Genomic DNA, 260,596 nt, shown 5'->3' on the forward strand with positions numbered 1-260,596 from the left:
ACACACACACACACACACACACACGCACACACACACACACACACACACACACACACACACACACACACACTTAAATACTGCAGTGACAGGTGTCAGTCAATAGTGCTGACTTCAGCAGGCATTGAGTCCACAGTGAGTCTACTTTTGCACTCCTTTGGCGCCCTATCTCAGCTATCAGCTCACTGCTCTGGCGCCAGAACTGAACAACAAACCTACGATCATTCACCTCCTTAGACCTTGTCAGCAATTTAGTTACTGTATATGTATTTTCTGTGCTACTCAACACAATTTTGGATCCTCTGGGATCCATTGTGAACTGCACAAAAACAAGGTTCTGGATCCGGATGCAAAGCTCCTATTTAGAGCAAAAATATCCAGTGGTCCTGAGGGAAAGTAGAGAGGAGAGCGAGGTGGATACCTAACCATGCTCACATGGGCTCCCCCTGGGACAAAGAGTCCACCAGAGGGTGAAGAAAGAGAGAAAAATGAGGGTGCAGAGAGGCCGCACCATTGTCTTGTCATGAGGTCAGTGAAGTGAACTTGAAGCTTGTGCAGGTATACTTAATGTTTTTTTTTTACTTTTCCTCTTGGCAGCTTTAGGGAGCTTGATTTACTGCCAAAGTGTCTTCCACTCGTCATTTTCCCCCTCATTACCTTATCTCTTTCTCAAGGACTGCTCTGGAGAATATACAGGCTCAATTAAGCTGTTCTGACCGGAAATCCCATTGCTCATAAATCACCTCCAAGGGCTACTGATCAGCACTGCTACACCACAGCGTATAAGGAACTCACCTCGGTGTGGGCTGCTGAGCAGGGCGATTATAAATCAAAGGAAGAGAAGAGAGTATATTGCAGAGGAAGAAATACTGTAGGACACCATATCATAAATCTGTAAAATAATCCCTGATTGTCTGTGAGCTGTGATATCAGACAATGAATACAACAGGACAGGTAAACAGTAATGATGCTATGGGACAAGGACTCACTCACCTTCTTATGTCTGTCAGGAGGCCGAAAGGAATGCAAGAACCTTTTTACTTTGAATGTTATCATATAGTTTGTTATACAGGAGAGAAAGATTAAGAAGATTTCACTTTTCTGTTGAGCCAGATTTTGTACAGTCAAATTGCGCTGTGCTCAGCTAATGTGTCGGCCTTTTAAATAATCAGTGGGGGAACATTGTCTTAATTCCTCCCAACATTTTCCCAGCACTGTGCAATTATAATTGCATGCCCTAACCATACCTTGAGGTGTCGTTGCTTTATAAAACATCCTCAAATAGCTTCACAGCACTTTTCCTTGTATGTGTAACCCTTTTTAGCATATAAGCATGATAAAGACTGTTCGATGTTCATTTGTTTCATGCCTTTTAACGAGGGCCTCGGGAGAATCTCAGCATTACATTTGAGCTTTCAATTTGACTCCAAGGCGATAGAGGGGCTTCTGGTTTAATAAAACAAATCTGATCTTAAAGTAACTAAAAAATCCTTGTTAGAGATTTGGTCTGCTGAATTTTCTGTAATTTAAATCGGCTTCATATTGGAGCGAATCGGTCATGTTGGCTGAGAGGTGACAATCATGTGGCACGCAGTGAGGAAAATTCTCTCTCTCTGTCACAATTCTTTGAATGTAATCCAATCTATTTCCAGTGGTAATCTGTTGATAAAGGATGGGGGGGGGGGGTACAGCAATACACAACAGAAGAAACTACGTATTAATACCAAGTGCATTTATTTCCCAGCTACACTCATAAACAACTTTCTTGTCTCTGGAGGAGTAACTATCTCATTGTTAACTTCCAGTGCAGGACTGCAGGCTGTTTTTTTGAGGGGTATCATCAAGTAGTTTTACAAAGCTGAGTGCATTATGCATGTAAGAAACCCTTCATGTTACCCATGGAGTACTAGATTAATCCTCCCAGAGATTAAATGTAGCACACAGATGGTGGGCATGTTGCATCCACATCGGCTGACCTGCTACCATTGCTCTGTGATTATCAACAGTGCACTAAACATATCTGCACAGATTACTTAAAAGCATATCAAGCATGAAAACATAACATTCAGGGAATAAATGCTGCACTGAATATTTTCTGTGGTTAGTTGAAATAAAGCATTAATGTTCTCAGGTCATGGCCATATAAAGATATGATGCTTAAACTTAAAACTGAGCCTGTGGAAATAAAGAATTATTATTTCCATTGACTCTGAATAATTGTGTATTAGAAGTCATGCCACTTACACTTGCTGTGTATTTTACAGACTTATTTCAGTGTTTTTAGATTTCAACTTGAAGCCAACAAAGAACTTATGGATTCTGTATTCCCCAAATTTTATTCCTGGCACTTTGGAGAGGAAAAACAATTTAGACTCTCATGAAGGTAAATGAAATGTACAGTAATGTAATACAATAATTGACTGAAACAAGACTAAGAGACAGCCATGCGGCTCTGTGTGGCTGTACTGAGGCACAGTCATGCTATAAGCAGTAACATTGATACTGATATTGATAGTAGCACTAGATAAAACATTTTGGGTATCAACAAAGTTTATTTATTTATAATGTTTGTACCAAATTTAAAGACAATCCATCCAATAGCTGTAGAGACATTTCACTCATAACCATAAATATCAACCTGCTGGAGGTGGTAGAGGAAAAGTAGGATTGCCAAAGGACGCATCGTCTGAGACATGCGACTGTCTCTACAATATGTTCCAGATGTTTCACAGGATAAGTGATGAGTTACACAATGGCTTTGTTGTGTTATTATTACGTGTGGTTATGTATGTGACGCTTTTTATCTCATGTGTCCTGCTCTGTGTTGATGTTTTTAATGCTACTGCGGCAAAACCAATTGGCCCTCGGGTCTTGAACTCGAACTTGAAAACTTTGACTCCTCTGGAGACGATAAATGATAGATAGATGGTAAGACTGTGATGAGGATTCATGACCTACAAGTATTTCTAATATCCTGACTTTGGTTACAGTATCATCTGTTCTATTTCATCAACACTCGTGCTTCGTTGATGCTAATATAGTGCAACAATATAGGGTGAGTAAATGGCTGGTTGTGAGCGTAAAAGTGTAAACAACACAGAGCCGAGCAGATGCTGTTTCTCTTGTAGCAGTGAAAGTGTTAAGACCCCTGCGCTCTCATTAATCTCTATTGGCCTATGTCACTGCTCAGAAAGAAAAGCGAGATTACTCCCATCCCCGGCCCCAGACTTTCATTTAGTCGCATACTTCGAGCCATTATTCAGCCATCATAGGAAAGCCACAAAACAAATGGTATTTACCTCAAAGGCCATATTTCCTCAGGGGGAGGGAGGGATAGGGAGCTAGGGAGGCAAGAGACATGAAAAGGAAGTGGGGTGTAAACAAGAGTTAGAAACTCATCATGGAGCTGCAGCACACTCTCTTCCTCTGCCAGTGTCGGGCTGACTGTCGTCTGAGAACATGACAAATGGCTGAAATGAGCTGGAGAAGGATTTGACACAGATGTCTGACATCACCATCTAATCCTTCACTGCACGCTGGAAACGCCACGATGGGATGGATTTGATTGCCATGGCAACAAACTCAAAAATAATCCTGCAGTCCCTGAAAGCGTGGGTGATTGGGTTTGATTTTGATTGTGGTATTAAATCACAGCCTGCTTCTTCACCAAAGAATGAATGATTTCCAAATTAGGGCACTGTTAATTAGTCACCCTCATGAAGACACAGTCTATCACGGTCTATCACACAATCAAAGAGCTTACTCGTGTGGTTTTAACCTACAAGCTTCTTACTCGGCTGAACCAAAGCCTCAAAAGTAACACTGATTAAATCTACAGCTCTGTCCATCATTTGTTTTAATGCCTTAAGTCTCATTTCACTGGAGAAATATCAACATCTGGACAGTTTTTGAAGTTACAAAAGGGCATTTTATAGTAAGTGAAGTCAAGGTGAGAGAGGAGGAAAGTCGAAACTGTTAAGGGCGGGGTGCAGGCGCTGGGTGATACTGAGCTGCCCTGCGTGGGCGTATGTGTGTGTGTGTGTGTGTGTGTGTGTGTGTGTGTGTGTGTGTGTGTGTGTGTGTGTGTGTGTGTGTGTGTGTGTGTGTGTGATAAATCCACAGTTTGGGTGCCAGCCATGAGTCAGGGATAGGTCTGCGGAGTGATTAACTTTAGATAAAGGAGACTACAGGACCTTGATAGGCTGGATCAGAGATCCTCGAGGAAATAGAGACAAGACTTACATGCAGGATGAAGAACATCACTCTTCACAAGATCTTCTTAGGAAAAATAACACAAATAGTTTAAGAATCCATGTTTCAGCAAGACTCTTCTGCAGAACTGTCGCTAAAACAGTCAATCCATGTCAGAAAATGAGTATGACAAAACAAGTATTCAGTTACTGCTCTGTGTGTGTGTGTGTGTGTGTGAGAGAGAGAGAGAGAGAGAGAGAGAGAGAGAGAGAGAGAGAGAGAGAGAGAGAGAGAGAGAGAAAGAGAGAGAGAGCGCCTTGAGCATGTTCGTGAATCCCTCCAAGGGACTGGTGACATTTCTCGGTTTTGTGCGCCATACAGATTACATCCACGTTTTAAAAGGAGGCGTGATCTGGCCTCTAGATGGCATTCACCTTAATCACTTCTGAAGCTCATTACTGCCATGACTGTCTATCGAAAAAATGTCACAGGATAGTGACGCCTGACTGACAAGAGCTTTACCAGTATTGAAATATTTCCGACTTAAATTCCCACACCTTTTCTTGCACCTTCAACCTAAAGGGTTGGCCCAACAGGTCATTTCCTGAACTATAATCAAGCTAGAGCGCTGTATCGCACATGTTTGTTTTAATGGACTTGCATGAATAATGATGAGACAGAGAGAGAAAGGAAAATGTTGCATAACCTATTTTGAATGCTCCAAGTCTTTCTCCAAAATTGATACCAAGCAAACAGTGTGACACTTGTATCTGCCTACTGAATAGGAATTAGTTTCACACAAAAGCACATCAAAGGGTGATTGAGGGGGTTTGTTCCACAGGAGATGTGAATTACTTTCATCATCCGCACACATACGGCAGGCCATAATAATCATGTTACTGGGTTTACTTTGTGAAAGAGAATTTTCCTGTTTGTGGAATCTTCAGGGAGGAAAAATAGAGGCCACTTTGTTATTCATAAGCCATGCAGCATACATGCGTACAGGCCTGCTTGAGTTTTGTCCTTCATGGAAAACAGCCAATCTTTGTCTGCAATGCTGCTTCACCTTTGAATTGATGCTCTGCAGAATTACAACTACAAAAGCCTTTTGGTGTGTTGCTCTACTTAAAAGACAAAACCAACTAAATACTACATTAGTCCATCTCTTAGTACTTTAAGACTTCTCTATCTGTGGTGCTCAGCCCATATATCCCTCCTGGCATAAATCTTTAAAAATGGGTCACACATGTATTGTTAATTATTTGTTTAAAGGTTTAGTCATTTCTGAAACAGCTGGGTGTTGTAGGTTGCAGCCCCCAGCTTACGTTATTGTGTTACTTTGTTACTTTGTTACTTTAAAGGGTAAGTTTGTATTCACAAAACACAATAACACAAACTGACTAAACCGATCGAGGGAGCAGGAGAGCTGCAACTTCCTTGTTCTGCGACGATATTACACTTTTTGTCAATGGAGTCTGGTTGCTTTGAATAGAGCACAGATTTAATAGTAAGATAATTAGAAAGGGCTGTCTGACGGCAAGATGATGTGGTGAAAATAGTCTAACTAGCGTACACTTAAAGAGATATTGTTTTTTAGTTTGCCTTTCTTTTAGGTGGTTAAAATGTTTTGCTTCTGCCCCCATCCACAGCAGTACATGGCTTTGCTCCAGTGCCGGTACTACTTTCAGTTTCTCCAAACTGGGATCATGCCGACTGCCATCTACTGTAGTTAATACACTGACTATAGATACGTACCTCATACAACCCCACTTAAAAAATCCAAACTATCCCTTTAATACACATTTGGTGCCAGAACGGTCTATGAAACTAAATTATTTCTTAACATTACAATTTACAACCTATGCCAACATTCAGTACCGACGCAGGAAGTAGTGCGGTGAGGGGATATGAAGGTTGTGGACGTCATGAAGGAGTTTGCCTCATGTCACAGACCTGCAGTTAATGCTTGTGGTCCATTATTGACGTTCTCATCACCAATTCAATATGGCAAAGGTGAGGAGTTTTTGGACAACAGAGGAAAAGGCTCAGTCTTTAGCCAAACAGATATTAGTGAAATGAATTCATTATTGGTTTACGTCTTTTCATGGGATTTACTGAAAAAAGGAGAGTAGAGTATTGCCAGAATTTTTCTTTTACACTGTTGTGCCAAAACATTATATATGGACAATGGCAAAATGACCATTTTCAGATGTCAGATGAAAAGTTTGTCTATTGAGATGCAAATAGATTTTTTAAGATATAGCTCCAACTGCACCAAGACATGCTTGATGTCCCGCCAACCTTGGAATACAAAAATGTTTTGCATTTTTCTAGGATCCTTTTCAAAAAAGATTTTTTTATATTAATATCCTTTCTACCACCAAATCTTCTTTTGTTGGGATGATTATACACTTCTGTGTGCTTCTCAAATAATTGGATCCAAGACTCATGGGACATTGACTTCACATTTTCAGTGCTGTGCGTCAGTGTTCTAGTTTCCCATCGGCTTGGATAATGGACCATAGTGAAGGGAAGCGGTGTCCCGTTTCAGGTCTTTCATGCCAGCACAGGACTGGCCAGATACACAAGGCCTGATTCAAGGACTAAGAAAAGTAGGAAAGTAGAGAGAGGGGCAACAACAGCTATCCAAGAGAGGGAGGAGAGCAAGAGACCTGAAAGAGGAGAGAGGGGAAACGCAAAGGAGGTCCCAAAGGCAGTGAAGAGGCAGCTGGCTCAGAGGTGTGCATCCTATTTTTAGTTTCCCTCATGCACATCTCAAACTCAAACAGCTGCTGGAGCATTTGCACACCAAAAGACACCTTTGTTCCTGCAGACAAAAAGACCCAAGTTTACACTTACTCTCTGGCTCAGGTGTTTCAGCTCTAAACTGAGGGCCTGCCCCTCTGCACCGCTTCCCTCAGGCTGTGATTATAGTGAGGTTAAGTTACTTTTACACACGAACACAAAGGTGAGTTCTAGCGTAAAGCCACATGACCTAGAGTGCTGCTCATGAGCATCGCCTGCAGTCTGACATGTAAGACAGCTGTAAATAGCATAGGTCCCATGTGAGTATGTATGGAGGGCCCCAGCAGGCTGAGAGAGCAGTCAAAGGAGGTCATTAATGACAGGAGGGGCTGAGATGTCAGTCTGGCGTCTTCTAAAATGTATAAATACATGTAGTTTCTTTTGTATGCTGCAGAGAAAATACAGAGTCGTATTTTTCTTATAAGAAACACTAAGACACTTTGACACTCTTATGGCTACAAAATATTTAATTCATGAAATGCTTTAGGAAATCTTAAAATATACCTCGATAATGGCTCCAAACTGAACGGGAATACCTACTATTAAAAGAAAAACATTTCTTACCAGCAGAACGGATGCATCTGATGCATATTTGAAAAATAATTGAAAATGTCCCTAAGCCAAACCTAATTTTTTAGGCAATGACTGAAACAATGTCAGAACTGCGATAATAAGCTGCTGCATACGTAAGTAGGGGAGCAACTTAGTGTGCTACACAGAAAAAAGAAAAGAGGTTGTTTCATTTATTTATCAAATATGAAATATTTATAGGTTTCAATCTGCTGGCAGAGGAGGACCAGGCAAAACAAACTGTGGGTGGAAAGAATCGCAAAGTTGTTTTATGGATGGAGGTTAATGACAGCATCTGGTGGAGGCTGCCTGCTGCTCTACATACATGTTCTCTTAAATCACATTACCAGGCTTTCATCACTGAGTCAGATGACCTGGACTGACAACACACTGCACAACACTCTTACGTCACAGAGCTGGACTTTGTCCGTCAGACAATGGGAGTGGACACATAACCTGCACAGAAGGTGCATGCGGGGAAACAACTAACTGCTGATGTTCCTGTTGAGCCAGTTTGACTGGATTACAGTTTTTTCTCGAAACACAGACTGCAGCCCAACTTTCTTACTCCGTGAGAGAAAGCCGGCTTCTATTGAAGCTAATCAATACATCCATCAGAAAAGAAAGAGAAACAACAATAGGGAGTCACCTAATCAGCACCTGGGAACTGCTGTGACTATAAAGTTTTGGGTGGAGGATTAGTTCCCTCTGAAAGAGAGAAGTTAATTACGTGGCTTTGATGCCACCTAATGTGCTGTTCGATTTGTGGTTAATCCTCATCAAACTGCTACACAAGGATTAGTATTTTTGACTGACACCTTATTCAAATTAAATTGCTGAAACACCTCCTCATACACTTAGAAGCACATCTGCATGTATGCCACAGTCAAATGATCAAGCACAGCCGCAGACAGAGGGGGAGAAAAGAGGGGAAGGCAATGCTGAGACAGATCACATTCAATGAGTTAGCAGCACTCTCTGAGTAAGACAGCATTTTAAATAAAAAATGAAAGCTGGAGAAGAAGGCACTCCTCCTTATGCAGCAACTTGTGACAAGTCATGATATTCTGAGAGACAGCACACCAAGCTCAGAGCCATCCCTGGGGAGACCCTTCCCTCTCCATCAGATAGACTATGTATAAGAACCATCAAACATGGGCTTGCATCTCACAACATCCTCAGTGGAGGCCACACTGACCGTCGGGCTGTAAGAATCTGATAAGCACTTATGTATTAACTTTCTCTGAGCACTCCCTCTTCTGTGTCTTTGGCTGGATAACAGAATATCTATCACTCACAGATGGGAGCAAGAAGAGTCATCAAGAAGTTAACTTTCAATCCAGAAAAAAAACATTACCCAGATATGAGCTAAAATCAAGACCTGTTAAGGCTCGCTTTTTCTCTGCCAGAGCCATTAAAGTGTGAGAGGCTTGAGAGGAGAAGGGCCTGTATCAACATTGATATGAACATGTAAATAAGTCATGGCTAATCTCTCTCTTTCTGTTGCTCTCACTCTCTCTCAGTAAAAGCTGTATGCACATTTTTAGAATTCCCCGAGTTCTGCTGACGTGAAAAAAGAGATGAAAGATTCATGCTTGTTTAAAAAATTCAAACAGATGTCCTGAACTTTTAGTACATAGCCAATATGGATACATTATTTAGTCTTGGGATGCCAGAAAGGTAATGTGTGGTTTGGACTGTGCAAATGAAATCCAAACAATAAAGCGAATGGATAATAAGAGGACTTGTGTGCACCATCATTATCATCTCCAGCAATAACTGTGACTACTTTGCATGTCAATGCGATGGCCGCCTAGTTGAGTTTAGGTTTATCTGATTTTCTTTTTGCTCAGATGTTTTCATTAGAACTGCACTTGCAGGTGAAGCTGCAGAGCTGGTCAATGAATGCACCAGCAGAGGGAGACCATGTTACATGACAGTGCTGTGAACACTGCTCTGCTTTTATTTCCCCCTTTTCTTCCCATTTTATCAATAAAAGTGGTACTCACGGAACAATTATAGAAATAAAGAGATATAAATATCCCTATACCATAATAAGATAAATTATTTAGCATATTTACATAGTCCTTTCAAAACTTATACAATTAATCCTTATTTTTTAAAATCGTTTAGCAATTCCTAAACTTTTGTCTAGACATAAACAACATTTTAATTATTATTTTACCTACGGCTATTTTTTTCTTTTAATACACTGCCAGGTTTCTTTGTCATTATAATTAATGATGTTGTAAGAGCTGATCAGCTGTTAAGGGTTAAACTGAGTCGGACATGACACTTTGATACAGTTCCTTAAGAAAGAGCCGGTTGTGGTTGAGACTGCGCTCTGAGTTTGTTTTAAATCTTAATTTCACAGGTGCTTTTCGTGTCGTCATATATTTTGGCATGAGTTGGTCGGTGATCTAAAGCTCACGCGCCTCTCTGTCCTGCGTCGCACTGTCCCGTCCTCAGCGCACTGCGTCATGGCGACAGTGGTTGAAAAGTTACGCATTTCCTAACCGGAGTGTGAGGAATATCCCTGTGGCAGTCAGCAGATTCACGTGTAAGTACTTCATGTTTATGTACTCCGTGTTTATGAGGCTAATATGGGGATACTTCTTCTTCTACGGATAGATCATGTTGTTGTCTTACCTGTACATCCAGGTAAGCTAACACCTGTGAGCAGGCAGCGTGTGTTTACTGTTGACTACAAAGCGTCTTATCTTAGTAATTCCACCTTATCAAACAGTTTGAAGTTATTATAGTATCTTCGAGTAATATTGACATTATATTGTTTTACAGTAGAGGAGGGCTTTGGTTAGTCAAAACGCATTCATTGTAACATTTCTGACTAACTTCTGCCATTGAATCAGCTTCATCTCTTTCTTTTCTCTCTCTCTCAGAATGGTGGATTACAATGTTTCAGATGCAGCAGGAGTCTCAAAGAGAGGGGGCCCCTTTAAAATGGAGGAACTGGCTCTACGTGATTTGCTGGAATGTCCTTTGTGTTTTGAGCCACTGGATCTGTCAGCCAAGGTTCTGCCCTGCCAGCACACTTTCTGTATGTCCTGCCTACAGAGGCAGGAGGCAGCCCACTCTCAGCTGCGCTGCCCAGAATGTCATGCTCCTGTGTCGACCAGGACGTTGGAGGAGCTTCCTGCAAACCTCCTGCTAGTGCAACTCCTGGAGGGGCTTCAGGCCTCACAGGGGCCCACCAGGGACAGGCACACAGCCCACTACACAGTGCCCACAGGCACGGCAGTCAGGGAGGGTCAACACAGAGAGCAGCAAGGGCATAATGAGGTCAGTGCACGACCCAGGCCTAATCCTTTGCATATCTAGGAGAAATATAACGTACAACTACTTTGTCTCTAAACAAGAAGGCAATCCAGGCATTCCAAAATAACAAGGAGCAAGGAAGGAAATGTTTTTAAAAAGCCTTTATTGTAGTGGCTAAATCGTTAAAATTATTGACGAAAGTTATGTTTCAACCACTATAGTCAGAGCTTTTAAAGTTAAAAGACCTACAGTGGATTGCCATCCTGTTTATCCTGTTTTCACCCCGTTTTTCCAAAATCACAACACATTTTTTATCTAAAGTTAAGTATACAGAGCTACCAGTCATCTCTTTTTTATAACTTTGTCTCTACATTGGGTGACAATTTTAGAGTCTTACAAATGATCTGTTTTTTGTTTTTAGTACAGTAAATAGTTTGATGGCCATAACCTACTGTAATTGTAATAAGAAAATACATTGTGTAACCCAAAAAAGAATAATTTGCTGGCTTAGTAGTTACTTCAACTAGTATTTGTGAATGGGTTGAGCCTATTTACAAGGATTAAAACATTTGATTGAATGAATTCTGACATTTTTAGATATATATATGTATAATTTTGAATGCTCCTTACTTTGGATTTTAAACATGACACAATGAATATGTGTATAGTCATTGTCTACCACAATATATATCAATATTGTGATAGTGAACATTTTCAGGAATATCCATTGACAAACCTTTAATGGATGAAATCACCAGACATGGATGTCTGTTTTTGGGTTATCTAGTAGATGAAATACCAGACAAATCAAAGTATTTCATTACATTGATGCCAAAATCATTAAAGAAACTTATCTAATAGTGCCATAAAGCAATATTGCTCATTGATTTGCAACATTGCCCACACATGTTAAAGGCAGAGCTACTTCAGTATAGACATTGTGAGGAAATCTCTGAAGGTTGAGAATTATATATTTCATCATGGTATTTATTATCTTCTCACCCAATCCTGTGATGTCTCATTAATTTATTCCTTTACACTTTGTAGAAAAGTACCTTGTGTCTCATCTCTGACCTGTGGAATGACTTGCTCACCACTGTGTGTTCACCAGTACTAAATGGGACTTGTCACTGTATGAGATTACAGTGCTTAAGAGCTGGAGTGGGAGCTGACCTACCGAAAGCTTTCTTCTGGCGAAGTGTGAGCCGGTGTTTCTTCGTGATGAGATCCACTAAAACCTGTATGAATGTGGTCTATCGTTACAGGTGCATTTAAGACGGAGGATGATTTCGTTCTCGCATCATAAAAAACAAAAAACTCCTGCGTCTTTTCCATGGCTTTAAGACACGACCCTAGTGAGAAGAGCCGTATTATAACTTTAAACACTTGCTCTGCAGGGCATTAAATGCGCATACAAAAATAAAATATAAATATTAAAGATCAAAAGTTTTCCAAAGGACAAGACTAAAACAAATGACCAACAGAAACCAAATTGTAACATCTATAACATTGTAGCTCATTGCTCACAGGCTCACAGATTTTAACTTGTCGTTGGAGTAATTATTTGATACCTTATATCAGGGGTGTCAAACTCATTTTAGTTCAGGGGCCACATACAGCTCAATTTGATCTCAAGTGGGCCGGACCAGTAAAATCAACGCATAATAACCTGTAAATAACGACAACTCCAAATGTTTCCTTTTGTTTTAGTGCAGAAAAGCACAAGTACATTCTGAAAATGTTCACATTTAATGGGCTATCTTTTTACAAAATATTATGAACAACCTGACATTTCTTAAGAAACAAAGCTGCAATTTCAACAATATTATGCCTATTATGTAAATGTTTATCATTTACACATGTGCATTACAACTTACAGATCACAGTGTTTAGTCATAGGAGTCTAGAACTGAACAATATAGTATTTTACTTTATGATCAAAACAACAACATTTTACACTTTGCAAAGTCATCCTGCGGGCCGGATCGGACCCTCTGGTGGGCCGGTTTTGGCCCGCGGGTCGTATGTTTGACACCCCTGCCTTATACTGAATCACACCATGACCTAACACTTATTATTGTTCAATATTACTGTTTTACAGGTGTATATTATTGTCGGAAAACTTAAATAAGTCTGCATGGATAATGATAAAAAAAAGAAGTTTTTTCTGATTTATCTGTATATATATATTTTTGTGTCTGTTCAACACATCTTACACCGTCACCTAATTTAAACCCAACAGAGATCGGAGGAACATAAAGGTACTTCGCAGTCAGTAAATCGTTATGCAGTTTGCATTTGATGATGTTGTTTGAGTCTCTGAGGTGATGAGAAACACAGAAAACCTTCCTTCTCTTTAGTCCTGTGCATAAACTGCTCGGAGTGTTTAAGAGTTTACTTGTAATCCGTAGCTTGAGTTCAGCACAAGTTCAAAAAGCGCAGCCAAGTTCATAGAGAGTGAGTTTGTGATCATTCAGCTGTTTAAACGCTAACTTCAGAAAACCTCCTGTACAAAACCATCATCCTTTCACTAAGGCCAGGTATCACAACATTAATGTCAGTGTGCTTATCTCAAAATAAACAACAATATGCAGTCTGTGGACACATTTATGAGGAGGAACCTGATGAAAAGTAAACTCAGCCTGACACTAAGAGGGAAAAGTGGATCGACGTAGTTCGGTTTATTAGAATCTGTGCTATTATTTTCATTCCTGAAACCACTTTTCAAATGAAATATATAAAGCAGTATGCAAAGACAAAGACTGTGAACATCTAGGGTGTAATGGAATTACAATTAAGTTAGTTAAATGTTGTTCTAGTTATGAAATATCCTTTTAATTATTACATTTGTGGAAAATGAGCTAGTAGCTCTAGGCATTCTTTCACTGTTTTCCCTCAACTTCACTGAAAAAGCATAACTGAAAAAAGACATTAACAGTAAAGCTCGAGTCAATACTTGATATCATATTAAAAGGGAAACATCTGTGTGTTATGACACAATGACTGAGAGCCTGTAACGTGTCTGGGCCGCAGCATTTTGCAGATATTCAGTCTCTGGTCACTGTTTGTCCCAGTCAAAAGCAAAGGACAAAATAAATAGCGACGGTTTCACCTCCTGAAAATGCATTAAATAATTAATGCAAGAAAAATAATTTGTCCTCTTTAAAAGACAGTGCATCCTAGAGGGCCTGTACACCCCTACAATCTTTAAAGACATTGCTTTCACCATCTTCAGAAATGTATATCATCATTTAAAATAAGTCCACCACTTCATTTGAACACACAGTAGCTGATTTGTGATTTTATTTTTTATTTTTTCGTTTGTTATTCAGCTTGCTCTCAGATCTTTGATGCGTTACCAACGAGGTGATTCGTCAGGAGAGTTGGTCCTCACACCTGGTAACGGCATCGCCCCGAAACACAAAGTGAATGAGAGCTGGCACCACGGAAACGCCGCTGACAGTAGCGGTGTGTCTGTCACTGCCAGCACGCCGCAGGCCGTCAGCCAGATGCCTCAGCCCCTCCTGCAGTCCCAACCTCCGTCTCTCTGCAGGGCGCTGCATGACTTTAACCCTGAAGAGAGGACTCTGGAAGACAGTAAATATTGTCTCAGCTTCCTCAAGGTCAGACTCTCTTAACTTAACATCGCAGGAAAACATTATTTCTTTCATAGCTTCAGTCTTGTTTGTGTACACTTAAACTCTTAAAATACTCACAGGGGTTTCCTACTTCTTACTTAATGCACAAATAAGAATAATAACACTGAACTTTAACCTTCAGGGAATAATGAAGATGTAACCTGCAGGGGGAAGAGCTGCAACCAGTAAAGTTTTTTACTGTTTAGTCAAAACTTGTTCCATAATAAACTTTCTGTTGATCAACTAAACATTTGCAGCTCTAAAATATTTACTTTTTACACTTTCAAATTGAGCTTGCTTTCCCCAGTTAATATCATGCTTTTTGTTCTTTTCGCTGCTTTGAGAGACTTGTGGAGCTGGAGGCTCAGACCTCTGCTGCAGAGGTTGTTACTAACCCTGAAGGATTTCTGAGTCAGTTATATAAAGGCCTCAGTACTTGTGTGCTCTCCATTAAAGCACACTTGCTCTCAGCTTTTCTTTTCTCTTTTTTTTTAGTTTTAATGCAGATAGTCAAATGTTTTTTAGAGTGAGGCTAGCCACAGAAAGGACCGGGCCTACAGACACAAAGGCAGTTCATGTCACATGCTGCAGGAGAAATGTAGGGCTCGGAGAGTTCCTGAGTGCTCAGTCTCCAGGGAGAGCACACTCCGTTATAAGCACCTGGCATCCTGTTTGTTTGTTTTCCAGCGGTTTTCTCTGCCTCTCACCTTTTTTCGCCACTTTCTCTAAGTTCAGTTGTGCGTTACTTATTTCTGGTTTGCAGGGAGACATCCTCACTGTCATCAGACGATTGGATGAACACTGGATTGAAGCCAAGCTTGGGGAGAAAGTTGGAATTTGCCCCCTGCAGTTTATAGAGGTGAGTTCTTCCTGGTTCACTTTTTTTTTCTACCTTCCTTCATTGTTAATTGGGTTGTGGCCTCTTCAGCGTGATCAAAGTTGACACCTGCCAGTTTGGCACGTCGGTCTGATGGTGTAGCTCTTGTAATGAATTGAACCATAGATGTCGTCGCTGGATGTCATTAATTCCAGGTCATTGCCGGGGCGCTACCTTGATTTTCATTCATATCTTTGATTCACCCGTAAATGTCACTCCTGCGCTGAAAAGTGCTGAGGCAGAGAATCAATGTGTGAAGCCGTGCTGTGTCTGCATCTGCTCATTAGTGTGTGACTGTGTGGCTTACTCAGGTTGGCAGCGCTTGCTTAGCTAGCTGACTGTCATTTGCTTTTCCTCTGTACTTTCTGCCTCCAGGAATTAACTTCATCCGTGCTGGGGAAAATGATATACAACAATACAATACAGTGGGGTTAATGTGGTGCTTCATTCAGTTCTTCCCTCACTTGTCATCTGTTTTGCTATAGTTTTTTACTAATATTTTTATTTTCTTCTCCTTATTAGTTTGTCTTTCGCCTCCTTTCATCTCTTCTCCCAAGGCCCCGCCTCAGTGATGCTCTTCATCCTTTTCTACCTCTGTACTGTATTCTTTCATCCTCCTCTTTGCTCCTCTCCCCTCTCCTTTCTGAGCCTGCCTCTCCTCGTGTCGTGCAGCCAGGCGTAAAGACACAGTAATGCTTTCTCTGCTTGGGTGGCATAACAGCACATCACTGTGGGGAGTGAAAGCATTAACCCTGCCATGACTGTCTGTCTGCCTGCCTGTCTGTGCAGCTCCTCTCTCAGCACCAGTCAACTCTTCCTGGCGTATGGCTAGTACTTATGCTCCTGCTTGGCTAACAAGTTGTAGGGGTGAGTGGAGTAGTGATAGGTGGGAGTATTTAGACAATCGTTTCTTCAGCAGGTGCAGAGGTTAACAGCACTAGAAGCAGGTAGGAGCGCATGGGAGACCATTCTTTTGACTGAGGATTGACTATTCTCTGTTTTAGGATTCATCCTGGTTTTCACCGTGGCTTCTCTTTATTTGTTCATCTCTTTCAGCCAAACTCAGTGGCTGCTAAACTGCTAGAGGGAAAGAATCGGAAGGGGAGTGACTCAGCAGAATTTAACCATCGGACTGGGAGTGGGGGCAAAGACAAGGCCACTGACGTATCCAATAGGACCACCCATTACGGAGTCCCGCAAGTCCCAGCAAAGACACCCATCATCAATGCTTTGCCCCTCTCCAGCCAGCGGAAACAGCCCGCAGCCAGCAGCATCAACTTTTATCCGACTGCTAAAGGAGAGACGACCAACATCAGCACTTTCAAAGGCTTCAGCCGTCAGGGCCAGCCACACCACCTCTCTCTGTCTCTTGCTGCCCGGGGCCACTCTCATCCCTCGAGAGTGACCTCTCAGCGAATTAGACGCCACTCTGACACTACACACAGACACCTGTTACAGGTGAGTCCTTTGCCAACATATCTGCCTTTATGCATGCTATAGTGATGTGGTAAAATGTCTTAGTTTTATCAGATTCCTCTTTCTCATAAACTTTGAGCTAAACTCAGTTTGGTTTTGTTTAGTTTGCAGTGAATTGTGTTAACAGAAAGCATGTGGTTGGAAAAAGGCATGACGGTTTTCTGTGAGATTATTTGAGTCACTAAGGAATCAAGTTGTCCTCAGGGATGCAGGGAGGGAATCATGACACTAAGCTTCAGGAATGAATGAGAGAGAGGCGTCGCCCTTATGTTGGCCACTACATGATTAAGTGGCTTTCATTAAGACAACACAGATGTGGAAAAGGCCTAGATATGAAAGGAGGGAGGACTGGAGGTGAGTGGACCAAAACTTTGAAAGGTCTTTAATCAAGAGTCCTGGGACAAAAGCCAGGGTTCCCCCTCATAGATGAATAGCAGTGTAACAGGGTGTGTGTCCTTTGTCTTTCTTCAGCTCAGTGAGGTAATACTTGAGGGAAGTTGTGGAATTGTCTTCATTGTGTCCTAAAGGAACAGTTCACCCCAAAATCAAAAAATCATATATTTCCTCTTACCTGTAGTGCTATTTAGCAAACTAGATTGTTTTGGTGTGAGTTGCCAAGAGTTAGGGATATCGACCGTAGAGATGTTTGCCTTCTCTCCAAGGAACTAGATGGCACTTTGCCTTGTGGTGATCAAAGCACCAAAACAATACATTTGAAAAACAGCAGCAAACAACGATGTCTCTTTCCAGAAATCACGATACTCAAGATGATCCACAGACCTTGTTGTTAGCAGTTTCATATAGGAACTCTTACTTACTAATTACTATTACATATCACCGCGCAGAAGGAAACAGGCATCTACTCATGGATGAGAGGCTCATGCTCATGACAGCGCGAGATGTAAACACTAATGGTGGCTAAACTGTAACGTTAGCTAGCTCAGAAGAGCCTCTCGTCCATAAGTAGATGCACGCTTTCTTCTGCGCCATGATACAGTTGGTGGATGTAGTTCAGTAGAAATAACATAGTTTCTAGTCTACAGCCGAGATCTCCAACACTCAGCAACTCACACAAAACAATCTAGATTCAAAGATAGCACTATAGGTGAGAGGAAAAAGATGTATTTTTGATTTGGGGGTGAACTGTCCCTTTTTAAGGTTCTTGTGAATTTCAACGTTTTATATAATGATGATTGTTTAAGTGTAAAACACATAGAGGACACATTTTAGTACTTCTATTAACTTCTAGGAAACAGGATGCAACTGAAAAACTGAGCTCGTCTTCACTGCTATCATGTCATCTAAATTACTCACAAGAAGAGTGTGTGTGACAAAGTCTCTAATGCTCTTGACAATTTTTAGAATTTGTTTAATGTTTCTTGAGGCTCTATCAGCGACGGCTTTGGCATCTATGGATTAAACCTCTAATTATAATTTTGGAACACTTGGTTCTCCAGCTATCAGGATGAATTGCTAACCCGCCCTTGTCATGTGACCAACATGATACCTGCTGCATATTTTATACAGCCTGTATCGCATGCAAGGGACAATTTTGTTGCCATTTTCTTTTGTTATGTTTAGATGACCAGAAGAAGCAACGTCATAGAAACACTGTAAAATAGCATGTTGTGAACATTTATTTTTACCTTATTTAGTTCTGATCACCTTACCTTAAACGTTTTTGATGGATAAGTTTCATATCAACGATCCTATGAATGCAGCCGGACACATTCTTTTACATTAGAAGCAATGTAATAAGATACTGTGAATGCTGCATAAAGTTATAGCCAGCTAGTGTCTGAGTGCATTGCCGACACAGAAGCTTAATATTGTAACCTGCTGCCAAGTGCCCGACCCCCTGAGATAAAGATTTCCTTTGATTCAGTTTGAATTTCACAGCTCTACCCTGCAATTATACATAGCAGGGCATACAAAATGCTAAACCTCATGCAGGTTGGAGGAAAAAACAGGAGAGGAAGGGAGGTGGAGGAGGAGACTTGAGAACAAGATAAAAAGCAGGAGATGGGAGAGACAAGACAGGAAAAGGAAAGATGAATGGAAATACTGGAGAGAGAAAACAATATAGTGCCGAGCTGGGAAGAGAAACAAAAAAAAAAAGTTTGAGCTGCAAAGAGGCAAAACACAAGAAGTAGGCAGAAGGAGGAGGACAAATGAGAAATAGATGTAGAGAGTGGGAAGCTTGGAGAGTCCCTAAGTGTGTCTGCTTATCTCTCTCATGCTGATGATGATGAGTCACTGGTGAAGTTGGTTACATAACAGACCCCTCTCTCCCCTGCCTTCAAACTCCTTCCTCTTCACTAAGCAGGTAACACTCACTTTCACATCAGTGGGCCAGTAATAGCAGACAAGCCACGCACCCTTTTTAAAGGAGCAGAGGGCTCTGTCCCTAAAGCAGAGGCTGCGCTCCCCACGGACCAAGCCAGCATGTGTGCTATTCTTAGTGCTGCTGCATCCCATCATCAGCTCCCACCTCTGGCTCCACTGTTTCACAGAAAGATGCTTCTTCCCACCGACCGTGCATGAAAAGATGCGTATTAGTGTGAATATTGGCATGGTTATGTAAGAGCAACATTAAGGATGGAAATGAGCCAAAAGCAAAAACATCTTTAAATGCCACATAGAAAAGTTTCATTCACTGTTACACAAAAAACAGCTGATATGATTGTTACAAAAAGCCTATTTAGTTCTTCTAGAAGCCTGTGAATTGACTAGAATCGACCTGAAAGGATGAGTTGATTAAACTATTTGTTGATTGACAGGAAATAAATTAAACCAATTATCTTGGTATTTGATTAGTAAGTAGATGGTTTATTTATACAGCACCTCTCAAGTGCAGAGCGCCACAAAGTGCTTCATATTACAAAAAGGCAACATGTTCCACATGCACAGTCTCCTTCAGTTTTAAGCCTCGAGCGAGGAACAACCAAGAAACCCTGATCAGAAGACCTTAGATACCTACAGGCTAATAAAGTTAGGTGCCTGACCATGCAGAACGCTAATAATCAGTACAGACAAATAGAGATTGGTGTTACCTGAGACATTTTGGAGGACCTGGTCGAAAGCTCAGCAGCAGCATTTTTGCTCCAAGGATGTTTTGCTGAGCTGGTGAGGTGAAATGGAATTAAATAAAAGCACGATAATGATCATTAATTTTGTTTCTGCTTATGAAATTTGGGGATTTGGAGCTTTTCTCATATAGTAAACTGACTATCTTTGAGTCCAAGAGCAAAATATACAAATTAAGATGTCACTTTGGGGCATTTTTTAATTAAGAAAGAAATTGGCGACTGAATCAATAGGGAAAATAATCCTTAGTTGCAAAAATAACAAATAGCGCCCCTTATTTTAAATCCGACAATTTCCATTAGTCTGCTCTGAATATATTCCAGAGTATACATTATGGAAATGTGTATCATTGTTTCCTATATTAGATCCAAATAAAAATGTTATTCAATTTTATTCAAAAACATTATTTTATAGAAAATGCAGCATATCTGTGATATTGACTTAACTTATTTTGCATTTCATGTAAAGAATCTTTCCACATCAAACTCAATCACTACCCAGTTTCTGCTTCTCCTAGCTAGTCAATCTAAACAATAGTACAACATGTGACTAAAATGTGTATAAAATCCTATATGTAAAAGACACAACATAATGTTGCTGCTCAGTCACATGACACAAGTTTTCATCCACTGTTTTCCACAAGAAAATATTGATGTCTATTTATTTGTTATAAGATGAGTTACAAAAATAATAACATGGTTTTCTGATATACAGTAAATGTGTAATGTTTACAGGCAGGGGGGATATTGTTCTTAAAATGATTAGTAAGGAACCTGGTTATCAGCTGATGCACTGAAAGAGATCATTAGACTAAATATGAAATAAATACAAATAATATATATAACATAACTATGAAATCCTCTCATTACCCTGTCTTACTTTGATTATGTGGGGAGGAAGGTGGCTGGTTGACCGTTCTTGCTGGCAGGAGGACACCAAAAGGTTGACATTAATATTTTAGTAATTGGTTTATTTATGGCAGCAGAGATTCTGGCTTCAGGAACATATCAACCATTTACACCAAATAAGAATTTATCACTGCATGACAAACAGCAGAATTTCTCTCTCAGCTAAATATAGCTTCTTCCACTGCTGGTCAGTGCACCTGGCCATTGCGTGACTGCAGCATTACCGAAGCAGTATCTCATAAAACACAAACCAAGAATAGAAGAAGGACACAGACTAACGAAAAGAAGTAAATAATTAAATGCACAATAAAATGAAAAGTAGTTGGGCTTTTTTATGGTTGCATTACAAAACAGTTGGCAGTCTTTGTTAGACGATAGTGATTAATTGCACATAGAAGTAAGAAATCAAAGCAAGGACAGGAAGTTCTCTTTTAATGAAAATGTCACGTGAACGTCACAAAAGACGCATAGACAAAAAAAACAATGTTGCTCTTCTATATGATGCAAGGCTGGACATGTCTTCAGGACATTATATCATAGCTTTATCTCGCTTCACTTCTGCCTCACAGCACTGTCTTTGACAAGTCAGGCTGTGCCTATAGAAATGACTGCCTCTTAATTAGGACTTCTTTTGTGCTTCTTTGAGGTACAGTGTGAATGCATTGCAGCTTAATGGTCCAGACACGTGCTGTATAGAGGAAACCCCAGGCCCACAGGCCAGCATTAATGTTTTAAGCAGTAGTTGAGTGGTAGTGCTGCAAATAGCAGCAACCCTCTATAGACGTCACTGCAGAGATGATAGGCCCTGGGAAAGTTATCTCCGCCTCTCTGCAATGATAATAATAAAATGGGTGGGGTGTGTTTGGGTGGACAAAAATATTGAGTTTAAAAAAGAGCTCAACTAAAGGCTCTTTTCAGCTTGGGAATGAAGTAATTAGGTTTCATACTGTGTCATTAACGGTTGTGAGACACACCTCAGTGTCACTCCCTGCTAGGCTCTGGTTGTGTCAGGCCTGACTCACAGCCTGATGACTTCAAGCCTGTCCAAGTTTCTCACATTCAAAAAACGCAGCTTGGATCTGTGAAGAAAAAATGCAAAAGACGTCTACCAGGGCCATTATATGTATATTTACTGTCACTATATTTTACATAACTTAAAATGCATAGATCATCATTTCTGTATTCATGAAGTTGGAACAAAGAAATTAGCATTTAAAAAGAACATCCAACAATTCATATCTAATATACAAATGTGTGAAAACCCTGAGAACAAGAGGGGTTGTTGAGTAGTTGACGAGTAAGAAATTGACTGAAATCATATGCTATGACCTTGGCAGTCACTGTATATCCACCCAATTGAACACCTATGGGAGATGTTGGTGTGTTAGACAGTGTCTCCACCACCATCATTAAAACACTAGTATTCTGGTTTAGTTCCGCTTATTTGACATGATGAGAAAGAAGATAAAGGGAAGTTCACCATCTTTGTCCGTCTTAAAACAAGACACACATTCCCCATGAAAGTGTTTTTGCTTCTTGTTATCATCCAGGCCATTCAAACTTCTTTTTGTAACTTACTGAACATAATGGAAGTGATGGGGAACAAAATCCTCAGTCCTGATTCCGTGCTAAAATATATACCAATGTTTACTTGAAATTTAGTAAGAGGTTTCATCAGTCTGAGTTAGATAAATGAAGTGGATAATATCTTCTAAAGTTACTGTAGTACACAATTATCTAGTCAGTCCACCACTTTGCTTTATACTGAAATATCTAAACTATGAGATGCTAAATGCTAATGGCTTTGCTGATCCCAACAGTTTGTGTGCAATTTTAGTGAAACATCTGGACAACTATTGGATGGACTGCCATACACATAAATGTAAAGTAAAAGTAACATTTAGACAGTGATCATGGTAAACGTTATATCTGCTAAACATGTTCGCAATGTCATTGTGAGCATGTTAGCATTCAAAGTACGGCTGTGTCAAATTATTCAATTAAATTCAAAATACTTGATTTGTCCTTTTAAAGGGGCAATGTGAGGCAAGTAAGTTCGCAAACAGAAATACAAGAAATTGTTAAATAATGTACCATGCATCTCCATGTGTATTCCACATAATGACACATTTGAATCCATCACAGAGTGAGGAGAAGAAGATGACCAGTGAGACTCCACCCACCATATCTATGGCTCTGGTGAACCCCCAAATGTCCTCTGCCTCTGCAGACAGCAAACACTCCTCCACGCAGCAGCTCTCCATCAGTGTGTGAGTCACTGTTTTAAACATTATATTAATGATATGATAATGTCAGATTGCATGTGGAACATATGAATAGAAAAAAGAAGCAAGAAACTCTCAAATACCCATGAAAACTGGCATAATCTTGATATATATTGTAGAAAGAGTTGTAGTAACAAACCCCCTGTGTGACTCCTCAGGTGTGCCGTCCTTTATTCCTACAAACCACGACGGCCTGAGGAGCTGGAGCTGAGGAAAGGAGAGATGGTGGGAGTGTACGGAAATTTCAAGGAAGGCTGGCTGCGTGGGTTATCGCTCAGAACGGGCAAAGTGGGCATTCTGCCCAGCAACTACATCACGCCTGTGCTCAGGTGAGAGGCTGTGATCCCTGACTGCAGAAAGTGGGAGCTGAATGACATTTAGATTCAGACAGTAATTTAGTGTAGGCAGGACGACATGTCACCATGAGCACATTTCAGTGAATCATGAAACAGTAATAAAACAGTGAGGCTGGTGCTTGGTTGAAAGAAACTTTTAACTAAAGTATAACAAGTGATATTCTGTACTTATGTACTAAAGTGTCTCATTGCCTCACTGCAGAACCTCGGCCAGACTCCTGGAGACCAAAGCAGCTAATGCGTCCTCGCAGTACAACACAGTAACTGGGAAGAAACCCACAGCTGCCAAGAATCCTGCTGTGGTCCTCGCTCTTGATAGGGTAAACTCTGATGGAGCCATTTACTCAACAGGACAGGTCCCATCTGTGCCAAATGGGGCACATCATGGAATGTCATCCGCTGGCGCTGGAAAACTGTCCCTTTATGGGGCTTCACAAGGTTGGGACACTGTGAGGCGCATCTTCAACCCTCCTAGAGGTGAGCGATAAACAACCACAGCTACCTTCTGACTACTTCATTAAATCTCGAGATGTTGCCAGGTTGTCAACAAATGTATTTTAAATGTCTTTTCAGGCTCAAACCATTTCTCCCATACGTCCAACTTGAATGTCCCGTCCAACTCACAGCACTTTGCACAAGTTCAGGCGTCCGGCTACTCACCTGCCCTGCATAGGAAGAAAAACAACAGCGTGCTGTCTACCTCTGGTAGAGGCCGGGGCTGGTTGACTGAGCCAGCAGCGCCCTCTGCTGCTGCAGTCTTTAAGGACAGAGACTTCACTGCTTCACATGAGCATGACAGGCAGTCTGCCAATGGGCCTCATTCAATTCTAGTCAGACCTGACTCACACAAGAATAGTACAGACAAGGTAATGTCATACTGATGATTTCTTGTGAGAGGGATGAGCATGTCCTGGCCAAAACAGCAGTAGTATAAAAAGTTTCACATAAATGAGCAAAAACTTTAACACAAACAGCATTACAAAATGTGCATAAAAGAAACAAGCAACAGACTTAAAATGAACAGCAAATTATATCAAACAATACATGTGTGCAATCAGTGGTCAAATAGTCATTAACACTGTTTTTGAAATCATGGTTATAAAATAATCTAGTTTAAGGGGACTGTTCCAGGATGAGGGTGCCAAAAGACCAAAGACAGTGCAGGTTTGAGGAATGACGTACATAATATTTCTGCGTGACCGTTGAGGGTTCAGTAGAGTCAGTAGAAAACATAAATAAGGAGGCAGTTTGTGTAATATGGCCTCATAATTTTATTTGTATCATTGTTCTATTCTACGGATGTATAAGGAAGTTAAACTTTCGTATACAAAGTGCAATTCTTGGTGCGGAAACCCGAATTGGAGACAAATCGTAGATCAGCATGCATGGTACACTGAAGGTAACATTTTCAAAGAAGATACACTTCCATGCATATATAAAATATCACCTAAAATGTAGCTTGAATTTAATTAAATTACTTTCTTCTTCCTTGCACCAAAAGAAAAACAGCATTTGTTTATATAATAGAAGTCTGAAGTTAAGTACTCTGTGTGTATTGTTCTTAAACTATTCCTTTGATCACTGTTCTGCACGTGCCTTACAGTAAATATTTTCTCCCCTAGCCGGCAAAGTCAGTGCGGTTCTTCACAGATGAAGACTCCCCTCCTCCAAGACTTCGGACCTCCTCCTGGTCGGCAGGAAATCACATTCCCTCCAACTGCCGCCCTGGCCCCTCTCCGTTAGAAGTGTGGGCCCCATCGCTCACGCTTGGAAGAGACGGACCGGGGATTATTCTCAAAGAAGGAAAAGCTCCTATTCTCAGGAAAGGCCTTGAAACTGCCATCTCAGATCTAAACTCTAACCTGCAGAAACCAATATTGTCCCAGCCGTCGCTATCAGCCGTGTCAGCTCAGTTCAGCCCCATCAGGTACGTTGGATTTGTCCTTGAAAATAAAAAGCATATTGATTATCAAACAGACAAGGAAGGCACGTTTTTCATTGATTTGACCAACTGGAAAAAAAACCTCTTCCATCTATTGCTTTTTTCGTTCCAGACACAGAGTGACCACATCGCATTTAGCCCAGACGGACTCAGAACTCAGTCTGCTTCAAGGAGAGCTCGTCCTTGTCCACAGACCTCGACCTGATGGACGGGTTCTGGTTACTCAGGAGAGCAGTGGGCAGACAGGCTTATTCCACAGTGTTATTTTTCAAGCCCTTGACCGGCTCAGCTAGTACTACTGTAGTGTATATTTCTATATATCATGTGTTCAAACTGCCAAATGACTTGACTGACCTGCTGAACAACAAGACGCGTGTTGGGGTCCGAAGGTTAATACTGCCATTGACAATCCTTTGAAGGAGGTGTGTGTTTGTGTCCTGAGTGCATATGAGAGTGTGGTAATATTCTCCAGAGATATATTGTGTGTTCTTCAACGTATGTGCATGTTTGTTTCACATGTACTATTATAAGATTTTGCACAAAATCCCACCTAATGACTGTTCCTTGTTTAATACCCATGTTACACACATTGGTGAGTGCCTTTGTCAAAACCCACAAAGAAACAAACTATATTTAAATTGGCTATATTTAGAGAAATTATGAAGTAAAATATATGTACTGCTTATGTGGTAATAAACTATACTTCCAGATTGTTTGTATTTTGGTGTTTTACTTCACATGTAAACTATAATCCTTTAAATAACAACAATACCGTAATGATGAAATGCTTGCTTAAATGTCCTGCATTCCTAACTTCAACTGCAAATGAAGATGTACTGTATAAGCAAAGCCAAAGAAGAAGAATACATTATTAATCCCTCGAGGGGAAATTCAATAAAATAAAAAAAAGTAGGCCTCCCTGTTCTTGCAGCATGTTAAAATACTAATGCAATAACTATTTGTGTATTGCAGCTGAGTTAACCACGTTCCACATGTTTGTGGTGATTATTATTTTATTATTATTTTTAAATATGTTTTTATTGAAGGAATAAAACAATACATGTTACATCCTTTTAACAAGATTGCTCCCACCCACCCATTTTGTGCACATTTGTGGTGGTGGTCTAGTGGTTAGGCTTCCAAATAGAACACTGGAAGGCTGTGAGTTCAATGCCAGGGCTGCCACTGTGCCTCTGAGCAAGGCACTTAACCCCAAGTTGGTCCAGGGGGACTGTCCCTGTAGTTAGTTCACTGTAAGTTTCTCTGGATAACAGCATCTGCTAATCGACCTGTAATTTGTGGTTATTTAAATATTGATTGGGATTTTTAACCATTGCAGCACAATATCAGTTAACATATTAAGGGGCTAATAAGAGGATGATAACAATATCAATATTTGATTAGTTAAAGAAATGTCACAACATTGTATTTATATTTAATTCTTTCACATAAATACGTAAAAACATATCATTTTTTGGTAAGTATTCCTTGCATGTGGTTATTAAAGAATGTATACTGAGTGGGACCTATTACAGCTGGAAAATGTACTTGTAATTTTTTGTCTTCATTTATGTTATGAAGACACTGTTCCCAAATAGCTTCAAGACTTTATTTACCAGTACACCAATATACCTGCAATATGTTAATATGGACTTATTTATAAGCCTAGTGCTAGCCAAAAGGTTTCAAGACTTTCAAAAATTCAACATTTTGCACATAGAGTAGGCCAAATGAATGTATGTATAATTAAATTAACATACATCAAACTTTGGGCCAATCAGTAGGCCTATTATAACACAGGAATGTTACACACAATGCACAGAGAGTGGGAGGAATGGGGAGTTAATGGGGCCTTGCAAGTAGTTTTTGGAGTTTTAGACTATTGGACTTCTGCATTTTTATTGCTCACCTACAGTACATTTATATTGGTTCTTCCCACCTTTGCCTATATATGTCCCCGATATATTTAATTTCTTCGTACACTGCAGCAGTTTCTCTAACTAGACTGAACCCCCCCCCCCGCCCGACCTTCCCCTGTAACGCATGCGCACTCTGACACAGACCTGACAACAAGCTATCGGATGTGAGCCTTTGATATGGGCACTGCGCTGGCATTTAAATTCTTCGGTTAACCTAGAGTCAAATAAACAAAGCCTTACAAACATTTAATTGTCATTATACATATACTATAATTGCCTTTCTGCGGTCTCACAATGCCGGTAAGTCGACAAGCCTGTTTGCAATTGTATTGTTTTGTTTCCAATGGGGTTCCTCCCTTCCTCACTGATGTGATGCTAACCGGTTAGCATCGTTAGCTTACGTTCGTGTAGATACAAGGAAATGGTACACAGTTCCCAACGCTGGGTTTTGCCCAATCCATTAACACGAAGTGTTAACAGTGTGGAATTTTGACACAAAATAATTTCCCAAATATGTAATTATCCATTTATTATTCTAGTCAGCCAGTTAGCTAACGTTATCTCCAACGTCAGTAGCGTTAGCGTTTGCCTGCCTAGCAACCCAGCAAACGGCAGATAACGTTCAAGCGACTAACGTTAGCTAGCTTGGTTTTGACCGAGTCACCTCAGCCAGAGGTTCACAATTGTTTTTTAGCTAAGGAACCGTTACAAGATAGGGAATATACCGAGGACCCACCTCATGTATGTCCCTTGGAATAATTTGACCTAACCCATTTTTTACACTTCTATAGTTTTAGTTGTGTGAAAGAACAACACAAGATAAATTAATTAGAAATATATTAGACATATTAAAAATATATTTGCCATCTCAACACAAAATACAATGCAATTGACATCAATTAAATGAGCTGAAAGTAACACTGTACCCAATTGTCAAAGGCACATTTAGATAAAACGGCTAATTTCAAGTGCATTTCACAACACACACACACACACACACACACACACACACACACACACACACACACACACACACACACACACACACACACACACACACACACACACACTCGTTTAAATATATCAAGACAATTGTGAATTGAAGTGTCTCTTGCTGAGTGAATACATAAGCCAGGTGTGTCAAACTCATTTTATTTCAGGGGTCACATACAGCACAATTTGATCTCAAGTGGGCCGGACCAGTAAAACCACAGCATAATAACCTATAAATAATGACAACTCCAAATGTTTCTCTTCGTTTTAGTGTAAGAAAGTACAATTTTGATAATGTTCAAACTTAATCTTTTTACAAAACCTTATGAACAACCTGATATTTCTTAAGAAAAAAAGGTGCAATTTCAACAATAGTATTAGTTTATCATTTACACATGTGTGTTTCAATTTACTGATCATAGTGTATCTACAAAGGCTTTTACTTTATGATCAAAAACAACACATTTTTACACTTTGCAAAGTCATCCCGCGGTAAAAAAAGTAAAACACTGAATATACAATTTGGTAGATTATAATGTGATCCATTAACAATTTTCGATTTAAATATTTGAAAACTTTTGAACCTATGAAACCTTTTGTAAACATTCTTTTTTTTAAAAGATTTTATATCATGATCATTTAAATGAATGAATCTGAAAACTTTTCACAGACACCACTTTGAGAATCACTGACCTAAGCTAGCTGCACACTTACTGCTCAATGTTATTTACTTTAGACAGCTACGCCCTTATATCAGGGCAACTGAAATTGTCGTTTTCCTAGTTAATTGTCACTACATACTTGATTACTGTTACATCCTATGGTATAACTATCTCTTATTACGATCTTTTTTTCTTTTTCAGAGCAATAAGCTTGAAGTCAATGATAATGTCAAGGTGGTGGTGCGATGTCGTCCCTTCAACCAGAAAGAGAAGATGATGAACCACAAACAGGCCGTCAATGTGGACGAGATCCGCGGGACCATAATGGTTAACAAACTGGAGACTCCCCATGAGCCTCCTAAAACCTTCACATTTGACACTGTGTTTGGACCAGACAGCAAACAGCTGGATGTCTACAATCTCACCGCCCGCCCCATCATTGACTCAGTATTGGAGGGATACAATGGTAAGATTAATATGACATAACGTATATCTTTTATTAATAAACCATTGCTGTAAATTGTGCATCATTAGTGTAAAGATCAAATGCTAGAGGCATTTTAAAATACACTCAAACATCTAATCCTCAAATTTGTGTTTACATTATTAACTGTAATATGTATATGTAATATGAAAACATTGTATCTTTAATTAGCATATTCTATACTGGCACTGTGATTGTATGCTATGCTGTCCATTTCAGGCACCATTTTTGCATATGGGCAAACTGGCACAGGAAAGACATTCACCATGGAGGGTGTGAGAGCAGTGCCAGAACTCAGAGGGATAATCCCAAACTCCTTTGCTCATGTTTTTGGTCACATTGCCAAGGCAGAGGGTGACACAAGGTAAAATCTGCAAAAACTATTTTGGCTACACACATAATTAGTCCAGCTGACAAATGGCAGCGTGTACATCAGTGCCAAATTGAGTGAAAGCTTGCTGTCTTGTTTAGTTTTCTAGCACACTCAAACACAAGCAGTGTTTTGAAATAAAGTGTTCTGTGGACAGAGCTAGATACTATTATTGATAAATGCCTTGGTTATGTACTGAAGCAAGAGTTTCATCTGAATTAACTGTACTGAATTAAAAGCAAGCCCTTCGTATCACCCTGTGAGTAAAAGATGATTTCTTTGAGAAAGTGTAAATAACAAATAATAGTGGAGAGGGTTGTGCATTTCTAATTGTGCGGGATCTCATGCATATTCAGGAAATACAAAGTTTTTGGACAAAGCATTTAAAGAACAACTTTTCATCTGTTAAACTAAACTGATTATGAAAGTTTAGCCCACCTCTTTTAAAATTAATTACATTTTTTGTAGATATTTATTCAGATTAGACTTCTTATGGGAGTCGTTTAGATCTTATTAGCAGAATAAAAGGCTCCATGTAAACAGAGTTCTTGTCAAAGGGCACACATTTTAAAAGTATTTAAAAAGGCCTATTTCGCTATTTGCATTTTTTCATTTCAGCATTGATCTGACTTTGAATACATATTTAACGTCCACAGGTTTTTGGTTCGTGTTTCGTACCTTGAGATTTATAATGAGGAAGTGCGAGACTTGTTGGGCAAGGACCAGATGCAGAGGCTCGAGGTAAAGCAATATTTCAAACCAACACTAAACCGAGTTGTATAGAGTGATTCAAATAAAAACTCTTAGAAGATCTGTCTTTAAGGGCAGTACAGTCATTGTTACAAACAGGAAACTGAATAGATGTGCTCGTACTACCTGTTTAGTGCTAACTACAGTTTGTTTTAGATAAAAGTAAAAAATTTCATCACAGGTGAAAGAAAGACCAGATGTTGGCGTGTACATTAAAGACCTCTCTGGTTACGTTGTGAACAATGCCGACGACATGGACAGGATTATGACGATGGGCCACAAAAACCGTAAGACGAATAACTGACTGCATGAAATAGTAAATAGATACCCACAAAACCAGATACCGATATTTAGACCTGAGATATTTATCTCTGCGACATGCAGTCAAACCACAAGTCAGAAGCACTTTGCTTGCATAAATGGAAACAGACGAACATTAAAGAGGCTTAAGCAATCTTTCAGTTCTTCATTATATACAACATTGTGTGGATTTAGTTAATTAATGTACACATTACATACAATACAATCTGTAATTATCTCTTTATTTTAAATGTAAACTATTAAGCAATAGGCTTATGTGCAAAGACTACTTGTGTACTTTACATGCTGTTTGTAATGAGAAAATGCTTGAAGTGCAGAGATAATCATTAAAATACTTAAGTAGGTTAATCATGCATACTCATATGTGTCATGTTGTCTGACAAAATAACATTTACTTGTGTTTTAGGGTCTGTTGGTGCCACAAACATGAATGAACACAGCTCCCGCTCTCATGCTATCTTCACCATAACCATCGAGTGCAGTGAAAAGGGTGTGGATGGAAACCAGCATGTGCGCATGGGGAAGCTTCATCTGGTTGATCTTGCAGTATGTATCTGTATCTTTACATGTCAGAAAGTTCTGTGTAAAAATAAACCGCTTCTTAGAAAATGAGATAATACGAATGCAACTCGGATATGCCTTATTTCCCGTAAGCTATCTGACCCCCACCAATTCTATCCGCCACCCTACCCCTACAGGGCTCGGAGAGACAGGGCAAGACTGGAGCCACAGGTCAGCGTTTAAAGGAAGCGACAAAGATCAATCTCTCTCTCTCCACACTGGGTAACGTGATCTCTGCCCTGGTGGACGGCAAGAGCACACACGTGCCCTACAGGAACTCTAAACTAACCCGTCTGCTGCAGGACTCACTAGGAGGAAACTCCAAGACCATGATGGTAGAGTGAAAGTTTGAAAACTGTACTGAAAGCACGTGTGGTAGAGTTGCACCACAAACTCTCTTTTGAAATGGAAGTGTTCTAAGCAACAAATGTTTCATTTCCGACAGCAATAAATGTGCAAATTGAGCTTTTCAGAGTATTAGTCAATTGTAAGCATTTTGCCATGCATTGCTGTTTTAATTATACCTCTCCCCACCAGTGTGCGAATATAGGCCCTGCAGACTATAACTATGATGAGACCATCAGTACCCTTCGCTACGCTAATAGAGCTAAAAACATCAAGAACAAAGCCAGGATCAATGAGGATCCCAAGGATGCCCTATTGCGCCAGTTTCAGAAGGAAATTGAGGAGCTAAAGAAGAAACTGGTGGAAGGTAATGAGCCAGAGAGTCAAAGAAACATGCTGTTTGGATAACAAGTATTATTTTCTAAGACTGATTTGTGACTTTTTAAAATGTTGTTTTGTGCGATTCTAGGTGAAGAGATCTCGGGCTCAGAGGGCAGTGGGTCAGAAGAGATGGATGAAGGTGATGATGAAGGAAGGGTAACAGGAGAAGGCCGCAGGAGAAGAAGAGGTAAGAAGTTGTAATTAATGCTCACAGATGCAAGTGTGCATTAGAGCAAAGGACTGAAAGTCTGTTTATGCAATCTTCATAAGCATATAGGAAGTGTTTTTTCATTCAGTGGTTTTTGCAAATGGTTTGATATACATCCGTTTAATTTGTGTATATCTAGTTTAATCTCTTGTCATTTTGTTAATTGTAATGAGTCAGCATTCACTTCCTCAGATAACTATCAAGGCGAAGTTGCTTTTAGATCACTAGTTATGCGCTACATTTTGTTTACAGGTTTCCATAAACCTAACACTTCTCATTTAGGAGTTTCCCTTGTATTCTCACCTTCTATTCCTCTCTGCTTTTAAGTGGAAATTGGTCACTCAGACAACAAACATAAAGTCATCACAATATATTGCAATGCTGACACGGTTCCTGTGACACAATGTTCACAATGTTCACAATGTTTTTATATTTTCCAGTTTTTCATTATTATTCTTTCCAATACTTTAGTATTAAGTTCCTCTGAATTAATAGTAACCAAATCATTCAGCTTCTGTGAGTATGGCGCTGTGCTGTATCCTACAACTACATTCAGCTTTAGGCTCTGAAAGCGCGAGGCTCTCTACCTTAACCTATTTTATTTCTCACTGTGGGCTTTGGTGGGAGGGGTGCTTCCTCTTTTTCTTTTCCAGACAGTGGCAGAAGCAGCAGCAGCAGCAATAGGTCAGAATTTGCTTGCTCTTTCTCAGTCCACTGAGGATAAACCTCAGAATAGTGAGTCCTTTTCACACATGGAACCTGTAAAATGGCTGGTTCTTAAATAGTTTTTGGTGTTTACACTGAGCTCCTCTATCCCAAAGCATTTCATGCTGAGTCAGTCACTCGTGACCAATCCAGATTTTCTTCACACCATGATAGATGGTGGAATCACTGCCGGAGGATATCAAGCTGTCAAGTGCTTTGGGAGGCTTCTCCCCACTTCAGCCTCCCCAGTAGCTGTCCAAACACCCTGTAGCTCCCCTCAGGAAATGTACCTTATCTTTTATTTCAACGTTCATTTATTTCTCTTTATAATTCCTGATTTGCTTGGATGCTGTTTGTAGCTGTTCACAGTTGTTCTGTTTATATTTTGTAAACAGTTAGAATGAATGAACGTTGAAAATTGTGAAAACTTTTTTTTTCATGTTATGTTAAGTGTGTAGGTGATTTTCTAAGGGGGTTTTTTGTATTATTTCCAAGTGATTGGCCTGGTTTATAATTTACCCTTTTGCTTATTAGATAGTGTATGATATTGTGTAGCTTTCTGAAGGTGGGTGCACATTAATCATATTATAATACAACAGGCTGTGATTAGACTTAACATTAGAAAGCACAGTTTTTGAACCTTTTGTGTTGTTCAGATTATCTATTCATTCTATTACATGTCAAACATTTACTAAAAAGATTTTAGTGGTATTTGGGGAAAAGTTATTTTAGACATATTCAGGCATATAGACGATCCAGGTGTTGAATGCAGAATTGCTACGTTTTTTCAATTAAATTAACAACTTTAGACAGCAGACTAGATAGAATGTGCTCTCTTTCTAGTTTACGTTGCATTATTGATTCAGGGACAGAAGAGTTATTTTTATTTTATTGAACCAAAGTAAATAAACTATAGGGTAACATTCTCTTTCATTAAATTGACAGTTGAGCTGTTTAACGTCCTGAGAAGGCACATTGCCAGAGTGAATTTTCCCAAAGCATTTATGGATTACACTACATGTGTGAAAGGGGCTTTATACTTTCCCTGTGTCTGTGCCACTCCTGTAGGCTCACAGCCCAGACACCCCCCCCCCCCCCCCCACTGCTACTCACCATGTCCCAAATTTCTTTACATGAAAATTATTGCAAATGTTTCCTGGTGTGCAAGTGTTGATTAGGATTTCTCGGGACAGATCCGTGTAGTTCAATGTGAACGTATGACCCAAGGAAAGAATCGGCACAATCTGAAGTCAAATTTCTCCTACTTCTTTTCACGCATGACCGACATCAAATCATTTGACGTGACTGTCCATCAAAGACACAATTCACCCACATCATATTTCATCATGTAAAGTGATGTTTTTTGTTTTGTTTCTTTTGCCTCATGTCTATCCGCTGTCACTTCTCCTATGGCATTTTGTTATTATTACTGAAACCTCTCTTTTGTCTTGTTTGACTTGTTGTTCTCCCACTCCTTTACCCATATGTGGTGTTCCACTCTGTAGAGTCATAAGACTTTCGAGATCACACTCTAATGTGTTGCTCTCTCTCTCTCTTCTTTTTCTCTCTCTCTCTCTCTCTCTCTCTCTCTCTCTCTCTCTCTCTCCCTCTCTCTCTCGCTCTCTCCTCGTCCTGGTGCAAATGCCTCCTGTCTGACTTGCTATACACCTCTTAATTCAAGAAGAAAGAGGTTGGTGTAAGAATCTACAGTCCTACTGTCCTGTAGCAATGGTTAGCAAATTATCCAGATGGCTGCCGTGTGTTTCAGTAGCTATTTTACTAACTCTGACTAATCTCATAACAGAGATTAACGGTTTAATAACTTAACATTTTTTTGTCTGTTCATATGTAACTTCCACCCATGTGTCTCATACTCTTCACCTTCATAGCCACCATGTCACTAAGAGAATCTTGCACTTAATATATAGTTTCCTTTATTTTCAAATATTGCTTACACTAACAATTATTTAATATTGTACATTGGCAAGTTAGAGCTTTGTTCAGCTTGATCTCACTGGCACTCACTCGAAGACTGAGGTTCCTTAAAACAAACATGAATTTGACATCTGTAGTGCAAAATGTATGATCTTAAATGCCACATATTAAATAATACTAATGCTGACTTAAAACCACAGTATAGATTGAATTAATCTGCATTGAAATCATTGTAACCTATACACTGAAGTTTCTACATCCAAAACAACCTGCCAATTAAAGACACTACGGTTCCCCCTGTGTGTCTCAAGGGAGGAAGAAGGTTTCTCCAGACAAGATGGTGGAGATGCAGGCAAAGATTGAAGAGGAAAGAAAAGCCTTGGAGGCCAAGCTGGACATGGAGGAGGAGGAGAGAAACAAGGCCAGAGCAGAGCTGGAGAAGAGGGAGAAGGACCTTCTTAAAGCTCAGTGAGTCCATGGGGAAAAAACAAAAAACAAACTAACTTTGGTAATATGGTATTCATGATGATACAAATCATGTGTAATGTCCTTTTAATTGTAAGTGGATGTGTGTGTGTGTGTGTGTGTGTGTGTGTATGTGTATGTGTTAGCCGCTCATGTGATCCCTGATCCACCTCTAACCCTTTTAGGCAGGAGCATCACCTTCTGCTGGATAAATTGTCGGCCTTGGAGAAGAAGGTGATTGTGGGCGGGGTGGACCTCTTGGCCAAGGCTGAGGAGCAGGAGAAGCTTTTGCAAGAGTCCAATAATGAACTGGAAGAACGTCGCAGGAGAGCGGAGCAGCTGCGGAGGGAGCTGGAGGAGAAAGAGGTAAGGGTAGATAACCCAAAAAATTGCCAAAGGCTTACACCAGCAGCCAAGCCAAGTCTTACCCACACTACACCTATCTTTGATCTCTGCCTTCAATTTAATCTCAACTTCACATCTGTGCATCTTTCACGGTTGTGCTGTTATTACACACACACACACACACACACACACACACACACACACACACACACACACACACACACACACACACACACACACACACACCCACTAACAGGGTGAAAAAAACGTACCATCCGACATCAGCTGTCTACAACTCTGCTACAGTGGTTGGCCAAATAAGACATCAGATACCACAGTCTACATGAGGTATCAATCTCAACGCGAGCTTTGGAATGGTTGCATCACTGTGGTTGGGAAATATGCTCAGAAGCTCCTACTCAGTCTCTCACTTTCTTTGTGTATGTGTAAAAAGCACCGTTCAGAGAAATGCCAAATAGGACTCATCTCCTTTCAGTTTGAAGTGATGCAAACATCAGGATTTTTAAAGACATTATATTGACTTCTGACCTTTTATCTATGTAGGCTCTTCAGTCATGACCACCGAATACAGCTTGTTTGCTTCTGTATGATCACTGATCCCTCTCCCTCATAAAACAGCAAGAACGTCTGGACATAGAAGAGAAGTACACAAGTCTGCAGGAGGAGGCCCAAGGAAAGACCAAGAAGCTGAAGAAAGTATGGACCATGCTGATGGCTGCCAAATCAGAAGTAAGCATAACATAAAGGAGTAACACTGAGAGAGATGAACATGCGTGTGTCGGAACAATAGGATAATTTCACCCATAACTGTTTTATTTTTTATTTTAAAAAATCCAATCCGAGCTAAACTGATAAATGATGAAACTCCACACACGGTTTAAGTTGGTCTTGATTGATCAGGGGGACAAAACAAATTGATCCACTGCGGTTGATGTGTTTGGTCTGTTAGATGGCAGATCTGCAGCAAGAGCATCACAGAGAGATCGAGGGCCTCCTGGAGAACATCCGCCAGCTGAGTCGAGAGCTGCGGCTCCAGATGCTCATCATAGACAACTTTATTCCCCAAGAATACCAGGTGTGTCTGTTTGTGTACTTACATCTGTAGCACTACGACTCTGTCTCATTTTCAGTATTTTGCCTTTTCTCAATACCTACGACTCGTATTATTCCTTCAGCTCAGAACACACAAAGAAGAGCCATAAAATAAAAACTGCCATTGTCACTGACATCCTTTCACTTTATTTAGCTTGTGTTGGAACAGTTAATTTTTTATCCATATAGCTGTTTTTACTTTTCTATGTGTAATAACTGGACACAATAATAATAATACAGTTGATCCATTGAAAATCAGTATAAATGTATCAACTATAAGATTTATGCAGAAATGTATGCTTATGGTTTTTTCTCTCTTTCTTTTATGTAAAGAACCTCATAGAACTCGTCACACATGTCCACAGCAAAGCACAGCACTAACAGTAACATTTACACTCTGCATTTAACGCATCCTAGTATTAGGAGCAGTGGGCACCCAGGGGAGCAGTGTTGGGGTCGGGTGCCTTGCTCAAGGGCACCTCTACAGTGCAAAGGAGGTGAACTAGCACCTCTCAAAGTAACAGTCCACACTCCATACTTGGTCCGTTTGGGGACTTGAACCGGCGACCCTCCGCTTGTTCATCACTCACCTCATTAACCCACCAAATCATGATCTTCTAGCAGGGTGCACTCTTTGTACAACACAATATATTTTTGCAGGTTTGCACCTCCGAACACGCACAAATAAACCACAGATATAAAAAGAACAACTGGATTAGTAATAGTTATTTCTTGCATGTGACACCGGTGTAAGAATTGCAGAATTACTTGCATTACCTGCAGTAACCTTCTGACAGTGCAGCTCTGTGGTTGGCTCATATTAACTGGTTACGGAGCTTTTGCATCAGTCACATTGTCTCTCCTCGCTTCTAGTTTTAATATTTTCTCATGTTTTCCTGTGTAGGAGATGATAGAGAATTACGTGCACTGGAATGAAGACATTGGAGAATGGCAGCTGGTGAACTCACTTTGCATAACTCATACACACACTGTGGTTTGCTATTTAAAGGTCAACCTCTGAGTTAAGGAGCCTTGTCAGTGATGTGTGTCTCTTATGTCTTTCAGAAATGTGTGGCATACACTGGCAACAATATGAGAAAACAGACCCCTGCTCCAGACAAAAAAGAAAAAGATGTGAGTTTTTGTTCCTACCTGAGATTGTTTTTGCGTAATGATTGATGATCCTGATATTTGTATTTTTTGTCCCTCCTTGACAATGTATCGTTGACCTCTCTCTCTGCCTACTCTAGCCATTTGAGGTGGATCTGTCCCATGTTTATCTGGCCTACACAGAGGAGAGCATGCGGCAGTCACTGATGAAACTAGAGAGACCCAGAACCTCTAAAAGTGGCAAGAGTGGCCGGCCCAAGACTGGAAGAAGGTAATCTACTTACACAGACCACAGACAGACTGAAGCTACTAATATTCCAGTCCACTGTGTAGTTTCTCATAGCTTGTTTCTTTCATCAGTATTTTGCCTTTACGTTTGTCATTTTTGTAAGATTCTCTTATGCGGATGTGATTTAGTACACTTGGATTGAAGTTGGCTCTACAGATAGGGGCTTATGAAACTGAAGCTGCTTTGTAGCTTTCAAAAAATACAAGACCACCAACTTGTACAGTTTAGCAGTTAAGTTGCAAGAATAACAGTTTAGCAGGCTAGTTAATAACTATCAGTCGAACTAACACAAACACATGAATGTCTTGCATGGATTTACTATAAGCGAGTCTTTACAGGCTCTCATAGACGCCGCTCCCTGACTCTTACAGATCTTTCAGATCAGTGATCAGAAGTTCAACGCGTTCTTTTTAATTGCGCAAGATAAAAAATTCTGAGGGGTTTTTGCTTTTACTTATCATGTGAGAGGTTATGATTATATATGCGTCTTGGAGACACTAATCTTTCTTGGTTTGCATTTGAACTATGCTTTTTTTCACATCAGATCTCTATCTGATATCGCTGATTCTGTTGTAATGTGTTCACACTCTATTTGTTAGCCGGTGTCTGCAACTTTACTTGCTAGGAAAATTTCAGTTCCTCTGCATTGTGGTTTAACACAGTTTTTCATCTGTACTTGAGTTACACTACATCAACATTTACTCTTATGAGTAGACAGAAGAGTTATTGGTTGCAGATGTTTGGCCACTCTGTATGGTTAGTCCATTTATAGAGTATTGATAGAAAGCGATTTGCCGTTATCATGATATACTTTTATTCTGACAAATGAGAAAGCTGAAAGCTCTTTGAAGTTGTTGATGAATCTTATCTCCACACAGGAAAAGATCTGCAAAGCCAGACGCTGTCATCGAATCCCTTCTGCAGTGAAGACAGCGTAGAGGGGAGCTTGGTTTCAATGCAACTTTCATGTTACCATAGGAAAATAAGTCATTAGTCGAGTCTGAAAAATGTACTGTTGAACATTATTTAAAAGATTATCTGAATACACTGTATAGCTGGTATGGTTTTAAATGTGACGGAGCTGCACCTATGATAGGATTACGACCTCTTGGCCAAGAGGACCTGTTAACTGTATTATAGTGTAAGACTTCTTTATGGATGTTCAACATTTTAATGTCACTTTGGACGCATTTCAGCGACAGCGGCTTCTATTAAAAGTAAGTTGTTTAACCTAGGCACCTCCAGCATTAAGGAGGAATTTACCATATACATATTTCACTTGCAACATCATTGGTTTTGAAAACACTCTGAAAATGTTGAAAGGAGAGTTGTGGACATAAACTGCATTCATATCCTCTGAAATGTGTTGAGTGTAATTAACACACCAAATAAGTTCTAACTTCTGTGTTACTGATTTCCCGCTTTGTGAGAAACTAATTCATATTAAACGGCCAATGCTGATATGAATACATAATAATTTAATTCTAATTAAGGGTGTATTTTCAATTAAATTAAAGCAAATGATTCTGCTCTGAGCACAAGCTGTAGCCTTAGTGTTTCTTCCCATTGAATACAAGAAATCATGAACATGTCATTGAGAGAAACAAAGAAACACTAACGAGAAGAGGAGGGTATGTAGCATCAAGTATGCAACTAAAAAGTGCATTTAATACTTTTTCTTTTAGGTCAGGGGCATAGGGGCATGCATGCCAGCCAGCTCTTTTGTTAGTGCCATTTGCTAATCTAAGAAAGTCATCTTTTTATTTATTTGCAAATGTCAGAACCCTTTGTGTTATATTGAAATACACTATACATACTGTATGCCTTAGTTTTAATGCACTAGTAAGAGGTTTTTGTGGATTAGATTTTAAGATGTTCTGTAGTAGGGGCTAACTAAGTTTTATTTTGTATCATAATGTATGTCAAATGTTTACATCCACCAAACCCCAGGTTATTGTATTTATTAAATTATTTTACACGTTTTATCTCACATTCTTGTTGCGCATTCTCGGTTTTATTATTAAATTGTCGATATTCATAATCGTTTATTGGTGTTTTTAAAAAAAAATAATAATGTAAACGTTATAGTGACATGTAAATCTATTCTTTTGAATTGCAGTTCTTACTGTTGGAGAATCTGTAAATCCAGTAAGTAATTGATGTCTTTAAAAAGTAGCCTCATGTTCAAAAGTCTTATTCTTTAGTGTGAAACAGCAGTTTCTGGTTGACTGGACAGTTTTACTTGAATGATGAGGATGAATCACTGATACCTAAAACATTATAAGCAGGCATGCTGGGAAAAATACTCACTTTGACAAAAAAGCACTTTTCCATTATAATTTATTGATGTATAAATACAAAAATAACTTGTATGAAAAGATACATTATATTTGACAATAAATAGAAATAACTTAAAATGTACATTTGTTACTTAAATGGTACAAATCACTCCTGGTCGTTTTTATTTTCACCTTTGCATTCCCTGAACAGTACTGGATGTCCGCCAGAAATTTTTGCATCTCATATTCTCCGCCTTTGTTCTCGGAACAAGTGTTATTCATTTGCTGAAAGAAAATGATTTTGACATTTTTAAGCGCACAACAAAGAGGAACACAGAACTAAAGTGCAAGAGAACTTATTGGACATTAAAGAGCATATTCATTGTTAGAACAAGCGGATGCCTTTAGAGTCAAATTTTATTCATGAATTTTGTTTTAGTTAAGAACTAAAGAGTTTTCAATCCCACTGAATTCCTCTTTACCTTATTGTATTGATCCAGCTCGTTGATGAGTTTTTCTGCATTCTCTTTGTCTAACGAATCTTTGACCTTTTCCAGAGCCTTCTCAGCCAAGCAGAAGAATTGTCCCTGCAAAGAAAAAGGCCCAATCAGTAATGATATTTAACAGGCTGGTGTCAGGACTGAACATGATAAAGAAAGCAGTTACACTTCATCTTCAGGAGTTCCATGCAACAGTGTGGAAATTGCATTTATGTCAGACAAGTGTTGTGTACAATAATCACATTGATTAGAAAAGATTTCCTACATACCTCACATGTCTTTCGTTCTGGTATTTTGTCCACACATATTTCTGAGTCCTTCAATGACAAGATAATAAAAAGTCAGCATATTATAACACAAACAAACCAATTACATGTGGTTTTGTAGTTTGTTTTCTTACCTTATTCAGGGACCTTTTTAGGACCTCAGCCGCTTCAAAAATCTGATGCAGCAGAGGGTCTTTCAAATGTAGTGATGCTGCGTAGACCATCACGACCATCATCATCAGTGTAAGACTCAGAGTGTTGAAGTTCTTCATGTCGAAAGAGACTGTGAGCCAGCACTGTTAGCTTGAACAGAAGAATGTAATACCCTACACACTCTGTGTTGCTACTTATATATTGTCATCATGCTGACACCTAAACCACAGTAGCCTATACACGTCAGAGGAAAACACCAAATAAGGATTAAAGAAAGATTTTTATCTGTTTTACAATCACATTTTCCACTATTGGTACGTGACATCATCTATTATCAGAAATTACCTGCTTATCCCCCATCAGCAAAGCTCCCACCAAGTGTTGCTGGTCATCACCTTGTCTTAATACCTTGTGAAGGTTGTCTTAATGTGTAAGTATATGGAATATGACATAAACATCTAATGACCAATAAATAATTGTAACTGTCACATAATTAATGAATTGATATTATTAGAAACACTTGTATTATAACATGCCAAAATCACTGTGGTGAGTTAACACATGGGAAGTTTTTCTGACAGATGTAACTCCTGTCAGCTTTAGTTTCCTTTTTACTCTTATTCTTAACAGAAGAATTACGTTGTTATTATTGAAATAAAACAAATGACACCTATATATAAATATATCATTTTAGCCTACTTAAAATTAAAATAAAGTAAGTAAAATATTACTGGTGTTGGCTGCCACAATCATATCAATAATGTCAAAGACAGACCACATGAGCAGGTCTTAACTGAAATTGCAACATGTTTGGTTAATTGTCTGATAAAACGGGCCATTACACAAGTCAGAAGTTCAGTTTTAATATGAATTATTTACAAGATTGCAGAGGAGCAGAGTGACGGGAAGTTTTAGCTGAACTTGAGTTCTTTGCATTCACATTCTCTACATTTTACTCCACTGACAACCTTGTGGAGCAGCCCCATTCTGTAGGAGGTTTTTGTGGATTAGATTTTAAGATGTTCTGTAGTAGGGGCTAACTAAGTTTTATTTTGTATCATAATGTATGTCAAATGTTTACATCCACCAAACCCCAGGTTATTGTATTTATTAAATTATTTTACACGTTTTATCTCACATTCTTGTTGCGCTTAATCGGTTTTATTATTAAATTGTCGATATTCATAATCGTTTATTGGTGTTTAAAAAATAATAATGTAAACGTTATAGTGACATGTAAATCTATTCTTTTGAATTGCAGTTCTTACTGTTGGAGAATCTGTAAACCCAGTAAGTAATTGATGTCTTTAAAAAGTAGCCTCATGTTCAAAAGTCTTATTCTTTAGTGTGAAACAGCAGTTACTGGTTGACTGGACAGTTTTACTTGAATGATGAGGATGAATCACTGATACCTAAAACATTATAAGCAGGCATGCTGGGAAAAATACTGACTTTGACAACAAAGCACTTTTCCATTATAATTTATTGATGTATAAATACAAAAATAACATATGTATGAAAATATACATTATATTTGACAATAAATAGAAATAACTTAAAATATACATTCATTACTTAAATTATACAAATCACACACTTGAAATGTTCAGCTTTGCATTCCCTGAACAGTACTGGATGTCCTTCAGAAATCTTTGCATGCGATATTCTCCGCCTTTGTTCTCGGAACAAGTGTTATTCATTTGCTGAAAGAAAATGATTTTGACATTTTTAAGCGCACAACAAAGAGGAACACAGAACTAAAGTGCAAGAGAACTTATTGGACATTAAAGAGCATATTCATTGTTAGAACAAGCGGATGCCTTTAGAGTCAAATTTTATTCATGAATTTTGTTTTAGTTAAGAACTAAAGAGTTTTCAATCCCACTGAATTCCTCTTTACCTTATTGTATTGATCCAGCTCGTTGATGAGTTTTTCTGCATTCTCTTTGTCTAACGAATCTTTGACCTTTTCCAGAGCCTTCTCAGCCAAGCAGAAGAATTGTCCCTGCAAAGAAAAAGGCCCAATCAGTAATGATATTTAACAGGCTGGTGTCAGGACTGAACATGATAAAGAAAGCAGTTACACTTCATCTTCAGGAGTTCCATGCAACAGTGTGGAAATTGCATTTATGTCAGACAAGTGTTGTGTACAATAATCACATTGATTAGAAAAGATTTCCTACATACCTCACATGTCTTTCGTTCTGGTATTTTGTCCACATATATTTCTGAGTCCTTCAATGACAAGATAATAAAAAGTCAGCATATTATAACACAAACAAACCAATTACATGTGGTTTTGTAGTTTGTTTTCTTACCTTATTCAGGGACCTTTTTAGGACCCCGGCCGATTCAAAAATCTGATGCAGCAGAGGGTCTTTCAAATGTAGTGATGCTGCGTAGACCATCACGACCATCATCATCAGTGTAAGACTCAGAGTGTTGAAGTTCTTCATGTCGAAAGAGACTGTGAGCCAGCACTGTTAGCTTGAACAGAAGAATGTAATACCCTACACACTCTGTGTTGCTACTTATATATTGTCATCATGCTGACACCTAAACCACAGTAGCCTATACACGTCAGAGGAAAACACCAAATAAGGATTAAAGAAAGATTTTTATCTGTTTTACAATCACATTTTCCACTATTGGTACGTGACATCATCTATTATCAGAAATTACCTGCTTATCCCCCATCAGCAAAGCTCCCACCAAGTGTTGCTGGTCATCACCTTGTCTTAATACCTTGTGAAGGTTGTCTTAATGTGTAAGTATATGGAATATGACATTAAACATCTAATGACCAATAAATAATTGTAACTGTCACATAATTAATGAATTGATATTATTAGAAACACTTGTATTATAACATGCCAAAATCACTGTGGTGAGTTAACACATGGGAAGTTTTTCTGACAGATGTAACTCCTGTCAGCTTTAGTTTCCTTTTTACTCTTATTCTTAACAGAAGAATTACGTTGTTATTATTGAAATAAAACAAATGACACCTATATATAAATATATCATTTTAGCCTACTTAAAATTAAAATAAAGTAAGTAAAATATTACTGGTGTTGGCTGCCACAATCATATCAATAATGTCAAAGACAGACCACATGAGCAGGTCTTAACTGAAATTGCAACATGTTTGGTTAATTGTCTGATAAAACGGGCCATTACACAAGTCAGAAGTTCAGTTTTAATATGAATTATTTACAAGATTGCAGAGGAGCAGAGTGACGGGAAGTTTTAGCTGAACTTGAGTTCTTTGCATTCACATTCTCTACATTTTACTCCACTGACAACCTTGGCGAAGAGCCCCATCTTCAGGGGATATTTTGTAATTTACAGGATTCACAATATTCACACCAATGCAGTTTATATAAAGAGATATCCAAGCAGATATAATAGTCCAAATAACCATGTTCTTTTACTTTTGTGCAATTAGAAAGTTGTAATGTTATACTTCAGAATACACATTTTCATAAAATTGTATAAGCTTATTAACTACAATCCAAGAAAACCGGTGGGTCCCAACCTTTTTCGGCCTTTGAATACCTTACCAATTAGTAGTGGGCCCTTGACATGTTTCAGATAACTATGAATGCAGTTCCACTAAAAAAAACATTTCCCTTCAAAACTTTTCAGATGGTTTTAATAATATAACTGTTTGAGGCACAAAGAGGTAAAATGAGCCAACATTTCACATAGAAAGCAAAGATTTAAAACAATTTCTACTGCAGAATTTAGGTGTTTTTCCTCCTGCTTACTTACATTCTTTCTTACTAAAGTAAAATTAGCAATACCGCAATGTAGAAATACTCTGTTACAAGTCCTGCATTCAAGATGTTACTTAAGTAAATGTAGCTACAAAAGTACTAGCATCAAAATATACTTAACTTAAAAAATAAATAAAAGTAAAAATACTCACAATAATGTATAATCATTGATTCACTAATATGCACATTACTTTAATGTTGAAGCTGCTAAATGTTATTTTTCATTTTTTTTTTACTATATCAACTGCCGGGTCTTATCATTTATATTAATAAATCATAATGTATTTGTTAATAAAAAATAATTTAATTATTTATCTGTATCTGCAATGTAATTAAAGGTATGAAATAAATGTATTATTAGACAATTATAAGAACAATATTTGCCTCACATACAATACAATACATACAATAATAGTAGTATAAAGTAGCAGAAATTGGAAATACTCAAGTAAAGTACAAGTAGGCTACCTCAAAATTACAGCACTTGAGTAAATGTACTTAGTTACTTTCCACCACTGCTGCTTATACACTGTTTTGTGTTGGCAATACTTCTGTACTCTTACTCAAGTGGACTTTTTTAATCCAGGACCAGGATATTTTTTTCATTGCCGTGTTGGTACTTTACTTCCGTAAAGTATTGAATACTTCCACTGTTTAAGTTTGTATTTCTTTAATCTATATATTAAGATGGCTACATCATGTTGAGAAACTTTAAAGAAACATAGAGGTGTGTGTTTTCCAAATGTTTTAGAGCTTGGATAGGATACACAAAACAGTGCGCCTTTTACTGTATCAGCAAATGAATGAATTGGAAATACATCTAGCAGCACTTTACTTCCCAGAGAAAATCATTCCGTCGTCAGGCTGAACGAATCAATAAGCTCTCCTGAGCCTGGACCACTCAGAGCGGGAGAGCGGTCCGCCAATGGGAAGGCGCACAGGATTTAGGCTAGATGCGCCATTTTACCGCGTCCACAGCCATCCGGCAAGATGGTCCCCTTGCTTTGTCTACCCTGACCGGAGTTGTTTCTGTATTCTCAGGCTATTCTCGCTTCCGCACCATCGAAAATCTACAGCTTGGATTGAACCGGGCCACCTATACCAAAAAGCTAAACGTGTAACTGTCAGTTAAGAAATGACGACGGTGAAAAGCAGGTAGGAACACGGCTTAGCTTGTTTGTTTAGACAAGTCAATTGTGCATTGATTAACGTTACTGTAACTGCAAGCCGGGCCATGAGTGCTAGTTAGCATGCTAGGCTAGCCGAGTTGTAGCCGGCAATGTTTAAGCGTACACACGCAGATTCAGATGGGCCTATGTGTATTACATAATGTTTGTCTAATAATACAAAAAATAACACTCTTGTATGTATACATGCAATTACTTGGTTTGTTTTGTAGCTAGCTAAATGTTAACTACATTGCTACTTTGTATATCAGGGTAGGGAAGGCCCGCTCGTTGCATTTTTCGGTGCATTTCCATGCATTGGACCTTTTAATGCACCGCCGAGATTGCAATGTTGCTAGGGCAGCGTAGGGCAGTGGGACTAAGTAGTTCTGCATTAACGGCCACAGCTAAACCTGCAAATGTTAGCGAGCTTAAACTTGGCATCCCTGACAAGCAGGAGTTCCTGTGTTGTCAAAACATAGAAAGACTGCGTTTGGGATAAAGAGGCAGCACAAAGCTATCCATGCAAGAGCGCGCGCTGCTTGCAAGCCGAGTGGTCTCCTTTTCTTCGACTAACACAGGATTTTGGATAAATGTTAGGCCTGGTTGCTGCTGGCAGCACTGAGTGATAGCTCAACGTCGCTCTTAGTGATCTAATCAGCACATTATGATGACTCAAAACGGCACAATAAACAGCCGTGCCTCTGTCTCCCAAAATACACGCACGTGAAATTATGGAGGTAACGCGCAGATTTACATTGTATGAATATATAATCACAAAACAGCTGCAATCGTTAATATTAACAGCTTAATAACTGTCGTCAGTGCAGTTTAGTTGTGTTTCCACCATGGATTGACAACAACAACAACAACCCAAACAGTGTCCGCAATCTTTGACTTTGCGTAACTGTCTGGAGAAGACATGTCCACTATATTATAGATTATAATTATGTGTAAATACTAATCTTTCTTTAACATATTACATGAATATGACTAATGTTCACAGATTTTTTTGTCAATGCAATTGTTTTGTATAATGAAAATATAAAAATAGGTAGGTGAATTTGAAACATCTAATGTCATGTACATTGGCTGTTTATTGCCTCTTTCATTTTCATGATGTGTTACATTTGAATCTGTTCTTTGCTGTCCTTATACAATCTGTGCTTAATTCATGCTTGTCCTTCAGTGGAATAATTTAGCTTTGACTCTTGTGCCAGGAAACCTGAGAGGAAATGAAAGAAAACTATCTCAAATGTAATTTAGGAGTTCAGCTGCTTTTGAAATTAATCAAATACACAAACGGTGGAAATGTAAACACAAACTCTTGAAATACAGAAACGGTGGAATTGTAATATCAAGGACCGTTAAATACCTGGAACATAAAAACACAGCATGTTTCTTTGTCTTTACATTGACCATCACTGTAAAAAAGGCACATCTATGTATTTACAAACTAAATTCTCTGTAATTTGGATATGGTACAACATTAGTTTGTTCTTGGTAAACATATCTTCAATTTTCTCTCCAGGTAAAATGAGTCTGGCTTCTTCTGAATCACACCAAGACCAAATGTCAGAAAAAGCAGAGGAGGTAAGAATCTTACAAACAATGTGATTTGACTGTTTACTATACTGAAAAAATAAAATAAAGGCATAATCAATAAAGACACATATTTACTGTTTTTGTTCTTAATTGTCAAGCTATTAACATAAATCTTGTATTCTCGTCAGCCTGGTAGCTCAACGGAAAATATGAAGTCTTCCTCTTCTCGCAACAAGAGGTGAGGAGCAACCTTTCTTAAACGTGGCTGTTGGGGTTTTGTTTTCAAAAGAGTTCACACTGACACAGCTTGAAACATTAAATTATATGTACCAACTCATTTTAGGAAGCCGGCTTCTGTGGCCAAGCACAGTGGAGCGAAAGGACCCGACTCGTCGGCGGAGAGTGAAAATGAAGGTGCCACTTCTGACAATCCTTCAGACAATAACACAAGCAGCGTATCTAAAGGTATGAACGATAGAGGTTCGTTTTGATCAAGATAATGTTAATGCAGAATAGATTGCTGATTTGAGACTCTTTTGCTTCCGAGTAGGCACTTTAGTGATGAGGCCATCTGGGAATGAAAATAAAGGCGCCATGAAGCTCAGAGTGGATTTCAAACCGAAACATACAGGTGACTTAATTTAATTATTTGGAAACTTCCCATTGATATGAGAAAACATACATAGGATTTTAATGTGAATAGATTGAAAAGCCTAAAAGTAATAATTCGATAATGAAAATAATTGTTTGTAGCAGCCTTGGAAGAAAGTGGCTAATATTAATTTATTTTCTCTTTATCACAGATGATACCCTGCAGAAGAAAGTAAACTGCACTGCCTGTGGAAAACAAGTAAACCAGTTTCAGCGCAACTCTGTGTACGAGCATCCTGCACTCAAAGTACTTATTTGCAAGGTAGGAAAGTTCAAGTATTAATTTCACATAATTCATTACTATTATAGGGAAGTTTCACACGGACATTTTTCTGTCTTTCCATTCTTGATGTGTGATCAAATTGTTTCCTCTTCCTCTAGTCATGTTACAATTATTACACAAGTGATGACATTAACAGAGACTCTGATGGGATGGATGAGCAGTGCAGGTAAGGATAAAGCATTTTACAGACCAACAAAACGTTAGTTTATTTGTTCAACTATAGTGACAAGATGCACAATAGAACTAATAAGATATGAAGTCTAACATCGTAGGCATGGCTCGGTATCTCAAAAGAAAATGTCATTAAACTGATATGACCATGATTATTATTGCTTCACATGAAAGCTTAATTTTTGTGTCATTTTAGACAATACTTTTAGGAAACATTCAATGTAAGAAAATAATTTATTTGCTTTATACCCTGAAACTGAAGTTGAACTTTTCCTCCCCAGGTGGTGCGCTGAAGGTGGCAAGCTCATCTGCTGTGACTACTGCAACAACGCTTTCTGCAAGAAGTGCATCCTGCGCAACCTGGGCAGGAAGGAGCTGTCTGTCATTACTGATGAGAACTCAAAGTGGCACTGCTATGTCTGCAGGTCAGAGCCCCTTCAGGATCTGGTCTCCAAATGCCACGGCGTCATAGAAAAACAAGAACTTCAATGCAAGCAACGAAAACCGGACAAAAGTGAGGAACGGGAGAGCAGGAGACACAAGAATAAAGACGTCAAAGAGCACAAGGCAGTTGTTAATGGGAAAGAACACACCGAAGGCTCAGGGACCATGTCATTCTCCTACAAAAAACTGCAGGTACCCAAAGAACTTATTAAGAAAACAAAAAAGCTTGTTGAAACTACAACGGGTCTGAACCATACTTTCATCCAGTTCATCCAGCAGTCAGCTAAGGAGCAGGAAGATAAGTCTACCAGGTATCGGCATTTGAAAGCCTTCAAGGCCGTGCTTGCTGATTTGAAAAAAGCACACAGTGCTTTGGAGGATGCCTTGGGCCCTGAATTAAAAAACATGGAGTTGCAGAATGGTAACGAAGGGCAACATATTTTGAGAAAGAAGAGCACTGAAGTTGTGACCCCTGTAGAAAACGACCATGTGGATAAAGTGGCAGAAGAGGACGTAGCGGCTGAGGAGGATGCAGACGTAGCGGCTGAGGAGGATGCAGACGTAGCGGCTGAGGAGGATGCAGACGTAGCGGCTGAGGAGGATGCAGACGTAGCGGCTGAGGAGGATGCAGACGTAGCGGCTGAGGAGGATGCAGACGTAGCGGCTGAGGTGGATGCTGGCGTAGCGGCTGAGGTGGATGCTGACGTAGCGGCTGAGGTGGATGCTGACGTATCGGCTGAGGAGGATGCTGACGTAGCGGCTGAGGTGGATGCTGACGTAGCGGCTGAGGTGGATGCTGACGTAGCGGCTGAGGAGGATGATGACGTAGCGGCTGAGGAGGATGATGACGTAGCGGCTGAGGAGGATGATGACGCGGCTGAGGAGGAGGCTGACGTGGCTGAGGATGCTAAGATCAAGGCAGAGCAGGCTGACGTAGCGGCAGAGGAGGCTGACGTAGCGGCAGAGGAAGCTGATGTAACGGCAGAGGAAGCTGACGTAACAGCAGAGGAGGCTGACATGGAGCAGAATAATGACAATGATCAAGTGTCAGATGAGACTGAAATGAAAGACAGCCAAACTGAAACTGATGTAACCAAAAAGAAAATTAAAACTGAAGAATGTGAGGAAACGCTAATGTCAACTGGTGAAATGTCCCTGGATCACGACATTATGTCTGTGCCTCCTTCAGTTCCCGAAGAGCTTTTTCAGATGGTGGAGAGTCTTGCAGATTCCACCATGCTCTCACAGACTGACACTGATATGGTCACAGACGCTGATACAAAGTCAAATGGAAACTCGACAGTCTCTAAATCCCCCCAGCCCAAGGTGAAGAACCTCATAGTCAAACTGACTCCTGTGCCTGTCGTGACGACACGTGGTGCAAGGCCCTCTTGGTCCAAAAACAGAGAAAAGGATGGGAAGACGCAAAAAAAGGGTAAAAAAGAAAGTGAAAAGGAGAAAGATGCAGTAGATGGAACAGTCAGTCCACCACCCAGCCGTCGCTCTAGTAGACTGAAGACCACTCCCTTGAGGAAGCAGGCTGAGAATAAAGGCAAGGAAGAGTCCTCCGAGTCAGAGTCAGAGGAAGATCGTAAGGGCACAGCCAAATCCTCCAAGAAATCCAAAAACACCAAAAAAGAGGATAGGGAGGAGACCAAGGAATCAGACTCGGACGAAGTTCCTAACATACTGCTGGAGAAAGCTGCAGCGGGCCGCAGCACCGATGATGAACAGGGAAACGCAAGTGCTAAAAAGTGTTTATTCAAACTAAACAACACTTCCACAAAGGATACGGATAAAGCGTCCAAACGCAAAAGGAAGTCTGAAAGCTCTGATTCAGACTTGGGGAACAAAAGTAAAAAGACGTCCAAGAAGAAGAAGAAGAAACAGAATGCCTCAGAAGCCACCAACTCCGACTCAGACCAGGAGAAGGACAAAAAGAGTAAAGTGGCCACAGGGAAGAGGAGATCTAGCCGTGTGAAGAAACAAGATGAAGCAAAAGAGGAAGGCAAAAGCTCACCTGAGAAGAAGGCATCCAAGCTGAGAAGGTCATATGAAAAGAAGCGCAAGGGAGGAAGCCCCAAAGCAGCCAAGCTGCAGTCGTCCTCCAGTGAAGATGAAGAGGAGGAGGAGCAGGCTGAAGGTGACTCTGGAGAGGACAGTGATGAGCAAAAGATCAAACCCATTGTGGAGGATAACGTGGTGGGAGGAAGTGGCGCTTTCCGTCAATCCTCAGGTAATTTGGTCTAGAAGAGAGGAGTGTTTTGTGGTGCTCAGTGTCCAATAGTTATAGGAAAAGTTTGAGAACTGCACTTGTTTGCTTTCTTGCCGAAAGTTAGATGAGAAGATTGATACCACTCGTGTCTGTGCGGTAAATATGTAGCTGGAACCAGCAGACGGGCAGCTTAGCTTAACATAAAGCTAGCATTGCTTTTTTAAAGGCTAACGATCAGCCTACCAGCACCTCTAAAGCTCACTGATGAACATGTTCTGTCATGTGTTGAAGCGGCACAAAAACTGAAGAGTATAAAGTAACTCCCTAGAGTCTCGCTTGGCAACTTTTGGCAAATAAACATATTTAGCAAAATGTCAAATTATTCCATCAATGACTTGGGTGTTCTTCCAATAACAGCGTTTGTGCTATTTTGTTGTGTAGGCGACGAAGGGGACGATAAAGAGACAGTCTCTCGGGTGTGTGAAGATGATGACGATGATGATCCTGAAAACAGGTACTTCCAAAACAACAAATTGTAAAGTTAAAGACAATTGATCAAGAGTAGGGATGCTACTTTAGAAAGAAATGTCTGACCGATAGCCGACCTTTGTTAACTGATCATTAACTGTTAACTTATAACATAAGTGCCGTGCACACAGGCCTAACAAGCCGCCCAGCTGTAGAAGCCCATCTTTATTATGTGATTAATGTGAAGCACCTTCCCATGTTGTCTGTCCGTGTGTCTTCTCTCTCAAGGATTGCAAAGAAAATGCTTCTTGCCCAAATAAAATCCAACTACTCTTCTGGAGCAGAGAGCTCCTCCTCCTCTGATGATGATGATGAAGGAGCAGACAAGGACGAAAAGTCCTCCAAGAAAGTTAAAAAAGAGGATGATGATGATGATGATGAAGACGAGCAGGAAGGTAGCATAAACTAGCTAGATATACTTAGTGATATAAATTAGCCTCTTAAATTCTGTATAGTCTCAAACTATTTGTTTCTCTCTTTGAAGACGAGGATTCAGAAGAATCTAGTTCTGATGTTGAAGTGAAGAAGCGTAGTGGACGCCACAAATTGCTTCGTCATAAACTCTCGCTGAGTGAGGGTGAATCAGGAGAGGACAAAGCTAGCGGTAAAGAGAAGAAGGGTGGCAAGAAGAAATCCGGGAAAAAAGGTTGATTTTTTTTTTATATTTCATTTACCCTATGTGTCATGTCTATAAGTGTGCAGATATTCTGAACTCTGATACCAGATAGTGACTTTTTTTCTTTGTCTGACTGTCAGTGAGCAGCGACGACACTTCAGACACCGAATTTGAGAATTCAGTGTCCAGTGAAGAGTCTGGGCTAAGCGAGGAGCTTAGTGAATCAGAGAATGAAGGGAAGCGCCGAAAGACGAGGTGAGAAGAGAGAACTTCAACCACTCGATAGTTATTTCTTACTGGATTGATCTCCTGCTGCTCTTGCTAAAATGTATTCTGTTTTGTGTCTGTAGAGCTTCGAAGAAGAAGGATGATGAGAAACAGAGAAGTTACAAGCAGCAGAAGAAGAAGCGACGCAGGATCAAAGTTCAGGATTCTTCTTCCAGCAATGAGAAGGTGTTTAACATGCAGAGCACTTGGTAGTTAACTTGAACTGTCCAAAACTTTCATTTTTCTATGTCAGGATTTGTCAGGTGGAGGAGATGGACCCACATAACATTTACTAGTCAAGTCATGCACGACACATAAAATGTTATTTGAACTTACCCCTGGAGTGTGTTGCGAGGATTATTGAGGGCACGAATTACTCATAGGGTTGCTCCGCTACTGATCATAGGAAGTGGATTTTTTCCCTGAGGGCTGAAGATCAGAGGGCTGAACTTTAATGTTAATTTTCACAGACTGGAGATGAAGATGAAGACGATGAAGACCGGAAAGGACGCAAAAAGATACGCAAAATCCTGAAGGACGACAAGCTGCGGACGGAGACGAGAGATGCTCTGAAAGAAGAAGAGGATAGGAGGAAACGTATAGCTGAGAGAGAAGAAATCAGGGTGAAACTTCGAGAGGTAAAATGTTCTGCTGTTGGTCTGAAGCGCAGGCTTTGTGTTCAAGTCTCCAGATAATAATTGTGCATGTAAGATGTTCAAGACCTCAATCCCTACTGTGATACAATTTGTGGATTTTCCCCAGTTGTTAGAGGAGGTAATAACTAGCTGAGCAGCGCTGTATCATGCAGATACTAAAGTAAATAATGGATGAACAGTGGACGAGTTATAACCACTGTCAGTTGGGCAGACTGATAACAGTCCAGCCTGCTGCTGATCGCTCACCGTCTGTAAGATCAGACCGTTCTACTTGTTTCCCACTTTTTGCTTAAAGTTCCCATGAAATGGAAGTAACAGCGTCATTAGCTGTACTGTCATGTATTTCCCAGTGAAACTGAATATTTGAGCAGTGTACAGTTACAAGAGGATTAATCAAATCCTTCACATTTGATTGCACCGCTAAAAAGCAGACGAGCTCAGAAACATTTTATGGAAAATGTATTTTTCATTTTACTAGCGCTTTAAAGTAATTAAACTCCAAAATGTGATCAAAGTGTGAGAAACGAGAAATTACATAAGTCTGATCAGAGGCCATTGTCTTACACTTCTGATCAATATGCGCATGAGAACCTTTTTGGATTGTTTTTTGTAAAATAAAAAGCCAGTCATTAGTCTCATTGGGGTTTCTTCACCTTAAATCCAGAAATTTAGTAGATTTAGTGTATCTGTCCAGACAGGTAAAACGTCAGATATTTGGTTGCCTGCTAGCCATAATAAGTAATCCATTAACCATGTGGACTTTGCTGTGGTAAGTTGTCAGAAACCCTGCATTTGAAGTTAAATTAAAAAAGTTTATTTTTGTGTATAATAGTGTTACTAGTAATGCTATTATTGTACTAGCTTGCCTTCACTAATTACATTTATAAAAATTAAAATAATAATTTATGTAAATTCATTTAGAAATTAATCAATATAATACCAAGTTTTAAGATTTAAAACCATACGGTATATTATACACTTGTATAGACGGGATGTGATGAAGGATTGGTGGATGTTTATCAGAAGTTTGTTTTAGAAAGATGAAAGTGGACCATTATGACACACTTGCAGAATTACTGTTATATGTTAACGTTGTGTATTCCATGATATACTTATTGAAAAGTTGTAAAATATATTTTTCTTTCAGGTAATATTTGATTGACTTCTCTGACATACAGTGTGACTCCTATCTTCCATCCTTCTTCAGGTGATTGTGGTGAAGGAGTCTTCACAGATGATCTGTCCCATCACCACCAAGCTGGTGCTGGATGAGGATGAGGAGACCAAGGAGCCGATGGTGCAGGTGCACAGGAACCTTGTCACAAAACTCAAACCTCACCAGGTTGACGGTAAGAACAAAGTGAATTTGGTTACCAAAAAAAGCAACATGGTTGAACTGCAATGTTAGCCAACATAAGCCTGCATGAGAAACACTGAGGTTCTTTGGACTAATGTTGGCCCCTCTGTTTGTTTGCTTTTTGTTTCAGGCGTGCAGTTCATGTGGGACTGTTGCTGCGAATCTGTGAAGAAGATTGACAAGTCCTCTGGCTCTGGCTGCATCCTCGCCCACTGTATGGGTCTGGGGAAAACTCTGCAGGTATGGAGGAGAGAGCAGCATGCCTGTCTGGGATGAAGCTTAAAGTAACGCTGTGCATTATGTGGGAAAAAAGCAAAACCTGAATCTTAAGCTGTTGCTGTGGGAAAAATAATGTCTTCTATCTATCCCACACAATTTAGTAAACATCTTTGTATAATTGCTTTATAATTTCAAATGAATGAAACTGATTAAAGTACTAAATACAAAAGGCTTTAAAGCATTTGCTGCTAATGTAAAGTGTAGCTGCTAACATATTTTAGGTGTCACAATAGTGCATGTAAATGTGAGAATTCTATATGTAAGCCGCCACCATGAGCCTATTGAACTCTGATGATCAGTGTCTGCTGACTTGTGTGGCGTTTCACGGTTAGCACATTTATCTGTGGTTCTGGTTTTGCCCTGTAGGTGGTGACATTACTTCACACTTTGCTGCTCTGCGAGAAGCTCGAGTTCTCCACAGCACTGGTGGTTTGTCCCCTGAACACTGTCCTTAATTGGCTTACTGAGTTTGAGAAGTGGCAAGTAGGCATGAAGGATGAAGAGAGTTTAGAGGTAAGAAGTTGCTTTTGGAACCTTTTTGAAATAGTTCCTATTTGTTTTAGTTTGACACACCCCTGATTTATGACTTATTTTATTGATCGATGTCTGTCTTTTGTTTTCCAGGTGGTTGAGCTGGCCACAGTAAAGAGGCCACAGGAGCGAGCATACGCCCTCCAGCGATGGCAAGATATGGGTGGCGTAATAATTATCGGCTACGAGATGTATCGAAACCTGACGCAGGGCAGGAACATCAAGAGCAAGAAGCTCAAAGAGACCTTTCAGAAGACTCTGGTAGATCCAGGTACAGTGCCGCGTTATGCCTCTGTGTTTAAACTGTCAGTTATAGTTAACATACATTTAAAACATCCTCCTTTTGTATGAGCTATTTGTAATGAGGGTGTGAATAGAAAACAAATGTAATCAAAAAGAAATTCAGTTCAGGTGGGGCCACTTTCCCTCATTGTTGTCTCAAAAATGACAACTGACACACACGCACAAAGATACTATATCAGACTGTTATGTTAGAACTGGCCTTAGATCTTGACATTAAAGCTGAATTGATCATTTAATAATAGTAATAAACTCTATTTATACGGCACCTTTCATACAGGGGGAGCAGTTCAAAGTGTTTTACTACAAAGAGAACAAATAAAAACACAGATTAAAACATGTGCACATACTGCCAGTAAAACCAAGCAATAAAACAAAGGAAGGTATAACAACAATAAAACATGTAAAAGATGATAAAACAAAGGAAAGGAGACAGCTAGTAAAAGGTAATGCTGAATAAATAAGTTTTCAATTATCAAAAAACCGTCACAGAGTTCGTATAGCCTTCGTTTCTGCTACTGCCAGTACAGTCAACAGGCAACACGCTGAATCTCTAGATGAGCTGTCCGCAGCCGTGCTGCTCACGGTCCATGTGTCTATGTACAGTAGCGGTCCAACTACGCTGCATATTTTAAAACTTTCTTCTTAAGATGTAAAATGTTATGTCAGCTTTCGGTTTCTTCAAAGATGTAAATTATTTTAAGTTTAATGTAATTCCCAGTTAGCCTGTGGCATGTCAGATCACTGATGATGTGGAACCTTTTAAAATAGCATTGAAATAATTAAACAGGAAAAATATTCTTTATTGCTCACATCATGTTGCTAAGCAATACAGTTAACTCAACTCAAAACAACAGCATGGCTGTTACTAGTAACTCTGAGAATGAATCTCATAACATTTACTTATTAACCTATATTATTGGGCAGGCTACTCCTCCCAAAACACATGTAGGCCTAAACCTCCTTTTCATTCCTTTTGGAGCCAATTAACACATCTGTTCAAAAAAAGAAATCTTACCCCTTAGGAGTCGGCCGTCAGTGATCAGATCACATGACCTGTTCAAGCCGGCGCAGCACAAAATCAACAGTCCAGCCAACGTTGCCGGCTGCTTCTGTCGAAAGTACTGGTTTCATGCAATCGACCCAGTGAAAACGGAGATATAAAATTGATGCAAAAATATTTTTCCCGCACGCTAAAAGTATGAGAAATGGAATAACAGGCCACTTCATATTTTAAACCTTCACCGTATTTTGTCATTTTACGAAGCGGAAAATAATGCTGGAAACTGTAGATCCTGCTCAACAGGTAGCATTTACCAGGGATGGGGTGGGGTAATAAGTAAACGAAGCGAGACGGTGATTGAAGGAAAGTGACAGACAAACAATTGAGAATTGAGAGATAGTGATAGATTTAGTGTTGGTCCGAATAAAAGATAAAACTTCACATGTTAGAGTCCTTTTATTGTGACCAGCCTACAGATAAGGATATGATGCAATAATCAGGCTGTCTAATCAGCATCTTGATGTGCCACACCTGTGAGGTGGAGGGATTATCACAGCAAAGGAGAAGTGCTCACCAACACAGATTTAAACACATTTATGAACAATATTTGAGAGAAATAGACCTTTTGTGTACATAGGCAAAGTATTAGATCTTTTATTTCAACTCAAACAAAAGAACTTGAGGGAATAACGCCTCTGGATACACGGGCTATTTGTTCATAGACTTGCATGTTTGTGTCACCCATAGTAAAAATAATATCATTTTCAAAGTCAATTTTTATGTTTTTTGTGCGGTTTTGGGTCCAAAATGAAAACATTACTCCGGTTATATAGGTGAGGTTGTGCTGAAGAAAAAAGATATCAAACATGCTAAACATTTCATGCAGAATCAAAAGTACGCGAAAACGGCCAAATTAGCCCCGGACTCCAGAGGGTTGAGATAAGTTCCCTTACATTGCCAATAGAGTGAAAAGACGTAGAATCATGTTTTGAGTTGAGTATCTTTATTTTATTTAGTAATACAGTCACCGCAGCAACAACAAAAAGAGCTATACCGTGATATACGTTTTAGGTTGTAAAACCCACCCCTTGTGAGATAATTAAGAAACCAGCAGCAGAAGATCTAAGAGGTTGTGAATATTATAAAAGGACAAATAATTAAGTAATGTACGCTGGTCCCAAACCATTAAGAGCCTTGTAAACAAGTCAAATAACTTTAAAGCTTTAAAGAATGTAAGAGTCCAAAAGACATCACACTGTTGTTACACCCGTTCATAATGAGCAATTATCTTCTTTCAAATATGTCTCCAGGTATACTTCCACTAATGATGAGCTTTTCTTTTTTCTCCTTCACTTTACCAGGTCCAGACTTGGTGATCTGCGATGAAGGTCACATCCTGAAGAACGAAGCGTCCGCTGTGTCCAAAGCGATGAACTCCATCAGGACGAGGAGGAGGGTTGTGCTGACTGGAACGCCTCTGCAAAACAACCTTGTTGAATGTGAGACTGCCTGGTTATGTAGAGGACGTCAGACAGAAGGTTTTGTGTGGTTGTGGATGTATCTAAAAACTTGTGATCTTCGTCTCCTTACCAGACCACTGCATGGTGAACTTTATCAAGGAGAACCTGCTTGGGTCAGTTAAGGAGTTCAGGAACCGCTTCATTAACCCCATTCAGAACGGTCAGTGTGCCGACTCCACACTACAAGATGTCCGGATCATGAAGAAGAGGGCTCACATCCTCTATGAGATGCTGGCCGGCTGTGTCCAGGTAAAAAAAAAAGAGAAAAAGACAAGACTGTTCCCTTTAACCTCCTTCTCTTTGCCTCCATAAAAATAATTATTCATTTCTGCTTTCCACAGAGGAAAGATTACACGGCACTCACCAAGTTCCTGCCTCCTAAACACGAGTATGTGTTGTCGATCAGAGTGACTCCGATCCAGTGTAAACTCTACAGATACTACCTGGAGAACTTCACAGGTGAGAAGTACATTTGCTTAAGTACTGTACTTGGGTACAATTTTAAAAGGTACTTGTTCTTTACCTGAGTATTTCCATGTTATGCTACTTTCTACTACTCTACTCCAGAGGCAAATATTTTTATAACACTACATTTATCTGACAGCTTTAGTTACTTTATAGTTTCTATCATTAATCTGAATCAAACTTCAATCAACAAACAATCTATCATGTGTTATTATAAGATAAAACTTTATTGATCCCTTAGTGAACTTCACAAAGTAACCAAATAAGCTTCTCTATCAGCTGCAACATTAAAGCAATGAACACATGAATGCATCAATATTTATAATTCAATAATATAACATGTATATTGTGCAGAATGAGTACTTTTTTTTTATGCTTATACTTTCAATTAGTAAGATTTTTAATGCTGGACTTTACTTGTAAAAGAGTATTTCTACACTGGTATTACTACTTTTACTGAAGTAAAATATGAGTACTTTGCCCACCACTGAGAACCATGCTCTAATGAACATTACTGTGTACATTACCTAACCCTGTATTAATGTACAGGGTGTGAGAATAGCAGTACCACTTGCTTGCCTTGTTCAAACTACTCTGATCTAGTCGGTGTTGGGAGCAGTTGGGCCTCTAGGGGCTGCCAGCAGGGCTTTTACAGTGTCAGGTCTGATTGTCCAGACAGGGATTTAGCCTAGTTGTTGCAAAAAATTCAATTAGAAAACATGCGTAGTCTAGGACTAGGCTAAATCCTTTCACAGGAGTCTTGTTTCTCTTAAAAGTGCTCTCTTGACTGGATATCTTTCACTCAGATGAGGGTTTTAGATAAATGAAAGGTCTTTCTGGTCTCTCACTTTTTCGCATTGTTAAGTCGTTTAGTGGACTTTCCTCTCTCTGTGTGTGTGTGTGTGTGTGTGTGTGTGTGTGTGTGTGTGTGTGTGTGTGTGTGTGTGTGTGTGTGTGTGTGTGTGTGTGTGTGTGTGTGTGTGTGTGTGTGTGTGTGTGTGTGTGTGTGTGTGTGTGTGTGTGTAAGAAAGAGTGGCAGCTGGCAGAGTGCCGCAGGCAGGGTTTAAGCCCAGTTTCCCACGTCTCCCTAATGAAGAGCTCTGGGAGAGAGGGAACAGGGGGTGGGGGGTAAAAGGGGGGAATGTGGGGGCATAAGGAAAAGGGAAATAAATTTAGACGGGGGAGGGGCCAGAGGTTTTACACCAAAAGTGAAAACAAAGAACAGGAGAGCCGGTATGTGTGTTATGTGCTGTGGCTCATTAGGCCAGGTTGTCCATAGGGCTCAGTGCCGAAGTTGTGACTGTGTCTCTGGACCTCCACAGTGGTGTTTTTGGACACAACACCACCATTCGGTCTGCAGGTGGGAGGTGGAGGCCTCAAATGTTTCCTCCTTTAGCTGCTGCTTATGTCAAACCTACCGTAACTTCTGACCTCCAATGGAGGCCGACACGCATACCCGTTAACATTAACATAGATTCATAAATGGGAGTTGTAGTTCTGGATATTGCTGTCAAAAGAATGCCTGACACTCTTTTTGTTTGACTTGTTTTGTGTAAATAACGATGACTTGGAAAATGCTTAATTTTACCAGTTATATTTTCAAGGTTGGAATATGGTTGAATTGGAATGTACTCCTTAAAATAGTTTATCATCATCATCTGGTGCTTCCGCTGCACATTCAATCTTTTAATATTTGACATGAAACAATCTTGTCATATTTGTTCGTTGAGCTAGCTAAGCATAAATGAATCATGATCAAAGTTAATGGGAACAGCTGGTAACATAAACAAAGTTACAATATACATTGATTTCTGTGGTTATAAATAAATAACCACAGCAATCGCATTCATACTAACAAGTTAGATTTGTTGATGAAGGTTTTGAGATTCTGGAATTTTTAGTTTTTGGTTCCTTGAAAGTACTTATAATTTACTCTTTAAAAGCTGTACGAACCCTGGACTTAACTCCAGTTTGTTCACGGTCAGGTGGTTAGAAGCAGACATCAATGTTGCACTACATTTCCACACAAGTCTGTATGTATGAAGAGATTGAGGGCATGCTGTCAAGATCATAATGCAAACACACATCCATCTGCCTCCTCACACTCTTTCCCTTGTGTGCAGGTGTGGGGAATGCTGTGGAGGGGGGCCGGGGCCGCGCAGGGACCAAGCTCTTCCAGGATTTCCAGATGCTCAGCAGAATCTGGACCCATCCCTGGTGCCTTCAGCTGGACTACATCAGCAAAGAAAACAGGGTAGGGCTTGGGAAGGCGAGACTAACCCACGCTAAACACAAACTCAAAAAGACACACAGCGAGAAAACAATAGAAACGTAGTGCTGACAGGTCATGCACCAGGAGAGAACAGCACACATATTGCCACTGTGGCAAATCTTTTCCTTTTTGCATCATTTCTGCTACCTACGATCCAACTTTGTGTTTGGTTGACTTATACCGTCGCACAGACTCACGCAAGTGCACTGTCTTTCAGGGTTTCTTTGATGAGGACAGTATGGACGAGTTCATCGCTTCAGAAACGGAAGACGAATCTTCCATGAGTATGACCTCTGAGGACGAGAAGGCAAAAAAGTAAAACAAGATTTCACTTCCCTTTTCCCGTTGTTGTACAGTCATGCAGAGATGACCTCATTTAACTGTCCTTCCCCGTTGCATCTGTTACTCTCGCTGACCCGGTCTCCTCCACCATTCCTCCTTCCTATTAGGAAAAAAAAGCAAGGGAAGGGAAAAAAGAAAGGATCTGATGACTCGGACAGTGATGACGTGGAGGTCATCAAGGAGTGGAACACCAGCTCTCGGGGCAAAAATGGAGAGAGTCGAAGCAGACCAGAGCCTGTAGAAGAGCGTAAGTTTGTTATACATATGAGAGCATTGTGGGTAGTCGGCTGGGTAATAAAGGTATGCAAGTATCTGGGCTGTTTTGATTACTCTTAAATATTTTGACCATAGGTCTCATCCATATTTTTAAAAACTAATGTTTTTGTGGTTTTGGCTGGTTTAAAGGTGAACCAGTCAACTGTAAAATAGTTTTGGTCTTTGCTTGGGTTAGGGGCATCATTAATGGACAAACACCTTTTGAGTGGCAGAAAAATCCAAAACTAAGGTAGAAAACAAACAATTGGAGATGGCTTTGCAATGCTTAAGAGGTCACTACATTATACAAATCCTTGTATTACATCTATAATATATAGACATGCACCAATTGCAACTTCCCTTTTGCTAAGAACTTTGATTGACAGCATACACAACAACTTTTACAACTTTTAAAAACTTTTCTTTAATGGAACATTCAATTTTATGTATTCATACATATCGGAGAAGAATCGGATAACAAGCTTTGTAGAAAGTTAATGACGTCTAACAACAAACATCTGCACTAGCTGTGGCGTAGCAGAGGAAAATGTAATCGTGAAGCTCTGTTTTGTCTGCTTGATGTCTTTTGTTACTGCTTGTTGTTATGAGACTACATCAAGACTAATCTGTGACTTTGTTGCACAACCAGCTCGCACCACCAGCTCAACACCAGGGAATCCCACTCCTGACTGGCACAAGGAGTTTGTCGTTGAGGCCGACGCTGAGATCCTGGCGCACTCTGGAAAGATGACGCTCCTCTTTGAGATCCTGCGCATGGCGGAGGAAGTAGACGAAAAAGTGTAAGTGTGTCCGGGTACTTCACGGGCAAATAAAATCTTTTTGGCCTTTTCTGTTATGCAGTTTGTGTTGGGGCTAGCTGTGGTTTAAGTGACACTGGTGTAACTGCTATCCTCATCCGTCCTCAGGTTGGTGTTCAGTCAATCTCTCATCTCTCTGGACCTGATCGAGGATTTCCTGGAGCTTTCTTGCAGAGCTAAAGATGAAGACAAGGTCTCTCCATACAAAGGTACATTTATTTAGTGTAGTCTAAATTCTAAAAAAAGTCTAATTCAAGAAGTTGTACTCGGGTCGACATGCCTACTGAATGCTTCTACTGTTGCCTATGATCAGCTTCCTTCCTAATGTTATGATTTCAAAGGCTGCTTTTAGTTTCACTGATGTACAATAATCACAGCGCAATGTTAATATTATAAGCCAGCTACTGACATAAAGAGCTTGACAAGCCCAACTGTCCGTCACAAAGTTAATTTTTGTGGTTTTACACTGTAGACTTTGAACCGACTAAACTGTGAGAGATGTAACATTTGCTTTGGAGATGCAGGTTTCACACTGCTAAGACAGCCTGCATGCAACATGTAATTTTGTAAACGATGGTGTGCTTATTACCCTTAAACACACACAGACGCACGCACACACACCGACGCTGGTGTAAGGTCATGTTCCTAATTAAACTTCAGCAGCTGTTTTTACTTTCATTTTGAAAATGATTAGACCTTGACTTTTTATTCCACAAAAAAATGTTTGCTCAAGGGTTTGTAATTTGTAATGAAAAGATCACAGTGCCGTAATTGGAAACATACTGAAATGTTGGTTATGAAGGCTGGTAGGGGGTTGGCCATCTTGAAGGCTAAACACGGCTGGCCTCTCACCAACACAACCATCTATCGGCTGTCTGCTAATACCCAAACTAAGTCCTTTTTGACAAGGAAAAGGCCAAGTTGTTTGTTTTTGAAGGTTTTGTGGAGGACAGATGTAGATGTTAAATGGTCATAGCCGATTTCTTAACTGTTACTTATCTGTCTGCGAAGGTGATGGCAAGTGGTTCAGGAACATCGACTACTATCGCCTGGATGGCTCCACCAATGCCATCACCAGGAAGAAGTGGGCTGAAGAGTTTAATGACACCAGTAACATAAGGTAAACATTTGACATTCCACTGATGCTTCATGTAAATGGTTCCGCCGTGCATTTAAAAGCACTAATTCTCCTCTCTCTCGCTTTCTTTCCCAGAGGTCGTTTGTTCCTCATTTCAACGCGAGCTGGCTCTCTTGGTATCAACCTGGTGGCAGCCAACAGGGTCATCATCTTCGACGCCTCCTGGAACCCTTCCTACGACGTCCAGAGTATCTTCAGGGTCTACCGCTTTGGTCAAATTAGGACCGTCTATGTGTACCGGTTCCTGGCTCAGGTGAGCTCATCAAACTGTTTTAGTGCTTTCTGTAAGTAAAGCAGTAATTATTCTTTCTTGACTGTCTGCTCATTTAATTCTGTTCTTTCAGGGTACAATGGAGGAGAAGATTTACGACCGGCAGGTAACCAAACAGTCACTTGCATTCCGTGTGGTGGACCAGCAGCAGATTGAGAGGCACTTTACAACGCACGAGCTGACAGAGCTCTACACCTTTGACCCGGACATGCTGGATGGTCCCTCAGAGAAGAAGAGCAAGAAAGCCACACCCTTGCTTCCAAAGGTAAACATGCACATACGTATGCCAAGTGTGCACGTAGATTGTTCATGTATGCTTCTATGAAGGACCATGCATGTTTTTGTAATTTGAATAAATCACACATCTTTTTAAGCTTTGACGAAACATTGACTGAAATTTCACGGTTTTCTTGAGGAAATGCAGAAAGTCTGAAACCTATTAACAGTAGTAAAATCTTTTTTCCTTCAACAAACATGGCACAGAATGCCAGTTTAAATGCCAAGCTTGTTTTTCCTAACCTGTACCAAGTAGTATATTCTTTCTTTTGAAGTTTAGCACTTCAGTGATAAACTGTTATTTACACAGGATGCCAGCTTGTATCCTGCATGGCCTTTCCGGGATCTTTCTATTTCTTCTAGTTTAATTTCATAATCATGCGCTCGCCCTTTCTCCCCTTAATGCAGGTGCTGTGTCACTATTTGGGACCCCTGGGGTTTAATAAGAACACACAGCCCTTACATGGGCTATCCAACCCCGCACAGCTGCACAGATTTCTGTGTTTACTGCTATTTACTAAATAGTCTTCTCATTGCAACACTGCTTCTGCCCTGCTATAAACCCTCACTCCTCTTTTTTCATTAATTCCTTGCTGTCTTTTACTTCTCTGTTGATCTTTGAATTACTTCCATCCTTTCCCTTTGAGCAGTCTCTGGGTTTTTTCAGATCACCTTAAGTGGGTTTACGTCTTTGTTGTGGTTCGACTTGGGTATCTGTAAACAGAATGGATAAAAGACACACTGTATATCCAACTCGCTGCTTGCTCTTTCACATGACAGTCAAAAGGCCTTTCAGTGCACCTTGATGGCAAATACGTTTTCCATTTACACTGTCAAAAGATCTTTATCGCTATTCCCTTCATGGTTATTAACAGGTAGAGCACTGCATGAATCCACTCAGCCGGCAGCTGATATCATTGCTCTCACCTTCCATATTCCTCTAAAGCAGGAGTAGCCTACTCACAGTGCAGCGCAGCACAGTTGGAGATTTCAAGAGGAAAGATGTGTTCATTGAGCCGTGGCCTGTTAGATGTGTATGATCTTTAATGAGCCCAGTGACATTTATGTGACACAGTATTAAAGAAGGAGAGGCTGACAAGCTCTTTAACAAGCTGACATGTTTTGGCCAGGGGGTTAACTATGATGTGGCAGCAGGACTGCAGTATTACGGAAGGAATTTGCCGTCTGGAATGATGTGAAGATGAGTCAGACACCCTCCATCACTTTCAGCCAAAAACACTCCGCACAGAAGGAGAAAATAAATCGAGCCACGGCATAGGGAGTTTTGTTCTTCTTCTTATAAACTCCTCACACTGGGAAGTGCTGTTTTTTCTCAACCGGAGAGGTCATGTTGCTTTAAAACTTCACAGAATCAATGTTGGATATGTGTGCTTAAGAAGCTGACGTGGACTAACTTTTGGGCTCCTCTGTAAAGCTTTGTATTTTGGGAAAAACTCAAAGAAGAGTTGACTTTTCTCTACCATCACCCCCACCTACCTTCTTTCCGGTTCAGTCCCCCTTTACGTCTACCAATATCCTGCCATGCTTATTTCTGTACCTCCCTAACCTCGTTCTCTCCACTTTCCTCCCCCTTTGTCCTTACTCATGTCCTCACTCTCTTCCCCGTCCATCATTACCCCACCCCTGCCATCTTCGTGACCATCTGCCTCAATGTTCAAAGCAAGCTCAGTAAAGTTGTTTTTTCTTTTTCTCCCTCTGGCCTACCTTGCATGATGAAGGGTCATTATTTAAACCCCTCTCTTAAAGATGTCTCTGCGCTCTTCAGAGAAACTAATTGGAGACAAAGGAAGCAGGAGCGCTTCCTCCTAATGACAAAGAAGGTCCCTGCAATCCAGACATGAGAGTTTGACTCCCCACCCATCCTGAGACACCCTCATCCACTTCCTGTTCATCACACTCGTCTCTTCCATCTAACATGCGACCACTTGATACATTTTTATTCAACTCCATTACATTATCTGCAGATGTTGCTGCATTGCGCACTGTCTGTCAAGCTGGCAGGCTGTGGGCGTACCTCACTGTATATCTGCTCTCAGCAGGTTATGGCTGCAGTGGTCATTAGGCCCCGTCAGGTACACTGAAAGGCTATGGGGAGGCTGCACTTGAACCACAGTGTAGACGGGAGCAGACTGGAGCAATAAGCCACACCATGCTTGTCTCATTAGGGGTAGGAAGTCACTTTGACCTTAAAGGAAAATCCCCCCTTGAATACTTTAAGCATTGTATATCACCAGTCAGTGATGTTCAGTGAATTATAGGGGTTATTTTGTGCTGAAAGTTTTGTAAATTAGTTTTCTGGTATACCCACCCTCAGTTTGCCCATTCTGTGTCTACGTGGGTAAGTGGTTTCTCATACTTCCCTGAATGCTTTTTGCCAGCTATCAGAAAACATGCCTGAGCTTGTTGCATTGTAGGTGGAGAGAACACCGATGATGGTAAGAGCAAGAGACCATGTTGTTGCAGGTGAAGAAAAAGCGAGAGCCATGGCCCTTGTTTGCTGGGTGTTGGCGGTCTAGTGGTCTAGCGGTCCGGCTTCCAAACCGAACACCAAAAGGTACTTAACCCTGAGTTGCTCCCTGTAGTTAGTTCACTGTAAGTCGCTCTGGATAAGAGCGTCTGCTAAATGACCTGTAATAATGCTGCTTTCTGGTCTGTTGAGACTTCTCTCTGTGGAGATAGTGGTGCCTCTGCCTCTTTATATGATGACTTGCTGTATGATTGTTGAACTTTGTCGTGCAAAGAGATGGATGTTTTTACGGTTTGATACAGATTTTATTTGGATAGGCTGTGGTGTTTCATTGTCAGTGAGCAGGAAAAGGTATACTCCTTCAGAATTGTCATCTTCTGAAACCCCTCCCTCCTAGGGCTCCACAATGATTATTTTCAGTCAATTTAATCTGTCGATTTTTTTATTTTCTGAATTAATCAGTTAGTTGTTGGGTGTATAAAATGGTAAACAATGAAGATCAGTGTTTCCAAAAGCCCAAGATGATCATCCTCAAATGTGTTTTGTCCAAAACTCAAAGATCTTAATTGCTTCATAGAGGAGTAAAGCAACCAGAAAATTAATTTTAATAGTTAATATCTAATTGATTAATCTTTCAGCTTTACTCCCCCCACACCTTTCCAACATTGGAATTGGGGGTCTGTGTCCAACACATTTCTGTAACTTCTCTGAAACGACAATATTACATTCACACCCACTTTACACCATAATTGGCCCGCTGTGCAGAGGTGAGAAAGGAGCCAGGGTTTGAACTTTTTCTGTCACTTTACACGTGTACAAGTGCAACACAAGAAGTACCTTCCTGTAGAGACTGTCTATCTGAAACTGTGCAGCATTATCCGCACATTTAAGCGACATTGCGTCTCCCCCTGTCGGTGACGCTGGGCTTTTCACTCCGCCTTCCAATCTGGCCATAGGGACAGCTATAAACACTTGTGATTTCGGACATGGTTGGATAACCTCTTATGAACCGCTTCTTGTTTTCAAGCTTAACCCGTCCTTTAGTCTGCAGAACATCCCATGAAAAACGGCCGAGCCTGGCAACTACAAGCGAGGCCAGTCAGTGGCCTGTGGGGAGCAGCCTCGCCACCTCTCCACTCCCACGCTTTGTGATCTACTAGTGCACAGCCTGCTTCTCGCTTTTTTTCAAACCAATTTCCATTGTTTGACTTTTTCCCCTCCCAGTACAGTTCCACCATTATACTCTAAAGCAGGCCTATTCAATTAGCGGCCCGCGGGCAGGATACGGCCCTTCTGAACTTTTTTCTGGCCCACAAGAGGTTGCCTGCAAATCGGGCTGGCATATATAGCATAAATAAAACTAAAGCCTGATTCACACCAAATGCAGCGAAAATGCAGGTGTTTCCAGTGCTCGCCTGCCATTGGCTCACGCTAGTTCACGCTGCACACTGGTTTGGCGGGCCACAGAGAAAGTCACTCCCTTACTTTAGCTCAGCAAGCTAACAACACGCTTCAAGATGTCTCTCTCCAAGCCAAAGAAACCTAGAGTTGATTCTGAAAATCGTCACTTCCAGAGCGAATGGACTGACAAATATTTATTTACTTTGCCAGCCGCAACAAGTAATAAACTGGTGGGTTTATCGTGCAACGAATGTATTTCCGTGATGAAAGAATACAACGTGAAGAGGCAGTACAGATCACGGCTTGTTTTCTGCCAGATTTCCAGTGGTGCTTAGAGGAACGGAGAAGGAAAGTACCGGGACCGTTAGCATCATTTAACGGAGTCAAGTGGCTTTTGGTCGCTTTTGCCCGGAACAAGAGGGAGCCACGATAGCAGCCCTGCTTTGTGTTAGTTCTCTCCTCTCCTTTTCTCCGCTGTGTCTGACTGACTGAGCCCCGCCAAGCAGAGGAGAGAATGTGAACGCGCAAAGTAACGCAGTAAACACGGAAACGTGCACATAAACAAGATGCATATCATTTAATAAAAGACCTGTTCAATGTGACGACTGAGTTCTGAATATAAAAAAAAAACTCAAGTGTAATTTCTCTCACTGACTGAAACAGGCTCAACATGACAGAAGTGTGACATGTTTGTAGTTCTATAGGAGTACATCACCTGACTTAATGTGATGCATTCTTAGTGTAAATGCAAAGACACATCTGCTTTATGATTCAAATAAGCCTACTCACTGTTAAATTGTAAACATGTGTAAGATATGTATGTTATTGTGAGTCTGATGCTACTGTTTCACTATGTTCTATTTGCATTTAGTATTTCATTTTATGGATATAGACTTGTTTTCAAAGCACCTTATGTATGCTTGGAAGGGTTGAGGATATTATAAACAGGGCTACTTACTGCTAATGTGGTGAATACTGTTTTATTATATTCATATTTCTTTCTACATTAGTGGACATGGATCTGTTGGGAAACAACTCTCGTCTCCTTGGTTTTAAAGATGCAACATTTTGCACTTTTGTGTGAAGCCTTGTAGCCTTAGCTTTCCTACTGTGTTGAATGGACTGGTTGCTTTCTGTAATGAATTACGGTGAAACAAATAAAGTGAAACAAGGGGATGCACGTGACTAGTTCCTTTCATGTATTTGTAACTATTAACACTACTGTAAGTAAGAGTTATTTGTAGTGATTCATTGACAAAGTATTGTGTGGCCCACAAACCCCCAGTGATTTTGCTATTCGGTCCACTTGCTAATGAAGTTGAAATGCCCTGCTCTAAAGGACTCCTTTCTGAATCCCTCCTGACCGGCCCGTCCGGCTCCCTTTTTAGCGAGCTCTTGTAGAAATGCAAGACCCCCCTACTGCTGCTAGCCGAGGCTTGTTTTTATAGGAATGTGGTATGTTTATTGTCTTTGTTTAGCCCTTTGTGACATGCATGATTTTGTTTCTTTGTTAATTGACTGACCGCTAGATAAACCTTCTGACTTGTGTGCAGGCCCTGAAGGGTGTAAAGACAACGTTGTTGTGAGGGCAGGGGTGTCCTCCTGATGTCAGGGCACAGTGCCGGTAGTTGAGTGCATTTCTGCTGAGAAACTGTTAAGCAGGCCAGTAGCGTTATGTGTATCATTTGTCTGCTGCTGGGGGAGAAAGAGTTTTGACTGGCTATGCTTTTAGGTATTACAAATATCTCAGCCACTCGCATTCCTGCTGTCTGGATCCCATCTTGGCCCCCTCTGTTGCTATGGTTAACGCACCTGTGCGTCAAATGTAGAGACAACCACTTTGAAAACATTCAAAAACTCCTAGACAACTCGAGTAAATAGTTGCCATAGTTTGTCAACTTGGTATCTCTGCCGCTTTGCCACTTTCAGACTCTCTTTCCTTTTTTGAAATCCAATCAAATGTCTGTTTTCTCTTCCTATATCCCCAACCTTCATTCTCCTGCACGTTTAATTCCGCCTGTGTAGTGTTTTTCACTGTTAAGTAGAGGTTTATTGTCGTGGCAGTGACTGAAATAAAATGAAACCATTACTGTGGAAGCATGGTTAAAGCAGTCTCAACACAATAAGCAGTCGTTTGGTGCAGGAAATTGGGTTAACATGGTTGAGAATGTTCTCGGCTTGAGAAGATATCTTGATAATGCGGCCAAAAGTCCTGCCTGCATAGAACCCTGAGCTATTAATGCAAGCGGGTGTTTAATTGCATCAGACCTTTTACAGTTCAGCGTCACCTAAAGTCTATTGGTAAAGTACGCGGTGGTGCCTGTGCCAAGTTGTAAAGTCCACATGAGGCCCGCTTATGTCGACTCCCAAGTTTTCATCTTTCTGATGTGCGAGCTGCTGAGTTTTAAAACTGCTTTACATCATTTATGAACTGCTGGCAGTTTAGCCATTTTCATAATGTATACATGTACAAGGCGTTGGGTTAAGCAGGGCATAAATTATTCTCTCAATGGAAAGGGAGTAATAGTGGTTAATGTCATGGGGGTTGGATGCCTTGTGTGATTAGTAACTAATTCTTAAGTTTTTTGCTCAGCTGACCCTTTTTTCTGCTTTGTTTAGCGGTCAGCTGAAGTCAATGCCTCCAGTTTAGAACTTGTTTAACATTAACAGGCACATTTGCAGACCCTTTGTTGAATAAAATGTTGTTGTTTTTTGCACAAAAGTGCTGTTTATAATCAAGGCAGCAGATTGTCAGACCCTCATGGAGACTGAATGTGTTAAGATTCTTTGGTTTAAACTCACTTGATCCTACTAAAATCCTCAGATGTGGACAGCCACCTCATTATTAAATCTGAACACACAAACACTCTGTGATGCCAAACGCATGAAATTTCCCCCCCCCCCCAGAATTACTCCCCCTGCTTCGGCATATTTTTTCTAAAAGGGGGGTAAAAATACAAGTGGAGTTGAGTGGGGTAATTTACCTCTTTCTGTCTGAGCATCTGCCCACCCAGCGTCTCTGACTTTCTCTCCACCCCTGCAGTAAAGTGATAGGCTTCTCCATGCAGCTCCATAAGGATGACAATATCCCAGTTCAGTTTACCTCCAATCGTTATGGCTGGCTTGGGGCACACATGCACACACACACACAGAGTGCACTGGGATTGGAGATGAACCGGACCACCCCAGAGCTATTGCTGGTGGGGATTACTTGGGTGTCCCAGAATGCACTGGGGTGCACTGGGAGCATCTGCACTGTCATTTGACCTGCAGCTTCACTGACCCGTTACCTTGTCGACTGTCAAAAGTGCTCCTCTTTCATGCATTTGAATAAAACCTACACACAAGCTCAATAGATTTCAGCTTGCGTTCCATGTATAGTTTACTTCAGTAGTTAACAAAATTAAAATTCCCATATCTGGTAGGCTATGGCTTTGTCTTTTAGGTGAGCGACCAGGTTTTTTTCCCAGAATTAATAATATAATGACACATTCAAGTATCTCACCAAATTAAAGACACTATACTAACTTTGATGATGCTGTATTCATGTTTTTAAAACCGGTACTTTTCACAAAATGAAAAGCGTATACAGTTTCCGTCCGATGGTGACGATTTGGACTTTGTCATACGATGTAATCATAACAAGGCATTTTGTATCTATACCTGTACCAACTTATGTGCCTGTGCAAACATCTACTCTGGCCTTTATTTGACCTTGTGCCCACCTATGTTGGCAGAAAAGAACACGAATGCCTTTTATCAGAGTCATGCCTACAGGCTCTTCTGTGCTTTTATGTCCTAATTAGAGAGCAAAACAGCAGTTTAATCGCTGGCTGTGCCGCTGCTCCAAATGTCTGATTGCTCAGGGGTGGCCTGGTTTTGTCCTGATTGAGTGCGATGGCTGGGAAACATAAACATGGTGGAGGAACACAATCGTGTGTTGGAGGTTGATGGGTATGTGTGTGTAAAGCTGTCTGCTCCTACCTGTTTCAGCCTTTTTCTGGAGTTGTGAGGCCTAAAAATAGGTTATTGCGTAGTTTTCATGCAGCTCACGTCTCTCCCCCCTTCTAGGATCCAGTTTCACCCCGTCTGGTTTGGTGTTTATTTTCTGTTTATTCAATACAGGTCTGCAATCACTGCCTAATTTCATAGTTTGGTGTTTATTTTTTCCCCTCCTTAATACCGGTGACATCTATGATTAATTTTGTTTGCAACTTCACACTCATTGTCACAGTTCAAAGGGAGACCGAGAAGGGCAGGAGAGGAAAGCTGAGCCCCTCTTTGAGTTGGCCCGTGTGGAGGGTAATGATGCAACTTCTGAATGACGTTGTTTCCAGATTGCAAAGTTCCAGCTTAATGTAAAGCTAAGTCAAGACAAAGAAAAGCAAACGTGCTGCAGAGAGTAATTTAAACCATGTTTGTGTGAGCAGAGCCTGGCCCAGCTCTCTCCATTTTACTCAGGTATTGTTTTCAATAACTGTAGTCATGGAAACCAGAGCCCCCCAAAAACCTTCATTTATTTATTTTTGTGTGGTTGGTTTTTAACATGTCCTTTTTAATCCACTTTACAGGCAAGTCCAAGTTTTGTTTTTTCCCCTCAAATCTAAGCGTTGTTACTGAGATGAGGTTGGATTTGTGTGTTCAGGTCTTGTGGACCTATTTGTATTGTTTACTGCAATAACAATGCAGGTGTACAAAAAAAAAACGTTCCTTGCAGCCCTTCTTTAAACCCACTGTGACCCTTTCTACTTTTTTTGTTATCTTTCCTGCGGTAGGATCCATTCCTGGCTGAGATGCTGCAGATTAATAAGGACCATATCATGTGTTACCATGAACACGACTCCCTGCTGGACCACAAGGAGGAGGAAGCCCTGAGCGAGGAGGATCGCAAGGCTGCCTGGTCTGAGTATGAAGCAGAGAAAAAGGTAGGCCAGGAGAAACACACACACACACACACACACACACACACACACACACACACGTGCGCACACACACACTGGCATGTCCTACAGTTCCATTATCAAAGGCATGCACATGCAGCTCTTAGCCTTGTGTCCATCATTCCCCGAATTGACATCAAAGCACAAGGTGATTTTTTTTTTTTATTTTTATTTTTGCGAGGCCCTGCGGTTATTTTTCAAGATGTGTGAGTTAGTGTTGGATCTGTACAATCCTTTCATCACTTAGAGTAAGCAGATGACAGGGCCAACGCCCCTATTACTCTGATGGTCATTTTGGCCCACCATCATGCTCGTGATCTGTTGTACAAATCCCTGAGAGGCTGTCCAAGCAGTGTCGGTACTACCGTAAGTACGAAGGTCCACTGAGGACTCACCTCCCCGTTGTCCCCTCCTCTTCCCGCTCCTTTCTTGTGGCACAAATCAATGGGCAATTAGTAGGGTTTATTTGGATAAGTGTATGGGTGGGGGTGATGTTGTAAGAGAGCAGGAGCAGGTCCCCCCCCTGTGTAATCCTAGATTCTAATTCACCCTAATGATTATTTTTCCAACACACTCCTCTGCCCTCTGTGTGCCTTAAGCGGCTTTTCCTTTTAGAGCTTCTCTGCTTTTCAAGAGAACAGAGGGTTTCCCGTTTGCTGTGAAAACCAATGGCACTGAGGGTGAATGTGAACATTTCAAAATTGCGTTTGCATCAGTGCAATCTGTCGTACACTAAAGATGCACAAGTAGTCACTTTCATTGAAAAGAGGCTGGTCAGTATCACGTTGTATACTCTGAGCTTTGTAGGAGAAACAAATGGAGCTTCACCCGGCCTCTGCTAATGTCTTCACAACTTAGGGGTTGGCCGGCGCTGGCCAGGAAAAGCTGTGTGTATGAATATCAGATTTGCAACTCAGGAAATGGGGAAAAACTGTGAGAACATGATCCGGCGCCCAAAACTTAACTGACTTCAGCTCGGTATGGAGCCTAGAGAGGCTCGTCATAAATTTTTGCTTTGGAAATTAAGTCGAGTCTAGATTTTGTGTCTGTCTGAAGAGATGTATGAAGTCTGAAGAGATGTATGAAGTCTGCAGAGCATCTGAGAATGCAGCTGAAGTCCAAGAGAGCGACTGCGTGTTAATGGAAAACCCAAAGTGTGTGTGCGTGGTTGTTTTGAGGTTTTGTACTGTTTAGACCTGCACACCTGTCTCTCTGACCAGGTCCAAGACCCCCCCCCCCCCCCCCCCCCCCCCCCCCCCCCACTGGCCCCCAAGAGACACACACACACACACACACACACACACACACACACACACACACACACACACACACTCCTACATACCGGATGGCCAGATTACAGGGCACAGGAAAACCATCTGCAGCAGAGGCTCAATTACACACAAACATCGGCATCCTGCTGGCCTTTACTGGAACAAGACTGTTTACTTCAGGTCACTTCTCTCTCACACACACGTTTACTACAACAGGAGCAGGAATTCCAGGAAAACTGTTACGCTCACTCGCCGAGTGAAACAAGTTATACTTGTGAAGAGTTGAAGGCTTTGTTGTCGACATTACTGTCTGAACATGAAGTGAGGAGCTCACCAGTCACTGTGAGAATGAGTTTGACTGGCGAGGTCAATGTCATCTAACCGAAGCATGCTTATTTTATACATGTATGCAGATGAACGTCATCAGGTCTCCATCCATACTGCAGACACAGTTTGTCAACATGAAATGAACTTATATTAAATGGTCAATTAGATTTTTTTGGGGGGGGATTTATCGTAAATCTGTAAAATAGTTGATGGAATTATAGATAGAATATGAGTGGGTAGTGGCAGCCCTAGTTTCTGGTCGACCACATTGATGGCATACATTGTTTCCCATCATGCCCTTGGTCGCTCTTAACACCTGCCCAGTTGAAGTGTTCTAATCCTGCTCTTCTCCATCTGTCTTTCATCTTTCAGGGTGTTTTCATGAAGTCCAACTACCAGGCAGGATACCCTCAGATGGACACTGGCGCCTCCAACTACTTCTCCTTTAACATGGCGGCTTTGGCCTCCATGACCAACCAGCAGCTGGAGGTAAGTAATGAGCTCCACATGCCCCTCTCCTGCCTCGCACTCCTCCCTCTCCTTCCCCCACGGCATGGCGCCCCACATTCCTCAGACCCCACTGCTAATTGTGACAACAGTCTAGTAGCCGGCTTTCCCAGCTCTGCGCCGCTCCTCCACCCAACAGTTCATAATACTCCATGTCCGGGTGCAGCAACTATTTATACACGGTGGCACATCTGAAAGACTGAGGACAAAACGTACAAGAGGCGACTTGTGTTTTTCAATAAGGAAGTTGAATACCTGTAAAAATACTGTACTGTTGAAGTAGATCATCTAGCTTTTTCATTGGACCAAAATAAGTCATGTATTATGTTAAAATAAACAACCCTAACTCTAAGTTATTTATTTATTTTTCAATTTAGTTTTTTGTTTAAATTTCATTCTGTGACATTACAAAATACTAAATAATAAAGAGAATTGGCCCAATTTGGCGCCATAGCTGATATGATCCCGTCTCAATGTGATCTCTATTTTTATTTATTTAATCAGCAATTGGATGAAAAAACATCAACCCCGAGTAAATATTTGGCGATTAATACCTACAGTTATGTATGCTTTGCTATTGTTGACATTTTTTCCGTCTTCATTTGTGTTCAGGACCTTATAAACCAGGGACGACAGAAAGTCATTGAAGCAACAAATTCATTGAAGTCTATAATACGGGAGCCACTGGAAGATATTATCGGCCGAGCGGTGAGTGTCTAAATCAGCCTTCAGTCAATGAAGATGAACTTCACAACCTTTCTTAGAAATTAATCTTCGTTTGTCCAAAGTGCTCTTAAGAAGTCACATTTGTGTCACTGGTCTGCAACATGATGCAAGTGGAGTGATTTATATTTGTGATGGTGGTTGAGGTGAACATGTGTGAGCCATCCTCTCTCCCCACAGTGGAAGGAGAATCCATCCCTCACAGAAGCTCAGGTCCAGGCCGTAGCGCTGGGACGACAGTCCAGTGTGGAGCTGGAGCTCAAGCACAGGGAAGCCGTGTACAGGGACGTGCTCACCAGGCAACAGACGGTAAGAACTGCTCTGTGTACGAGCGGATGACTAAAAGACCACCTGCTTACACAATTTTAAGAGTAAAATAAGCTATTTTATTATGAAATGTGAATGGTTGTCATTGAAAAGTATCGTGATAATTGATTTAGTCAATATGGTCTGTTCTACCTGCTATTTTATTGATGGTGCTTAAAGAAGATATTAACACTTGTTATTTCAGGAAGTTGCATAACCTAAATGTAATGCCGTCTGTTACACCAAGAAAGGGCAAGAATTGTATTCATATTAATAAAACCTACATAATGTCTAATGTCTAGTTGTCCATCACAGCTACTCTGTATTAGTCTTAGCTGAATGATTTTACTTTCAGAAACTAAAAAGTTGGATCACAGGATCTGTGTTTCCTCTCTTTAGCTATGAAAGCATGAAGCTCAGTTTGACCCCTGACGAGCTCTTATTTAACCTTGACTACATCTCTGAGATGCCTCTATACTCGACCCTCTAACACAGTGGTCTTCACTTTTGTTTTACACGAGAGCCACATTGATCGGAGAAAGTCAATATGAGAGCCACTTTTACCGCAAAGTATGAAAATCTACATCCAGTCATAAAAAGCATGTCTGCTTATTAATCTGTCATCCCACCCAGAACATACAATATGCAATGCAGCCAACCAATACAAGCAAGATTACCTTAATACTGGGATGATGTTGTCAAACTCTGCAAACAATATTTCTGCTGAAGCCAAAAAGCAATCTTTCACAATCTGAGTCTGAAAAGGTTTGTTTGCCCGAACCAAAATCCATGCGATCTCAAAAGAAGCCTCAGTGAATCGTTAATCGATGTATTAGTTGTCCTGTGTTTGAGCCTTTGTTGCCCAGAAAGACTAATTTCACTTCCAGGTGCGTAAGTTTCGTTGAATTTTGGATGCGTCGTTTGGAAATACGGCTCCAAATGACTTCTCTTGAAACCAGAGCGGGTCTGTTTGCACATTAAGCACGAAGGCTTCGACTCGTGGAGGAAAAATACAAACTCCTCTGTCCACTTGTCTTGAATTTTCCTTTGCTCGTCTTGTACGGCTCGTGCCTTTCTTTTTTAACGGGAGCAGCTGTTGTCTGTCCACAAACCACATCTCCAGCATCTTCCTCTCGATTTGCGGTGGTTTGATGCTCCAAAGACAAATCTTAATTTTCCTCGTTTGTCACGCTTTGTTTCTGTCCACCTGGTGTGCAACTCTTTAATAAGAAATCGATCCATTTTACGTCTGTAGAAAGACACGCTAACTAGCATGAAACGAGTCAACCGGAGCCAAGCTAACGCGAGTATGAAGTGCCAGGTTGGTCGTAGTATCCGCCAATTTAAACGTTCAAATTTAGAGATATCAATTATTTTTTAGCAAATGTCCATATTCATAAGCATGCTTATGTTAACATATTTTATTTATATACTAGCCCACCATGTATCTACCCGTCCAAGAGCACATTCGCCATTGTAGTGCTGATAGACCGCCAAAACTGGCAACTCCGCAGTGAGTCAGTGTAGTGCCGAGCAAGTTTAAATATCTTGTTTCTGGTCTATATTTGCATCTTTTATCAATTATTATTATCAATTATTTGTAGGCTAATAGAGCAGACACTGCGTTTTAATGGGTTATATGTAATGCTGCTTGTTTTTATGAAATCTGTATTGACTCATAATCATATCTATTACTTCTTTATTTAGCCCACTACCACACAAGCCACCAATTAAAGCTTGGCGAGCCGCAGGAGGCTCGCGAAGCTGTGCAATAAGTAACACTGGTCTAACATCAAGCTGTGGTGTTGTATGTAAAGTTAATGACCAGTTGCATGTACATTCAGGTTACAGGGTACAGTTACCAGGTTATTGCAGTTGGTATTTAAAATTGTCTTTAATTTCCTGCCTTTATTGCCAGATTTCGTTTAGTTTCTAGTGTGCATAGCATTTGCTCTCTTGTATTTAGTTCAATAATTGAATACGCCATAACAATATACCTTTTTAATTATGAATTTGTCATATTTGGCTCATATTTCTTTAAAAAGAGAAGAAAATAGAATCTGCAGGTCAGACTTTAAAAAAAAAAAAAAAATCTTGAATTGGCCAAGAAAAATGTACTTTTGACACGAGAGGTCTTGGTGGTTCAGCTGGTACTTATTTAATTATCAGTCATTTTGTGGTTATTTAAACTGTCCCCTTGTGTTTGTCTGCCCAGCTGATGATGTACGTGCAGAAGCTGATCACCAACAGGAAGGTGCAGGAGCAGCAGCTGGCCATGGCTAACCAGGCCAACTACCTGAACCAGCTGGCCATGCAGAACGGCATGATGGGAGGTGCTGGGCTCAGCCAAATGGACCTGGTGGGGCTTTACCAGCAGCTCCACGGCATGGGAGGAAACATGGGCAAGAACCCTGGGCCCTCCAAGGGCCTGTAGGTCAGAGGGACTGTTCCTCACCGCCCCACTCAGCTAGCCGGCTCCCAGTGGGCCAGTCCAAGCGAGGCCCGGTTCTCTGTAACGCACTGTGACACCAACGCTCGGCTCAAAGCAATCTGGTGCACAAAGCAGAGGGTGGAGTAGTTTTGAGACTAGGCTGCTGTCCACTGGGGCCTCAAGTGGGATAGACTCTCAGTTCTTTATTCTGTAGTTCACTGAGAGAAGGTGGAATATAATTTATAAATAACTGTGATATGGGTCTATGAGGAATTGCAACAGAAAGAAAATGTATATACCGCCTTAATGTTATTCAAGCTCTATAGCTTCATTTTTCACGTATTTAAAGACAAACTAATTTTACCCCCAATGTTTCTAAGCATTGTATTGTTTTTCTCTAAAAAGAGGGTTTCCTTATAATTTAAACTCAGTTTTTTTATACTGTTTTAAATGCTAACTAAACCTGAGTGGGACCAGTGTCGTTGGTGACAGGACTCTATATTGTAAAGCTCTACGTGATTATTAGACCCAGTAGATTCCTTCACCAATGTCTAGCAAAGCAGACAGCTGATGGTGCTGCCAAGTCCTGCTCTTTTTGGGAGATAGAAATTGACAAAAACAGAAGAAGAAAAAATGATGGCCTTATTCATTTCCTAAAAAAAAGAAAGAAAAAAAAGCTCTGTAAAGATTTGAGATTTGTTAAGAATCTTTTCTATTTTGCTTTTAAGTGTTTACATTAGTTGTTGCTGAACATGGTAATGAAATGCTTGTGTTGTTCAAAACTGCCTGCCGGTTCCTATGACCTTTTTGTAACATCATTCTCATTGTCACGTGTTGTCTAGCATAGCACTGTGCGTCCTGTTCATTGTTTATGTTCCACTTGTGTTGATCCCAAACTCGGGTGAGTGACTGGGTCTCACAAAGCACGGCCAGTTCAGCCGGATATCAAAGGGCCCAAATCTTTTCCCTTTACTTGTCTGTCAAAGTTTAATTATGTGATTTAACATGGAATTGAGTAAAGAAGGAAATTGTATTGTATATCTGGCTGAGTTGTGTCATCTGCTTTGTGAGAAATGCCTTCTGGACACTAGTCTCACCAGGAAGGCCCCCAGAGCACCCGATCTGTATTCTACTTTGGCACATTTTTGCTTCTAAATGCTTAAACTGGTGTAGCTGTTATTAAAGAGGAATACGTACATTTCTCTCAAAGAGATGTTGTCTCTAGGTGGCTCCTGTGTTTGCACAAGGTGTATTTCATAAATGTAGAGAAACTTTTTTGCCCTCCTCTAAGAATGTTCTTATGTTAGCAAATGCACCAACATGATTTGCCATGAATCTGATCTGCTATTATCTTGATAAGTATTTAATATAACATTTAATAAAGTGACCAAAAGGATGAGCAGCTCCTGTGTTTGAGTCATTTGTGTTTTGTTTACTAAGGGGAATGCTGGTAGGAGATTTGGCCATTCTGGTTAGTATTACAAACATTTTTTATACACCTGCATGATGACCTTTCTGGAGCCCGAACGGTGCTGGATTTATGGGCTTATCAATATCAATATATCAATATTATTTGCCAGTATTTTATGAGTCTTTTTTCGACAGTTGACCGATGAAGTTGAAAAGTAGAGAGATCTGGGGAATTATTGCCAGACTCGTAGCGACAATGAAGTAATTGTATGGTTAGTGTATAAAATATACATGATTTTGATATGAGACTTATAAATTTAGTTATGAAAGAAATGTGACTAAGATGTGTCTTGAATAGGACAGTTGGACAGTAAAATAACAGTGCTCTCTGGAGGAATAACTATATAACATGGACAGATTTATTTTACCTTTAAACAAAGCCAGGTGAGCCGTTTTCCCCTGCTTCCATTCTTTATGCTTAGCTAAGCGTCTCCTTGCTCCAGCTTCATATTCACCATACAGATATGAGAGGGGTATATGGATCTTCTCATCTCTCTGCAAGAAAGCTATGCGCATTCCCCAAAATTAAGAGCTATTCCTTTAACAGTCGGAGAGCAGATAGCGGATGCATCCTGATGCCGTGTCCTTGTATTTCACACCCACAGCACCAAGTGCCTTTTGTCCCACTCTCTTCTCCCTTCAATCTTTCATCTATTTTTCCCTCTCCCGGTATTGTTTTCATTTCTCAGTCTGCCAGGGTTTTCCCCTGCATGTCTTTGACTTTTCCATTCCCTCCCCCCAAGGGGAGCTTGCTCTCACAGCTTACAGATATCTGCCAGTGAAGAAACATTACAACTATTGCAGATGTTGAAATGTTGATCCCATCCCCTCACAGCCCCAGATTACCACCACTCCAGGTTTGCGCCACATCCCTGCTGGTTCTCTGTGCAGCCGGCAGCTGTTTCTGTCCATTGAAAAGGACTGCAGACTACACTAGTGGAGTCTGTGAGGCCCCTGCAATGGACAACCAACCACTGCTCTAAATCCATGCTGATGTGAAAAGCCAATTAGGAGCTGGGATCCAGTTGCATAAGGAATCTGATTTTGTACGGTGGATGTAGGCTGACTAAGACCCTATGGAGACAGAGCGGGCCTGTGCACATTACTTGGTAAAGGGTTTATGAGGGCAAATTGGCATGGGATTGTATCATGTTCTCCTCTGGGAAATAACCTGCTGTATCTTTTTACCTCCATCTTTTGGACAGCAGGACAATATGTCACGCAACTAGTCCTGGTATTACGTTTGAGGTATTTTAAACAATAATAGCATAATAATGGTCTTACATGAACTTTTCTTAACATCTGCAAAGCCTAAATCTTATTTGTCCAGACAAAGAAAAGCTACTTTTTAATGTTAAGATGGGTGAAAACCACAGATGTCTTCCTCATGGTGGCGCTTGAGGAATGTCAATTAGATTCATCCTCCGGGGACCGTGAATGCCCGTACAAAGTTCTAAGGCAATCCAACCAACAGCTGAGATATTTCAGTCCGACAGCTAGCATGGCTGAAAACAAAAGTAAAGAAATGCAACATTCACATCGATTCTATATCTGGTTTTAATTGGTACATCAGATTTATATCCAAGCAAAAATAGTCTCTCACAATGAGTTCTCGATAGCAGGACAATTTTATTGTCATGTTCATTCCCGTTTCTTTGTGTAATTTCAGTAGAATCTACAGTCCGAGTTCATTACAAAATAAAGTCTTTGCAATAAATAAATATATAGATTTATATTTATACTTTATATGTAGAAAATAAATATATTGTACATCTCATAAATAGGATCACCCATATGTACACCTCTGCTGCTTGCATTTTTAGTAATGTTCCTGACACTCTGAACATTACAAGTCACCATCCTTAAAAAAAGAAAAAAGAAATCCCATCATAATTCTTTACAACCACAGTCAGAGAAGTGCTTTTGTCCCAACTCTTAATCGCATGTTCTGCATACAATTTTTACAAGATTCCGCTTAATATTTTATTTAAATGTGATGAATGAGATCATTAGACTCTGATGTCTATAAGTGAGCCTACAGCGGGGACTGGGGATGTGCAGTAAGTGCTCTCTCATATCATAGAGATTTTATTCCCCTCTTTCATCTTTGATTTTGAAGACAACTTATATAAAACTCCAGTTCGTCTTTAAAAAGTTTGTTCTCTGTCTCACATACATTCTTCTTCTTTAGTACCTGACTATCCCAACCTGTCACTTAACATGCATGTAGCATACAGTTTCTTCTAACAATCTGTGTATGTTTCATACATTTAACTGTGTACAGTGCACAAATGCACAATGTGAAATTTGCGGTGCTTCCCGTCATTTGGAGCTCCTAAAAGTCTCTTCTTGGTCTTCTCATAGTCAACCATTCTTTTTTCACCCCACCAGTTTTAGTGCTGCTCAAAACCATTCGCTCAAGTATCTACGCATTTACCTCTAAAAAGTGGTTATTGAGAAAACACGGCACCTGATTCGATCACCCCACAGCGGGCCTCCTCTGTTCATGCAGTGTTTTTACAAGATAACTTCTCCCACCGACATCCAGGAACATGCACAATGTTTATGTCAGTGCTTGGCAGTGGGCCGAGGCGCAAACACAGTGACCTCAGCGGGAGCTGAGGGTAAACAGTTCTGTACCAGGTCCAGCATATCCACAACACCCCCTCTCTCCTCTTCTTTTATTTCTGTTCCTCCGAATGTAACCAGTTCTCTAAGTGTAAGCACTGGTCACCTGTATTGGAATATGTCCCTGTACGCCTGGGGGATCTTTTCAATCTCCACCGGCCTGGGTAAGAAGTGGGTGAGTTTCTGGTGTCTTTTAGTCCTGTTGCCCTCCCTGGGCGAACCGTCTTTGTTTAAGGCCACGTAGTAGAAGCGTCCCGTGTCTGTGTGCTTGTACAGCGTCGAAGCGTAGGTGTTGTACCAGTTCTCCTCAAACTGCTCCCTGAACACACATTCTGCTGTCAGCTTCTTCTGCAGGAGAGAAAACAACACATCAGTCACTCGATAAAATCCTGTTCAAGCACTGCTGAGTGAGAAAATAAAATACATTTGCATCAGAAACATGATTAAACAGATAGAAAATGCAGCTGAGATTGAAATGGATGATTCATTTTGCATGCAGATCCCATTCTTCCTTGTGTGCTAGTTTATGTATTTCATTAACCTTTTCTGGACTGCTCTTGAAAGGCTGAAATGAACCGGTAGAAACTCATTAAGGCAGGTGCTCATTATGACAAGAGGGGAAGTCATTACAAGCTGCTATCCACTTTACGCCCCACGCTCATTCCTCAAACCTGTTAACCTCTCGTTGTGCTAGGGGAATTATTTCCTTCCAACGAGATGCAACGAGAACAGAGAGCAGGCGTACAATCTCCCCTCGCTCTCTCACTTTGTTACACACACACACACACACACACACACACGCACACAGCAGCAGCTCTCAAAGCCTCTGTCTTCACTGACAGCGCAGCATGAGCGATGGCTGCGGGTTCAGCAGGTGAGAGTGTGCTGGCTGAGTGAGTGTGTGAGAACAATAAGAGACATCAGGGCTAGATCTGCTCCCCTGCCAAGCCCAGTCAGTCATGCAGCAAGAGGGTCAAACCTTAGTCGAGTCAGGGGCATCACCGAGGTCCGAGGGCCAAAGGTGAACCCATTTTTTAAGGGTGTCACTATCTCCCACACTCCTTTCTCTTAAACAGGCTTTCTTAGGGCTTCTCTACACAGTCAGATAAATGTTCCTGATCAGCCAGTCTCTGCCTTTAACACACGTTGCAGTTCTAGCAAGTGTTTGTGCAACAGACTCAGTTTTTTATTCCAGCAGCAATTTTGTTGATTGGCTGTCAGGCTCTGCTTGGCTGCGGCTATGTGGTGAAGCTGTTGTCTGTAAACACAGCCCTGAGGGCACATGACTGGGCAAGCTCCATCCTCACTAACACACACACACACACACACACACACACACACACGTACACACCCGTACACACACACACACACACACACCTCATCGGATCAAAAGCTCGCCAAGGTCTGGTGGTTGTGGGACGGAAGCACCCTTCTACCTGTCCCCCTCCCCCTTCCCACCTCCTGGCCTCTCAGCTCCAGACAGACGTGTCTACATCGCTCCCTCTGTCAGTCAGGTGACTCAGTCAGGTGTGCAATTACCCCCCCCCCCCACCACACTCCCACAAATCACTGCCTCCTACCATCAACCGACCCCCCCCCCCCCCCTTACCCCAGGGTCAAAGCTCCAGGATGCCAGACTCTGATAGCACGCAGTAACAATATCTGCTCTTCCAACATAATGGCCGTGCTTAAAAGTAGCCTCTGTTCGAAATGTTCAGAGCCAGGGGGAGTCTGAGCCCTGAGAGGCCCCCAGGTAATGCCCTGGGACACCTGATACAGGTAACCCTCACATACTTCCCCTTCATTGTCTTTATCTCTTCTCTCTCTCTCTCTCTCCAACCGCATATGAGAGAAAGTCAGCCAGGATGAAAGAAAGATTCTCTTGATGCTTAATTTACTGTGGAAAAGCACAAGTCATGTCTTCTCTATATAAAACACTGCAGTCCAAACTTGAGTCCAGCTGTGTACAGAGAGGTAATCTCCCCCAAATTTACCCACAGCACACATCCAAAGTGACTCCAAACATTCCTGTCTCCACTTTGGGGAAATATGTAAATATTTCTGCATATCTCATCGTACAGGAACCTTGATAACAAACCGACTCTTAGATTGCTTCTGGAAACGTATTTTTGAAAGCGCAGTGCTGACGTATATTGAAAAAGAAAGATTTTTTTTTTTTAATTCTCTGAGAGAAGCTTAGAAAAAGTGCATCCTGTAAAACAAACTTGTTGTGAATGAGACCCTGGGCTGCATGGCGAGGGCGGGCTTGTAAATGAAAGGAGGAGGTTTTTTTGACTCACCGACCCAAAGAGATCTCCTTTCTCATTCATGCCGAGGTAGAGTCCAGAGTCCACCCCTCTGATGCTGACCAGACCCACTGCCAGACTGATGAACTCCAGGATACCTGAGGTCAAACGATGCACAAAAACAGTCAGGAAAGCCCACAAAGAGACCCCCCTCCCCAGCAGCAAGTGGCCTCCAGTTATGTGACAGCAGACCAGTCAAAATAGGCATCAGATAACTGGTTTTAGGATCTTTATTTATTTCTTTATTGTCACATTTTGTCCTACAATGTGGCTTTTTAATTCTATATGTTCAAAGAAAAAAAAGTGCTTGCATCTCCATTCCACTATTGAAAAAAATCCTGTTTTAGGGCCACTACATAATTTATTTTGACATTGATTACAGCAGAAAAGACACATGTACCGGATGCACCAGATAAAGCTTTCTTTGATTTTCTAACTTACTGGTCTAAAGAACATACATCACTCAGTTCATTAAAAGGTTGTGGTGTCTATAAAAGTGTGCATCCTGTCTTTCGGGACTTCCCAGTGGCTACTAATACAGCCGGAGAAGTGACTTTTATGAAGCTGAGATGTGGCTAAATTGTTTAGTGGGCTGCTGACTCACTGGAAGTTACAGTAAAATTAACATGTACTTCAAAGGCAGGCAAACAAGTGGTAAAATTAAAAGCTATTGGCTGTTGTGATGCAGAGGTTAGTCAGAGAGGATCCAGCTGGCTGTGCTGACTGGCAGAGGCCAGCTTACAGCCACCTGGTCCCCATCTCCCCGACCTCATCTGATGCCAGAGGATGACAGAGAAGATCCCTCTAATTTTTTTTTGTGGGGTGAAGAGTGTGTTTCATATCCCTCTAATCAAAGCCACGTCTTCCTTGCAGCTCTGACAAAGATCTTGCATTTTAAAACTAAGTGAAGCCAGAAACAAACACGCGGACCACCCATCCTTGTAAACCGGCTTGTGTTAGCCGAAGTCTGAACATTAAACCTTCCCTGAATTCCGCAGTGGTCATGCTTTAATTTAGGGTTATTCCTCGAGCTGGCCTGCACCTGCGAGAGATGACTGCATAGATATGAGGGTGCGAGACATGTGCGTATCTGCTCTCTGACCTCATTTGTTTATCGTTCTCCCGCGAGCCGCACCTCGCTCCATTTACATTAATGCTAACAAATACTCAGAGCTGCTGCAGGCGCGCGCGCGCAAATTGTTACTGGGATCGGGAGACGCGCACGCGCTGCTTGTGTGCGAGGCTGAGGAGAGACACCTGCCCCCCACGCGCATCGGGGATTGCCAGAAAAAGGTGTGTGGCTCTGCTTTTCTGCGCGCCAGGTGACAGTGACGCACGAATGAGTATTCACTGGGGATGTGTGGCAGGGAAAAAGCCTTTTAATTAAACTCACATCACCCAGTTTTAGAGGGACAGCGGTGAAAATAATCTTAACTGATAGTACAAAATATATTACAATAATAAATATAAATATAAACTTTAATTAAATGTTGATAATTGCTTTCCTTGAGATAACCAGAGGCCATAGTTCACACCCTTTAATTTAGACCTCATATGATTGTGTGGGCTTTAATAAAGACGAGGCTACAATGACGATTAATTACAAAATAATGTATCTTAGTTGAGACAGACATCTCATATGACATCATCTTCAATATTTTAAATATTCTCATAGACTAATTTAAAAAAGTGAAATGCTGAAGAAATAGCCTCACCAAATCTGCTGTGGTCCTGTCTTGTCCCATACACAGTCCCATTGGGGAATATCTCCAGCTGAAAGCCGGTCCTGCAGTAGAGCTGCCGCCGCCTCAGGATCCCCTTGAGGTGCCCGAAATCCGTCGGTGACCCCCGCTGCAGCCTCCCTTCAATCTGCCCCAGCTGCTCATTCAAGCCCACTGGAGACTCCGGCGCGGGCATAGTCACGAGTGCAGGAAAGGTTTGTAAATCCAAGTCGAGTGTCCCCAGAAAACTCCCGACCTCTGCCATTGTGTGCACAGCTGTCACATTAAGCGAAGGCATTTAAAATGTTCGTTGACTCAAGTAGGGAGAAAAGTTTACACAAGTCCAAAGCGTACCAGCGCGTGCGGCGTGCTCCTCCAAAATCAGCAGCGTCCTTTCACTTTATTGATCGCCCTTTGCTATAATCATCAGTTTGATATCTCTGTTTATCAGATGGAAAGACCCTATTATATACATACTCCCCACGCATTCTCACATTGGATATTCAAACACAAGCCACGCCTGGCTGGCATCCCTTCTTACGCGCATCAGTTTCCTCACTGAATCTGTACTTTCAGTCCAACTTTTACCACTGATGATGCCGCTGTCTTAACGGTTCTGTCACTGCTCTCTTAGAAAGCTCGTTCTATCTTCCGACCAAGCAAATCCAAGTCCAGCAGTTTCTTCTCATAGCTCCTGCTGCGCTCCTGAATGCGGTCCGAGACTGTCTGATAAAACCACATCGCCCATCCTGGCGCAGGGAACTCAGGCAAAAGTTTGTGGTGCATTAAAATGCGACACAGATGCAGTAGCAAATATCATCATTGTTCAAACACAAATGGAAGCTGACACAAAGCCGAAAAGCTACATTTATCATACACTGTAACAACCACTTCACCACAAAGGCAATCCATAATTTACTCTGACTGGTTTTTGGTCACACCATAGCCTCTCGTGGAAAGAAAAAAAGAAAAAAAAAGAAAGGAAAACCACAAAGCATCAGGCGAACGTTTCCCCCCCACAAGATTATCAAAATAACCTGTGCATAATCTCAGAGCAATCCAACCTCCTGCAAAAGTGTCAGTGCCAACCACTGGACGTTTTCATGAGAGCATTTTCTCCACCTCCTTGTTGGAAGCAGGTGCTTCCTCGCCCCTCTGCACAACGTTTGCAATGTGCTCCAGCAAACCAGCAGCTTAACCACTTGTACTACTGGCAAGAAAGGGAAAAAAAGGAAAATCAGAATGCTGATGACGTGTAGTATCAAATCTGAATGCTGCAGAGACTGTATGAACTTTTGGAGTCATTAGAGGTTCTTTTAGATGTAATTTAAAAAAAAAAACCTCTTCAACATTAATCTTCCAAAATGTTGATTTCCCCCATTTCCCTTTTGTGAAAAGTTTCAAATAAGCTGCTGCTCCTCCACAGAAGTTCTGCTGCTTAGTAATTATGTAACTAGATGAAACAGGAGAGGAAGCACCACACACTGTGAAAATAAAGATATACAGGTATATATTTAACTACTTTACTGTCGTAATTCACAATGTCCTCCCTGGATTAGCACTAGTGGAGGAGGAAGTATTCACATCCTTTACTTGAGTTAAAGTAGCAATACTATTTAAAAATACTCGTAAAAGTCCTGCATTCAACGTTTTACTACATGATTAGAAAAAAGAAAATGTATATGCAAAAAAAACATCATGTGTACTCCAAGTAGCATGGTGCACATTCAAATGTTTATCTTCTTAAAGATTATGAAATATTTTGGATGTAAAATCTGAAAAGTAACTTAACTATAGCTGTCAAATATGTAAAGTGGCACAACATTTGAAAACTCAAAGGTAAAGTACCACAATAGAAATAAGTTATACTTTAACTTTATTGTGATATCCTCGACATTTTCAATTAATACGTATTTGTCGTAGTGTATTATATGTTATATATATTTATATATATATATATTTATGTCAAAAGCTGTACTAAAGTACCTTGCTTAAGTAAATGTACTTAGTTACTTCACATCTCATGTCAGCTGAAGCCAAATGTCAAACAGTTTCAGGTGCACAGTGCGCTGTGCCACCATGCACATGAAAGGGAACACAGAGAAAGCCACAACAGGAATAATGAATAATAGGTGTAATTTATGATTGAATGGGGATTTCGCATCTCTCCTGTGCGCTGTGGGCAACGGGTCCCAACTTGTGGCTTCGCAGGAAAAAAGAGAGGAACGCAGCTGTTTAGAGAAGACTATATTTCTGTGCGAGGATCGAAATGAAAACAAACTCCAGGAGTGTTTTAATTAGTTCACTGTTCTTGAGATATCAGTGACAGCAGGACGGGTGGGAGGGCAGGGCATCATTACATCAATAACACCGTTTAACTATTAGGCATGTTATTTTAGACCTCCTTCAAGCTGTTTTCGGAAACCCCCGTCTTCAGGGGGAGTTCTGTCCTTAGTGCTGCTCATCACAAGCAGCGGCAGCTTCCCTGGAGAGAAATGGGAGTTATGACAGCTGTGCTCACATGAATGGTGACAAATAGCATCTTAAAATTACCCAAAGATTGTATGATTGTTTTGATGTCACTGTGAGGCTTTGATGAATTTCTCGGCTTCTTGTTATTTGGTTAATTCATCAACTTTTGTGGTGGCGATGAAATCTATTTAGAAACAGATGTGACTTTCTTTGGGAGCTCCTCTGAGTGGGATGCAGTATGATTGACCCTCCAAAGCACGCAGGCCTTTTTCACTGCTACTAATTATGCCACTATAAATCTTACGGGTGTGTCAGGGCTGCATTGAAGTCAGAGGAGGGACAGTGGCTTTCAGCTGGTGCGGGATATGAAAAGTGGTGGGGGTGATGAATGCCCATGGGCCTCTGCTTGATGAATTGGGCAAGGGGTTGACAAGGAGTCAGGGATGGTCAGGCTTTGTGCGAACAGACACCAGGGCCCTCGCTGCAGAAGAGGATGAAAGGAGGATTCGTCTCAGCTAAAGGGTGGAAGGAGAGGGATTAAAGAAAAGAGAGAAGGGGAGAAAGAAAGAGAGGGATTGAGCAAGTGAAACAGAGCAATAGAAAATTAAAAGGAAACACCCAACCCCCTTTTCTTCCCTCCCCGTGAGCGTGTTCTGATTTTCGCTCACTGTCCATCTCCTGCGTACAAAACTGAAATCAATCTTACAGGCTATTAAGTTTTAGAATAAAAATCTAGAGGTGGTACATTTTTATTTAATTTCTTTTTTTGGTAGCTATTAGAGCTACATCTGTTGCTGGTCAGCTATATTTTACAGTTGACATGGCAGATTTATGGCTGCAGACACACAAAAAAATCCAGAGTTAAAATGTTCCCATATGCTGAGAACCTGCAGAGGATATAGAAATGAAGATAATGACCTCAAGTGCATGGCTGCACCTTTGAAGTTGCTCTCCCATGAGTCACAGCCAGAGAGTCGAAATTGAAAATGAAGTTACACTTGCAGCGGGAATTGGGGGCTAATAAGTGCCTCACCTGTTTATTTGGATTAGACAAACTTCATATGTATCCTCTTCAGAGGGGTGAACAAAGGTCGGTATGTTGTGCACACTGAGGTGTGTTTGATTCGATTATGGAGCACGCTGGAGGTGCTTGTCTTTATTTCGCAGAGTCATCTTTAACTACAAAGTTAAAGAAATGGGAAATGTGCTTTCTGGGCAAGAGTGACATGAGAATATTGATACCACTTTCATGTCTGTACAGTAAATATGAAGCTTTACAGCCAGCAGCTGGTTAGCTTAGCCTAACATAAAGAGGGGGGGGGGGGGGGGGGGAAGCTAGCATGGTTCAGTCCAAACGTAACAAAATCCTCCTACCAGCATGTCTAAACACATTTCCCAAAATGTCAAGCAATTTCCTTCTGTGATGTTACATTTTGTTTGTGCAAATTCCTCTACAAGATGCTGAAAAAATGTCATCTTCTGCGTGTAAAGAATGTGAATGTCCTCAAACAGAGGCCCCTCTCCTCTCATAGTGGAGCCAGTCGCAGTCTCCCTCTCCTGTGATGGATGTCTAGTTTAGAAAAAGGCCTCCTGCTGCTCCTGATGGCTCACACATAATCATCAGATCTGGGATCAGGTTCCTCGAACCCCTCTTAACCTCATCCAAGTGAGGGCATGAAAAAATGGCTGACTCAATGTCAGCAGCTATTAACAATGAGACCTCGTATCTCATACCGCCCGGTTAACAAGGCAACTAAAGGGGTCAGACCCCTGCGTCTCCTGGCCGGCAAAGCAGCACAACAAAGTGTAAGGGCTGTTGAGTGTAGCTGCAGAGCGGAGCTACAAACTCCCAGTGAGAGAGAGGAAAGAGAGGACATCATCTGTTCTTATTTTACCTTTTGTCAAGCAGCATGTGGAAAATGATCTTCACTGTGAGTTATTTGCAGAGCTGGATTCCGTGTTATTTCATTCCCGAGCAGAGACATAACAGAGAGGGTCTCCTCTTTCACGCAGGTGGTCCTTCGGCCTTGTTCAAGGGCGCCGTATGCGCTGGGGCAGGGGTGGGCGGGAGGGTGGTCGGGGGGGGGAGGGGGGGGGAGGGGGGGGGGGAGACACAGACAGATGCATGTGAATTTAGGTAATGGTGTAACATTTCAGGGCCTGCTTTCCTTGGCCACCCCGTGTAAAGATAGTGTTAATTAATTTGTTTGCTTTGCATTCAAGCACTAACGAATGGAGCCCTCCAGGTTTTTGAGAAGCCACTAGTATGCAAGGAACACAGTCTAAAACTAACATTTGTTGTACAAATTGCTTGCATATGTTCTTGGGAGAGGGAGAAAGATTCTTGTCATGTAACACCAACAGAGATGTCCCACTATTTTTTTTTTCCTTACTTGATGGGAAAACCTTGGTAGGAATATTTCAAGTTTGTCTCCAACATTTTGGTTTAGCACTTAATTATCCATAGTCCAAACTTGTGGTTTTGCTGTTTTCATTAGTCGACCGACTTAAATAGAAACTGGAACACTAAATGTTGGACTTCATGGTGTAAATGTCCTACTTATTTATGATATACTGTAAGTAGGTTTATAAACTAATCATTGTCGCAGCCACTGATGAATTTACATCTTCAGGATTGTGCTGCATAATGAATCTAATTAATTGCAGCCTCACTTTACTCTGCTCCTGCTTCATGAGAGACTAGTTGAAAGGAGCCCTCACTATCCGAGCGATGTTCCACCTGTCAATCCACACTGATGACTGAGCTGCGGTGTAATAACGTCAATAACAGCTCGACTTGTGTTTCTCAGCTCTGTAGGGCTGCGGTCTGATGTTAGAGATTGTATATGCGTGATCATGATCCTGTCTGATGAGGGAACAGGCTCTCAGAGCGAGACTATTATTCTTACAACAACACAGAGCAGGAATCTACCGTCAAACAGATGTTAGGAGCCCTTTGTAGAGCCTTTGGCACGGAGCCCAACCCTACCTATCTGCACAGCTATTTACATGGCAATCCAGCTGCTCAGTCTCTCTTTTTCTTCTTCTCTCTCTTTCAGCCGTCCCTTGCCCTCTCACTTTGCCTCCCTCCTTCTCTCCCCTCACTGTTTGAAATCAAATACCCCCTCTCATAAAAACTTTGATCAATCAAACAAACTAATTTGTTTAGCCGAGGAGACAGTGACATACTGATGCAGGTTCAGTTACCCAGAGATGAAAAAGGCCAGGCGTCCCGTATCTCAGAATATCTCGGTGCTGACGTAAACCTTTACCCCACATTTTATATTTGGTCATTCCCTTTCACAGAAAAGCCAAATATATCCCAAAAAGTTCAACCTGCTACGCTGACTTATTGTCCCCTCTAGTCCGAGCAGATGAGGGATGGCAGGATTTATAATGATAACTGTTCCTGGAATCAGAGTTTATATTTGCTCTCTCACTAATCTTCTGAGGTGATATCAAATATTTGGCACTATTTTAGTCTGCATGGCCTTTGATATGTGCACAGCTGGAGGAAAGTCATTTGTTTAATTTGATTTTAAGTCATATATCAAATTCACAGTACTTACGGGAATGTACATAAATGATATGAGTGGGGAGAGGGGCTGAATGTTTCTCTTTATAAAAAAGAAAGGCCCTCCCCAGGGTTAAGACATTTGTTCGTCGGACCCTCCCCTTGAATAAGAGAAAAATTTAAAAATCTGAAAATAATATAACAGTACAAAAATTAAATAGTTATTTTTACTAAAGGTGGATTAGGATTTTAAGATAACCCAATTAAACATTGTTATGCTAATTACTAACATTAATCTTTTTAAAAATGTGCGATAAATCTCACAAGGGAAGAATGAAATACAATATAAAACTAAAAAAGTTTAAAGTTAAAAGAACCTCCCAACGACTGACCCCACCCTATCTAATAATTATTGTACAGTCCCTAAAGCAGGAGTTTAATTCTGGTTGTTATTGAATCAGTGAAAGAAGTGTTCATAGACTATATTCACCCACCTATACAGAGCCAGCTCCTAAATGTGTAGCCCTTGTGTGGTTCTGACACTTTTTGTCATTGTCATAATCCATAGGGCTTAATAACAATCACAATGACTTAAACTATGCAAAGCAGTGCAGACATTTCTCTCTCAGATGATGGATCTGGTCCTCATTAGCAGGCAGCTCAGTGGCAGCATTATCACAAGATGATAATTAGACGAGCAACCTTCATGTAAACGAAAGGAAATGAAATCAAAGTCCGCTGGGGCCCTGAAGCTGGCCGGCTTGTCAGTAGAGGGTGCTGATGTTTTCCCCTTTCAGAGCCCAGCCAACATCTCAGATTGCCTCAGAATCATGCAATGTCACGCTATGACAAATGGAGATACATTAGTTAATTAAAGTAGGGAGTTCAGAGCGGGGTGACACAGGGCGTCCTTTTTTTTGTTGCTTTCATTCTTAAACATTCCTCCGTGTCACGATACAAAGGCAGAGTCCAACTCGCTGACTCTCCTGGCGTGAGTGGATGAGTTCTTTCTCAGTTTCTGTAATCAAGGCCGCTTCAGCTTCTGACGTAGTTTTGCTGCTATACTCCCCTCCGTTGTTGACTTAAGTGAACACTCAGATCTGGTATATTAGTGGAGGTAATTTACTGTCCAGAGTGATTTACAGTTTGGGGTTATTGTGTGGGCCTGTGCATGTGAATGCTTAAAGTTTGTTTACCAAATAGGATTAACAGAAGGCATGTCTTTCGCGTGCTCATTGACATTAAACAGGTTCTCCACCAGAGACATTATAATTGACTTAAAGTGATTTTTGGCAAATGAGAAAACGCCAAACAAATTATTGGGGGCAGCGGGTTCATTGTTGATGATTTGTATTGGGAGGCTAAAATGGAAAAGAAAGCACACAAATCCACTGTTTTCATCTGAGGTCTTCAACTTCTCTGTCTTTGATGTCATGGGGGCGAATAGTTGTTAAGTTGAGACAGTGTCTCTGCTGCCAGAAACAAGGCTGGAGGCTGAGACAGGTGCACCGCGTTCATCACATCCTGATGGAGGAGGCTGAGGGCCAAGATGTTGTTCTCAACATATTGGAAGTGTTTGTTAACAGATGGAGACATGTGCTGGCAAACGTTACCTCACTTTGTCCAGAAAGAGGGGGAGAGAAAAAAAGATGTGGTGGAAAGCAACGTTTAATTTCCAATGGCACGAAGGACATCGAGATAGAAAGAAAGAGAGAGATAAGAGATAAATCTATCAAGATTTAATTTTAATATTTGCATCTCCAAACATTGCGGTTGATTATAACATATAGTAGTAAGATCGAGCACAAAAAACCTCTTTATGCACTTCTGTTGCAACTGTCAATCTAGTCTGATAGAAAACGGTTGAGACTTTGTTTATTTACAGGTTTCGACTATAATATCCAGCTGCAAATTGTGCAAAACCACAAGCAGGTTAAAGATTTACCCTCGGGAAATCTTTTTTTTAATCCAATGTCTGTCATACTTCTCAAGCTAGTTTTAGTCACATATGTTCCTCCCCAGTCCACTCCTCTATCTGTGTTTGTATCACAGCTTTATTTCTCTTGTAAGGTCATGCAGCTACAGCTGGCATCAATATGGCAGGGCTTTTTTTCTTTCTGTCTGAGTCCAGCACTGGAAAGTTATATTCATAGGGCTAATCAGTTTAAAAGATAATGAAAACAGAGATTGTTTACAGAGATTAGGCCCTTGAAAATGGAGTAATCAGTGCTTTGAAAGGGCACTGACAGCGGTGGGCTGGATTACTGTCTGTAGAAACCGAAGCAACACCGCTCGCCATCTCTAACAAGCTCTCAGAGCCCTGATGTCATCACAGATAGCAGATAGAGTACCTTATCCTCCACTCCTCTCCATTTGCTCCTCTTTGCTGGAATGAAGCTACTCAACGTTTAACAGACGGGGCACCTGTCAGCCAGATGTGTTTGAGTAATGAACAAAGTGTAGGATGAAGTAAGCGTCTTGACAAAAATGTCCACAGAAAAATTAATCATGGGCTTAATTTCTTCTCAACCCGCATTGTTTAATATGCTGTATGATTTATGTGACAATGGATTGATTTATTGGATGCTGGATTACTGTTGGAAAGTCACCAATTCAAGCCTCTTGAAATATTTGTAACATTTCACGCTTTCATAAGCATATGGATTATACTTATGCTGATATAAACTGCATGAATAGAGGCCAGTTATGGAGTTTTTTCCCCCTCTTGAGAGTAGGTTTTAATTCGTGTGGCTTACATAGCGTTGTTTGTTGGCCGAGGTTTTCGATCCGGTTCCCATTTTATTGATTGGAGAGACACATGGGGCCCCAGTTTAATTGGGGAGGGGTTCCCTCATAAGAGCTCACCCCAGAAAAAGCCATGAAAGTAATTATCAGTATCACAGATCTCATCCAGTGAGTGGGGGGAACATATGTTTAGGATTTGGACTTATACAGGGTTGCCCCCTTCACCAGCCAAACATGACTTGTATCCCTTCGCAAACTGGGCGCGCAGTGCGAGTAAGTATGTAGCAGCATGTCTTCTGACAGAAAATAGATCTGGGAGAAAGATAGATGGAGGGTTTGTGTCCAAGTAGATAGTGGGTGTGATGTGCCAGGACAAGCGGTAGAGCTGCTCGTTTTCGACTCAGGATTTGACTCAACATTTGGCCGGACTCAAGTCTTTCTTCTTGTCAATGAGGGAAAGAAGAGGGGGGACACCAGAAATAAATTCTCATCTCCATCCTTATAATATTTGTGACCATTTACTGTAAATATACGAATGAAAAAGATAAGAATACAGAAAAACAAAAGCAAGGGTACTGGTGACTTTGTTCGCCCCGTGACTGATCAGGAAGACTTTAGGGAAGGGATCCTTCTGGAAAGAAGTGGATGGGTGTGAATCTTTTGTCTCAGTCTGAGTCCACTTTTGGCGACGAAGCGCTGTCAGTTGAGCAGCCCAGCGAGGCTAACCCCCGGCCCTCCGCCTCTGACCAATGGTTCTGGCATCCTCGGCTCTGGCACTGCAAGGTCCCGGGGGAATCTTTATTCTGATCAGAAAACAGGGCAGAAACCTCCTATAAAGTCCCACAATAAAGTGAAACAGAGACTTCACTGGAGAGGTGAAGGGGACAGATCACCATAAAAATGTAATTTATCATTCGGGATTCTACTTTTACTGATCACATTTTTCCCTACAAGATACCTTTCTGTACTTCAACAAAGAGCAAGGCATGACCTTTTTCTTCTGTCCGTGCTGCTGCTGTCACATTTCAGCCATCTTAAGACTGATGTAAAGGTTTGGGTTTGTAAAGCACTGCATGTATTCTAGAGGTATCCATTAGTGTAATGCCGTTGTTTAGGAAACCTGGCTGTTTGATTGCGAAGGAGACCCTGACAGTGTGCTTGACAAACAGTCGACTGATCCATTTCCTTCCCAAAGGAGAATGACAGGGGTCTGCCTTTGCTACGAGCGGCCCCACTGTGCGCCTATAAGAGCCGAGAGTTGGGTGGTCTGTCCATCAACGGCAGATTTGGGGTTAGGCCTGAGAAAAGCAGCTCACCCATATCAGTTTCAAAGAGTGAAACCCTAAGCGCCGGCCGCTCTCTGCCCGCTGCAGCCTTATATGCACAAAGACACCTGTTGTTCGACTCTCATACAAAGGCTTAATCAATCTAGGTGTTTGCAGCCAAACAAACACAAATGCCATTTTGTATTCAGTTTGATAAGTTTCACGTGATTAAGAAAAAAAAACTGTACACGTTTGTGCTTTTGGCCAGTTTCAGCGATTGGATAACAATGCCAACACACTGATTACACACCATTTTTAAAATGAGGACTTGCAATACCGGGAAGCTATTTGTACCAGTTATGAATTTCCATTCACTGTCAGTCTGCAACATGAATCTCGCTTAGCACAGTAATGCTGTGCTAAGCTGTAAGTCCCTGGTAGAAAGGTAATACATTTTCTGAGCAATAGGAAACTTCAGCGCTGCAGGACACCAAGATGCACGTGCCATGTTCTCCATCTCACAGCAGCTTTGTGCAACTCGCAAAGAAAAGGAGTCAAAAACCTTCTGGCTGCTCCGTCCCCTGTGGTCCACGCTGAACAAGCCAAGGATGTTTCCAGATGAAGAATGATAACCACATCAAAAAATGCAGCTATTGCAGGCCTTTTTGATTAATGCCAAAAAGACCAGTTTGACCCCCATATTTGTCTGAGTATTTTTTCTTCTAACACACCGGGTAATTCATTTCTGAGTCAGCAAGCCAAGCCAAGTTGAGATGATGTTTGCTCGTTGCCATTGCAAAGACACTATGGTGCTTGGTTCATGGCTACTTCTCCCTCTTACTTCTTACTTGTTATGAGAAATAACACCCGCAGTAATTTCTTTGATTTTCTTTGGACAACATTGGTTGATTGTGTTTCTACTCGGGGGAGCAGCAGCTAGGCGTCGCCGGCTCGTGAAGGCCAATGATTCGATTTTTATTCAAGTCGAACAAATTGAAGCCAAATTCGCTTGGTTTACAAATCAAATAGCATTAAATACAAAACAAAAAAACTGTTTTGGGAATCTTGTAAAAGTATCTTGTGTTGTGCTTTGCAGATCTATTGCAAAATAACAATTCTTGGAAAATTGTTATTAAGGTTAATTTAAGAACATCTTTCTTCTACTTCCATTATAAATATTTATCTCAATAAACAGGCGGTTGTAATCCAGAATTAAACTTTGTGCGTCCCTCAGTGATGGGAATTAGACAGTAATGTATGCAGAGATGAAGACAAAGAGACAAAGATCTTTGAGACAAAAGTATGTCATAGAGAAGTTTGCATTTTTTCAGGTTATTTTTATTGGAGTTAGTTTACACTAAGAAAGCCTAATCTCACGCCCACTGGCTGTACGTCTCATGCTTTTTAATCCAGTAGTTAAACAATTACAATTAAGAGAGACTGAAGACTGTTGAGGAAAGATGGGATTGGTTTCTACCTAAATCTTTCCAGTAGAGGGGAGGCAGATATGAATAGCTTTGGTAATTTGATGAAGCGCTGCCTTTCTTTGGGATCACACACTGAGAGAAGGCCTTGTTTACGTGCCAAATGGATTTATGGAATCAAATAGGAGTTTTTTATTTCCTTGTTTGAGTTGAAGTGCAGGGGATTAGGAGGGGAAAAATGTGGGCAAAGATAAAAGTAGTTATCAGACCCACGGTTGTGGAACAAAGGCTCTTTAGTTTACCTGCAGGTTGTTCTGATTTTCCATTTTGCTTTGAACAGTGTCTTTATGGTGCAATTTTGGTTTAGTTGAGAGTTCAAGAGGTTTAGTTTTATTTGTTTGCACAAGTAACAAAACACCCACAAAAACAAAATATATGCTTTGATAAAAACACAGTTGAGCTTGTGAGGATTAAAAAATAACAAATGATTTATAAAGATAATCCCGAAAAGAAATGTATCAATTTAAATTAAACTACATAGACTTTGAGCAAAATGAAAAGGTCACTGTGCAATGCAATAAAAAAAAGAGATCATGAGAGTATAATTGATTACATATAGCCTATTAATGTTATTTGTCCGCTCTTAGGAGGGTAGGGGGAGATACACATGGCTGAGATCTGAACTCTACTGACTGCACATTTCTAGTTTCACATGGTTTTCCCACATAAAAACTAAAAAAGAAAACACGTCTCTCATTGAGAAGTTCTGGATCTATGGCTATTCATATATGCAAATCTCAAAGGCCTCACGCTCTGCCCACCACTGCTAAGGGAGCTAGGATCAGAATCAACATGGAGAGATTCAGTCATATCTTTACATGTTTGAGCCTCAGTCAGACCCTGAGCCTCAGATAAGTTCTTTCCGCACCTAATTCGGCGACTAGCAGACGTATGAGAATGGTAAGTGTAGTTAGCATCTTTTATTTGTTTATGTTGCACTAGCTGACAGCGTTATTGGTTGTGAAACACTAATGCTAACTCTCGCTCTCTGTACTGACAAGTGAAAGCTTCAGGTTTCTTTGCCAGTGTTGTGTCGGTGTTTGCGTTTTAGACAGTGATTGGCTTTCAAATTTGTGATGTACCAAATCTGGTTTGCCCTGGTAAATTTGAATCTCAGATTTTAGGGAAGTGCACAGACATCTTGAGGAATGTGAAAACACCTCTCGTCAGTATAGTCAAGGTTAAACATTTAAGTAGACATAAACAAAAGAAAACCACATTTTTGAAAATGTGTCTTGTCTCCTGGTTGTATCTATATATGATTTAACTTGATCACATTCACACCTGTATTAATGTGTCTCCAGTGTCCGTCTGAAAAGGCCTCCGGAGGAGGGCTCGCAGCAAAGACATCAGCCACAAAATGTCAACGTTAAAGAGGAGAGGATCAAGCACAAACGTGACTCTGAGGAACGTCTACACTTGCACATAGAGGTATGAGAAGAAGTAATGCTGAGCACAGACTGAGTGGTGGCAGGTGATCTCTCTGGTCACTGCACTGTTCAGGTTTGGAATCAAACCCTCGCTCTGACACTCCTTTGTGTTTCCAGAGGGCGCAGGTTCAAATGTGTCAGTAGGAAAAGACAGCAGCAATTTCCTCTGAACAGCTACTCTGATTTAAGACATAGAGATGAGGTACATGTGTATGTTTTCTGCTTTTTGCTTGCGTGTGTGTATGTGCGCATATTTGCTTTTCCAAACTTGAAAAGGACATTTGAATTCCCAAGTGGTTTGGTGTCCCCGCCCTATTCACGATTTGTAAGTCTGACAACATCCCCCTTAAATCATCCTCTGATATCATCGACTTTGTTTGATGTTTCCAAAAAGTTAGAAGAAATCAATCTCACAGAGTACACAACATCAGCTCACTGCCAGCCACACCAGATTGGATATGAGACTCTGCTGGCCATCGCAGACCAAAACAACATCTTCATGGATGAAATATGGAACAATTCGTCATGGCATTGTGTGTATTTTGACTTTAAACATGTTCTAATTAGCTTTTTCGTGTGATGCACAAGTAAGGTTATTAGTTATCCCAGTCTCTTAGCTCTAGTAAAGGCAACAGCTGCATTTCATACAGGACTTGCAGGCAGCTTTGTATATAAAGAGAGGGACAGAAATAGACCTGTGCGCCTCAGAGGGCTGTGTTTCTCACAAACTGCCATCAGAGAGCTGAAGTGACGAAGAGAAAAAGTGCGTAGTTCTAATTGACCGATAGCTAAGCTTCACCTCCTTGTTGCTACGACTGTCAAGCTTACAGTTTTTGTAAACCGTGACCTCAAATTCACAATCAGTGCATTTCTTTCTTATGATACTTACACACCTTTAATGAATAAAACGTTTACATTACATTACAGTTCATTTAGCTGACGCTTTTGTCCAAAGCGACGTACAAAAAGTGCAAACAATCATGAGCATACAACTCCGAACAGCAAGAATCTTGCAAGTACATGAGCTGTGAATGGGTACAGTCTTTAAGTGCAGAACAATAGCTTTGAATAAGCCAAACAAAAGTGCAACATACAGAAACAATATAATACAAATTCAACTATTAACTACAAATAAGCCAAACCAATATACTGTAAGTGCAACATACAAAGAACAGTGGGTTTTTTTTTCTCATTCGCCGAGGTGCAGTCGAAACTCGCCTGCATACAGCCTGAAGTCCAGATGCACGAACCCAATGATTATCTGTGAAGCTGTGTGCACGGATTTACAGATTGAGGTTTTTTTTCTATCATGTGAGCCCAGAGGGGCTCCGTACACAACGCTTCATCCAGGAGAGTGTCTAAAGGAACATATGATTGGTATCCCCTAGTGCCCCCCCAATGCCATTGTGCCAGAGTACCAGGGGCCATTCCAGGTCTTGAGAGCCTGCACATTTTCAACAATGTATTTATATCTGATAGAATTTTTTGATTTCCCATGGACCCCCCACCCCCGACTAGTTCTTGCTCCCACCTGTGCCACCTCATCTAAAATTACAGGAATTGCCCCCTGGCTTCAACATGTGGAGAAATCCAAAGCTCGACAGGCCTGCCATGCCCGGACAATCGCTGTTCGGGGAAGGGGAATAATGGACAGTCAGGTAACAACAAGAGAAGTACTGATAGGGGGTGATCTTAATATGTTGAGGGAAACAGAGGAAATAGGCTCAGAAGTTATAAGTACAATTCCTTATTTTTAATTCAGTATTAGGATGATGGAGACAGAACACACACGGCGGCAGCTTCTTCGGAAGATATGAGCATAACCTTTGAAGTGACTGGTGACAGTAGTTCATATATCTGGCGATGGTTTTGTCAGGTGGACGGCCGTCTATAAACACATTCCAGAGGTCCAGACATAAGTCATTTTCCAGAGAAGGTGGAAAGCAGTGATGTTAAAATCACAGGCTTGTTTAGGTTTTGCCGAGTGATCACTGCATTATGAAACTTTACATCTCTGACCCTGAGGTCTGGAAATGCCCACGTGGACACATGGCTTTTTCATTGTCCTCACAAAGCCCGTCTATTGTCTGCCTCCTCGCCCTGTGTCTCAATCAGAGTCTCTGACGCTGCTCTGCGGATGCACCTGGCCCATAAGGTTTCACTCATACGGAATATTAAAACGCTGACAAAAAGTTAAACTGAGTGGTGCTGTCGTCTTTTAGCAGACTGTTCTGTGGTTCAATATTAGGTGCTATTGTCCGGACAGGGTGAGCAGTCAGTAGGATTTAAAAACGGCATGGTTTTTATTGGGGGTATCATGTTTTTGGAGGAATATTTGATTTGGATGTGCTGGGATGAGGAGGCGAGGTGTGGAAGAAGTCTGAAGGTGGCTCTGACTTTTGGTTTTAGTCTCAGCTCCTGCATAGGGGCACAGAGTCGGTGTGGATCGGCCCAGTCATGAGCCTAACAGATGTGGCCCTCTCTCTGTTCCTCGTCCAGGCTGTCGTGGCAGTCGTTCAGTTATTCTGTCAGAGGTTCAGCCGGGGAGTACAGGTTCGGGCCTTGCGTGCGCCCTCCCCAGTATTTTCCCTTCATCCTGTCAGCATGGCAGGATACTTGGCTAAAAACAGCCAGCAGCTGATGATGTCCAGAACTGATTGAGGTATCTGCTTTCATTAAGGAAGACTCTATTAGCCAATGGTGTGAATTTAACATTTGTTCTTCGGGGCCAAGCCTCAAATAAATTAAGGGTTATCTATAGCTCTCTAATTGAAACCACCTTGACTCTCTTTCTCTTGCCTCCCCGTCTCTTTTGTCCGTTGGCGTCACAAGAAACAGATGTGAGCGAGATTCCTGCCAGTTTCTGTTTTCGATCGAAAACCTGGTAGATGGTCGGATTGATGACATTTTGTTTGCCCGAGAACATGTTCTTCATTGGATTTAAGAAGTGTCTCTCTGCTTTCGAAACACCTGCTGTACTGGGGCTGACAGCAAATCAAAGTTAAAACTCTCTCCTCTCTGACATCGCCGTACAAAGGAAAGTCAAACCAAAAAATAAATAACGGGAAAGAAGAAAAAGTTAAAAGAAATGTCTTCCTTGACATGATTTGTGAATATTTTATATCGCTCGTCAAACAGATAAATGTGTGCCGTAAATGCTACATTATCCAGCATCCATCATTCATTTACACCCTATAAAAAATATTATCTTGACAAAATATACTATCTTCAGCACAGTATACTCAAGGATGAAATATCACAAATGTATCTTGTTGCTTTATTCTTGCAGCCTCCAAGAACCTTGTACTTTCCTCTCCTTACGATTTAACCCTGCATAAAGTATTGAATCTGTATAAAATAAACAATATGGTATACAGTTGAAGCTACACATTAATAAGTGGTGTAGTTGTAAGTGTAATTTCTAAGTTAGAATTTCTTGTAGTGTCAATGAAATCAGTGCCTTTTAATCAATTACAGTTGAACTTGTCAAGTAGAAAAACAATTAATATTGGACCTAAGTGTTTATTCTGATTTGTGGTTAACCTGATAACTCTTAGAGCAGCTCTGGAAAGTAGAACGATCCTCTATTCTTTCCCCCGGCTTCAGAAGCCCTGTCACTTCACATTAGCGCTAACAGTCAGCTGCACCCCGGCCTGCTCTGTCTGGCAATCAGCTCGAGAGTCTGAAACACCTGTTCATGTTCGGCAGTTTCCATGGAATAACGCAGTAATTCCATCAGGAATTGATTGGGATTGGGGAAAAAAAGCACGAAAAGGGAAAACAAATATGCGCCTGCACACATACAGTAGACTCGATTGGAAAGAATGCCACTGTTTGTTTTTTCAAGAGGAGGAAAAACTTCTCCTCTTTTAACACCGGAAATCAATGAGGTTTTGTGATATGAGATGGCCCCCATTTATGTTAAATAAGTCAAAGTTCAAGCCTTAGGTTTAGCTCTATATTCTGATAAGAAATTCTGATTTGAGATTCCCTCCATATCCAAGAACTTTAAATCAAAAGTGGACAAGGCAGTGCAAATTATACATGAAGCCTCTCAGCTCCTCACACAACTTTATGTCTTTGCGGTATTTCCTGTTAGCTGTTTTTGGAGGACATGAGTCTTTTTTAATTCCCCCCAAAGCCCAAAGAACTCTCTCCACTTTCCGACACTTTTATAATCCATCACTTTTACTCAGACTGTTTTTCATCAGTGGTATCTTTATTGACACACGAATATGCACTTGCTCATAAAGGTCAGTCATCCACTCAGGTTTTAGCTGTTGCAGGAGTGTTTCATCAAGGTTGCACTTCAGATCTGTGGGAATCATTCTCTCTCTGGCTTCCATGTTTCCACCATTTTGATAAATACAATTCCCACTCCTTCCTGAGGGGAGGATAAGTGTTGCTGTTATTGCCGAGGTCGAACACGCTGCAGGGAAGACATGATATCAAAAGGCTGGGGAGGATTTGGAGAGTGTGGAAGCACACCTCTTGGGTCCTGGAGAAAGACAACTCTTCACACATCCATCATCCCACAAGAGCACCATTAACATCGTCATTCTTCACCCAGCGGAGGACAGTGCGTCTTGCTCAAGCTGGATTTCTCTTTCCAAACATGCAATCTGAATTCCTTCATTCCTTTCAGAGCATCTCTCTCATAACCTCGTCCTTGGGCGTGTGTTATTTGTTTGGACAAATTGTACTTAACAAATTGTACGAAACTACGGCCTCTAGTGGTTACCAGACTACATAATGTGATATGTGAACGAAAAGATGTAACAAGCTGCGTGTTTTTTCTGCAATTACTTGTAAAAAAAAAAGATCTTCCATGCTATGTGTCTTCCACATCAAGGTGGAGTGGTACATTTGATCTTTTTTGATAGCAATCGAGAGTAACTGTGTGTGCGGTGGAACTTTCTGCCTGATCTAGGAAAAGCTTGTCATGTTACTCGCTGTTTACTTTGTCTCCTCAACCTGCTAAGACATGAGATATTGTCTTCCCACTCACAGGTATTCTACAAGCTGTCTCCCCTGAGCCTGCACATACACGCGCGTGCGCAAACAATTTCCCCCTGTGTTGATGGGTGAGCGAGATAAACATTCCTCAGTCAGGAGGTGGAGGTGCCCTGAAGGATTGTGTGAGTGTGTGTGTGTGTGTGTGTGTGTGTGTGTGTGTGTGTGTGTGTGTGAGAGAGAGAGAGAGAGAGAGAGAGAGAGAGAGAGAGAGAGAGAGAGAGAGAGAGAGAGAGAGAGAGAGAGAAGAGAAAGACAAAGGAATCATTTCACTACAGTTTTTTCCCTGACAAGACAGTGGACACAATCAAGCTGTAATCCCTCCTGTTGCAGTGCAGGCCACACACACACACACACACACACACACACACACACACACACGCACGCACGCACGCACACACACACACACACACACCACGCACGCACGCACACACACACACAGGCCACAGAGACACACTCATGCTGCAGAGGGAGGCCAGGTGGATTACATCAGGAGTTGGGTATTACTTCAGGTGATGCCTTGTCATCTGCAGGGTGTTGGTGTTATACATGGACTTATGCAGCACACTCCGGGGAGAGGCATTTTGTCGAGGTGAAAGGCAAAAATAGCAAAGAAATAAACATGTTGTCAAGGCAATATCTAGCGTGTTCCCTCACGCCTGCGACTGGCAGCGGGAGTATTTCCGAAGCTTTGCCGCCGTTTCTCTACTTAAACACCTGTGACACACGATATGAGCAAAGCCTGGGAAAAGCATGGTTGTGGTTCCCGTGGGGAAGTTAGGGGGACGAGGGTGGGGATGTATGTGAGGCCTGAAGAAGTGTGTGTTCGTGGGGTGTTTGCCATGCAGCCCAGTGTGTAGAGCTTAGGGCTGCTGGGGACTCCGGTGTGTGTTCAGCTGGACCTGCAGGATGTTTTTATAAGGGAGGCGATCCCCTGCACAACACACACACACACACACACACACACACACACACACACACACACACACACACACACACACACACACACACACGCTTACAGGCATGAGCTCTGACTGCGCAGGGTTACGTGGTCAGCTCACCATGCGTCACTGCGCAATATGTTCGGTATGCAGTACGTAGGTCGGTCTCAGTGCAGCGGCGGGGCCTTTCCTGTAACCTTCTTCTGATGTCCGCTAACTCCGCTTCATGGCAGCCAGGCCCGTACGCCTTCTCAACTCTTTGCTGTCAGTCTGTCAGATGGATTGTTCAAAAATCTGGAGGTTTGGTCTGCCCCGCCAGGCCTCAGAGGGACCTCCACTCACATGTTTCCCACAGGCAGCAGCTGGAGGAGGCGGCCTGACGCTTGCAGCCAGTTTTGTGCAGTTACAGTAAGTGTCTGGCTATTCCCCGCCAGGAGAAATAAATAAATAAATAAAGGGAACTCCACTTCATAACATTTTAATTGGCTTTGGAGGCTTAGCTGTGGCTCGCCTGTGGTTACCGCGGTCAGGCAAGTATGGAGCGCAGCAGCCACTGGATGTTTTAGGCTCCCAAACACACAAATGCTCTCTCTCTCTCTCTCTCTCTCTCTCTCTCTCTCTCTCTCTCTCTCTCTCTCTCTCTCTCTCTCTCTCTCTCTCTCTCTCTCACACACACACACACACACACACACACGGAGCAACTTCACTCTCTGTCTCTCACTCTCTAAAGGCCAGGAGTGCTGTACCACAGAGGTTGGCATTTCCTTTGATGAAACCACTTGTCGAAATCCAATCTCCCTCATTACACCGTGTTAGATTTGCTGAACACCGCAGCGAAACATCTCGGTGAACCAACCAATACCTTAAGTTATCGTCCAAACAAGTCAAATCAGACTGTAAACACACTGAGCTTGTTTCTCTTCGACCTCCCGTTTTGCAGCCCGTGTGTGTGTGCTGAGTGTTTTGATGTGTTTTGACTTGAGGCTTTTGCGGTGTGTGTGGATCCCATGCCATTTGGAGCCGCACTGGATGGGATCCTGTCAGCATGGAGCCTCGCTGCGATGAAGCCTGCAAGAGGCATTTGATGATGTCATAACCTGCAGGAGCTTAGTGTGTGTTTTTACATGTGTGTAAGTGTGTGTGTATTTCTTATGTTTGGTTATAGCAGGGATTAAGTGGCGTTTCAGAGTGGCCCCTCAGTTCAGGTGAGATGATATCTGTACAAGAGGATTTCTGTGTGAATGTTTCCTGGTTCCCTCTGAGTGATAGAAAAGTCTCCAATTAGAGCCTGAGCTCATGTCACACATCTGCTGATCCGATCCACCCAGCTCCAGGAGTTTCCTACCTATTTATGAGAAAGCCATCCATCCGCCTTCACGCCTCCTAATCCCCCATCCTCCATTATTCCTGGGACCTGTCACCATAGAAATCAAGAGCGAGAAACAGAAAAACAAAACAACTGTAATGGAGGGAAAATGTAGAAGAATAAAACATTGAATGAGGCAGGAAACAATTGTGAAAATTCCCCAAAGGTCAAAGCACTGGTAAAAAAATGAATATATATATATATATATATATATATATGAAAGAGAGAGAATTGAAGAAAGAGAAAAAAAGAATCGGCCATGAAAGTGTCAATGTGGAGTTTGTGACGCATTGTCGGTGCGGGGTTTGCCTGCTCAGGCGAATGGGTCTCAGGGGCTCTTTATTTTTGAAGCTTGACTGCAATTTGGATAAGAGAGCCAGAGGTCCCAGGGAAGGAGCCGCCAACCCTGACAAGCTGCTGGAGGAGCCCTGCACAGGGTCATTGAGTGAACCCCATCCTCTCAGACAATACTCACATGCACCTTTAGTCATCTCGTGCAGAGGCTCATCAGTGTGTTATTGTTTACTGTGTCTTCTTTCCACCATTGCTGCCAGCCTCTCCACTTCATTCTGTCCTCTTCACTCCACCTTAAAACAAAGAAAGACACTCACTGATATAGCCTTATTACTCTGACAAGAAATGTCTCAAATAATCTGTGGTCATAGAAACCAAAACAATAATAAAAAGCAGAGAGCTGTGAACAAATTCAATCCTGCAACATCAAATGAGAAGCTGTTTCCTGACTATTATCCTGTTCAAGTGCACTCAGATAGACACGTGAATTGTTCTCCACGTACTGGTCTATGCATGTGCTAATTTGTCAGACTGATGCTTGATGTAACGTAATAAGGACAGCGGGTGTAAGCGGGAGAGAGAGAGAGAGAGAGAGAGAGAGAGAGAGAGAGAGAGAGAGAGAGAGGAACCTGACATGCTCCTGTTTTGAACGGGAGATTCCATTATTACCGCAAAGGTTAAGCCTCCAGAAGGCTGACTGCTGACTGGATGATGGGATTAGAGAATACATAATTGTTCGCCAGTCACATGTGTCATAAAAAGAGATGCCAAACCCTTTGTAATAAGGATTATGTGTCTTTTCCATGGATTCATTTCTCCGCTGTGTGACATTATTGTGTGCTTGGTGAGCTGTGAGAGCCTGTATCTCTCCCATCCCCACTGTCTTTGTCTGATTGCACACATGGGCCAACTACCTTGTCTTTCCACTGTGCACTCTGAGACTTTTACTGGTCAGCATGGATACAGAGCACCATTGGCCAAAACCCGTAAAACTAGCACAAGCATGTTTCATTGCACTACAAGGTGTGAACTAATAGAGTCTTAGTGTTTGGCAGCAGAGCAAACTGGAAGTGAACCCTTGGACCTTGACTAACCTCAGCAGATAATTGTCTGTTATTTTGAATGGAGAAGTCAGAGTGCTTTAGGAAACCTACTGTTTAGGTGATTTATGTGCTAGACTGATGAAGGGCATTGGCGTAGTCTTCTTTTAAATACTTCTGTGAAGCTGTTTATTAATTATTATATGAATTAATTAATATTAATATATTAATACACAATAAAGTCAAATGAAATAGCCACAGTTGTATAAATCCTCCATAATAAGGTGAATATGAAGACATTATAAGAAACAGCACATTCAGGCTGAGAGATTACCATTTTCAAACAAGGCTGTTTTGGCACCACTTTTTATAAAGGTAGTCTTTATAAAGGGTTTAACTAATTAATGGTTTAATTGATCATTCAGTAATGCTTTATAGATCAATGGGGTGGCCTACTAGTCTATTAGTTTGGCTTCCAAATATAACACTGGGAGGTTGTGGGTTCAATACCAGGGCTGCCACCACTTAACCTCGAGTTCCTCCAGAGGGACTGTCCCTGTAGTTAGTTCACTGTTAGTTGCTCTGGATAAGAGGGCCTGCTAAAAGACATGTAATGTACTAAGCTATTTAAAAGGACACATTTTGTGTTTTCAGGTTTTGGAAAATCAGGAAATGCAGGATGACCCTTGCTTTGCCCTTTTAGCTAATATCTATAAACAGTTATCTGCATATGAATGCAGAATCTGTAGACAACGGGAAAGATTTTGGTATTGAAAGCGGTTTGTAGTCCGATTAGTATTGAACAATCACATTTGAGCGGGCTTTGGTTAAATCCAGGTAAACAGTCCATGTGGAGAGCAAAAAAGGCGGAATGCATTGGCAGAAAAACAATCTCAGAGCCCATCGGCTAACATCTGAAGACGATTAAACTTTTTATTAGCCTTGTTAGTTATTTATCGGCATTCATAGGCAGATATCTGTTTATAGCAATTAGCCGTAGATGTTGTCTCTCAACTTCAAGTCCATTCTCATGTCTCAAGTTGCTAATGGGACTATGAACAACTGCGGACGGAAGAGGAAGTCTTGGCCCGGATATCCGCTGGCTACACAAGAACCCCTGAAATATTGGCCGTTGCCCCCAGAGGCTAACCGTCAAACCGATAGCCGATAGTTTGCGAGATTGCTTCTTAGCTAACTGTTAAGTCCATCAGAAGGCCCTTTAAATGGACTGTTTCCCTACCAAAATTAATCTATTAACAATTGAATTAACATCAGCTTATTTAGTTAATGTATTAAGTCAATTGAAATGGTTAATTAAGAACTAGCTAAACAGACACAACTAGTGTCATGCTAGATGAGGATTTTATACGACTTGGCAACACCAAAAGTGTTCTTCTTCATAACTTAGAACTGTTCTATTGCAGTAGTATTATTTTGATAACCATAAATAAAATCATTAATTATATTACATTTATAAAGGTTACCCTATTTTTGTTTTCAAAAGGTCAAAAACTTCAGCAACTATAGTTTAAAAAACAACTTTATTGTAAGTCCAAGACGTTTTGGCCTGTAGTGTCATCAGGGTCGTGTAACATTGGTTGCACAATATGTTTTACTACAAGTGTTGCTAGAGTTCACATTATCACATGTGACACAGATGATTCTAGATGTGTGTCTGTGTTTGCAACAAAACGCTGCCGAGTATAAATGCTAAGTGATCACTGAAGCATGCACTGAAATAAGGTTTGGCTGTAGTGAAAGGAAACATTAAGTCTTACTCTGCACAGCAAACACCAGAAACTGCATTAAACATTTCATTCACATTGTAATTTTTACGGCCTGTTTTAGTATTGCTCATGACTAATGTAGGAGTGAGGCAATCAGTGCGCGTGAAGCTCAGGAATCTAAATGAACTTTGAAGTGTATATTCGTGTAATGAGTTTTCTTGCACGCCAGGCAGTTAAATTGTGGGAACTGGTGGACAGAGCGAGTCCATCAAGCTGTCTGAGGTGTTTGTAGGCTGAACTGTTATCCTCACTGCTGCTGTGACTGTATGAACTGGAGCTACGGAGGTCATCGAAAAGAAACGTGTGTCACTGATCTCTGAACAGTGATGACAGTCAAAGCAACTGGAAATTGATAAATAATGTGATCTTTTTAGACTAACTAACTGTAGACCAAAATATTTTTTTTAAGGCTGGACTTAAAGCAACTATAATCAATATTTTTATATTAACAATGGCTAGCATGAATGTGTAACTGTGTTCATTCCGTTAACAAAAACGTAACTAAATATGCAGGTCAACGACCATTTTTTTCCATGTCTAAGAGAAGGCTGTTTTGTAGTCAGTCAGCAGTCAATGTTGTTATTCTTCAGTCAGCTGGTTTCAGGAGAACTTCCTGCCCAGAACCAAAAAGACAAAGTTAGCAGCAACAAGCTGGTGCACATCATCTGGCATTTAGCAGCTAGTGGAGAGCCAAAAGAGGTGTGAATATTGGACTTATCAGGTGGATTTAAACAGGACTCCAAATGTTAATGTTGCTTCGTCTCTCTGTTGGTTGCATAAATAGACAACTGTTTGCTTACAAGTTAGCCATGTCAACTTTAAAAGGTGATAATGTGTCAGTGTTATGTTAAAGCATGTCCCACTGCCAGCAGGTTTGAAGAATCACTTAACACCAGGCTGAAAAGACAAGAAGTGAGAAGTGTGTAGCAATGCACCTGTAACCACACCCAACAGTAGTGGCGTACACCTGTACATCACTGCAGCAAGGTGTAAAGTTAAACAACTGGAGGTCATCAAAAACAAGATTTACTCTTAAGTTACTCTTCACGCATTAATTTTGAGAGTCCAGCATGTGTTGATGTATCAGTTATCATCAGTTATTTTCTGTCTATGATTCTTTTCGCGTTGGGACGATGTCTGCGATTGTGTGAGAAACAAACAGAAAAAGCTGTGTGTGTGTGCGGTCCTGCTAGTGTACTTCTTCAACACCCTGAAAAGCGTAAAATGGCCCTCAGTGGAGCGAGCCTCCACACTGCCTATCACTCCATTACCAGCCGCGCCGCTTGACTCAGGCCAATGTGCATAACAGCTGTGGAAAAGGCCTCATGCCTTTTCTTTAATAGAGTGTCCCCTTAGAAATGTTTTTCCTACTCTCCCCATTTTTATCAGAAGTATAGAAATACCCACCCACTTCTGTCATGTAAGATTGGTTCGCCTCCAAGTATGACATGATGGAGCTCATCTGGATTGAATTAGGGTGGGGCACCCTGTGGAGATAGAGGGGACGGGAATGTCATTACTGAATCGATAAAGCCTTGTTAGCAGCTTGGGCTCACGGTGTGCAACAAACACTCGACTCTCAGCATGCACTGCCCGTGTTCAGAGGGAGCCTCTGTACCATGACGGTGCACCATTTTGCCTTTAGGAAGTGCCCGTCTCCCCGCCTCCACCCCACCCCCGCTTCTGTTTCTGGTATGTTACTTGTGAACCACATGTTGCACAAATTTCAGCACCATTAAATTGATCTCTGTTGCCATTTGGGCTGTAAAAAACAGACCATTCTAGCAGGAAGCAGCAGATTTGGTCTTCTCAAGTATTTGGGGGGTTAATAGCTAGACGCAGAATGAGCGAGACACAAAGTATATACCTTTATATATTTTGTAACTGATTTCACTTTCTTTCAAAACTAATTCGATATCTTAGCTTATTAACTGCTCTCAAACATGACTAATCCTTGAACATCTACAGTAACTATTCATGCAGTCCCCACCTCTCCTGTCTGTCTCTGTTAACACACTAAACATGCTCTTCAGTCTCATTCAACAAAGCCAATAGAAACGGCTCCCGAGCCATGTGCTTCAACTTGTGTGCTAAGGTAATTCAGAGTAATTGGTTGCACATTACAGAAGCACAATCTCTGATGAGAGTCTCTGTGAAAGTGTGTCAAGTAATGGGAAGCAACAGAGATCAGTAAACAAAATATGACCGAGGAGAAGTGATCAAAAGAAGAAGAAAATATGCCGCCACAGCATAACAGGCGATGGTGAGATTAAAGTGCATTTTTCCAGAAAATGTGACAAATACAATCATGTCAGAGTAGAACAGTTTGAGTAACCCTATACACTACAACTCCACTATACGTGGAAAATCTGCTTTACATTTGACTGGATGTTATACTGTGAAGGAATGACAGTGTCATCACAGGTTTATTGTTGTATTCATTTATTGGGAAGTATATGACCCCATTTGTAATATTGATCTATCTTTCATTGTGATGCTCTTATATTCATTCAGTCATGACAGGCCACTCACTTCCATACATAATGTATTTCAAATATGGTACTTGCTTTCTGCAAGTGAGGTAAGGTATCGGATTCGGTATCAAGATAGAACAAGTTATAACGGTGCATCCCTAATGTTACACAAACAAATCCAGAATCTTTCTCATCATTAAATCAGTTATCATGGCTATATCGAGGTTATAATCAGGCGTCTGTCTTCCCAGCTTTTTGAATATTGTTTTTATAACATTCATGTCTGTGACAAATGGAACAGGAAAATGATGCTCGGAAGAGAGGGTGTACCTGTAGCCTGTGTCCAGAGTCTCAGTAGGTATTTGTGTAGGTGTTTATGGTTCGTTGGTCAGTCTTTCTTTCCTGGTTCAGACTACGATTGTTTCCTTTTGGTGCTGCATCTGTAAATCCCCTGTTGAATGACATTTCCTCATGAGGGATTTAATTATCAAAAGGTTAAGGTTCCATTTGAATCTCTCCAGCCATGTGACATGATGACTCCCAATCAAACATAGTACATTTGCATTTGCGTAATAAAAGGTGATTTGTGAGGACACCTTATCCCTCTGTGCCTCTTCATCAAGGAAATCACTCTTCTCTCAACCCCCTGGTGGCTATTTATGGCAGATTTTAGTGCTTGTAACCATTTATGCAAGCAGACGTAAAAGCATAGCTGAAATAGCTGACATTTTCCTTAAGTCTTGTTTAATTACGTGAGAACGGTTCCAATGAGAGACATCAGGTTTGTTTTCCAGTCCTTCTTTTGCATGTCGAACACTCAGGCCCAGGACCCGCTCTCCCAGCCGGTCTTTGATGCCAGCGCAGAGCAATCAGACTAATTGGCCATGGCAACACTGATGAAACATTTCAGAAGGAGAGAAGGAGAAAAACACAGGCTTGGAAAACTGAATCAATATCATTAATCACAGACAGGAATCTGCTATTAATGGTGTGTGTTTACTATTAGGGTCGAACAAAGACGTTAGCCGTGCGCAGGGATGGGAATGGGGATGGGGATTATCTGGCCGGTGCTGTGACCCCGGCTGTCCTCAGCACGACCAGACACAAAAGTTCAAAGCACAGTGTGCAGCAGAGTTCACAGTTGTCATCCTCCAAAAACAAAACAAAACAGCCCGGCTCATCTCTATCTGTCAAGGTTACTTTGGATGGTACAACACACACCTGCAGGTGCAACTGCAAAACTGAAGACTGAGAACTTGCATAACAGAGAGGTATAATATGTCTGTATTATATGTATCAGGAGGAGGAGGTGTGTGTCTTTATATGCTTAGACACAGCAGAAGTTTTGTCTTTGAAGGACAGACGATATGAGTGTCTGTCAGATTCAAAACAGACGCAATAATCCTTCCTTTGAGCAAGGCTGTCTGGACAGCTGTGAGTGTTGCTCTTCTGTCTGTCTTTTTCAACCAGGTCATTATAAGTTGTGACATTTACTTAGGACACTAAATTGCACTTCCACTAAGTCCACTATGTAGGATTTTGTGGCATCTCGCAGTGAGGTTGCAGATTGCAACCAACCAAATACCGCTCAACCCTCCCTCTCTAAGCATGTAGAGAACCTACGGGGGACATCAGGTAAGAAATAAACATGAAAGCCCCTCTCTAGAGCCCGTGTTTGGTTTGTCCAGTTGCTAACTTTGTCTGTGTGTTGTTGGTTCTGGGCAGGTAGCAAACAGAATCAGATTTATTTTTGTTGAAAACAGCTTCCTGCTGTGGCCGGAAAGTTGTGGAGCAGAAAACCAATGCAATGAGTTCAAAGATGTTAAAAGGTCTGTAAAACTGAGGGGAACTACAGATTCTCTCTGGTTTTATCACTATGAGCAACCACTTTCACATACATGTAGTTATATGCGGGCCGCTGTGGCAAGATACTGAACCCCAAATGGCTCCCAAAGGCATAGCCATTGTGTGTGTGTATGTGTGTGTGTGTGTGTGTGTGTGTGTGTCTCTGTGTGTGTGTGTGTGTGCGTGTGTGTGTGTGTGTGTGTGTGTGTGTGTGTGTGTGTGTGTGAATGAGCATTAGATTGGATGATGATGAGCAGTTTGCAGTAAGCAGCCCTGCCATCATTGTATGAATATGTGTGTGTGTGTGTGTGTGTGTGTGTGTGTGTGTGTGTGTGTGTGTGTGTGTGTGTGTGTGTGTGTGTGTGTGTGTGTGTGAATGAGCATTAGATTGGATGATGATGAGCAGTTTGCAGTAAGCAGCCCTGCCATCATTGTATGAATGTGTGTGTGAATAGATAAATGTTGGCATGTAGTGTAAAAGCACTTTGAGTAGTCAAAAGACTAGAAACGCGCTTTATAAATGCAATTTCATTTAGCATATGATCAAGTGTTAAATGAACATATTGATTATAGCGCTCACGTTGAAATTCATGATTAATGATATATGGTTCTAAGTGAATAAGAACCATATTGAATTGGAGCATGGGCAAGGGTGTGAAAAAAGCAAGACTCATGAGCATGAAAGATCCAGCACTGCGCTGAGCCAACATGAAACATGAAAGGCACTTCACAAGCTGGTTGGGACTTTATGAGAGCCCTGCAGACCAGTAAGGCAGCCTGGCCTCCAGTAACACATACAGGCCATTGCGGTTGTCCCATCAGTGGCCGTCCATCCACCAGAAAACAGACATTCCTCAAAGACCCTGCTTAACCAAAAAGAACTATGAGAGAACTACCTCAAGTGGAAAGTTTGTTATGCTAATGTGTTGAGGGACTGCAGGGAGAAGTGTCAAGCGTGAAGGGTGTATGGCTGCAGAGGCTAAATAGTTAGGCTGCCGTCCCAACTCATAGCTTCAGCGCTGGTGCACTGAGGCAGTGCGTGCCTGTAACTTGCCAGAGGGTGGGAAGAGGTAGTGGGGTAAACAGGAGCATAACCATACCCCTCCTCCCTCTCAGTCGCTTTCTCTTTCCCTCTCCTCCCTTTGCAACCCCTGACTTTGATGTAGCGCTGCTGCTTATGCCATATTTTTCTTGGCTATTGAATCCGAATGGAAAATACAATGTAACAAAGTCCTTGTTGCTGCCCAAGTGCATAGATTTAACTTTTTATGTGACTTTAAAGGATGAAGGGACTATTTGGAGGTGACACTGGCACTCTAATTCCCTCCTAATCCCTAACTCAACACAGAGCTCTTTTGCGAATGAAAAGACTCTTCCACACTCTATTTAATAAAGGAGCTCCCCTTTGTATGGAGGTAGTGACATCACCTCTACAAGACGTGTCCATTATCAGCCACCTGATGACATGCGGGCAAGTTGAATTTGTTGTCATGGAGATGGAAACACTGCTATATATACAATGTATATCTCTGTCTGCGAGGCAACACTGGCCGTGGGATCTTACGCTTGTACGACTCTTGCGGCGTGAATTTTTCACAAATGCAAATATTGTACATCAGGGTAAATCTCCTACACTGTAACGGATAAAACTGAAAATCAGCTGAAGCAAAACACCAGTAGTGCCATTCTTATTATCTTGAATTCAATCCAAGCCAGACGTACAACAGTTGCTCATAATATAAACCTTACATGACTATCCAAGAGAAACAAGTTTCTACTTGTTCAGTTACTGTTTCCCACCAATGAATCACACACACACACACACACACACACACACACACACACACACACACACACACACACACACACACACACACACACACACACACATACTAACAAGTATTTGTCTTTGCACTTTTTCGACAGTGATTACTTATGTTGTCAAATTTATAATAGTCTCTGGAATGGTATGCCGTAGTAGGCGCTAAGGTCACTGAGGTGTAGACTGCAGTCTGTATCTGTGTGCAGTGGGAACACCACCGACTGGATGAGGATTTACAGTCACACCGAGACCCAAAGGACCCCGACTAAGGTTCTGTTTGGACCCACGAGAATCTCTTTCCAGGCAGCTGTCGGTCTGGCCGGTGGCTCCTGACAGCAGTGGGACTGTAGCACTGGATCCAATGCAGGGGAGACAAAGTCAGCTGCCAGGGTTTACATGACACTGCCAATGGAAAGATGGAGCGTTTAAAATACATCAGTGGAAAGACCTTCAATGAAACCAGCGTTCCCCTACTGATACAAGAAGCTGTTGACAAAGAAAAAGCTCTTTGCACGTACTAAATATCGGATGACTCATTCATTTATAAATTTCCTGTGATGGAAGGTTTTCATTCAGAATCATTTAAATGTATTATAACTTAACAATTAGTTTTAATAAAACCTTTTGTCCTAACACGTTTTTAGCCGGCCTCGACTTTGGTGCTGTAGACTGAAATATATCAACAGCTATGGGATGGATTGCCATGATATCTGGTACAGATATGTATGTTCCCCTCAGGATGAACTGTATTATCTTTGGTAATTCTACAACTTTTCATTTAGCATCATCAGGTTAAAACTTCAATTTGTCCAAGTTGTCAGTTTATTACCAAATAGGCCTCAGCTGAGCATTGTGTTTAGTGTTAATCATCAAATGTTAGCATGCAAACACCCTATATCAAGACATTGAACATCGTAAACATTATACCTGCTAAACATCAGAACGATAGCATTGTCACTGTGAGCATGTTAGCATGTTGACATATAGCTCAAAGCACTGATGTGCCAGAGCCACTAGCATGGCTTTTTAATATCAACACCTCACAATACCTGAATCTACCTCAATGTACTCTTTGTATCCAGGGGAAAAAGTCCCAAAATTGAGAAACTGAACAAAATGGAACAACAACTTGTCGTTTATAATGGCAACAGACAGGTTTTTGTTGGTATTCATTTCTATCATCACAACTGGAACCCTCAGGCGTGATGCAGAGTTGTACAAATTGGGAGGAAATTTCTATGAGTAACAACTTGCAAGACACATGGTTTATGTATTATTTTATATAAGCAATGTCAGCTAATGAAGTGTTCCTGCTGGCATAGGCAGTGATTTGAGCAGATTTGTTCAGCTGCCTGTCTGTCTGTCTGTCTGTCTGTCTGTCTGTCTGTCTGTCTGTCTGTCTGTCTGTCTGTCTGTCTGTCTGTCTGTCTGCACTTCAAAGGTATGTATCAGATACAGCGGCCAGTCCAGGTTTCTTGAGGGTGCAGACAAGGTCAACAACATGTGCTATGACTACCAACCAGCCCCCTGCGGCTCCAGACTGCATCTGTTACATTCCTCGCAAAACAGAACAAAACACGGTCACCCCGTTTTTTTTGGTAACCCGGAGCATAAAAAAACACATTAGTGCCAACATCAAGGGGCTTTAACTGCAAAGGTTGAGCTTATTTAATGTGGTTTACGACTCGGTGCCACCTTTGGCTGCCTTCTCTCTCAGCGCTGGGAGCTCTGACTGCATTACTAACTCAATAAGCTCCTTTCCACCCCCATACACGTTCTATTTGCTCCTTATACCTGGAGCAGACCCCACATTCACATATCTTCCTAATCTCTTCTACCTATGCTGTGTTTACCCTCCTGTCTGCTCCTTGCTTGCTCTCATTACTCCTCAGCCATCTCGTCTTTTTTCTCCATCTCCTCCCACATTCATCTCTCTCTGTTCTATTTATTCCACTCTCTCCGTCTGCCTCTCTGCCCCTGTGTGTTACATTGGAGCATGGAAACAGATTCCCTTAAGTACCTGCTCTGGAATCTCCTCCGCGATGATAACTCCAGACCCTTTCCATGCAGAACTGGGAAAACAGTCAGCCCAACTCACATTTTCTCACTCACATTTTCAGAAAGGGGAAAGAAAAGAAAAACCCCCAAGCCATTAAAGTGTGTTTGCAACCTTTGAAATGTAAATTATTGTCACTGATGGGGTCACCTCTCTTTTTACTCCAGGCATTCATCAGAAAATTTATGAGCATGTAATCTTGGAAAGCATTCATTTGTGTATGGTTCAAATGGGGTACTCATAAATTACCATATGCTACCATAGCAGAAGACAGATGAGCTGTTGTCACACACATTTTCTTTATGCCACATTGCTGCTCTTTTAAAGCTTGGTTATTTGCTGACCTCGCTCTGATAGAGTTGCACACAACTGGTTTCAGAGTGCTGACACTTGACTTGATCTCTAACTAACCAGGGCCATGTCCTCAGGTGAGTGTGAGCTCTGCAATATGCTAATGCAGGGAAAGGAAGGACAGGTAGAAAATAAGACCTCTTGATTATTGCCACCTGGATTTTTCATTATCACTTTCACACAGTTGGCAATAAGTCTTAAAAGTGCATGTATGCTTAAATAGTTCCATATCATTAATCCTGAGACCGACTGACTGATATCTAGCGGCCATTCTGTGTGTATATAGGCACAGAGGTGTGTGTATTCATGAGGAAGAGTGACAAGCACCCATACTGGAAGAAGACTGATTTGGTCCCATGTGAACCTGACATGGTTGCGTCAGTAGGACTGCATCATCAGAACCCAATGAGGCCTTCCACTGTCTAACCCTGTCTATTCCCCGCTGCACCATCATCAGTGAGTAATCTGTTTTCTGAGGCAGTATGGGAAAAAGGGATGTTCACATACCGTATTTTCCGCACTATAAGGCGCACTTAAAAGCCTTTAATTTTCTCAAAAAGCGACAGTGCGCCTTATAATCCGGAGCGCTTTATATATGGATTAATTCTGGTTGTGTTTACTGATCTCGAAGCGATTTTGTGTGGTACACGGCGCTCTGTCAAAATGTTTTAGTACGACTTTTGTAAACTACAAAGCCGCACTGTGCTGCCTATTTCTATGTTTATAGAGTTGGGACATGTTTTTTGACTCAGAGTGAGCGCTCATTGGTTTGTTGGTTTGTTGGGGGCGTGTCAGAGTGAGCGCTTCTGCTTTGCGAGGATCTTTGTTTACGGAGCTGCGAGATCAACACGTGGAGCAGAGACGCTAAAAAACTGTTTGTGTCTGTGATGCTTGAGCCTTGGAAACTATTTGTCTTTTTACGAAGTAAAATAAGAACAGTAAAGTCAAGAAAGCAAACCTTGCATCTTTATTGGAGGACTTTTGCATGTTAGCCAACTGTCTAGCTACGCATAGGGATACGCGCTGTACTTGCATAACACGCACCGCTTGCAGCATTACGGCTACCGTAGTCAGGAGCGTCGCGGAGTAATACATACTGTGCTTCACCATAATATTACAGTGTGTGTGTATAAGGACCCCAAAATGGCACCTGTCAAGAGACACGCTTACGACGCGGACTTCAAACTCAAGGCTATCAGTCACGCTGTAGAACATGGGAATAGAGAGAATTCAACATTAATGAATCAATGGTACGGAAGTGGAGGAAGCAAGAAGATGACGTTTGATTTGGCGGTATCAGACTGTTTTTTTTATGTGTTACAACTGAACAAGGTTGGGAGTTATTGTGAATACGCTCATTAACGTTTGAACAATGTTGAGTTATTGTGAACACGTTTAATAAAGTTTGACTGACTGATTTATCTGACTGTTTTGTTTCGCTTAATGCGCCTTATAGTCCGGTGCGCTTTATATATGAAAACAGATCGAAAATAGACCATTCATTGACAGTGCGCCTTATAATCCAGTGCGCTCTATAGTGCGGAAAATACGGTATTCTGGTTATTGCTGATCTCACTGCGTGCTCCGTCTCGACAGAGTTTGATACAAGAAATTCATATCCTGTAGCAAAACATCCAAAGGGGGGTGGGGCGGTTTGTACTCATCAGTAAAACATTTCCTTGTGTGTGGTATTGTGTATGTTGTGACTGTGTCTGCGTTTCATGGAAAGATTAGCGTCCTTGGGGGAAACTGGAGGCTGGCGTACAATACAAGGCAAACAGCATCTAAACTTGTGAAATGATAGACTTTCCAGCTGCCCTCTGTGTCCAGTTACTTCACTCTTTCTGTTCCCCAGCCTCTGTTTGTATCTCACCAATGGCACTTAACAACCACTTCCTTTTCACTCAGCCAAATAACACATATTGATACAATCAATTGTTATTTATGGAAAGTCAGTCTGAGGTGATGAAAATTGAGTCTAAGTGAAAGGATTGCCTTTTGTTCTCACTATCTCTGAGGAGAAAAGGGTTATCTCTAGATCAGATTTTCCATGAGTTATTTTCAGCGCCGAAGAGGTGGTTAAGTTTAGACAGAGCACAGGCAGTGTTTTAGCTTTCAAAAGGGCCCTCGACACCGACAAAGCTGCCACAATCGCACTTTGATGTTCCACTCCAAATATTATCATGTGGTTAGCTACAATGTATTATTTTATCACTTGGCAAAATGCAATTAATCTGTTTGACGACAAGTGCAGAGATCAAGAACAATGATCCTGATGAAATACGTTTTCAGTTTAGATCAACATCAAGGCAATGGAAAGAGTTCCACACAGGTTGTCAAGGCAGCATGTGATACAGAAATCGCCCATGAGTGCGTGACAAGCACACAACGTTACACAATTCCTTTATTAAAATGCGTATAGCGTTGGCATGGACATTTACATGATTGTTGAAGACACATAGGTCTCCACCCTTGAGCAGATTTATTTTCACACATGCTGGGTGAGGTGTCTGCAATTCCTCCCCGCCCTGTCATTGTTTGTTCTGCTGTTAAGTGTGAATATGAGCAGAGTCCAGGCAGAAATAAAGCCTTGTTTAAGGGCTTCTCCTGCTCCGCTGAGTGCCGTTTGCTGATGTCACACTAACCCAACAGCTTTCCAGACGTCTGTGCTCCACCGTGTCCATCAGTGGGGTGAGAACCAGACCTTGAGGCTCTGCAGTCGTCCTCAGAGTCAGAACATTTGGCTGTATGACGTAAAAGAAGAAAAGGCCAGTATTATTCTCCCTGATTCCAACATGACTTATTCATACATGCATATTGCACCAAAACAAGTTTCTAGATGTAAGAGCAATGCATTGGTGTTAATCGGTTAATGGTCGAATGCATTAAGTCTTTTTCTGTGTTGTGTTAAGCTAAATTGCAAATGACGTGTGTGACCATATTCTGTGAAGTCATAGCTATGTTTTCTTGTACTGGTCTGTCTCTCTAATTATTCCTCTGCTCATGTCTGATTTTTGCACACATACCTTTTGTCTAAATGTGGACAACTGCAGTACAGCGACTCTTTGATCACCTGGCCTCACACCAATGACAATATATGTTAAGATTAATGCAGACTTTCAAATATGCGCTCCATATTGACTTCGAGCGGATGCACACATTATGAATTCTATTGTCCAGACACTGAGGCATGCACGGAATGAAATGGAAATAAAACTCAACACTACATAGTGTTGCAAAAAAACAAAAGAATCGAGCCAAACATACAGTCTGCAAAACAAATAATACCTCCATTCCTCTTTCTCACACACACACACACACACACACACACACACACACACACACACACACACACACACACAACACACACACACACAAACACTCACACACACACACACACACACATACACACACACACCTCCCAAATGAATCACCCTCCCAAGTTCTTAGCATCATCAGCATTCCCTGCACCGGCCATGACTGCAGAGCACAACTGCATGACATGAGAGTCTCAGGGGTCAAATGAAATGCACACTCTAAGTGCCACTTCATCTTCAAGGCATAACAGCGAGCACCAGCTCAAGAGCAAACTCAAATAACACCACATTGTGTCGGCCATTGTGCTCCTCTAGCCAGTTAACATGCCTGCATGGTGGTACATTGTGAACCAGGGTCCTTACGCACATTTCTGCAGCCACGCATGGCTTCTCAGCAAACGGGCTCTCCTCCAGCCGTCTGTTTATGTAGGCTACCACCAGGGTGGCATGGAATGCACCTCCACCACGCTCCGCTCACACACACCTCTGAGCCGAGGAGTCTGCCTCAACCTGCTGATATGAGCTGTTTGTGTTTTACTTTTACACGGGAGTAAATGTTTTGATTAAAAAGGCCGTTACTATTTTGCTAGTCACAATGGCTTTGTAGTGGAGGGGTTTTGCTGCCGTGCTGATGGATGGACGGCCGCTCCCTGCCTCCAGTGAGCGGTTGAATGAGAGGGGAGCTGTCATCACCCAGCTGCCGACACTGTTGTCTGAAGAGAGTGGAAGACAGAGGGGGGTTGGGAGGGTCAAACAGAACAGGAATTGGATGGAGAGTCAGCGACAGACGATGTGTTGAAGTGGGAGAAGATGTCAGGGAGAGAAGCAGGCCTGGAGAATGAGAGGAGAGAACATGTGTGATGGAACAGAGGAGGTCAGTATTGGGTACAGCTCACCTCACACCCCTATCCCAGAAGGCACTGCAGACACGGAGTCTGCATTACGTAAAGGGGGGAGAGCAGGTGGTATTGTGAAGCACACAAAGCCTCTCTACGACGCCTGTGATCAACAGTCCTGTTAGGCTGTGAGAGTCCAATGCTCCCGTGACTCTGGGGTCCCGTGACAAGTTTCACAGCATTCAGTAATGGGGAGACTATTACACTGGTTGTTACGCATTTTGTTAGACGACCACGTCAGAGGATGATGGCATGTCCTAAATCTTCAGAACAAAAGGAAGCAGCATCTCTCTGAAGGGATGGATGAGGAATTAACGGGATGTATTAAAGATGAGACGCACACTCATCATAAACAGACATTAGTGCTGATAGGCACGTCAGCCATGTTGCTCTAAGATCAGTTTGTTTCTCTGCTGGGTTTGCTTTTCTTTTTTTAGTCTTACAAAGTCAGCAGTGAACCATAAAAACACAAGTCTATGTTCAAACAAGTCTAATTACCAAACTAATTGGACACCTTGATGTTCACACAACCTCAAGCCTCAATCTGCTTTGATGTAGACTTCAAAACTAGCATAGTGAGATGAACACTGCTCATGAGTTCACGTTAAACTAACATTTGACTGTAACCTTATGTTCGTACTTGATATTCTCTGAAGGGCAATGGCAAAAGGTGTGTTGTAAACTGCTCGGATGATGTCTGTGGCTGCAAGGGTGTAAGTTATTGGTCTCACAGTGCCTCCCTTTGGTGACTGCTGCAAAGTGCATGGGGTGTTGATGCTGTATTATTATTAGGTGTTAAATGGTGCACTTAGGTTCCTGTGATCTTCCCCTTTAGTAAGCATAAAGTGTTGAGAAGAAAAAGTGTAAACTTATTTATGGTCCTTATTGAACACACTATGGATGGGAAGGATGCTAAAATCGGTGTTACCTCCAGTTTCCTGATTGCCCCTCTATTTTGAGCTGATTGCAGGAGCCTGGCAGAGACTTTCAAATAGTGAAAGGATAATAACATGCTGCTCAGCCACAGTAAGATGAAGAAGCTGTTGGTACATTTCCAACAGCGAGAGAGAACTGTCACTATCTGGAGTGAGCAGCTGGTTCTGAAACCTCAAATGGCACGGAGCAGAAGAAAACAAAACTCTTCTTCTCTATTAGTCTCAGGCAGGCTTTTCCGCATGCAACTGTACATGTAATCAATCGTTCCTTGAGCATTATTAGCTTTGGTGTTGAGGGGAGGCAGCACCAAGACAGGGTAGGCAGACAGGATAATGAACAGGCTGTCCGTCATAGGGTTGAACCTGACACCCTGCAGACAGTAACACACAATCCTTTTTAACCTACTCTTTGAGGAGCTGCACGAAGCACCTACAGAGTCCACCTCATGCCTCGAAGGTGTGACAGGAAGCCACTTTGCAAATATCGATCACACTTTCCAGAACTTTCTGACCAAAGAGGCTCACACTCGGGTAACCAGGGGGAGCTGAAGCAGCTACAAGATGAACTACCTCTGACCCACAGTGCACTGCAGTATATGATACTGCTCGCACAGTTCATATATAATAATGATGATACTTTATTGTCAGATCAAGTCTGACCTTGTTCTTGTATCACAGCAGCTCCAATTACAACATCAGCAAAGACAAAAAAACGACAAAAAATGTAAGACAAGAAACAAAGACACATACATTTAACATACCATTACAATCACCACAGACTATTTGAGACCCTTCGATGTACATTTGATCTGGGATTAAGCTCTGTACTAACCTTATTAAACTGTGGAACCCTGTCTCTCCGATATTGTATGTAGTATATAGTATATGATATCTTGTAACCCAATAATGTGGAAATACTACACATGTACATATTTCCACATATTCTTTCTTATAAACAGATGTCAAACTATATTTTGTTATATAATCTACAACTCTCACACTGCATTTGTCATTGCCTGCTTGTTGTTGCTATTTATACTAATAGTGTTTTTTACAAGTCTTTACTGGAATCCATTATTTCTATAATATACACAACATGTCAACATTTCTGGGCTTGTAAGTACTAATTTTCACTTTTATTTCTTTCCTTTGATTCATGTTGTTACTGTTTGTTGCTGCAATGCACCAAATGACCCCCAGTATCACTATAATTGAATCCAGTCAAATCAAAAAAACTTGATGTGTGAATTTGGGAAGGTAGAAATAAAAGTAACTCAATGCAGTATTATCATATTAAAATAAAATAAGAAACAACCCAAAATGATGTAATTCACAGAGCGTTTTAATGGAGAAGGTGAATATCAGTCTTAATGTTAAAAGTAAATTAACTACAGCAGTGTTTTATACTCAAAGAATGTTGATCCAATTTTGTTCTTGGGAGGGCAAAACAATTAGTTTATTTTGTGCTTGTGTATGTGTGTGGGGGCCTGGCAAAAATCCAGCTGGTTGTGTAACCTACAAATGAAACACCCATGAGTAATTTTAATTGAAAAAGTTATGTTAAAGTTAGCTAGTGTTCCTCATTCCCAATCTGTCTCCCCTCATTTCTTGTCAGCTCTCTGCTGTCCACTATTTAATAAATGAATGGAGAACAAATTGGTGGAGTTTGTTCGCGCTCCAATGTGCAGGAGCTTACAGGACTCATGTGAAAAGGCTGCATTTGGTGGCATGAGCTGTGGTGGTAGAGCGAGTTATCATTTTTCCTGAGCAAGTCCCTGAACCCCACATTGCTCCCAATGTACACCATGTATCCGTGGGAATAAAACTTAAGCTGCCTTATAGAAGAAAAAAATAAGCATCTGCCAAATGAGTGTAATGTAATGCCTCTGTACTCATAACTCCACTGGTGGAAGACTAGGCACACATTCAAAAAGAATGACCCATTTTACATGTAAGATCTTGCTTTTCTGCTTAGAGAAAGTAATGCCAGAGCTCATAGAGCAAACGTAAATCTTTATACATTTAAGACTATAGGTCAAGTCTGTATGCCAGTGCCATGGAGTAAAATAAACTGCCACCTGTACTTTAATTAAGTTGATTAAGTCAAACAATTTGATGTCTCAGACAAAAGTGAACACTGATAGTGGATTCCTAAACAGAATGCAGATAATTTAGTGTAATTAATTAATAACGTTTTTGTGCTTTCATTTGTTATCTTGTCCTGCAGGACTCTAAAACTTAAGCAGCTAACTGAAATTCAGCCATCATTCATTTGAATATTTACACATGTACGTTTTTTAAATTAATTTTTACTGTGGTGTGTCTTCTGTACAAAAGACGTAACGTAGACGCTTCACTCCTGCGGTGAATCGCTCGCCGATATCACTGATGGATAAAGCCCAGGAATGGTAGTCGATCGCAGATAAGAACAGAGATTAGATGAACATGGCTCTCTCCAGAGGTTTGAGATGCTGTCAAAGGGTTTTCTCCTGGATACCTGTTCTTATAATAACCTCCGTGGCGTTGTGGTCATACTACGCCTACGTGTTTGAGCTATGTCTTTGTAAGTATGAGAAACTGAGTCCGTTTGTTATGATTTTTACCGTTTAATTTGCAGACATCGCAGATTGCCGCACAGCAGTGTTGACAAAATTAAAAGACAGGATAGGAGCTAGCAAACTAGGCGGATGTGGTTAAGGGTGTGTGCTATTCCTTGGTTAACATGACATTAAGCTTTTTAAAAAGTGATACGTAATTTAATTTGTCATTTCACTAAGAGGGTAGTGTTCACACACATGCTATTGTTAAGCCTCCTAGCTACAACCTGTCAAACTGGCTAGTCGTGTTAGCCGGTAAATGTTGTTCCTCTTGAATAATAAAACTATTCGTGGTAACAGTTAGCTACACTGTTGCTTGTCTCTGGCATGGGTTTTTATTATGCAATGTTGTTGTTTTACAGTTACGCTCACCAACACACTGGAAAAGGGTGAGTTACCAACACATGTTTGTGCGACCAGCACGATTATTTTATGGTTGTTTTGTAAATTGTTGTCCTTTTTTGTGTGCTTGCAGTGGCCTATCTACTGGTATTTCATGTTTGCTTTGTGATGTTCTCCTGGACCTACTGGAAGTCCATTTTTACCCCCCCTGCATCACCATGCAAAAAGGTATCCTGGACTGTTGAGATGACAGGCTGAACATAATTGTATTGATTTATTTTTTACCATTTAACACATCTGTAATACAAAACAAATTGATTGTTGATCGTGATCATGTTTGTTGCTCAAGTTTCAGCTGTCATACTCAGACAAGCAAAGATACGAGATGGAAGAGAGGCCAGATGCTCAGAAACAAATCCTGGTTGAGATCGCAAAGAAACTGCCCATCTTTAGTCGAGCTCAGTCCGGAGGTAAATTGTCCTCTCATGCAATTTATATTTTACTTCTGCAAGGATATGATTTCATATGGTATTATTCACTTATTTGCCATATGTCGAAACAGGGGTACATCAGCCACAATCTGTCATCTCGCACATAATCTGTGTGCGTTGAAAAGAAGTAAAATACGGCAATTAGGCCCCATCCAGAGTAATCAGCCAATGCATCTCTTTCATTAGTGCTGATTGATAAGACTAAGTTCTAGACTACAGGAAGTAAGTGAAGGGTAAGCTCAGCTCAAATGTCGATCATTCAACTGTCCATCCTGTTGTCTCTAGCTATCAGGTTCTGCGACCGCTGCCAGGTACTGAAGCCTGACCGCTGTCACCACTGCTCTGTTTGTGAAACGTAAGTCACTCTTTCCTCCTCGATCCATTCATCTAGAGAGATTACCAGAGGCAAGGAGATATTTGTTGGCCTGGGACTGTTGTGCTAATTAGAAGGTGTTGCTTTGTTGGCACACGATCTCTCTGAGAGACTATCCTAATGATCAATCGGAGCAAAGGTTTACCACAAGAAATCAGACTGCTGTCAGAAGACATGTAAAGAAGGTTGCATTAAAAGTTGTATTTGTATGATGTTAAGGTTAGTATCGACAGCTTTAACATAGCTGCCATACTGTCAAAATGAAATGCAGAAAGAAAATGTGTTTTTCTTTTAAAGGTGTGTCTTGAAGATGGACCATCACTGTCCCTGGTAAGTAGTAACTCTTCCTGTATTTCCCTGTTTGGAGGAATTTATGCACAATTTTTGCCCTGACAACAGAATTTCTTTTTATTTTAGGGTGAACAACTGTGTGGGCTTTTCCAACTACAAGTTTTTCCTGCTTTTCCTCTCCTACTCCATGCTGTATTGTGTATTCATTGCAGCAACAGTCTTTCAGTATTTCCTTAAATTCTGGGTGGTGAGTGTCATTAGTCCAAATTATCACTCATGCTAAACATTAAAATGGAATCATATGACGAAGTTGTAGGTGCGCATAGTCAGCACTATTGCAATTCTACCAGAACAGAGAACTAAACCCAGTGTCATGAGTTATACCTTTTTTAAAACCCATTTTCTCAAGTTTCTCGTTCTCCTGTTTCTCTCTCCCAGGGGGACTTGCCAAATGGGCCCGCTAAGTTTCATGTACTCTTCCTCATGTTTGTGGCGCTCATGTTCTTCGTCAGTCTCATGTTCCTCTTTGGATACCACTGTTGGTTGGTGGCCAAGAACCGATCCACTTTAGGTGAGAATTTAGGTATTTATTGGAGATTGAAACCCCCTAAATTCTGCTCATGAAACGGCTCTTTCACCATCCCATACATGTAGGTACTTTCTAGACGTAAAGGTGAAGAATTGAAAACATGATCTGATTGTCTTTCCTTTTCTAGAGGCTTTCTCAGCTCCAGTTTTTGTCAGTGGACCAGACAGAAATGGCTTTAATGTCGGCATACGCAGAAACCTGCAGCAGGTATTTGGAGAGGATCGGAGGCTGTGGTTCATCCCTGTTTTCACAAGGTGAATTTGTTGGCAAGAGACATCAAGATCCCCTCATCTTCTTACATTTTAGAACTTCAATGAAAGAGAAATGTGGTTTGCAGTTGAGACAGGATTACAATACTCAACCAGACAACAAAACATAAATAGTCAATTATATAATTAAATACAGGGAATATGGATAGTTGATAGATATAAAGTTGACTGTCTGCGGAATACAGAGTCGTTTTACATGTAGCAGCGTTGGAGGTAAAGAACAAAATGTAGAAGGAGTGGATGGGACGAGGTAATGGCCATGGCTCCTTAACTAACTTACATCTCCTTTTGTGCACGTCAGCCAAGGGAACGGACACTATTTCCCCTTGAAGAATCGGAGTTCTGAGTCCCACAACCCCTTATTAGCTAATGAAGACATGTGGGAAGAGTCGGATGATGGCTCTGAGGAGGGAAGCTTGGGTGAGTCACATTCATTTTGTCATGTGAATATTTCCACATGGTCTTTCCAACAATGTCACCTGATGAACTTGATCACTATTTCTTAGTTGTAGTCTGTAGAGTTTGTGTAACTTTAGTAAATGTGCTATTCTTCTGTGTGTTTCCCTACAATAACATAACACCTAATCCATTAAAAAAATGGATTTCATACTTTTGATGGACTACTATGAGTTTGATTGGTACAACCAGAGAAACAGAATTTGATTTTGGCTTCTATAGACACTGTGGTTGTAGTTGCATGCAACAAGTACCAATGTCCCAATACGCGCCACAATCCTAATAGCATAACAATGAGGTTATCAAGTTTACCAACGTGCATTACCAAAACAGTTGCACTTATTAATAGTATCAATGTTATTTTAGTTTCCCCTGCTGTTCAACCCCACTGATGTATCTGCCACATTTAGAAAGTATGCTACTTATGAACCATAATGCAACACTAAGTTGTTAGCAAAGTCTTTTTAAAATTGTATTTTATTTTTGCATATTAAAATATAATGACCACGCTTCATTTGTTCTCGCTTGATTTCTCCAATTCCAAAATAAAATGCTCTTAAAATGCATCAACAAATGCAGTTGAGCTGGATCCATCTTAAAGGGATAGTTCGGAGGAAAAAGCCTCAGAGACGTGATTTTATGAAACAAAACAAAAATGTGTTCAAATTCAGTAATCTGGAGTCACCCATCTCCCCCTGCACAACAGCTTGCTGTTTGCATACCGTTCTGCTACCACCTGGTGGTCACATGCAACATCATGTTTCCTGCTGCATGCACGCTGAAACTTCTTTCTTCTTCTATCATTCCAGTTGAGGACCATGACCCCTCTGTTACCATTGAGATGGAGGAATAGTAATGTAATGTAAGAACAATCTACACTGGTACAGAGGATGTAGATTAATTTCGCACACACTGTGTACCACGAGGCAAGTGCATTCCATATCACGTGGATCGTCAGACACTGACAAAAATTCTGAAGGGGGGCCAAACGTGTGGATTTAAAAACCTGCATTTGGATTGTCATTGCCACTTTTACCTGTGTTTTACATAATGATGATAGAAGAACTGAATGGACATCCAGTAGCATCACCTCTCCTCTCATGGACAACAGTAACGGTTTGATTCAGACAAAAAACTTGTCAAACATTACCTTGCATACAAAAAGATAACTGCTATTTATTATTTTATATCCCTCCGGTTGTTCATCTCAAGGTACTGGCCTCTGTAGGATTATAAATTACTGTTAATTGGGGAACTTCTGTCTGGCACTGTATTACTTTATATGCCTCTGTTTCAGTGTTTCACCTTAGAGCTTGGACTGTGCAGGGTGGTGGGATATAAATTAACACCCATAATGCTCCAGAGGTCTCTTATAGTGATTCAGTTCTCTGGCCTCTACCCATTTGGGTCTTGCAGTATATTAACATAAGATTTAACTTGACTTTTTTTCTCAATGAACAAACATATTTTATTAACCGACTTAACCTCCGCCTTATTAATATATTTATTCTTGTGTTTTCGGAGTCCATTTCTCCTAAGAATGTATTCGGCCCCCTGCTTGTGAATAGACTATGCCAACATTTTGGGCACCTATTTACGAAACAACCTCTCATGTTATGCTTTAATAGAGTACTTCAGCATTAATAGTGATGCCATTACCAATGTCTGATCAGACTGGTGATTGTAATAAACACAGAACTAGCATTCATTTGTAGCTTTGATTCACTACAGCTCATTATGTTTGAGAACCATGCTAAAGTCTCAACCAGAGTATTATGGCAAACTAAATATCATGGTTATCATTTTTCAGTGGTGTGACATCCTGAATAAACTGTACATGACTTCAAATATATGTTTAAAAAAAAAAATCGGTTTGATTTTAAGGTCCGGGATGATCATACGAGGAAAAACTGATAAGACATTTATTAACAATAATTATCACAATCTTGTCTTTCTACCATATCAGCCATCCCTAGCACGGTTACACTTCTGTGACAGGAACGTGACGTGAAAGCAGCTTTCATCATAGGCACACATTCATTTATAGGTTCGTTGTCTGTTATCACTTTTGATCTTTTTAAACATGCAGCTAACTGTGTATATATCTATATCTATATATAACGACTGATCCTCATCCACTGGTTGGTCGAGCGATCTTCTGCAATATAATGTTTTACATTTTTTTCTACATATGTTTATGCATTTAAAATGTTTTAATAACAATGAAACGGTTTGGTTTAACGTGTGTATTTAGCCAGTGTTCTTAGTTGAAAATATCTGTAATTAAGTACACTCATTTATTTAAGTACAAAAAGTTAGACCTTCATCGAACCTTGATGCTGTTTGATGTCGACACTTTAACTTGCTTCATCCAGATCTGTTTTTCTACTGTGTTGGGAAATCTGAATCAAATTCTGCTCATGTCTGAGGAATGCATAACATACATTATCTGAGGTATGACTCAGTGTCTGAAAGCATGTATAAAACATTAGGAAAGATGTGGATGCTGAGTGTTTCATGTCGTCTCGTGTCTATTTATTGTTATAATCTTCAGCTTTTTTCCCTGTGTATTGAGTTCACTGATTCATAACTGCTGCAGGCGGTGTCTGTATATTTTGCTCCATCAAGTGACTTGAAATAAACTATTGAAGCAATGTGCTTTTATCAAATAGTAGGATATTTATAACATGAGAAGATGACAAATCATACCCAGTTTGCAGACAGGAGTTCAATACGGCTAGAGCACATACAGTATGGTCCCTTTTGAATCGTCTTTGGAGTATGTGATTGTGGCGCGTCCCTTTTTTTTTTTAACACCTCTGAAACACCAAAAGTACTGATACTGTTTCATTCGCTGTTCTGTCTTTTAACACATATAAATTCTTTATTTTCCATCAGTTGTTGTAACATGCAAAATAAATTGATCCAAGTTGAACTCTTTATATGGTTCAGTGTTTTCTTTAGCACGAGTATACACCACAATAAATACAATCGATCGGATTAATCATTTTGTATCAGTTTAGGAACTTTGGAGATCAAGTAGCAGTATTTGGCACAACAAGGAGAACATGAGATGCATTTAAATAAACAAGACAAAATATACTCAAAACTATTTGCAGGTCATGTTCCACAGGTTGTCTTCGGTTCAGTCGGTGCCAAAGTATCTTTGTCCAAAATGTGTCGGAGCCACTGGATGGACCTCCGTGGTCAAGATGGTGATATCGGGGAACTCTTGGATTATAGATTTGGCTCCTGGGAGAAAAAGTAAAAAGTTTTAAACTGTAGCAAAAGCAACCATAGGGCCTATTTCTATGATTACGTTGCCGTGCCATTAACCCCCAGAGGATGAATCCTGACTTTGGTGATCCATTGACTTTTCATTAAATGCTTCACGGCATTGCCAAACTTTTTCAACTTGTATTTTACTTTGTTAAGCCTCAACAGTAGTCAGGCTCAATTAAAGTAAACACATCAGTAAAGTAGAGTCCAGTTCAATACATTTCTAAAGTACTGGAAGAACGCATCAAAAAGTACCAAGCAAATAACCGAAAACCAGTTGATCCTGAACCACAGCTTGCATCATGGTGCACACAAGATAATTAACACGTCCCTCGTGAAGCTAAACAAGTTCTCCTATTTTAAGCCTTCAGGAAGGTGCAAAAGTACATTAAGCCATGAGTGAATTCACATTCATTTACCGGTAAGTATAAATGAAAATGATCGTAATGGAGAGTGTGCTAATTGCTTATGCATGCTACATTATCCTCTCAGCACGTCGACACTAGGAGTGGCGAAGACTTTATGTTAACATGCCCTTCATATTTTGTGTGTTCAAGTGGATATGTTGGTTTAATGATGGCAGTTAAGCTCTAGAGGGTTAACAAAACAAAACAAGTCAATGGAGTGAAAACTTATAAGATCACTATTTCTGGTCCAATTAAAAAAAGAATACAAATATGCTGCTTGGTTCTCATAAAACCATTGTTGGTTGAACTGCTGAGTAAGAAGCAGCATTGTGGTTTCCAGCAGTATAATGATACAGCAGGAACAGGAGAAGAGACTGAAGACTAACTGATCTGGTGGCTGTGTTGGCATACCATGAGGCGTGGAGAAGAGGCTGAGGAGGATAATATGTCTGGGCTGGACTCCGTGCTCGATCAGCACTCTCACCGCCTCGATCACAGTGTTCCCGGTACCTGCAGACAGAAAATGTGAGGTTCTTGTGTGTGGCGGCTCACATTCAAATGTTTACAATGTCACTTTATTTACGGAAACAATGTGTAAATGCAAGCTAACACGATGCTATTTTTATAAATATTTTTGTTTACACTCATTGTTGTATTAAAACAACCAGCAGGGGATGGAGAAGGGTTACGTACTGTATTTAGAAATAATAGTAATAAACTTGGAAAGAAAAACAATAATAAATGTGTTCATTTCAAACTTGCTCAGTCACTTGTACACTGTATTTGGTTAATGATGCAACATGATTTTGAAAAAGAAATAAAAAGGTTAGATTAGATGACCAACTCAGTGGACATTCTTTCTTTGGCATTTTTTCCATACAGCAAGGTACAAACACAACACAAAACAAAACACAATTAAAAACATACAAATATGCAGTTTACAACATACAATTGTGCAAGCGTTGATAATATTAATAATTTGACAGTTTGCACATAGCTGATGCATGACGTTAGTTATCTCTAGGTACTGAGCTGCTGATAGATCTGTCCGTGTGTCTGGGCACCTGGCAGGCTTTCATTTCTGAACCTGTTAGCATGTAACTATATGTTCCATTATTCTGACATAATGAAACACATACTTTCAACCTGGCTTGGTCCCCATCATATTTAAAAGAAAAACGGAACAGAAAAATGCTGCTTTCTGACATTGGGAAACCAGGGCTATTAAGATACTATTTTTGTTGGCCCTCATTATGCTACTCAGCAGCTTGGTGGCCATCTCACAGACAGTGTATAATTTCCCCCATGAGAGCTATAATTATCAGAACAGTGTGAATAGGCTGGTATGATGTGGAAAAGCAGACTTGCCGATGAAGGTCAACTCAAGGGAGATTTTGCAAAATGAATAAATACATGAAACCGTTTTTACATTTGCACAAAAATAGACATCCCTTGACATTTACGTGCTACTGAGGGCGATTAACTGTCATCAGTAAGATTAACTTTGCTCAGCCCTGTGTTACTTACTAAGGATGGGGTACATAAGCAGCACTTTTCTTCTGTACACATCTGGAGGGAACTTGGCATAGAAGACCTTGGCTTTCTGTGTCTCCTCATCACTCTGGATGAGGATCTTTCCAATGCGGATGGAGCGGCAGCAGTCCCGGAGACCCTGCTCCATGGCCTCACCTGGGATTGAAATATTGTTAAGTACATTTGTTGTTTTAGAGCCAGTGTGCCTGCATTACTTTCTTCATCAATAGCCTTGCACTAACATGTGATGTGAGATGAGAGAGATGTGGGAAATGTGACACACAGAAGCCCATGTCCAACGAAAGCAGAACCTACCGGACGCACCATGCAGAGAGCAGTATTAAAAGGTACAGTAGCCTGGATGCGCTGATCTGATAAGCATATGCGATACAATTGCTGCTTTTCTGGGATGCCGTCATTGAAAAATAGGACAGCGTTGTATACTGAGACATTGAGAAGTGTCAACCGTTGTGTGGACCAGATAGAAAACAGTAGGCGCAGATGTTTTGACTTGCGTCATACAGTGCTGATGTGTGTTGCCTTTAAGATGCAGTATTTCAGCTATGTGTCCAACAGGCCTACATTTGACATTTTCTGCCCTAGAATTACTGTCATAAAGGGACAATATAAGTTTTTCAATAACCGCATGAGGTTTCGCATTTGACAGCCATAAAATTCTCATTAAATCTGACGGAGAAAGAAAGTGTGTCGCTGACTGCGATACCTTCAGAGAACAAGTTCTGCAAAGCACAGAATTACATTATTCTATTGTATTTTTTTAGTATTAAAATTATCAATCAATTTCACTTGGAGAAAAGAACTGACTGCTGATAAAAAGTGAAAAGTGAATGATCCCGAGCGCACGCCTGACCTGATGAATATGTGCAGAACGGAATGTACAGCACGAAGACACAAATCACATATGCATGGTAGACATGATACATGGCCTTACAAAAGAGAGACTCTAATTTAGTAGGTGTGATATGGCAGGTTTAACTTACCACTCCTCATTATGCTGACTCCACAGTTGCCTCTTTCAAACTTGACACCTTCATACTTATACCCTGGAGGGAAAAATGAAATAGGAACATTCACAAAATGTAGCTGCTCTGAACAAGCCCAGCAGTCTCACATGGTGGAGGTAAAACACAGGATGAGTGCCCTGCACTTATTTTTGCATTTTCGCTATAACAATCGGTGAGCTCCTAAATAGATCTTAAATGCGTGAGCTCAGATTCTGTGTCCAACCTTAAAACCCTAAACGTTGACTCTGGTACGCGAGCTAGAGACCCTCACCTGTTGGTGTGGTCACAGTGCACTCCGAGTAGGGGAGCTGATTCAAACCCTCTTCAACTACTAGTCTGATCTGTCGTTGGAGAAAGGAAAAGATTACAGCTTGGAGCTTATAAGCATACACGTACAGTATGTAGTATTAAGTCACAAGCTTACCAGTCGATCAGCACAAAACACAAAGTCTCCTCTGCTGGTTGTCCTGAAAATGTGAATATAAACATTTAGTTATATAACCCACTTTATCTTTCCTGTTGTGATACATAAATGTGTGGTATTTGTACTGGGCATCCTAATTCCATTGATCTCGATCAAACTAAACACTTTACATCAATGTGTGGATCTGATTGAGATCATTCCTCTATGTGTGAGATTGTTCATAACACTAATATTATTTTAATGCATGTGCAAAATTTAAATGATAGCGTTCTTTCAAAATTGGGTAGTTATTATTTATTATGACAGTGACTAAGAAACAGTTTTTAACCTTTTAACATCCTTTTTCCTATAATTTACTTTTGAGTAACTTTAAGGCTCCACACTGTCTTGATGTGTATTCATATTATACGACATATTCATTCCATTAAATTTCCAAAATCTCATCCAGACATATTTGCTATTGATGTTTACTTTGGGGCGTCCACTGGAAATTGGATACAGTTCTGTGGGTTTGAAGGATGTTTGGCTGCACAGCATGAGCTGCATGTGCTTGAACATCCTGCTGGCGAGACAGTTGGATTGAAGAGGTTAAATTATAGCAGCCTATCACCCCGCATGATCAATATCAATGTTTCATTAGGTTAGCACCAGTGTTGATCTACAACTACTCCATGTCAGAACCTAAAGTTTTAAAGCATTGAGTCATATTGGTATGTCAATAGTGCACTTTCATAAAAATAGTATAAAATAAATACTTTCTGAATTTTCATCTTAAAAACCGTTTTGATGCTGCTGCAATTTCTATTGATGTATATGTGCATGCTGCAAATATGGGTAAGTATTCCATTTAATGGGATTAAATAAAATAAAATAATACTATTAGTATCAAGCGTTTTATTTTCCATCATATTTTCCATTAATTATGGTATTTTATCCCTGTTTTTAAGTTCATTATGTCCATTTGTTCAGCTGCATTTTTGTATGAAAGGTACAATACAAAAGTGTAATATTATTACAATACTTTAATCTTTGCCACAACCGATTTGTTGTGGTCTCTGTGTGCAGATAGGAGGAGGGACTCACTTGTCTCTGATTATGGTCTGTAATTCACGGATCTGGTCATTCAGAGGGAGCAGTTTAAGCTGAGGTCCCACGTTATCTTGGCTGCTGTCAGCCTGTATGGTGGCATCAGTTGGTTCAGAGTTGGACAGCACTGCAGGCACACTACTACTACTGCTGCTGCTGCTGCTGCTGCTGCTGTTGTTGTTGTTGTTTGCAAATCGTACTTGCTTCATTGGGTGCTCCTGCCCACTGTTGACATTGTTCAGTTGCTGATTGTGGCATGGCATCCTCACTGCGGGATCAATGGGTTTCTTTTCTTAAATCTGTGCTAAAGCAAGACACCGTTTCTTGACCGAGTGACCCAGTTTAAGCGTTGTCTGCCTGACAAAAAAGACAACGTGCCCTTAGCTTCGGCTGCTGTTTTGAAGTCAAATTATCCGATACACGCAGCTACTGCAGAGATACTGAACATTAGAAGCATATTCACAAACCTTTAGAGAATCAATCGCGTCGTGTTAAAATTAAACTACCAGCTTATATTTCCTCAAAAGTGTAACGTACTGTCAAGTAAATCTGCGCGTATGCTAGCTTTGACAGCGTTGGCGAAGACCGGATATGACGTATGCGGCGTGTTGACTAACCGCCTTCCTCCTTCGGAAGCAACATGGCGCCGATGTTGGTAACACTGAAATGCGGCTTTCACTTCCAAAAACAAAAAATAGCGCTTCTCCTTCGACAGACAAGCTCATATCACATTTGGAATAAAAGTCGCAGTGAAAGTGGGACGGACAATAAACGTCAAGGCACATATCTGGTGAGTGAGGGAGTCGGTTGGCTCGAGAGGGCACACTGTTTTGGTGTGACAGTCACCACGCAAGGGCAGAGATCGAAAGTGTTTCTAACTAACTTTCAGGGAACTTAAAGTCAATTATTTGGTTAGTTTTGTTTGCAAGAGTGAATGATGTCATATACATATAATATTAGTCAACGGCTAACTTGGCGTTTAACGACAGCTAGCTAACTGGCTAACTTACTTGTTATCTGTGTTAACCTAAAGTCTATGGTGTTAACATTCGCGTTATTGAGCACCATGGTGAATGGTTAACGTTACAGTAGGGTCTGCACTTTGTCCCTTAGATTTGACCCAATGGTAATAAGTGAACGGTATAGCACAAGGCCTCTGTGTGCTTGAATCTGTCACTTTTTACCAAGCTAATGGTGTGTAGCCGGTCGGTGGTCTCTGTCACGTGTTGTAAGAGTCAGTATATGTTAGATACGTTTGTAACTGTGTCATCACGTGTTTACAGTCTGTTATTGATTGTTTGACAACTTTGAATCCCATCGAATAGTTATAACACGAGGTGTTTCTAATATGTATTGTCATTTTCACTTTCTCCATTTATAACAATGAAGTCACTGCATTAGTTGTGGCTAAGCGTAATGACCACTGAGTGTATTTACCTAGACAAGAGAAGGTACCCTAACTAAAAAGTTATACTTTTAGCCAGTTTCAGCATTTCAGTATACAACCAAATCACACATTTACAACAATTTATGAAATAATTTTCATGACATTGATATAAGTAATTACATTATGTAAATGTGCTGTCTCATAACAAATATTTTTCTCAGATAAGGTTTGTTTACACAATGTGCTCGGTCATCACAGATAAGAGGATGGGTTGCAATGATATAGTGTCCCTCAAGGACATATCATTGGCTCTATCATACACCAATAAAGATATGTCTTTGTATAAATATAGGTCCAACACAGGGTGAGTGTAAGCTCAGCATGCTTATCATAAACCACCCACTATATATCTTTCATTATCAAACTCTCAGCCTCTGTGAGTGTGTTGGAGGTTTCATCCCTCTTACACAGGGACTCTGTTTAAATTGAGTTTCACTGGCTTACAAAAGGTGATATAAATGCAACTATTTTTGGACATCATGTCACAAGCTCAGAAATGTTCTTAACTTGTATTGCTTCAATTGGTTTGATGTTTGTTAAAATGAACTGTTTTAGTGACACATTTTCATGGTGAAAAACAGCAAATCAAAAAAGTATGGAAGCTTCTCCAAAACCAGTCCGGCCGCTTAATCATCTTCAACTCTGATCTGATCTGTTCAGAATGTCCCCAACTCTTGTTAAGTCTTTAAACCCTGATCTTGGTGGCATTTTGGTGTAAACACACAGGGAAGAAAAATGTTTAGTGCTTGTTTGTTTGTTATTCAATTTTATTTATTATTATTTACTTATTTGTTTTTCATTTGTTCCGTTCTTCCTTAAGGTGATTCAGAGTATTTCTGAATATTTAAACATCCATAACAATGAATCATCAGAAATTAGAAACGATAGTCAAATAAGACTCATGTTTCTCATATGTTTCAGCTGAGTTCGCCTCCACACCTACGAACTGCAACATGGAGCACAAACAGGAGCGAAAACAGTCGTCAGATTTTGGAGGCAGTAAAAGTAAGTATGTGTTTGAGAAATATTTGTGAATCATGTCTGTTGTCAAAATCAAAAGTAGAATAATAATGCATGATTTTTCCACAGCATTTGCAGATTACAGACAAAAGAACGTGTTGGCACGGAAATGCAGGAGGAAAGCTAAATGCAGATCCAAAGAATGTGGTGAGTCTGGAACTTATTGCTTTTGCCTTTGAGCATTGAAACCTTTTGTGCTTCTATTTTTAAGGACCAATGTTGAGTATGCACACTAAACAAAAAGCTATTAAGCTATAAGCTATATTTTCAGTATTGATAAATCAAATAACTTTCTTCATTAGATTAACTGATTGTTGGGTCTATGAATTTCAAAAATACTGACAAATATCTTTCATACATATATATATATATATATATATATATATATATATATATATATATTATATATTTATATATTTATATTAATTACTAAAAACTGTAATAAAGTTAGGCTAAGAGGCTTATATTATACATTAACTGGTCTCCACATACAGGGACTTTAGTAGTGCTTTCAACTGTTAATGTTAAGCCTCTCTTTGCAATGTCACCTACTGCTCCATTGTATTTGATTAAAGGCAGGTGTTGGGCACATGTTCTCTGTAATTTGCTTGGAGGCTTTGCCATACAGCAGCACGGTAACATGGTGCCACCATATTGAGTGGATTAGAGGAATTACTGCATATTCTTTGGCCTGCGAAGAGTCCCAGTGGCAGGTGTGTGGTGGAGCGTGTGTAAACAGCCATGTTGGCACCAGTGAGCTCTCAAAACTCAGCTGGAATGACAGGCCAGGTGTCTCCTGGGACTTGTAGTGTCAGACTGGACCCCCAGGTCCACCTGGAGACACTGCTGTTGTTGCCTTTCTCAGATCTCCCAAGAGACTCCCATTGACATTTGATGTTCCATGTGTCTGCCCAGACAGCCATTTTGAGGTTATGATTGTCACACTGAAATCAAAATGCAAGGTAGTTGCCAATATTGGCAAACATAAGGTATGTTAGAAAATACTACTATTACTCTTATTAAATACTGTGTTACTCATTTGACCGGTATGTTACATGGCGGGCTCTCAGGGTATTGTGATGTAACTTTTTGTTTTCTTCTCCACAGCTGAAGGAGGTGAATTCTGCGCAGATCCTCTCTGCAATGCTGTCTTATGTGTGGCCAAAGAATAGACCAGACCTGCGGGCCCGTGTTGCCATCTCTCTCGGCCTGCTCGCTGGAGCCAAGGTAAATTCACAGACAATGTCATGGGTATTAAAGAGGGATTGATTCCCATTTACTTATAATTTAAAGCTAATTTAATCTGTTTGATCGACGATGAGCAGTGTTGTTTAGGCATACCTCACAGCTGAAGATATTTCTATGCAAAGTCCAGATACTTTACATTGAGGAAGAGGCTTTAAGTCATCCCTTCATGTTTAGGGACACTGAGTGTTACTCTTGCTTTCTTCTTTGTTGATTTCTTCCACCCTAAAGTGAAACTTTCTAACAGTTGCTGATGCTCTCCCTGATTACATTAGGACCCGTTTTTTCTCAGATATAGCTTGGTCAAGCTGAAAGACTGAAGCAATATCATTTAAAAAGATACACAGGCTTGAATTTGCTCCTCCCTTCTTTTATTAAAATACATCATACACCTAAAGGTGAGACTCAATAAGTTTAAAATCCTTAATCACTTCTATTGGACACCTTCTGTCTTACATCGATTAGGCTTTGAAAACATGGAAAAGTAAGAAATGAGAGGCGACATTTCTCCATGCTCTCTGGCCATGCCCTAAGATTCAAGACTTTTGGTACACAATCGTAAAGGAGATCAATAGCAAGGGATGTTTGTAATCTCTCCCAGGTTATATGTGCGGTGTGATCCATTAGCTGTGAGAGACTGATCCAAACTGCCATAATGGTGGGACATTGTTGAGGTGATTTAGAAAGTGGGTCATAGAAAAGGGGCCATGTATGAACAGCCTTTCTATAGAAAGACTGAAAGATGGGAAAATTATATCTTTAATTGGGTAAGATATTAGATTTATATCTCTAAGGATAAATAATGCTGTATTTAATATCTGGTTACTTATGCTGCCTTTGGTATGCATTTTAATATACAATGTTTGTTTCACTATTTATCTTTTCTTCTTTTTCTAATGGCCCTGTCACACATATCCGTATGACAGAAACGTATGCCGGTACATACGGAAATTTGAGTCCAAATACGTCCAACTTGTCATCGGATCGGAAAAGTGAACGTATACAGATACGCATGTCTAACGTATTGATTGAGTATCACTTACTTATACAAAACGTATCAGACAAATACCCAACAAATCCATAACGTATACAAAAATATAGCGTATACAAAATATCGGCAACACGCTGGTTTACGTTGATATAAGGTAAGATATAAGTAGTATTCGTTAAGAGCAGGCGGTGTTACGCTGGGGTGCGTTGTTGAACGCTGATGTTTTGAGCATGTTCAAAATTACTGGACGTACCCGACGTGTGTTCATAAGATATGCAGACGTTACGTGACGTTAGACATACGTGAATACGGAATACGTACGTGAATACTTACCTACGTAAATATAGTACGTAAATACTTGCCTACTTAAATACCTACGTGAATACCTACGTGACTACGTAAATATAGTACATAAATACCTACGTGACTACATTAGAGGTACGTTAGATATAGGCTACGTCGGCTGACGGTGAATCCTACAGCCAATGTATTGATAACGAGTGGATAACCTATTCCTACCCTGTTAAGATTATGCCTGACGACGGAGTAACTTATTAAACGTGTTTCTACAGTACAGCTAGCGTTCAGCATGTTAGCCGTTCTCCAGCAGCATGACGTGAACCAGATGGCACTTTTCCAGCTCTGTTGGCCAGACACTCTGATACGTTTTAAATAAGTAAGTGATACGCTATCAATGTTTCACATACGTATACTAATTTGTTATGTATACGTTATGTGTACGTCAGCTACAACACCGCTGTGGAAAAGTTGGACGTATTTGGACTCTGACAAATCTTGGGCTACTTTTCATATACGCCGGCATGTTTCTGTCATACAGAACTGTGTGACAGGGCCGTGTGCCTGCCGTGTTCGGCGGGTCGTCTGCGTCCTTCAAACGATCACAATTTACCCTTACCGGTAATTTATATCAACGTATTGCCGATATTTCATATGCGGCAGCATACGTTTCTGTCATACGGATATGTGTGACAGGGCCTGTTATATCCGTTACTATTATTAGCATTATTAATATAATTTCTATTATATTAGTTATTGTTTTTCAGAACTGTACTGTGTTAAGTGGTATGCATGTTAACTTTAAATCATGAAAAAACATCATATTATTTATTAGTGTTTGATAAAGAATATTTAACAGCTAAAACCAGAGAAAAGCAGCGAATACAGTTTCTCACAACATGATCAGAACACGGATATAAAGTGAATTAAAGAAATGAAGACCGTAAAGATGATCACAACGCTCCATACATATTGATAATGTCCTCAAAGACAAAGGAACAAATATTGCTCAAACCTGAAAAGTGATTAATCATAAATGATTGGAAATGGTGATTAGTAATATGTCACTCAGGTAAAAGGTATAGAGATCCAGAGATGGGCTCTTAGAGGGGAGCAGCCCTGCCGTTTCACAGTGGAACAGTAAAATACAAGAGAGAAGTGACTATTCAAAGTGGCTGCTGATGTCAATTGAACGACAATTATTAAGTGTCAGAGTTCACACTGTCTTTGGGGGGAAAAGCAAACTATGACATTTGTAAAAAAAAAAAAAAAAGGTTAATCACCCACTATTTTTAACATTATTATTATTATACTAAAATCATTTTGAATATTTAATTTCTAAAATATCTGACATAAAATATAGCGGATAGTACATTCAAAAATTTGATAATCTGTTCTTCCAGCATTTTAATAAAAGTTTACCTGTATTTTCTGCACCTTTTGTCCTATTTTTAAGCATGACCTTTGAAACACCCACCTTCCCAAATGACTATAGGAAACGCATCTCATATCAATAAATGTCAATTGATAATTTATTCAGGTACGTTGGGTTTTGTGATCACTGCTCATAAAAGGCCTAAATATTGCACTGCTTCTGGAGCATTAGAAAAGAATCGCCAGTGTTTCTGTCTTAAAAGAAACCATCAGCGTTGAACATTTCATTAGTTTGTTGTGATTGCTTTGCACATGAGGGTTTTATGAACTGTTGTACTCGCTTTATGAGCGGTTGACTATCAGGATCAACCATCACCCTTAATCATGGCTTCACAAATTTCTAACGTCAGCTTGTTGTTCGTGAGAAGGTTGATGATTTTTCAAAATTGCATACAATGATGTTGCTGCCCAAGTGTTAGACTGTCACAGTACAGTGTAATATAATTTATTACAAAACACGGCATTTGTCTAATTTGTAATCAGAAATGCCTCCTTACTAAATCAAATAACATATTTCCTTAAAACCACCAGTTTACTCAAGAAACATGAGCGGCTGCTCACCATAGGTTGTTACATTGTATAAAGAACCCATGTAAAACTAAAAATAGTGTAGTTTTAAAATAACTTAGTTAATTACAAGCATCAATCAGTGCATGATGTATTTCCTCTTTGTTGATGGTCTCTAATTTACACCCTGGAAAACAATCACAAATTCACAGCTACCTAAATAAGCATGTACTGCCGCCGCTCAGCATGTCTAATAAGTGTGTGTGTGCTAAGGGGGAACACACACGCATGCAATCCAATCTTCTCCTATTTCCCTGCTTGGCTGGAGTTAGCCTCTATTTCTGCCGTTTGTCTGTTTGAACTGAAACCCCCAGCAATGTGGAGACAATTTTTAAATCAACTGAATAATTATGTGGTTACAGTGCAGCACACCTCTGCTCTCTGCAATATCAGTGACATTTTCATTTCAAATTCTATTATATAGATGCTCTTGTTTTTGCTGGCCTCAAATGAAACCCTCTCTGCCAGTGTGCCGGTGTGTCACACTATAAGCTTAGGCTAATTCTTGATAGCCTGAAGCCTTTCTCCACTACTTGACACAGTTTCTCTAATATGATATGACATATCGCCAGGTACAGATTGACCTGGTGTTGATTTAATCTCCAGTTGGGCGTTAATGGATTAAAAGAGCACATCCGGCCTTATCAGGTATTAGTGGTAAAATTGAGGACATGTTTTGGCCCCATGATAATAGGCCCAGGCTATTTCTGTGCCATGTTCTGTTGTCTTGGTAGCAAAGATATTGTTTTTCCTTGAGGGGGTCAGAGGACTTCTATTGTCTGAGTATAATACCCATTACCAAGTGTCTAAAGCAAGAACCTTGGGGGTGTAGCTATTGCTGAAATGGTGCATTGCGTGTTCGGTGTCCTTTTACATTAGCATGGTGGATACGGTTTTATTCTTTATATAATTGCTATTACTTTTATTTTAACAAAATTATATCATGCAGAATTTGACATGGGTAAAAAAGAAAGAAAAAAAACCCCTCCCTGTGTTAGAGGTTAAAAGATTCAAATGAAATGGGTTTCAAATGAAAATACTCTGCCGTGTGCTGCTGTGTTCTCTCGCTGTCCTAATGCGCAGCGGACCTCCTTTGCCTGAGTCACACAGCTGTCCCTGTGCTTTTAATTAGCCATAATAACCATTTCAATTCCATTAGCAGGAAGCACCAGCACAACCAGTCAATAAGAAGACTCATCCACACATTATACTATACCATACATACAGTCATTCACATATATCCTGGATGGATTTACTGCCTAACAATAGTGGAAATTCATCTTTTTAACCACGTGGCGTGCACATTAAAGATTATTTTTAATATTCAATAATCTGCCGATTTATTTTCTAGATGAACCGGTTAATAGTTTGATCTATAAAATGTCAGAAAATTGTGAAAAATGTCAATTTCGGTTTCTCAAAGCCCCAAGTAATGTCTTTAAATGTCTTGTTGTGTCAGTCCAAAACCAAAAGACATTCAGTTTGATAGGATTTATTTCCATATTTTCAGAGGCTGAAACTGCGTCTTCTGTTATTTCTGCATGAGAAATGACTCTAAAGATTAATCGATTATCAAAATACTTGGCTATTATTTTACTGTTGATCAACTAATCAATTAGATGACACATTGATGCAGTTCTAGTGTACACACACACACACACACACACACACACACACACACACACACACACACACACACACACACACACACAGAGGTCTAGAAAAGTGTCATAGGACTACCGGTATATTGAGCTTATAGGTTTTTTGAAACAATTTTCTCCTCTCTGAATGTTTCCTTCCTCCTTCTCTGCCTTCCCAGATGACCAATGTGACTGTGCCCTTCATGTTTAAGTATGCAGTGGACGAGCTTAACCAGATGTCGGGACACATGCTGAACCTGAATGACGCGCCAAGCACTGTGGCTACCATGGCAACGGCCATGCTGATTGGCTGTGAGTCTCAGACTTGTATTGCACTGGCAGGTGCCACGCTCATCAGAGGGGTCTGTGGGACTGCCTATTATCTGCAGGCTGACCTTTCCCAACACATTCATATCAATGCCTCCCTGCAACCCCCGCCTCTTCCTCACATTATTAACATTATGTGCTCCGTTCTGCGCCCGAGTTCACTTCTGTCGATCCACGTGACCCTCTCGTGAGCGCTGACGACTTTGCAGTATGATACCTGCGCGCTCCCAAGGCAAACAGAGCTGGGTACATTTCTAAAGCAGTGGGGAAGAAACTGCTAATGTCCTTTTTGGAAAGTGATGGGATATTCTTTAGTGTATTGCAAAGGCCAAGGATGTTTCTTTTACTTCATCCCTTGAGAGCGCTTCTTTTTTCTCTCTTTGTCAAAACGGCCCCTGTGAATACACGAGAGGTCAGAGGTGAAATGTAGCATGAATGTGTCTTACAGTATAATTTTCTCAGATCTGCTGATGAAGAGCAAAAATAAATAAGTGAATATTGTGAACCTGACACCCACTGCAAGTCACACTGGCCTTGAGTGAGATCAGCTTGGATGCTATGTACACTTCGCCCTGTAGCCACTTATTTTAATGAGCCCACTTAGGTGTTGCACACTAACGCTGCCTGTCGAATAATTGAAGCACATGAACAGGACTCCAGACAGGTTGAATTAAGATGACGAATAGGAATCAAGGGGATGCTATTAAAGAAAGAAATTATATTTTTTTGTTCCCTCTTTGCAACACTCTAGTCCCGGTACTTGGAGCTTGCGGTGACGGGTGTAATTCGGCTGAAAAGGTTGCACAGTGCTCATCCTACCTTGTCAGATGTGGAAACGTTCATTAGATGAGCATTCCTATTTAACGCCACATTACAGCCTCGCCGAAGACCTGCAGACAGAGCAATTATTACACTGACTTTGGTCTCGGCAGACATGTCTAAATTCACACAAGTCGAGAAATCGTCACAGAAAGGCCACGTGCCATTCAAACACAGACTATTAATTTGGGACAGTCATGCTATCCATCTGCTTGTATAACAGTTTATGGGAAGTGTAAGGGATCAAATTATTGACTTCCTTGGAATTAGATGGTGATTTCATTGGACTAAAACTCTATAGAACTGCTTTGGTATCTTCCTTAAAAGACTCCTAAAATAGTCAAACATCAAATAAACCCTTAAAGAACTGCTATGTTGCTTTCCTCCACTCATCATACCGATCATCAAAAGTCTAGACAGTGGTGAAATTAGGCCTGTTTATCGACTCAACTCATAGTCACGTCTTTCTGTGACACTCTTATTAAAACCTCCTCCCCCTCTTCTAGTATTCTACTCACATGTAGCCCGCTCCCTGCCACACACACTGAACACACTTGTGTACACTCGCATACCCCCCCCCCTTTCCCTCAGTCTGCAGTGTGCTGGCCTGCCATGGTAGTGAGACAGCATCCTGCTCTGTAATTAAAGAGGCTTGGGGAAGCTGCTGCTGTAGCCCTGCAGTGCTTTGCAGACCTGCCCCGCCACCTCATACAAGCTTTCACTTTAGCGCATTTGACAAGCCTTTACCCTCTCTAGTCTCAACTGTCTCCATACTGTATTACATCTTACAAGACAGGAAAAGCAGCGGCCATATTCCTGTTTTGCTGCCTTGTTATCACTTTAGAGCTACATAACAGTCCTCAGTGCTTTTCACAGCAGGTGTGCTAAACTCTCCGTCTCCTCCACTATCCCAGATGGCGCGTCACGGGCTTGTGCAGCCTTCTTCAACGAGCTGAGGAACACTGTGTTCGGCAAGGTGGCCCAGAACTCCATCCGACGCATCGCCAAGAATGTCTTCCTCCACCTGCACAATCTGGATCTAGATTTCCATCTTAGCCGCCAGACAGGAGCGCTGTCGAAAGCCATCGACCGCGGCACACGGGGCATCTCATTTATCCTCAGTGCCATCGTCTTCAATTTAGGACCCACAGTCTTCGAGATGGGCCTCGTCAGTGCCATTTTGGTGAGTCTCATTGTGACATCCACACACACACAGATACTAATGATGGTAATCAAAAGCTTCGACATTATTACCTCGGTTAAGGAGTTTGTCTGTTTATCTGTCTGTCAGACAATCTGTCAGCAGCATTACGGAAAAACTGTTGCACAAGGATACACAAATGATGCTTCACTTTCGTTAACATTACAAGATGGGGCGCTTGTGCTGCATTCATGTGGTGTTGGAATCACAACTCGGAAACCGATATCAACGTGTTGTTTAAACGTTTTGAGCTAAAAGATACAAAACGGCTCCTTTTTAACCTCCACGTTGTTTCCACATTACGACTAAAAGCTCATGAACACACCGGAGTCAAAATAACTTTCCAACTTGGGAAATGAAACCATCCGAGGAGCACTTGAATGCACCATTGGCCTTGGCGGAGGTCTTGACTCTCTGAGTGCCATTCTAGTTGTAGGATGCTACCAGAAACACTGCTTACACTGCTCTAGCTTTTATTTCTTATTGCTGTTACTGTTTCATCCCTTAATGTTAGCACAGGACCTTCCATCACCTTGACACTCTTCACAGCAGATTGTCCGGAAATTAATTTCGGGGATATTGTCTCATTTACATTCTAAATGGAATATGAATCCCCATGAACTTTTGGTGGTAACACAGAGCCCATTAGTGTCAATGATGAATCCCAAAGCTTTGTAGCAGCTTAATGTCCTCCTGTGGAGTATGCCCTAAACAGATGCCCCCCTCCTTGGCCACCACTGAAAGAGCGGCTCGTCTATAGCTTCGTGCTATTATTCCGCTCTGGACTATAATGTCAGCTTGCCTGTAATGAGGGCAGACTCCATTGCCCAAATAGCTAAAGCATTAGCACGATTAGTTCTTGTAGTTTCCCCTCCATTTGTAACACTCAATTTCATAGTGGAATGGTCAAAAACAGTACGTTCTCAAAATGCCTTGTGACGCCGGAGTCCGGTGGTCTGATGTGGTCGCTTGACTTTGTTTTCATAAAGCCATTTAGTCACAGCGTGTAAAGGATGCTTTGTTTTGTGTGTGTGCTTTTTCTCTTCTGCAGTATTACAAGTGTGGTGGACAGTTTGCAGCAGTGTCCTTGGGTACCTTATCAGCATACACCCTCTTCACCATTCTCATCACTCAGTGGAGGTATGTACTAGTCCTGTGTGCAGTTCAATTGGTTGTTTTATTGCTAATGTTTGTTATCGCTTGAAAAAGATTCAGTAAATATTTATGTGGCTCTCGTAGGCTGAAATATGTGCTTAAGAAGGCGTTTACGTCATTGTGCATGTGTCTTTTCACTCAGGACTCGTTTCCGGATAGAAATGAACAAAGCAGACAATGATGCCGGCAACGCAGCTATTGACTCCCTCCTTAACTATGAGACTGTTAAGGTGAGATCCAACCCCCCACTCAACCGCACATTTACACACACGCGCGCACACATACACACCTAGCCTACCATACACTTTCTTTCAGCTCATCCTCATCCTCCCACCACTCTCCCTTCATCATCGCTTCCCTTTTATTTCCTTCTTTCTTGTCTCTTTCTTCTATTCACTTAAGCCAGGCACATTGATGTGAACAAATATTTACTCGTTTGTAATTATAGTGTTTCACAGGCATGATTGCCAATGTCAGAATTGTTCTTTCAATCAAAGAAAAGCTCTCTCCATCTCTCTTTCTCGAACTCTCACCACTTTTACACACTAACTCCTGATCATAAAAAGTACAAGTTTACCTTTCTGAATGAGAGGAGAGGAATTTATGGCCGAAAGGACTGAAAAGGTGGAAAATCCCTGACATTCTCTACTGTAGGTTTACTTAAAGGTTATCTCTAGTAATTATCGGGCAGTGTAAGTTACAGATTAAGGTTGGAAGTGCGAATGTGAAACCTGTTATGAGATTTCAAATGTTCTTATGCTGTAATATGATCCTTGTCATGGTCATTAGACAACAACATTGACTATAAATATTCTACTTCCATATTGTCTTGCTACTTAACGGTTGCTTGTCTGATCAAAGATGAACTTCATAGCTAGTAAAATGATTGCAAACGCACCTTCTGCTGAATTTCACGAGGTGTGACCCATATAGTCACATAGTCGCCCTACCAATTAAAGTCTTGATCAAAACCAGTGAGGGCCAGCCCACGATTCAACAATAATAATTCAATATTTGTCTCTATATATAACTGCATTCTCATGTGATACTTGACTTAATATTGGCACCTATTAACTAACTAAATGAAAACTTATTAACATTGAGATAATGCAGTGATGATTATCATAATAGTCATTTTGTACATATTGACTACAATTGGTCAATTGGCACATTGGCTACAACTAATGAGTATTTAATTATCTATATATATTATCTACCAATTATTTTCTCTGTTCATTATGATCACAACTACTTAAAGCACAAGCTGACTCCTTCAAATAGCTTGTTTTGTCCGACCAACAGTCCAAAAACCTTAAGATATTCAGTTTACTATCATGAATAAAAGCAGCAAATCATCACAATTATGTTAAGAATATTTGGCACATTGGGTTGAAAAATGACTTCTTGTTTTCCCGGTTTAGTCAATGACCCAAATAGTGTCTCGGTTATAGTTGTGACTGGAAGTGTCTGCTACAGGAGGCTTTGTTTTGAATAGAAATGTCTGCTGAGAGCCAGGTCAGTTTATGGGTGAGTGTGCTCTCACAGACATCTGACTGATGTGATGTGGTGCGGATGTAAATATTGCTCGATACTTTTCTCAGTGGCATGTTTATCCTGAATCTTCATCTTTCGCTGTTTTAAGCCTCTTTCTAGGTAACCTTATTGTACACAGGACACATACACGCATGAATCACCATCTGGTTCGGGCTGCTTTGTTAGACTGTTCTAAATATATTTTTGTGCCCATGTTGTTTTATTTTGCAGAATTATTTTGCGTCCTGTTTTTCTTAACGTTTTATTCTGTGTTATTTTATGTCATCTGTGCCAATGCAGCCGGATTTAGCATCACTCTGAGCTGTGAGTGTGCATATGTAATTAGATCTCCGCCCACTCAGAAATCCGTTCCACTTTCACAAAGGGCTGGATGAGAACCTGAACGCGGTGCCTTGCACTGCTTCGGTTTGTCCTCCATGTGCTACTTTCTTCTTCTCTCTCTATGCAAATCAGTGGCAAGTCGGTATCAGCACAGCACCACTGCCGTTAGCTAGAGAATCACATCGCCCACTTAACCAGAGCAGAGGAACAGTAGTGCAAACTAAACAAACAGCAATATTAGGTAATTGGCAGCAGAGTTGAGGAGGGTCGTTGTGATGATCATTGCGTAGTTTTATGTGCTGAATTTAAGAGATGTGCTTGTGGCTGATTCATCAGGCTTTTTTTTCTCTAAATGATGGCTGTATGTCTTAATCAAAATTAGTGCTGCTTGTGTGGTGTAACACTTAAGAGCTATCTGTGCTCTGTTGTTGTCTGTGTAAGCTGCAACAGATGTAAATACAGAGGCTGACGACCGTGCCAGTGATGAATACTCTGCAGCGATTCTTGTTTCACTTGTGATGTTAAGGCTTTCCGGACAATTATAATTGCTTAATATTTTAATATTATTTTGCTATAATCACAATCCTCTGCCAAAGCTGCTTTGCTGAGCGGGCACTGGATTTTGTTCCACCGCCCTCCACATCCTTCTAGATCAGTGGGGAGGAGGGGATGAAGATACAGAGACATGAAAAAGTGCTTTAGAGGCCTACAGAGACCCAGACTACGCCCAGAGCGGTCACAGAGAACAAATGCAGCCTTGAGGCAGGCTGCGCTAAAGTGTCTATGTGCCTAACACTGCTCTCCATGCTTCCTTAAACTTTAACCTCAACCATATTTTGTGTTTCTCCCTCTTTCTCTCCCATCTCACACTTCCTTTTCTTTTGTGAATCCTTTTTGCTGTCTCCGTGCCCTGTGCTCCCTTCTCCCCTCCCTCTCTACATGCGTCTCATCTCGGCTGCAGTACTTCAACAATGAGAAGTATGAAGCTGAAAAGTATGACGCATACCTGAAGGTCTATGAGACATCCTCTTTAAAAACCACGTCCACACTCGCCATGCTCAACTTTGGCCAGAGTGTCATCTTCAGTCTCGGCCTCACTGGCATCATGGTGCTCGCCAGCAAGGGCATTGCATCAGGTCAGTGTGTGTGTGTGTGTGTGTGTGTGTGTGTGTGTGTGTGTGTGTGTGTGTGTGTGTGTGTGTGTGTGTGTGTGTGTGTGTGTGTGTGTGTGTGTGTGTGTGTGTGTGTGTGTGTGTGTGTGTGTGTGTGTGTGTGTGTGTTGTGTATGTGAGCTGAAAGGATTTTCCAATTTTTGTAAAATAATCAAGATCTAAAAACCATGAAGAAATATGGATAGCATCCAGGTGTAAAGATGTAAAATACAAAACACAGCGCAAGAAAACACCGTAAAGGCAAATGGACAGAAAGAAATGTCATGTAAAAACCTGAGTGAACTGGATAATAGAAACTAAATGAGAACAAAGCACAGCATGCATGAAAAAGTGGCATGAATAGGAAATAAAACAGCCTTGATGCAGAAAATGAAATCACAGCGGGTGGAGATAGATTGAGACTGTAGCATGCTTTGTCTGCTTTCACAACTTGAGAGAAGAAATGGTTTTGTTTTTTACCTTGAATCTAAAGATACATACATGATACAATCGAGCCAGATTACATGCATGTCTGTAAGTTGCTCTGTTGCTGTCGTGTAGGTACGATGACCGTTGGAGACCTGGTGATGGTGAACGGCCTGCTCTTTCAACTCTCCCTCCCCCTCAACTTCCTGGGCACAGTGTACAGAGAGACCAGACAGGCCCTAATAGATATGAACACTCTCTTCACCCTGCTCAGCATCGACACCAAGATCAAGGTAACTTGTCGGCCTGACATGCACTTCTGAGCATTGTAGCAGTAAATTGCATAAACATGTTTTCTTTCATTTCTTCTTCCTGTCACAAGAGTGAACTGTAGAGTTGCAGACGATGGAAAGTTCATACAGAGTTCAATCTAAAATGTGAAAAACATTTTTTTCCTTTTTTCTAAAACAGCAGCACATAACGGTGTTAAAAAATAAAGTGGTAAAAAGATTTTAACACAAGACCGGGTTATTCTTGGCCCCATGAGCCACCTGTGCTGTAAAAAACGATTTACATAAGGTTGTAGTCAAACATAGTAATTACATGCTTGATGTGACTCAGGTGCTTCCTCATCTACTGCCACTTGTAGAGCACGACATTACTCGCTGGTCGGGATGTTATGGAAATTGCAGCAGAACTGTGATTGTTTATTTTTTGGTGATTTATTCAGAGCATTAACTTGTTTTGGACGGAGAGAAACCGTTCGAAATGTTCAATTTTCAGCTGTTTTTCTTGAACCTCCTGTGGTTCAGATTTGCCTCCGTTCCATTCATATTTTTGTAAACTAAAGGCACCTTTTTGTGCATGGACTCTGTGCTGTGCTATTCAACATCCCCTTCCAAGTTTTCCATTAACCAAATTGAAATTGCTTGTTTAATTTGGTCGAAAACCCAAAAACCTCCGATGTACTATCACACATGACAAAGAAAAACATCAAATTCTTACATTTGAGGCGCTGACATCAACACATTTTTGGCCTTTTGTTCCTGAATGACAAATGATTATCAAAATAAGTGCTGATCATTTCTGTTTCTGAAACTAGTAATGCCCTTTTATATGGGGTTGCGACACTACACTGTGTTATTAATGTTAGAATTTTCTATTTAACCTTAACCCTAGTTCACCTTCAAAATACAAAGTCGTATTCAAAACAAGATCCTGTTCTTTAACTTAAAAACATTGCTAAAACTGTTCCGATTTTAGACATGTCTGTCCTCTGTTTCTTCATGTTATCATAGCTCTCAATTGTTTTTGTGAGACATTTCAGACATTTCCTTGTATTTATCTTTTACACAACAGCCCATCCTGCGTCAGAAAAGCACATTTAAGTGGAAATGTGCGCCTGCTGCCTAACAATTTGAATGCCTTTCCTGTCTCCAGCCTGTAATTATAGTAGGAGAAATGAATCTGTCCAGTTCTTTCTCACTCATCAGTAATACTCCTCTCCATTGTGATTCCCTGTGGAATGGCACTGCCCAGCAGGCCATTACCGTCTGAATGCTTTTTTTTTTTTTGTGGAACACATTGGCCTATTATGTAGATGTAAAATAATTTAAAACACCCCCTTACTTGAAACTGTTCCACAAAATAAAAAATAAATGCTTTTGGCTTTTCTCCATGTTGGGGGTGTGTGAAATTATCATTTGTTTATACTAATGGACTATGAGTTATTTGTAATAATTGTCTGAGGTGGAATGTGGGTGATTATGTTGTTATTAGATAGTATAGAAGCACAGCAGAACAGGCTTTACTCTCAGGGCGAGGACAGAGCTTTACTAACTGCTGACCTTGGCTGCAGCTCAGCACGTTGGCTCAGCTCAGTATGTACCCAAAGTTTTCACGCCTATTGATCCTTCAGTCCCCATGAAGGGCCCCTGAAGATTCAGTTGAAACGACCTCTGGAATTTGCTGTGAATGTCACACATGTGCAGTCCATGCTGTGCTCCAGCATTATACTTCTTTACAAGGTGTTGGAGTAACGTTGCATCATGCCGGGCCTCGTCTGCCAATGGCTATTCTGTTTCCGTCTCCTCGCTCCGTTTCGTCTGTCTCAACCCTTTTGATGCTTTTCTCTAGGAGAGGGATTTCGCACCGCCATTAAGCATCACACCACAGGAGGCCACAATTCGCTTCGAGGACGTCTATTTTGAATACCTGGAGGGCCAGAAAGTCTTAAACGGAGTGTCCTTCGAAGTGCCTGCTGGGAAGAAGGTGGCTATAGTTGGTGGCAGCGGGTCAGGGTAGGTCACCTTTCATGCAAGTACACTGACTGTCAAACCTTTAGCCAGGTATAGGATGATTAGATTAGATGTTCTTCATTGCCCCTAAAGGAAACTTCATTTTGCTCAGGTCAGCACCGTACTAACATGATTTGTGCAGTCAGTCTTATCATCAGATATCATCAGTACACTGTGGGGGTGCAGCTCACAGACAGAATGATGCTGACGATTGGTTCCACGTCTGTTTGCAGGAAGAGCACCATTGTTCGGCTGTTGTTCCGCTTCTTTGAGCCCCAGCGGGGGAACGTCTACATAGGGGGGCAGAATATCCGAGACATCAGCCTTGACAGCCTGAGGAAGTCTTTGGGGGTCGTACCTCAGGTCTGAGAGACACCAACACAATACAATGAACCAAAACACACACGTAGATTGTTTTTCAGTATTTGGAGCTTCTTTCCCACAAGTAAAATGTACGTGTGTGTAGATGTGATTTTTCAATAGTAAATGTAATATATGTGAGTTATTATTGATAATTATATACAACAAGGGGGCAGCATAGAACAAAATAACATTAGTAGTTAACACCAGCATTAGAAATCAGCTGAATTCAGTTTGGTTTTCACTGCAGTGAGCTCAGAGGCTGATCTGAACAGATGGTACTATGAACAGTATTTTTGTCGTTTGCGTTCGTTCTCTTTCTCCCTCCTACCCTTGTCTTTTCTTCAGTCCTCTGTTTCTGTCTCTGCTGCAATAAAAATATTCTCTGAAGCCTCATATTTTGTTCTCTAACTGTGTTGTTGTCAGGATGCCGTTCTGTTCCACAACACCATCTTCTACAACCTGCAATACGGGAACGTCAACGCCACACCAGAGGAGGTGTACCAAGTGGCGCGTCTAGCAGGCATCCATGATGCCATCCTCAGGATGCCCCATGGCTACGACACCCAAGTTGGAGAGCGGGGCCTCAAGCTGTCAGGTTTGCTGCACCATTTATAACTTCTGTTTGAGTATGGTCTCCTCTGCAGCAGCAAGCAAAAGAGCTGTGTGTTTTGTGTATTTACCTGGATGGAGAAATAGTTTCAGTATATTGTTCTAGCAGCAGGCTCCAACTAGTGATTAATCCTATCTATTCCCGTCTATTCTTTTTTAAATTAATCGTTTAGCTTTGAAGTAAATCTAAATTGTTGCAGATGAATCAACTAATAATTTCAGCTCTAATATATAATATTGATTTTGTGATATGAGGTATGATTATGGGAACAGTTTTCTTCAGGATATGTCTTGAATATTTAGGTTTTCAGTGGGCGCTTTACACTACAGTACTAAAACCTGACCTTACCTAACTGTTACTGCTTTGCATATTATGTGATTACCCATCAAATATTTTCTGAAAGCAGAAATAGTCCCATCTAAAAATATTCTCTCATTTTTATCTTTAAATATTGAGTCTGTTTTGATATTTTATTGTGTTAGTTTTGTACAGCTCAACATGGCTGTACTTTGCCTCAATAAGGAGATAAATCTTGCACACACCATTCTTATCGTCTTTTATCTGCTGCCAAGAATATACAGTAATGCAGTTGCCATATTGTATGAATGAGAAACTGCAAAATAGTGTAAGGATTTCTTAAATTTGCACATCTCTAGTTTATATTAAACTATTGCCAAAGAGGTTTGACCTTATTTACGAGATTGATTAGCTGCACCATGGTTATTTAGTTGTCCTCTTCTGTGTAGTGTGTGTGAACTTGTTTAATGGCACATTGCCTTATTTGATCTGCACTGATAGCACACGACGTGTAGTATTTGGCTCCTCGCATCACTCTGTAACTCATTAGCACAGCACACACACACACACACACACACACAGTGTGTGAGCACTTTCACTCAACATTCAAGATGCAATTACTGGCAGCACAGATTTCTTTATGTGGAGTGACTGAGTGAGTGAGAGAATGGACAAAATAAAGACATGACTAACTTCTCATTAATTTTAACTGCTGCTGTACGTGACAGCTGCCAATGAGTTTGTCTCAGGGAGGGGGGGCAGTCTGGGCTGTGAGGCTCCCAACTTCCTTCATGGCTGTTCTCCATTACCAGCAATTTATATCTGCTGAACGTTACATGCATTCAAGAGGCCACAGGTTCATTGTAGCGCCTTGAGATTGCTTTTAGCTGTGAAAGGTGCTTACAAATAAAATGTATTATTATATGTAATAAAGGCCAAGTCAGAGACAGTGGCAGAAATCTTTGCATCCTGCTGATTTTGCTTCACAGTTAATTGAAAGTCTGTTTTTACCAGGTAATTTGAGGTAATTATCTGATGACAGGGGCCAGAGAGAGCTGCTGTATCCTAACACATTTCAAACAGTTTGGCTTTAGCCTGGTCTGCATTTATTCATGACATCTGTTCTGTTTCAGGAGGGGAGAAGCAACGTGTCGCCATCGCCCGTGCAATACTAAAGAATCCGCCCGTCCTCCTGTATGACGAAGCAACGTCCTCCCTCGACTCTATCACAGAAGAGGTGGGCCTGACTGCATCATCACATGCACACTGACAGACACAGGCATGCATACTGAACATACCCATAAATGCCCGTCGGCTGCTGCACGTACAGGTTGGCACCTCACTGTGCCTGCATACACATTGAGCAGAACAAACGCCCTTTCAGTCACTTCTGTCATCTCCTGCTGTGACATACACCCCCCTCCCCCCCTCCACACACACACACACACACACACACACACACACACACACACACCACCCCCATGTTCTCCCCTGCCACCTGCCACTGTTTTTTTTCCTACTTAATCTCAGCTCATTTTAAACCCCACAGTCTTTGTAAATGTTACATTTAATGAGAAAGTTCAGCATGCCCTCTCTGAACTTCAAGAAAAAGATCAGGGCAGTAGATTAATTGAGATTTTCAGCTGCTTCTCACCATGGTGTTTTTAAATTATCATATGTAAACAATGACAAGAAAAGCATATGAAGGTGGATGTTGCTGAGCATTCTGTTGATTTAGCTTCTCTTTCAAATCAAACGTTAGGAGTACATTTCATATATATCCTGTCATTCATGCACCTTTTCCTTATTTTGAAAGCTACCTTATTTCAAACCTGGGGAACTACTTTATTTTGGATCAGAGGACACTCTTGTACGTTACAATGTGATTTAAGTTATTTGTCTTTGTGTGCTTCCAGAACATCCTGAATTCGATGAAGGAGATGGTGAAGGACAGGACATCAGTGTTTATCGCCCACAGGCTTTCCACAATCGTAGACGCAGACGAGATTATAGTGCTCAATGAGGTAAGAACTCATCCACTTATTTTTTTTACTTGATCTCATACCTTCCCTCATTAACATTTGCAGTTGTAATGTCAGGTTTATAAAAAGCCAATAATTTGACGGTTCAGTTTCTGAGTAGAAACATGCACCGTGTTAATTGCCAGTCCAATTAGACTATTTTGCATTGAAGGGAAGGATGATGACCTGCACTCTGCGTGACCTTCAGCGCACTGGATCTGCCAGCAACAAGATTTAGCAAGCATTTATTTTGAGTTACCTTTCTACAATGTACGTGATGAAAACATGCTTTGTTTAGCTTTTCTCATTAACTTCAACAACAACAGGACACTGTTGGTAGAAGTGAATGTATTATTTTCTCCATAAGGGCTCATTAAAGCAGTCAGACTCGACTGGCTGTTCTGGTCAGATGGCGTGTCTTGTTTGTCTTGGTGACTAATAATGTATGGGCCAGCTTCCCCAGACACTGATGAGGCCTCATCCAGGACTAAACATTCAACATGTTCTTTTAATGGAGAATCGCCATTCAAATGGTTTAGCTTTAGTTTTTTGGTCAGCTGTGTTTTAGTCAAAATCTTTTTGGAGCAGTGTCACTGTATTGTGCATCAGAGAAATATCCAAGCCAAGAGAAGAAAGCTGCAGTACGTGACAGACTGGGCTCGAGCCACTGTAAGGTGCAAAGACACAGAGGAGAGTCAGTTATCTGGAAAGTAAGAGTTAATATGAAATGTAACGCAGATGAAGTGACATTTTCCACCGGGGCGAGACTCAGAAATGATAAAATGAGAAGAGGTTTCTTTGAACTGCGGTGAGTGAGCATGTGCTGTTCCATGTTTCCAGAGTCAGATGGCAGGGATCAGAGGGTCGTGGCGAGGAGGCATGTTTGCGTGTGATGTCGCCATGCCGTTTGCTGGTGTCACCAGCAGAGGACTGCCTGGGGTGCTCATTAAAATAACGAGCAGAAGCAGTCACATGCTCATCTTGGGTGCACTAAAAATGATGCCAACACCTCTGCATGCTCATGGGAGGTGGGGGATGGGGGTGCATTCATTTGTATTTGACTGTGTGGGAGGGATGTGTGTTTGTTGCGTGCAGATGCACGTGTGTCTATGAGTTTGTGTTTTTGCGAGAGGAATTGCAACAGTTGTTGGGGAGGCGGCAGGGAATCTAGGGGGAGCAGACTCTCTGCTGAGAGTGTGGTCAGTGTTGTGTGGTCATGACAAGATGCTAACTATAGGACTCTGTGTTCGTGGACTCTTCAATGTAGTAACTTCATGTGTGCTGCACAATTTGCATTGGTAGGTTTAGGTTTCATATGTTTTTTTTCCTTGTTCCCTGCTCGTTTTTTTTCTGCCAGGGTAAAGTGGCAGAGCGAGGCAACCACCAAACCCTTCTCAGCCTCCCCAACAGCTTGTACGCAGACCTGTGGAACACCCAACACAGCAAAATCCTCAACAGGAACAAGAGCTTGTCCCTGCCGCCGGCTGAACGCCTGTCCCAGAAGGAGGAGGAGAGGAAAAAATTGCAGGAGGAGATCCTCAACAGTGTAAAGGGCTGTGGGAACTGCTCCTGTTGAGAGAAGCTTGCCCCCCTCCATGTCTCTACATCCCTCACAGATGGCCTACACTGGAATCACTGCCTGGTTTGTGCAGAGTAGGGGTACGTCCCCAATACCCACTCAAGCCAAGCCCCCACCTATGTGACGATCCCTCCTCCTCCTCGTATGAATAAAGGCCTCTGCTCGCCAAAGTGAAGGAGGAGGAGGAGGAGCAGAACAGGGAGCAAGTGTGTTTAGCACTGGCTGGTGTCCAGAGATAGAGCTTCTATGCCAGTTGTCTCAGCTGAAGCCAAGCATAAGAGACCTTGTATATCACATACGTGTGCGTAAGACATCTGTTAGTCAACATGGTTGCCCCCCTCCTCCTCATTTTTGACATCAGGTTTATTGACATCTTCCATTGCACTGGAAACAGATGAGAGTACACGTAAGGACTTGCATATGCCTTGATGTTGACACAAAATTTTTATTGATTTAATTGTTAGGTTGCTTTTTTTTATATTAAGTATGCGCACATATTACAGGTTATTCTGGGTGAAGAAATACTGAATTCCAAGGAATTGTTTAGCCGTAAGTGTTTCATTTAACAGGTATTTCAATGGCATTCAGTCATAATTACCCACAATGTTTTTTTTATGCATGTTCTATAATATCTGGCACGTAATCAAGACCTCTTGATTCGACTAACAACATTATATGGATGTTTGGACTCGTGAATGTGCAAAATAGCTCCCCAGTGAATTAGCAGTTTCTCACATTCATGTAAATATAACACACTGAGAATGACAAGAAGCAACTGATAAATCGTGAATGGATTTCGCCACATTAAGAGGCAACAACTTGAAAGTCTCCTCTGGGAACATTTCCCTGTCATATCATTTAGCCTTGGTTGATGGGCCTCGTGTAATGACAAGTTATTCAAAGAGTTTTAACTGCTGAGGCAGATTTTTGGATTGTATGATCACAATACAGAAACTTCTTCCTGAAGGTTACATGTAAATGTTAATATTTAAAAATTGACAGTACACATATGTCCTCATTTTCTGAGGGCTGTTTTAGCAGTAATATGCACATTTTGTTTGGAACCTTGGTTTAATATTGTATCTATAAATGAAATGAATTGTAAGTCTTGTACTATACACACAATATGAAGCCTGTTTCATGATATTCTGGACTATGTTGACTGTGAGTACACTGCAGGCAGATTAATAAATGTTGGCTTTTGTCTAAATAACAAGATCTCCATGCTGTTTTTCTGATTAGGGTTGAGTGATATGATGATATCGTGTGATAGATATACATTTATTTTACCAAGGAAACTATCTATTTAGAGTCTGTGGTTGTATTGGGTTGGGACCCCTCTAAGTGGTTATTAAATAACTAGAGGGGTCACAAGATTACTAATAAGCAAGACACAAAAAAACATTTCTGCTGCATAAAACTTAAAGAATTCTCTAATTTGCTTCTCACTTGTTGAAAAAATAGTTCAACATTTTTGAGAAATGCACTTTTCACTTCTAGCGAAGAGTTGGACGAGACACTTGATACCAGTCTCGTGTAGATCTGAAGATACAGCCGGCTAACTTAGCTTAGCATAAAGACTGAAAAGGGGGGAACGGCTACTATCATTCTGCCCACCAACCAGCATCTCTAAAGCTCAGTAATATTAACGTTATATTTTGTTTGTTTATTGCGCTGAACAGTTACCAGGCAACCAGCCGAGGCTCCAGGAAGATACTGGTCCCAGCCAAGAAGTAGCCCGCACATTCGTAAAACAGCAAATTGTTGATTTTACACTTTGATTATGGATTACACAAACAAGATATAACATGTTAATTGGTGACTTAAAGAAGCTGGTGGTAATATTTTGTTACCTTTAGACAGAGCCAAGCTAGCCGTTAGTATGTTAAGCTAAGCTAACCAGTGGCTAGCTGCTGTTTCATATTTACTGACGTGACAGTGGAATCGATATTCTCATTTGACTTTATGCCAGAAAGCAAATAAGCATATTTCACAAAATGCTAAACTCTTTCTTAAAATACCAGGTAATGTTACCTACCTCTCAAGGCCTCTAGAAATATTCAATGTCTTTATAATTTGATATTTAAGACACACCAAATTCAAAGTAAGTTCAAACTTAAAGATGCTGCAGAAATCAAAGCTATTAGTAGCTTCTGCGAACATTTTTATAAGAGAACTGTCAAATATTTTTGGTATTTCTCTAAATACAAACCCACTTATCCTATTGGGAAAATACCCGAAGTGATCAAGAAGAAAGATTCTCATTTATTCCTAGTAGCTAATGAGAATAACACTAAATAACAAATGACAAAGGAATTGGTTAAAAGATGACAATTTAACTCAAAATGGAAGGAGCTTGTAAATATGTGAATATATGAATGTATCTGTAAATTATATCCTATATTTCTTTTTCCCCTGTGCTTTGTTAATTATTATTTTATCTTATCAAATGCTGTTTCATTTTGTGTGCTATGTAACCATATCATTTTATAAAATAAAAAATAAAAATATTCTACTCTTACCTGAGAAGTTAAAAATCAGCGTTTGTCTGACATGCTTACAGCTCATAGAAGTACATGTTAAAGTTCACCTCCTTTAAAAGTCTGTAAGATTACATCCAAAAACTGCAAACTCTACCACATTTGCTGCCAAACTTTCACTATGCTAATGCTAACTTTCGCTCTCTGTACTGACAAGTGGAAGTTTCAGGTTTCTTTTTCAGTGTTGTGTTGAAGTTTCCCTGACGATATGTGTCGGTGTTTGCACATTAGACAGCGATTGGCTCTCAAATTTTTGACGTGCCAAATCTAGTTTGGGGTACGTTTACGCACAGACATCTTCCCCTTTCAGTAGAATAAAGTGAAAACAACTCTCTAGTAACAATCTTTGCACAGATACAAGTCAGTATAGTAAAGGTCAGGCTTTTTAGGGGACATAAACAAAAGAAGGTTTTTTGAGTGAAGGCAATCTTTAACTTTGACAAGGGGTCGGGAGTTGAAGGTTTTTTTTTCTTTTAAAGGGTCACATGCTAAAGGTTGGGAAACACTGCAGTACACCTTTGTAGGAAATGTTTCCAATATTGGATTTAGAGAAATTTCACATAAACATCAAGTATCTTTATTTTGTTGGATTTAATTCACTGGATTTAATAAAAACAGCAATTTTTGGTAAAGATCTCGACATGTTACTATATCATGATACAATGTAGATGTATACAGCAATACAAAAATATATTTAGTTATTCTCCAGTACGTCAGGTTACTGTATAACCTATGAGGGCAGTCAAAAATATTGTTTTAGACTTTGTATTTAACAGACTATCGATCTGTCTCCCCTTGAATACAAGTGGATTAGAAACTGAAGCGTCCAATCTATGAACACAATAGTGATCCCAGCACTCTCTCCTGCTGTTCATTGTCTAGTGGACAGAATGACAGTGGATCCCCTTCAAGAAGCCCTGCAGCTCCCTGGATCCTCCTCTGGGACCAGATACATTAAACAACACTTTCTGTGAGGCCTTTCGGCAAGATTATAATTGGAACCGACAATAACAAAAACATTCACATAACGTGACAGACGTTAGCCCTGCTGCGCTGCATAGTGAGGCCTCCACCACCTCTGGAGGAAGTCACACATTATAGATGAAAGTAGGCTTTGATAGAGCCCTGCTTAAAAGAAACTGGATGATTACTGGTTGGATGGGGCTTCCTTTCATGTGTCAGATGTCCAGGCAGATGAGTTTATGTTAATGACGTCCTTCTAATCTAACCTAGGAAGAGATTATGAGACTTTTCATTAGCGACTCCCAACAATGTTCAGCTTCCTCTTACAGGTTATTCGCTAATTATTCAGTGAACATGATTCACTATGATCTGCTCGGGTTCTGTGACAAAGCCTTGGATATTACACAGAGCAGAATTTCTTTTTGCTTTTCTTCTTCTTTGCTGAGGCAAAGCTTTGTGTGTGTTTGATACGGTCAAGGACATAACACTAAAAGCATTGAAGTTACTGAGCAATCCAAGATGGACGTACACAGGGAGGGTGTTTGCTTCCTGGCTATTTATGTTTAAAAGCTGAATCACCAAATCTGTTCTATTCAATGACCCCTAATTGTTCTGTATGGCAATGCATGTGATTAGTGCTGTTGTGAGCTGTTTGTCTGCATGTCTTCGGAGGTAATGAGGGAGCCATCGCCCTATTTACCATGCAGCATTCTGCAGGCCCAAAGGAAGACAGCCACACAAAGGCCTTTTATACCGTCCTTAATATGGACCACAGCAGGAGATTCAGCCCCTAACGCAAACCTCGACCTTCTAATGAAGGAGAGATGTTCAAAGAACATGTTGCTGATGTGCAGATAGGATGATATCTCCTTTTAAAACAAACTATTGCTGTCCATGCATGGCTACATCTTGCATGGTGATTCAGTGATGGATGTAATATGAAGATTTTCTTTAAAAAAAAGAGTGCATAGGTGATACGAGGGGTTCAGCCACACACGCCAAATCCCCGCTGACCCTTCCGTGGCCTGTTGCTGAAGTCTGCCGCACTTTTTAAAATCATGATAACAGGCAGAGCGGGCTGAGACTCATCGCCATTCCTCTGCACCAGACAGTCAGCCCTCTCCCTTCCCACTACAATGGAACTAGTATGTGGCCAAGGGCGTCTACGCCTTGATAAATATGCATCGATGCCTCAGAGAAGATGTAGTTATTTCCACCGTTTTGTGTGGGAGTGTAAATTTATGTGCGTAATCCCTGCGTACTATATCAATGCTCCTGGTCAAAATGAGAATGAATATTCACACATACGTGCACTCACACACACAGCGCTGATCCTTTTAAAGTCAATAAACACAGTGGTATTACCATGCACATATACAGCTTGCTGCTGATGATGCAACCTTTGAGCAGAGCCTGGATGAGCCAGGCCACACATTTGTAAATATGTTTCCAGCTGCAGATACAGAATTTATGAATCTCTTACGAATTTAAATATGTTTTTTACACTTACAGGCAAAAAGGTCTTCTTTCTTTTTAGAGCAATACAAACGGTGGAATCTGTTCAACTTCTGATCATGCAAGGTTAAATGTTTTCTCTTTTGGAAGGTAACTATACAATCATCTTTTGAAAGACTTTATGACTCCACTCATTTAGAAAAGTTGGTAACTCTATGTCTTGGCTCATCTATTCTATTTTCTACATTTGGTATTTTGTGTAAGATGCTACAGGCAGGCAAATAAGAGATTGAGTTGAGATATGTAGGGCTCGAAGGGGAAAATCCATCCAAAGAATATCAACCTTACAGTTTTAATCATCCACTGATGTTGAACGGATGGTCACAATCTTCTCGTCTAAGATGGAAATCAGTTCACGTTCAAGTTCAAAACCTTTATAAGACACACCAAATAAAAAAAGCCATGCATACATTACCACACATTAAAACAGATACACAAGAGTAAAAGGTGAACACAATAAATACAGAAGTAACAATATAAGTGAAAATAAAAAAAGAACAAATAAAGGATGGAGATATGGGCACGGCTGGAGATGTGCTGATGCTACCTAGCAAATAAATGAAAAGGTGGAGACTGACTCAATAAAATATAAGACAATGTCATCAGTATCTGTCCACCTGGAACTTGGCTAGCTTCCTTGGACAAAGAAGACGCTGCTGGCCTTTCTTACCCAGCATATCCAAATTCCTATTCCTTATTATCAATTATGATGCCCAAATACTTGTAGAAGCCTGAACTGGTGATGTCATTAGATGTCACAGGTGAAGTGACTGAATATGTAAATATTTTTATATGTAACTCTTCTAGCTGTGAATCAGAAAATGTCCCCATGTCCCAGTAAAAATGACTGTGGCTGCTGTCAAAGAGTCCCACAGGAGTTGTTCCATTATTCACTGTCTGTGGAGCAGCTCTGGGGTCTGTGCCTGGACGGCATCATCATCACTACTTCCTGTCTCTCTGGCCTTACAAAAGAATCAATCAAATCTATACTACAAGTATTATATGTTACAGAAATAACTTCTGTGTAAGAGAGATTTTATATTTAAGGGTTCGATTAAAATGTACAAAAGAAAGGTCATGTCTAAAACTGCTTTTAAAATGTTTAAATGTAATTAGTACAACATTTGTATTTTATTGTAATATATAACTTTCAGAAAGCTAGGTCAGCAAAGTGCAGTGATGGAAGAAGTACTTAAAGGGCCGGTGTGTAGTATTTAGAGGTATCTATTAGCAGAAATGGAATATAATATTTATTACTGTTTTCGTTAGTGTTCATTAAAAAACAAACAAATAGGGAACAAGTCCTCTTCCACGAAGTTCGCTATGTTACACTGCCATGTTTTTACAGCAGCTCAGAAGGGACAAACCAAACTATGACTCTCGACAGGGCCTTTCAAGTCTTTATGTTACCTTAAGGCAACAGTAGTTCTCCAACACCAGCCGCCTGAATTTCATTGCTTCTAAAGTAGTGTTATGGTAAGGATGGCCTCTGAGAGAGTTGAAAGGACCTAAAAGATACCACGCCTTTACCATGGTTTTGCACTCTGCGGCTCGTAACCACAGTCTTGTAAAGGGGGGGGTGGACCGAGGGGTATTCAGTTGGTTGCAATCTGCAACCGTAACGCTGGATTCCGCCAAATCCTACACTCTGTACCTTTTAAGTGAAAGTAGTAACACCACGTTGTAGAAATACAAGTAAAAGTCCTGCATTTAAAATGTTACTGAAGTACAAAAGTGTCAGTGTTAAATATACTTAATGTAGCAAAAGTAATAAAAAATATAAAAGATAATATAAAAAAAGATATTGTAGCACAAAATCCAAGAACATGTGAATTTGTTGAGGGGAAAACCATGAAACTGGATGAAATGGGGCCCTGGTGAGAAGGATACGTGTGTTTGTTCTGGCCCTGGGATTCAGTAGTCTTTAAGACTTTTAGACGTATTCACATGATCAGTGTGAACCTTTTTGAATCACAGCTGACAAATTAAACCAAATGGCCCCAAGACTGTTTGGTCGGACACAGTGATGCTAATACAAAGATGGATGCATGCAGGTTACAACTATCATAATCTTATTGGAGATTTCACACCGACTGTCAGCCCTGGTGAGCATCAAAGCCTGAGATTTCCGCATTTACATTCCAACTCCTTGAAGCCTTTAATTGTCCATGAGCCTGAATACCAGTTACCTCCTGTAGATTCATGTAAACTGTGTTACGGAGAAGCATTTCACATTCAATGCAGATTACCTTTTCAGCTGCTCAGCCTCTAAAGCCTCACTTTATTATAAGTGTAAAACATAGTCTGTCAGCATATGCTCAGGTCATTCTGTACAGATCTTTAGAGCACATATCCTTACCTTGACATCAACTCTATTCATCACTTTCCTGAATTGCAAGATCAGACCTACTTTTGTCACAAGTATAACAAGTATTTCTCAGAAATCTTACTGCACTTAAAACATTAAATTGAAACTCAACTGAATTGCTATTCATGCCATCAATCAAGCACCTAAAGCAATTAAAAACTAATGCTGAGTATTTGGTCAAATAATACACACTGTTATTTGTACTGCAGTGAGCCTTTGTGTCGTTGATACAGGACCTTAAATCATGATACATTTAACCGAAACATGTATTTCCTATACTGTACAACACGTACAGGGAATATATTGCTTTACTTTGTTATATTTATCATGTGGGAGCTCTTGTTTTACAATATAGCATATACATATATGACTCATTACTCACACACAACAGAAATCCTGCAAAACCATATATAAACAACATCAAGTTCTCAGTACTAAAACACAGAATTGTATACAGTTTAATAAATTCACTCCACATCTGTGTAAAAAGGGTTTGGACCTGTAGCGCTACCAGCAGTGATGAACAGCTGTTTGGGCGTTACATTAAGAGAGCTTGTTAGTGATGCTGTAGTTCTGAAACACAGTCTTTGTTTCTACTTTTTCTAATTTCGATTATGCTATGTTGTTTTTTATATATATATATTTTTTCTATAAATACCCTATAAACTGCTGTCAACTGTGAATGTGTATGTTGTATAACAGAAACTGTTATAAAGTTGACACATCTTTAATCCAGTTTTTAAGGTACAATGTGTAGTTCTGAGCCACCTGCTCCAAATAAATAGGGGGCAGTATTTCACCTCTGTTACAGGGTCAATACAAGCTAATGTCATCAATCATCAAAACCATCAGTTATTAAAAAAGACAACTATAGTATGTTATCCTATTTATATTTCCATTGTAGTAGTTTGGCATGTTTATTGTATTCTACATTTTAGAGTATTCTAATGTATTCTTTATATTGTGTATTATATTCTACAGCTATATGTCTCTCCTAGTGTTGATATCTTCACTGTTTACTCCTGTGTAATGCCTGTCAGTCAGTCCTGTTTCTGCCACTTTGAATGTATTCTAAACAAACGATCAAAACGTGCAGGGATCATGGATGTAATATTGACAAGCCCTGAGTCTGCCCGAGTCAGGCAGCTGTACGTCTTCTCTCTCTGGACTTGCGCTACAGTGACTCACTATCACCTCTAGAGGAACAAGTGGTATTACAGACTGGACGGAGCACAGCTAGCTGTTAGATGCTAACTTCAGTAGAAATATGTGCAACACAACACATAGACGTCTTTGACATAACGTCAACACTGTGGCCTCTTCATATTCTTTTGATAATGTTAGTTCATTGTTTTAATGTTTTAAATTTAAATTATGGCATATTACTCATTGAACCTTTAAGCCACATTTTAACAATAGACTATTTGGATCTTGATCATCTTTTTAACTTTATATGTATATTAACCGGATGAAGGATTTGAATCCTTAGACGTCTGGATTTTAAGTGATCAGAGAAACAAGCTGAGCAAGCGGCAGCTAACCGGGACCTCCTCAAAAACACAGATTTTGATTGGGAAACTGCGGATATTTCGCCTCCCGGTAAAATCCTCCTGAACGATGCACACTGAATGAATCCTAACCGGAAAACACTGACGGTAATAACGGCAATGGTGGTGAAGACAACAACTCCCATGATCCCACACTACTTCAGAATGTCACTAAACTTTATATTCTGTTATTGTTGTGATTGAATGTGAACAAATTGTATATTTTGTGTTTAATTAAATATTCTCTTTGAATGCATTTTGTGTCAAATCAGTTAAAAAGTTATTGGAATTATTTTTGCACAAACTGGATGAAATGTTAAATTACTGAATGGAAAATACTCGTATTGGCCCTTTAAAAGTTATAGTAGGTTATATGTTAGTGTAGCACTTTGACTTTTGTTTACGCAAATTAAAAGTGCGCTTATAAATAAAATGTATTATTATTATTACAGCAGTGTTCATTTTAAAGAGAACATATTTGCTTTATCACTATATTAAGTCATGCTGATAATGATAACATCTTTCAAATAATGTATTATGCCACATTTATGATAATAGGATCCACAATGTGACCGGCAGAGTTATTAATTTCCTTCTGCTTACAGTTGATATATTAAGATAGTTTGATGAAACTTGCTGCACAAAATGTTTTGACAGCCTTTATGATAATTACATTATCTTTGGAGATCAATGATTTATATTTTACAGATGATGGATGGATCTTCACATAAGCAAACCATTACTTTAAAAAAAGTTTTATTTATTATATGCAACATTTAGGTTTCAGTGTTAAATTGTATAGCTGAGCCTATTGTTTCAGATTACACTCATCGTACTGCAGCAGTGATTACCGCTGTTTACTGCAAATACATAAAGAAACTCTGCTCTTGTCAGCTTTGAGCTTTGTTATCAACTTGCTGCGCTTAAGAGAAGTTGTAAGGCAATTTGTCTCCTCAGTAAAAACATCTGTAACGACGATTGCATTTGAAAAAGTATTTTAAGAAACGTGGATATAATTTATGTTACTATGGAGTTACTGTTCAGTTCATTAGCATACGTCTTGTACTGTACGTGGAAAGTGAAAACATAGCTCATAAATTAAAATCTACTCATCTATTACCAAGGTAATTCGCTGTGTGTGTGTGTGTGTGTGTGTGTGTGTGTGTGTGTGTGTGTGTGTGTGTGTGTGTGTGTGAGTGTGTGTGTGTGTGCATGAACACACAGAAGAAGTTCAATGACAGGAAATTCAAATCTGTCTTTATATGTGATATCAATGTGTGTGACCGTGCTGCAGTAGAAGGACATATTGTTTTCTCTGTTTTATTGGAAGCCATAACGGCTCAATCGTGTATTCGCAGCACAGCAGACCAACTGTTTAGTTTGAATAAATGGATTAGTTTAGCAGTTTGGTTTTATTGGGCATTACTGCACATTTAGATTACTCACATAATCACTGAAGACGTATACTGAAGAGCCTCAAGATGTCTGCATGTGTATATCTTAAGACTTTTAAGGTTGATGGACCTGCAGTAATGCTAATGATGAAAAAACGAAGTTGGTAAATCAATAAGTCGGTCAACAAAGAATGTCATGTCATGTTTTTAAGCAAAAAATTCACGGCTACCAGTTTTGAAAATGTAAATGTGAATACTTTCTTCTACTTTTATGACTGTAAACTGAATGTTTTTGGGTTATACCCTGATAAAACAAACAGTTTAAATATGTCAACTTGGACTTTTTGAAGGTTTACTGACATTTTTAGTCATCAGATAAATCAATAATGAATATAATGGTTAGATACAGCCCTAACTAATACCTCATAGTCAATAAAATGTCCATCATAACATACCAGAGCCCAGGTGTCTTGTTTTGTCTAACCCACAGTCCAAAACCCAAACATATTTAATGTACTAATATTTGTATACTAATAATGTAATCATTTTCAGAGTAAAAAATTGTATAGCATTCCAAAAAATATTAAGGAAGAAAAGTGTTGCTGTTTTTGTACAGACATGTTTACACTACATCATATAGCCTGCACTGTGAGCTCTCATGTGACAAAACTAAAATGATCTGATTCCATTTAATCGATTATTCATTGATTTCTGTTTATTTTTTACAGTTTGCAGATCCTGCTCAGAGAGAGAAAGGGAAAGAAAAAGAGAGAGAGAGAGAGAGAGAGAGAGAGAGAGAGAGAGAGAGAGAGAGAGAGAGAGAGAGAGAGAGAGAGACTAAGTAAGTAAGTGTTATGAGTGGGCCTATCATCCAGCATAGGCATACATGAGTAGCCTATTCATTATTCATGTCATTGCAGTTGCCCTGTTATGATACAGTCGTATTTGGAGTGGGCTACCTGATTTGCTCAGCGCGTCCGTCAAAGCAGTGCGTGGCCCTGCGTCGACTGGCTGTGCACGCTCATAGGTCGGACTGAGAAGAATCGGAGGGGGAGCAGGCAAAGTGCGCGCCTACGAGACTGCGCGCCGAAAGGAGGGGGAGAGGTCCAGCTGCAAAAAAAAAGGAAGAAAAAATACGCCGTGACAATGGCAACATCAAGCATCTCGTAAAAGGCAGATAACAGGCGAGGGGGCGCCGCGAATTGGGAGTTTGAGAGGCGACGGCCCCTGTTTGTCCTGAGAAAAGCGGCGATATTCGGACATGCTGGCTGCCCTATAGCGCGTTTCCTGGAATACGAATTCTTCCGTAATTGAAAATGGAGCGGCTGGGGAGAGGAGAGTCGCGCTGTCTCCATCATTGAGAGGCGCGTCCACCTGCTATTACTGGAGGCCCGGGCTGCTGCTGCTGCTGGTGGTGGCGGGGAGGGTGGGGGGGGGAACATGCAGGGGAAGTGTTTGCATTTTGGGGGAAAGACGCATCTCTGATACTGTCCAAAGCAGCTGAGAAGGATCCCATTGCGACGGGGGAAAAAACGCAGTTTGGGCGCATACGCTCTGGAGGTAGGCAGTGAAAACGTTATTATGCTGCTATTCAGCGTGCCGTGTGTATTTGAATAGGGAGCGAGCTCTATTAGGTATGCACATGACAGCTTGATTTATACACACACTGATTTATATCCCTGCTTTGCCTGATTTGCTTGATCTGATCGGACATTTTATTCAAAGGGAGAACACACCAAGCATGCGGTGTAGTAGCTGCCCTACCTCCTTGGGACAGCTGTCGTAGCCTACATTCATTCGTCTCTGCTCCATCGATTACCTATTCCCTGCGAAAAATACCCACACTTATTTAAACACAAGCACTGACCTATTCGCTTTAGGCTCAGATATTTAACACAAATACAGATGCCACGTGTGGTTGTTCATATTGAAGCCAGTTACCCTGCACTGTTTGTATGTTTTGAAGGCAAACAGTGGCCTGTGGACGTCATTTTGAATCAACGCTATGCATCCCGAGCAGTGCTGCCCCAAAATGAATAAGAAATGAATAAAGGGGAATAATCTATAGTCCAAACTAATGAATGATTCATGAATGGGCTATTGAAACCCAATGGGATAACACATCATCTTACAGCTAGGCCCCTCCACTGTGATAAGGTGAATAAATGATTCATAAACGGTTTATAAGCACAGATTCTTAAAATTGGCCTAAACACCATGATGGCAGAGCACACACAGGTGCACTAAGGCATGTGTGAATGCCTGCACTGTCGGGTCAGTAGATCAGTAGCTTACTGTGTCTGTGCTCCCCTTTAAGGATGCCTCATGACAGATGTTTACTGGATGTCCCAGTCAGCCACACTGAGAGCTAGACAAGCCCTGCTAGAGAATAATGAGCTGCAGCCCATAATAACAGCCTCTGTGCTGTGGTTTTGTGGAGGTGTTAGAATCAGTTGTTAACTTTGTTTTAAATAGGCTTTTGTAATTGGATAACATTTTAACGAGCTAGAAATTTCCCTGGCTAATGTTGGGACTTCTTAAATGTATCGCCACAAATAAGGATCTGCACATTATTGACCCGACATGACTTGGTTTGATTTATATTTTGGAGCTTTTATTATTAGCCTATTTAACAGGGGTTTATTTTGGCTATTAAGCATGCATTGGGAACCTATTGGAAGATTTGTTTAAAAAATGAAATGTTAAGATAAACTGATGGAGGGCAGCCTGTCACTGCCCTCTGCTTCTCCAATGTGAAGACAGCAGTGTAAACCAGAGGGAAGGCCATGCATTGATTTAGTCAAAGTGAGCTTATAAGAGGGCTAAATTGAGTTGACACGTTGATGTGGGTGTCATTAACATACATGATCATGTGTGCAGTCATTAGGCCTGAGGCTACGTGACGTGTAGAGGGGATAGAGTCTCCTTGCTCTGGTCGTCTGCAGCCTTGTTTGAAGATCATAGATGCGGAAACTACCAAGAGCTATCATATCAAACTGTGTCTTCATTCAGTGACGTGCCACCAGGCTCCTATGGAGGTTAAATAATTTGCTATTCATCTCCTCCTGGTCAGTCTCACGGCTTTCACTTGAGCACCATTCTCCGTTCAGCTTCAAATTGGGTGAGAAATTGAGCCCAATGACACATTTCACCACTGTGGCTCTGTTCCACAGTAGCAAGGACAGCGCTGGAAGGTTTTCTGAAAATGCTATCCAAGCGTCATGTTGCTGCAATAAAACCAGCAGCTTGTGTACATAGTCTCTTATCTTCTCCTGGCCATGTGTGCTCTGTGGCTTCTCCTCTGCTTCAGCCTCAGGCACATGTGTTGGGCCTCTACTACCGCGTCTGTTGAATGAGAGAGAGTCTCAATTATACCGAATGAACCGATCCTCGTCAATCATTCTTTTTTTTCTTACCATGTTATTTATATATGAGGATCATGTTTCTGATCAATATTTGACACCTTGCATGTTCAAGGCACGAACAAGAAAAATATACAACACTGCAGTACATTACAAATATGTATGATTGATTTTTTCTTATTGTTATTGCCTGATCGCTGGCACTACAAGTTCTGACTTTTTTAGATAGCAGAATACAGGGGAGAACATCTTGTTAATCATAGAGAAAGGGCTTTCCCTGCCTATATGGAGTCCCGCTGTGTTTTATGTCTGGAGCTCTGACGTTTTCTCTGCACATTGTGTCGCTACAGTATTGTGGAAGCACCTTGGCTCTGTCCCAGTCTATGTAGAAGCATGCTGAGCCCATCAGGAACAACTGTATGTGTAAGCACACTGTGTTTATGTCAGGCCACTGTATGCAGAGGCCTGCAGCGTTCAACCCAGCCCTGAGTTTGGGCTGTGACTTGCTGACTGCGGCCCAGCGGAGGCAGTCTTTCCCTGTACTGCTCCCGCTGCCGAGTTCTGTAATTAAAGGCAGAGGTAAGTCCAGGGGAGAAAGCTGGGCTCTGATTGCTTTTCATGGCCGTGAGGAGAGAGCTGCAGCGTGTCCTGAGGGACTGAGGCGCTGCTGAGCTCTTTGCTGCCTGCTCTGCCCCCCAGACGGGAGCAGTTCCAGGAAGACACACACATTTGTACTCACACGCTACCGGCATACTCATGCACACACACGTAAACATACTAAAACACGACCTGCCGCACACACACACACACACACATACATATACACACACACATACACAGTGGCTGAGAGAGGAAAGAAATTACAGCTGTAGCTGACAGGCAAACTGCGCTAATCTACTTTAAAGAATGCCCCGTTTAAGAAAATATGTGTCAGTACGAGGCGTGAGGCACTGAGGCAAAACTGTTAGAGCGCCGTCATGTAATGAATTAAAAACAGAGCAATCAGAAAGACATTAAGGATCTCTCCCTCTATTGGTTGCTGGTCGGCATTGACAGAGCAGTTGATGTGTGATAGAGCTGAGTGTAGAGATGTGAGCCGAGACTGCCTGTGGTTGTCTTGGACCAGCGCTCTGCAGGGGGAGCTGTGCCTCCCCATCCTCCCTCCCTCCATAGCAGCAGCCAAACTGACGAGGGCTGCTCTGCACTCTGAGGGCCTGGCAAACATGGACATGCTCACATATAGGATCTGGGTTAGCCCCAGCGCTTTTAGGGGAAAAATGGCCTCAGCGCTCTCCTCTTCTCTTTCTCTGGATTCATTCATGACAGCTGGCTGGTTAAAGTACACCGAGGGTTTAAACCATCTTTACAAGTCCTATCAGAGAGATTCCAGTGGAAGGCAGAAAAGTGCTTTGAGGAAAGGAGGTAAAAAAAAAGGGAAGCCGTTGGATGCAATTTAAATGCCAAGTCCAGCCACGTTTTAGCACCGTGTTCATGAATTAGTTCTGCCAGGATAATTAAAGTAATGCATCAGGATTTCTGCCATTAACAAATAAAAGTCCAATTAAACTGGGGTCTATTAAACCACTTTCCACGTTGCCTACTTGATCTCAATATGTAGGCTGGTGGCAACTGGGACCGTGAGCACGCTGGCTTGACGTTCATAGCTCATTTCCTGCTTCCACATCAGACCCTTATATTGCAGATGGATAGATAATGTGAAATTTCCCCAGTTCTGCTCACACTCTCCCGGGCCCCCTTGTATTTCAACTCATGGGCTTCTTGAAACAGATAGTGAGATGTGATGCTGGAAAATTTGAGAAGGAGCCGACAGAGGTTGGGATTTAATGCAGTGGACACATTTGCACTGACAAGAATGGTGTGAAAGCGGCATATTCACGACATGACTCGGGAGGGAGGAAGCTATATGACAAGGCTGAATTTTAATTGGTTTCACACAGTGTGCTCCCATGTATTGTTCCCTTTGTAATGGCACACACAGTGGCAATAACAACTCTAGTTTTTGTTATATAATAACACTAATAGATTCATTGCCCCTTGTCTAATTCCTCATGTTGGAGCCGGAGGAGTTGCATATCCATGTTGTGCTAAACGTGTATACTTTCAGGGTCCCGAATGCTGGAATAATAAGCCACCTTCATTAGCCTTATCTTTGATTTGGTGGATGGAAAGAGGGGGAGGAGGTGGGGGGGGGGGAGATGAAAAAAGACGTTGATGATGAGAAAGAGAGCAAAACATAGGGTAGGTTGTACTCAGAGAGGAAAAAACAGAGGAGCTGCAGATGAAAAGGGGGGATGGACATGGTGGGAAGATTAGAGGAAGGGCTGGACAGACAGAGGGAGAGGGGACAGAAAAAAGGGAGAGACATAGTTACTGTTGGAGGTGGGGGTTCAGGGTGCGCCCTCCCAGCAAAGCCAGTTGGAACAAGCTAACGGTCGTGAGACAGACAGTGTTGTCTCTAATGGGAGAGAAGCTTGCTGTGCCCTGGATGTTTCTCTGCACCTTTCATTTTCTAAATGCTGTTTTGTCTGTTCACCACTTAACAAGCCACCAGTGCCTCAGAAAGGAACCACGCTTTATTTGCTGCTGTACATAATTACCAGCCATTCAAGATGGGCTTGTTTGCTACTCTAAACGATGTTGTGAATTTATGTGCAAATATGAGACAGGCTATATTTTGCTGTAAATCTTTTCACAGCGTACAAGTTGAGTGTTTGAAATTTACGGCATTGCCAGCGTTGGGTCTAAGATTATCTGTAATTCATTTCACTTTAATTGTGCTGCTGTTTGTGGAGACTGCGCCATTTGCGCCCTAATCAAACATTAGTGATAATTGAATTGAATAGCTATTTTATCATACCGCGATGTAGAGAGCAGAATGACAAAAGCTTGTTGTTATAGTCTTCCTGTCAGATACAGTCAGCTGACGAATAGGGCTTTACTTTTCATTTACCATAGCACGCCAGAGGCAAAATACAATCCTTGCGCGACACATCTAAGCAGAAGTCAAATGAGAAATGTTTTTGAATATCTTAACACGGAGGATGTGAATTGAATTGCATACATGAATTTCAAGTTGGATTTGACCCTGATCTGTTGGATGATGTTGCTGATGATACAACAGCACGACTGCTATTCTACTACGGGTAATAATTATAATCATTCACAGCTAGTGGTCCTTGTCACAGGAGTGGGGCACAATGGAAATAATAATTAGGACTTCTCATTTCAGATGCATCGCAGAAGGGTGTATGAAGTGTGTAATGTGGCTCTTTGACTTCTAGGATGTACAGCTGTGTGTATGCTGGCTTGTTTCTCTGTTAGCTCCAGCGTTCCCCAGTAAGAATTTCTGCTGGCTCTGGCATTTTCTTCAGCTTTGTGACTCCTGTTATTTCTCACATTTACACATGCAGATGTTTATCATTATGACAGTGACCCAGTCGTTGCTGTCACACACAAAAAGCCAATTGTAACATAAAGATATACACAAAGGTCCAGGATGCCCCACATACTGAAGCTTGTCATGCGCAAATAGACTTTTTTTTTTAACTCACCATCTCTCAGTCCTCTTCTAACCCATTTCCCCATGTCATCCTTCAGCGACACTATCAGAATACAGCCCACATATATCACAGTTGAGCCAGTAAAATGCTCTCTAGAAGGAGATGATAAAGGAGCTAATTCATCATTTAACCACACAAAGCCTCAGAGATTCTTTGTAATATTTTGTATACCGTTGGAAGTCAGAAGGTCTGGCTTTCGCTGAATAATTTCCAGGCTTTCTGTGTAATACCTAGTTTGGCAGTTACAGTTTTTAGCTTTGTTTTTGAATAAAGTAGCCTACATTTATTTTTCAATTTATGGAATATTTCATTTTGTTAGATATTTTCCGTTTGATTGGTCGCATGTTTTGCTGAAGCACTTCCAAAAAAAGCAAAAGCAAAATAATATTCTACAATGCCATAACATTTTAGGTAATTATTACGGTTAGGGCTGGGTGTTGAACCTTTATTCTTTACTTTTTTAGTACTGACTCAGCTGTTAAGTATTGAAGGCTTGGGCTGAATGCATTGTCAGATCCTTCGTGTTGTTTTCTTCATTTCTAATCATGTACTCCCGTTTAGATCAATTCATTTGTTTTGTCGATCCATAGAAACCTAAAAAATTACTAACTTAAGCTCCTTTTTTTGTCCTATTGTATAGTTAACAAAGTATCGAAAGGTTTTGCACCGTTGATGAGACAAAACAAAGCAATCTGAAGACGTCACATTAGGCTCTATGAAATTTTGATGGATCCCTTTGTATTGATATTTTATAAGACCAAATGATTAATTGAGATGACAGTCAGCAGAATAATCGATAATGAAAATAATCATTGATTTTAGTCCTAGTCAAAACAAACCTAAACACCATTGAATTTGACCTTTTTTGAAAAAGTGTTCGGTATTGAGTGTTTGGTATTGGTACCAAACACTCAAAACACTGCTTAACATGTGATGCCTACAGTATGAATATGCAGCAGAAAGTACATCCTTCAAGCCCCTCATCCATAGTGTTCAGTACTCTTACTTCCAGTGTGAGCATTTCTTTTGCAGTTTCTGTTACTGTTATACAGCGATGCTTCTGTCACTATGGGATAAACACTTTGGGAGCATCACAACAGCAGGTATTTTCCTTTTATATTCAAATGACGCCGTGTATAACCTGCTCCTTTGATATCCGTCTCTGAGGTGTGTATATGGGCTCGAGTATAAGCACGCCTTTTTTGCCTTTTGTGTGCACTATTTAGGATTTGCTTATGGTTTATTTATGCAGTTAATTCCATTGAGAGAAAGTGTCAGAGGAGAGCCAGTGTACAATCTTCATGCATACTTTATAGCTATATGATCTAATAGGTTTAAAACTCACTATCAAAGATGTATGGTACTGCAGTGTTTTGGCTCCAGTGATGAGGCCTCTGGAGAGGTGGGGTAAGGTATCTATGTGCATAGTGTTTGTGTTACAGTGTGTGTGTATATGAATTATCTGTTTAAGGGGCAGCCAGTGCTTAGAGAAGCCCTCTGTGCTCACTGTTAATCTCAAGGTGCATCGAGTCTACCTGGACTTTACAGAAAATGAGCAGTAACAAACACCCGTATGTCTCTCTCCCTCTTTTACAAATCTGCCGTCACAGAGACTCCACGGTGACAGCCTGCCAAGCAGTTGAAAATATGAATGTGTACGTACGCATGTGCACATGCTTATTTGGCCCTCTGAGCTTTTATGTGGGCATGGAAGTTGTTTTTTGTGTATGCACGAGTCAGTCGGCATTCATATAATGATAACATTTCTTTTTTTCATCTCACACTGTACAAAAATGATAACGAGCGAACACTGTTATTTGGATAACGCGGAGCGTGTACAAGGAACACATATTCAGAGGACAAAGGCTTCATTGTTGAGAGAAAAGTAAAAAAAAAAATTGTAACAATTTACACTTTGACTCCATCTCTGGAGGCTTTAGGAAATGTTAATTTAAGTTTCCATTATAAAAATGTATTTAAATCCGACTAAGAGTTAATTCGATTATTCTTGGAGGCAGTTGGGGTTTCTGTATCCGTCGAGACGGTTTGCTGCTCCCTCCTGAGACCGGTGGGTTTTCCCATCACTTTTAAAATCAATTACCTCTCTACCTCCCTCGCCTCTCCAACTCTCTCTAAGTACTCTCCTCTTATTCTTCATTAGAAAACCCACCACTTCACCTATAGCTCACTATGAACACCTCAACCGGAACTCTGTGTATTTTAAGTGTGTTCATGGCACAGATGAGTGGCTCTCTCTGATTTATTAACATGTCTTACATATAGCTGTTGGCCTGCGCAGGTTGTTCTCAGCTGGCTTTTTCGCAGTATCTAGACAATGTCGCCGCCTCAGATAAAAATAGGAAGACAATCTGTGGCTAGGTAAGACCTGTTAGCCCTATGTGACACTAAAGCCACAACAAAGACACTGCTGTACTGCTGCTAAGGAGCGGCTGCAGCTCTCGGGAGGGATCATGTTATTCTCCCTTGTGCGCCATCTCACAAACACCTCACCGCTCAAACTGAGGGGAATAAGCATGGATGGGTTTGACGGCTGCTTCCTATTTTAGTCATCGGCAGGTAGGCGGATGAGTTGAACTGCGGAGGATCTCGGTGCAGCGAAGTCTTCGTCTAATTAGTTTGTCTAATTATGTCTTTGTGCTGGAAATTTCTCAAATTAGTGGTATCGTGCAAAATGTGAGCATGCTCATTATGGTTGTCATGAGAATTGTTGCGGTAGTTGGAGAAGAGAAGAGAAAGGGAGAAGAAGAGAAGGAGTGTCGTTGTAACCAAAAGCTCTCCATGGTCCAAATCCCTTTATCAAATACAAATATCTTGTAATAGGAGATGCAGCGCCCAGGCTCTCGTCACAGGAATACACAGGGAAAATCTTACTTTTGCCAGTGAAACACCTAACACCCCCCTCCCTTCCCTCCTGTGCAGGGGGGTGCACCTATTTGTGGCAGACCACAAAAAGGTCCCTTTGATTTTCATACCTTGTGCTTCAGCTACAAGAGTGTCACAGCATCAGGGATGTGAGCATCTCACATGGAGACACTTTTTGATTTTCCCTCCTTGTGAGGTGACACAGCATCAGGGATGAAGACCCCCCCCCCTCCACCCTCCTCCCCTCCTCGTCATCACCCGACGACTCTGCGCTTCTTCTCATGGCCACCAAGTGAGGACAAGCTTCTTCTCTTTCTTCCCCTTTCCCACCTCTCTCCTGCGTTGTCCTCATCATCCCTCTCTCCCTCTCCCTCTCGCTCTCATTCTCTCTTTCCTTCTATCTCTCTCCCTCTCCTTCCCCCACTCCTGGGCCTACAGTAATTGGTATTCCGAGTGGCAGCTGGGATCCATACAAACACGGCAGACAGAGGGAGAGAGCGAGCGAGGCAGAGTGTGTGTGTGTGAGAGGGAGAGAGAGAGAGAGACATGGAGGCAGAGAGAAAGAGAAAGCCAGCAAGTCAATACGCTGGTTCATTAGAGCACTGAGTCACAGTGGCCGCTGCCTCGTTTGTTTGTGTTTGTCCAATACTCTGTCTTAAGCAGAGTCCACCGCCTCTGTCCGCTCACACTGGCAAACCTGACAGCAACACACCTCAGGCTGCCTGGCCGCCTGTGATATGGGCTTTTCTGAGCCTGTGAGTATATGGACATAGCGGCTTATGAAATAATAACCAAATCAATAAGTTCTGGATTAAGTGAAGCGAGGCCTTTTGTCATGATTCTCACCAACATGAGTTCAAGTTCATGCCTAGAATTGGGCCAGTTTGTAAATTGCCATAATTTATATATTTGCTCTGTTATTCCATAATCGTACTGCGGTTGAGTCATATTTTCCATGACTGATTATATGTCAGCAATATGTGATATTTTTGACTGGATTAACCGAGGTGTTGATGAGACATGCTGCGGCAAAAAATAGCAGGTCTGATTATGGCGGCGGATGTAAAGAAGACGGGCCAGTTCTCTGAAATGGAATTTAGAGACGAGAAAAGAAGTGGCTCCATTAGGAAACAAAAATAGGATTCTGCAGTTATTGAAAATATGAAAGTGGATGTTCCAAAAAAACAAGAGGGAGGAGTGTTCTCGGGTCAGGGTGAGCTGAGAGCAGACCAGAGAAATGAACTGCACAAGGCCTGTTTATTTTGGAGGAAATAGTAATATGACGGTGGCTGTGTGGTTGTTTTTCCGGGGCTGCTGGCTCCCAGGGCCCTCATGGTTCACAGTGACCCCTCATTACCTCTACTTGAGAGAGCGTGAAACAGAGGAGATCACTCCAAAGGGCAGCTGTGTAGATGCGCCTAACCTTTTAAACCATCGGAACACGTCAACCATACAAATAACTCATTAACCTTATCCATTTAAATGAAAAGCTCCTACTTTTATCCCACACCCCCTTCTTCTCTCCAGATTGGTTTAATTGGCCATTGCACATGATGAAAATGGCAAGTCCCTTTGCAATGCGGCGTGGTCAAGACAAGCCATACAGCACGGCAGTGGGGATTTGGCCCCCTTTGGCCCAGACACTTAACGAAGTTGGTTTAAGATTTTGGGGGAGGGAGAGGATAAAGGGAGGGTTGGGAAAGTGATAGTATTTTAGCATGTGTGTGAGTCTGTTGTTTAGGAAGTGGCCTCCAGCTCTGTCCAGCAGCACAGGAGGGCATTGATTAGAGGAGCTCAATAGCTCGGGCCTTTTAATCACCTCGCTCAGAGGCTGCATTGTCCCATAGGCTCGGAGAATAAGCGCTGCTAATACCCCTGTGCATATGCACACAGCCACTGGCTCCCAGGCTTTTGCGGCCCCTCACAGACCCACACAGCCACTAATCAATAGGCCTGATTACCAACAGGGAGGCTGAGCGGGCTTTGTTCTCATTTGTCAACAGAAGAGCTTGCCCCACTTCCAAACATCTCGCCAACCTTTCCTTCGTTTAGACACAATATGGTACCATTTAAGGACCGCGACTGTGATGTGTTTGTCATCCTGATGAGAAATGTGGCCTGCAACACTGAGAGTTGGATCTGTTGGTGTCAAAAGACTTAAACGCTTGTTTTCCGTGTCTGGAATAATGTGCTGTTCTGACCCAGTTGTAAAGAAAACATTTAGACTAACACATCAGGCTTCTAAAAATGGCATTTCTCTCACTCTCACTCTCTGCTTTGCACTCTGTCTTCTCTCTCTCCCTCGTTCATTCTGTCTCTCTGCCTTCTTGGCTGTCATATCTCTTTATACCGTTTAGAAATGCTGTACATTGTGTTACAGGGTTGTGACTGATAGCCTGCCAATTTCAGCTGTGGCACATCAGAGAGGCTAACCCCCCCCCCCCCCCCCCCCCCCCCTGAACACAGAGAGACACACATTAAAACCGTGACAGTTTGCTCCTTTTACTGCACTCACTGATTCCATACCGCCTGATTAAGTGTTTCACAGAAAAGATGGGTTTTTCTTTATTATTGGTGAAGTCCACTGAAAACACGGTGGCCTAAACTGCAACATGCAAAAGTGTCTTTGACGCAGGAAAACACAGAAACTCCCTCCGCAGTGGTTTGAGTGTTGTAGATGTGCTGCAGCTTCACACGAGCAATAGACAAGAATTATTGTTCTCTCTCATCAGAGATTCTGAGGCCATTTATTTTTCCATCTGTGCAGCCTATCAATAAGTCTCTAAGCCGGGTTTGAAAAACTAATAACATCAATGACTTTAAAAGGGAAAACAAATATCAAAGGAAGGCGGCGTATTAGCAAGCGGAGATGGTGGGTGAATATTGAGATTTTAGTTTGTAGACGGTCCAAAGGGCAGAGTGGGGCTGATGTTGTGTCCCATGCCCTCCTCATTATTACCCCCCATCACATGCAAACACATTGTGCACACACTCTTTCTCTGACTGACGCCCCTCTCTGCCTCGTCTCTCTCTGGCCTTTTTCCCTCTTTCTCATCTCCCTCTTTTTCTCTGTGTATCTCCTTTCTTCTCCTTCTGTCCTCTACCACCCTCTCCCCTCCACCGAACCTGCCCCCCATCCTTTGGTTTTGAAGCCAAGTAAAGGAGTCGCCTTCTGAAGCAACAGGCAAATAATTTGTCTCCGAGAACAAAGGGAAATCTTCACTGTGCGAGTAATGGAATGGATTTTTGTGATGTGGAAGAAAACTGTCTTCATTATAGACTCTCATTTTGAAAAACAAAATACTGATGAAAGATCGCGATTTAAGGAGAAAAATAATAAGGGTGTAATTTGTGACGGGGGAAATGTGTCCCTCTCTCAGGATCGTGATTTCTTTTTAGATCAAAATAAATACTTTTTACTAAAAAGAAAGTGCATTAGTGTGCCCAAGTGTGCATTGACTAGCTGCGTATTATTTATAACTCTGTTGTATCTTCATCATTGTTATTGTATTGTAGTGGGGTGAGCAGCTGTTGTAGAAGTTGGACAATTGCAGCTACTGTAGTTTCAGGACTAAAATACTGTTTTAAAAAGGCCAAGTACAATCCATTATGCTCACATATTGACCAGAAATTCTTGATGCTCACTTATTGAGCTGTTATCAATGAGCTGCTTTTGTCTCAGCTCAAGAGACTGTGGACATATTAGCAGGACATTTATTGTGCTAGAAAAGGGGGAATTGGGAATCTGTGGATCTTTCCACTGAGCACTCGTTAGTCCCTGCAACAAATATATTTTATTACTTGATGTGTACATTTCTTCTCGCTCCTTATCTCATGAAGTTATTTAATTTTTTCACCAATGACTATCTACTTGATGGAGCCTAAGACAGCTCCCATTAAAAAATGTTTGTTCTTTGAAATGAAGAAGCACAAGAAACGAAGCTCCATCTCTTGATGAAAAGAAAGAAATGTTGCAATAGAAATGTCTCCGCTTTTTAAAGTTGTACCTCCATCACTTGGAAAACTGGTTGTTGACTCTTCTGTATTCCTAAAGTGTGTCATTATAATCGTCAAAAATAATTAACATTTGCAATTATTTACAGTGAAGCAGTGCGCTCATGATGCATTTAATGACCCCTTTTAGTTTATTGCTCGTTGGCATTCTCCAGAATGCAATCTTCAGATTTTTCTAGTGATGATAGCTGACTTGATTTTCTTTGAATAGACAGCAAAGAAGTGTTTCTTGACAATTAGGAGCAACTGGACACACTCACTGATGGAAGAGAAAGTGATTTAAGCAGCGGCCAGTCACAACATTGCTGTTATTGCTAACATGTCAGCAAACAAATACCTATTCTCACATCCAGACATTGGAGCAACATTAGCATTCATTTGGAGTTTCTGATATTTAGTCTCCTTTTACATTACATGTCATCTGGCAGAAGCTCTTGTCCAGAGTGACGTACAGTGAACTAACTACAGGGACAGTCCCTGGTGTTGAACTCACAACCTTCCGGTGTTGTAATTGGAATCCGAACCACTAGGACACCGACATGCATTTAGCTCCTTTTGTTTACATCAACTCCTGAGGAAAATGGCCTTTGTTCACCTGCTAGTTGTGAACTTAGTCTGCTGTCTGGTGCTAAAGCATACAGTGTTGGATCAGAACCTTTAAGCTTAAAGGACGTTGTTTTATATTTGAACTTTGGAGAGAGCAGGGTGTGCTGTTTCTTTCAGTGATTGTGCTAAGCTAAGCTAACCGCCTCCTGGCTCCTTATTGCACAGACATGAGAGGGCCACGGATCTTTTCCACACTCAGAAAGAAAGTGATGAAGCACATTTTCGAAAAATGTCTAATTATTATTTGAAAGCATGTTTTAATTCTCTCAGAGATTTCGATATTTCTGAAATTATATTGTGAACTTAAACATTTTATCCAAGATGATTGTACAGTTGTATGTATTCCATAGCTACACAGTATAGAAACGTTTTATTAAAAGCTGCATAATATAACTAATAAGTTATAATGATAACAAGGCATTGACATTATTTCAGTTAGAGAACAAAAAATGCATTTGCTCACTGACCTTCAATGTTGAATAGCAGAAAATGTTATCAAAGCAAAACTAAATTTGCGCTCCAGACATTGTGTGAGTGTGTTGAAGTGAATAATGCTATAAACCAAGCCAACATGACCCCCACAGATAAGTTGTACTATTGTGATTTATTTTATGTTATAAAAGTAAAGATCCCAGATATTGAACCTCTAAATTAAATGCTAATCAGACAAACTTGGAATGGGTTTGTGTAGCTAACTTCAGGCCACAAAGCGGAGGGAGTGTAATCATTTCAGCAGCAGCAGCAGCGGCCCGTCCTGCATCGCTCCTTCCGCCTCCTTTCCTCTCCTTCCCCCCTTGACACTGGCTTTCACAAAGCGGATAGAGGCGCTGTGGGGGGATGACCTCAGCTTCCTCTCTGGTAGCTGTTCCAGTCACAGTGTTAGTCATCTTTATTTCTCATCCATCAACACATTTGTCAGGGGGAGCAGACCTTACTGAACGACAACTTTACTGTCCTTTTGTCACCAATGATTACTCAGGATTCTGCAGTGAAACGTTTTATTGCATGTTTACAACCATACAAAAGTTATCCCGTTTTAAAATACAAGCTCATATTAATTGCATTTAGCTAACATACATAGACGATTACATTAAGCCTGAAAATATCTTCAGTACAACTAATACATAATATTAAATCGTTTGAGACAGCTGAAATGCATGTTTACGACTTCAGTTTGGTTTATATCTGTATTATCGTGTCGTAGGGAAGTTCTTCTTGATTTTGGTGCAATCAATGATAAACAGTAATTGCATTAGTTTCTGCAGATACTGGCCCACCATGCTGCAGCAGGAACAAGCCTGCACCACACAGATCTCTCTGTATAACATATTTAAAGCATGACCACAATCATCCCCTAACCTTAACCATGTGTTTATTATTGTAATTATGACAACAAACGTCCCATAAGCTTAATGAAGTCTTTTATCCCAAACCATGATCTTTCCCTTAAACCTAACAAAGTTGTTTTTGTGAGTAAACTTAACAAAACCTTACTCATATTGTTGACGGGTTTATTTTTAAACCCTGATTTGTAATGGTTTTGGAAGGAACAGACAAATGATGTTGTCCTGCCGATAAAAACACTTGTCACCGAGTATTTTGATGTTTTATTTGGAGTAACTTGGAGGATTTGCTTGACATTACAGAGATGACAAACTTTATACGTCACAAAGAAGCAGCATTTTCAGATATTTCATGTATTTCCTGTGCAGTTATGAAGATGAAAAGCAGTTTTATTTAATGGGAGGGGTGGAAGAGCGGGATTATTCACAGATCTGCTTTTCACTGCTTTACTCTGAAAACTATGTAATACAATTCGGTGACTTTGAATTTGAGCATCTAATGTCCCTTTATGGGATGAGGAAATTATACTATCTCTTATGTTTTGTCTTATGAGAAGTTGACATGGAGATACTTGGTTTTCACTCCTACTAGAACTGCTCGACATGCACAGTAAAGACACTGCGGAAGAATGTTATGATATTTTGATAAAATAAATATAATTTTGTGAAATTACTGGCATCTATTACTACAGTTGCGTATATTGTGGCTTGAAAATTAACTAATGAAAAAATCAATCATTAGCTTCATTGTTAGTTAAAGCTACTTTAACGTATATATAAAAGAGACCTGAAGTGTTTTTGATCAGTTCCATTACTGCATCCTCATCCATTCATTAAAGGATGTTCAATACGTCATTGTCATTGAAGGGGTCATGAGGTCAAGCTGTTGTCCTAAAAGCTCCTACAGGAGCATTCAGCATCCCAGCTGTCATTTTCTCCACATCTCTCTCACCATTTCTGAGCACGAGCAGAGATGATGTGAAGTAGGAGGTTGCCCGTGCATACAGCCATTAATCACAGGCCCAGAGGTAGTAAACACGCTTTGATGGTCATTAGAAAACAGTTCTATTACAGAGGTTACTGTGTCTAGCGGTTAACCTTCTCCACTTTGATGTATAGCAGCATGGGTTTTTAGAGCGCGAGGAGGGGGAAGCATCCTCACCTATAGGCTGGAATGTCACCTTTCTGCAGCTTTTGAATCGTTGTGCAATCATAGTGCAACCTTTTGTTTCCTTCCCCCAATGCTCCTCCTGTTACCCCCCGCCCCCCATCATTCCCTTCCTCCCCTTTTTTCTCCCTCCTGTCATCTGAAATGTGCCCTGCATAAGTGGAGGCAGCTGCTTAAGTGCTGAGAGAGGGAGGAGAAGGGGAGAGTGGAAGTGGAAGGACGGAGGCAAGGGCCAAAGAGAGAGAAAGAGAGAGTCTGACTCACAGTTAGCTTTGCTTTCCCTCCCTGAATGCTGCAGCATCTACTCCTCCCATTGCACTCAAGGTCTCTCTCTCTCTTTCTCTCTCTTTCTCTCTCTTACACACGCATGCACTCATGTAAGCACGCACACAGTTTTTGCAAGCAAAAATAAGCTTGGTTCAGTATTTTACTTGAGGTTTCTGGGTTATTTAAAATAATTTTGTGTTGTGCCGCCTTGGTGCATTATTGACTTACGAGGCTTTATTGTCATCTTGTGTTTTGTTATGAAATTTTAATGCGGACCCTCATAATTAGAATAGCTGTTTTTGATGCAGCTACCAGCCTTATCTCTTGCTGTTGTGCTTCAGTGTTTGGTGGTGATATGCGAAGGGCTCCTGATGCAATACGATAAATAACACAGTTAGAATAGTGACAATTGCCTCTGTCAATAACATGTCAGATGAAATGTCTTAAGGGCACTTTGGCGAGGGTTTGTGCCTGTGTCTTTAGAGCTCTTCTGGCAGTGGGCTTCATAGCTAAAAGCACACTCCCCTGCAGTGGAATTACATAGTGGTGGCGAAGCCTGCAAAAGCGCTTTTATCAGCTGTCATTCACCCAGGAGAAGCTGTATACAGGCAGCAAGGCCACCAGGCATGGAACAGGACAAAAGCCTAATACTGCGCTGTAATTGTCAGGGGAAAAGGGCACTGTGGTGAATTTGATGCACTGTTCCGATGACAAAACCACACTGTGGCCTTGATTTGGATCAGCAAATAGATTTTGAGAGAAAACTCAGATAATATTCTCACATCTCTCATCAGTTGTTTGATAATGTGTTGGTTAGCAAGTAGGATGCATCTCGAGATCTGCAAATAGAAAAGGTATACAATATACAATTTTTCAATATCTTGATTAAAACTGTAATGTCGTTGTTATTAATAATACTGACAGCTATGTGTAAAATACAAATCATTTGAAGTATTCACGGTAGTAACTAATGCTGTATATTGACAGGTACTTCAATACCCAAACTCTAATCCTTTTAGTCAATTAATAGATTAGTCAAACAACAGGAAATGATTAACGATTAATTCTAGTGTTTTAAGCATAAATGCCAAAGTTTCACTAGCCCCTTGTGGTTGCTGGTGAGTGCCCTAACCCCTCCAGTCAGGGCACCCTGATTTTGTAGTTTTCTATGATAATGGACTGAATATCTTTTGGGTTTGGACTGTTTAAATGTTTTTTTAGAAAATCACTATTTTCTAAGTTTATAAAACAACTGAAAAATCAATTATTCAAGAAAATGGGCTAATTGTCTGATTTATGGATAATAGAAAGAATTGTTAGTTGTTGTTTTTTTCATTTCTCGCTTCAGTGCATCATCTTTGTTTTGGATTATAGCTTTAATATGTGTCTGTTATTATCTGTAAAAATAATGTCTGCTACTTTGTGGATGAGAAGAATATCAATCATTGTGCTGTAGGAAAAACACGCAGGTTTTCTGCTCCTTTGGAGCTGCATCAAAATCATATATTGAATTTGTTGTTACATCAGCAACACCAGTGAATTTGACTCAAACAGGTTTATCTGCACTCGTCTGCAGTTTGCTGGAGGTTGGAGAGGAGTGAGGTAGTGTCACATGTCAAGTGTCTGCACCAGATGTGTACAAATTATTTTATTACTGGTCTTGGTCCAAAAATTATTTTATTGAAGAGCCGATTAAATCTGACTTTTACAGTAGATTTGACAGAGTTTTCAGTTTTATCATCCTCATCCATGAACCTGAACCTGCGTTTGACCTCTTCAGTATTCTGATATGCCTGGTCTTCACTATTCACAGGTCAGCGGCTGTAGTTCCATAAATATCACAAGTGAACCTGATAATCATAACCCCCTATCATTGTACTTCAATTAAAGTAGTTGCAGCAAAGTTTACACCACAAAGCCAACACTGTGTGGAGTAACTTTGCAGATATTCTTAATTAGGTCACCACGTGAAATGTCAATGTAACAATCTTTAACCGTAAAAAAACTAACATTCAAAAATTGCATTAATATAGATTGAGGAGAGCAGTTCAGGGTTTGGAACTGTTGTTCCTTATTGTTGTTCGGGGTTCAAAAGTCACCATCAATTGTATTAATTCTGAAATAATCCTCTATTATTATCATCATATGCTTGAAACTCAAGTTAATTATTTAACCCCAAACCCAAGCAATGATAAACCCAGTTTGGATGCAACATCATGGATGTTTGGACTGACGGCAGATGTGGGTTTGTACCAGGTCAATGTGCCACTTTGACTGGGGAGTGTACTGTAGCACTGCTGCAACAATAGAAAACTGTGTCTATACACCCACTGAATGTTGTGCATGTTTGACGAATGCATGCTAAAAACAACTCTACATATATTTTTTTAAAGTAAGGAATTACGCTCATCATGTTTTGTTAGGCTAGAGGTGAATTTAAATCGACATGCTAATATTAACATTGATGTTTCGACCTGAGATGATTAGGGTCAAGGTTTCTGACTTTGCAACATCAAATTGAGACACACTCAAGGCCTGTGGAATATTATTATGGAGGTTTTCTCTCTCTTGGTTTCCTCATAAATATTAATGAACGGGGTGGGCCTACAGGTCAGCGTGAGGTTCCTCTGTCAGGTCACTTTAGAAAGAAAAACTATGATTTTTTTTTTATAATTTTGCATGCCAAGGTCTGTGACAATCAGTAACACAACCCCTAAAGTACAAACAGATTTTTCTTGAATTATTTCATTTCATTCATAGGCTGATTGTAGTTCATACAGACATTCAGTTTTATACTCAAGCAGGAATGAGTCACTGACTAAAACCAGTTCTTCCCTCCCAACAATCCTGTTTTCTTGAAATGTATAAATGCAAACTCTAGGTACACATGGGTGTAGCCCAAGGGCCCAAGTATATTATCAAGATTGGCCAGATATCAGTGCTGGATGCAACAAGAGGATGAAAAGCCGGCGATAGTTGCTGATTAGCCCTGAAGACGGTCCAGGTTGGCGTCTCTTATGAGAAAGATACAGCACCCTAAATATACATCAGAGGACAGATGATGTTTCTTTCCGTGTGTTATGATGTACACAAAGCTATTTTCAAAGAGAGGGATGCCTGCACAATTTTCTGTCTGCAGTTTTTGATTACTAAAATTATTAATATGCAGTCTGCATTCAGTGAGTCAGATCACAATATTTTGTTTGTTTGTTGGTGTATTTGGATCCTCATTAGATGCTGAATCACACCAGCTATTCTTCCTGGGATTTGTATAAAAATATACATAGTGACAAAACAAATGACAATACAACACAGCATCTGCAGCCATATCCTGTGGGAAAGTAATTGCTTGTTTTACAGTAGCAGTTTACATGATTGCATGTCTGCTATACCGACAACAAATGTATTTTCATTGTGGAAAACATTATTAAGGTTATCCGTAAGAAAATTATGTTTGTGGTTTGAACATCATTGTCCTGAATCTTTCTCTTGACATCTCCAATACTAGCCATGATTTGCACAGTATGCTTTGGAAATGTTCCTTAAGTGAGAGATTGCTGCGATCGAGTAAAAGAAAAGGCCCCCATATATATCCTGCAGGCAGTTGAATGACCTGACCACAGTCAGAAATGCATTACAAATAGTGTCTTTTTAAGCATTTACTAAAAGAAAGATTTTACTTTTTGAAGGCTTAACACACATAAAAGGATTCAGGAGAGGTTTGCATGTGCGCCTCTACTAATGCCATGAAAATAAGTTATTTAGCCTTGTGCTAACAATAGTAAAGAAAGTGGAATGTTATGCTGGAACAGAGACCAACATTTCAGTTGTGTTAATCTGCACAGTAGTATCTGCAATGTTTTCTAGTTGGCGCTGACTTGTGATCAGTCAGGAAGTATTGAGGCTGATTGTAAGAGGTTCTTGGATATACTGAGCTTTTCTGAGCAGCTAGTGATCACGCTTGTATTGGACTCTACTTTGTCAGATTTTCTGTGGCACTTATTCAACACACGTCTACTCACTGCCACGCCCTTTCTAAACACAACTTCATCCACGCTGTAACAGACTCATGCCCAGTTTACACTTAAAATGTAATGTGCCATTTTTTATTGCAATGGAATGTTGCAGAATTAAGATGCCTTCAAAAAAGTTATAAAGCTACACGCTCATTAATCTGATGCAGTTATTCATTGCAATTAATAGAGATGAACATTTCTGTTAACCGCCTCCGTCTGGATACAATTCAGTGTCCACATATCAAGAAAGGACAAACACAAACTAGGAAAACTCCGGATGAAAGACATAATAATCAAATCAGTGAAGGAATACAAGAAAATACAATTATAGATATACACATATAATGCCTCAATTTAATATTCAAGACCAAATAAAATACTTTTTGGTGGATTCCTTTTCGCTAATTTGAACGTGAGATGTTTGCTATTGACTTTCATCCTGCAGTTTTCTACTTTATGCTTGTTGATTTCTTCTTATGTGAACATTTTTGTTTCGTGTTTCCTTGGACTGGCCTCTCAGGTTGATTGCCCTGATTGGAAACACCTGTTTAGTCAGTATAAATTCCAGTCAGGTAACTGTTTGCAGAAGTGTTAATGTCTTTAAGCTCAAGAACATAATTGCATGGGGGTAATGAGTTTGCAGCTTTTCCATTCTCCTTTTTGTTTGTGAGCATGCACCTCACAAGAATAGGTGTTTAGATCAGTCTTAGATCAATTGTAAAACAAAATAGTGAACAAAGTCAAACTGCTTGATATATTTAGTTTGAACTCAACCGTAAGACACATTCACTACTTCTGCTATTACTACCACCCTGAGAAAACACGGCACAGAATTTGTACCTATTGTCACCGCGCACAACATTACTGTCAAATGATCAGCCTCATTGACAAAAGTTTTTCTACCTTGTTTTCTGACACTGTACCACCTCCAGTACTTACTGAACATATTAAAAATGCAAATAATACTTAGTCAGTCTGTATTTACATGCACATTATAACCCATGCCACGGTGATTCACAAGATTGACATGTAATCCACGTTAATCGGGTTATTTCTACCTTAATTTGACTAACATGAGCCTGGATGTTTACATGGCATTTGAGATAATTGTTGTATCACCTTAATCTGGTTATAATGATAATGGAAAGAAGCAAAGGAGGAGCAATTACCTACTGCCCTACATTTAAACGTATGAATAAGCGACACATTTTTTGCTGGAAATATACTCTGGAAGGACTGATGACAAATAAGATCACAGTGAAGAAAAGTGAGCCTTCTTTTTTTGTAAGGGCTCATCAACAACAGTGCCATTCTGTTGGAGGAACTATTTGCGATATGAGAGTCTATCTGTACTGTTACTGAGGGAGAGTCTCTGAATGGCTGCCCTGGGCATTGAGCAGAACAAGGCACAGAGTGAGCTGAAGCAAGCCGCTCTGGAGAAACAGCAACACTCTGTTATTCAGCCCTTGGCCTGTGCTCCAGAACATTGTGTGTGCATCTGTAATCTTACCTACCCCCTGGGCTCACAGAGACCCCCCTCTCTGTTTCTACCATCACCACCATGTTTTCTCTCTCCCTCTTTCGCTCTCAGCCCTCATGTCTATACTCTTTCTCTCCTTCTGGCTCAGTCTCTCTCATCATCGCGTCATTCCCTTTTTCTCTTACACAAAGATACGCAAATACACCCTCGCACTTTCTCACATCAACACCCATACACAAACACACCAAGGGCCTTGAAGATACACCCATGTGTGAAGATCACACAGTCTCTATGTGTCAGAGCCACTACGGCCTGCTCAATTTTCCTATTTATTCAAATGAAACAATGTAAAGAAAATAAAATCCATTTTGGGGTCATCTGCGGCTTCGTCTTTTCGGCTCACTGCTCTGTGAGACTCGCCCAGATATTTCAAATAAATATGTTTGTGTATGTGTAAAAGCAAATGTTTTTCAGCTGAAATTGAACTGGAGCTGTGAGTGTTTAAATATACATGAAGGAGAGGGCTACATGAATGCGATCCTGTCCTGGATGGTGAGCAGTTATGAGCTGTGTCATGTGTCGGCACTCTGTGCCGGGCTTTCATCAGCCTCTGTCACTTCTCCCAGCTCCACTTCACACACTGTAATAAGGCATTCTTACCCTCTCTGTTGCCCCGGCTGTTCTGCCGCACCACTACATGTAAAAGTCTAAAAACCTGCTGTTGTGTCAGCACAAATGTGCAGCTCTTTCATTTGAATTGATGTTATTTTGCCCCAAAGTTACATTTTAAGGATTAAAGACATCTTTTTTTTTTTTATCCTTTGTCTTTTCTCTGACGCTTCAGCTGTACAAGGTGATCGGCTCGTTGCAACAAGGATATCTTGCGCATTGACATGTTGTGATAATCCATGTGATGTATTGTCATCATCTGCTGGTTAATATGTACTGCTGTTTCCTTGGGGATTTCATCTGGCTGTCATGCTCCGGGTGGAAAGATATAGTGAGATCCTGCTGCCTGCACTTTAATAACTCTTTATTGTTTTCATTGCATTGCCAATCAATCATCATTTGACGCAATTACCGCTGCATTTCTTTATTTCAGCATATACGAAGTGTACAAACTAAGTGTAACTATTTTTCTGCTTTTAGGGTTTGTGTGTTTATTTATAATGTGATGCATTATAAAACACATATTTTAAGCTCCCACAGAGTTCAAAACAACAGGGATATATTTTTCCTCTCGCGTCTTTTCCTTTTCTCAGACAGCCGCAGCTTTCACAATTGAATTTGAATGCCATGCTTTTAGCGCCAGGGTTGTTTGATTATCTACAGACAGAGAGCTGTGCTGGATTCCATTCCTTTCATCATGCTTTAACCAGTGTGAGCTGGCTCCCCTGTCGTACTTTATAAGAGGTGATTTTAGTGCCTCTCCTTTATGCAGATGATTTTGGCTCCCCAGTCTAGTCTTCAAGAGGGGAATATTGGTTTTGACAAGAGAGCTAACCCCGCTACCTTCACTCTCACCGTGCTGTCTTCCTGACTGCTTCACCAGGCTGGATATTCTGGGCCATATGCTAATGCAAATTACTCTTAGTGAAAGGGAAGATGCCGGATGCATCTACAGGTGTTTTCAGAATGAGGCTCAGTGACAGGTATATTACACCAGGCTGGAAACCTCAATGACCCTTGGCACTCCCACATGGATGAGAGAGGCTTTATATACTGCCACTAAGCTATATATGCTCTTTATATTCAGTAATACTCCTGGTTAATACCCACATCAGATGACAGGGGTCCACATGGGCAAAGCATTTATTCAAATATATGGATTACGGGTTGGCACAGAGCCTTTATATGGGATCATGCGCTGTCATTTACAGAATTTCTTCCTTCCACTGATAAGTGTTTAGGCTTCCTTTGCCCACTGCCACTGAATGTGTGCACATAGACTATGCAGGGCTTTCTCCTATTAGATATAGTCTCTGGTAAGCTGCACAGCTCCTTCGTGTTCCCACACAGGAGGCATTGACGGTGGGATATAATTTTAGTGAATAGGGATAATGAGCAATGTTAATGGTGGTATTTCTGGTCCTGGTTGAGCTCTGCCAAAGCCTCAGCATGCATAAAGCCACATATACAAACTCTTACTCTTACATGGACATCTACTACAGAGCTCTTCGCTACAATGACAGAACAGGGACAGTCAAAAACCTGCCAGGCTTTTTATCAATTTAGATTGATTTGGTGTGAGTTGCCGAGTGCAGGAGATATTGGCTGTAGAGATTCTCGAATATAATGGAACTAGAGCACTTGTGGTGCTCAAAGCACCCAACAAATACATTTGAAAAACAGCAATGTCGCTTTCAGTTTCATGTAGGAACTATTTTCTTTCTTCCGAACTACACCCACCAACTGTTTGACCGCGCAGAAAGAAAATAGTTCCTACATGAAACTGCTCACTACAAGGTCTGTGGATGGATTATCTTGAGTAATCAGGTCATGATTTCTGGAAAGAGACATTGTTGTTAAGATTTTTAAATGTATATTTTTTGCACTTTGAGCAAAACAAGCCGAGTGCTATCTAGTCTGTATTGTACTAGTAGTCGTCTGTCGTATGTATTTTTTGATCTCGGGGTGAGATGTCCCTTTAAGGTTAAAGAAGTCACAGCTTTGACACAGGAGGGTGATAATATTTCTGTGTTGATGCCGAAGCTTGAATTATGAAGTCACTATGATTATCATGTCTGTCCATTTCACTCTCCCTCTATCCTGTTTCACTAACTAAGTAGAGGGCTTTGCATGATTTCCTGTATGAGTGTTTCCCCTCAACGCTGCATTGCTATTGTCCACTTGTCCCTCCTTCATCTGTGTAATTGTAAGCATGAAGTTTTCACTGTAAATCCCAGCTGTTGGCAGGTTGTCTGCTCCTGCAGTGCTGGGTATTCTGGCATTCCATTGGCTGAGGGCTATTGGTTTTTCTTAAGCTGGCAAACATCATGAAAGAAAACACAAAGAGGAGCTAGGTAGGTCGGGTTTTTTTTTTACTGCTTCTCCAGTCGAATAGATTGGGGGGGGGGGGAAAGCAGGCGGCATTTGTCTCTCCCCACTGAAACAGATAGAGTATCTGTGTGGCATAAAGGAGATGCTTCTCTCTCTATCACACTCCATCAGCATTATTTACCAGACCTGCCAGTTGCTTTGTACAGCACCTCTCCCTGCCAAGTAGGCGACTGGCGTACGACCAGGGGCTAGTGACAACAGGCTACAGCGGAAAGCAAGGAGAGCTGTGTGGATGAGCCAAGTCTATTCATTCCCCTAGGCCGCTGAGTGAAGCTCAGAACTCTATCTGCTCTCACCGAGGAGAACATTGCACTTTATGGATTTTTTTTATCATACACTATACTAGGAATGATCATAAATCTTTTTGAATCAGAGTAGAAATGCCACAGAGTGCAGTGATGTAACATTGATAGGTTTATAATGGCTGTGAATAACCATATTTGTTAACCCTGAGCTGAAGTTAACCCTAACCGCAAAACTTTGAGCGTGTTACGTGTATGTCATGAACTAGAGGTGAGTCACACGTATCAGAGAGGTTGTAATAAATGCATGTTTCGTTTGTCAGCCCCAGCCACACTCCCATCAGATCTCCTCACAGAACCTATGGAAACATCAGCACTCGGAGCTTGGAAACAGAAAAGTGATTTCTTTTTCTTTTTTTTCCCACTGTGTGTCACAGATGGTGGGAAAGCCTTTGTAATGCTAATATAATATCACACTGTGTCGGCCTAGCTCTGCAGTTTGCTCTGTGTGCCAAGCAGCCTGGCTGTGGAGTGATTTAGCAGTAAGGAGAGAAAAAGACCTCCCTCGGTTTACACTGAAAGGCTGCGTGGTTGGCGGGTCCTGTCGCTCGGCCCGCTGCGACCGGGCCCGCCTTTACTTTATTGATTCTGTGGTCGGTCCAATGCTGTGTGCTGTTAATTAGCTCCGTCTCCGTCTCATTGTCACATTGTGTGTGCTTATTAAAAGGGACATTACTAAGAGGGGCTTGGCATTAAAAACGGCAGGAAGGATATAGTAGATGACTTTAACAAACCGAGGCAAAGGAGCTCTGGATGTAGGCTAGTTATTTAAGACAAGAAGAAGAAAAACCTGCACGCTATAACGTAACATAAATACACAAAAGATACACATAACATTTAAACATAAACTATGGTTTCTTTGTCCTATAAAAAAAAGGTGTTTAGAGTAAAAGGCGTGTAACTCTCTAAAATTCTGCTTCTTACTACCAATGTTATGCCACCTCCCAACAAACGAGCCAATGGCAGGACACTTCCTCCAGTGCTAACCAATGACTTTGTGCCTCCTTCCGTGGCAGCAAGTCAGCTACCGTAGAGGAGGAGACAGAGGCATTGATGTCTTTCTCTAGCTGCATCACCACGTCACATTGTTGTCTATTTGATTTCTAGCCCTCATCCCTGGTATTTGAATCACAAGGGGGAGCGTTTTATATCCTTGCTGGGAGAAGAAGGGTGATCTTGTCTGTCTGAAAGAGCATGCTGGATTAAGGGGGTTATTTCCCCAGAGGGGGGGATATGAGAGTGAGTGTCACTCAGGCAGCACTCACGCTCACACTGCCTCTGCCTCTGCATGTTGCCAGGGAGCCCCGGCTTTGACTTCTCCCCCTCCTCTCCCCTCCCTCTCTCTCACCATGTAATCCTTGGCTTTTTGCTTTCTCTCCCTCTCCTCTTCCTCAGTGTCGCTACCATCTCGTCTTCCCCTGCTGGTTCAATGCCGCCCTACAGGGAATGGAGAATTGCGTGGTTTCGGAGGATGGTTGTTATTCCAATCACACCTCCGATGCAGCGAGGGTCCAGTAAAGTACAGAATAATTGGCAGGTTCCAGCAGCTACAGACTGCCATTCTATTCTAGTGTGTGTGTGTGTGTGTGTGTGTGTGTGTGTGTGTGTGTGTGTAGCTGTGATGAGAAGGGGCTGCTGTAGGTGCAGCATTCAGGGGTCATTTCATTAATTACTAGCTCTTGTGTTACGTGCGTGTTCTCACATTTTATTTGTCAGCCTGTGTAGTGATGACATGCGCGTGCTGATAAAATGGCTTGCTGCTGACGAAGAAGAAATATCAACCAAAGGACAAATGACCGTTGATGTACTAAAAAATAATCCCACATTTTCACAGTTTAGTTAAACCAGTCAGTAACATATTGGATAGTTGACTGCAGTTTTCTGTCTGTTAGTAATCTCGCTCAATATTTAGCCCACCTCTGCGTCGTCATAGCTCACTAATAATATTGATGTCTGTGTTTTAAATGTGATTCTATTTTTCAGAGAGTAGAGTAATGGTGCAAGTGGAGCAGATGTTTGGTAAACACACACACGCTTAATTAACGGAGGGTCATCTTGGGTCAGAGGTCAGAGGTCAGAGGTCGTATGTGCTCACCCTCTGTCTTTCGAGAGTGACTGACTGATAGGACTCCGAGGCTGACCACTGATACACATCAATTGAGCCAAGCAGGGCAGCTAATAAAGCATGTAGGGTATCAGACTGGGGACAAGCGTCAGGGAAAATAAACCAGTGCTATCTGTTGGCAAACGCATTGACCCGCAGACTTAATGGAACATGTCTCCCATAGGTGCACTGCTCTATTGATTAGCCATTGATGGCAGTTGTAGCCAACACTGATATTGAGTGTGATTTTGCTTTCTTCCACCATCTCCGCTGTAGGCAGATCTGTTCTTGCAGAGGTTGAATTAAAATAGAAACTCTATAGCTCTGTGTCGCTACATGTGCTGTCCTTTTTTTTTCTTTCTCAGATTGGTGATTGGCTACCACAGAGGCCGGCACCATAGCGACCATCATCACTTCTTGTTCTGATGCCCTTTCCCTGTGATCCAGCCTCACCTTTATGGGCTTCTCATTATGAAGGATTCTAACTTTAAGTTCTTACAAGAACAGACGTGCACAGCACGCACACGCGCACACAGTATACACACAATATCGAGCACAAGCACACACAGATCAGTGCACAAACTCCTGTAGTACACACACTCCTGCACAGTCAGACACATATCTCTCTAACACATAGCCAGAGCCACATGCTGCCACATGTTATTTATAGTGAGGAACACACACACAACGACACATGCAAAGACACACACATGCTCACTTGTGAAGAACAGAAATGCAGTTGCCCCGAAAATTGCTTAAATGTCAATTATTCTGGAGTTTATGTGTGAGAGGTAGAACAAAGTGGTGTAATAAAAAATATTGATCACTTCAACCCATAATGCATCTGACAGGCATTATTGTGGCAGGAACAGGCATTGACAGAGTACCTTTGCATGCATGTAAACCTGCATACTTTATGTTACTGTATTAGCACTGATCACTGCGGCGTAATGGCAACCCCCCCCAGCCTGATTTAGATTCAGCTCTAATAAATGCACCTGTTGGAAATATGACCTTTTTCCACTGTTGCAGTAAAGATGAGTTGATGCATGCAGTGTGTGTGTGTGTGTGTGTGTGTGTGTGTGTGTGTGTGTGTGTGTGTGTGTGTGTGTGTGTGTGTGTGTGTGTGTCTGTGTGTGTGTGTGTGTGTGTGTGTGTGTCAGTCAGGAGTACAAAGGGGTTGGTCATGATTGGTAGTTTTGGCTCTGTGTTGCTGCGGGGTGGATGCATCTTCTGTATTTATCAGCAGTTACTCATACATCAGCATGTTTTTAACTGTACTGAGTGGGAGCTCTGTGCGTGTGATTAGTGTGTATGGAGATGCATGTGTGTGAACGTGTGTGTGAGCTCATGTGCAGAGCCTCATTAAATACGTAAATCGTTTCATAAGACTGACCCTTCAAGAGCAGTGGGTGGACCAAACATAGATTTGCACAAATGAGCAAATGACTCTGAAATGTGAAAGTTTATGGTGTGAAAACCCATGTCTCTGTGCTGTGTAGTACGTATGCATGTTAAAACCTACACTGCATTCCCAGTTTCTGTGATCAAACAACTTAGCTTTACATGCCTCACCCAGTCCTCTGCTCTGTGTGTTCTTGTGCAGGGCTTGTTTACAGCAACCTCAGGCTAGTCAAGATGGGTTTTTTTGTTATCGTCATCACATTAACTTGGTCCTTGCATGTGCACGCTCATGTACCATCACAAGATTGCTGTACATGGGAGCAGGATATATCCATATGTATGTGAGAGTGCCATTGCTTCTGTCTCATTAGCAGCAGTGCTGAGGCCCTGAGCTGCGTCTTGTGCTCCATTGGGACAGCTGATGAGGCCTGACTATGTGACCTTTAACAACCTAATCAACTTTTAACACCTCACCTACTGCCTGCCTTATTGCCATTCTTCTCTCTGCTATTCACCGGCAGGACCACATCCCCATTTAGACTCCATCACCTTAGTTGTTTATCTTAAGCAGGGGCCTTGTTTTTGACTGATCATCTTTACTGTATGACTGAAGCAGCATTGTAAACACATGCAGCAGCAGTCTCTCGTGGCATTCAGTGATGTATTGTAATCGGTTGTTTCTCTCCTCACTCTTGACCTTTCCTCTGCTTTTTTCTTTCTCCTTTCCTTATCTATCTCTCTCTTTTCCCCGCTGTTGAAGAGCTCAGGTTGTCCAAAAGATAAACAGACATATTTATCAGCTATATATAATTAAAAAGTTATATGTCATGTACAGCATGTGTTTGTTTCTGCACTATACACAGGAACTTAATTATATATGTTATTATTAGATATTGTGTCTGCATCTAAGTGAAACTTTGAGAAAAACTAATTTAACAATACGTGTATCCGCCATCTCCTTCCGTCTTATATTTTATTATTATTATTATTTTAAGATAATAAATAGGCTACTTAAATACATAAATATCACTGTGCAAAGGCATCTGTAGAACATCTTCTTCATCAGGAGCAGCATTTATTTATGAATGCACTGTCTTTAAATAACTTCAATCATTTTAAATGAATGTTGTCATGTATGAAGCACACAGATTCTCAATTTAAAAAAGAGAATGTAAAATAAATTACGTTTTTATCTGGTAAATATTTAATAGCCGACATACACGGACCTGAATCGGAGAATGAACCTTTGAATAATTTCCTAAATGAAATTACAATGGCTGACACAATAACACAAACATGCCTAAAATACACTTGGAAAATATAATAAGATCTAATGAAGACAAAGTAATAAACAGCTTGGAATGTAATGCAATACAATACAGTTCAGCAATAAGGTGTTAATGTTACTTTATTTTGTCCAAGGTGCTACTGTGTTGTGCAATCCACTCACTGCTTCAAAATAAATTAAAAATAATGTATTGCAAAGGTATTGCATGGAATCATATTTTGCAGGCGTTCATGTTTTTGTGTCCATCCCTTGACTAGATATGACCTTCTTCCAAATGTTGTAAAGAAATCGTTATGTTGTAGCAACGCACAATGTCCTTTAAGAAAGATATTTGCATATGGAAGCTTGAGGTTTTCAGATTGAGCTGTATGCAGGTAGCTACACACGATCCAGTATTTCCCACAGGACTTTGTGAGACTATGGTGGATGGACATGTTCCTCCGGAGAAAGAAAATAAGAAAATTGCACTTTGAGAGCAAAAATAAGAGGTTTTATCTATGAAGAACTTTGTGTTCTTGCAAACAAATGATGGAGTACAATGTTGTGCTCTATAAACAATTTTATCATAAGAACACACACACACACACACACACACACACACACACACACACACACACACACACACACACACACACACACACACACAGATCTCTCTATCATGCTGTATTTTGCATTTTTTAACTGTGCATCTGACAATAAATGATTTGACTTGATATTAATGGAGGTGTCAAAAAGTCAGACCCACAAAGCATGATAAACAAGACGCGGTCTGTGTTTCAAGATGGGTCATGTGAGTTGACGACAACGGTGCAGACTGCTGACATGATGAGCAGGAGGCCCCGCCCCTCCCCGCAGAGAGAAACGGCCCTTTGCAGTGCATCTTGGCACCGCCGCTGAGGAAAGGCGATTGGCAAGGGCCAGCCAGCCAGCCCACCCTTTGAGATGTGTAAACTAAAAATATTTTCAAAGCATTATGAAACTGTGGCGGGACAACTTAGACCATGGCGGGCCGCCACAGTCTAGGTAATTAATGAGAACCATTGCAAGCTTACAAAGCTAATAACCATTTGGCCACCAGTAGCAGTCACTCTGCTGCTCACAACTGAACAGTTGCTTGAGGGTATTTTAATTTAAAAAAAAATTCTTCTGTATATCATGTGTTTCTTTCTTGCCTTGTTAGACCTACTTAAGACCCAATAGTAAATAATCAAAATGATGCATAAAATATTACCTTTAACCCTTACAAAATGTACATACATTCAATATCAAGCATAAAAAGACCATTCCAGTTTGTATCTTTGCAAGAACCTCAAAGAAATGTTTTGAAGCAGGGTTTTATCATTTTGCTCGCGGCCTAAAAGAGTCTTAAACACAATGAATGCTAGTACTTGAAGGTTTTCGTGCCACATAAACTAAAGACTTCATTGTTGACTTTGGAAAAAGCAGCTTGACAAAAAAAAGTCTCAACAAGGTCCAACTGTCTCGTTTCCTCATCTTAGTGGAGGGAGTCTCAGTTAAATGGAGAAGGTTTGGTTGTTATCATGTGACTTAAATATGAAATTTCGAAATATGTCTTTAAAGTACTAGAATTATGGGAAATGGAAATGTTGCTGAAATTACAGCACATGCTGTATTTGGGAACAGTATGCGTTGTGCATAATTTACACTTCAAATATTACCCGTTTAGTTAATGAAACTCGACTCCCTTAAAATGGTGCTGAAATGTTTCCGTTAAATTGAGAAAATGTCACCAAATGTAAGCTAAAAGATAAATGAATGCAGATGAAAGAGTTTGAATCCACTCATCTCTGAAGCCACATACTGAGCTAGGATTAAATCATGTCATGTCAAATCATGTACTGCATCTGAGCAGAACCATGATCTCATTAAGAAGTAAATACTAATTGACTGTACAGTCTCCTGAGAAAAAAGCGGATTCTGACATACAATCAACAGCATGCACCTTTACTCTGAAGCAGACTGAGACTTTAGAGGTAACAGCGGTTACAATTGTCCAGACAGATGTGGCTCTGCAGGTTGTGCTGTGCTGATAAAGATCCAGCTTTATAATCCTGATTCACAGTGAATCTTCCTTATTGACGATGATTATCTCGAGCGGATACCATATCTCTGCCATCACCGTGGCCATGTCGGGGATTTTAGGTGAGGATGTTCAAACAAATACACGTACAGCACCAAACGGCTGACAGAGGGCACACAGTGGCAGAAGCACATGTAGAAGGCACTATTGAATTAAGATAAAGATTTTTTCACTCTCTCTTCTTGTGTCAGATACATATTTATTGAGCTTTGTCTTTAGCTGCAGCACAAATATTACCTGACAAGCAATCTTGCAGAGAGGTGGTAGGAATCAAAACATAAGCACGATTCAGGAAACAGAATGTAAATGTGTTATTGCCCTGACACACCGCATCAGTTGGGTCAGGTGCTACTGTGTTGTTGAGAATAGTGGCCATTTTATTATTTTCTCTTTTAATTGGATTACAAATAATGTAGTTCTTTATCATTATTAATTCACTATTATTTATTATTGGCTTATGACTAATGAGAACATTGGAATTGGAAAATAAGAAAATTATTTTCTGTTAGCTTAAAGCATCTATAATCAATATTGTTATATTAATATTTAATACAAAATTACTATATGTATTGTGAAAGTGGTTACTTGCATTGATGAAGCAATTGAGAAGCACTCTAAAGCTTAGCACCTTTAGCTCATTGTTTTGGTTTCATGGCCCGCAACTTTACTGTTTTGGTTCACTCAGCAAAAAAAGCTCAGATAAAAGCGCTGTGCACTACCTGCTCAGCACCAGACAGCAGACCGACACAGTTAGAGACCAGCTGGTGAACATAGTACATCATTTTGCTTTTCCCTCAGGAGTTGGTGGAGACGAAAATAGAGATAAAAGAGAAGTGAATATTGGACAAAAACAAGATGCCAAACGAATGCCGTTTCTCCGTGTCTGCTGGATGTGTAAATTAGCACGTTCAACATATAACGTTTATAAGCTTGTGGCACTGCCCCTCAGTGGCTAAGAAAAGAGTTAATACAGCTTTGAGTTCTTTCTTTACATGTGTCTAATTATTTCATATAAATCTGATTTAATAAACAATATATCGATACTGAAAAAAACCTCTTATTAATATTGTGCTATTGATTTCAGCCATGTTGTCCAACTCTAATTACAAACACTGACAACTCACTGCAGGCACAAGGTATATGAGTGTGTTGGCAGTCAGTCGGCTGTGGCCCCCCTGCGATATGTTCAAGTGAAACATTCAACAGATTTGAGGTGTAGCAATGCGTTTGATCTGTCGGCTATTGACAGCGCCGTGTCTTTGAGGTTGACTTGGCGTGTCAGTGCCCTCAGATAAGGAGAGCTTTGACATATCGGTTGTGAGGAGGCCTGTTGACCTTAGACAGGACAATGCTCATGTTTGGGAAGAAGAAACAGAAAGAGACGGAGAGTTACTGCTTCTTCTGCAACATAGAAGAAACATACAGAGAGACATACTGTACACAACACCGACTGGAGCAGGACTATGAGGAGAGCTAGGACTTAACAAGAGAATGTCAACAAATGCTGTTTTATATCATATTAACTGGACTGACCAAACAAGACATTTAAAGACATCACCTTGGACTTTGAGAAACTGGCATGGACTTTTTTCACAATTTTCTGATATTTTATAGACGAACCGGTTAATCGAGGAAATAATCGTCAAATTGAATCGATAATGAAAATAATTGTCAGTTGCAGCCTTATTGTTCCCTCTCAATCAGAGCAATGTGCTTAGCTCTTAGATGTGCATATTGGGTGTTGTCCTCTTCCTAACAGTAAGGTTAGATTCAGATGTTAAAACCTAGGCAGGTGAAACGTACCGGACATGAAAGGTTGTCGGCTTAGAGTAGACCCTCACTACTGTTCATAGTGGAGTGAAGATTTTCTTCCCAGATTTAGAAATTCTGGCCTTCAAGTTGGAAGACAAGTTCATACCTGCTAATTCTGTGATTTATTCTTTGTTATTCTGTGTACCTGTGTCTGTGTCGGATTTGTTTTTCTCTGTACTACACCACATATTGCTTCAAGCTCAAGAGTATTACCATGAGTTGCGTGTGAGGCAGGTTACTCAGCCTGTCCGCAGCCAGCCGGTGCACTGAAATTGTATACCTGTGCTGAAAAGAGGAGTCGCCATTTCAGCGCTGTCTGTTTGGATCAGTGTTCCCTGTGGCGCTATGCCCTCTTTGAGAGCTCCTCTGTTGGAGATCTATTCCTTGGCCCCTGACTCTTTCCCTCTGTTGACACAATGGGCCCTTTGTACCTACGTATACTACTGCAGTGGGACCTTGTTTCGTATATTCGGCAATTATACACGATCCCACTGCAGCCATGCCTCTTGTTCCCGCTTCGGTGGAGAGAAATGCAATCGAATCGAGGAGAAAGGCAGCGAAACGGGGATCCGGGAAGAGGCTTGCAGGAATTAGATTGTGGTGCTGATAAGTTCCATATAGCACGAGTAAACATGTTCTTATCTTGTTATCCAGCTTGCACATTAACACATGGTGTGTGGAGGAGGTGGAGGAGGGCTTAAAAGGATGAATCAAATCCTAATCATTCTGTTTGGCTTTTCCCACTCTCTGCTCTTTGTCTCTATTTCTGTTTCTCGTCGTGCAAAGAACCCTGGCGCACATACAAGAACAATGGCGGGGTCAGAAGTGCTAGCCATTTTCCTACACCTGCTGAATACTCCAGGAATGAGTGCACAGTGATTACGTGTCCTAATGTGTGGTGTTTAAAGAGCGGTTTGCTGCTGCAGAGTTAAATGATGGTGCCCTCTGTGAAGTATTAATGATGTGGATGGATGAATCAGGTCGGCACAAACCTGTTGACGGCAGCCGCAGTGCTCTCTTAAAGCTGCGCCCAGACATCAGGCTTAACCGCTTGGCAAATTGGACATGCTTGTTGGCTGTAGCTCCAATTTATGTGCACTCTCTATTGCAGTTAGTCCATCTTCATTATTGAAATGGCCTCTCGTCAGGTCTTGACAGAGTGGTGGAGATGGTAAAAGGGAGGGGGAGCATACAGGAGAATCATGAATAATGTGGAAAATAAACACATTGGAGGCATTGGAGGTGGCTAGCAGGAGGGGTGTTTTTGTGAATCGCCCAGCTTTTGTTTTCTCTCTCCCTCTCTCTCACTCTTTATGGGATTGTATGCGCAGCCTCTGCCAGTGGATGCTGATGCAGTGGATCCTCAGCCTTGGGGCTTTGTCTAACACACATGCAATTGGGCATAAACACACACACACACAGAGACAAGGACCTCGCTACACATTCACAAGCAGCTCTAGGCACTGAGCTCTGTAGCCTGACCAACATCCCAGCTGTGTGTTGTGTCACCGTCACTCTGGAGACACACTGCTCGGTGCCTACAGCCTATATCTAATAGGGTGCTGCTGTGACTTTTTCTGAGTCTGAGGATTGTTGCATTGATAAGTCCGGGCTTAGCTCACCTGGGTCAGCCAGTTCAGGAGGGGATATCCAATTCCAATTCATGCTTTGTTGAAGGGCATATATCTATTGACAGATGTAGAATTTCAACTTCTCAGTGTGGTGGGTTGCTATAAGATGTAGACCTCAAAAACATCTCTTAGCTCTGTAAATGCCATGTGCACTTAAGCCTTGGCTTTAGAGGTAATAGGCAGTGTTGGGAAGGTTACTCTTGACATGTTATAGGTTACAGATTACTAGTTAGCCTGTTAAACATTTAATAAGTAATGCAATTATTTTTAATTACTTCATCAAACTAATGTAACTTATTAGATTTGATTACTTTTTCATTCCTTTTCTAACACATTTTTGAAACGGCAATAAAGCTGACAAGTCCTAAAAAACATAAAACAAGGCAGTATAAACCTCACAAAAGTACGTAACACTGATTACTGTCAAACTTTAATGAAAAGTTCTTCAATACAACTTCAATTAAGATTGGAGCAGAGCAACAGAATGAATTTTATATTCTACTGAAAAGAATATATTCGGATGTAACCCCTTTTGTAACCACCAACATTTTGATTAGTAACTCTAAATTATATATTTTTTAGTCAGTAACTGATTACAAATACATTTATTCTGTCATTGAATTACTAAATGTATAGTTACAAAACCATTAATGGTGCCTCGAGAACGAGAAGGAGAACGAGTTTGGCTCTACCGACAGGGTCCTTGTACCTGCTGCACACATGAGCAGATGTGATGGCTCACAAGGTAATTACCCACTGAGCCGGTGTGTATGCAACTGTCAGCTGAAGCAGGGGTTCCCTTCAGGTAGCTCTCTCAACTTAGGTCAGTGAACATTTAGGATGGAAGAGATGGCAGTTGTTTGTAGTCAGCCGCACTCTATCCTTTGTCTTATTGTCTGCCGTCTGTCTTAATCTCCTATCCACCGTTTTCCCACCACAAGGAGATCATGTTATTAGATCCCCTCCCCTGGCTCATTTGTCATCCTGCAGCTCGACTCCTCCAGAGTAGGACTGCAGGAGCTGAAAAAAAGAAAACAATATAAACAGGCAGGAGGCCACAACATCAAATGTTCATCATGTACTGGCCCAGAGTGTCTTGTATCATCATTATTCTTTCAGGAATCACACAAGGTTAATACGCCTTTTCTTCTCTGTGCCACCCCACCCAATTTTAGGAGGCTGACAAACTTCCACCTCTCTTCCCTCTCTACCTTAACGTATTGTTATGTCTTACATTGTACTCTGTACACTGCATCCTGCAAATACACATGCAATCAATCATCCCCACCCTCACTTTCACCATCACTTGCTACAGTAAAAAGTATTGTCAGTGTTCACAGTTTGCTGTCCCCGCCACAGTCACATCTCTTTAATCTGTCCCCTCTGAGCCGGGTTGGTTTTCTTGATGCAAAGGCACACAGAAGGGAGGGATTCAGCTAATTACAATAAACAAATATGCTCAGAGCCGCCTATGTAAGGTTCACATAAGTTAACGACTCTGCTAGAAATGTTAAATTAAGCTTAAAATAGGATAGTATTGCATACAGTTGCCATAGTGATCTCATCTGTGACTCTTGTGTACTTTCTTGGTTGGTAAAGTTTAGATTAATCTTAGACATGAATCTGTGACACAGAGAAGAAATTAGTGATTGTTTGGTGCCCCAAGGGCCTCTTTGATGTCTCTATCGTGTTTGAAGCTTTTTCTTCAATTACTGCAACTTCGTGTGGGTCTTTCTTTGTTGTTATGAAATCTAATGTAGTGCTGTTAATGTTATTCTGCATTAGACACATGGCACTCACCCTTTAATGATTCCTTTCCCACATTTCTTTTTTATTTCTCCCTATCTTCTCTGTTTCTCTCTGGCTCTCTCTTTCAACAGGTGGGACAGTCAAAATGATGCGTAGGAGGTGAAGCGTTGAGCCGTATTGATGGATGCGTTAACAGACAGCAGTCTCACATTGATCGTGAAGACTTCAGAACCTGAGAATGCAAATGTAGCGGAGAACACAGGTGAGAACTATTCACTTTACACAATATCCAACTTCTTTTTAGAAATGTTAATTTTGCTTTTCGATTTCAAAAAATTGCTTTGAACATTCAGAGATACTTGGTTGAGAGGAATTTATAATTCTTTCAAGAATAATAAAGCATTTGTTGACTGAAAATCAACAGCTTAAATACTTTAAAAGGACAATTGATGTTACCACATACTATTGAATTAGCTTTTCACCCTCAGTTTGTGAGCTCTTTGACAAGATAGGAGGGAGGTGAAACACATCCTGTTCTTTTCAAATGAAAAGTGGAAAAGAAACATTAAATTAAGCTTTTTAAGCTATTGTTAATCCTCTCCCCAGATCTACCTTTCTTATAAAAAGGTGCAAATGTGAAAGAGGGTGCAACCATGTATTCTTTCACACTCATTCACATCCATAAGCATAGACTAAAGAGGGTGTGTGTGTGTGTGTGTGTGTCTGTTTGTGTGTGTGTGTGTGTGTGTGTGTGTGTGTGTGTGTGTGTGTGTGTGTGTGTGCGTGTGCGTGTGTGTAAAACATTGATTTGTTTTTTCTTTTAGGTTGTAGACCTGCTGCCTCTCTGTGAATTCTCAATAACATAAACCATGCATCTTAATTTTTTATTTCCATGATGTAAACTCTTCATATAAAACTTATATGGGAGTTCAGGTTCATTTGCAGCGTAATCCCTTCTTTTTACTGAAATATAAACCCCACTGATGCATTGTACATTTTCCAAGACTCTTTCAGCCACTACCTACTGCCCCCTAAAGTTTACCTCTACCAAGCACTAGTGATCCTTAGATGAGGTTTATCTTAATGTTTCAGCTCTGGTCATGCTCAGTGGGGACTGACCGGTACCCACTGTGAGAATCACACGGATTATCCCCAGCACTAGTCTGTTCCTTCAGAAGAAGCGAGAGGAAAAGAAGAGGTTAGAGAGAGTAGGAAAAAGAGCAGTGAAAGCAGCTCCATTAAGCAGGAATAGGGCAGCTCTCTGAGGAGGATGGCCATGAATCATGCAGCAGTTACTCACCAATTATTATGAACATCCTGTACTGGCTGGATTGATTTCCCCCCACCATTCACAAAATGTCATATAGTGAAGATGGAGCAATAGGTAGCAAGCGGCTTCTGTGGCTGGCCTACCAGCTGGATGAGTGAACGCCCTGGGTGGCTGAGCTGCAGAACGGCTAGCTCGGCATTTTACGAATGTAAAAGCCTCCATATAGCAGGGATAAGGAGCAGAGAAGTTGGAAGGGAAGGAGATAGCGAGGAAAAAGAAGGAAGAAGAAGGGGAATAGAAAGGGGTGGGTGAGAGTGAGGAATGATTTCAAAAAGCCATTAAAAGGAAGAAAAGATCATGTCAGCTGTTTTCATTTGCATTATACTTCATACTGTGATACTTGAGCTATTTTATTCCTTGGGCCACATGGGAAGGAGGTCTGCGTTTGATTCATGTTAAAGGGCTCATTTGCATGTTCATACATGTATTTTGGGTTTCTACTAGAACATGTTTACATGCTTTAATGTTCAAAAAACATAAAAACACATTATTTTTCTCCTGGATGTGTGTGCATGTGTGGCATCTGCTGCGCCAACTTTTCCATCTCCTCATGTCAATGACCATGTTCATCGGCATGGGCTCGTCTCCCCGCAAGGCCTCCTGGCACAGAGCAGCTTGGGCTTACCTCAGGTGGATGAAGCTCTGAGCATCACGGCTAGAAAGACAGGCGAGCCTCAGAGAGCTCCGAGTGCTAACTGGTCCGGTCAGGTCTGGTCTAGTTTGGCGGTGGTTGGGCTGTCTAGCATGGCTGGGCTTGGCAGGGCTGGGGATCAGAAGATCACCACCTCCTGCCAGCAGCCGGTGTCCTTCCATATGCTCAGTGGTGAATGTCCATGCCAGCCTGCGTGAGCTGTGTCACATCCAGCCTCAGTCTCTATTCAAGGAGCACTTGTGCTGATAACACAATTACAAAACTACAACTGTGTTAGGATGATCTCAGAGTGTATAAAGCTTGTTTTGTATTAGTGTAAGAGCTACTCTCTCTGTAAGCTAGATATTGAATTCTGGCAGAAATGCGTATTTTGGATGTTTATCTTGTTTACATTTGCCAGCTCAGATGCAGTAGCAACATTATGCTGTTCTGTATCAGTGAATATGAGGCTGCTGATCCCCCTTTGACCTCTAATGTCAAACTTGATTTGTCATCTACAGTCATTGCTATAAGATGTGTGTGTGTGTGTGTGTGTGTGTGTGTGTGTGTGTGTGTGCGTGTGCGTGTGCGTGTGCGTGTGTGTGTGTACCTGTCTGACTGACTGATCTGTGGCACATTCTGAACAGCTGAAGAGCTAATGGTCCAGCTGGAGACAGATGGCCTCTCGATAACACTATACCCCCAAGCCAATACTCACACTCAAACACTCTCCCTCTCATACACACATACACACACACACACACACACACACACACACACACACGCGCACACACACACACGCACACACACACACACACACACACACACACACACACACACACACACACACTCTCTCTCTCTCTTTCTCTCTCAAACACACACACATGCATATACACACACACATTCACTCTCTCTCTCTCTATCTCTCATACCCACCAGAAAATCACATGCACACACACATTGGATAGGATAGATTGTTAATCCATTATAAACCCTGAGGAAACACATTTTTCAATATGAGTTTAATGTTTCACAGCAATTGCATCTTTTTGAAATATTAGGTGGCAGCTTAGGTTTCATGCAAGCACAGTGGGGGTGTCGGGGATAAAGGAAGTTCATTTCTCCCCTTTTCTGTAATGTCCCTCTTTCTGTGGCTTTGCTGATTTGTAGGGCTAATAAAAGAGATAAGGAAAATATTTCTACCTATAATTTCCAAAAAAATTAAATGAATTGTGTCCACGCCTGGCTCAACATGTAACAGTGAAAATAAAATTGTTGTTAAATGTAAAAAAGGATATCAGTCCTCCACAGAGAACATGTGTCAGTAACATGTTTTTGCTCTGAGGTAATTTTTGCTCACAGATTGAAGGGAACTGATGGCATACGCCTCTCTGTGATGCTTCTGCAGCCTCTCACAAGTTGCTGCTATAACAGTTTTTTGACTCTGAGAGGAGGAAAGAAGATGCATATTTCTCCTGAGGTTTTCTTCATTAAGGACGACAGTAGAGCAGTTGTATGCATTTAGAAAGCATTCTGGTTGCTCCAATGTGTCTGCAGGCTGCAGACCCAGAGAGACCTCCTCTCAGAAATGTCATTACCTCGTTAAATCACTCTCAAATCATATCCATATTCAAAGATTTTTACTCACCGTCAATACAGCCATGTTGAATACTGTTTGTTAAGCAGTCTTCCCCTCAAGCATTTATCACTACCTCAATAATGATTAGGCGCATCCATTTTAAAATGGGGAACGTTGCTAGTTAACCTCTGTGAGCACATTAATTGCTACAGTATGTTTTTCAATTTTAATTTTTTCTGGCATGATTTTTAGGAATATTTGTGAGGCAGCAGCAGCTTGGGATTGTAGAGGGAGGCAGGTGTAGTTGATATTGGTTGTACAGTCTCCAACATATGGGCCTGTCGTGTCCCATGTGTACGTACCTGCCTCCGCTGCTGTCATCTAATTATGCAGAGCAAACAAAGCTATGCGCCTGCTGCTTCAAGCCCGCTTCTGTGGGTTTTGATTGTTACTCATCAGATGGATGTCTCCAACTGATTAAGACATTGTCATAATCGACCTGCAGAAAATCACCAAAACCTACTTTCAATTTAGTCATTACTGCTATTGTTACTGCCAATCTGTGTAATTTTATGGTATCTTGTTACTTTAGAGCTAAGTGTGTCTAAAAAGATGAAATGCTAAAAGGAGGGGCATGTAATGCAAGATGACTGCATTAGTTTGATCTCATATATTGCTCCTGGGTTGTTGAAGGAAGACAAATAATACCATAGTATCATTGTTGTATATTATTTACATGAAGCAGGGAATTTCTAATCATTTTCAGTAACCCAATTAGTAACATTTTGGAGTGACTGTTCTCTGTCTATGAATGAAAGCTAATTTAACACAAACATATCAAAACCATTTAGTCACTATTATCTCATGAAATAAATGTTGCATAATTGTAGAAGTCATTCATTCCATTGATTTCCAACACCCACTTTCAGGACACTCAGAGAGAGTTTTTGTGTCTGAGAACTTTGCACTGCTTCCTGTAAGCGTATGATCAAATTTCTCATTTTGTTCTATTAAATACAACAACTGCATTTCTAGCAGCTCTTTAAAACTTTCACTTCTGCCACCATGGTAACTTAACATGAGGAAGGTGACATTTGTGAGTCACCTTCCTCATGTTTTATGTGTTCTGAGAATTTGGTAGGAATTTCTACGGCTGTGTTTCCTCTCGCCTACATTTTAACATCATTCAGTAATGGGAAAGAAGTTGTCTCTTGACTTGACATTGCTAATACCTCTTATTGAATCAAGTACAAAAATGGAAATATTAATGTTTAAGGCTGACATCACAAAATGACATTTTGAGCTGTAGGGGGTTAATTGACACTAATTGCATGTCAGCAGCCCAGAACAAATGTCAGTGTAACTACAGAATAAAAACAATATAATTTAACTTCAGACTTACATTTGAAAGATTTGAAAGATCTGAAATATTTTCTTTTTTTCTGCAGGGGTATGTGAGCAGAGTGGTGATCTGAGTCTGTGCGGCATTGTTGATGCTGCTCTCCCTCCATCCTCACCTCCTTCTGCCACAGAGACTTCTCAGCAAGCCTGCCCAACACACCCCAGGACCACGCCTACATCACCAACCCTCTCCCTGTCCCTTGGCACTGACTCCTCTCTGGGCCTGACAGCGGCTGCCTGCCCTCCCTCTGATGATGCTCCAACTGTAGTCCCACACCTTCAGCACACTCCCACTCCCACACCACTTCCCACCCCAGCTGTAAGCTCCTGGGGCCCAACAGGAGACACTCAGAAGACTTCCCTTCTGCTGCCTGTTGCCCTCCCTCTGTCAGCTACAATGATGGAGCCTGGCACTGTGTCTGCACTGACAGGGGAGTGTCTTCTTCAGCCTACCCGCACCTGCCTCGGCTGCTTCATTGAGACCTGTGATGCTACTGACCCTAATTCCATCCAGAACCCTCCCCTTGACCCTAACACCAACCCCGACACAGAGACGGGGCTTAGTGTAAGGATAGGCGATGTGAGCCGAGAGGACTTCTCTGACATCAACAACATCAGTATCCAGTGCCTGAGCCATGCGGGGGAGGCAGTGAGTCACTATGGAGAACAGCTCCTCTCTGACCAGCTACTTAGCTTTCCTCTGCCGAAAGCCCCAGGTGAGGGCAAGAGAGTTGACGGAAACAAAACAACAGAGGACTGTGATGACCCAGAGGATGATGCAACAGCTAAGAACTTGTATGAGGGACTGTTACTGGACAAAGTGAGCGGAGAGGAGGTTCTGCTGGCTAACGCCGGCCAGGACTGGGGCTACTTTGAATCCTTCATCAGTGAGAGTAAGATGGAACTGCTGGACCTTTGTTCAAAGAATGAACTGTCAGTCAACCTCTTCTCTGAAGAAGATGTTGACAATCTATTTGATGATGAGGACGATGATTCGACTTTAAGCAGTGATGTCTGTTCGCTGAAGATTCGCTATGAGTCTTTCCAGGACAACATGAGGGAAAAAACTAATGTGCTCCAGGAGGAGACACAATTTAACTTCTTCCCGAGTGTCCTGGCCAACTGTGCCAAGAAAGAGGAAGGAGCGGGAGTCTTGAGGAGGGGTACTGAGGAGCTTCAGCCCAAAACTGAGGAGTTCATACTGGAGACAGGACAGGAGGCAAAGGCTGCAGACGGCAGTAGTAGGAGCCCCCTTGACGGCTCCCAAGGCTCACCCATGTCCACTCCCAAAGTCAACTACCTAATAGACTTCAATTCCACGGAGGAGTCTGGCGAGTTCAGTGATGACAGCTCCTGCACTGGCTCCTCCTCAGACACCCTGCAGGAGGGCAAGTTTAAGAAGGGACACTCAAAGAGATTGCTCAGCCCCTCTAACCCTCTCAACTACGGCTTACGCTCCAAAAGGAAGGTTCGATACAGTGACGATTACTTATATGACGTTGACTCGCTTGAGAGTGAGAAGAATGCAGAGAAAAAAGAAAAAGCTCCCTCTGGTCAAAAGGAGGAGGAGGATGTGGACTGGTGCCCCAAAAAGCGTCGAAAATCCTGTCGTAAAGAGCCGCCGGTGGTCATCAAGTACATAATCATCAACAGGTTTAAAGGAGAAAGACTCATGTCAGTGAAACTAGGCAAGTTGGACCCTGTGGATGCTACTGTGAGCTTAAACACCGACACAGTAAGCAAATATGAGACACTGGCTCCTCTGAAGGATTTCTGGCAGGAGAAGCAAAGAGAGAGACAGGAACAGCTTAAGCTGGCTGCCAGAGATAAACAACAACGCGGTTTTCATCTAAATGGACGCCGGCATCGCCCTTTTAATTCTAGTCATCCCAAAAGGAAATACAAGATTGCAAACAGGCTTAAGGTTCAGAGGATTCACGCTGTGGAGCAATCAGCAACAGTACAGTGCACTCCTCTCTCTGATCGGGGCCAGGGAGGTGTCACTAAAGAAGAGGCCACCCCCACGGTAGGGGGAATAATAGCAGCCCCTGGCCTCCCAGTCACATTAGACACAAACTCCATCACGCACACAGTCACAGCCAAGAGCCGGTCACAGGAGAGGGAAGAGAGGGAGGGGAGGAGATTGGGAGGAAATAAAACAGTCAGGATAAGGAAATTCAAAAGCGAAGCCAGGCTGAGGAGCAAGAAAATGAAAGAGGCAGAAGGAGAGGAGGGGAGGAGTGTGACAAATGAAACGGATGCCTGTGTCGCTGGAGCACAGATTGAAGACCCTACTGCTGGGTTAGAAGAGGCAGGCATTAGCTCAACTACAGTCAAACCCCATTTCTCTGACAATACCACCACCGCTCACACATCTGAGGAGAAATTCCCCTTTGTTTCGTCCACTTGCTCTTCTGACAAATCTCCACCCTCAGAGGCAGTGGAGGCGGGTGTCCCTGTTATCCCAGGGGGCTACCTGCAGACCCTGTTAGATGCCACAGACTCCTCCGGTGGGGCAACTATCTCTTATTTCCCCCAGCAGCCCTCTAGACAGCAGTATCCTCTGGGGCTATCCCTAGAGGAGAAACAGTTTTCTTCTCTACAACTCGCTCAAAGCTGCGTCCTCTCTCCTCCCTCTGAGTCAGAGCTCCAGCAGTCTCCCCAGAATTGCCCCAGCTTCCCCCAGATGTGGCACCCGCAGCTCTGCGCGAGTCACAGCCAGAGCTTTGGGCCCGAGACCCCTGAGACTCCCATCTTACCCAACACCTTCCCAGCTGCTGTGCCCCTGAATGACAGCCTGCCAGTGTCTAACTACAGCCAGCTGAGCCCTGAGGCCGACAGGTTACTTTATGAGAAGAGCTACCTGACTGAGGCAGGGCTGCAGCCTGGGGCAGATCTGCAAGTGTGTCAGTCTGCCTGTGTGGAGGGCCAGGTGCTATACCAGAGAGGGTCCCTGTGCACAGACAATGGCAGGCTCATCAGCTATGACTCAGTGGGCTCTCTGTCAGCCTCCTCCAGCAATTACAGCTCCCTCAGCCTCAAGTCCTGTGAGCGAGAGGGTGAGGAGGAGGGCCGAGACAGTTTCTTAGCTCATTGCAGTCCTAAAGTGGTGATTCAGCAGAGTGTGGACGCCCTCACCCCACTCAGGGAGTCCTCAGACCTGCTGGACATCTCCAACTTCACCCCTGACAAGTTTAGACACTCATCACTGTCAGAGCTTTCCCCTCCTGAGACCCCCAACCTGTCCCCCCAGGTGGTGGGGCGTGAGATGAAGATGGCAGGGAATGTTGGAGAATACCAGGATGTGAATGATATGACTATGGACTGCAACAGGGAGGTAAAGTGGAACTGTGATGTTATGCAACAACAAGAGCACACAGCAAATGTATACACCGTGGAAGACAGCCAGTTTCCGCTGCACAACTTCAACAGTCAAGATGTGTTACGTTTAGATAAAAAGGAGCTGGGGGTTAACGAATTTGATGAAAAGACTGGTGAGATGTTGGCTGGTGCGAAAAGCATTAAGTCAAAGAGGAAAGGCAATTGCAAACAGACAGCTGCAGGACAGAGCCCAAAGAAAGTCCGGGCTCCCAGAGCTCCTAAGTCAGAAAAGGTCAAGACCCCCAAACAGAACTCGCGTTCCACCAAAAAGATAAAGGCCATGTTGGAGGGTAAGGCAGCAAAGAACCAGGCAGGTGGTTGTGGCCCAGGCCTGACTGACAGTAGCAGCACTGGAGACTGGTCTGGCATCGGCTGGTCAGAGAGTAACAGCCTGGTCGGGGACGACCAGAGAGAATTTGAGGAGCCCTCCAATATTCTGTCCAACATTGTCTCTGGCATGGCTGAGGTCCAAAGGTTCATGATGGCCTCCATTGAGCCACTGTGGAATCCCATGTCTGAGGCCTGCATGCCCTCCGAGGCTAATAGCCTCAACCTAAAGACCCTGAAAATCTTGGCAGGCACAGAGGCCGACCTGAAGAAAAAAGGAGCTGCCCTTACAGGGGCTGGGAGAGGCAGAAAGGCAGGGGGAAAGGGAGGGAAAAACCAGGCCAAATTCAACCCCTCTCATCCCTTGTTCCCTCAACTAGCTCTGGGCTGTAACATGTTTGATAAACCCAACTTTATTAACCCTGGGCCCGCACACAAAAAGCTGTACCGCCACAAGACCAGTGCAAAGTTCCCGCGGATTGAGACACTGAAGGGGAAGCGAGCTGAGAGAGACCCAAATAAGGACATAGCACTGATGACCTCTTTTGAGAAACTGAGGTAATATTTTGTTATCAGCTCCTGTTGCACCCCCTTCTCACTTTCCCCCACTACCTGCTCAGTCCTCCCTCCCAAGCATACCTACACTGACGCTATGCCAGAGCTGCATGAGTACTACGTTCCCCCTGACTACTCCCACTTCCTTTTAACCCCCACCCGAAGAGGAAATTAATATCTGCATGAAAAACTTCTTGTACTTTGCAAACTACCTATTGAGTGATTGTGTCAAGCTTGATTGAGATTTGAAACGACCATGGCTGCATTTTTCTTGCTTTTGTTGTTTCTGCTTTGTTTGTTCTTCTTATAGTCGTTTTTGTTTTATTTTTGTCTGAAAAAAAGAATAAGCCTTGAAAAGAGTTCTGTCGCCTATTTGAGGAACTTTGTTTTTGTATTTTCTCAGCAGAACTAGCTCCCCTGAATTATGTATTTATCCCCCTTTTCCCTAAAGATGTAGCTATATACACAAATGCATTGAGTGACATCTACGCACCCCTCCTCCTCATCTGTTTTTGTATGCAGAATATGGATGTCCTGTTGTTGCTGTCCTTCATACACTGCCTGGCTCATTTCAAGAAGGAAACCTACGATTAATGAGCCCTATTTAAGCCCAAGACATCTTGAAAACACAAGATGGGACCATTTTGTATTGATGACATATCAGACGTTGTCTTTTCTCCCCCTCAAAGTTGGAGCGACTCCCCATTTCCTTTTATCAAGTGTTTCTTTTTCCACAGGAGTTTAGAGGAACTGGTTATCTAAATTTACATTTTTACGCCTTGCAAATTCATAAAAGCTCCACCCTCAGAGTATTTTTGTCAATGTTGTTGTACAGAGACATGCAATATTTGCAAAAAAAGATGATTATAATCTTAAAATCAATGTGCCAAAAGTAACAATGCTGTGTAAATGACCTCTTATATATGTGTGAATATTGGCTGTTCCTCTTTTCTATCCGTTGGAGTATTGGCTGTTCGGGTTGGAGACTCCTTACAGAGACTTGCCACTACAGGAATTCTTTATTTGGGACTTTTCTCTCTTCTCTGATGAAAGGCACCAACAGCTGGCAGTGGTACACCACCACTCACTAAACCAAATCAGAAAGACTCTGAATTCTCCTCGTTTCCCCCACTTCGTTTGCCAAATTCAATTTACCTCAACATCGCCTGGCACTGAGAAGCAACAAAAGAGAAGCAAGGGGAAGATCTGCTCTGAAGGCTACTGTAGAGGAAGACGAGGAAAAAAAGAGATGCTCAAACGAGCTTTCTCTGGACCAAGGAGAGTGTAGTGCAGATGTTTGAGGGTAAGCAGGGGAACTATTTGTCAGTTGGAGGCTGTGCCTCACTGAATAGCTGTTTTGTACTGGAAATTCAAGGCAGTTTATTACTCATAGAGATTCTGATGTACTCATCAGTCGTGAATGGACATAACATTTTTGCAGTTAGATTTAATGTGAATGTGAAAGCAGTTTTCAGTACAAATGGAATCAGTAATCTTGTAAATGAAGGAAAGCATGTCTTTGCATTAGCTCCACGTGGGAATCTTACTTCTATCTTACCTGAGATGGTAATTTAAACAGTAATTTCTCTTCACATTCTCATGTAATTTGTTTCTTAACACTGCCATACTTTATGAGTGGTTATTTTGGTTCATTTATCACATAATGTCTTAATTTAACTTCTTTCTTTTGAAGGTACTTTTTTTTATATGGTGTCTTTAACTGTCATTTCAGTTTTGATGGGTCAATATTTTGGCAGAAATAAATGTCACCAGAAAGTCAAGGCCAAATAAAGGCACAAATTGAAAAAGAAAATGTATTGGTACTATCTGATCCAGTGTATTCCCGGGCCATTTATATTAATTACTTTGGGCTCATTCACTGCCTCACTGCACTGAAATAAATCCACCTTAAAATGAACCATACAATCATGTTTAATCAGATATAACGTCTTTTGATTTTATATACTAAATGTATTTCAGGAGAAATGCAGAGCCCCTTCACCTTGTTACAAGAGTATCTTTTATAAATATATACTCAAACAATAGGCCTTTATTTTCTCTTTCTTTTGAATGTTGAATATCATTTTTAAACATAGCAGTAATTACATGAGACTGCATGGAGATGTGCGGACAAATTGAAGCTTGATTCAAAAACAGGCCTTGTCACACTGGATATGGTAATTCTGAGGTAATAGTAATTGATTGCTTGCATATGGCAAGAATCAAAATCAATCTTTCTCTGTCTCTTTCTTTCGCTCCTCTCTGCCATGATCCTTTGTTTCTTTTCTCCAGTGTATCAGGGTTAGGACCAAGACAAGCTGCTGATGGGAAGCTCCACATGGGCTGCAAGCCCATTTAGTCTGCCTTCTCTCATTTCTGCCTATTGTCAAATTGAATGTACTTCTCTGAGTTCATAGTTTCTTTTTGTTTTTAAAATGTGCCACTGTTGAGCTGCCTCATGTTAATGGTGCTAAGAAAGCTGACAATTGTTTTCTTTTCTTTTTTCTTTTTAATTGTTTTGTTTTCCCAGAGTTAACAAAAAAGAAATGCAAAATAGATTAGGTACCTAACCCTCTTTATGAATGTATATTAAAATGTTATGTTTGATGTATTCACTTCATTATTCTTTGACATTGATTGGAATTACTTTTGCTCTTTTCATTAAAAGATTACCGAGCTTTATATATACTGTCTAGAGTTGTTACCAGAAGGAATCTTAATGAACTCTTGACACTACAAAATCTTGTATATTTTTTGTGTGCCAATTTGTAACATATTTTGTAAGTGTATATTTTTCTTAGAAAGTGCTGTGAAGTATTTGTGTGTGTGAGTAACCTTTTATGCGCCTCTATGGGCAGTGGAAAGGATATACAATGACAAGTTTCTGGTTTTAAAAACCAAAATATGAAAGTATCAACAGAAAACTAGAAATATTTACATTTTGTTGGGAGTTTTGTAATAAGACCATGATCTTGTTGTGAGAGTGTTGTGTTACTGTGCAAAACACAAATAAGCAAAGAAAAAAAATGAAAACCTGGAAAAAAAATATAATTTGTGAACAATTTGCTGTTTTATAGATTTTCATGTAAATTATTTGAGTATTATTTTGTTTTTTGTTTTGTTGTAACTGTTGCAAAGGTTTTAAATATTTGTGATCAAGCCTGTATGGTGATAATGTAATATTGGTAACTTGCTGAGTTTTGTAATAATGTTTATGGAGTAAATATACAAATTAAAATAAGATTTTGAATGCTGCTTTCTGAAGAGCGTTGGGTTGTGTTTTTTACCTCCCACCCATTGCTGTAGACATGAACTACAGTATAAAATATAACAGTAAACATAGAAACTCTACACTCTTCACTTCTCTGCAAACAAAATCAGTCCAAAACAATAAATGCAGGTTATGGAATGCAATTTTTTGAAAACACACATTAAAAACATCTTATTGATATATCAGGAGTGAAGTGTATGTAACACATCTGTTCAAAATATCTGCCCTATCAGTGTGGTACTACTACAAGAATAGTGATAGGGAAGAATATAATCTGTTAGATTCAATATTTGCTTTTTCCACATAATTTGTAAGTGTAAATACAACCTCAATAACTCCAATAAATCTGTCCTTATTTGTTATATTGGAATATTCTTAGACATAAGGAATTTTAATTTCTGCACAAGCCTGGCTTTGGCTCATGTTATTTTAATGTCATATCTAATTAGCGCTCAGGGTCAGGCATTGCTAGAGTGACTGCTCATCCATAACTCTGAGCCCGGCTGCTGTGGTCCACACTGCAACTCATTCTGGCATGCTTAATTGGAGCTGGAGATACTGTCTCAGACCATAAACAGATCCTGTGATGTATGCCTCCAAAATTGTCAGGTGGTATTAGCATTGTTTTTGTTCTTTAGTCACCCATAGCCAATAAGGGAGGAAGCGAATTATAAAATGGAAAGTCTAATGCAATGGATCAGGTACACCTGTGGTTATTAAATGAGACCCTAGTTGTTTTGTCAGTGTGTGCTCACACTGCGTGGACAGCCATAGACTGTCTCATTAGGACAATTGTTTGTGTTTTTTGACTATAGAGTAACATTTTCAAAGAATCAGCATGAGTCTTTCTAATGTAGGAGTGTACTTATTGAGTCAAATCACAACAACCTACAAACAACACAATTACTCACACACATTTCTTTGTTTGGCTGGCCGTTTATTGTTAGTATTAGAAAATATTTTTTGTGTGTACAAAACCAAAAGGTTTTAGCCAATGCAGAGGCTTTCAACAACTGTCCAATTGTTTCCTCTACCTTTACTGATAGTTGTGTATTTACAGGTACAGGTAGAGGAAGAACACAATTCACCCAAGTATGTGTAGGCGATAGTTGTAATTGTGCTTACTAGTTAGTTTTATGCACGTTGGTTTACAAATGGCCTGTAAATAGATGCCACCTACTGCCAAAGGGTCCTCACAGGGTCTCCTCCGGCATGCTGCTGTATATCAATACAGTCCCACCTCCACCCACACTAAAGTCTCGGCCCTGCGATAAGCCTGAGGTCTTCATTGCTTTAAAAAATCTATTATCTTTTACTTTCTTAGATTATAATCTTAACGATAATGAGCAATGTATTCTCCCTGACTTTGACTCTGCAATGGACCTTTTTGATGTTTTCACTCGGATGCATTAGAGGTCAGTGCAGTGGCTTTATGTCCTCTACAAAACAAAACATTTCTGCATTGCATTTATATTTATGTGTAAAGAAATTGGAGTACAAAAGTTTCATAACACTTTGACACTATGGAATATTGTTTGTAGAAATTAAATTTAGTTAAATAGTAAAAAAAATGATTTCTGAGTTGCCACTCTTATACACTATTGTGTGCGCTCAAATTAATTTAATTTAATTATCAATTCAGTCGCTTAGTCGCTTTGCCCCCTTGCTCGGACCCCACTCATTTTACAATTCGGCCTAATGCACAGTTGCGACGCTATCGCATTGACAAAATCTGTCCACAGAAAGATAAACACCTAGCAAATAACTCAAAACAGCTTCTGGAGTAGTTCCCGCAGCAGTAGGTGTCTCCAGGAGCACATTTTGCCACGATGACACACACACAGACTCACAAGGTAATAATCTACCAGTCAGAAACGTTGGGGTTATGGTTACACATACTGTACTGTGTTTTTCTACTTTTTCTTTTCTTTTTTTTCGATTCCTTACTTATCCTTTGATGATGGGGCAAATGAGTGAGTGAGTTTATATGACACAAAAACATGCCAGCTACAAACAACATGGCCTTGGACAATATACAATATAAACTATATGCTATAGGCTACTGTGTGCTTTTGTACACAGTGCACAACCCCACTGTACAACACTACAGACTATACAACTAAGTAAGTTATTAACGGTGCAAAACAGTCACATATGATTTTATTTACTGCACTTTTGTTGCCATTTAAAAATCACTATTAGGCATTCTGTCTATAACATTGACCATTTGTCTTTGTTCAACAAGAGAATGGAAACCATTTTAAAACACAGTCAAAATGGCATAAATTATATAATGAGATAATAAATGTGTAACTATAAAATACATTAGTCGTTTTAATTTATGATGTGAAATAAGCTATTGGAGGCTATTGGGGTTATTTGTCATGCATGGTTATGGACATAAGACAGACAATTTTATTAAAGCCTTTAATTAAATATTTTTGCTGGCCATTTAAGCACATCGGTTTGCCTCCAGATCTTTGTCTTCTAGCCTGAATTCTGCAGAAGGTTAGAGGTTTTTGTTGTTGTTTGAATATAAGAATGTACTCACAATTAGCCATGAAATGTCTATAAATAAAGTAAGAAAATACATTGGCATCACAAGAAGGTAATAATAATAATAATAATAATAATAATAATAATAATAATAATAATAATAATAATAATAATAATAATAATAATCATCATCATCATAGGACAACATTTAAAATAAATAAGATTGTGGTGACATCTCCAGACAAATATCTCTAAGTAAAATGTACATGCCATGGACATACATTTCATATTTGTTACAAATTTGAGAGACTCAAAATAACATTTATTCAAACATTCAAACATTTCAAACATTCAAACCAAAAACGGTGGTCAATGTTGCAGTGTATTTTTGTATTTATCTATAACAGCCTGTATTTTTACTTGTACTTTCATATTTATAATTTACAGCATTTATCTCTTATTTTTATTTTTACTTACTTTTTAATTGAGGGGAGGGGGGGGGGGGGGCAGATGTCTAATGTCATTTGTCTTTAAGCTGCTGGATGCCTACATTTCCCTTGGGATCAATAACGTATCTATCTATCTATCTATCTATCTATCTATCTATCTATCTATCTATCTATCTATCTATCTATCTATCTATCTATCTATCTATCTATCTATCTATCTATCTATCTTTAAATTAAAAACTACTTGAAATATGGGGTTGAATTAATACATTTTGCTAAAAATATAAATTAGAAAAGTTATTAAAAATAAATAGTGCATAAACTGTTGAAAATCACATTCATCTCATTGAAAATAAGTTATATTGTCTTTGGCTTCAATACTATTTGAACATGTTGTTTTGCACAATATATAATTCTCAAAGTCTTTCAATGATGTAATACAATATTGGCATCCATAAGACAGATCAATTAAACTTTCTTTGAAGAAATCTAAGTATACATGTTTGTTGGATACATTTTGTGTAATATTTTCAGATGTATTCTCTAATTCAGGGGTGTCAAACTCATTTTAGTTCAGGGCCACATACAGCACAATTTGATCTCAAGCGGGCCAGACCAGTAAAATCATAGCATAATAACCTATAAATAACAACAACTGCAAATTCTTCCCTTCGTTTTAGTGCAAAGTACACGTACATTCTGAAAATGTGCAAATGTTATCTTTTTACAAAAAATTATGAACAACCTGAAATTTCTTAAGAAAAAAAGGTGCAATTTCAACAATAGTATGCCTAATTTTATAATTTACACATGTGCATTACAACTTACAGATCACAGTGTATCTACAAAGGCACAGAACATTTTGTCACAGGTATCTGGAACAGTATTTTACTTTATGATCAAAACACTAAGTTTTACACTTTGCAAAGTCCTCCCGTGGGCCGGATTGGACCCTCTGGCGGGCCGGTTTTGGCCCCCGGGCCGCATGTTTGACTCCCCTGCTCTATTGCTGTAATGCAGAGTCTCAGGACGGTAGGAGTATTCGCATTTCCAGCCGCATCGTGACGCTACAGCTGAACAGTGCCACACTGTTCAACACAAACTTCCTTTTTTAATGCTCTTGATTGAAAATAGTTGATCTTGTTGCCCTGCGAAAAGTCTTTCAGGCAGCCCCACGTACAACTCACCCCACCTCATGCACTGCGATTGGCTCAAAGCGGGTTATTGCCGCTTGTGTCTACCTGGAAGGTTAAACTCAGGGGAAATTGTCGTACCGTTCTCAGTTTCCGGAAGATCTTTGGAGCCTTCCTAAAAGAAAGAAAATGGAATCCTGAAATCGCACTTAGCTTAACAGTCGAGCGTTTTTGAGAGAATATCAGTAGAACAATTTGGAAGTACAATTACATTGCTAATAACATCATTGAACAGGTAATGTAACAGCAATTTGGTGACATACTGTATATTCCTTCTGATTACCTTTACTTTCATTAGCTAGCTAATTTTAGCTTGTTTGTGAACTGGTTGTGAACGTCATTGGTTGACGTCGCTTGCTTAGTTAGCTTGCGGTGATGCTAACAGTAGCTTCAATGTCTTTTTAATGAAACCCTCGTGTATTCCCCAAGTAACAATAAACAAGACTAAAAGCAAGTCCACGTCATGTTTCCTAACACCAGCAGTTTGTGCTAAGCACGTATTTAAGTTAAAGTAATGTACCCGAGGACACTCATCACGAAGTTACTGGCTAAGTTAGCGTTAGCTAATGTTAGACATGGAAGCTAACTAGCTTTAGCGCAGTGAAAGCTCAACACAACCGGGGTTGTTTGGTCATCTGAAAAGCTTGTTTTGAGCCGACGATACACATGTATCAAACTCACTCACCACCAGTCGTTCATTAATTTGCTTCACATATAACACGCATAGTGGGTGCTCCTTTTATAGCTAATGTTGGTTGAAGTTGTCAGTTTTGGCAACCGATTAAAAATGATGGCTAAGCTAAGCTAGATGATGCCATTTTGTTTTTATCTCGACTTTGACCAACATACTGCTTTCCCCTAGGACTTAAATATACACAAACCGTCAAATTATTCATAGTTATTGTGTACATTAAACGGTCACAGTTTCAATTTTGTTCAGGATAAGTTCGTTGTACGTTAGGATTAATGCAATGGCTCAGCTGGCTAACGTTGTGTTTATAGTAATTTAGCATGTCAGTTTGCTTGTAAACCATGCTAACATTAGCTACTCGGTCGATGTTCACAAATATTGAGCGTGTAGCATTGTGATGCTTTGATATCACCCGGGGTTTACCTTGATGGACAATTTTCCTGGTTACAAGGAAGTCCTTTTATCTGGTTGATAGTAATACACTGATTCGGTCATTACATTCAGCATAGCTAACAGAGTGGAAATACTTAAAGGTGTAAAGTGTGTAATAAGACATTTCATTGGCCTTTGGTGAAATCCTGTGTCTACTTTATATTCTAAATCAGAGTATTCTTAGATGTAATTTCAATAAGCTATAAATGTTATCTTTTTTTTGCTGCAGCAGCTGGATCTTGCTGAAGATTGGAGAGCATCCCTCAACCTCCCTCCCTTCTGATTCAATGGAAGGGTCTGACAGTTCAGAGCAGAGTGGCAGTGACCAGCCAGAGTCACAGCGCAGAAGGCAGCTGGACCGCCTGGACAGGGAGGAGGCCTTCTACCAGTTTGTCAACAATCTCAGTGATGAAGATTATCGTCTCATGAGAGACAACAATCTTTTAGGCACCCCAGGTAATAAACCTTTAATTTAATTGCTCGAGGATGATGTGATTAGAATTCGGTGGCAAAGTGTCATTATTACTGTCTTCACAAAACACGTTTTTGGCCATAACTCAAGAAGTCATACGCTAACTATTAGGGATGTCACGATTCTCCTCAATTTGATTTGACTTTCCATTTGTCCTTCATCCTTCTCTCGGTAACAAGATTTTTTCTGCCCAGGTGTCATGGGATTCCTGGGCACTGGTACAGCCAACATTCTGAAAACGTGTAGTATTGCAGTCAGAGCTCAAGACCCCCACACGAGCAAGAAACTTAAATAAATAGCGTACAGTTGTTAGAAGGAGAAGTTTTCACAGCAATGGAAAATAGAGAGTAAATTATGACTTATTTAACTCCCTAATAAAAACAAGGATGCAAACCGTACTAACTGAGTCATTGTTCCGGGATTGGGACATGACAGTATTTTTTTGTGGGAGTAGGAGGGGACAGGAGTGAAAAAATCCATTTCTGTATCACCCTCTACTGCCAATCTGCCTTTATGGAGAGCGTGAGAAGGTTTATCCTCATCTGAGTATGTGTGTGTTTATGTATGTATGTATGCGTGTGTCTGTTTTGGTGCCTCTTCGCCTCTGCCACCACACTGCATAGTTCCAACCTGATCATCTAGCTGGCCTTCCTTAACAGCGTGTTGAGACTGCTGACCTCCAAGCCTGGATGCCATTGCCCCAGCATCCCACTGTGAAGAACAGAGCACTGGCTACTACAGACTGATGCGAACTGCAGGAGCCTGTTGCACACTGAAGGATCGGAGTCTCTTCAGGAAGAGCAGTCTGCTCTCCCCAAAAATAAAAAAAATACATACCTGTAGAGCTATTCTAGATTCACTTTGGTTCATCTGCCAGATATGTAGCTGTTACAATGTGTCCTTCCAACTTCTCTTCTTCCTACCAATTAATTAAAAACATATTAGTGTAGGGAGTTGATCGTTCAATTCTCACCAGTTTTGGTGGTAAGGTTAGACTAGAGAAAAGGAAGTGTACTAAACACCGTCTAGTAACCTTCAAGGAGTTATTGCCAAAAAGTATATTTGTTTCCTTTTTAATAATAGACTTTTGTTTTGTTTTGCAATGTCTCTTTCAGGCGAGGTGACAGAGGATGAACTGTTTAGTAGACTACAGCAAATCAAGGATGGTCCAGAACAGCAGAATAACAGCACTACTGCCCCCAGTACTGAAAGTGGAGAAGATCCAGTTGGTAAGTTTACCATTTCTTTGTTCTTCTGTGATTTACTGTCAAATTTCTATGATTTGTCACTTGTTAACTTCTGATTTTCAGAACCACCAGAAAACTCGGAGGATCCTGCCAATGGCGATAGTCTCTTAGACTGGTTGAACACAGTGAGGCGCACAGGCAACACAACCAGAACTGGTCATCGTGGAAACCAGTCATGGCGGGCCGTAAGCCAGACCAACCCAAACAGTGGCGATTTCCGCTTCAGCCTGGAAATCAGTGTGAATCGCAACCTGGCTGAACAGCAGGCAGCTGCTGAAGGGGAGCAGGAATCTCCACAGGAGCCTTCACAGGAGCCTTCACAGGAGCCTTCACAGGAGCCTTCACAGGAGCCTACACAGGAGCCTACACAGGAGCCTACACATGAGCCTTCACATGAGCCTTCACAGGAGCCTTCACAGGAGCCTACACAGGAGCCCACACAGGAGCCTACACAGGAGCTTACACAGGAGCCTATACAGGAGCCTATACAGGAGCCTACACAGGAGCCTTCACAGGAGACTCCAGAAGAATCTTCAGAGGGTCAAGAAATGGTGACAAGTGTTGAACCACAGGTGGCAAATGTTGAACCACAGGTGCCAATGGAGACGGAAGTGGTGGAAGAACCAGTTGTTGAGGAATTAGCTGTCTTAGTGGAGCCAGAACCAGAGCCTGAACTAGAAGAAGTTGTTTCACAAGAGATTTTAGGAGAACCTCCCTGCTCACCTGCCGCCCTGCCGATACAACCCCCACTCTCTCCTTCTCCACGCAGAGGACAAAGGAGAGCCCGCAGCCGCAGTCCAGAACCACGCAGGACTAGGGTGCGTACAGCAAGGAGCCGCTCCCCTCTCAACCTGGATCAGCTGGATGGTCTCTCTAATCCACGTAATACTCACAGCTCTCAAGGCCTCAACTCTGCCATCAATGCTCCCCCTGTGCCTCAAGTGGAGGGCAGTTCACGGACTCGACAACACGTTCTTTCTAGGCAAAGCACTGCTGACAATGATGTTCAGCCACCTAGGGCTGGCACAGAAACGGTCCCAGAGGCCCAAAATGTGGGATCTCAGGAAGGAGAAGCTGCTGGGGGGGAAGGGGGTGCAGCAGGGCGCCGTCCCCCTACTATTATGCTTGATCTCCAGGTACGTCGTGTGCGTCCAGGCGAATATCGCCAAAGAGACAGCATTGCTAGCCGTACCCGCTCGCGCTCCCAGAACTCTAACAACACATTTCTTTATGAAAGTGAGCGTGGTGGTTTTCGTAGGACTTTCTCACGCTCTGAGCGTGCTGGTGTGAGGACCTACGTCAGCACTATCCGCATTCCTATACGAAGAATCTCTGATGCAGGTTTGGGAGAGGCCACCTCAATGGCTCTCCAATCTATGATTAGGCAGATTATGACTGGTTTTGGTGAACTCGGCTACCTCATGGATTCAGATTCTGATTCTTCAGATTCAAACCGTGGAGCCAGCACACCTGCGGACCTGGCTGAAGCCCTCAACAACCCGGATGCTACTCTTGCGGCCGCTCCTGTAGCTGATGTTGATGAACCACCTGTGGCTGCAGGAGTCAGAGCAAGGACAGCTGAGACTGATATTGAGGAGGGCCTTGCAACTGCTCCCCCTGCTTCAGGTGGCAGGGTTCGACCTAGACCACCCATCAGTCTAGAGGAGCCCAGCTCACTGCCCTTCCTGCGGCTTGCCCACTTCTTTCTTCTAAATGATGACGACGAGGACCAGCCCCAGGGGCTGACCAAAGAGCAGATTGACAACCTTTCGATGCGCAACTTTGGTGAGAGTGATGCTTTGAAGACTTGCAGTGTCTGCATAACGGAATATGCAGAAGGTAACAAGCTGCGTGAGTTGCCCTGTTCTCATGAGTATCATGTGCACTGCATTGATCGCTGGCTATCCGAAAACTCCACTTGCCCCATTTGCCGCAGGGCTGTCTTGGTATCGGCCAACCGAGAGAGTGTGGTGTAGCTTATGAAAGACTGTAGGCCTTTTGTCTCAACCTAAATAATCTAATATCCCAAGTCCATAAGAGGCTTTGTGGAAATGTGTCTCCACTGTTGAAATGTATTTTCTTCATACCATTTGTGAGTTTGATCATAATGCAGTCACGGGTTTTATTTGGGGTGCTCCATACAAGACATTTATTATTGCAGTCCAAAGTTAGGCACAAGCAATGCATGCTGTTTGAATCCACCTGTAGTGACCGAGCAGTTTGTTGCATTGCGTCAAGTCATGTACACAAACAGACCGGTATCTCTTAAAGAATCCCCTGGTTATAAATGCTGACACCTGCAGGTAGTTCAGGCACATCTGCTCTTTTGTATTAACTCCTAATGGCGCCTTGTATACCAGAATTTGGGTATTGGTACAATTCTTAGTTACACCAGTTCAAAGTATTAGCTGTAAATAAGCTTGTAAAAATAATTTTGAATCATACTTTGTATCAGTGAATTGGTTTTGAATTGTGAATTCTCATGAAGATTATGGTCATGTTGGCGGCAATTACACTCTATCAGAGCATCCCTAAATTTACTGTTAAACAAATAGGTGGTATCAGTGTACACAGCAGAATTATTCAGAGATTGTGATGTCCAAAGGATGTAGGACATTGAGTGGTTTGCCATTTACAGTGTGACTTGTACTCTCCTTTGTTCATCTGCAAGAAACAAGCTACTGTTTTGGCTTGGCATACACCATGAAAACTCAGTGTGATGAATTGTTTAAAAAAAATAGAATGTTGTACAGACATAAGGGAAAGATAAATCCAACTAGGCTACTTTTGCAAAGTGTAAGTTTATTTTGGAATCATATAGCATCTTTATTTTCTTGATCACTAAAAATGATTGAGTAGTAGTCATACCAGAAATTAGGGGTGTCTCAATATTGGTAGTAGATATTGGGTTGATATCAAGTTGTTGGCATGTGAATTTTTCCAGCTCAACAATACTATACTAACAGGCATGACATGTCGAAAAATTTGGATATGTTTTCTTTTGCTTTTTTCACCCAAATGTAAAAGGATGTTTTACTTTTTAATGTACAACAATGATTTCACAATCATTTTGTCCTTTCATCCATTAGCTACAGGTCCGATTCTTTAATTTTTTCACTAAGAAATTGGATTGTCTTTAATTATTGACCGATGAATTAAGTTATCTAAGATGCTATTCGCATAGATGGGAATGACCAGACATTGATTTTAAAATGAAATGTCAACACAAGCCAGAATAGATCTCTTTACCTGGAGGTCCAACTTAAGTTATTAACCCAAAGCTTCGAGTCTCAGACGCAAACCAAGTCTGAAAAAATCCACATCATTGTCCTGTCTTATTAAGGCTCCAGTAGAAAGTCAAGTTGCTCGCCTACTGTGCCCTCCTTCTGCCCCATGAGCAGATGCTCCATATCAGTGCAATACATGCTAAAGTGAAAGTAGGGAAATACAAACCATGATATATATGTATGCTATTGTTAAAAACTGTTGTTTATTGCTAAAATCTTAAATGAAGACTTATTACCTTTTTAAAATGTGTTGAAGTTATTTTATTTTCATTTTATTTAGAAGTTCTGTAGGTTTTAATAGCACTGTTGAAGAACAGGAACACTGGCTAAAGGAAGAAAAGGGCATCACAATGAATGCCATCCTGTCATGTCTTGTTCCACCGTTTGATGTCTTTGCCACAATTATTACTTCCCTTTGTGGGACATAAAGGTTTGAGTGCAAGATGTTGTCATTGTTATATACCATAAACATGTAAATGAAATGTATGTTCCCTCTTAGGCCATTCTTTAGTTTTGGCCTTGTTCTGTGTCACCCAGTGCAGTATGTTAACTGGGTGTTAAATGAAACTAACCGCTGAATTAAACAAGTTGTTATGCTACAAAATGCATTGCAGGTATGCATTCTGTACACTCACTGTGCTGTTTGGTAATTGTATTCTGCATTCAGGTACACGCATTAATTATATTACTTCTGCCTTATATTACAGTCTAAATATACTTTTATTTTCATGTTGCTTTGATATAACTGTTCATTGAGAAATTTGTAATTTCATCGGAAGTTGATTTTAATCATGACTGCATGATGGCGTGAAGTGAAAGTAGAGCATGGTTGGTGTTTCCTTGCCTCCTGTGTTAGCGTTTAAGATCACACCATTGTGCTCTATATTACATCATACAAAATATGTGCGATCAATTATTTATGATGCATTTGGCAGTGGTGGAACCAGAACTCAGATCTTTTACGTCAGTGAAAATATTAATACCACAGTATGGAAATACTCTGTTACAAGTAAAATAACTGCATTCAAATGTATTAGCATCAACATAGTACTTAAAGTACTCTTTATGCAGATTGATCCATTTCTGAATAAAGTATATTATTTAAATATTGATGCATTAATATGCTACTTAAATGTTGCTTCTAGTAAAGGTGTGTATTTCATCAAGGATTCGGTAAAATCTTATCTTTATCGATAATAATACATAATTTATTTGTTGGTTATAATTTGTATTGATCTGAATCTGCAAAGTAAATAGTAACTCAATGTATCAAATAAATGTAGTGGAGTACAGTATTATAGGCCGAGTGGAGTAGAAGTATAAAGTAGCGAGAAAGGAAAATTCTCAAGTTATGTGCAAGTACCGCAAAATGTAACTTAAATGCAGTACTTCAGAAAATGTACTTAGTTACTTTCCACCACTGGCATTTGGCCACTGATACTTGTTATTACTAGCACCCCCTACTGGTAGGATTTCTAAAAATCCCCATTAATTTCCAACTGAATGATAAACAATATATCTATGTGTTCATTAGTATGGTCTTTGATAGGGACAGACATAGTTGTGAAGTCTGGTAGAAAACGTTTTAGAGAAGCTATGTTTTGTTTTGTTTTGCTTGTTTTCTTCCCTCGGCGCTCTGGCCAATGTGTGTTGCAGCCGGTTCACAGGCCACAGAGGGAAACACGGAAGTGCTGCATTCGGCAAGACTACGGCTAGAATGGCGCTTCGGACGGTTGCGAGTCGTGTGTTGCACTTTCAGAGGAACAATTTGAAGGTAATATATTGCACTATCTGATAATTAAACGTGAACGCTACATTTATTCTCTCCCAACTAACACTTTCCACTCGCGCCTCACTTTGTAAGTAGCAGCAGGGAAGACTTTCCTTTAGAGCAATCGTTGCCACGGTAGCTAAATGACCGATTTGAAAAAAAACCAAGTTAATAAAAGAAACCGCTACTCACTTTACATGCGCGTTGCTACACTACGTAGCGGCGCTGTTGATGCTGAATTTATTTAGTTTAGTGTTTTTTTTTAATTGCACAATCAAAATAACAACACATTCTATTTTATAAAGTGGTCAGTCAGGAATTAAGGTACTTAGGTAGCCTATTCATAAATAAATATGGCTTTTTGATTTGTACAACATGTACTATGTTTTCCATAGTAGCCTATTATCGCGTTTAGATATATTGATATATTGTTTATCATTCAGCAAACGTGGGAATAGTTTTTACGAAACGACTTGTGTGTATCCATTTATACATTAGCAATATTTTTGCTCAAGTAATTACATTATTTTGATGCTGAAATAAATTGCAATACCCTGCTCTGTCCATGCGGCGGACATGAAGTTGTTTTATCCATATCATTGATTTGTCTTATCTCTTGTCTTATCTTATAGACTGTCTCCATCCAAACACTTGTCAGATTCATAAGAAGCTGTCCAGTTGAAGTGAGCTGTCTGGATCATTTGGTTTTAACAGTTAAAAGTGTGCCAGACACCATCAACTTTTATACCTCAGTCCTTGGCATGAAGGTTATCACTTTCAAGGTATGCAAGGTGCTTTGTACATTAAAATGCACTGTGTCTTAATGCTTTTAATGTTTTTGTAAAGCACTTTGAATTGCCTTGTTGTTGAAATGTGCTATATAAATGAGTTTGCCTTACCTAAAATGTAGCAGTAGTAGCAGTAAGTAAGATTAAATATTGCTAATTAAATAATAAAAAGAAACACTTTACCTGCAGATATTTGGGAGGCAAGCTCGCTCAATATCTTCAAAAGTAAGCTAAAAACATATCTCTTTACTTTAGCCTTTTAATGGTGATATTTATATACAATCTTTAATGCTGCTACTTTATTCCACTTTAAACTCATTTAAATGCTTTTATTAAAGCTGCTATTTTATCTCTTTACATTAGCCTTTTAATATATATTTTACTAAATGCTTTTATTGTGTAAAGACTATTTTAATTCTGCTATTTATCTCTTTACTTTAGCTTTTTTATGGTGATATTTTATACAATGCCACTTTAAACTAATTTAAATGATTTCATTCTGTACTGTTCATTTGCTATAACTGGTTTAACATTGAATGTGTAAAGGTAACTTTGATCAATATCAGAGTGTTTATTTTTGAAAAACCTGAGATCAAATAGACTGTGTTACCACGGGAACAAGAGTTAGTTTCTCAGATAAATGTTGCATGTTCTTTACACAATTAGTGGAAAAGTGAAAGATTAAAGAATATTATTGGAGAAAAACTTGCTTTAACCGATAGATTTCATAAAACTTAACAAACTGGGGTTTGTTTATGAAACGGGAAGAATACCAAGAATGTGTAGCAAAGGGAGTTAACCAGTTGAAAGGCCACAGGGGTTTAGATAGTATAAAACATTTACAAGACATGTAATGAATGTGGTTTCCCGGCAGGAGGGTCGTTAAGTACGGCACAGATACGGAAACCAGGCATGATTTCCAATGCTATTTTATACTATTTTAATTCTGCTATTTTATACTATTTTTAGTGCTACTTCACACTCATTTACATCAACATTGTGATTATTGTACTGTAAATGCTCTGTCTAATTTTTATGTTTTTGCTGTGAAGCACTTTGGGCTGCAAATTCGTGTATGAAAGGTGCTATACATAAATACATTTATAATAGCTTATTATTATTATCAATACTGTATTTATACTGTACATTTCAATTTATATTCTATCTATAGGCTACTATTCCTGTGTTTTTAATCATACATCCCATTTTTCAGCATTATTATTATTTACACTGTTGTTATATATTGTAGCATACATATGTCTTATTTCCATTTTTTTACATATTTATTGTTTTTTATTTTAGTATAATGCAACTTTGTTTTGCATAGTTTTTTCTTATTTCTATTTTTCTTAGAATGTATATTCTAGAATGGGAGCAACTGTTAGGTAACCCAATTTCCCTCCGAGGTTCAATAAAGTGTATCTGATTTAGATTATCTGATAATGTCAGAAATAGCATTATTTATACAGGGATCAGGAAAAGTGAAATACATCCACTAGATGGCAGGCTTTGATTGTATATCAGCAGAAAGCGTCTCTCCACTCAGTCAGACAGAACCTTGAGCTTTCAGACACTCACCACCTGCCATCTCGACATTTTCAAGGGAAATCGTAAGGCCCTGAGTTTTGGGCAGCAGAAGTTTAACCTTCACCAGCTGGGTCAGGAGTTTGAGCCCAAAGCAAAGCATCCAACGTCAGGCTCTGCAGATCTGTGCCTCATCACCAAAACCTCCCTCACTACAGTGGCTTCACATCTGAAGGTTGTTCACCCGTTTCCTACTGACTGCCTTGAATTACTATTGCCATTCTTAATCTTTTAGTGGCTACTCTTTTGAAACTACTTGAATGTTCGTTGGCTTTGCATCTCACAGTTTGTTGCCATTGTGGGATTAAGGTGCCACTAAAATGCCCAGCATCAATTTCTGTTGTCTCTTCTCTGCAGGTGTGTGGGGTCGAGCTAGAGCATGGTCCAGTGGTGAGGAGCGGAGCTGTGGGGACCATCACTTCTCTGTACTTCAGAGATCCAGATCACAATCTCATCGAAGTGTCAAACTATACCCAGCCAATGCCAGAGGAATCTTCTTAAGACTTCAATGTTTGTGAATAGACCCAGCTCTGTCTGCTGGACCCACTTTGTACAACTAAGGTTTGAGCTTTACAGTTTTAGATCCACATTACTGTAATTGATGTGCACTATTTTCAGACTGGATCAGCTCAGTTAGCTGTGCAGAGACACTGTTCCTGTATAGCTCTACCCACCAGTGGTTTCTATTTTAATTCTGCGTAGTAAAGGATGTTTTAGCACTTTGTGAAGAGAAACTGAACACTTAAACAAATCATTGCTTTTTCTGCAGAAATAAAAGTTTCTTCTATGCATCCAAGGCTCTGTTATTTCTGTTATGTGAATAACTCTTCAGATCATATTGGCCCATTGCCATTATGTTTTCATATTGTTTTAAATGTGGTTTTCATAAGCCATTTATTGTTGCAGTATTTCAGTTTCATCAGTCTTTCTAACTCCATTTGAATAGAGAAAATACTCATTCCGATAGTTAATTAAGTGAAACAGTGAAGAATAAAAGCCATAAAATGTAAATTATAAAATATATTTTTCCAATTTATGTTAAAGACAGTTAAAAAAAGTCTCCTTTGCCTTGGTTATGTTGCAGTTGAGACATTGAGACTCTTGTTTTATGATACTGTAATACACACAGACTACACTTGAAATAGACAACATTTTTCACTCATTTGCTTCACATAAACTCCCCATTGAGTTTGTAGTTACAACGTGGCTCGTGGACTTTGACCAATGTGGTAGACAATTTAACCAAAGTAATTTATCAAGCAAAAGCTAATGATTGAAATATATAACTAAACATTAACAAGGCATGGAGTGTGAGTATCAGTGGAATATAAATATTCATTCTCTTGGAGTGGTTTGCATATGTTAGTAAAAATAGAGAGTTTCCAGTAAAAGATCAGATTTTCAGAAGGCAACATATGAGCTTGACAGGGTGATTGTGCAATTCATTGTGTAAATATGCAAAATCTATTGTGTGTTCTTTATTATCATCATCATACCTGTCTTCAGTTCTCCACATTCATTATTTTGCTTGAATATTGAAATAATATGCACAGAAGAGCTAGACAAGATACATTTCACTATCTCTGAATTTTCACCCACTCACCATTAAATCACTGTCATTAATAACTGTTTGTGGTCAGTTATCAGTGACAAAATGACACCACTGATAGCCCGGTTTATAGTGCTACTCTATCTGAAAGCTGTGTCTGAGAAGCAGTATGTATTGCATACGAATAAAAGATGAGTTATCAATAGGAAGAAGGATAAGAGGACATTTATCTGTTTCCTGCCAGTAAACCTGCAGGGAGCTTACTCGCACCCATCAAAGGCAACCTGTCCAGCCATTGTTGTATGGAAGTCTAAAAAGTCTAAAAAGTCTGGATGAGGTTGCACTCCTATTGTGTTTTTGTGGTGGGTGGAGGGACTAGGAAAACTACACCTTTATCCTTTAGTCTTTAAGCCTTTAACCTGAGGGGATATTTTTAGCTTAGCTTTTGTATTCATTGCTATTTATATATATATATATATATATATATATATATATATATATATATATATATATATATACGGTTGTAATCTTTCCTTACGATGAAATGCAGGAAGTCTACTCAGGAAAACTTTCCCGGCAATAGAACATATCCTGGAGGTGTGTATCATTTTACCCACAATCCTCACAATTATCCTTATACGAACATACTTTTATTTATTGCCTGGCTATTGCATTGTATTTTTTTCCTATTTCCTTCTTCCCCTTATTTTTTTATTTTTAATACAGCAAAAGAATACACATAAACACGACAACATGGTGACCTGACAATATAACTTCACAGTAAAAAAAAGGACAAAAGAATAATAATAAATTAAATAGATAGTGTATTCACATTTTAGTATTGCCAGAAATGATCAAATCACATTACTGTTGAATTTTATTTTCTTGCAATATTTCACACTTTCAATCTTACCTTATTGCTGTATTCATAGGGAATGTTTGTATTACCATGCTCAGTGACAACAGTTCCTTATCCTAAAGTACTAAACTCAAAAGTGTCTATACCTATTCTATTTTTCCTTTTTAGTCAAAATGACATCAGTCCGTGACGGCATTATTCATTGTGTACTTGCGAAAGGCTGTCAGAAGACTTTGAATTCATGCTGATGGCTTTTTCTGCATTGATGATTACCTGTATTCACCCAGTGCTGGATTTCATTATAAATAAGGAACATATTTGGGCCAAAATGTTTTGCCACAAGAAGAAAATGACACACCTGCTCTGGTAATTCAACACACAGCTCATACAAGGGTTGTAACCTAACCTGCGGACCTTTGTTGAAATCTGCTTATATATTTCTGTTTTCTTGCTTAGGAAGTAGAATATGTCTGCTGTTGATGCTGAGATCTTTTTAAAACAGAGCATAATAGTTGGTGATGTTTACACAATTTCTAGTAATAACAACAACAGGTGTCCGAAATTATTTAATACGTACACAGTTTTACACACCTAGTTGAATGTCATCTGCTCCAACACAACTAACCTCTTTTACCCTGCTGATCCTATTCGTGGGTCTATAATTACAAAATATTATAGAAGTTTACTTTTTTATAGATCCCCGACATTTCCAAAGAACAATGAATATATCAAGTTGAATTGCAGAGAAAAGTGTATGAATTAATAAACAACACAAACAGTTGTGCGGCCTTCTCTGAGTAAATTAATTAAAAATAAAATCACTGTAGATTACTCCAATTACTTCCCAAGATTGTCAAACAGTGCAAGTTCTTCTGCTGTATTCTGAACCTTGTAGGCCTGCTTTTACACTCTGTTTAGAACTCACTTTAATAATAAACTTATCTGACCGTAATACTTTATTAACCCTTATTAAGACTGTGAAATAACTTCTTTGTAGATTCAGATGTCCCAACGCACATGTTCCCTGTGTCCTGCTGTACATGAGCTGTATAGGTGCATGAAACAAACCTGAAACCTGCTTGTCTCCATTTCCTGCAGATTTATTGGCTTACATTAACTTAAGGACATTAGAGTGGAATGAGGAAAACTGCTCTCATTTCCCAGCTGCCGCTTGTATTTGTTTGCATTCCAAATGTGAACACTTGAAAAAGATAAGCACCTCTTTTGTATGCATAGTTACTTGTCCATGATTAACTGGAATGAGTTAGCTGTACTATGTGATGATGATATCAGTCTTTTCTTCGAGGGAAATACAGCTTGTTGTATTTTCTCTTACGACATACTCTTTTGCTTTCGTTTTAATGTGTGTTTAAATATTTGTGGTTAACAGGAAGAGATGTGAGTATTTTTCTTGGCCAAAGAGAACACATTCTAATTTTCAACAGGAACATTATTCTAATATTTTCTTATCACAATAATTTAATTTCTCAAACAGTGTGTTTTTTAGGAACTTTATTTAAACTTAACGCACAAACAGAAATGCTACTTGTGTGTAATGCTGGAATGTCAAATGAATTTAATGAATACATATTCCTTCATTTTCCCTTTGCAGTGTAACTAAATCACATTTTAAAAATCATATTAATTTCTTAATTAAATAAAATAAAATACTACAATAACATAATTCAGCACAATGATAAATTAGATAAATATGTTTTGATATGGCCGAAGAGATGTTTTAGTATTTGTCAGTACTGGTAAAACAGACAGACGTATGGAAACATCATTGTAGTGTACAGTGGCCTATAGCTATACATATATACCTATACAGTCATTTCTATTTTGCTTTCATTGTGTATGTCTTACTGCAGCTGTGAGAGAAGGTCCTTGCTGTCCCCAAGTCTGTCCAGCTCCTCCACCACACCAATCAGCCTCTCAACCTCCTCCGAGGGAAGTACCGTCCCTGCGTTGTTTCTGAACTTCTTCCTCAGGCTCTCATTGGTTAGTGGGTGTCGCCAGTGACCGTAGAAGGTGTCACAGCGTCCCTTCAGAATGTCTCCCCCAACAAGTGTCACCTGGACTTCACCATACATGCTGTTGAAATTAGCCGGGTTGTCTTGGGGATGCTCCACACGAACACGGTTCAGCAGAGCAAGCAGGGCAGGGCGCCTCAAGGCAGCAGGTGTGAAGGACTGCACAGTCACCTCGCCATCCAGCAGAGCGCTGCAAGCATTGAATTGGAAGGAGTGGCGTGCCTCATGCTCAGTGTCAGGGAATGGCCTGTTGATGTACTTTGATTGGGGGACTCTGAGCAGGATGTCTTGGACTTGAGCTGGGGAGACAGTGCCAGGGTCACACCCCTCAAGAAGCATATGAACAGAGGCTGCAGCATCTGCCACCCAGTGCATCCCCAGATGGGCGGGGAAGCGCTTGAAGCCCATGTCCTGCTCCTCTAGCAGGAACATATGGCCGTTATCATTGGGGGATTCTAAAGGCTGCGGCACATAGTCTTCATAAAATGCATTGAAGCCACACACACCACTGACAGCATCCAGGATCAGAGGACTTGCCTCCAGGCCTCGAGAGGCTAGCAGAGCAGCCTCCAGACCCAAACGTGAGGCATTACCGATGTGGAGGGGTTTAGACTGAGTGGCAGCATTAGCCATTGGGGCTCCAGAGAGAGAAGCAGCAATAGCCAAGGCATGACTGCACTGGAGGTGATCCAAAGACAAGAGATGAGCACAGGCGGCTGCACTTCCCATGGTCCCCACCACACTGGGAGGGTGAAATCTGGTGATGAGAAAGACAGAAATAAAGAGAATTTGGTCAGATGTTTTGGAACTATTTACTCTTGTGACTGAAAGAGCATTACAAATGGGTGTTTTCCATCATTATGTTTGGAGCTCCTGTGTGTAAAGGTGCCTCTTTGAACAAACAGCTGCTCTTTCACGAGGATGTTCTCTACCACATGGCTACTTGTGCTAACACTACCCACAGAGCCTCTGCTGTCCTTGATATGAACATAATAACACGCCTTTCACAGCTCATTGACACCATTAAGAGGCTGCACATTACACTGCACCGGCATCCTTGTAAACCACACTGCAGGGATCAGCAGAGTCAAATATGGATCTCTTTAGACTCATGTGGATACTTGTTCTCCATGTAGAGTACAAATAAAAACACCTCAACAAGGAGCTGGCTTTAAATCGATTAAATCATCACTGTAATGACCCAGTAAAGTACAAAACCTTCTGCAATGTTGCTATTAGCCTATCAATTACTATGTCCAATTTGACTCATGCTCTGAGTCGCTCACCTCTTGGGGATGTTGTGAGCGTCATTAGAGAACCTCATTAATCTGCCCTGGATCTCAATGCCGACGTTAAATGCCAGCAAGAAGTCCAGGCCACTAGATTTGCTGTTAGGCATCATCTCACTGAGTGCTAACACAGCAGGAAGGACCGCTCCTGAGGGATGAGTGGCAGGGTGCCATGTATCATCAAAGTCCATGGAGTGAGTCTGCAGCACACACAAAGGAACACAAAGGAACACAAACAAATTATTATGAAATATAGTTCATAGTTACTGTTCACCATGAAATAATACAGTAGCTAGCTGTAAACTCTGTGTTGAAATATATTTTATATTGGAAAAGCCCTTTAGTTGCCTTAACATCTCTCTCACCACTGGAGGCAAATGCATGCAGAAGAAATAAGCTTGCCATCCTGTTGGCTGATTTATGAATGAAGGCCAAGCAATGTGTGCAGACATAATGTTGGACATTTCTGCTGAAGGGTAATGTGGGGTCAATTCAGTATTATCATCAACCCGTTGGCTGCCCAGACGGTACCATAGCTGTGTATAAAAGCTTTAGTTTGGTTGTGGTAATGGGTTTTGTCCAGTTAAGGTGCACTGTGGACAATGGTGACCCATATGTTCCACCTATGTATACTCACAGCCACTCCATTGACGAAAGCTGCCAGTGTCGGGGAGAGCCTGGTGCCTCTGCGTCCGTACACAGAGCTGACGTAATCGGAAGCATACACATGCTGGAGGGGATTTGACAGGTAAACACAGGGAGTTAGCCCAAGGACATTGTTAATACACAGTATAATAAACAGTTTACTGTCACGGATTGTGCCATCACATATATGAAGTGAGCTTTACGTTAAAAAGGTCTGGCATGTCTCGCTTCAGTTATTTTATAATGTCTATGTTCAAAAAACATATTTATTTGGTAGTCAAACAGAAATTTGTAGAAAAAGGCCACCCGACTTAAAAAAAACAAAACATTCCTGTTCATCAAGTTATATGACAAAATTCAGTATAATAATAACCTGGTATATTTGTTTTAACTCATCTGTCCACACACAGCTCGCGACTATTGTTTGCATAAGGTCAATATTTGCTTTCATCTGTCATCCTGCCTCATATTAGATAAGATCTTAAGTGTAATTTCATTTGACTCCTCCTCACCTTGCAGTGCTGCAGGGCCAGCTCAAACACGTCTGTTGTACTGCCAATCAGACCGACTCCAATGCTGTCCAGCACCATTCTTTTGCTGCGGTGGAGAACCACAGGGGACAAGTGCTGGGGCTTTACTTCACTGATGAACTTCCCATAGCTGGCTGTGACCGTGTCCTCAGGGGCCGGGCGCTTCAAGACTTTAGGGGGAAATAGATAGAATGTAGAGGTCAGGAATAAGTAAAGGAGAAATGCTTAGTTTAATTGTCTACAAGTCAAAATGATTTTTGTAACTGCTGAACCAAAGAGAAATGTATTCTTGTATTTGGACAAAAGCATGAAATTAAGTTTACCATCCACTGCAGACTTATGCAGTCCTCTGACAGCCCACACTGGTCGAATGTTTTTCTGCAGGACAAAGAGAACAGAAAGTCTTTACTGACACCTGTAAATCATTAAGTGTAGCATTTATTATATCTCAGATTCATTACAGTGTGGGAACACACACAGTGCTGTTATGCCTTTTATTTGCCAGACTCTGATCTAATTAAATCAGCCATTTTTGGACATTAGCATCACTGAAATGAATAACCCAGCCTGTGTGCCTCTTTTGAAAGAGCTATTGTGCTGGTGTAACAGGTGTGTTACGGTATGTGTTATCTGATTAACATTTAACAACAGCTCTGTTAAATTCTCCCCTACCAAGTACAAAACACCTAGTGCAAGATATATTATAATTTTACATAATATTATTTTTTCTGTATTGAACTCTGTATTCCGTATTCTGAAGCACACCTAGCAATCCATCGACTTACTCATTAAGCCTGAACGAAATACTTTATTATATAGATCCTTATTAATGAGAAATAGGCTTGCAAAAATATCTTTAAATCTTTACCTGTAATGTGGAGCTCATGGTTTCAGTCAGTTGTTTCTCTCGTGTTGCTCTTCTCTTCTCTTTCTTTTTGTAGGTTTGCAGTTAACAGGTTGCTGATGCTTTTTAGTTTGAGAGGGTGCCTGCCTTATATAGTCCAGGACTCACAATGGCTACTGATACTGACTTGGAAGAAACAGGAAAGGGCCGGCATATCCATAACTTAAACCCCATCTGATTGAATTTGGGAATTTCCGTCATCATCATCATCATCATCATTATCGTCATATCCAGCATCGCCATCCTCAGAAGAAGAGGAGGAGGAAGATAATCACCTCTCAGGTTGCATACTTTACATGGGGGATTTTTATGAACTCCTCCTACACATAGGGAGGTTTTATTTATTCAATCCCTGCTTCAGAGCAAATCAGCAGTTCATCTGTCAGTGTCTTCACCAGGTAAGAATTTCCTTTGGTGTGTTACTAGCTATCACTTAAACTTTATGGCATGTAATAAAATGGTAAATAAGGAATTGATGGTGATAACGTGCTTTTTACATTGGTATATATCTGCAGTTAGTTGAAATACTCTATGGCAGAACAAAGTTGAGTTATTTATGAAATTAACAGAGAATACCAAAAGTTAAACTCGGAAAATATAAAACTGACATAATGAAAACCAGTATCTGTCTTTTGAGTAAATGTCAGTAAATATCAGTCTGTTAGTTATAGTTAAATTCAGCATCAGACAGAAACAGAATACAGAATATTCCTCGTGTCTCTTGCTACAGTGGATCAGCACACTTATTACAGGCCAAAGACGCTCAGGTTTCTATAGATGTTTAGGGAGAAAAGAGAGTAGGACCTTGACTTACTTGAGTTTGTAGGACATAACAGTTTGTCATTTGCACTTTACTGTATATCAACTTTTCTGAGAGTCCAGTTGTGCTTTCCAAGCACAAAAAACAGTGTTGTGGAAATGTATCATATAGTCTTCTGGTTATATTTTATCTCTATAAAGTTGTTATCATAAATCAACCAAGATTAAAACAATATTCTCAATTTGTGTTTTGGGTAAGTTTCGCATTTGAGACTCCTCCTCACTCACTGCATTCAAAACTTCTCTTAACACTCACCTGTTTAACACTGCCTTCAAACACTAACCGTTTTTTTCTCTCGTTTGTTCGTTTATATATTTATCTTTGTGTCACTCACTCTGTCAAGCGTCTTTGAGTTACAAGGAAAGCGCTATACAAGTCTAACGTATTATTATTATTATTATTATTATTATTATTATTATTATTTGGTATTTCACAAGATATTTACTCAATGGAAAACGTAAATACATTCATGGATATGTTGTCTGTGTCATTTGAAACTGCAGCTTGAAAACAAAGACATAATGGCAACTTCAGATGGATTTCCAGCCAGTTTCTATGGTGAACCAGGAGTTTTAGGCCTGTTATCCAACGGAATCAGTGCATTCATCGTACTTCTAAAGAACTTTAATACAGCACACACTGGCAATGCACCAGTAGGGGTGGAGAACATACTTGCAGGTAAAACTTTTAAAATATCTGCTAAAATAATACAATAAAGGGCAATATATTTTATTCTTATGTTGTTGTTATTTACTTTTCCTAATGTAGTGTACTTATTTCCTGAAATGTATCTTAATCTTATTGACATTTTACTTTGCACTGGTGTTAGTATTACTTCTTATACACTTTATATGTATTACTCTATCGTGTTTTATGTTGTTGTCATTTTTAAGCAATCTCTGGCACAAGAAGTTCCCTTGAGATAAATTAACTTCTATCTTATCTTATCTTATGAAATTATCTTAGAAATTTATATTCCATGTTTTTTTTTATAGGTGTTCATCTCATTCTGATTGGTGGTATATGTCAACTGGTGGCCGGACTGCTTTCCTTTAGAAAATACGATCATCTGAGTGGCACTGCCTTTATTGGCTATGCTGCTCTTTGGGGCAGTTATGGTGCCACCCAAATCTACTTTGGTGCCTTAGCTGAAACAACAGCATCTATTCCCCTTCAGATGATGAACAATTTGTCCACTAACATGATTAGCAACACGTCTCTGAATGCCACCACAGAGATCCCAGTTTGCCATTTATGCATGTCCACAAAAGAGTCAGCGATAGCTGGTCTGGTCCCCTATATCTTTCTGTCCTTTCTCCTAGCCTTCTGCTCGGCCACGGCCAACTACATAATGCCTTTTGTTTTTGGGGCCATCACAGCCACCTTAGTTTTTGAGGCAGTGAGTCTTGTAGCGAGCTCCTGGGCTCTTGTGGTCTCTGGGGTTCTGGAGTTGATCATTCTGATTTTTGCCATCTATGGTTCAGCTGCACTGCTCGTCAAAGGTCTGACTCAACGACTAGTCCTCCAAGGCTTTGGTACCCCCCTCTTTAATGTTCTCCTGCTAGGGACCACCAACTCAGGCAACGTCCAGAAAATTGGCCAAGAGAAGAAGAAAAACACAAAATATGCAGAGCCTATGGCCTTGGGCTTTTTCTGTGACACTGTTTCCCCCTTCATCTTTGCTTTCTACAGCTTTGGGTACCTGAAGTCCTTTGGTGTAGGAGCCGCATGGGTCTCAATCATCACAATGGCCCAGCTATTCTCCAGCTACTACGCCCATCTGCGCCAAGACTGCTATCACACCACTAAGTTTGGTCTTCATGCCACATATTGGCTGATCAAGGCTTGGGATGAGTTTGTGGTATCTGCTCTGGTTTTGGAGGGCAGTAGTGTGGCCTCAGGGAGGGAAGCAATGGTGGGAGATTGGTTCTTTGTGATGGCAGGCTTGGTGCTCTGCGTGGGAAGCCTGAACACAGATGTTCTGGAGCTGATCCACAACATGCTGTTTGTCCTGCTCACACTCTCAACAGTCCCCCAGATTCCTCTCCAAGGATATTACATCTTCTTTGGTGTATCTTGCTCCCTTTTCACCGCAGTTTCCTTGTATGGTACTTTCTCACGTCTTATCAACACAATAGCAGAGAAGTCTCTAATCCCTGTAGGACCCCAGCCCATCTCCTCTGAGCAGTTGAAGAAGGCTTTGAAGTGCTGCAGGGCTGAGCAGGGAGACCAGGAGGTGCTGCCCCCAATTAACCAGGGTTCAGACACCCTGTTCTACCTTTCAAATGGGGTTGCAGCTCTCTCTGCTCTTCATACACGTGCATCAACTAAGAATCATGCCTTACTTCATATGACTGTCCCTTGGGTCCTCATCTCTGGAGCCATCATCCAGGCCTATGTCAGCCGGCTGCAAGTCATTGGAGGTGGCCGTTTTGGTTCAGTCATTCCATCCTTCTATGTTGCAGTGTGGGCAACCTGGACCTGGTTTAGGTTTGCAGGTACGTCAGTACAAACATGTGTTTTAAAGGGGACTTGTTGTGACTGAATTACAGAAAATTCTGATCCCCACATTTTGTTTTTTCTAGGTAACCTACTTCAGATTTCCACAGAGGCAGCATACGGTTTTACAGCAGGAGCCATTGCTCTCCTGGTCATTAATGCTTTCCTTATGCTGATTGGTAAAGTCAATAAGATTAATTTTTAATAGAAGATTTCATTCATTTGTTTATTTTTGAGTTTGTTTTCATTCTTCCATTGCTCATGTCAGCTGCCTATAGGAACCTGGTTTTGCTGTCTCTAACAGCAGTCATGGAAGTTGTTCTGGTCTGTTTCCTGCTTTCCACTCTGCAGCGACTGCCATATGAACTAGAAAGTAAGTCCGGACAAAGCCTTATTCTGAATACATTTTTTTCAGGTTTTTTAAAATAGAAAATTCAAATCATATCTGTAAAAAAATACAAATTGTCCAATTGATGGAACAAGACCTTTGTTAAACATTGTGGCAACCTTTACTTTACAGTTGCCATGCTTGCACTACTTTCAATTATTTGTATATATGGAGTTCTGGCATCACTGGTGAACTGCATCTTCTCACAAAGACTGCTGCCTATGGGCCCTCCCTTAATAAAGGTAACCAATTAGGACACTCCTTTTGCATTCCTCTGCTAATTCTACATAGTCCATCATAATATATATTTTATATTTAATGAAAATATCCCTACCTCTGTGGTCTGTCTCAGGAGAACGTGAACAAGTATGTTCCAGAGCTCCACTGTCCTGTGACTTATTCACGACTCACCAGCGGCCTCCTGAAGATCGCTGGACTTCTGGAGGAAGGAGGAGTGTGTGGTATTCCCACAGACACTGTGTATGCCTTGGCTGCCTCCTGCAAGAATCCCCAAGCTATTGAGAACATCTACAATATTAAAGTAAGAATAGAAAACATGCTGCTAGTTGGTATCATTTTGAAGTGTATTACGACACAAACCATTATATTTCTTTGAAGTGAAACTCATGTGTTAGCTGTGACCTCATCCAGGACAGACCAGCAGAGAAGCCAATCTGCATTTGCATCTCTAATGTGGAGCAGCTGGTGGCAGCCAAGCCTCCTTTCAGCCCTCTGCTCTGGGAGTTTATGAGGAATGTGTATCCAGGAGGCATCAGCTGCATCGTCAGCAAAGGAGACTGGCTCTTCAAACTAGGTCAACTTTTCAGTTGACATGTTACTGGATTCAGTTAACAACTGTTTCATCAATTGTCTATATTCACCTCACCTTTTAATGTATCTTGTGTAGGAGTGGGAGCAGCTTATGACCGTGTTGGCACCAAGGACAGCATCATGATCCGTGTCCCTGACCACACGGTGACCAGCCACTTATGTGACATAACTGGACCCCTCGCTATTACGTCAGCCAATCCCAGCGGAGAGCCGGACAGCACCCACCACACCATGGTCATCAAGTAAGTGTCTATTCATCAGAATGTCGTTTTACAGAAGATTAATCTCAGTGTGTCCTGTGAAGCAGAGAGACTACATGTGTCTCACACACATTCTCCTACCATGTTTTGCTTTTTTTGCCACAGTCGACTCGGACACAAGATCCAAGGGGTTTTGTGTGATGGGAATTCAAAGGAAATTGTTGCTTCCACCGTGGTCAACTGCCTGAAGATTGATGAAGGTAAAATGCAAAAATTACATCACTACATTTCTCACTTTTTTTGTGTGTGACACTTTCTAACTCAAGCCTATCTCAATGTTTCCCCAGGGACCATCACCATTTTGAGGGAAGGTTGTGTCCCTGCCGTAAAAGTCCAACAGATCTTTGACAAAGTGAAAAGCACTATGGTGTGATTTAGAGCCTCTTCATGACTGGTTCCCCCCCAAGATTGGCTTTTTGAGCTCCCCCATTTCTATTCAATCTCAGGGAGACTTTAGGAACAATATGAGCAAGTGTGTGTATTGCTTGTTGTGTGTATGTGTTTATAAAACTGTGGATGCCTTGGCAGATGTTAATATCACCATTTGTAGCTCACAATTTCCCCAAGGACAAGAATGTTTCACATGAAGAATCTCAGCTGACAACTTAGTGAAGACAAAACTATATTTAGATTTAGATTAAATATTTTTCTAAACTTACTGTTGGAAATGTTTAATAATTCTGTAAATATATTTATAAATTAAAATTATACTGCTTGTTGAGGTGAATTTTGCACATTTGTATGTGTATTTAAGATAAATCTGCAAACAATGAATGTAACTGATGTTGTGAAATGTTTGTGTCCCAGAATAAAAATAAAAAGAATAATTTCACAAAAACATTTTTTATAGCATTTCTGCCTGTAGGCCTATTCAAACAAATGGAGAAAGAAAGGGAGGAAATGAGATGCATCAAAGAATGAGATCTGGAATTGAACCAGAGACGAAGTGATCAGTACACAGTATGTGTCTTTAATTTACAATGAAGGAATCTTATTGTACTATAACTGATGCATTAACGTGAAAAGCAAGTTAAATATGTATAAAAAGGGAAAAATAACAGTCCACTATAGCTGGTTATATTCCAACAACTAGCTGCATTGTTCCCACTAGCACAATAACAAATGTGTCCCACCTAAAAAATCTTGGTTGTGCTAATTACATAAGACAAGACAAGACAAGATAAACCTGATGACATGATGCACACACTGAATAGCAAACAAAAGCAGGCACAGAAATGGAAAGGTTACACACAAAACACCATCCAATTGATGGAACAAAACCTTTGTTAAACATATCAAGAAGTGTGCCATACTTAGACATACATTAACATGACCCGAACCAATCCTAATGTGATTTATATGAAGAACGTCTCCAGGGCTAATTCACAAAAGGATTGCGCGGCTCTTGCGTCTTCTTAAACCTGTACAGATAAGACGAAAAGTAGTGTCAAGTGTCACTCTCAAAGCACCTGCAAATGGTGAAAAGCTAACATTTTTGTGAGTCAACCCTAGAGACGGGTCAGACAGGTTTAGCAAATTATGCAATTTGTGGTGCTATCAGTGGCCGTAATCCTCTTCGTTAATTCACCCTTCTGTGAAAAAGTACTGACACACATTGTGCTTTGAGCTAAATGCTAACATCAGCAAGCTAATATGTTTTCACTGGCAATGCTAACATGCTGATGTTTAACAGGAATAATGTTAACCCCTGTTCACAGTTAAAGCTTTGTACTTTAGTATGCTAACATTTGCCCATAAGCACTAAACACATTTGTTTTGCAGATATGTTGTCAAACACTAAAGTGGTGTAGCCATAATGCCATCACTAGACCAGTAGTTTGTGTCATAACCTCGCTCTGGATCCATGACAAATGTGCGAGGTACACCATTTTAACGGTTTAACCAAAGTTATTTATTCATCAAAAGCAAACAAGTTTCAGGGATGATCAGTAGTTTCTGGGATGAGATAGTGTGTGAGTGTTGTAAAGTGCAGATGAGAAGATAAAGGGAAACTGACCTAATGCACATCATCCTCACATGACTCGCAGTCTGTCTGCAGGAGAGAAGAGGGTGAAGGAGTGAGAAGCAGAGCGAGGCTGGGAACACCAGACTTAAAATAAATTGCGCAGGACAGTTTTTCTTGTACCTAAAGGTTCACAATCATCAGGGTGGTATTCAACACAACTTAACAAATGTTTTTCATGCACAACAATATGGAAAATTATTGAATACCTGAAGAAAGTAACCATGAGCAACATCTCTTACTCCTTCAGCTGACAAAACAAATGCATAATTTAACAAACTTGTACTTATTTCACAAACTTTGGTCCTGTCATAATAACACCCTAAAGAGATAAATACATTTTGATTGATGTGGAAATAATCAGGAAAGTCAAGATTCAGATAAGGTGCTAATATCCTGAAACCCTCTGACTTTTTAAGGTGTTTTGAATGCATTGGTTGTAGATTGTGTCATTGTGTAAGTGCAGAAATCCTCTTCATATTTAGTTGTTTGTGCAAGAAGCTCAGTTTTTAGGCTTTTACCACAATATTTGAGGTTTCCTGGTTCATTGACGAACAAAGCTTATCCTCTTTTGTTTTTCCGATTGTGTACATTTCCATGGTGGGTGGTTTGCAAAGTTCGGTAACATGACCCACTGGAAATGGCTTACATACTTTTTTAAGAAGATACAGCAACAATGAGGAGACGTCACGTGGAAAAAACAAAGGAAAGATATGCTCCAATGAAGAATTGAGTTTGGAAAGTTAAGATTACATCTCAAAATGCACAACCCAACAAGGAAGCAAAAAGTGTTATTTATATTTATATTAAAATATTTATAAAATGTAATTAATTTGTATGTTCTCAACAGAATATACACTGCTAATATAATCACATAAAGAAATATATATTAATTTAGTTATATGTCACTTTAAAATGCCTTGAAAGATAAGGGTTATATATTATAATATATGGACATATCCTTGTGTTATTTTTCCTTTTTAAAATATAATAAATATTAAATAATAAACCCATGTTTTTTATTTATTTTTTATTAATTTAGTTCCTGACACATCTTGAAAGCCCCCTCAATGTTATCTGTAACAGTAAGGAAATACCTTTGTTCTTTTCCCACATTTGTTAACAAGTATCTCAAACATGCACTGAAAGAAATATCCTTGGGATTTTCCCTGTTTAAAGAATAAATATAGGCTTTTGATGAAACAAGGAAACGGCTGCTCTCACTAAGTAACTCATTACCAGGATACAATTGGTCAGGCAGGAAAGAATTTTAAAAATGTTGACGTGTTAATAAGTCAACTTATCAAAAATGTGTTCAACATTTCACTTAAGGTGATTAAAAAGTCAGGATTAGTGTAACATTATCTGCACACAAGTGAAAAACACGTGGATTTTATCACATGATGGTGATAATCGACAAAAAACAAACAACAACAAAATAGTAAAGTGAAAATGCAGAAATAAGAGCATCTTGTTCTCTGCATGATTATAATGTAAATATTGATATACTATTCTATGAAATATACTCTGGTGTCATCACACAGTCTGACATGTAACAGTGGGAGAGTCAACATACACACGGATATTTACACATTGAGTATTGACATAGTATGTCCTCATACATTCTGTTTTACTATTGTTGTGAGAGGTTATAGTCTGAGGCGTTGGGTGTGGATGTCCTCTGGGTCCGCTTCACAGGTTGTTAGTCACAGTGGTTACCTTCAGTGTATTGATGTAGAGTAGAATCAAGAATCAACAGTGTTTGCTTAAGATTTCTCCATTTCCACTTTGTTGATTAGATTATTGATGATTATCACCATCATGTGATAAAATCCATGGGTTTTTCAAAAGTGTGCAGATAATGTTACACTAATCCTGACTCAACTACTGTTCACCAGAACATAGTTTAGAAAATGAGATGAACAACCGTAAAATGCATGACCTGAATTTACCTCAGTTGAAAGGATGGGTTCATAACTTTTCTAGTCTGTCATAAAACAATAGTCAGGTGCTCGTATCAACATTGAAACATCTCTTCCATATCAACATTGAAACATTTCTTCCTAATGTGATTTCACTGTAGGTGGTGGGTGAAAAATCCACAGTCTTTGTTTTGAGAAATAATGTACTCAAAAGTTTATCTGAGAGCTCTTGTGATGCTTCAGATATCCAAATTAGACAAATTCAGTGCATGCATAAAACATAACAAAACTTTTGGTAAATGTTTTTTATTCAAAAGACGATACAAACATCAATACTGTAGAATAACAGAATCCTTAAAAATGAATGCCTTTAGTTAAACCAAAAGACAAGTAATGCTGCGCTACACCATCCATCTCAGCCAAGAACAGAGAAATATCTGGCTAAGTCCTTCCTGAGTCATTGAGTCACTGACATTTATGGCTTTTTTATGACGTACTTTACTATGACTTTTTATTACACTACATTATGACCTTTTATATGACAAACTATGATTTATGACTTTTTTTGGCATACTATTGTATGACTTATTTTAAGTTTTTTATAACATACTATACAATGACTTTTTATGATATATTACATTACATTACAGGTCATTTAGCAGACACTCTTGTCCAGAGCGACTTACAGTTAACTAACTACAGGGACAGTCCCCCTGGAGTTAAGTACTTTGCTCATGGGCACAATGGTGGCAGCCCCGGTATTCAACTCACTACCATACAGTGTTGTATTTGGAAGCCGTACCACTAGACCACTAGGCCATCGCCATCACCATCCCCATGTACTATTCTGTGAATTATAACTTCTTTACAACATATCTGCTATGACCTTTTTATGATATACCATAGCATGACTTTTTCATGACATGTTATACTATTACTTTTATGACAAACTGTTGTATGACTTTAACTTTTTTTTAATAGCATACCTACTACAACTTTAGAATAAATATAGGCTTGTGATTAAACAAGGAAACGGCTGCTCTTACTAAGTAACTCATTACCAGGAGACAATTGGTCAAGCAGGAAAATGTTGAGCACATTTCTGATAAATTTAATTATTAACCCGGTCCACAGGCTCATCAGGCTTCAAATTATAGATAAATGATTACATATTTCACCATTATTAATGTTCATCATCTTGAGTTTTCAGGAACAAGCCTAATGTTTACATTATAATCTTGGAGAGAACAAGATGCTCTGGTGTCATCACACAGTCTGACATGTAACAGTGGGAGAGTCAACATACATACGCATATTTACACATTGAGTATTGACATAGTATGTCCTCATACATTCTCTTTTACTATTGTTGTGAGAGGTTATAGTCTGAGGCGTTGGGTGTGGATGTCCTCTGGGTCCGCTTCACAGGTTGTTAGTCACAGTGGTTAACTTCAGTGCATTGATGTAGAGTAGAATCAAGAATCAACAGTGTTTGCTTAAGATTTCTGCATTTCCACTTTGTTGATTAGATTATTGTTGATTATCACCATCATGTGATACAATCCACGGGTTTTTCACATGTGTGCAGATAATGTTACACTAATCCTGACTCCATTTTTAATTGTAATAATTACACGATTGAATTTCCACCTGTTGGTCTCCCTTACAGGTGGCGGCTCTCCATAGCCCACGACAGATGATCAACGGGATGTAAAGATCATAATAATCATCATTAAACATTGCTGGGCCCATTCTGTGGTGCGGTCATATCGTCAGTGGGGAAAAGGTGAGGACCCAAATGCAGAATGCAAGATGATCTTTTAACAAAAGAGGGTATTTTTCCAGGAAAGCTTAAAAAATAGCAAAGCAACAAATAAAACCGAAAATACAGACGAGCCAGGTGAGCCGGGAGGGCCGGGAGGGGGAAACCACAATGTAACATGAATGACAACCGGACAAGGAACACAGGGACAGAAAAGGGATATATACACACAACCACTAAACGAGGGAACGAGACACAGCTGGGAGAGAAAGGTAAATACACAGGTGGAAACTAATCAACAATCACAAAGGGAGGGAAAACACAGAGACCGGAGGTACAACTAGACATGACACAAGGGGGAGTGAACACTTCAAAATAAAACAGGATATAGAAAATCACGATCATGACAGCTTGCCCACCATAAAACACCAGGACATGAACAGCTTCTGTGGTTGTCTCTGTACTTGGTGGTAAATCAAACCACAGCATGACAACTATTACATTTCCATCCATGCGTGGACTTTTCATTAACCGACATCTGAATTTACTTTCCATTTGGCAGCATTTTTAAGCAGTGCATTGACACTATGACCCTTTTCTGAGGACTAGACTTTGTTCAGGTGAAACTGTGGATGGTGTTGAGTTTGACTCGGCTTTGTCTTCCTTTCCTGAATTTTTGTCCGTTAGTGTATGTGACAGATGTAGATCATATTCAAAAGCTGGATTCGTCTGCCCATGTCTGCATCGCTTCTGAACCTCCTCAAAGATTTGAAGAACCTGCAAAGCACACAAACAAAAAGCAGCTGATATAAGTCTAAGAATACACTAAACTGTGTATTTATAATGAATAGAACAAGAAGGGATATTTATATTACCTTTTATTTATATTTTATTATAATTATATTATATTATATTTTATTATTTATATTACCTTAGATTCAGGGATGTGCCATCATCATGAAAAGTAAAAAAACAAATAACAATAAAATAAAATAAATATAAATGTATATTTGTCCACTGGTCTGTCCTGTAACTGCATGATTCCAATAATTTTGATAATTTTTATAGTCAAAATAGCTGAATTTGCGTATTCTCTGTTCAGATACAGGAGAGATGCGAGCTGCGGCAAGCCTCCCCTCCCCTCGGATTGCACTATGAATTGCAAAATAGGTTGAGCGCATGCATTTGGCGCGTGCCTGTTGCTATCTCTCTGTATGTTGCCAATATAATGTTTACACTTTTATTATGCGTCCTGACTTTCCATAGTCCAGTTAATGTATGCAATGTATGTGTGTAACATATTTAGTCTTGCTGATGTGACATAAAACCACAGTTAAAAAACACCAGGTGAGGTAGACAGTACTCTGAAGAGGCCGCACGTGAGCCCACAGGTTCGTGTTGCTGCTGTTCTTCTACGCAGTGACGATAAGCACCAACAAGCTACTGCTAGCTAACATCAGAGTCAGGTGCACTGTAGCATCATTTAGTTTAGTTTCTTTGTCCGACTGACAGCCAAAAATGGAAGATTTTACAAGTAAAGGTAAGACCACAATTTTATTGAAAATGTGATCTGACTAAGAGAAAACAATCCAATATTTAAATTAAAAACAAAATTTTGACCTTAAATAAAATATTATTTTGTTAATAGTGCAGTCTGTATTAAAATTAATCAAAGCATCAGACTAAAAACGCTATGGAGGGTGCAGAGCAAATACATGTACCTCTCTGAGCCGCTATAACGTTCTTTTTTGCCCAAATATGTACCTCACCTGTGTGTGTGTATAAAGAATACTGATATGAGATATGAAAAATAACCAAAAATGTCCATCCACAGGCCTGTGTGAGCCAAGAAACCAATATGATGCAACATCATCATGCAACCCCCATCATGCAACATCATGTACCCATAAAAGCACACATGCACTTTATTTGTACAAATATACATCCAACAGACACTTATCTCTGGGTATGACCATGCTAATTGAGGAGGGCCACGCAGCCTCCATGAAGTCCAGCAGCAGAGGGCTCAGCAGGTGTCGCACCGGCTCCAACTGCTTGATGGAGGAGATCTCCAGAGACATGGGTCGGTCCTGCGCCTGCTTCTTCACCCTAGAGTCAAACACAACAATTAAAGAGTAATGACATTAAAGTCAATAAATAAATGCAGATAAATCTTAAGAATGTAAACTCACTTATAAGCTTTGATGACTGCGTCGGGCCTGTTGCAGGCTGCCACCAGCACATAGACGGTGTCAGTAGGCATTCCACATATGCCACCATTTTTCAAGATTTAAGCAGATGGAAGATGAGTAAAAAATAAAATATGTAAACAACGGTGTACTTTTATCAATCAACATTTATTTATTTAAGAGCCACAAAATGACCATTTGTATATGAATTACCCACTCAGTTACCTTGAATTCTTGAAGGAAACTTAGTTTTGTCATGATCGTGATTTTCTGTATCTGTATTTTCTGTTTTATTTTTAAATGTTCACTCCCCGTGTGTCATGTCTTGTGTTACTTCCTGTCCTTGTGTTTTTCACTATTTCTGTGATTGTTGATTTGATCCCCCTGTGTATTTGCCTTTCTTTCCCAGCTGTGTCTCGTTCCCTCATTTAGTGTCTGTGTAGGAGCCAATTAGCGCTCCTGCTATAAGTAGGAACCAACGTTTGTTGATGGTGGTGTGCCGCCAGAAGGTAAACAGTTTTTGACCACACACACGGACACACACGGATACACACGGACACACGGACGGACACACACACACACACACACACACGGACGGACACACACACACGGACAGACACACACGGACGGACACACACGGACACACATACACAAGCTGTGGGACTTCTCACAGTGTGTGTCACGGAACAACGTTCATCTTAAGGAGCTACAACATGAGGGAGGTCTGAGACGGCATGAAAACCATCACAGGCTGCAAGAAGAAGGGCAGCAACACAACAGAAGGGAATGCTGTGAGAGCAAACCAGCTCAACCTGTTCTACAACAGGTTTGATAGCCCAGCTGTTGCAGCCAGGAGCTGCCCACCCAGCACCTCCCTACACACCCCCGCCCCTGCTCTCACCTCCCCCAACACCGATACCCAGGCTGCCTCCAGGGACTTTGCAACCACCCTCCCCCCATCATCACCATGGATAATGTAACATCCCTCCCCCCACCATCACCAAAGATCGGGTGAGCAGAGAGCTGAAGAGACTGCGTCCCAGTAAAGCAGCTGGCCCGGACGGAGTATGTCCAAGGATGCTAAAGGTCTGTTCTGCTGAACTCGGGGAGCCCCTTCAGTGTATGTTCAACCTGAGCTTGCGGCTGTGGAGGGTCCCAGTTCTCTGGTAGACTTCATGTCTCATCCCTGTCCCCAAAAAGAAACACCCTAGAGAACCAGATGACTTCCGGCTGGTTGCACTGACATCACACATGATGAAGACCATGGAGCGGATGTTGCTCCATCACCTCAAACCCCAGGTCCGCCATGCACAAGACCCTCTGCAGTTCGCATACCAGGCGAAGGTGGGCGTGGATGACTTCATCCTCTATCTGTTACACAGGGCTTACTCTCATCTGGACAAGGGGAGTGGCGCAGTGAGAATGATGTTCTTTGATTTCTCCAGCTCCTTTAACACCATCCAGTCCCTACTCCTGAGAGATAAGCTAACAGAGATGAGGGTGGACTCACATCTGGTGAGATGGATCACGGACTACCTCACAGAGAGACCACAGTACGTCAGGCTGAAAGGCTGCACGTCCGACACTGTGGTCAGCAGCACTGGAGCCCCACAGGGGACGGTACTCTCCCCTGTCTTGTTCACCATCAACACCTCTGACTTCCAGCACAACTCTGAGCTCTGCCACATGCAGAAGTACTCAGATGACACTGTGATCGTTTGCTGTGTCAGGAATGGACAAGAGAGGGAGTACAGGAGCCTGGTGGAGGATTTTGTGAGGTGGTCCAAGTCGAGCCATCTGAAGCTGAACACCTCCAAGACGAAGGAGATGGTGGTGGATTTCCGAAGGATCAGGCCACACCTGCAACCTGTGTCCATCGAGGGGGTCTACGTGGAGGTGGTCAGGTCCTACAAATATCTGGGCCTGCAGCTCGACGACAAGCTGGACTGAACGGCAAATATGGACACTCTTCATAAGAAAGGGCAGAGTCGTCTGTACTTCCTGAGAAGGCTGGGGTCCTTCAAAATCTGCAAAAAACTACTGTTGATGTTCTACCAGTCTGTGGTGGCCAGCGCTCTCTTCTATGCTGTGGTGTGTTGGGGAGGAAGCAGCAAGAAGAGGGATGCTGGGCGGCTGGACAGACTGGTGAGGAGGGCTAGCTCTGTAGTGGTCACAGAGCTGGACTCCCTGGTGACAGTAGCAGAGAGAAGGACCCTTGATAAACTGTCATCCATCCTGGACAACGCCCACCACCCTCTGCACAGCACATTCACCCGGCAGAGGAACGTGTTCAGCGGCAGACTGCTGTCCCTGTCCTGCTCCACAGATGGGCTCAAGAACTCTTTCGTCCCCCTGGCCATAAGACTGTACAACTCCTCTTGGTGATGGCAGGGGGATTCAGATTCAATTCAATTTCAAATCACAACAGCCTGTACTTTCACTTAGTATTTATAACAGTTTTATTTATAACAGTTTTATTGCATTTCTAGCATTTATCACTTTATTTTAAGTCTTATTTGAAATGTACATTTGTAATGGCGGGAGGGGGGGGGGGAAAGTAGATGGGTAATTGCTTAATTGTGTAAATGTTTTAAGCTACTGGATGCCTGAATTTCCCTCGGGATAAATAAAGTATCTATCTATTGCTTCGTAGCTGCCAGTAGTGATGTGTCCGTGTCGAGGCTTCGAAGCGTGTGTCAAGTAATAGCGGAACCGCAAATTTGTGGGTTGTTGTCGTAATATGCATTGTTGCTGTTGAGTTGTTGGTATTGCGTTTGTATTGGATCATTATGGAGCCAACCAACGAGCGAAACAATTGTTATGCACGCCAGCATCATCTTCCTTTTGAGCAAGTAAAGATATCAAATCTAAATCTGTTGAAAAAATAATGTTCATACAACGTGTACATTACACATCCCTGGTGGCGTAGCTCGTAGAGCAGGGGACCCACATTCAAATGCTTGCTGCAACGGCCGGTGTTCGAAACAGACCTGCTGCTATTTGCTGCATGTCATTCCTCTTCTCTCTGTCCAATCTTAAACTGCACTATCATATAAGGTGTAAAAAGCCCACATTTCTTTCCAGGCAATCTCTTTTCAATAACACGTAATAACATCAATCTTTATTTATAAATAGAACATTATATTCAGTCTTATATGTGTGCGTCAAATAATTTTCAGGGCAAAGATACTTTAAATCCACTGCAGCCTTGCACTTCGCCAATTTTACATTTATTGTCCACTTGATGGTGCAGTAGAGCAAATAAAGCACCATGAGCAAACCAATTGGATGGAAATATTCAATGCTTCATGAAGCTTCATCTCGCCATCACTAGCTGCCAGCACATGGCTCCGGAACGTGGCTATATCGTGGCAAAAAGTATTTTACAAGAACATTTTGGAAATGAGTACAAGATCGCCAATGTATATATAGGGAAGGCTTTAGCGTGGCCAATAATAATAAAGGCTGAACAAGACAATCTGGCACGGAACAAGCGGGAGTGAACTGGTATATATCCTCTGTGAGACTAATGAGGGAATGAGTAGCAGGTGAGGAGATGGGCTGGGGAAACCAGGTGAGGGGAATGAGTTGATTGCAGGCAGTGAGGGTGAACCTGGGTCTGAAATGATAAGAGAATTAATGACAAGGTAAAACAAAATGAAAACACTAATAGTGGATGGAACGCTTGACAGAAACGACAGTGAGTATGACTGTGTTACTGTCAGAGGGTGGTAGGTACGAAATGCAAAGAGATGTGGGACCATGAGCAAGCTGGAACTGGCAAGGGATGGAGAAGACCTGAGGGAGTCTAGTGGGAGGTCTTGTTTTGGGAGCAGACCGGACAGGCAGCGACAAATCCTCTGGTGTCCTCCTCCATGGAAGACCACCAGACGCATTGATGAAGCAGCGCTAGGGTGCGTCTCACCCCAGGGTGACAATCCAAGCGAGAACAAATGACCCCACTGGAGGACCTGAGCACAGAGACTTGCAGGCACAAACAAACCGGGACCAGGATGTTCCGCATGGGAGTGCTTTACCTTGTCCTCTACGTCTCAAGTTACCACTCCGATGACACATGCAGAAGGGAGGATACCTTCCGGATTGGATGGGAAGCTCTCTGACTGGAAATGACGGGAAAGCGCGTTGGGTTTCACATTCTTTGAACCAGGTCTGTAGGAAAGTGAAAAGTCAAAAGGGTTAAAGAAGAGAGCCCACCTTGCCTGACGAGAGTTCAGCTGCCTGGCTGAACGGACGTACTCCAATTTGTTGTGGTCTGTCCAGAATATGAGAATGGGAGCTGAAGTGAAACATAACTTCAATTTACAAAAAGCCTCTTCTACCACGGGGGACCATCAGAAGAGCACTTTCTGGGAGGTGAGGGCAGTGAGGGGAGCTGCCACCGAGCTGTAATTATGGATGAAACTCCGCTAGAAGTTGACAAAACCCAGGAAACGTTGAAGCTCCTTGTGTGTGGAAGGAGACGACCAGTCCGTGACGGCCTTGCCTTACC

The 260,596-nt window shown here is 40.9% G+C and overlaps 11 protein-coding genes across 21 annotated transcripts; 8 read left to right on the forward strand and 3 right to left on the reverse strand.

The window, feature by feature from the left end:
• Positions 1-9,855: 9,855 nt before the first annotated feature.
• sh3rf2 (SH3 domain containing ring finger 2) lies at positions 9,856-26,118 on the forward strand. Of its 2 annotated transcripts, none has more exons than XM_029440881.1 (11): positions 9,856-10,123; positions 10,464-10,863; positions 14,172-14,462; positions 15,241-15,336; positions 16,411-16,812; positions 22,971-23,095; positions 23,269-23,439; positions 23,669-23,943; positions 24,040-24,332; positions 25,089-25,393; positions 25,521-26,118. In XM_029440881.1, the coding sequence occupies exons 2-11, from the start codon at positions 10,465-10,467 to the stop codon at positions 25,699-25,701; spliced, it is 2,538 nt and encodes an 845-aa protein (XP_029296741.1). In that variant the 5' UTR covers positions 9,856-10,123; position 10,464; the 3' UTR covers positions 25,702-26,118. The 2 variants fall into 2 exon arrangements, with proteins under 2 accessions (XP_029296741.1, XP_029296743.1); XM_029440883.1 differs by having other exon boundaries at positions 10,107-10,224.
• A 1,328-nt stretch (positions 26,119-27,446) lies between these two features.
• On the forward strand, positions 27,447-42,699 carry kif3a (kinesin family member 3A). 5 transcript variants are annotated; one of them, XR_003832918.1, is made up of 19 exons: positions 27,449-27,627; positions 29,184-29,448; positions 29,686-29,830; positions 30,493-30,577; positions 30,768-30,873; positions 31,314-31,453; positions 31,606-31,803; positions 32,006-32,180; positions 32,283-32,381; positions 34,789-34,797; positions 35,354-35,510; positions 35,693-35,873; positions 36,492-36,602; positions 36,823-36,948; positions 37,870-37,923; positions 38,031-38,099; positions 38,216-38,346; positions 39,243-40,213; positions 42,559-42,699. XR_003832918.1 is itself a non-coding variant. In XM_029441426.1 (18 exons), exons 1-18 carry the CDS (start codon positions 27,622-27,624, stop codon positions 39,289-39,291), a joined length of 2,106 nt encoding a protein of 701 aa, XP_029297286.1. In that variant the 5' UTR covers positions 27,449-27,621; the 3' UTR covers positions 39,292-40,417. The 5 variants fall into 5 exon arrangements, 4 of the variants coding, with proteins under 4 accessions (XP_029297290.1, XP_029297286.1, XP_029297288.1 ...); XM_029441426.1 differs by lacking the exon at positions 42,559-42,699 and having other exon boundaries at positions 39,243-40,417; XM_029441428.1 differs by lacking the exon at positions 42,559-42,699 and having other exon boundaries at positions 34,792-34,797; positions 39,243-40,417.
• A 3,582-nt stretch (positions 42,700-46,281) lies between these two features.
• Positions 46,282-80,506, forward strand: atrx (ATRX chromatin remodeler). Of its 3 annotated transcripts, XM_029441092.1 has the most exons (34): positions 46,284-46,496; positions 48,039-48,100; positions 48,241-48,290; positions 48,396-48,517; positions 48,603-48,683; positions 48,856-48,965; positions 49,085-49,152; positions 49,439-51,837; positions 52,258-52,330; positions 52,573-52,739; positions 52,829-52,990; positions 53,101-53,215; positions 53,311-53,413; positions 53,698-53,865; positions 55,091-55,232; positions 55,371-55,480; positions 55,886-56,032; positions 56,144-56,321; positions 58,715-58,852; positions 58,947-59,122; positions 59,215-59,332; positions 61,462-61,592; positions 61,828-61,925; positions 62,060-62,199; positions 62,857-63,007; positions 63,134-63,234; positions 64,037-64,145; positions 64,239-64,416; positions 64,508-64,699; positions 73,375-73,524; positions 75,510-75,626; positions 76,257-76,352; positions 76,548-76,676; positions 78,889-80,506. In XM_029441092.1, the coding sequence occupies exons 2-34, from the start codon at positions 48,044-48,046 to the stop codon at positions 79,105-79,107; spliced, it is 6,495 nt and encodes a 2,164-aa protein (XP_029296952.1). In that variant the 5' UTR covers positions 46,284-46,496; positions 48,039-48,043; the 3' UTR covers positions 79,108-80,506. The 3 variants fall into 3 exon arrangements, with proteins under 3 accessions (XP_029296955.1, XP_029296954.1, XP_029296952.1); XM_029441095.1 differs by lacking the exons at positions 75,510-75,626; positions 76,257-76,352; positions 76,548-76,676; positions 78,889-80,506 and adding an exon at positions 67,146-67,285 and having other exon boundaries at positions 46,282-46,496; positions 73,375-73,511; XM_029441094.1 differs by lacking the exons at positions 73,375-73,524; positions 75,510-75,626; positions 76,257-76,352; positions 76,548-76,676; positions 78,889-80,506 and adding an exon at positions 66,450-67,120 and having other exon boundaries at positions 46,282-46,496.
• Positions 80,507-82,196: 1,690 nt separating this feature from the next.
• fgf16 (fibroblast growth factor 16) lies at positions 82,197-87,844 on the reverse strand. Of its 2 annotated transcripts, none has more exons than XM_029441742.1 (3): positions 87,224-87,844; positions 85,503-85,606; positions 82,197-83,547 (listed from the first exon to the last, which is right to left on the reverse strand). In XM_029441742.1, the coding sequence occupies exons 1-3, from the start codon at positions 87,525-87,527 to the stop codon at positions 83,305-83,307; spliced, it is 651 nt and encodes a 216-aa protein (XP_029297602.1). In that variant the 5' UTR covers positions 87,528-87,844; the 3' UTR covers positions 82,197-83,304. The 2 variants fall into 2 exon arrangements, with proteins under 2 accessions (XP_029297602.1, XP_029297601.1); XM_029441741.1 differs by having other exon boundaries at positions 82,197-83,550.
• Positions 87,845-126,655: 38,811 nt separating this feature from the next.
• Positions 126,656-131,948, forward strand: zdhhc15b (zDHHC palmitoyltransferase 15b). The gene is made up of 11 exons (XM_029442130.1): positions 126,656-126,839; positions 127,236-127,262; positions 127,349-127,443; positions 127,565-127,685; positions 127,992-128,061; positions 128,377-128,409; positions 128,497-128,617; positions 128,809-128,941; positions 129,087-129,213; positions 129,530-129,648; positions 130,494-131,948. The coding sequence occupies exons 1-11, from the start codon at positions 126,716-126,718 to the stop codon at positions 130,535-130,537; spliced, it is 1,014 nt and encodes a 337-aa protein (XP_029297990.1). The 5' UTR covers positions 126,656-126,715; the 3' UTR covers positions 130,538-131,948.
• A 306-nt stretch (positions 131,949-132,254) lies between these two features.
• uprt (uracil phosphoribosyltransferase (FUR1) homolog (S. cerevisiae)) lies at positions 132,255-138,053 on the reverse strand. 2 transcript variants are annotated; one of them, XM_029442132.1, is made up of 8 exons: positions 137,906-138,045; positions 137,436-137,795; positions 136,353-136,395; positions 136,200-136,269; positions 135,905-135,967; positions 134,898-135,059; positions 133,782-133,880; positions 132,255-132,936 (listed from the first exon to the last, which is right to left on the reverse strand). In XM_029442132.1, the coding sequence occupies exons 2-8, from the start codon at positions 137,699-137,701 to the stop codon at positions 132,830-132,832; spliced, it is 810 nt and encodes a 269-aa protein (XP_029297992.1). In that variant the 5' UTR covers positions 137,702-137,795; positions 137,906-138,045; the 3' UTR covers positions 132,255-132,829. The 2 variants fall into 2 exon arrangements, with proteins under 2 accessions (XP_029297992.1, XP_029297991.1); XM_029442131.1 differs by having other exon boundaries at positions 137,436-138,053.
• A 25-nt stretch (positions 138,054-138,078) lies between these two features.
• abcb7 (ATP-binding cassette, sub-family B (MDR/TAP), member 7) lies at positions 138,079-161,418 on the forward strand. The gene is made up of 16 exons (XM_029442129.1): positions 138,079-138,228; positions 139,807-139,890; positions 139,975-140,052; positions 141,013-141,132; positions 146,259-146,391; positions 148,140-148,408; positions 149,478-149,566; positions 149,724-149,811; positions 152,418-152,592; positions 153,169-153,326; positions 155,170-155,333; positions 155,564-155,693; positions 156,117-156,288; positions 157,734-157,837; positions 158,517-158,624; positions 159,979-161,418. The coding sequence occupies exons 1-16, from the start codon at positions 138,079-138,081 to the stop codon at positions 160,195-160,197; spliced, it is 2,241 nt and encodes a 746-aa protein (XP_029297989.1). The 3' UTR covers positions 160,198-161,418.
• Positions 161,419-171,971: 10,553 nt separating this feature from the next.
• Positions 171,972-221,162, forward strand: nexmifb (neurite extension and migration factor b). Its single transcript, XM_029441867.1, has 3 exons — positions 171,972-172,087; positions 208,830-208,960; positions 213,687-221,162. The coding sequence occupies exons 2-3, from the start codon at positions 208,879-208,881 to the stop codon at positions 217,907-217,909; spliced, it is 4,305 nt and encodes a 1,434-aa protein (XP_029297727.1). The 5' UTR covers positions 171,972-172,087; positions 208,830-208,878; the 3' UTR covers positions 217,910-221,162.
• Positions 221,163-225,318: 4,156 nt separating this feature from the next.
• Positions 225,319-232,044, forward strand: rlim (ring finger protein, LIM domain interacting). 2 transcript variants are annotated; one of them, XM_029441285.1, is made up of 4 exons: positions 225,319-225,546; positions 226,667-226,890; positions 228,022-228,135; positions 228,217-232,044. In XM_029441285.1, the coding sequence occupies exons 2-4, from the start codon at positions 226,722-226,724 to the stop codon at positions 230,127-230,129; spliced, it is 2,196 nt and encodes a 731-aa protein (XP_029297145.1). In that variant the 5' UTR covers positions 225,319-225,546; positions 226,667-226,721; the 3' UTR covers positions 230,130-232,044. The 2 variants fall into 2 exon arrangements, with proteins under 2 accessions (XP_029297145.1, XP_029297144.1); XM_029441284.1 differs by having other exon boundaries at positions 225,320-225,546; positions 226,664-226,890.
• A 184-nt stretch (positions 232,045-232,228) lies between these two features.
• On the forward strand, positions 232,229-236,374 carry glod5 (glyoxalase domain containing 5). The gene is made up of 4 exons (XM_029441286.1): positions 232,229-233,214; positions 233,844-233,993; positions 235,603-235,758; positions 235,941-236,374. Exons 1-4 carry the CDS (start codon positions 233,158-233,160, stop codon positions 236,082-236,084), a joined length of 507 nt encoding a protein of 168 aa, XP_029297146.1. The 5' UTR covers positions 232,229-233,157; the 3' UTR covers positions 236,085-236,374.
• Positions 236,375-239,853: 3,479 nt separating this feature from the next.
• On the reverse strand, positions 239,854-243,374 carry irg1l (immunoresponsive gene 1, like). Its single transcript, XM_029442242.1, has 6 exons — positions 243,357-243,374; positions 242,812-242,866; positions 242,471-242,658; positions 241,951-242,043; positions 241,311-241,513; positions 239,854-240,781 (listed from the first exon to the last, which is right to left on the reverse strand). Exons 1-6 carry the CDS (start codon positions 243,372-243,374, stop codon positions 239,854-239,856), a joined length of 1,485 nt encoding a protein of 494 aa, XP_029298102.1.
• Positions 243,375-260,596: the final 17,222 nt, after the last annotated feature.

Source organism: Cottoperca gobio, chromosome 10 (assembly GCF_900634415.1).
Source record: "Cottoperca gobio chromosome 10, fCotGob3.1, whole genome shotgun sequence".
NCBI lineage: Eukaryota > Metazoa > Chordata > Actinopteri > Perciformes > Bovichtidae > Cottoperca > Cottoperca gobio.

Coding starts and splice junctions, on each gene's coding strand:
- sh3rf2 (XM_029440881.1), top strand. CDS start 10,465: ATGGTGGATTACAATGTTTCAGATGCAGCAGGAGTCTCAAAGAGAGGG. Junction 16,813..22,970: donor CACACAGACACCTGTTACAG/GTGAGTCCTTTG, acceptor AATCCATCACAG/AGTGAGGAGAAGAAGATGAC. Junction 23,096..23,268: donor CAGCAGCTCTCCATCAGTGT/GTGAGTCACTGT, acceptor GTGACTCCTCAG/GTGTGCCGTCCTTTATTCCT.
- kif3a (XM_029441426.1), top strand. Junction 30,874..31,313: donor GACGATGGGCCACAAAAACC/GTAAGACGAATA, acceptor CTTGTGTTTTAG/GGTCTGTTGGTGCCACAAAC. Junction 37,924..38,030: donor ACATTGGAGAATGGCAGCTG/GTGAACTCACTT, acceptor TATGTCTTTCAG/AAATGTGTGGCATACACTGG.
- atrx (XM_029441092.1), top strand. CDS start 48,044: ATGAGTCTGGCTTCTTCTGAATCACACCAAGACCAAATGTCAGAAAAA. Junction 52,740..52,828: donor TGATGAAGACGAGCAGGAAG/GTAGCATAAACT, acceptor CTCTCTTTGAAG/ACGAGGATTCAGAAGAATCT. Junction 55,481..55,885: donor GTCTGGGGAAAACTCTGCAG/GTATGGAGGAGA, acceptor TTTGCCCTGTAG/GTGGTGACATTACTTCACAC.
- fgf16 (XM_029441741.1), bottom strand. CDS start 87,527: ATGCCTTCGCTTAATGTGACAGCTGTGCACACAATGGCAGAGGTCGGG. Junction 85,607..87,223: donor ACAGGACCACAGCAGATTTG/GTGAGGCTATTT, acceptor GTTTGACCTCAG/GTATCCTGGAGTTCATCAGT. Junction 83,551..85,502: donor AAGGAGATCTCTTTGGGTCG/GTGAGTCAAAAA, acceptor TCTCTCCTGCAG/AAGAAGCTGACAGCAGAATG.
- zdhhc15b (XM_029442130.1), top strand. CDS start 126,716: ATGAACATGGCTCTCTCCAGAGGTTTGAGATGCTGTCAAAGGGTTTTC. Junction 127,444..127,564: donor CTGCATCACCATGCAAAAAG/GTATCCTGGACT, acceptor TTGTTGCTCAAG/TTTCAGCTGTCATACTCAGA. Junction 127,686..127,991: donor TAGTCGAGCTCAGTCCGGAG/GTAAATTGTCCT, acceptor TGTTGTCTCTAG/CTATCAGGTTCTGCGACCGC.
- uprt (XM_029442131.1), bottom strand. CDS start 137,701: ATGCCATGCCACAATCAGCAACTGAACAATGTCAACAGTGGGCAGGAG. Junction 135,060..135,904: donor AGTCAGCATAATGAGGAGTG/GTAAGTTAAACC, acceptor TTTCAATCCCAG/GTGAGGCCATGGAGCAGGGT. Junction 133,881..134,897: donor GCTTATGTACCCCATCCTTA/GTAAGTAACACA, acceptor TTCTGTCTGCAG/GTACCGGGAACACTGTGATC.
- abcb7 (XM_029442129.1), top strand. CDS start 138,079: ATGGCGCCGATGTTGGTAACACTGAAATGCGGCTTTCACTTCCAAAAA. Junction 149,567..149,723: donor ATTCTCATCACTCAGTGGAG/GTATGTACTAGT, acceptor CTTTTCACTCAG/GACTCGTTTCCGGATAGAAA. Junction 157,838..158,516: donor TCGACTCTATCACAGAAGAG/GTGGGCCTGACT, acceptor GTGTGCTTCCAG/AACATCCTGAATTCGATGAA.
- nexmifb (XM_029441867.1), top strand. CDS start 208,879: ATGGATGCGTTAACAGACAGCAGTCTCACATTGATCGTGAAGACTTCA. Junction 208,961..213,686: donor AAATGTAGCGGAGAACACAG/GTGAGAACTATT, acceptor TTTTTTCTGCAG/GGGTATGTGAGCAGAGTGGT.
- rlim (XM_029441285.1), top strand. CDS start 226,722: ATGGAAGGGTCTGACAGTTCAGAGCAGAGTGGCAGTGACCAGCCAGAG. Junction 226,891..228,021: donor CAATCTTTTAGGCACCCCAG/GTAATAAACCTT, acceptor TGTCTCTTTCAG/GCGAGGTGACAGAGGATGAA. Junction 228,136..228,216: donor AAGTGGAGAAGATCCAGTTG/GTAAGTTTACCA, acceptor TCTGATTTTCAG/AACCACCAGAAAACTCGGAG.
- glod5 (XM_029441286.1), top strand. CDS start 233,158: ATGGCGCTTCGGACGGTTGCGAGTCGTGTGTTGCACTTTCAGAGGAAC. Junction 233,215..233,843: donor TTCAGAGGAACAATTTGAAG/GTAATATATTGC, acceptor CTTATCTTATAG/ACTGTCTCCATCCAAACACT. Junction 233,994..235,602: donor TGAAGGTTATCACTTTCAAG/GTATGCAAGGTG, acceptor GACATTTTCAAG/GGAAATCGTAAGGCCCTGAG.
- irg1l (XM_029442242.1), bottom strand. Junction 242,659..242,811: donor GCATAAGTCTGCAGTGGATG/GTAAACTTAATT, acceptor TTCCCCCTAAAG/TCTTGAAGCGCCCGGCCCCT. Junction 241,514..241,950: donor CTTTCGTCAATGGAGTGGCT/GTGAGTATACAT, acceptor TGTGTGCTGCAG/ACTCACTCCATGGACTTTGA.